Source organism: Papilio machaon, chromosome 9 (genome assembly GCF_912999745.1).
Source record: "Papilio machaon chromosome 9, ilPapMach1.1, whole genome shotgun sequence".
Classification (NCBI taxonomy): Eukaryota; Metazoa; Arthropoda; class Insecta; order Lepidoptera; family Papilionidae; genus Papilio; species Papilio machaon.
The window spans coordinates 4,366,465-4,581,196 of NC_059994.1; the positions used below are offsets into that span (position 1 = coordinate 4,366,465).

The 214,732-nt window shown below is 34.1% G+C and overlaps 13 protein-coding genes and 2 non-coding genes across 27 annotated transcripts; 5 read left to right on the plus strand and 10 right to left on the minus strand.

Moving 5' to 3' along the window:
* Positions 1-12,395: 12,395 nt before the first annotated feature.
* LOC106717949 (proton-coupled folate transporter) lies at positions 12,396-19,748 on the minus strand. The gene is made up of 9 exons (XM_014511925.2): positions 19,329-19,748; positions 18,741-18,975; positions 18,307-18,600; positions 16,655-16,807; positions 15,566-15,758; positions 14,278-14,379; positions 13,877-14,014; positions 13,453-13,536; positions 12,396-12,761 (listed from the first exon to the last, which is right to left on the minus strand). Exons 1-9 carry the CDS (start codon positions 19,370-19,372, stop codon positions 12,433-12,435), a joined length of 1,572 nt encoding a protein of 523 aa, XP_014367411.2. The 5' UTR covers positions 19,373-19,748; the 3' UTR covers positions 12,396-12,432.
* A 2,499-nt stretch (positions 19,749-22,247) lies between these two features.
* Positions 22,248-92,985, plus strand: LOC106718534. 8 transcript variants are annotated; one of them, XM_045679396.1, is made up of 21 exons: positions 31,786-31,875; positions 32,362-32,618; positions 74,041-74,212; positions 75,379-75,625; positions 76,696-76,791; positions 80,522-80,771; positions 81,253-81,439; positions 81,522-81,678; positions 81,761-82,898; positions 82,992-83,806; positions 84,303-84,429; positions 84,507-84,755; positions 84,833-84,938; positions 85,025-85,277; positions 85,606-86,025; positions 86,589-86,742; positions 87,747-87,861; positions 88,096-88,203; positions 88,645-88,752; positions 89,190-89,348; positions 89,577-92,985. In XM_045679396.1, exons 2-21 carry the CDS (start codon positions 32,582-32,584, stop codon positions 89,746-89,748), a joined length of 5,070 nt encoding a protein of 1,689 aa, XP_045535352.1. In that variant the 5' UTR covers positions 31,786-31,875; positions 32,362-32,581; the 3' UTR covers positions 89,749-92,985. The 8 variants fall into 8 exon arrangements, with proteins under 8 accessions (XP_014368174.2, XP_014368167.2, XP_045535352.1 ...); XM_014512688.2 differs by lacking the exons at positions 31,786-31,875; positions 32,362-32,618 and adding exons at positions 22,248-22,380; positions 27,328-27,390 and having other exon boundaries at positions 81,761-83,806; XM_014512681.2 differs by lacking the exons at positions 31,786-31,875; positions 32,362-32,618 and adding exons at positions 25,426-25,549; positions 27,328-27,390 and having other exon boundaries at positions 81,761-83,806.
* Positions 92,986-93,685: 700 nt separating this feature from the next.
* Positions 93,686-116,188, minus strand: LOC106718613 (microtubule-associated protein tau). 4 transcript variants are annotated; one of them, XM_014512770.2, is made up of 10 exons: positions 116,058-116,181; positions 106,896-107,037; positions 99,126-100,539; positions 98,947-98,990; positions 98,707-98,866; positions 98,422-98,627; positions 97,689-97,874; positions 97,338-97,367; positions 96,279-96,449; positions 95,074-95,921 (listed from the first exon to the last, which is right to left on the minus strand). In XM_014512770.2, the coding sequence occupies exons 2-10, from the start codon at positions 106,926-106,928 to the stop codon at positions 95,859-95,861; spliced, it is 2,307 nt and encodes a 768-aa protein (XP_014368256.2). In that variant the 5' UTR covers positions 106,929-107,037; positions 116,058-116,181; the 3' UTR covers positions 95,074-95,858. The 4 variants fall into 4 exon arrangements, with proteins under 4 accessions (XP_014368249.2, XP_014368256.2, XP_014368264.2 ...); XM_014512763.2 differs by lacking the exons at positions 95,074-95,921; positions 96,279-96,449 and adding an exon at positions 93,686-94,167 and having other exon boundaries at positions 116,058-116,188; XM_014512778.2 differs by lacking the exon at positions 97,338-97,367 and having other exon boundaries at positions 116,058-116,180.
* On the plus strand, positions 112,256-114,284 carry LOC123721273. Its single transcript, XM_045679520.1, has 2 exons — positions 112,256-112,400; positions 113,840-114,284. Exons 1-2 carry the CDS (start codon positions 112,337-112,339, stop codon positions 114,052-114,054), a joined length of 279 nt encoding a protein of 92 aa, XP_045535476.1. The 5' UTR covers positions 112,256-112,336; the 3' UTR covers positions 114,055-114,284.
* Positions 116,189-129,066: 12,878 nt separating the features above from the next.
* Positions 129,067-129,138, minus strand: Trnae-uuc. Its single transcript has one exon. It is a non-coding gene; the product is annotated as a tRNA-Glu (tRNA).
* A 2,503-nt stretch (positions 129,139-131,641) lies between these two features.
* On the minus strand, positions 131,642-136,398 carry LOC106718890 (myosin light chain alkali). 2 transcript variants are annotated; one of them, XM_014513102.2, is made up of 7 exons: positions 136,289-136,398; positions 135,939-135,966; positions 134,479-134,636; positions 134,095-134,245; positions 133,390-133,476; positions 132,643-132,705; positions 131,957-131,982 (listed from the first exon to the last, which is right to left on the minus strand). In XM_014513102.2, the coding sequence occupies exons 1-6, from the start codon at positions 136,289-136,291 to the stop codon at positions 132,680-132,682; spliced, it is 453 nt and encodes a 150-aa protein (XP_014368588.1). In that variant the 5' UTR covers positions 136,292-136,398; the 3' UTR covers positions 131,957-131,982; positions 132,643-132,679. The 2 variants fall into 2 exon arrangements, with proteins under 2 accessions (XP_014368581.1, XP_014368588.1); XM_014513095.2 differs by lacking the exon at positions 132,643-132,705 and having other exon boundaries at positions 131,642-131,982.
* Positions 136,399-137,037: 639 nt separating this feature from the next.
* LOC106718883 lies at positions 137,038-139,989 on the minus strand. The gene is made up of 9 exons (XM_014513087.2): positions 139,974-139,989; positions 139,614-139,727; positions 139,341-139,499; positions 139,179-139,246; positions 138,703-139,092; positions 138,555-138,630; positions 138,357-138,484; positions 137,610-137,762; positions 137,038-137,311 (listed from the first exon to the last, which is right to left on the minus strand). Exons 1-9 carry the CDS (start codon positions 139,984-139,986, stop codon positions 137,096-137,098), a joined length of 1,317 nt encoding a protein of 438 aa, XP_014368573.2. The 5' UTR covers positions 139,987-139,989; the 3' UTR covers positions 137,038-137,095.
* A 2,068-nt stretch (positions 139,990-142,057) lies between these two features.
* LOC106717552 (protein unc-80 homolog) lies at positions 142,058-177,388 on the plus strand. Its single transcript, XM_045679472.1, has 67 exons — positions 142,058-142,081; positions 142,142-142,285; positions 142,777-142,803; positions 143,358-143,378; positions 143,458-143,603; positions 143,887-144,052; positions 144,153-144,369; positions 144,581-144,768; positions 144,985-145,145; positions 145,233-145,335; positions 145,466-145,569; positions 145,644-146,025; positions 146,104-146,243; positions 146,621-146,650; positions 147,874-148,018; positions 148,294-148,491; positions 148,612-148,800; positions 149,206-149,339; positions 150,597-150,835; positions 151,004-151,197; positions 151,312-151,466; positions 151,782-151,911; positions 152,272-152,473; positions 152,601-152,763; positions 153,026-153,120; positions 153,193-153,383; positions 154,001-154,118; positions 154,304-154,365; positions 154,432-154,567; positions 154,742-154,916; positions 155,118-155,153; positions 156,070-156,226; positions 161,376-161,547; positions 161,705-161,797; positions 161,892-162,037; positions 162,114-162,233; positions 162,369-162,481; positions 162,985-163,144; positions 163,337-163,566; positions 163,786-164,011; positions 164,221-164,407; positions 164,783-164,952; positions 165,021-165,269; positions 167,547-167,676; positions 167,771-167,911; positions 167,988-168,181; positions 168,384-168,529; positions 168,933-169,127; positions 169,453-169,648; positions 169,859-170,077; positions 170,157-170,302; positions 170,482-170,650; positions 170,768-170,929; positions 171,248-171,451; positions 171,894-172,010; positions 172,121-172,255; positions 172,413-172,536; positions 172,859-173,071; positions 173,531-173,715; positions 173,995-174,160; positions 174,251-174,421; positions 174,501-174,617; positions 174,793-174,903; positions 175,048-175,220; positions 175,348-175,508; positions 176,628-176,764; positions 177,146-177,388. Exons 1-67 carry the CDS (start codon positions 142,058-142,060, stop codon positions 177,253-177,255), a joined length of 10,260 nt encoding a protein of 3,419 aa, XP_045535428.1. The 3' UTR covers positions 177,256-177,388.
* On the minus strand, positions 153,672-153,744 carry Trnar-acg. The gene has a single exon. It is a non-coding gene; the product is annotated as a tRNA-Arg (tRNA).
* A 1,061-nt stretch (positions 177,389-178,449) lies between the features above and the next one.
* Positions 178,450-180,488, minus strand: LOC106717954 (nucleoporin NDC1). The gene has a single exon (XM_014511938.2). It carries the CDS (start codon positions 180,219-180,221, stop codon positions 178,515-178,517), a length of 1,707 nt encoding a protein of 568 aa, XP_014367424.2. The 5' UTR covers positions 180,222-180,488; the 3' UTR covers positions 178,450-178,514.
* A 501-nt stretch (positions 180,489-180,989) lies between these two features.
* Positions 180,990-182,365, plus strand: LOC106718756 (S-phase kinase-associated protein 2-like). Of its 2 annotated transcripts, none has more exons than XM_014512926.2 (2): positions 180,990-181,241; positions 181,316-182,365. In XM_014512926.2, exon 2 carries the CDS (start codon positions 181,324-181,326, stop codon positions 182,350-182,352), a length of 1,029 nt encoding a protein of 342 aa, XP_014368412.2. In that variant the 5' UTR covers positions 180,990-181,241; positions 181,316-181,323; the 3' UTR covers positions 182,353-182,365. The 2 variants fall into 2 exon arrangements, with proteins under 2 accessions (XP_014368412.2, XP_014368416.2); XM_014512930.2 differs by having other exon boundaries at positions 181,323-182,365.
* A 1,959-nt stretch (positions 182,366-184,324) lies between these two features.
* Positions 184,325-193,340, minus strand: LOC106718739 (sialidase). The gene is made up of 11 exons (XM_014512906.2): positions 193,047-193,340; positions 192,156-192,248; positions 189,965-190,077; positions 189,337-189,424; positions 187,945-188,024; positions 187,527-187,679; positions 187,074-187,178; positions 186,715-186,901; positions 186,529-186,587; positions 186,213-186,452; positions 184,325-186,107 (listed from the first exon to the last, which is right to left on the minus strand). Exons 1-11 carry the CDS (start codon positions 193,145-193,147, stop codon positions 184,834-184,836), a joined length of 2,493 nt encoding a protein of 830 aa, XP_014368392.2. The 5' UTR covers positions 193,148-193,340; the 3' UTR covers positions 184,325-184,833.
* A 371-nt stretch (positions 193,341-193,711) lies between these two features.
* On the plus strand, positions 193,712-194,878 carry LOC106718770 (protein YIPF5). The gene is made up of 2 exons (XM_014512941.2): positions 193,712-193,987; positions 194,062-194,878. The coding sequence occupies exons 1-2, from the start codon at positions 193,876-193,878 to the stop codon at positions 194,745-194,747; spliced, it is 798 nt and encodes a 265-aa protein (XP_014368427.1). The 5' UTR covers positions 193,712-193,875; the 3' UTR covers positions 194,748-194,878.
* A 965-nt stretch (positions 194,879-195,843) lies between these two features.
* LOC106718182 (transmembrane emp24 domain-containing protein 3) lies at positions 195,844-197,515 on the minus strand. Its single transcript, XM_014512199.2, has 4 exons — positions 197,229-197,515; positions 196,914-197,031; positions 196,590-196,717; positions 195,844-196,440 (listed from the first exon to the last, which is right to left on the minus strand). The coding sequence occupies exons 1-4, from the start codon at positions 197,382-197,384 to the stop codon at positions 196,210-196,212; spliced, it is 633 nt and encodes a 210-aa protein (XP_014367685.1). The 5' UTR covers positions 197,385-197,515; the 3' UTR covers positions 195,844-196,209.
* Positions 197,516-198,008: 493 nt separating this feature from the next.
* LOC106718919 (glutamate dehydrogenase, mitochondrial) lies at positions 198,009-213,086 on the minus strand. The gene is given in 10 exon segments (XM_014513125.2): positions 198,009-198,331; positions 198,643-198,797; positions 198,939-199,143; positions 200,893-201,054; positions 204,599-204,756; positions 204,887-204,980; positions 208,574-208,713; positions 209,737-209,937; positions 212,476-212,826; positions 212,829-213,086. Coding segments are annotated over 10 exon segments (1,602 nt in total). The 5' UTR covers positions 212,848-213,086; the 3' UTR covers positions 198,009-198,214.
* Between the last annotated feature and the right edge of the window lie 1,646 nt (positions 213,087-214,732).

The window sequence follows — 214,732 nt, forward strand, 5'->3', positions numbered from 1 at the left end:
CTGAAACAAAACTAGTGATAGGGAATCCCGTTTTATTATTTTAGTAAATCATGCTAAATATCATATCTATGAACTCATAGATATGATATTTAGCAGATAAACTTATCTTAACAAACACTTCTCATAGCTTTTTACGTCACAAAACGCATCTCCTCAATATTTTTTTTTTTCTAGATTCAGTGGTCAAAGACTTAGATAATGGAACTATTTCGTTTGTAATATTTGTTAATTTGTATTAAAAATAAAATAATTGCCAAATTATAGTATACTTATATTCATATTCTTCTACTATTTTGACATTTGTAAAATTTAAGGTTTGTTTGATTAGCGTGCGTACGTGATTCAAAAAAGTGTCATGCCCTACAATCAGACCGTGTCTTTGTTTTAGATATTTTTTACGAAATACATGTAACGCCTCTATGTTTTTTCGATATTACTACGGGACGTTTGTTCCACAGTTAATTATTTCTGATGTGTCATATACATTTGAAGTGCCAGTATGACTCTTTTTAACACAATTATGAATTCAAACTTAAATCACATTTAGTAAATTTTAATATTAAGTTTCATTGAAACACAATCAAAAATTGAAAATAAATTTAACTAACTACAAGTTATTCAGCAATTCGTATAAACTGAGATGGTGATGCCTCTATCTCACCAGGCACCCATACACCAAGTCTGTAACGGTGTCGAAATATGACTCCTAGAATTATAAACAGAATACAAAACTTAATCATTTATTTAAATATGAAATTTTAGCTATAAAATTAAAAATATCAGCTGGTTAACGATTAAAAATAGTTATAATAGTTATGATCAATACATTCCCATTTTGGGAATGAAAGTAAGTAGGTAGGTACTCCAGAAAAATCTCTGTTTTCGTTAAAATTAAAATTTCCACCAAATAGAACTTGCTTTGAATATATAAATAACATTGCCATCTATAGTCGATATGAAAGTATTGCAATTTATCGCAATCCTCGCAACGTAGTGTAAGCAGTATGAATCTTTTCGAGCCACAGATGGCGCTAGTTCAATATAAAATTCACCCTTTTGCAAATTAAATTTATACTTTTACAAATCTAATTCGTTTTTTTACAGATAAAATAGAGACTTTTGAAGATCACTTGACCTATTATATAATCATGATTATTTTAATAATATTATCAAAACAATAAATAATAAAAATATTAACAAACAAGTTGAAGTTATAAATGAAACAAGTTTTTTTTTTTTATAAGAGAAGGGGGCAAACGAGCAGCGGGAACACCAAGGTGTTCATCGACGCCCTTAAACATCTGCAATACCAGAGGAATCGCAAATGCGTTGCTGGCCTTTGAGATGGTGATACGCTCGCTTCTTGAAGGACCTTAAGTCGTACTGGTTTGGAAATACCGCCGAGGACAGACCATTCCACCATTCCACACAACAACGCGGCCGTGCGCGGCAAGAAATTTCGCGAGAACTGCACTGTTGTGGAATGCCAGCCGTCCAGATGGTATGGATGGTACCTGGCGGTCTGTCGGGTCGTCCGATGACGAAACTCGGCGGCAGGAATCGTTATAGATTATAGATAGTTAGTTATAGATTTATTGAGTTAAATATGTTATCAATATATTTAAATCATTAGATAAATCCTTTTTACATCAAAGTTAAAGCCGTACTTTCGTTGTGATATTGATTAAACGTGTTTGGATATTCTTCTAGATGATGTTTCATACGGCCTGCGATAAGCTATAGTTGTTATTGCTCATCGAAGCTTGCGGTCTAGAAATGTGAATGTAGTTACTTATAGCATACTAACTAACATACTACTAGGATAAAAAGTAATACTCAGGGGCCTCCTTAATTGCCTCATTTCTGTCTATAGTTCAATTCTATGGTATGAGTGGTTTTAGGTATTGAATTTTGGTAATAATAAAAATCTCTTGTACTTTGTATTCGGAATATTACAGCGTTCACGCTTTTTACATTAGGGACCAAACAAATTATCTGATAAACGGATTAATTACGGTATCAAAGTATCCTTTTTGATAATACTATGTCGTTATAATATTTTAGAGAATAAAAAAAAAACAGAATGTAAATTTGCTTACTTTATTCGTTAAAAAGATATTTACAAAAAAATACTTAAAAAGAATGCAATAACCAAGACTTTTACAATACAATAAATAAGTTAGGAGATTCAATTTGAAATGGCGAGAAGTATCGTTAATGTAAAATTATAAAAAGCATGGATCATAGCGATTTGTGGATTTCATATTGTTGGTCCTTTGAACTGTATTACGTATGGTCGCAGCAGACATGAAGCATGGGTTCTGCGTTGGTGCCATGGGTGTCACCATCAATTGGTGTGTCGGATAGGCCGGTATTGTACAGGGCGAATACCGAACGTACGGCGGTGGACCAAAGCAGGGACTAGGTCCGACTGCATACTGCCTGGATCTAGATGTGTGGGCTTGATTCATGGAACTTTGCATCCTGGAAGAAATTAACATCAATCAATATTCATATTCAACATTTTTAAAAGAATTTCAAAGTATCTTCTAGTTTGGACAAGACATGATGGATCCTAGCTTAGATAAATGATCTTTGCTAACTTACAAGCTGTTATAGTCATCAGAAGTTGCATTTAACGTTATGATTGACCACTGGAATTAAAATTAGTTGACCTATTTAAATGTTTTTTATGACTAAAATGATTTAACAACCTGTAGTCTTATTGATATTATTTTAGAAAAATGTAAAACCGAAAATGGATTCTCTACTTACTTTTCTAGTCAATAAATCGCTTGATAACTCTAAAACACTGAACAATTCAATTTGTCATCTAGAGGAACCTCTTGTGAGCTCTAGTGATTGTAACTTGTACTACAACACACACAACGGTAAAGGCAGTATTTATACAAATCCATTATCAGCTGATTTCATCTGATCAACTTTGAAGCGTGTTCAGTGTTTATTTTAAGAACATTATCAATTCAGAATAATCTAGACTTAGCGATAAATAATCATATTAAAGCTAAAAATAAAACACATGACAATTTTATTGCGACGTTCTTTATTGTTATTTATCGTGCGGATTACAGTGATCTCATTAATATGCCAATATTAATTTATTTATGTGTGTTTGGCTATGCAAATCATATATATTTTAAATACTCGAAACATAATTGTTAAAATCATGTACATTCCATGAAAAAGGTTTTAAGGTAAAGGCACTGAAACGTCTCTATCTGATTTTAATTAGCCGACTTCAAAAAGAAGGAGGTTATCATTAAACAAATGAATTGGCATATGTTTATTAAACCTCTTTGTTGGGGCAGGATGGGAGAAATAAAGTAGAAATAGAAAAATGCTAGTCAACGAAATTAGACCATCATGTTTCATCAGACGAAACGAGCAAAAAAAAGTAATTGCTTCTTTGTTTTTTGTGACGTTATGCTAGGTAATGAGTGCAAATCTAACTTAGTTAATGTGAAGTCCTCTTCCACATAATTTTCACGTAGAGTCCGAGGGGGTACTTTCGTATATATTTTTATTTATATATTGTAAGTTTGTAAGGCAAACGAGCAAGCGTCCACCTGAAAAGCGCCGAAATGGCGAGCGACCGCTGCCCATAGACATCCGCAATTGTCTCCAAGGAGACTCACAGAAAGAGAATATTGCCCCTTCTTAAGCGTCCTCTTCCATCCTTTCTTTATAAGAAAAGAGTGGGAAGGGAAAGAAGACTAAAATAAGGCCTCCGGCACCACACTCATCAGACGGAATGCGGAATGACTTCCTTCACGCTTGTTTTCTGTGTGATCGTGGTATTGCACTGGGCGAGCCGGCCCATTCGTGCGACAGAAGTGGTTGCTAGCGGCTGCCACTTTTAATCTGAACATTAATATGGCATTCTTTGCTATTTCGTAATTTCCGATTTCATTTTAAAATGATATCGGAAACGGCATAACAACCTTTGAGGATTACAGATTAATCAGTGAGTAATAAATTATCGTTCAATTACAGTTAAGGATCTCGATAAGTACTATTCCTTGTATTATTTATAAAAAACAATATTGGTTTGTTAGATTAACTGTGAGTCATGTGTAGTTATAGGCTAGTAGTTTATTGTTGCCAAAATAAATTAACTCGCATTCGTCTTGCGGAATCTGTTTTTGAAATGCTATAACCAATACAAACAAACCTGATATTATATTTTTCAAAAGTCATTACTTTTATATTTCCGAAAAAAACAAAACTTATTCAATATCTATTTCATATTTATTTGCATTCTCGGTCATATTTGCGTGTTTAGTTACATATCTAGTACAGATGGAAAAACAGATTATTAATTAAACGACAATTTTCATTTTAAAACCTGGGATCATAACTATGAAATGCTTGTGGATTCTGTGCTCTGTGACTGTGTCTGCGTTCATTAGTTGCCGTGTAGTTAGGAAAGAAACAGTTCCAATCCGATCCGCCTAATGGTGGAGAAAAAAGTTTTGCTAGATTCTTATTACTACTTGATCCCTCCGATTTTCTACGGACTTCTGCAATTCTTGTTTGAGGTACTTGTAAATGTTTCACTGGATCACGTTGCATTCTGAAAAAAATATTTTGATTTGTTATATTAATTATAATGTTAGAAACAACACGCTTTAAGCGAATCACGCACTCAACTGCTATCTACGAAAATGATATGTGATATGAGTGTTCACTTTAAGTCATCAGCGTATTTGTTTTGATGAGGATTTTCCTGTCATGCGGATATTTGTCTGGGTTTGGATGTTGTCCGCGGGTCTTGCATCACTACATAAATAGCACGTGCTTGCAACCCTTCAACCCTTGCAATCCATTAGCAAAACCAGCAAAAATCCGTATAAAAATCGGAAAATACCGCAACTACAAGGTCTCGTGTCGGATTCCGATTTTAACTATTGGGTATTCTAATGGATTAGCAAAGTTTTTTGTTAATTTATTCAACTAATTCTATGAGCAATGGATGTATTCTATAATTGGATATGAATCTCATTAATGTTAAAAATGAATTTTCTTACTTACATTGTCTCAGCGAAGTTGTTAAATTATCTCGAAACTATTACTATTATATAAGTCTCTAAGAAACGAAAATTAAAAACAATTTTAAAAATAACTTTTTATGATAACTGATGTACGTATATATAAAATTTAAACCACAATACGTGCAAAGTGATAAGATTGCGAATTTATACAGAATGGCTCGTATGTTTTGATACAATTTTATCATTAAGTAACTTCAGTTTCAAGCGCGTTGAAGGAATGAATGGGTATACTACTGGGTAATATACTTATTCACAAGACAAATTTAATAGTGCAAAAGTAAATTAATAGAGGTCGTTAAAGCGAAATTTACTCGACAACACAAAGTCAACTTATCATTTCATAACTTTAATAGACTCAATAAATACGGGCCAATTGTAATAATCTCAATCTCATCTCTCTCTCCTAAGCCTTCAGAGGATTTAACTATGGATTATTATTTAGGTAACGTCGAAAACGCCAGTCACTTGTGCCAACTATAATTAACTGGTTGTTCGTGATTTTTTACAAAACTTGAAAGTTTAAAAACCATGAATAAGTAAGTAAAAGTTTAATAAACATTTCTTTTTTTATTTTGCAATAGATAATATATTAATTAACCTAACATACGTTGAGATTACAGTGATTTTATATACAAATATATACAAACTTATATTTATAAAAAACAAGGACAGAAAAGATTTCGAGTTGCTGAATTATTTGATCGTCTTATTGAATTGTGAATAGCAGCAGCAGATATGAAACAAGAGTTTTGTCCTTGTGTCATTTGTGTAGGTGGTCTAACACAAGGGCCCGGAGATGGTAAGGTCCTCTGTGTAGTCTGACTGGAGACCTGGCTTGAGGTAAATAGTCGAAAGCCAGGCCCGAAGCAAGGATCAGGTCTCCCTGAATGCTGTCTACTGGAACAAGGACGGGAATTTGTAAACTGCATCCTGCAATTAAATTAATTATTAACATTTTATTTTAATACAATTCTTAACTAACTTTATTACATTTAAATTATATATTTGTAATTTTGTACTTGAACATAATTATAAAAGAGGAAAGGTAGTTATAAGTGTACTCACTCGGATTTTATTAAATCAATAAACGTTTTTATTAATAGAATAATCGAAAACTCTACAACCACATGGATCTTGTGAGCTTTAAGATTGTACGAGTATCTGATGTGACACAAATAAAATACAGACCAGTATTTATACAGACACATTATCAATCTTGCAATCATTTAAAGCTAATCTGTTGCGAATAAAATATAATTAATAGTAATAATAAAGTTAAAAATAAAACAAATGATCATTTCTTTGTTATTTATTTGTTATCAGCTATACTACAAAGCTACAAAACGGTGACAATAATAGTTAGTCACATATTTAATTTTTCCATCACATCAATTAACAATGGTCAAGCTGACAATCACATATTTTCATGAATGGACCGGCTCGACCGGTGTAATACCACGACCACACAGAATACCGGGGTGAAGTAGAAGCAATTTGTGTTTCGTCTGATGAGGACTAATGTTAGCCTTGATTCGACAAAACGCATGACAGGTTCAGGCTACCTTATGAAGTACTTATAAATTGATAATTGGTTTATAGATTTGATCATCATCATCATCCTATCATCATCGTTCATATTGTATTTCATAATGTATTACTTACTCTTAACTTTTGAATGTTACGAAATTTTGCAATTTTTGGATAAGATAATCTACTTTTGACGATAATATTAGAGGAAACGTTTAAATGCTCATACTACAATACTAGATATTAGCTGTGAGTAATCATTATTTTTCTTAGTATCTTTTTTATCTGAGTATTTCTTGTAAAAAAAGTTACTTCTCGTGAATCATAAAGTTTATCTCATCAATTTACCAAAAGATTTTTTTAACAGTGGTAGATCCCGCAACAACAATATTTGTTGGGTGTACGAATTGGTCGGGTCGACCGGTCCACGACCACACAGAAGATAGGCGTGAAGTGGAAGTAATTCCGCGTTTCGTCTGATGAGTGTGGTACCGGAGGCCTAATTTTAGTCCTCTTTCCTTTCCCAACCTTTTCTTATTAGGAAAGTATGGGAAGGGGAAGTGGATTTGGCGGAAGAGGGGACGCATAGGAAGGAGAAATATCCTCTTTCTGTACGTTGATTAAAGTTAGGCAACGCATCTGCATTTGCGGATGTCTATGGGCAACGGTCGCCTCGCTATTGCGGCGAATCCAGGTGGCCGTTTGCTCGTTTGCCACCTTATGATATAAAAAAAAAGATTAATTTTATTTAGAAACTAGGACTTACAACTTTTTCTCTAACATGAGTGTAGACTACTAAGGACCTTTGCTAACACTTTTAATTTGTTCAATTTGTCATCACTACCCTGCCCTTTTCCCTACAGAGTGTCGGCACAGTATGTAACTACCTTTATATATGAATATCTCTATCACCAGTCATATCTGAATTCACTGATTTCTTACTAATATATCACACAATCCATCCATACTTTCTTTGGTTCTCCTCTCTTTTTACAGCCAGTATGATCTTTTATGAAGTAGGTACATTATTTAGTAGAGTGATGATACTAATAGGTATGTCTAGTTAATGACTTATTGTGTCCTTTTGCGTGTTTTCGTTGGTTCATTTACAGTTAATGTTGTATTATAGTATGCAATTACGTAGTTCACATCGATTCAGCCGTTCTTGAGTTATAAATAGTGTAACTAACACGACTTTCTTTTATATATATAGATGTGAATGATTAGATGGATATATGGATGTTTGTTTGAAAGTATCTCCAGAACGGCTGAACGGATCTTGATTAAATTTGGCATAGATGTAGAACATAATCTGGAAGAACAAATAGGCTACTTATAAAGTTTTCTTTTTAATTCCGCGCGGACGGAGTCACGGGCGACAACTAGTATATTATAAACAATAAGATGCATGTAAAATGAAAACAATTATTTGTATTGCAGTATCATATTTAACTTTATTTCAATTATACAATATCTTATATATTACACAGCTAGAGTCTAACTTAATGAGATTCTTCTTTATAATATAAGTGGTATTCTAAAAGCATGGTCCAAATCTATTAGGTCCCTGAGACCTCGTCGTGGGTCTTCGTAGACTGGCTGCTGATGCTAAGCAGCTGTTATTCGTTGGTAAGTTTAAGCTCATGGGCGCAGGACCGAAGCAGGGGGAGAACCGTTGTACTTGCGGAGCACAAGGGTTAGCCGCCACTGGATATGTGTTGGGCCCAAACACAAATGCACAGGGTATGCCGTTTGACGTGGGGTTGCGTTGCATCCTAGAAAGATAAATTACAATAAATACAATAAATTAATATATTTTGGTACTTATTTGCTATAGAAATTTTAAAAATTTATACTTTCTAAATAATATGAAATTTATATAAATAGTAACTACTTAGATGAAATGATAAAAGAGTTTAGTTAAGTCCAGCTTTTAACAGAAATTGATACAATTTTGTAATAAAAAAATCTAATATGTTTAATTTTAAAATGATATTTGACTGTTATTTTGCACTTACTTTTTGTAATAATAAAAAATCCGTATGCAAAGAAGCGTATTAGCTGAAACGTATCAACGAAAGTTTGTCACAGAACTATTTTGTTTAGTTGCTTGATCGGTATTTATACCTCACTTTATCTTATTTTTTATATTTGTGTTTTTAATATGATGTGTCTTATCGTTTACGTTTACGCTATTTCTAAAAATAAACTGTTCTAAAAAAATAAAATATTGCGCATTAACATAATCCTTAAAGATAAACATATTTATTAATAGATTTTAATCGATTCATTCGTCCAGAGCCTGTAGTGCCTTGCTAAGTGCTGATCTTTTGCGACCTATTTAATGTTTTTAGGAACACGCGTACATTTCTCTGAAATGTTTGTATTTGGATAATAACTAAGTAATTTATTTAGCTAAATTGTCATATCTTATATAATAACAGTATTTTCCCTTCCCACCGTTTTCTTATAAGGAAAAGATGTGAAGGGTAAGTGGCGTTGATGGAGGAGAATAACGCATAGGAAACGAAAATATTCTCTTTCTGTGCGTCCCTTCCTTCTGTTTTTGTACGAAAAAAGTTCGGTTAGAGGTATATGGTAAAGTAGTGTGTACAACTCACTACTACCTAATTGAAGGGGTGAAGTTTGCCTCGATACAAAGAACAAGACATTTTCACTGTAAGTGGAACACCGAGAAGTGTCCTGAGTATACAAAGCAATATAGTGAAATGCTATGTTTTTATACAAGTTTCTCGACAGTTGAAACCCACAGTTAGAATAAATAATCAATTGATGAAATTTTTTTAAAATGAGTAATAGATTCATTTTGTGATTGCTACGGATTCCAGTGTTGGTAACACGTGCCCATTATTTTGCTAATTCCTATTATTGTTTTGCAATTTTTCTTTGTTATCTTCATATATCGCTAGAAAAACTCTTCTTGTGTTTAAACACAAATTTGTGTTAACACAAATTTTTAAAATGGTGGACACTGGTGGGATAGAGTTATAATCCGCTTATTTAGCCTATATAACTTCAATTCTCGACCTCACCGGCAGATGGCATCAGCGCCCACTGGGTATTAAGTACCTTACACTTTGTGAAACAATGTGTGAAGGATCCTTTCTTTTGATCACGCTGATGGATCATGAAAGCGTGTGTGATAGATATCAGTATCAAGATATTGATTATTTATTATCTACCACATAGTGATATATTTGTATACATATTTATTACAATAAGGTGATAGTCACTCGCTGCTTGGACTCGGGTTTTTAACTTCACTCCACCTTTGTTTGAATAGAATAAAGATTGCAGAAAATGAAAGATACATAAGATAAGGCATAATATGAAGAATAGGAAAATACTTCACCGTATGTAATTAAGTATATTATTGATAACTGACATTTAACATAACAAAAAATTCATCGCTTCATGATTATAAAAAATATTTATAAACAAATATTTATTTAAACATTCAGCTCTCAAGTATATATTACAAAAAGGTCGAGACGGACGAGACAATTCGAGATTCCTAATTACAATTATAATTAAGTTTTATAATAGTTTTAGAAACATGGTCCGTATCTTGGTGGTAAATTGGGATCTTGATTCGGTTTGCGGAGTGTCGGTGCGGGAGCGAAGCAAGGGTTGGATGTGAAGGGTTGCCTCGCAGGTGCCGCAGAGGGTCCGAAGCAAGGTGATAGGGTGTGTTGTATGGGTCCGAAACAGGGGTTAGGTCTTGAAGGGAAAACACCGGGTTGCACTGGGGCACCTGGCATACGTGGATCCATGTTGGGGCGCTGCATTCTGTGAATAAGAAAGTTATTATTTTACCACTTACTGTAAACCATTTGTTTGAGTAATAATATTCATAATCCAATAGCATTAATTCTGACTGGGCTGAGTGATGTAGACTCTATGTTAACAATACAAAATTAACATAAAATTGTGTACTTGCTCGTGGAATGTGATTTCCAAAGTGTAACATTCGTTTGTAGCCGACTTTGTCTATTAAAATACATAAGACATTATTTTGATACGAGTGTTTATTAAATGTAGTATAGTGTGTGTATATATATATAAATAAATAAATAAATAAATATAAACACTCGCCCTTAAGATGGACCCCCGACGGGTCCGAAACTAGTCGGTGTCGTCACATGACCATCATACGTGAGTTAAGCCGTTCTTAATAAATTTACATTATTTTGAATTTAAAATGAAAATGATATTGTCAATACTTACATAATTTTATTGATTGTTGGTATTATCGCTTGAAAATAATTAAACACATTAATTAAATTGAAAATATTGAGCAATGGTTTTGTGCTTCGTGTATTTATACTTTCATCTTATCTGATCTAAACACAATCTGATTGAGTGTTTCCGTTAAGTTGATGCTAAATTGAAATAAAAAAGATTTGCAATAGTGATAAAATTTAAAAATGCCTAAAAATAAATCAAAGTTTAAGATTTTATCTCATCACGTCATTCTAATATCAAATTTTTCATGTAGCTCGATGAAAATCACAACTATAAAATGCTAAGAAAAACTTAAAAATTTATTTTTTTACCTTAAGGACAAATTAACTAAATCTAACTTTTAGTGTAGTTTTAGCAATACAAAAGGAGAATCATTGTTCAATCCTCAACCATCATTGTTTTTGGTGACTTGTATACTGGCAATCTTACTAATGTTATAAATGAGAATGGGTGGATAGATGGATGGATGTTTGTTAGAACCATCCATCCCTCATTAGTATTTTCAGAACCTTCAATCGGGTGAAATTTAGCATAGATGTAGAATATAGTCTGAACGAAAATATCGGCTATTAATTCCGCACGTACGGAGTCACAGGCGACAGCGAGTCGATTATATAAAACAGTACATTTAACCAATTTTTACACGATGATGTTCACTAGCAATTAAGGAAAAAAACTACTGTATAGTATAAGTCCTTTTAGAAAAAAAAACATAAATGTTACACTTTCATCGTCATTTGAGAGAGAATTTGAAAAAATATTTTCCCTACAGAAGAAATAATAAATATACAGATAATTTTAAAATCAAAACGCTTTTAATTGAATAGCAATCGAGTATTTTAATTGGCAAGCGATAATTGATAATTGCAATAATCCTTATTTGTGTCGATATTGATCTTAATACTGATATTGGAAGTATTAATTATACCTAAAATAATAGACATTTTATTATATTCAACCATGAATTAAAACAAAAGTAACTGTTTTCAGGACTTTATAATCATACGTCAGAAACATAATCATGGTTATCACGAAGATGACGAGATCAACGATTCTCGCTGAAATTTGACACAGATGTAGAATATAGTGCAAGAATACATAGGGTACTTATTAAGACTTTATTTAATTCTGCGCGGACGGAGTCGCGGAGAAGGCCTAGTAAACAATATATTTGAAAACAAGTAAAATGTCTTATGTAATGTTTTATATTCGAAATCATACTTTCTAGCAATCACGCATCCATCCATCTATACATCTATATAATGTTTTTCGAGTAAAAGGAATTATGATACAGAATCAGAAAATATCGTTACATATCTTATCACGATATTTTCTGATGGTGAGTGCACCCCATAATCGTATCCTGGCAAATTAAATTATTATATGCTATTTATTTTTATTTCATTTTTGCTATTTTATTTTTCCAGTTATACATTTCAGTGTATTATCTTCATTAGAATGCGTAATAAGTCGATAATATAATTTGTTATTCAACTACCGCATGTAAAATCTAGGCTATAAATAAAAAGTCATCTTAAAAAAAATCATATAATCCGATACAAACTATCTACACCTTATTAATAACAGTCTCATCTCCACCTAGTTGCGTTCCGTTTGGTTCTTCCTTAGTAGGAGATTCATCCTTTTCTTTAACTGACTTATCTGTTGTTGGTATAGAAGCATTCTTTTCAATTTGATCGATATCTTTGGTAGTTTTAATGCCCAATCTTCTTGTCATCGCATACGAAAGTATTTGGAAGACGGCGAGTATGATGCCGGGAGCCAGCCACGCGTCTGGTCTTGTTGACACCGTTTTTGTGTAGAGCAATGAATACAGAGGTGACGAAAATGTTTGTGTTGCAGATTCTAATGCACCCAATACACTGTATATTTTACCTGAAAATATTTATTTGCAATATTACTGCCGCACTCAGATTCGTATGGTTTATAAATTCCTATATTTAGTATTAGAAATCTAAGGGGCTGTTTTAATAACAATTAAACGACTCTCAGTGCGGTACTTAGTCACTGAAATCGTTGCAGCATTAGCTGCATGTAAAGCCGTTGAACATCACATTAATCTTAAAGTAAGCAAGTTTGACTCATTCATTATGTCACCTTCGCCGAATTTTATTGTAGTCTAGTTGATTTTCGGTTGTGTAAGGTCGTACACTAGAAACAGTTACTTTAACATTAAAAGGTTTATTAGTGTATCAAATTTGAACGCGGTAGATCAATACTTAAATAATCGCCTTTTAAAGTTCGTGTGATTGTTCAAGGTAAGAATGTGATATTTTTTCTATTTAGTCATTATGCATTACATTATTAACAAGTCTTTATTTTCGCACTCAAGAGACACTTAAATACATAACAATGACTTTATTAATTAATAATTTTGTTTATCAGTCATACATGTAACTTTTCAGGTCATTTTTGTCTAAATTTTCTGAAACTTAGTTACTTACAGCAAAATAATATGTGAATAGTATAATGTCTGTTATATAATAAATACCACAACAACCTATATCTTCCATGTTAAAATTTACAACAACGATAAAGTAAATAACATAACCAACAATAACAATACCTTGTTCAGTGGGTAGTATCTGTCTGTTGAGTATCGGCCGCTGTACGACTTGAGAGCCCTGGGCTATGATACCGATCAGGGGAACTATAACAATCGAGAACAAATGATTACTACTAGAAGGTTAATCTAAAATTTTTTTCTTGAATAAACTTATTGTAAAATAGTTTAAAGTGCTTAGTTTTTGCTGCTTCAGATGCAACTTTAAACAAGGTGAACATGAGGGACTGAGCCAAAGGAGACGCTGGTGTAAGATTATTTTATATTTTAAAGGTGGTAAACAAGCAAGCAGTCGCCCATTCAGCGAAATGGCGAAGTCTACATTTGATCGACAGAGGAGGATTCGCACAGATTGGACATATCACCATCAAAAATACCTCCTCCATTAAAAACTGTATATTCCAATAAAATAACCGTGGATACTCACGTAAAAATACGACTAGTGTGGTAGAAGCGGCTACAAGTCCCGAGGTAGCTAGCACGTAAGACATGCAGCTAAATACGCCAACCACTTCGTCTGATAGCCGCAGTCGTCGCTTCAGTACTGTTAGAATTAACAGTGTCCCTGAAATATAAAAACGATAGGTTTAGTAAGTTCATAATAGCATATTGATTTGACTTTCAGTTGTAGTCATGTAACCACTTTTTGCAGAACTATACGCTAGATTTGACGCGAGGGCTGGAAAATCCCCTCGCTAATTATGATAACGATAAATTCTAGGTACATTTCCTCCTATCCCAACAGCAAGGTCCTAAAAGCTGATAATATTTTTAAATTAAAGGACTAAATGTAATTTTAATACTTTAAAATATTGTAGGCTAACTAACCAACAAAGCTGACAATGTTCTTGTAGGCGAGGAAAGATCCGAACATGACGTCATCCCAATGGAACTTATACCTGTAGAACATGTAGGCCAGCATCACCTCCGCTGTGAAATAAAACACGAACCATTAGGACTTCAGCATTCAAAGTACGAAGTATAAAGCAAAAACTATATTATTGTTGTAACGTTACTGTGGTTTACTTCCGTTACACTCGTATTGAAATATAGTTGTCTTTGGTTTTTTTTTCAAGGAGAACAAGAGGTACTACAATACATATTATTGTACTATTTCAACAGTGAAACCCCAACGTTAAGTATACTAAAATAAACCTTGCAGTTATAGAGGACAATTAAAAGGTTTATTTATAAATTTTCAGTACATTTCTTGCTTCTTAAGCACTTTATCTATAAAATATTCCTTGAAGAGAAAATTTTTTGCTTTGAACTGCCGTGCGAGCAGCTAGTTTGACCTAAATCCAGTCTAATGGAAAGCGGAAAGCGGTGCGCGATCTGAAAGACCCGGATTATTTATTTTTGATTAATTTTGCTTTGCTTTTACAGTAACTACAGTAAAATATTTTTAATGCACTATAAAAGGTAAAGGTGAATTATGTAAGAGATGTATTAGCACAAACATTGTAATTTATGTAAAGTGTATTTCACTAAAAGTTTTTTCGTTTTTAATAAATTAATTAATTTATCATGCTTAATGCGTAGTCTACTACGGTAAATAAAGCAGAGATAGAAGAATACATTTGATGGCACATTGTATGCACGAAAGCAAGATAAAGTAGTAGGTATCGCACATTTAAAGTGACTTATGAACTATACCGAATAACTGGAGTTTGTTTGCCAAAGTGTAGTGTCCGTTCATCGAGCGAATTACTAAAGAACATCTCTTTGTCACCAACACTTTGACAGTGAACAAGGTTCATATCTTATAACCATATCGCAATTTCGCAATAGCGAAACAAATGAATGAAAAATCTTATTTATTAACCAGTGAACACCATTCGTTTAATAATTTATTCTGCGTTAATCTACAAGATATTTATAAAGGTTTCCATCGGAATTTCACCTTAAATTAACAAATGAAGGAAGGAAGGGAAGGAAGTGAAAGAATGAGCGTGTGAGTGAGTGATTCCCCCAATACCTGTCCGTTAACAGAGAACCTAGCTATATCAGAAAGTGTTATTGGAGGTGGCTGGCGCATCGGAAGTTATTAGTCGGGTCTGGCAAAGTTCAATCGGCTGAGGTATGAATGAGATTGAATAGATGAGTGACAGTTTACCAGAGAGCAGCATGCGATCACCGAGGGCTACAATCAGCATGAGCAGTATGATGGCCCTCTTGTAGCCGTCGCGCCGTCGCACGAGGCATTGGAACGCATTGAGGGGCAGTCGCCAGTTGAACACCGACACTTTGTTGTCGTTATTGACATTCACATCTTTTATAAATACTATCACGTACACCAATGATGACAACTGAAAATGTAAAAAGAATCCATTATACTAGCTCTGTAATGCAATAAAACAGTGGTTAAATAGTAAAATGAAATTATAATTTAATTTAACACTATTTATATTTAATGTGAAATTACTAGTACCTAATATTTCGGATGTGTATATTAAAATAGAACAAATTCTTAATTTATTTTTCACCTAGGAATGATTTCTAAAGAATAAGGTATACCAAATTCAGACATGAAATAATTAAAATGCAGATTTCAATTTTGACTGATATTCAAAGTACTATTGTTACTTCTATATAACCTTGGCAACATGTAAGGAAGTACATATACTAGTTATTTTCAAATAAATTTATTGAGGAAATCTGCAATTCTAATATGCAAGCCATACTGCAAAAACAATACCAGTGTCTGAGCCAGCCTTCATATAAATGTAGGTTAAACATAGGTTTAATCGTAAACATACGTAACTGTTTCGGTAGTCGGAATAATTTGAAAAATAAAATTTGACGAATGTAACACTAAACGTAACTTCAGAAAATACCTATAAGTGTCGTTTTAAAATCTTTCGACATAAGATTTTAAAACTTTTAATTCTTATTTGTTACTTGAAGTTGTATGCACGAGTATAACTTAGCCATCGGTCTTTAAATCTCTCTATCTTTTCTTTAGAGATCAACCGATTTAGAGACAAGTATTAGTCTCGATCGGCTTTATCCGGATATATTTCAAATAACAAGCTCTCATCATCATATAAATAAATGTAGATAACATCTTAACCCAAGATATTAATACATAATATGAAATGTATAAATTTTATATATCTTATTTAATAAAGTCTTCGCTTTACAGGAAATAAAACGCTTGTTTGATTTGTTTTTTCTACATTTGTAAACGTAATACTTAGTTTACCTGCAGTAACAATACAAGTGGGAAGACGCCGTAAAAGCCTAGCTGTCGGTAGAGCAAAGGGCCACAGACCGCGCCCAGCACGTGCGCGATCTGTATAGCGGCGCGGTGGCTGCCCATTGTCCGCGTTACGTCGCGCCCGCTCGCATGACATATCTGAAACAGTACCAGCCATCTCATTACAACTAACATCATTATTCTTCATTGTAATTCGAATCACGTTTAGAACTAAAAAGAGGTCATCGGAGTCAAATTGAAGGGGATTCCTGAACTTGATTTGAAAAAGAGTGAACTGTACCTCCTAATTCCCTTTTGCTTCAATATGACCTTTTGGTAAAGTACGTACAAGATTTAAGATTTACAAGATAATTTTAACTAATCTAATCTAAATTAACAAAATGTAACACTGTCGAGTAGATAAAATAAATAAAACATTTAAAAAATAAATAAATAACATCACTGCCGTGCTACTGTGCATACTTGCAAATAATAAACAAGCATTTAAAACCATAATTACTCTACTAATTGTCAGAGTCTAAACTAATAGGTACATCTCTTGCATTTTTATTTTATTTAGGTAACAACGAAACGTTCTACTGAACGATACCGAGTACACTTCAATTCATATCGACAAAGAGTTGTCATTTCAGTAAAATATAGGACACTTTCAATGTTTTTTTAAATACGTGTTTGATGTATATAAAGTGTTTATTTTTAACCAAACAGATAGAGTAGTGTAGTATAAAAAAGTATAGCAGTATAGTTTTAATCAAATATTACATTACAAGTGATACATAGCATTTTATATCATAGCAGAATCAAGAGGCGAATGCGATACGGACTTCATTTTTTATCAAGTTGCTAGTAACGTAAGAGATTAGGTGTGTAAATGAAACATTTCCTTACATCGTGGTTTTCTTTTACTTGTACTAATATAATAATCGACTAGGGGTGCGGGGTTTTTGTAATCGAGCGAAATGTTTTAAACAACTGATAACCACTTGTATTGAAGTTTAAATAAAAAAATACGTACTTGTCCTATGGCAATTTTATTTTTAGTTTTGCCCAGTTCTATATTTTGCTAAGAGATGATAAACCCATAAATAAGAAAGTAATAAGATAAAATGTGGACTTCTATAAATATAAAGGAAGAACGGAGAAATTAAAGATGGCTTGTGTGACAGGGGATGGATATGCGTAAGAAGGGAGTAATTTTAAATATTACGGCTGATAGAAATGTATGGTAGAGTACTAAGTGTAATACTGTCACGACTTTCCGTAAGGACTAAGGCAAGTTGATGGTGATAATGATGGTTTTATTAAATATCCATCGTATTATCTAAGTAGCGCAAAGTGTTAATTGTTTTATAGGCCGAATATAGACCGGCAAAGCTATCTGACTGATTAACTGCAACTGTCACGTCATTTTTTATTTTATATTCGGAAATAACTAGTGCAGTGCTTCACTGGCTCCGAAATACTTGTTTGACTATATTGTAGTTTTGTCTCATCAAAGAAAAGTATCACTGCAGAGGAGTTCTAAGTTTTAAGTTCGATTTCGTTGAAGAACGATTCTCAATATTTTACATGAAGCAGGAATATTAATTTTAAATGTCATAGTATTCGTTTGAATTTTAATATATGTCAATACTTACATCACCAACATGACTAAATGAAGCAGCCAAAAGTAATCCAAAGTTGCCACCCAATGACATCGGAATTTGCACGACGTACAACACTTGCACCGTTGAGGCACCAGGAAAGGTTAGCATTAGAAGAACTCCTATCGTCATTACACACATTCCCACTAGAGGCATGATGAGTAACGGCTTCCGTCTGCCACTACAATCACTCCAAGGTCCCACGAACAATAGAACAATAGTCGCAAGAAGACAACCCACGAAACTTCTACTAATATTAACACCAGAAACCACCATTTGACTGGCTGCCTGGAAGCAATGCAATCAGATAAATATTTGAAAATGTGAGTGTGAAAAAAAAAACTTTAACGGACGACCAAGTGTTCTGTAGTAATCATTATTAATGACATTAAGTCAATGTCATTTTGAGTACTTGAATTATTACTTACCTCAGCAGTTCTAAATTCTTCACCTACACCTCTAGCGCATACATCTAACGAGTATCCTAAGTCGACAGTGCAAGCTGTCCTTAAATAGAAGTTCTGCAAAGAAGTCTGTCCCAGGTTTATAGCCATCATCGCACCGGCTAGTGCTGGCTCTAGTATTATGCTCCATTTTTGTGGCGAATCAGCATTGGCTGCTTGTGTATTGTTACCAATATCTTTATTCGAGTCTGTGTTAGGTCTGAAATGAAATAACAATAATTTATTAAACTAAAATTCTCAACATGAATGAGGAATATATGAGATTTTTACAGTGCAATGAATACAATTTAGTAACCAAATTCTGTATTTCAGTAAATATAAAAGTTACATTATCAACTAAAGTCTAAGGTTGCCTTTCACAACTAAAGTTATAAACGTCAATTATAAGTTATTCAATATATTAGGGGTTAACTTATCTGCAATGTGTCAGTCACAAAAAAGTTCGTTATTAAAGAATACATTTTTTAACGACGAATAGTATAGGATTCGATCCTCTAACCAAGTCATAATATTATAAACAATACAAAGTTAATAAAAGTAATAGGAACAAACCTTAATTTCTCTAATTCGTGAATATCGACCGTACCTTCAGCCATAGTGGAATTCTTATTAGTAAAAGTTAAAAGACTTTATTGCATTATTATTATTTACAAGCACACACTATACGAACAGACACAATTTTCACAGCACATTTGATATCGAGCACAGGCGTGCAGTGAGCAACGAGTTGCTCCTACTAATGTGGATGTAGAGATAAGATAGTGTCGTGTTTGCTCTTCAAATATTGAAAACAATATCATTTTCCAAAGGAATATTTAATCCTAACACATGTAGATATCATTGTGAACAATGTAGTGAGGATGAAGCTTGCAATAAAATAAGAATCACGACCAATTTGACACGATCAATTTGATTTGATTACATCAATTGGCAATCTAATACATATGTAGTATGTACAGACAAGTCGTTGTACCGATCGTTACTAGTCAGCAAAAACTGTATAGTTGTGTTCAATCTCTTTGTTTCTTTTTTTAAAATTACATGCGGAAACCATTTTAAAAGTAACATGAAAAATTGTATTAAGAGGGAAGAAAAAAAGACTCTAATTTACAAAACGATTGTTTGCTTTACAGTAAAGTATTAGATTTAATAACTAAATAGATAGATTTCTTGATTATTTATGATTATAATTTATGGCACTACCTATATCGATAAAAAGGCATAAGTCATGTTTATATTTACTTTTATTATATTTACTTGTCCTTTAAACTGGTAAGTTCCCTTTATATTAGATTATATATCGGAACGATTATATATGTTATCTTTTACTAGTAACGACTGCAAGTGAGGACGTGATACAACTCACACTCGCCACAGCGCCTCCTACCGAGCCAGTCGACAAATATTTATTATTTAATATATGATAATTATATAATTAATTTGCCCATCAAAAATATTTACTTTCTTCGTAATAAGATTAAAGCTGTAAATAACCGTTCATGACTATCTGTGTCTCGTGTGAATATTGTCTTCTAACCCTGTTGACTTTACAAGGCATGTTTAAAAGACTTTATCGTCTTAATATAAGATGTTAGTACACTTATTGTAGTGGAAACCAAGGTTAATAATTTGAAGTTTTAGACGTTATATTGCATCATAAGTAAATTGAAACTTCTGTTTACATTATAGATTCAAAGAGATGTTTATACGGATTTTATTCAATTCTTGATAGTGATATATATATATTTCTTGATTTTTTACTATAATTAGTATTTTTACATAATATCTATAAAATGGTCTATTATCTGCTAAAATTCGCATATTTTAAATGCGTGATTAACATCGAATAAAGTTTTCTATAATTAATATGACAGGACCACACTGCCCGGTGCTTTTTATTTTTGGTTTCTAAAGCATTTTGTAAGATTCGAGTTATAAACATATCTGCTAAGTAAGTAATCTAGTAATATTATTAAATCCATTCTGTTTTTATTTTCTTTAAAAACATCTACTACTATTCAAATTACTACAAAAGTTCGCCATTTGATTTTAACGTCAAAATCTATTCGAATTCAAAATTCACAATCATTCGTGACAACTTTCGCTTCTTGTAGAGGACATTGCACTTGAAATATAGTAAAAAAAATAATTAAAAAAAACTTGAGAGGTGTCAAGGGACACCCGGATGAAACGAAGTTTCAATTAATTAGTGAAGGAACCAATGTTTTTTCTATGCATAAAAAACTTAAGTCTTCACAAGAAGTACATTTTATTTCTATGAATTTTCGTTATATATTATCACGTCGTTGCCATGGTGATATAGCAAAAAGTGTCGTGACAACTTTTCGTAAGAATTTTTTCCGTCTAGCCCCCTTTCACAACGCGCGATAAGGAACTACGTTCCAATACTTTTAAAAGTTCTATAGTTGAATGATGCTATTATCAGCGTAAAAATGAGATCAAAATAACTATAGCTGGAGCCTTACTGATGCTGGTTTGATATATACATGACTATGTAAATGACATACATTGATATATATACAATATATATATCTACACTAATTTCTGTATTATGTTCTATATGGTTTAAAAATACTATAACTGAGCACTAAGTTCAAATTCAGCAACACGGGACTCTATATTCCTCTTTAACACTCGTAACATGGTTGGAATAAATACAATGAGACTGAACATTAATCATACAACACTGTTACAATTTCCGTGAATAATTGTTCTGTTCAGTTGTCAATATAACAAAGTGGTAATAGGTAAGGAACTAGTGAGATATATGGAGCATTCAATCGCAGTCAACGAACGACATTGTAGTTTTGTCAGCGTGTCTCAACGTGCTATATACTCACTTGCACCTTTGTATCGTTTTCACGGCCGGCGCCGCGACTGAGCTCTAAAATAAAACAGTTGAGGATCTTGTTTGGTGTTCGGTACGCGCGAATCGGTACGCTTCCATTACGTGATCGAGTAATAATTACGAATTGATCTTAATTCCGTGTGTCTTAGTAATCTTTAGCCCAAAACTAACTCGTTTTGTTTTTTTAATTACCTAGTGTTGTTGTTGTGAATGTTCCATTTCTAAATTTGAATGTATTTCGATTTGTAATTGACGTGTGTTTCGAAAATTCATTTTTTTTAATTTTCGTTCTAAATATCAATTTTAATTAATACTGAATATTTACTTTTTTTTTAATTTGTAGATTTTATTGTAAGTTTGATAGGAATTTATACCAAAGTTTGAATGTTGTATAAAATGGATACAACATGCATGTAGGTTAAACTCAATTAACAATTGCTCATTCGTATTAATTATTGCTATCAGTTTGTACAAAACGTGTTTTCGGTTGCCAGTTTTTAGACGCGGTTAGGTTTTCGTAAACTAATCTCTATGTATGTGCAGCTACGGAAGATTTTCGCGGAAAATTAACTGAATTAATTTCAAAGTCTTTCAGCACGTTCTTAATTCAGTCGACTGGAAATATTTGCAGCTGTCTGTGTTCAAAGTTTATCAACAGAAAATATTGAAAGTGAAATTTTTGTGTTGTTGTTAGTGTTATTAAGTTATAGTGTTTTGGAATATCGATACAATTAAGTAAGTTTTTATAACTGAATCAAAGTACCTAATATTATTTTTATTTTTCATTTAAGTGTATTATATTTTTGAAAAATATTACGAACATAATCAACCATAATTATAATCAACTTCGTCCCTACGAACTATTTTCCCTCAAAAATGGTTGCTTTATAACTTTAAATCTACACATGTTAATAAAATTGGAGTTTTGTTAATAAATTACATATAATATCGAAAAAAAAAAGTATTTCGTACTCGTTATGTATAAACCATAGCGAAAAACTATTTCTTAAAGTTTTTATCTCTCTGTAGTCCGTTCGCTTAGCCGCGTTTGTTCCGGGTAATCTCCGGAACGGCTGGACCGATTTTGACGCAAAGGTAGCTAATGCACGCAGGCATATTATAGCCTACTTTTTTTTAATCTGAGCTGACGAATTCGCGAATGACCGCTAGTATTTCATAAAATTATTCAAATATATGCGATGAAGTATTCATCTGTGTTGTGCTGAATATGCTTTTTATAATCTAGACCTAAATCAAAATTCACATACGTATTACCAACTTTTTTGGCTCGTATTACGTCAAAGTATAGTTGGCTTGTGCGTCGTGCATGCGCTCCGTCAGGCATTACCATTGAATGCCTGCTCCTTATGGGGCAAGTCGCCGACCTTGTAGAATGTACTAGTGTGCCACGCTCCAATTGATATGTTGTTATTTGTCACTGTTTTTATACAATAACGAAAAAAAGATAAAAATATCCAAGAATACAATTGAAACTAACATAAGTAAGGTTTTCATTTTCTTTTGCTTTATCTCTTTCGAAAATGTTTTATTGCGTTCAGATGTTTTTCTTTTGAATTTAGTAGAGGTAAATTCAATATTTCTACAAAAGTATCCTCATCAATTGAATCGGTCATTTCAAAAACCACTTAAGTCAACATTTTTTCCAACATGCTTTTTTACAGAAAATGGTTTTTCAAAGGTAGTTTATCAGTATTTTCCCATAAGTGGTCACTCCTTCTTACCAAATGACCGTGATTTTGGAGTCATAAAAAAAAAGTTCGGAAGCATGATCGTATCTACGTCCCAAGAGAATACATTGATTTGGTTTCGAACTCCAGCTCAACATTCACAGTTATAGAGCTAAAAACTGAAGATGTTTTAGAATATAAGAAATGGTGGCCAAATTTGTACAAAAAAAATGTTTGTCAACTGAATCTAATGGAAAAAAAGTCCCAAAGGACCAGAAAAAGTCTTTTGCACCTTCGACATACATGAGTTTTTCATATGATTCAGATCGAAAAGGAACTATCATAGCCGAGGAATATATTGATGGATTGATTGAACATTCATTCTCATTATTGAAGAAAATAACAACTTCTGTTTCACTTCCATCAACGAAAGCCTATAATTTGAAAGTGCCCATCAATAAAAATAAAATAGACTATTTAAAACTAGTTCAAGATAGCATTCCAGAAGAGCATATGCCATTTTATAACAACATTTTTAGCTGGCCAACTGCAAATGTTGAAGATAATCCAGATGAGAATGATGGAGAATATGACTATGTACCATAAAGATATTAAAACATGACAAATTAATACATGTGAAATATTAATAAGATTATTTTTAAGTGTAATTCTTAATTACAAGCAATAAAAAATATGATTACTACAATTTTTTTGGTTAAATTATATACCACTAAACCTATTTCTCGCTAAAACAACATAAGTCAAGAACTGTTTATCAGGTTTTTTTCATTATTTCTATTAATAAAGCGAAAAGATTATACGCTATTTTAATTTTTTACCCCTCGAATACTAAATTAACCATAAAGAAGCTCTTCAAAACTCATTTGTTTGTGTATGAAACAGTTTTTATTGATTTCTGAAAAATTATAATTTTGTGACTTATGAGGTTTTTGAAATGACCGATTCAATTGCACCAATTACAAATTATGAACCTTCATCGTAAGCTCCTTATTATTAAAGCCAAGATATAATTAGACTCTATTCAGAGGTTGAATAAAAATTCCAGGAGACGCTTTCTATAGATTTTAAGCTTGTGACATAAACATAACGATATTGTATAAAGTATCACTTTTTCGCTTTGTATAACACAAATTCTAGTTATACGAGTTTCAGCTATTGTTAAGTAATACTCATAGACAGTTCCAGTTGCGTACTATAACTTACTACTTAACTATGATCATATGTTATTAATATTCCTTTACGTTCAATAGCTTTCATTCATAAGCTCATACAGCTCGTCAGTATAAAATAGCAGCTTATATTTCCGCTAAAATAAAGATCTTTTCATGAGAGCGTGAGCCAGTTCTTCCGACCTAACAGACCGTCACTGATATGACGTCACTCTATCGATCCCTACTCCTTCCCCACCCCCTGCACTGTCAATGTGCTTAGAGTAGGACATGGGCACTGACCTGCGCGCGCAACATAGCTAAAAAATTATTATACGCATTTGTCCTTAGGAAATTGTTATTAATTAAAATAATTAGAAAATGATATTACGTCGTAAGGCCTTAATAAAGAATAAATTGATGTTTGAAATTAATTTATTTTTCTATGTGGCAACACAGAAAGTTACTATGGGAAAGTATGTTAAAAGTTCAGCGATGTTCTATGGTGGAAAATTGAAGCGCATGCGTGAAAAACATGGCGTCACGGTAAGGCTACGGCCGTATTGCGGGGATGAACAGAGTCGGATTGTTGATTTGAATAGTACAGAATTAATTTTGGATAATTTTCTATTAAGGTTAAACTTTCATATCTTTATTTCTATTTCTGTTATTTGATGTGAAAATTTTACAATTAGCTAACATGTTGTAATTTATAATTTTCAAATTAAGAACATTCATAGTGCGGCCCTGATCGGTATTTGCATTCGGCTATAGTCGGTGACGGTCGTGCACTTCCGCGGCACGTCTTCAACCCTCGCTGTGATGCCTTCACGGCGAACCAAAAAATCTTTAAAATTAACAATCAAATAAACCGAAAGAAAACCAAAAATTATTCTAAGTGTAAACTATGACTGTTTCATTCACTAATTTATATATAATAAGTGTAATGTTATACAGTTCTGTTCGTTTTATTTAGTGCCTGTGATTATAATTTGTAGTTCTGTGTAGTAATTTTGGTGTTTTTCGAGTAAGCAGCTTCAAATTCAGGTAATATAGTGTTACATTAGATTTATTAGAACGTAATATAAATAAGCAAAATAATTTCATAGAAAATAACTTCTTTTAAGTTATTTAATTACTTAAGCAACATGAATTAGTAATTTTAAAGCTTATTTCTATAGTGGTACGAGTTATTCGTGTTTTTGCGACACCACTACATTCCGTCAGCATTATTGATTACTTAAGATCGCAATTCCATTGAGTGGCACAACATTTTCACAATTTCAGTTCATTGGTTTTTAGTTATTTTTGTAGAGTTTCACTAGAGAGCCTTTTGAAATTCATAAGTTTTTTGCAAAGCTATGGAACTGTTACTTGAATTATGTACCTATTTGTTAAAAATTAAGAGTAATTTATTTTTGTTGCCTTAAAATTACAATATCTATCTTTAAAAATTTCAAATTGTTCCTTAAATATTGATGTTTTTAAAATAAAACATAGTTAAGAATAAAATTCAAGACGGACTAAGTTTTTTCTCCTTTATTTTTCCCATGTAACAATTGCAATAATATTGATAGTCATTCGTTCGTTTAAATTGTTACTGTTGTAAATTCTTACTGTCCTAGAAATTTAAATGTTCCTGTGTTCTTACAAAATTCAGAATCTTTACAATATACGAAATGTTTACTAAATTATAAAGTTGCGTGACTTTATTCTATCAGGCACAGTTCGAAATTCAATTCTTTTTCGCGATCGTCGTTAACGAAAGTTTGATTAATAAAACCATACTTTCAGTTAAGTTACGTAACAGCACTTTAGTTTCAATTCTGTAACAAGACCATAACGCCAACATTAGAATCGTTCACGATCTAAGTAATTACCTTTTTGTTCCAAATAGACGCGTGTTTTTTTTTCCAACTACATGTTCCAATATTTATATTTTATTTTATTTTCCAACTTAATCTAGTGAAAATGATTGTCAACTTTTGGAATCCACATACCAGGTTTAAGTTCAGTCAATATTGTGGTAAAATCGAGAATATTCAATCTGCGCAACAGGAAGTTTTTACAAATTATCGATAAGGAAAGTGATGTTACTTGAAAATGTAGGTAAAAGTTCAAGAGCAAAATATTAATGTCCTCGTATTTAGGTAGGTACACGTTTTAACCAACTTTCGTATTTTTAAAATCTTAATAAACTGAAATGATTTAAAACATAGTCTCAAATGAAATAATGTAAACCATCATAAATTACCTATGCATATCGAAAATTACTTACCTTAATAACGGAGATATAACATTTAAAATAGTACTAATGCCATTTGTAAAATTTTTGCGTAAGTACTAACATTTGGTAAAAGTAAAAAAAAATACTTTTTTACATCTTGTAACTACAAATCGAAAATGAAAGTTAAAATTATGTTATATTCGAAACACATATAAGATCACCAGTTTTTTATCTTTATTACAAAAGAACACAAAGTTAAGTTATACAAAAGCTTCTAAAACTTAACTCTTTTTTATCTATAAAGCACTTCAAATTAAATCATAACAACATCGAATTTAACTTGTCTTAGTTAAAAATATTTTTTGTTTACAGAAATACATAAACAAATAAGATTGAATCTGTGAAACTCTTATAATAAATCTTAATAACATCATAAATGGAAAAGTTTAAATGTATCTCGATGAAATTTGGCATCGATGTAGCACATAGTCTGGAAGAATCCATAGTCTACTAATTCAGTTTTTTTAATTCCGCGCGGACAATGTCGCGGTAAAAAGCTAGTTTCCAATAAATTATCATATTATTTTTTTTGATACAGATATCACGCCATGAAAGACATCGACGACGACTATGACTGAAAAGGAAGTCAGTAGGATGTTGGGTAAGTGTGAAAGTTTAATAATATATTTTTGAGTTCATCATACAGATATAAGCATAATTAAGTAACAATTAAGTTAGTAGTAAGTCATAGGATTTTAGATTTATAATTCTGCTAGGTTACTCTTAAGTTATTTTAATTAAACTGTGCCATCGTGTAATGTTTATAATGTAGTATATAATGAAAGAAATATAAATATTAACTATACGCATCATACTCTAAATAATAATTAGGTACCTAATCTCATACAAAACCCCTTGCAGCTTAGAAACTCTTAAGAACTAATTGTCTTTCGTGTTTTGTGTTAATCAAGTTAATTCAAGTTTAAGTAAGGCGTTGCGGATGTCACGATAAACGATTACAAGTTCCTACGAACGCAGTCAGACAAGGTTTCATTGCCTTAAGAGATATTAGAAGCTTGTGACAAGTAATTAAAACCTTGACGCTCACGTACATGGCCATTACAGATAATTACAAACGTTTCATTAAATTACATCCGACTTTTCCGGACGTGTCGCGTTTTAATTCGACATTTTTGAAAGACTATTGTGGATTTAAACATAGATCATTTTTAATTAAAATTATTTTTTTCATAAGTGTCATCAAGGGATGCAGGGACCTGGGATGACGTCCCCCAAGAGATTAGAAAAATGTGTTTCTAAAATAGTTATATGAACTAGTTAGAGATGTTAATGTGATAACAATCCTTATATGCCCAAGTAAATAACTCAAAACGACTTGTCAGTTTTTTTGGGTTAAATTGGATTGAATAATTAACAACTTTTGCCTAATATCTTAGAATTTTAATTAGAGTCCTGTTGCAAAAGATCGTAGCCTCCACTGTTATCGATATCATTAGATATAAAATACTTGTCTTGTATCTTATCAAAGACTTATATTGAACAACGGAAAAAATATATAAGTGTTTATTTTTATAAAAGGAGGACGAGTAAGCGGTTTACATGAACTTAAGTTGCCATCGCCATGATGGTATTGATATCTCATCTTTTAGATAGATGGCGCTGACATTGTGACTTCTTTCGTATACAAAAAATAAGACCTTACATATAAAAGACTTCAGTGACGCTAGTAGTTTTACATAAGTGCTCATTGCACTTAAGTAGTGGCAACATAGTACAAAAACGAGAAAAGATGTGAAAATACTTAAGTCAAAAATGGAGATACGGATTGTGAAATTAATGAGACTGTGTAAAACATCATGTCCAGGCAAATAAAGGCTAATGATGATGATGATATTTATGTCGTAGTATGTTAAATTGACAGGATTATTAGTTGCTGTGTGTAATGCAGTAGGCGGCGACCTCAGTGCAATAGAAGGCTCTTACGTGGGTTCAAATATTGCGAATGCAACTATTATGTACGTACATACATATGAATTGCACATTAATATCTAGAACGCATAGTTATTAGTATATTTTTCTATATAACACATTTTTTTATAATGTAGGCCTTGTTTATAACCGCTTAGTGTAAATCTAAATGGCGTAATACGTTTGGAGTGGAGTTCGAATCGGAACTTGCTTCTTCCTATTTTCTTAAAATTTAGAATAATAAAAGATTTCATAACCCTTGATCTTGTTGAAGTATAATTGAAAAATAACACATGTATGTATTACTGTTTTGAATTAAGTTACATTCGTGAGTTACTTTCTAACTTAACAGTTTTAAATTCATAAAGCATAAAAAGATGCACGTAACATGACTCTTCATTCCTTATAGTAAGTTACCGCTATGCATCGGGTGTTCGCTTCCTGAGCGATGCACGTCCAATCATTCCCCAATAGCCCTTTAATAGAATCACAACTCCGTTACAGTGAAGTCAACACACTCAATAATTATTTCCAAGTAAGCACCTTGAATTAAAATCTCTGTGTCCATATCGCTCAAGGTTCAATTTCACTCGTGATTTCTTATCAACTTGCCTTTGACATTGACATTATAAAAAATGCTTTACCGCGTGTGGCATATATTTTTAGCCTTATTAAGAAAATAATTCCAAGGCCCCCTGAGCGCAGTGCTATTCAAGATTCACCTACGCAGTTATTATATCGTTTCTAGAGTGCAAGACGGTGTCATTTTATTGCCGATAACCTAAAGATAAACAGCGACACATCTGTAAACATAACAAGGTAACTATCAGCTATCAGAGTCTAGCTTAATAGTATTGAAAAGTGTTGTGTCCAGTTTAAAAGGTTATGTTGACCTCGGAGTGTTGTTATAAAATTTATCGGAATACAGTGGATCGTGATATTATTCAGGGAATAAAAAAGCAAGTGTTTCAAGTGAAAATTAGAAGAAGAAGGAAAAAAGCTTGATAGTTATTGATAAATCGGACTGTTGATAAGAATTGGCAAAATTTCAGGCAAAAATGATTGGATTAGTGTTGTGTGTGTTATCAAAAATTTATGATCTAACAAGAAATAATGATAATACCAGTGACAATCCCGTGCCAAAAATTAGGAAGAACCAAAATCAGAAACATTTCAAAAGAAAGTGCAAAGGTATTTATTATTAATATATTTGTATTATTTACTAGCGATTTTACATAAATATTACTACTAAAGTTTTAATTTAATCACTTTAAAAAACAAAAGAAAGAGTCTTTTAACGGATATATTTTGATTGTAATATTTTATAACGCGCCATCTAGTTTAATAACTTGGCAACTTGGTTTAACATCAACACAAACGAGAAATAATCGATACGTCATCGATACTTAATTATTTATTAAGCATGACACTAGATGGCAGTAAGCGAACAATCAGATTAATGAAACTGAATAAATTCAAGGAAATCATACTTTAGTGAAACTACAGAATAGCTAATTAACACAATAAATTTACATATACGGTAAGAAGTATGGCTGATGATCCGTTAAGTTCCATCCATGTAAACTTTCGCATTTATAATATTAGTAAGATGAACGAGTGATATCAGTTCAGTAAGACCATCCAGAGAAGATAACTCTTACGATTATATTGCACTTACATCACTTGTCCACTAGACTAGTTTTATGGTTCTTATTAGAACAATTTCTAGTTAGACATTTTCATAAATTCTATGAATTATAAGGATGTGTCTAATATTTACGTAATTGTTATACGTTGATACGTTTATCAACGTATCGGAATCGTGACGCCAGTGATTTTACGTTATCTATTCGTATAGTTTCTGTTTAGTGAAAACGTCAACCTATGCAACCGAAACACAGATTAGAAAAGTAAAGTAATATTTTTTCGCTTTAATCCTTGTAATTGTGTTTTGTTTAAACAATGAATCCCGAATTAGAATATGACTATCCGAGGGAAGACTAAGGGTGATTAAAATGTTTGAATGTGGTTAATATTCTAGATTCTTCTTCTTACGGTGAAGGAAAACATCGTGATGCAACCTGCACATATCTGAGAAGAAATTCAATGATATGTGTGAAGTCAACCAACCCGCACTTGGCCAGCGTGGTTGACTATGGCCTAGTCACCCCTAAAAAATTGGGGTAGGCTCCGAGCCCCTCGGTGGGGACGTATAGTGAGCTGATGATGATGAATATTCTAGAATCTTTTTTATTAATTACAATATAAAACAGACTTAAAATGTTGTACCTTGTAATATCACCTTCGTCTTACCTTGATGATATCTAGTAAAAGATATATCTTTGCATTATATTTACTACTTCCGCTTTTTAATGTCATTGTTCACAATTACGTTAAAAATGTATTCCAATCTGAGGTGTTACTAAGTTTTAGATACCTCTTGTCAAGTCCAAAGATTAATTAGATTAGTTTTTATTACCATTTTCAATTATTTTAGCAACAATGACGAGAAGGTGATAATTAAAGCAATTCATGTTGTTCACACGGTTTCATTTAAGTTAGAGGTCATTGACCGGCATGATAGCTGAAGTTGGCAAATGTACCGCTACATGCTTATTTCACTAAATCATGAGTTTCCACTGCCGAAACATATGTACAAAAACCTCTTGTCATCTTTCTCATTTATTCTTAAGAAAACAGAGATAACGATATCCTTTGGCATAGGTCTTATGAGATAAAACTCAGACTTACACAAATTGTTGTCCTAAGTAAATAAATGTCAATTGTATGGCAGTTTAGCTTTTTTAATAAATTAAATAATTAATGCAATTCATTAATTGTATAATTTCGCAAAAACAGGTGACAAAATCTGTAATCTACCCCTCCAATTTGAAATATGAATGTTTAAGATTAAATTAAACTCTGTTTATGCTTTTATCTCTCTTTTAATAATCTTTTTTAAAATGAAATTAAAGTAAAATACGAATTATAAAACACTAAAGTTTATCCACCCTCCAAAAATGCATTTTTTATTTAACGTGGCGGGTGACGTTAAGCGCAGTGAAGTTTGCGGCGCATGCGTACGTCAGTAACGAGCGCTGCGCCTGCGCGTTTGACGTTTATACGGCGGTGGTGTGTTCCTGATCCGATTAACAACGTCAGTTTTATCTTATTACTTATCAAAATAATATGTGTACATAAATGTGTTGTATCGCTTGATTTGCCAAACTAAATGTTTTAAAATTAATAAAGCGTGTTTGTGATTTTTATCTTTTGTGTTTAATGGAATCTTAGTCATCCATGACCAAGGAAAGTGCTTTATAATAATTTTCTTCAGTATAATGTGTTGGTTAAAAAATAAAATTATTAAACATAAAGGATCAAAATTCTAATGCGCTCTAGCCGTAGTATACGTTAGATTGTCCTGTTCTATTTACGTCACGTTCCCGGTGTTCCCCTCCATGTGCGCCTAATTTCATTGCTTTGGATTGTGCGTCCCTCTCTAGCGCGCCGTGTTCGTTCACGCGGACCGGCACCCCGATATTCGGATCGGGAATTCGGGATAGCGCGCTCGCAGCTGTCAAATCAAGCGATACGTAGCCCGACAAATTTTAATTTTAATCCCGTCATTTTCTCTTTGCAGTGTCTTTACTTGTGTTTGTCACGTGCAAAAACAATGTGAAAAGTGGTTGTTAAAAATTCTTAGTACCTTGTATCCTTTCTGAATTTATTTATTTATTCCCGACTCAAAATGTGAAGTGTTCCCCAAGGTGTTGAAGTGTTAAGTGATGAATATATCTGATATGAACAGATAGTGCTTGAATTAAATCGAACGATCAAAAAGGATACATTGCGAAACGAAAATGCGGATCAAGACATTTACAGATTTTCGCCCAAATGGTAATTATGAATTCCTATAAGAATAAAAATGATTAAAATTCTTTAAAATGCCCATTATAATCAAATATGGCATAATTTGTATGGGTTATGACGGTAAAATACAAAACCTATTGTTAATTTAAATTGAACAAGGGTAGACTTGTACTTACTGCGATGACGACTTGGATTCAGCCGGATGCATTTAAAATTGCATTGAATTAAACTTTTTTTAGTGTGGATTATTGTCTGATTCGTCTTTAACTGTTATTTAATATACGCAATGCAGCAAGTTATGAAACGATAATATTATCAATACACGGTTAAGGCTTTAGTTGCAATGGACACAATCTTGCCAAGCAAATGAAACTACATAATATGACAAACTGCAGAACTGTACCCTAATAAACATATTATTTTAAACAATAATTAGTAATGCAAGCATTATCAGAAAACGTGCTCTATAAAATATTTCAGTTCAGTAATATGTCGTTATATTGCGCCGATTTCCTTGACACTGTGACGCAAATTATTGGCCTTCTTTTTAAACAACAAAGAATTATTTTTTACAACTGGGCGGTATTACTTGATATTTGATAAGTGCACCATCCAAATATGAGTAACTTCAATATTACGATTTTCTATGTTTCACTTATTTCTTGTGAATAATCCACCTTTATTCATTGTACCGTTAAATTTCTTTTGAATTTAACTGTGTTATGTAGCTATGTATAAGTTAAAATGTTTTAAATTGCGATGACGGGACAACCGTCGTTGTTTCATTGGTGTAATTGAGGCGGCCGAGGCCGGGCGCTGTTTCATCACGATCATGAATGCAATAAAACACAAATTATAGCCAACATATGGAACCGTTGATTCTAACTTTTTTTTTTCAATGTTTATGTTGATAGTGTACAAAATAAAAACCTTTTTGACGCCATATCTCCTTAGTCAAGAGCTCCGAAGATATTTGAGGCTTGGATGTCTTCAAAATATATATAAGTCTGAAAGTAATTAGTATCCACTCTAATATCGGGTAATGAGAGTAAGTTGAATTAAACCAATGATGTAAATTCCATTACTTTTTCAACAGTATGTTCTCGTTAACTTTACCAACAATTTTACATTAAATGTTTTGGTAAACTTTTTCGTTAATTAAAAGTCTGAGAATAGAAATCATTATTTCGTCGCACAATCGTATTGATCAACAATGATTACTTAATGAACGGTTGCTTGAAGGGCACTTGCTTAACTTATCCGATTGTAACTGCCTATTGTTGTTTACCTTCGAACTTTTTCTTAAGATATTTTGAGCGATTCGCAAAATGTTATTATGCGTGTAAATTTTATCTCACAAATTGATAAAACGATACAAAACGATTCAATATGAAAGTATTATCAAATTTGAAAACCGGCACATTTTCGGTCGTCGACATGAGAAATAAAATTTTTATCAATGTAAGATAACTCAATTAGGTCTTTTTTGAAGAAGAAGAGCGAAAAGTGTAGTGTAAAGTGTGAGTAAGAACCACCTTTAGGTTTTATGGTATTCGGTTTGTTTATTCTACGAAAGAAATATTCATGAAGTAAAAATATTAACTACAACTTGCTTTTGAGTAATTAATTACGAACAAAAGACTTTCTGTTTTGTTACTCATTCTGTCTCATATTAATTAATATTTAAAAATGTATTCAATCATTCACAAAAGTCTCGGCGGCTTTAGTCATTTAAATGCTAATGTTAAATACTTTTGTAGATCATTATGAAAGTCTTTGAATTATTCAAATCTCCACTATTATTTATAGTTTATATAAAGACAAGCTGTTGTCCCCGACTCCGTCCGCGATAATTAAAAAAAAACCTTAATAAGTACCCTATATGTTCTTCCAGACTATGTTCTACATCTGTACGAAAATTTATCAAGATTCTTTAAGCCATTCCGGAGATACCTTCAAACAAACCATACATACAATACATACATACATCTAAACATTAGCATTTCTAATATTAGTAAGTTATTGTTTTTATATCATTAGCTAGTAACTTGAAGAATTTTAACACTTTCAGTGCCACCGACACGCCGTTCGATTTTAGTTTAGTTCAAAAATTGTAGTGTCATGGAAATTATTGACTAGTGAAATAACAACTTAATACGTCAAGCTTTTTTTTTATTTATTGCATTTTCTAGTCTTGGCTTTATCCCTGTGATTTTATATCAATTTTATGAGGACGTAAACGAGTTCACGACAATGACTCACGTTGACTCAAATTGAGTTGCTAGACATATGCTTATGTAAATATATAACATAAGAAAATAATTCTCATAACAATTTGTGGTAGATAGTACTTATCTAGCAATAAATATATCAAGTATGTAATGTGTCGTCTATTTTGGATTATTTTTGAATTAGTCATTTCAAAGATATGTCCCTTTTCAATATGATTCTGTGTACTTATTAACAATGTAGTACAAACTTTGGAAATACTCAACAAGTTTTTCGACTTTCGGAAATATAAATTGTACACTTTTTTCTTTTTGTGCTTAATATATTTTGACATGCTTGCAAAAAATGTACTTGTTTTAATATGTTTTTATTACATAGCCTGTATGTATTTATTTAGCTATGTAAATATATTAATGTATAGATATATACTTATATATAGCAATATATCTTTCGATGTAATTTGAATCTTAATACCAAACCAAATTCATTTTCATAATTTTGTAATGTTTACTAATTAATTTCAAATGTATAGTGACAGGATGACGGTTGACAAGCTGTATATTAAATATAGATGGTGATACGTTTTTAAACAAGGTATTGTCACAGAGGAAGGAAGTGTATGTTGAAGTCTCAGAAGCATTGATATCGCAGACGGTTTATGATTTACTCAACGGCCGTACCCATTGTTCGTACTTAACGAACGTAGTTTGTTGAAAACTTATTGCAGTCTATTGTTATTCTTACACAATAGCTTCGAAGCAAGGTGGCTCGGACATCGCCTCATTTGTAACCGATTATTCCTTATTCCATTATAATCTGTTCAGTCGTTTGTAAGTGGTTTTAAATGTTGCTTTTAAGCGCATGGTAACTATGTGCGCTATATTGTAAGCATTTTCATAATCGGAATCATTTGTACGTTTTAGATTTTTCAAAATGTATATAACATTGAAGATAAAGTTGCAAAATTGTAAATATTTTACAATACAAAATATATCATTCCAGAGATTAAACTATCCAGTTATTGAAGAAAATTTTTATTCACTTAACACGTTCAGTCTTCCAAGTCCACTTTGACATGAAAAAATCGTCGTGAAATAGCAAGCGTGTATTTTGAATAAATTCTATTCATTAGATTCTCTTTCAACGTCTTGTTGGCGAAAGTTAAGATTTTATTCTTGAATTTATATGTATAGTACTACGTAAGTACGTTCTTCGTGCAAAGCTACCCTTGACAGTTCCCCTTGTCGCAGTGGCAGGGGCGGGCTCGAACAATCGATTTCACCCTCCCTTCGGCACCGTACCGTCTTTTGCTTTGCAGACATAAATATTGACTCAAACACTACCGTAGAAAGAAGTAAATTTTTGGCAAATATTTTCCACTATGTAGGATGCCAGATTCGAATTGATTAGTTTTTAATTTGATGTCAAAGATAGAAAAAGTATTGTATCGAAATATTGCTTACAAGCAGCATTATTATAAGTTGGCAAAGATCAATCAATATTAAAACAGTCTAGACTTGAGGGTGTTATTCCTATATCTTAGCTGATTATTATACATAATATTGTTTAATAGAGATTCTGTTTCGTGTGATTACCCCTAAATTCAGTGTTAGAGAGAAATCAGTTATAAGCTTCCGTGTTAAGTTAGAGGAATCATTAATATAGTTCGCACAGCTTGGAGTGCTAATTGTGCTTTGTGAATTTATTTCAAATCTTCCACTCACACTTTTGACTCCTCATTGTTTGTTTTTTTATAACAATCTTCTAATTAATTGTGTTGTGTACTCATAATATTTGCCATTGTGTTTGAAAATGCTTCTGTATTATATGCCTTTATAAATTCAAAAGGAAAAAAGAAATCAAAATAGAATCCACATATATTGATAAGGTTTAAGAGATGAAAGGATGTTCAGAGTTATGAATATATATATAGCCGGAAGAAAAATCAATTTATTTCTTGACGCTGTATTACCGATTTTATAATACACTAGCTTTTACCCGCGACTCCGTCCGTGCGGAATAAAAAATAGAAAACGGGGTAAAAATTATCCTATGTCCGTTTCCTGGTTCTAAGCTACCTGCCCACCAATTTTCAGTCAAATCGATTCAGCTGTTCTTGAGTTATAAATAGTGTAACTAACACGACTTTTTTTATATATATATAGATTTTCTAATACTTACAAATTGTGAACAAGGTAATGTAAAATTCTCTGGTTTCCTTTTAGTATCACAACTTTCTGTTCGCAAATAAGCATAGCTACAATTGTCGGTAAAGCAAAGGTTGACTAATGTTTGCTGAATTTAGTAGTAGGGAAAGTGGTTCCTTATATCCGCGTTCGACTGAGCTACACTTTAATATTGTGTAATGTTGTATTTACAATGAGCTCCGGTCCATCATTCATACGATTTAATATTACATAATTTCCTGGGCACCTTTACACAAATGTTTTATCTTTTATCGGTCACCATATAAAGAAAGAGTCGAGAGAAATCGTAATAAATAATTGTATATTGTGGTCATTCAAATCGTGAACTTAAATGGTAAACTGAGAGGCTTGTTCTTATGCTTATGTTTTTTTTTAAATCAGATTTCATATGGCTGCATTTGTAACATAAACTAATAAAATAACATAGTGAATGTTGAATTTGGTGAACATTACGATAAATCAAGTCGCTAATTTTGCAAAGAAAATAGCTTGGGGCAACGCTTTTGTGACTTAGCCAGTTTTATACACGTCCATTCTAATTAGAAAACATGCTATAATGATACCTTTTTTGATCTACATTGGGGTCATAAAACTCTATCGCACGACATAATTCCAAGAACAGACTTCGTATACGGCGCTTCGTTTGAGGTTTACAATCCGCTTGTGACGCCGAATAATAAATTTGTACGGAAATAGTGTGGCCGTTTTTAGTTGTGCCCACTGGTCATCAGTTAGCTAGTCTAGACATCTCGGTGATGCGTCTCAACTAAATCACGCTTGTCTGGAGAACGACAGTGACGAGTATATTTTCTAAACTTACCTCGTTTAAGATGTCAGAAGTTAAAGTTTTAGTTAGAAGTTTAATAGTTTTAAATAGTTTAACCTTGAAAGATCTCACAAAGTTTTAACATAAATAGACTTTTCATTATTAACTCAATCATAATTAGTATTAACATTATATTTAGTATTATCAGTTATATTATTAATTTAATAACACTAAAAAAAGACTACAAAAAATGTTACCGACGGACCGTATCGTTCTTCATCCGATTTAACCATGAAGCTTGCATAAATTTAATAAATACTCTTCAGATATGCGAGTCCTTAGTATAATTAAATTAACGTTTTTTAACTTCGACTTAACGTAAACTTATTTATTGTTATTTGCAGAACCCGTTTTACGGTTCTGACTGAAGTGCGCTCAAAATTTTAAGGCTAGGGGCAAAGAACTCAATTTATCGTCAGATACTGTTGTAGGTAATGGTCAAACAGTACGTGTAAATATTCCGTGGAATTTGTAGCTTTGCTTAAATTGTTTACATAAGTGAGACATTTAATTCTGTTACACGACGCAAAACGGTTATTTTTATATGTTTAATTTTTTTTTAACAATAACAACAGTGTACAAAGTCATTGTAATTCGGTTGATGTGGCAAGTTTTCCTATTTTTCTATTCCTAACCTAACCTATTGAATTGAAAGCGTCCAATAACTTTTTACCTATATGGGTATGAAATAAACGTACTTGTACAATTTTTTCCGTTAAACTTTTTTCAACTATGATAGCCGATGCAAGTAAATCCAAATGTCAAGTCGTCATCAAAAGAGGATTTGTTATTAACGATCGGACTAAGCTATACAAGAATTGTATCCATTTCCAAAAATGGTATAACACGAATTATGTTCGTCTTCGCAAGGTGTATTGAGCGCCAGGTGAAGTATAAGGTAACGCATCTGCTTCGCTCGTGTCTCCCTTACCCAATAAAGGCAGATAGGATAACCAACATTTTAACCGGACAATCTGTTATATCTGAAATCCAAATAATTTGGATTTAATATTAAAGAAGTTGTATGATCGAAAATTTATTTTAATTATAGATGCGATAACCAAGGAATAGTTATTAATTGTTGTATTTCTTATTCTATTGATATATAATTTTAGAACTTTAATTGTAAAAGTTATGATCAAGTGTCCGTAAACATAATATTGATGGTGACAAAACCACCATTTGTTTCTTAATAAAAAAAACACTTCCCGGAAATCATACTCATCTTATAAGTAAAACAAAACACTACAAAAGGAATGTTGACCTTATTGCTTCCAAACGTTCACAAAGTTCCATATTTAAATGTGTTTATAGTTCAAATTCAAGGTTATTTAACGGTATAGAATAATAAGCTTTCAAACAGTTCAGTAATGCAACGCTCACTGCTCTGCGTCTAATTACTTGGTCACTCTAAAAATGTCAAAAGATGTGACAGCTAACACTTGACTCAGAAATATTCAGAATTTTATTCAAAGCTTTGTATTTTACAATATTATAACAGGAAAGTAAAGTAGTTGTATATAGGTGGTGTCTTATCGTGATGTTAAAACAAGTTTTAGTAAGAAAGTCATTTATGCACTCGCTCGACTCGCTTCGGCATTTACTGTACGCGGAAAATCCTCAGGCACTTCCTAAGTGCGAGGCGACTGACTCTTTCTATCAGATAGTTAAAATATTTACGGAACCTACTGGGTTGGTTTCTAAGGACCAAAACTTTGTATAAAACATATCGTCATCCCTCTCATTATTTTTGACAAAACAGAGATAAAGATATGTTTTAAACGGAGACTGGTGTTACAAAAACATGATTATTTTTTTGCATTTGGAATAAAAAAATAATATAAGTGTTTCAAATTTTTCATCTAACTTTAACATGTGTCATAACAAAATTCGCAAAGAAAAAACATCTCTTGCTACATTTTCAGGGTATGTGAACTTAACCAAATGGAAAAATCATTCCGTTAGTTTAATTATTCAAGAGGACTTCGCTCGAAGTGTGCGTGAGAAAAATATATTGGGGTATTCCGGACCCCTCTAGCGGTGTTGGCATATAACAACTACTTACTCAGATGTTATCGCTTTATTAGATTGCTTGAAAATTCATTATGCTGAGTCATATTGCTTACACGTTTGTAATTGTTTGGTTCTAACGCTTTCGAGGTTTGAAAGGATTATAATTTTTTTTTATTTCTTCATATAGTTATACTTGGGTTCCAAATTATCGTATAATGTGTTGTTAGAATTTTTTTTTAAATTTTTCCGTAATGAGAAATGTCAAACATCGGTATATACTTTATTGGTCAACTATGACACTGTCATGATGACATTAACATATTTTCCGACTGCCATAAGATCCTTATGAAACTATATACTTAGCATTTGCCTTAAGCGGAAGATAAAGCACATAGAACAATAGTTGTTATTTCGCGAAGTAACATATAGCTCGGAGAGTATTGTTTTAAGACCAATTTTCCTGGAATCCGACAAAGTTGGGGTTGAAATAGTGGCGGCCGCGGACCCTCGCTTACAAATCCCACTGTCTGCGCCGTTTATTACACTATCACTTTATATTCAACCTTATGGCTAAGCAATAAAGGTTATTTTGATATCTAACAAGCTATAAAATGTTACGAGCACCGCCCTTAGGTCTTGTTTTAACTCGCGGTTTCTTTCGCTTGAATATTTTTTGCTACGTTATATGAGGTTTCTATTTTATGCAAAACATTATTATAATTTATCTTTTGTATAATGAGTTTGTTATTCGAACCAGAAATTTGTTTTAAAATTATTTACGTTGCATTGCACTGGAGGTGCCGAAATGCAAATTAGATTTCTCGTTTTGATACATTTGCACTGAGAAATCAGAAACAGAAAATCGAATTGATTTTCTATTTTCTGAATGTAGAAAGAATATGTTCATTATTATTAACAATCCTTCCATTTCAGACGCACCATAATCTGATGTTTACAATATCAGCCCCAATCATCAAACCCTGCAAATGTTTATTTTTAAGTTATTAGATTTTAATTAATATTTCATTAAAACGTTATAAAATGTATACGTCTTTTGATATATTAAGCATATATATGATTACATGGTACTAAGGCCTTAAAGAGCGTTCTGAAATGAAAAAGCAAGACATTATCCAGTCACGGTACTCGACGGGGGCTTGTAATAGCGGCGCGAATTAAATTCGCTTACCCTCACGTCTTGTCGTTTAAATTCCTTACTGTTGACGTCACCTGGTTAATTCTGGACTTAGATTTTTATGATGCACGATAATTAAATTAATATGTGTCATACGAAGGGGACTCGGTCACGGTTTTGCAATATGTTTACTTTATAAAATTGATGATAATGTTATACTAATATTTGTTAATGTGATATATTCACCACATGTTTGGTTTACCATTGTTGTATTTTTAAAGCATGTATAATCAACGGATCGACCTTTGAAGTATAGTATGAACCGAATAGTAAATATTTATGTAAATTTGGATAGATAGCTGTCAATTTCTATTATAAAAATTCATTTTTCTTACAAATTGTGGAATATCATCAATCTAATTTACTGTTGTTTTTTGCGACCAAAAACTCTGTATAAAACATATCTTCATCCCTGTCATTATCTTTGACAAAACAGAGATAACAATATATGATTTAAACAGAGATTTAGTCTCAGAAACCCACAGTTATTGAGCTATTGCGATCAGTTATCCCAGAGGACAAAATTTGTTGACTTATGTAATGTCGCGACACGTTGCAATGTATGCAGTGTAATTTATGTTTTATACTCCAACTTTTATTAAGGTAATATTGAAAAGTGCAATCGACATTGGACAGCAACCGTTGACCGTGCATAGTTTCTTCAAACGATATTAGATTCATTTTCTACTGAATGAATAGCCGCGCGACTCCAGTCTAGCATGACTGCTATTTGTATGAGCAATTTTGCCTTCGTCATAGGAAATCGCATTCACTGGCTAGTCGCGATCTCAAAAATATCGGCATTAAGAGCTGGACGCAAAAAGCACAAAGTAGACCAGTTTGAAGAAATTTACTTGACCAGGCTCAGGCCCACCCGCGGCTGTAGCGCCTCAGATGGCTAGTCGCCTAGTGCAAAAGGGGTTTTAGGTCACGTTGGCAGAGCGCGTTGGCGTCGTTCCAACTTTTCCCTGCAGTTTTACTGGCTTCGTCGATTCGAACCGCGGACATTTCGCACTTGCACCGATCCACTTCGCCCCGCAATCCCCCTCCGCCACAGACATGCCAATAACCTATCGAGCGTATTGCTCATTCGCTTTCCAACCAACCTTTAACTTGTTTGACTGTTTATTGTCATTGATATATTGATGCCGTCAATTTGATACATTATTCTTTAGATGTTAACAACCAATTTGGCCCTTTTTCACAAACGCAACTGCTCTGCTCTCTCTGCAAAGCCTTACAGACTAATATGTTTTGATAACTTAATAATCACGAGATTTTCGTTTAAACTTAACATCTTTAAGCTTTTCAATTAATCTTATATTGTAACATTACGGGTTCTTTGGACTTGCAAATTAACGTTGCACGAAAATTTCTAAATATATTCTCTCAATAACAAATGTTTAAATTAAATATAACCTAACGTACTAACTTGTATGATTAAGGCACATGTTTTAATTTGCATTAGTATTTATCATGCGTTTGGCATTGAAATGAGAATTACTGAACAATGGCCTTTTCATTGATTACGTCTGTGTTGGATGTTAGAGCCCAGATAGATCATTGTCATTGAATACGCCACTCTTACGCAATACACGAGCAATTTGTTTTTGACCCAGTGTTTACAGCTTGATAAAACTATAAAATTATAATTTCTAAAACCTTACTGGTCAAATATTGAGTGATTAACAACAATAATTCTTTATCTACTTCCTAAATTACGTATTAAAATACTACGAGAAAGGATATATGAGTATTTTTTAAATTGGTCTGGATTATTGTCTTTTGAGATTAATTTCTTACGTAATCTCTACGTATACGTTCTATGTTTGTGCTCTCGAAGATTAGTCATAATTATCTCAACAGACACTGAACTTCAACACTTCTTACTTTTGGTGAGGAAGTAATTATAATTGATTGAAAATAATAGCAGCCATTAAGCCAGTTTTTTATCGAGTTTTAGAAATGATATGAGCTCCATGAAATACTTTTATAATCCATTCTAACGGAATTAAAAATCAGTCCCATCGTAATACATATTGACAAAGCTTTTGTTACGTGTTACTTCCGTTTCTCTTATTGTTTACAATGAGACGGCACAATTCTTTTGACATCCAACAGTTATATCACACATTCGCTTCACTTATATAAATAAATTTATATGTAACATGGCAATTAGTGTTACTTATTGCCTATTTGACACAGTGTAAATTATACCAGTATAACAATAGTGTGGAGCAATGTTCATCGGTTTGAAACGGTTCAACAGTCCCGTATATTTACATTACATTATATGGAATGCTGCGATTATATTTATAAAACGCTGAATCATACGACAGGGATTATATAATGATATATTATTGTTTTGATAAAATGCGTATGGTTTAACGCTATCATAAATGTTTGAGTTTTAGTTTTTAGTTTTGTTATTGAATAATAGTGAAAAGTCACAGGACTACCTCGAAGACAGTCTCAGTACCTACAAGTCTTTGTACAACAAGAATAAAACTAAATAAATCACTTGACACTGAGCCCATTCGCAAAAGAACAGACAGCTAATGAATTGAATTGAAGTGAAAAAAGTGTACAAAATAGTAGTACTAATATTATTCTATACTAAACCAAATTTCTACGAGATATATTCAGACAGAAGTTGTCATCTCAAATTGGTCACACAGATAATTGCTTTTATAACAAAGTAATGAAGATTTTACCCGAATAATTCAGGCCAATTGACGTTTATTTCAAATCAATCAACTATGTTTACGGCAGTTGTTAAAGTGTTTAGAGAGGCCTAGTACACTTTTGACACCATTACCTACTTGTGAGGTTCAATGGCGAAGAAATCAGTGGTAATGTGAAGAAAATATTAACTTCAACTTTCATTGTTGGGCGCGGCGGCGAGACCGTTTGAACTGTTATTGAATGGAATGAGCCACTCCCTTAATGTTTTGTTTCAAGTTTAAATTGACTAAGCTACTTACTTATTATTGAATTTTATACTCACAACTAGAAATTACCGTTAATACGATAGCGAGAATTGGTACCCTTTTAAAATTTTATACGGTTCTTTTTTGTTAATGTTGACAAACGATTCGTTAAAATAAGTAAGTAAAATAAGTATAATTTATATCAAAAAATCCTTGTTTTAATTACAAACGCATTTATTTCTATTGCTATCATTGTTATTTCTATTTTGATTAAAAGTACGAGTAGTTTTATAAGAGAGCACATGAAATTAAACTTCTTCCCTACTAAGTCTCTACTTTATATTTAAATAATTTCAGAAACAGTTTTGTTCAGTTGGAAGTAAAATCCGTAACAAGCAATGTTTGTCTGCGAGCTTTGGGCTGTTTGCCAACGCAAAAGAGCGAATTCACTGTATTTGTATATGAGAAACATTTTAGCGAAAATAAAAGTAGTCTTCCATTTTACATTTACAATTTTAAATTTGATACTTCTTTCCTCATGCGATAATTTTATAATATGTTTCACTGATCAATTGTAATAACGACTTTAATTAATTTAATTATACTATAAAGGATATTATTTATAGAAAACCGCAAAATAATAAAAAAATTTAGAACTATAATGATTGTACTTTAATATAAGTGTAGCCGATTCGATATTCTTTGGATATTCCATCCGAACTATATCTAATTACCTAACGAATCCATCTTAATATATGATAAAATTAATATTAAATGCACTTGTACACTTTACGTCCTTGTCTTTTATTATCATTTACTAAGATTGATGTTTCAGTGCATGATTTTTTCTTCGGTTTTTTATATCTCGAAACAAAAAGTAATGAAGATGAGTTTTCATTTATTTCCATTATTTTTAAAACTATTCATAATTATAGCTTAGATATATCTGAGAAAATTAAACTATAAAAGCTAATTTTATTGGATTGACTAATTTTATACGAAATAAAGACAATGTCGTAGTCTCACATTGGGTTATAACATCACGAGGAAACCACGACCCAGTTTAGTACGTTAAGCAAACAGTTTTCTGTAAACTAGATCAAGGTTTGGATGATAAAATCCTATGCATCATTAAACTTTTAGAAGGAATATTTTATTTTTAATCTTTATTCGTTCATATACTTAAATGTTGCACTCTAAAAATAGCTCTTATTATATGTTCATACAAAGTTTTATTAATTACGTATGAATAAAAGAACTGATTTTTTTCAATTTTTATTGTATTAAAAATCTGACTATTAGTTTTACAATACGCTATAGATTCCTCGAAATACATTTTATCTCGACTGGCAATACAACGGTTTAAATAATGGCAACATTAGCGAACGTAATGGTGTAAGATCGAGTCATTGAAATTGATCTATTGAATTCTCAGCGCGTGTAAAGGCGATATCACGAAGCGCCACTCTGCGTCTAGACTTAATAACTTTACTCATTAACTATGAAATGTTCAAAGTCATCTACGTTTAACTACGAATAATGATATTTGGATGGCGTTATTTTAAAGCTCTGAAATTTAACATGTTATTTAGAATATTATTAGGTAAAAATAACGCAGCCTAATTAGTAGTAAGATTTCTTTGTCTTTTTTCGGTTCGCAACTCATCACGCTAATGAGCCAGTAGCAATCCTGACAGAGCCGTACATATGAATTTTTCTGAATGTAGGTACATCAAACAGTTTATTTTAGGAAGCTTCTGACTTCTCATGCTAATATTATAAATGACTCTGATTAATGTGTACGGTTTCTAATTTATTCTTTTAAATTGGTTACGATTAATTAGAGTATAATGCGTTCCTAAGTTAAGCTACATTATTAAAAGCCAGTAATCCCAGCATACATATAGCCGCTTTTATTCAAAAAAAACTTGAGAGGTGTCAAGGGACACCCGGATGGAACGAAGTTCCTTTCAATTAATTAGTGAAGTAACCAATGTTCATTCTATGAATAAAAAACTTAAGTCTTCACAAGAAGTACATTTTATTTCTATGAATTTTCGTTATATATTATCACGTCGTTGCCATGGTGAAGTAGCGCTCATTCGTCGTTAACATACTTACTATAGCAAAAAGTGTCGTGACAACTTTTCGTAAGAATTTTTTCCGTCTAGCCCCCTTTCACAACGCGCGATAAGGAACTTTGTTCCAAAACCTTTATTATTAAAATGTTCAGAGATTCAAAGATACTAATTGTTAATAATATCTTTACTCTCAAATAATTATTCATAGCTAAAGTTTTTGTTTCTAATGCCTAGTAATCTGAGAATTTTCACTCATCTTGTATTAAGTCATGCTCCAATGGTTACAGACTTATGTAATACGAAACTTGTTTGTCTTCGGATCTATGCATGCATTGTATGTAATATAACATAACAGCGCACTGTTCTTTTGATCTAGTTGCATATCAGATATGTCATTATGAAATATGGCACGACATATTTTGCACTGGTGTGATACCCTTATGTCACTAATACTTGTTGTAAATTGCACACCGATCATTCACAAATTGACTAGTTATAATTCAACATTTTGTAAGGGTGACACTACAATTTATCGACACTTTATTTTTGGACAGAAATGAGAGCAAAATCAGACAGTATTCATATTTATTTTGACCTAATAGAATGTGGTGGAATAAAGATACAAACGCGGATGTTGCTTCGTACATCTCTTAAGACTATCACATATTTCACACGCTGTAAGAACACTTGAGTTATTATTTATAGCCTCAACTAGCTTCGCTATTACGAGCGGTCTAAAAATAAACGAAAAGAATTTAATAGTAGTGGTTGGTGATGATGTTGCACAGACGGCGAGCCTACACTCTGACAGACCTTATTACGTTCGAGACGCCCGCAGCAGGCGAGATAGAACTCGCGTGAAATGTGATATTAAAGTTTTTCCTACGCCTCCGCCTATATACTATGTTTATTGTACTTTATTTTTAATAGTTGAAACATTTAACTATTTGTTTTCATTGATTGGAATGTTTAAATTAAAATTTCCACCGTCACTAATAAATCGTAATAAATAACTTTATGTGAATGAGTTCTTATGATTCTGCTTTAGGCCTTGTAACTAAGGTGATTATTTTTTATACATTGTAGGTATCGGTGTTTATGTGCACTAAACGAATGTATTTTTTATTTTTTACAATGAAATTTATTATTCGTATATTTAATATAAATCATGAATAATAACAACGTAAAAGTGTTTACTGTAGCCAGAAATAAACGGCGTTATGTAAACAGGCAAACAATGAAATAAGGGTTTATTTTCCTCGTGGCAGCTAATTACAAACTCGATCATTTGTATTTGTCAGACTTACGCGAAATTTAAATATATTTTACGATAGTCTATTTCTAATGATTTTAGGCATATGCTAATATTTAATATCAAATACTTAGAACTAGTACGTCTGTCTACCATTCATCACAGAATGAGCATATATCCGAATAACAATATGTATATGCCATATGCCGTAAACGATATGGCGACTTTCTCATGTTTGCCAAATAATTTGACAAACATAAAAAATATGACAAAAAAATGGTTCTTTTACAGTTGCTTGTCACTCACTTTCTATGGACTCGTAGTAGTTTCATCTTTTTTAATATTGTGTTAAATATTTAATTACTACTAAAATTGTTATATATTTGTTATCAGCCTTTATTCGTACCAGTCGCGATTTAAGAGTAAAAAAATACTAATTTCCTTGTATGAATAATCTGATAAGAATATTTGAAGTTGTTTTAACGTTAATCTGAATGTGTTTGTCGCATTATTCGTAAACCTTTATTTGATAAGGAGTATCATTTTTCAATGAATGTTTTTGTTGACAATCATTCAAAATAATCTCTCGTACAAAATGCATTTTTTCGGAAGACATTTTAATCATTTTTAAGGACTACATGATAAATAAAAAAAACACTGAAATAAACATCGTTAAATTATACAACACATACTTTTGAAGTACAAATAAAGAACACGGAATCTATTAGAACCTACAAATGTAACGAGAATAAATTGTGGTAAATAAATAATACATCTTTGTAGCAGTATTTATTACTTTATTTTTATCTAGACTATTGTATATTGTTTATCCATAAATCGATTCTCCATTAGCACTTTGTACATTAATGACTAATGTTAGAACATTGTAATATTTTTAAAACGATGTTAGATAGAATGTACGTAACGGTGTAGGTATTTAGTGCCAAATGTATCTGGCAAGATGGTATAGTGGCGCCCCCGCTTGCGCTAATGTGAAACTATCATTATATTTAAACACTGATTACGTGACGAATGGTTATGATATGCGTGTAAACATGTGTTAATAGCCTTGCTATGGTAAACGGAAACCAATAACCAGATATATTTCTTGATTGACGAGAACAGATTCATTCATTCCTTTTACATTTAAGTTTTTCACATCATTCTTATGTGTAAACTATTTTGAGTTTTTAATTACTTTCTGATAAAAAGGAACTATAAAATTAATTTATTATTGGGTAATGATTATGACGATAAAACAACACTATGACTTAATGTAGAGGAAGATTCACATTCACTTTACACAAAATAATAATTTTAATCAATTCATATGTCGCATGCTTTAGTGAAATTATGATTAATTATCGTTGTATGTTGAACAAAATTTTCTATTTTCTAATAAATATAATTTGCGTCTCAATAAAACTTGATCTAGGACTTGGAAAGTTTGTTTGATGGATGATAGATCACGAACGGGTTTCACCGCCTCGAAACGTCACATGAAATTTATTGAATTGAGAATAAAGTTTCAGAATTAATTTCCTGTTATGTCCATTTCGACGAGGCTAGTCCGTTGACGTCTGCTACTTTATTAAACTTGAGACGACATAATATATTATTCCAGTAAGCTTTGGACATTTTACTATTAATTTGTCAACTGTCAATATCGGTATTCATGTTTGCAAAAGTGGTACAGAAACATTGAATTATACGGCGAGTTCTATATATAAAAAGGTTTTGGATTAAAACTAAGGAAACGTAATTTACAAAAAGCACTCAAATACTTTCCACTGTATCAATTAAGTACCTAAAGATAGGAAGCCTGTAACTTTGACTGTTATCCGTACGCGTCGCCAGGTTTAAAACCCTTTTTATATGCATTAAATGTAGTGTTCGAATCCTTAGAAAGTCTAAGCTTCCTTAAGGTGTTAAATAATTGTAGTTGGAAGGTATCGTTCGGTGTTTAAATATCCAATTTATGTACTTCTAAACTTGTGTAATTAATAGTTTTAAACTGAGTAAATGATTGAAAAATGAATCTTTCAAAAATGCATCAAAAAATGCTTTGTTTGGAAACCTTAGCTAAAATGAGTGGTAAATTTGTGACGTTTATATCTATTAAATGATAATGACACATCTAATTTTATTTGTTACAATACATAATTTAATAAGTTAAAGTCCATATCTAGCATTTTGTTTATTCTTTATAAATAATGGATGCATTTAGAGAAATGTTATACCTTGCCCATATGTTATTCATGCTTCCTACTTGTCGCGCAATTTTTATGTATTCAGTGGAGCGGATGTTCGTTCATTTCTTTTCTATTTAATCAGTTCAAAAAGGTGTAATATTACTGGCCGGAAGGGAATAGTGTTCGACAGTATTGCAATCCGTTCTGTTCCATCTTTACTTTTTCATTTAACGTTCCCGGAAGCGTTAAAATTTTATTATCTTCTGACGTTACAGACGAAAGCATTCACATGTACTCTCCAAAGTACGAATGTGGCTTTAAATGAACCAAGTTTATTTTTACCGCATACTTAAACCATTAAGGGTCAAGAGTCGACATTCTACCAAGTTGTTTTGACTTTAGGTACTTCACATTTTGCAAGTAGCATTTTAATAATACGAAACTTGAAATTAAATCAAGGTAATTTCCAGTTTCCTATGGATGCATGGTGATTTACAAAACTTACGATTATTTGTCTTTGAATGTACAATATTTTTATACTCGCTTTTAATTTAAAACAATGGTTACATTATCTTCGATTACCAGTTAGGTTAAAAGATGTATGTAAGGTATTTTATTATCAAACAGAAAATCTAAATAATGAAATTATTCATATAATAGATTAAATGTTAAACAGTCGAACCATTTACGAAGTACCGGATGGTTATACTCGCTATAAATGGCCGCCTGAATCACTGGATATGAGATCAGTCTGCGCACTTTAGTATGAACCAAAATTGTATTCAAATTAAATGAGCAAATGTCAATATAATCACTATTCTGAAACCACCAATATGCTAAAGCGGAGTTGAATTACAAATTAACATATCTTGCAATGTTATTTCCAAATGTATTCCTTTACTTGTGAATGGTTGCTTGTTTGGTGTACTGTCGGTCTTCATTGTCTACAAAACATGTTGTCATCCCTCTTACCTCCCAAGTAGGGTTGGCGACAGGCAGGCGGCCGGTCGTAAAAACTTAAGCCAAAACTTTAAGGTTTATAAAACCTTGTGTGCCGACCCCACGTGAGTGGGAAATAGTCAGGGAGATGATGATCCCTCTTACCTATCCTTCTTGAAAAATTGATATAAGAATATGTTTATATAACAGTGTCTCAGTAGTGGAGTCTAACGGGTGTCACTAACTGATCTCTATGGAATATGATATATTTTATATGAGCTCGGTTTGTTAAAATTATGCTTGTTAGTTTGTTCTTAAAGTGTTCCATTATGATGGCTTTTTTCAAATTAAGTACTATCCTATAACAACTACCGCTCGTTAGAAAAGGCAGCTTTCATCTAAGCTCAGAAACTGAAAAACAAAATGAACAGGCCAACGTGCCAACAAATCTATGTCATCATTTGGTATTAAAACTAAACAGTCTTTAAAATTAATCTTTTAAGCCTATGTGTAACATTTATTGCAAAAATAATTTACAAATCTGCTGTTCATCTAGACTACTATAAAACTAGCAAAAAGGTTATTAAATTTTAACGTTAAGAATAAGAAACGTGATAGTAAATAATAAAAATATTTCTGTATCAACTTGCCCAGTCTTCGCAGTATTCAAGTTTCACTAACAGTACTTCAAGATTTTACCTGTACCTACTTCGCTTCAAAATGGTAAGTGTTCTCACAAAGATACGAGAAGTTGAAATAAAAATGCGACCGACGTATTTCTTAGTAGAACTTAAGTTGACTACTTTAGTTGAGTAGAGTTTGAAGCTTCTTAAGACCGGGATAAAGTTAATAAGTAAACTAACATAAGCAGTCCCTTATTGATAAAGCAATGACTGAGTGGATAATGAAATATGGTTTTTTTTTCCTCTTTGCACGACTGACTGACTTCTTGAGTATTCAATTTTTATGTTAGTTGCATCGCGATATATATTCCAAAATGAATTGATCACCTCGTACTCTTCCACGTTATTGTAGATGAATACGTTGCACAAATTGTCGGTATTTTTTTTAATTACTATTATAATTTTTAATCTTGCATGCCAGTAAAATTGACCTTTATTATAAGACATTGATAATTTTATGTGTGTCGTTTGCTCAGAGTTTGGCTTCGTGCCTTGTTTTCGTACTAGACTGACTGAAGGTAATGAGTGCCAAGGTTCAAACCTAGGTTATAAATACACAGTGAACATTATACGTTACACACTGACAGATAGTTACAGTTCAATAATATTAAAAAAAGATATATAAACTATAAAATAAGCACTAAAATCCTTAAAGGAGACAAGTAGCAGTTGGTGCAAAAGTGAATAACAGAGATAGTAAAAATTTAAGACATTTAAGTTATGTTATAAACAAGTATTATTATAATCTTTTCAAGGTCAATAAGATGCCGTCTGAATAATATTTTTAAATCGCTCTCTTAAAATCGCTTTTTAAATTGTTCTCAGTTTTGTGAGAAAATAAAGACAAATTCCCATAGTAATAGTCATATTTCCTATGAATTAAAATAAAGATATTTATAGTTGAACAACTAATATTATCGTATAAAAAAACAACAAATCTGTATTTTATTAGCAATGAAACTATGGAAGTAAACTAGTCGTATAAGTAGGCGTTTCTTGGAATGTAATTGTAATTGAAGAGAGAGCCAACGTGTATCGAAACAAGTGATAACTTACACAGTACTTATATGGTTGTGTCCGAGCAAGTTGAGACGACTAGCTTAGAGATGTTTGAAAAAAACTGTCAATTCAACTTTCTAAAGATATTAATTTTAATAGTTGTCGTTATTCAATCGAAATACAGAGAATTGATTAACTGTCCGCATTTATGATTCTCAGATACTTTTTTTCTTGGAATTTATGCTATAACTTCAAACGATTTAGTATTTCTTGTACTATCTATAAAGGTTGTTATTTTCAACTGATATCAAGAGAGAAAATATCTTTACGTCATTTTTCCGATGTCTACTTATTTATCATCAGTGATTATAATTTTTTACTAGAACTACATACAACTTTGAAAATAACATTTATTTGCCACGTTTATGTCTGTGTAGTATTTTCCCTTTGCGCTACAGCTCACTGTCTATGAAAAGCCGTGACAGATTGTTATATAAATTAATAGGTTTTTTATCTGAGATTAGCTTAACTTCGCGCTCAACGGGAGTGTCGAATTTTTAAGTGTGCCGCAAAAGAAACCAGTTTCACTATTTGCAAAAACAAATCTAAAGGCTCACGCAAGCGACTGGCGTGACTAGCTGTACCTTGATCAACCTCAATGCTCGGGAAAGCGGTGGTCACATATGTTTATAAAATAAGCATGTCATCGGCAAATAGTGAAAGTCGCCCGTTTGTTATTTGTCGACGAAAATCGTGAAAAATGTTCAAATTGCATATGGTACAAATTCATTCATAAAGTGGCATGTCTTATTTTAACATGTTGTTCAAGAAAATCCTAGGCAAATTAGAAAGGGGCGGCGTTCACGATTTGTCAACGACCAGTATAAGCGATAAACACGTGGGAGATGATACCTTTAATAGTTATGTGAATATTTTTACTTCTTAAATTCAAGTTTCCTTTCTTGATACATCCTGATCATTTTATAGTGTGCCATTCTGTATGTCTTACCTTTTTAATCAATTGAGGACTTACACACACACTTAAATTCATTTATAAATGATGAATAATATGTAGGTGGGATATGTAAATAGATTGATCAATCACATCAATTTTAGCAAATGTTTATGTTGACTAGAATTCGCTTTCCGATAGAAGAAATTTTAAGAATTTAGGTGAAAGTTATATAATGTTTACTCGCAAATCGTATGTTTCTCTCCGCTCATTTTAATGGCGCCTCGGTTGAATAGCCTGCTGTTCGTGTGCCAATTTCTTGGGACTAGTTTATAGAATTCTAATTTCGGATCTTCCATATAAAAATGTAAAAAACGAATTATAATTTACTAGTTGATTTTACTACAATATATTAAAATTATAATAAATTTATAATAAGATTTAGGTTTTCTAAGTAAAAAAGAGTAAGATTCAACAGTATGGCACAATTTTATGATAATATTACTTCCAAAATGCTATTTTGTAATGACTTGATACTACAGCCGTTGTAACGTTGAATTTTAAATAGTTAAATTTAATTTTCGAATTAGTCGAAAGAAATTGCCTTACTTACCAAAGGTTTTAGACCAAAATCTCCGTTTAAAACATAATGTTATTTCTGTTATGTCATCTTCTATCTTATATCTATATGTATAAAAGAAAGTTGTGTTAGTTACACCATTTATAACTCAAGAACGGCTGAATCGATTTGACTGAAAATTGGTAGGCAGGTAGCTTAGAACCAGGAATAGGACATAGGATAATTTTTACCCCGTTTTCTTTTTTCTTTTTTTTTATTCTGCGCGGACGGAGTCGCGGGAAAAAGCTAGTATATATATATAAAAGAAAGTCGTGTTAGTTACACTACTTATAACTCAAGAACGGCTGAATCGATTTGATTTAAAATTGGTGGGCAGGTAGTTTAGAACCTGGAAACGGACATAGGATAGTTTTTACCCCGTTTTCTATTTTTTATTCCGCGCGGACGGAGTCGCGGGTAAAAGCTAGTAGATAATAAAAGGGATGACGGTATGTTTTAAACGGAGATTTTATTATTAGAAACCCACTGTTAGTGATAATGTTGTGTATCACAATCACATATAAAATTAAGTCGCTTAAGTTGAAGAGTTGCTACTTATATTCCCTTATCGGACAACGTAACAATCTAAAGATAATCATATGTTGAAGACGCGTGCTCCTTCGAACATGTCATATCACGGAATCTGCCACTCCGGCGTACATTATCTTTTGTTTTCTGTTCGACTTTCGCTGAATACAATGAGCCCCGACGTCCGCGTTGGAAAGTGTTCGCCCACCGCTTACATTAGGCAAATTTCACACGCGGGCACCACAGTGAGCCAGATCAGTTACACATACTGTGAAAATAGTTCTATTCGGTCTCAATGTGTACATTCAAACAATAGCAGTACTGTACTGTTCTACAGTTGTGCCTTCGTGTGAAAATTGCACGAGGCTGTGACATCGGCGAAAGCTACTTTTTTGTTTATTTTGTGTCAGCGAACTCCTTAGTCGAATTATTAGTACGTGAGTATCGCGATCGCCGGAGCCTATGGTTTATTTTTAGCGCATTTCTAATATAAATATTTACAATAATCCTTTACATGGTAAAACATAACGCAATATTGAAGTTATAAATTTAATTTATTCGTATTTCGGTTGGTAAAATATTGCTTAAAATACTATTTAGTAAAAGATTTACTTTTCCAGCAGCGGCTATAGTTTACGTAATATCGCTTTAACCTAGAGTTATATTTAGAGCGTTTGTTATGTCTTATTTTTGGAGATTTAAAAATTATCACCTTATAAATCATGTATGAACTTTAAATGTTAAAATTTAATTATTAAGGAGTGCAGTTAATTAACAAATCAGATAGAGTTATATAAATAATGATATTAAGAACTGCGAGGTCGTATTGTGATAAAATTAAGCAATCTATTGCAATAAACGAACAGTGTGGGATGAATTAGTTTTTGATAGTTAACGTGGGACGATTTAATATGGAGTTCGTAAACACGGACAGTGTTAAATTATAATTCCGTTTCTTATTGTAACCTTATTGTAATCGATAAATTATAATAAGGGGAAAAAATAGCGTAATTTAACTTGTTCCAAACAGGAATATAAGCAATATAATATGTAGATATGCTTATGCATACGTATTTGTGTATATTCGTTTATTGTAGAACAAGGTTATCGAACGAAGTCTTCGGGGAAATTTCTGAAATTGACTCATTAGTATTATTGGTTTTGGTTTTGGTTAGTATTATTGGTTAGCTCATTAGTATTATTGGTTGGTATTGGTTTAAATGTTAAATAATTATTTATTATTTAACATTTAAATAAAGACGTAGAATAAACATCATTGATTTAAATATATATAACCACCGACAATATCATATAATTGTGCATCATTCCATTCCAAATGTATTGTTTTCGTTCCTCGTTGTCAAAGGGTTCAACGTTCGGATCATTACTTGGCTCAATACGGGCCATTCATTGCCCACCCGCATCCTGGGTGTGTCCTTTAATTACGGAAGGGATATTAGGGATTGTTTGGATGGATGTCAGAAGGACTCTAATTGATACTTTAACGACGCTCTGGATGTTTAATGTCTTTATCTGTCTGTAACACTTCGATTAATTTTGAACCATTTTTCTTATATGTAGAATGAAATTTTTGTGTACTTTTTTGCTGTCTGTATTTATATTGAAAATTTTTAATTGTGTGAAGAAAGAATTAACAATATGAAATTGTTTTTTTTATTATAGTTGCTAGATGTGATTCCCGAAATTTAAACTATCGAGAATAGAAATAGTGTTAACATTGTGTATAAGTCCAAGCAGTCTAATCTTAAATCCAGAAGATGAGTTTTCGTAACGGTGAGATAGTATCAATTGATTAGACAGATGTCATCACAGTCATCTTAAAGTCAAGTCATTATTACATCAGAAGCAAGTCAAATAATTCAGTTACACCAAATAATGTAATATTTTTAGTAATGTAATTACACTCAAAAGTTATATCAAACCAGTAAATCGTACTTGCATCTTTCATGGTTCACGCTCTGCTGACAAACTTGATGTTCTTCTTCGCGCTTGTCTAATCTAAACTCAACTTAAAGGTCTTGATTATAGGGTTTAAATTTGAATGTTGTACTTCTGTGATGTATTAAGGATGAAGGTGAACTAGTAGATAACAAAGGAGAGCGTCCTTCAGCATCCTCGGAGGACATGCTGGCTGGTTTCATTTGAGTACTACTGTCATACGTTGCGGTCACAGTTTCAGACTGTAATTTTAAATAATCTGTGTTAATTAGATACTGTAACATTTGACCTACATTTTCGTTCAAAAGTTGTTTCGATAGTGAAATTTTGGTATGTATGAATTTTTTACCATTTTTTACTGAATTTTCAATTTCTGTAGCGCGGATAACATATCTAATTTAGTGACACGTGCATTTTAAAATATGCTATTCATCTATACATCTTTTTTCCACTTCTACTTTAGGAAACTAAGTAAATCATTGATTCACATTGACCATAAAATCACATTTACAACATCAGATATACGAAAACTCACTTCATGTTACAAAATTAATTTTAAATGTTTTTGAATAATAACATTTGAATTTTTTTTTCTATTTCCGTATATTAAATTACATTTGTAATCTGACGAGGGATAAACTTGTATCTTTGATGAAAAATGTTTCATAACTTTACAAAGATAACATCGCTTGTAATTTTATTTAATAATCCCTCTGATAAAACCCAGAGAAGTTACGCAAGGCCGAGAAAGTACAATAAAAATGTTCATCGGTTGACATTACGTAAAATATAAGGCAGTTTTAACGTTAGCTCGTCATAAATAAAGGGAAAGTGAGAAGATAGATCGAATTGAAAGAATAAAAGGAGCCGACTTTTAATTGCTTATGCATGCAAATTTCACCGGATGTGACGTAACAAATGTAAGCATAGAAATGTAATCAATTAAACAACGCAGTTTAAACCGGAAACACGTAACCTTGTCGACCGGCGATCAACTAGTGAATTTATTTTTAGATCATCGTTGACAAATGAATGTGACAAAAGAAATATGTTACAAGAAATGTGATTATCACACGAGGAATACAAATAATTAATTAAAACAATAAATTATTAAAGCATCTTTTTATTTAAATTAGGAACAAAAGACTAACCAAATACTACCTTACACTTTATTAGACTGTTTGATTTCTAACTTAGTATAATTGCTTCTAAGCAGGCGTTATCTAGTTACATGTTCATGTTAGATTTTTTTAATGTATAACTTCTTTAACTTGGGCACGTGTAAGAGCCTATCCACACAAGAACAGCTGCCGAACGATTGAATCGATTCAGTCTTTAGTGCCACGTACGCAACGCTGATATTCGTCTGAATGAATTCTTACACGCAATCTGTACAGTCGATTTGGAAATTTATTCCAAACTCGATCCCCCAGTTATTGAGCTGTAACAAACACTTTCATATTTTACTTTCATGTTTTTTGTATAAATTCAATGAAAAACTATTTGCTTCAAACAAATAACAATTTAACCTTTATCTTGCAGACGAATAACACTGAAGTACTAATAAACCTGCGTGAATTTATAATAAACAGTTGTATAAACAGTTAGCAAGGTATTTTACATTTCACACATGATGTTTGTGTTAATGCATAAACACTACGATAGTAAAGACAACTGTACTTTTCATTTGAATTCTAAATTATTGTTGCTGTAACAGCTAATTTTTGGATGGATGGACCTTGTTTTAGTCGGGCAGTAATGTAATTTTAAATTTTAAATGATTTACTATGAGGGACAACGATGAAATCGAACATATAGCAAGAGCACAATTTAAAATTCTTATAACAAGTAACATCAAATGCGGTCAACAAAAATAATTAAATGTCCACTATTAATATAAGTAAGTAGCACGAAGATAGTCACTTACGATATCGTAATTAAGACTTGGACTCATGTCTGTCACATAGAGTTGAAATTTGCTTTTCATTCTAATTTTGTAGACAATTTAAAGGAGATTTAAGAAATAAAAGGACTATTTATTCCATGATCTCATTAACACGTTTCTCAAATAAAAACTAGATTTAAAATCGAGCATGTCACCGTCACACAACTCTTCGTAACTATGTCAGAGTCGTGACGAATGATCCAAAATTGAAATCGGCCGACATACTATGCTTCCGATATCCGTGTTTTGTCTTCCCGACCAGTATGGCCTCTTGTCACTTTCATTTAAATATATCTACTAACTCGCCGTCGAAAAGTGCTCATCCTTAGTGTAGATTTAATGTGATAATTGTACACTAAAGGACTAATTACCAATTTGATGTTAGTAAAATTCATAAGAGTAACAAATGAATTCGTTAAATTTTTGTTTTTATCTGTGGAAATATTAAGGCGGTGAACTAAATTAAAACGTTGCATGAGATATTAAAGATTACTTTGTGGAAGTCGATCTTTTGTTTATGGACGCTCGTCTGCATGACCTATTTAAATAAAAGCATAGTTTTGATGTTCCAGCTATAGTTCTGGAACATTATACATATATAACATTATAAAAATATATGAAATATATATTTGAAATGTTTATTTTTAATTATAATCACAGTAAAACTGTTAGTAAATTATTCAACATTTTCGTACGGTATATTATTTCGTACGGTATATTATTTCGTACGGTTACGTAGTGCATGTTTACAAAATTTGTAAAAATTCGCAAATTTGTAACTCAGATACGACTATAAAAAAGATAATGATAATATATCCTGACTAAATTTTTTACCATAGAATATAAATAATAGTCGTAAGAGAGACTATTTTGAAAACTATCTGAAAAAAATATGTTTGTCCATTCATTCATTTGCGTTAATATATATGTATTATTGTTCTTTTTTATTTACTCTTAGTAGATGTCGACTGTATCCTATAATCAAGTATGCAAAGTTCCAAGAACCCGTAGGCGTGTTGATCTCGAGGTTAAACGATCGGAGATAGGCGATAAAAAATTGCGTGGAACAAGCTTAGTATTAAGTTTAAACATGTATAGTATTTTTTGTGAATTGTGTATTTGGATTAGGCATTTAAATTAAAAGTTAAATTAGTATTAATATTTTTACTGCCAAATAACAATTCTTTGCAAATGCTAAGTGTAATTAGGTGTTAAAGATTATTTTGATACACTTTTCTCTGTGATGACGTTTTTAGTAGACCGTATCTATCGTACTCCTCACGGAATCAGCATATTTTGTATTTCGCTCAGTTCTACAATCGTTACTATCGTAGCCTACATTTGTGATAATTTTCGTCGGCAGCACACCGTGAAGCCTCCTTGATTGTGGTCGCTTTCCTTAAATTGGATTACCGCAGCCAAATTAAACCTTGCGTCAGCAATGTCAAAATGAACAGACGTAATCTGAATCCACAACTTTTCAACCCAGAAAATTTGCATTTAAATATTTTAGTTACATCTTCTTAACTACAGCAAATTATTCGCGATGATTGTACAATGTAAAACGCTCTGTCATTTTAAAGGTGTAGATAGTACGCTTTCAAAAAGTCTAAATCTTCTCATTTAAATTTAAAAAAATACAGATGCCTCTTCCACAAGCATGTGAGTAAAGGCTTTTAGTATTTCTTATTATACGATATAATATCTCGGTTATCTGTCAGATATAACCTCAAATGTAGTAACGGAAGTAAGTTAAAAGTAACACGTCAAGGTTTACTGACAACTGTTCAATTAATTGATCATAATCATATCATGATTTATTGTAACTTTACGCATGTTTTGTAAAGATAACTTACGTTTTGTCATTTATGTCTTGTCATTTAGTACAGATTCGTGTTATAATTTATTTTTATTTAAAAGGTTACACACCTTTAACATCAGCATAGATTTTGTAAGTGTCTTTGGTAATGCGATAGGTAAATGAGACAAATGAAATGTTCACCTCATAGGTATCTTTGTAGTATTAATATAATAGATATAATACAATTGAAGTCGTACATATGCAAAGTCTATCTATCTCTTCGGAAATACTTTTTTTACTGGTATAAACGCAATGTAGTATGTGATCTTATATTCACAAACATCAAGCGGCCGCCTCAAGGTTGGGACGCTACGGAATTCCAGCCATTTCTTATTTTAGCTCTGTCGGTATTTACTGATTTTTGAAGCAACTCATTTCATGGTGAAAATATCCTCCACAAATGGCATCGTCTGTTCATTCATTCCGAATTTGTTAATCAAAAATTTGTTGATCATGGTAACCATCACTATTCTTTTCATACTAAAGTAATTTCTATTACTGTATTATGTCCCTCACGGTGTCCAATAACTATTATTGGATAAAATAAACAGCTCTTTGTAAAGTTAGAAAAGGGTCACTTTTAGGATGTATACTAAAATGCTCTTACTGAGATCGTTGTCTGACAGTTGAACGTCTTCTACGAAAGTCCTATTTTCATGACGAGATTTCTTAAGCCAAGCAAGAGATAACCATCAATGCTTCTAAAATATTAATAATCTCGCTAAGTTGTGACTAAAAACAACAATCACTGTATTTATATAATGGTAAAACGGTTCCGTATGTTTATCAACGATTTTGTCATAACACGTACAGTATATTCCCCTGAGTCATAACTTAGGCTGGAGAACAAGTAATATTTACAATAACAATATTGATTACGAAACGGTTGACTCGAATCACAAGTGTCGCTGGAATGTCCTCCACTATGTGTCATTCTATTTCAGTACCCAAAATGTAAATAATGTTCGTAGTTTATTGCGGCATCGAGCAATGCAGAAAATATATCACGAGTAGATTAAAATAAAAGCCCACTGAAATGCTGTACTAGCGCAAAAAGACGACTAACACTGGCCGTATCTACCCTATCTGTCATACCCCAGAAAATTAGTTCATATGTCTTATCAACAGTTAAATCGGGATATCAGTAATATACCAATTTTTAACAAAGATATTAATTTAAAGTCACTAAACATAAATATGAATAACATTACATATCGATGCTAACAAACATTTAAGTATTAGTCATTCGCCAAATTCGAGAAACTAAATAATTTATAAGGTCTATAAATTAACATTGATCACTAGGCTCATTGAATACGACGTATACTATAAAGTTAGTATTCCAGTCGTGTGCTAACGACGCCATTGCCGGCGCTAGCGACGCCGTCGTAAAGATAAGGCGCCTCCAGATAGCTTCTTCCCTGGTATATTGACATATCTGGTATCGGTTCTGCCATCGCTGTTGAGTAATGTGCAACTGATGTTGAATAGATAATAGAGAATCAACTGCTCGGAAATAGAATTCTATTTTTAGATCTAAACTTTATTGCTAAGTCCTTACTTTCTGTGTAAGAGGCTACATATTGTCGATTTTTTTTTTACATTCTGGTATCCCTTGTAGCAAACTTCAAGCAAATATAACATGTAATGTATTAAATTCTGTTTAACTACTTAGAGAGTTATAACCATTGGATTACATTTCACAAGATTCCTTTATATGTGTTTTATTATGTTTAATTTAACTTACGATAATTCCTGCTTGTTCTGCCGTAGATAAAATTATATTAATTTACATGATCGTTTGCTCACTTGAAGTAAATTCAAAATGTCTGCCAGTAATGAGTTTACACAAAAACATTGAATACAAGTACATAACCTACAAATTGAAGTTGCTTATTGAACTCAATACAACTTCAATATTGTATAAGTCGCAAGTCACGGGCCGCTAATCGAAGAATTGTAATTTAAGACGTCAATAAAATGTTTTAATCAGTTTTTTATGTATAATTCTACTACCATTGTGTGGATGAATCGATTTCATACCTTTTTAGTATTGATTTAGTTTTCGTACAGTTTAATGAGCCTCGAAAACATTGAAATCTTTTTTCTGTCACGCTGCATAATTTAGTTTTACGTAAAATCTTTTGCTGAGTAAGTAACTCAGTTATCGGTTCCTGCATATTAGAGGACAATTTTCTCCCTAAAAACTATAATCATAAGATAATTAATCTATGAGTATAGTTTGCGAATTTGCATAGAACTGGTTTAGCACGATGCCCTTTAGCGTATCATCCATATAGAACGCGTCTCGTCTACGGAATCTATTGTCCGGGGCGAGCAGACCGGCTCGGATGCCGACCGGTCTATTTATACGACCCAATCATCTACCACATCGGGAGATTTACCTTCTTGCCTTTCCCTGTTGTCTGGACAACACTTTATGTAACACGAGTAATAAAATTATAAGCCCACCTTATCATATTACATTGTATAAGCGATAACGATGGGAAATTCTCTCCCTATTGGAGTTCTCTCTAATTTGGAGTATACATGATAACATTTATCTTAAATCTTACTGGAAATTAGTGCAGTAAGCATAAACTAAATAGAGAGGGAGGAGTAGTACGGTTATCAAATTGTTTTTTTTAAACTTGCAAAGAGATTTTATGGTTTTACTATAATTTTGATGTTTTCTGGCACTTTTACCGCCCATATTAATCCAATGTATCCAAAAAATTGCATACCGCTAAAACGTTTAAAATACGAGACAGCATCTACAACCCGTTGTTAACGAATGTTCGCTACATTATGAAGTTAACCTTGATTCAAGGAAATAATATTTCAGCATGAAATTGACATACTTTTTCTTAAATGGCAATAGTCATTGAGATCTCATGTGATGTGGATATAAAAAAAGAATATTTGAGTGAGATTGTTTCTGTTACATTGTAGGAAGTTGCGTTTAATTTCATAGCTAGTTATGCGTGTGCGTTGTCCTAATTTAGTTTAGCTGGCGTGACTATTAGACAGTGGTCGTACGGTAAACGTTGTTCATGTCAAGTTGTGTGGTCATTGACTTAGTTATACCGTTTAGCATCACGCGCCGCTGCTGCCGGTGTCTTCCGAGTATTTCACATCGTAACTAGAAGTTAATGCACCACCGAAAATATTTTCTGTACAATTCTATCATCATATCAGAATTATTCAGTGATCTAATTGTATTAGAATTAAGATGACGAGTTTTGATTAGAAAATGTTAGACATTTGATAATTGACAAAGGAATAATATTGTTGTTACTGCAATCTTCATAATGCGTTTAGGCGGATTAAACAAACGAATAGTCTTCAATGTAGTTATTATCAATAATATTTTTTTAGCTTTTCGATTTACATATGTATATTTATCCGGCATTCTTATGGCGAAGGAAAACATCGTGATATCTAATAAGCTGCACATATCTACGAAGAAATTCAAAGATTTGTGTGAAGCCAACCTACCTGCGCTGGGAAAGCGTGGTTGACTATGGCCTAGTCACCCCTGACTTAGGGTAGGCTCCGAGCCATTCAGTGGGGACGTACAGGCTGATGATGATGATGTTGATGATAATGATGATGACATTTAGACATTATTTCCTATGTAATTTCCAAACCAAATCTTCATTAATATACCTATTTCCTTCCGCGATAATTTAACTTCTAACATATGAGGTATAAAAATGTCAAACAACTACTAAAACTCTGACACGAAACCTTATATTTCTCTCCATTTCTTAAGTCAGATGTAGAATTAACAGTTAATGATTCGATTCAGATAAATGTCGCCATAATTAATCGATTCAACGTCAACAAGGCAACCCTTACTCAGAGAACTTCAAATAAATTACCGGTTGGATGTGGCAACACTAAATATAAAATGGTAGGAGCGAGGCGGCGCGCTTGTGGCGCCAACTCGCGGTTCAAGGACGTCAACCAATACAGAGTTGCTATATTATTCAACTAGGAGCTCGATCCTCAAAGCCGATTACGTACACGCATTTCTTCTGCCTGGTAATTCAACCTGATTAAGTAAAAAGTCAGCTAGGTTTAGATTGAAAAGCCTAAAACCAGCTGGCGTGTTATAACCTTGGAATTAAATGTTAAGGTTACTTAGTTTACGAAAATGTTATTGTTAATATAGAAACGGCTGTACTTACCCTCCAACAAAGGGTGCACATTGCTGTCTCGTTACAAGTAGATATATTATTTATAATTATTCTTAACGACTTTATTTAGTCTTATCAAAACTGAAAAAAGCTGAAATTTATTTGCATTATTATCTTAATAATAGTTGATACAATATTTTTTAAATTCAAAATTACTATAATATCCTATACAGATACAATAAGATCCCAAGATATATAGATGTGTACTAGCTTAACAATTTGGAAAGCAATTAAACTGTGCTTAAAATCTTTTTATTTTTAATGAATTAGTTAATTTTCTCTGGTTCTCTCTAATGCAAAATAGCTATTGCGTATTGTGAATTGTATTATGACTCGCTTTAAAACGTTTTGACCAATACAATAAGGGCTTGTGGAATGATTTAGCTGGAATTATTCAAGTATGATTATTAATGAGTGCGCCCTGCAAGACAATACAATGTGAATTGTCATTGCATACAATTAAAGGTTTATTTTACGCTAGTGTTGCCATTTTCTGAGCTTTTGGCGGATATATTCCTAATGATTGTATCAAACTTTATTCTGTATTTATATTATTTCGTAATGAAAGTTATTTTTGTTAAACACTGACTCAGTATCTCATAATAAGGATCATAAATTGTGTTTTAGACTGTAAGTTAAACTTAAATATCATTAATTGTCGTAAATTATTCTCAAAACGTTTACTTTGTTATTTCCTGTAAGTTAAAAAATATGGTATCCTAAAATTGTATTCAAATGGAACCAATGTATTGAATTTGTTTAAAACATAGTGTTGTTTGATCAATATATTGTAATACTATTGTCCTGACTGTGATTTATAAAATATGTTATCCTAGTACGCACAATGTCATGAATCCGAAGGGAACCTTTGTATTCTAACGAAGCAAAGTACAGTCGAAGCGATTTACATGCAGCTGTAAGTGTAGCACTGATTTCATTTCTCTATTCACTTGTAACACCAAGTTAATTGCTTCGTTAGTTACGGAACTTTTCGCTGTATTATATTACAATTTCTTAAGTTGTTTTTGAACATGATGTGCAAATTAGATTAATGAATGCAATACGCTTTTTTACGTCTTTGTTGTAAGCGATTTTAGAATGTCATATTTTAATCCAAGCCCTTACACACTTATTTTTGAAGGCCTTAAAAATTTGCAATCGTATAAGAATTTTTAAAAGTCCCCTCGTAATGTTACATTCTTCATAGGTGGTCGCATAATGTGAGTCACTTGCTGGTATATCACAATAAATATTTTTACGAGAAAAATTATGACTTTTTTTTGGTAAATTTCAGAAACTTAAGACTACTCAGACTTTTAATCTGATATTAAATAAATAAGCACAATACCCTCCCACAATGCACTGTGTCACTGCGCTTACGCTTTGGTAAGGGACGTTTAAAAGCTTTTTATAACCGTAATAACTTAGGGTCGGCTCCCTAATCCGTTTTTTGTGTTGCATTCACTATATTTTTGTAACCGTATACTACGCGTTTCAAATTCATCGTACATAATTTATATGTACATAATATATCTGTTTACATCAATCTTATACGATTATTATTCCATGCAACGTTACTTATTGCCAATCAAAATGCTTATTGATTTATTAAAATTATAATTTTCTAAATGCAAATATTGATTATTCATGTAGTATGTTAATTTAAAACACTTTCACAATATAGCGTACCTCAGACTCTCCAAACAAGTCATCTAATCCTTTGTTCCATTAATCCACTTGGAATCGAGAGTAACACCTTTAATTTTGTGATGGGCTATAAATTCTTGCTTTCAAACCTAACCTAACATTGTTGCAGATGGGTATTATTACTTATACTTTGGTATATTAAAACGAGTATAATAAAGTAAAGAAGTATATACTAATCTCAATTTATTACATCCTTAATGAGTATAATATATTTAAATGATCAACATAAACTGTACTACCATCTACCATAATTCTTAAATGACCGATAAAGGAAGTATCAAACTGTTGGTTTATTTTAAAGTAAGGCTATTTGTATGTCCGTATTGTCGCGTAATCCCGAGAGGCCCTATCAGTGGACTGGCGACGTAATGTTGAGTTAGTCATTGCTTTGTGTACCGCGTTAGTGACGCCCACACGCAACTCACAGCCAATTCTATTGACTAACAATACATCACGAATACGTACCAATTGCCCTTTGGATCGTTAATACAGCACGCGACTGACTGCATGAATAGTGCAGTTAGTAAAAATGAGGCAATTCAAGAATGTATATATATATATATATATATAAAATTCTCGTGTCACAGTTTTCGTTCCCGTACTCCTCCGAAACGGCTTGACCGATTCTCATGAAATTTTGTGAGCATATTCAGTAGGTCTGAGAATCGGCCAATATCTATTTTTCATAACCCCTCCCCCCATTTTTTAAGTGCGCGTGGACGGAGTCGCGGGCGACAGCTAGTGTAGATATAAAATTAAATAAAAACTTCATGGCGCTTATTTAATCTTTTTCCACTGAAAGTGACGAAATTAAACATAGATCAAAAAAATCTTTCTTCTATGACTATTCTGATATTACAACGTTCACAAGTTCAGAAAAAGCTGTTGACAGTTTGACCAGAGTCTGACGATAGATATATTGCATGTTACATTAGTAGAAATAGTCTCCTCCGAATTAATGACTAACTTAAGTCATAATTAGGCAATTTTTCTACTAACGGGCATGTTGTGGGCAATTAAGACGTAAGTTTTTAATATTTATAAAGTAGAAGTAAAATATGATAATGTTTATATTTTAACTAATTAGGTTGACGTTAAACTCAATAATGTTGTACAAAACAACCAACTACTAAATGTTTGTATCAATTTATTGCTCCAACACTCCTATACCATTTAACCAAACAATTTATGTTTTGTTTCCCTGCATAAACTATTCTAATAGTTTATAATGTTATGTCAACGTATTAGAATAATATTTATTATCTAGAACTACTCGATACTTAGTATAAACTATGTTATTTTAGCTTTTAATAAAAATATACAGAGTGTTTTAAGTGAATAAAATAGTCGAGTACAAGCTTGCTAATTATTATTTACGTAAAAAAAGCAAACTGGATCTAGTTTAATAGCTGCTAACAGTGGTGCAACTATTTTTGTACTCACAAAAAGTAGACCGGTCAGTAGTATAGCATTGTGAGCAAACTATAGATTCGCTTCAACCGTATTTTGTGTTCTATATTTACAGCATTCAAAGAAATCTAGCTTTTTAATTTGAAGTATTATTTGTGGCCAGTCTAGTTATTAATCATCTTTCTTTGGTATTTATACGATAGGTGCCCATTAATTACAGCTCGTGGTGCTTTTATGGTCTTGTAAGAACTCTTATTGGATAGTAAGAAGGGTTATAAAATTAGAGAATTGGTCATGCTCTCGGTCGCTATTTATGTTGCGAGTTTTCTTCCATTTTGCACCGGAGCCGTGTTGTGGTGAAATTATCCGGCGCCATTGCTATTTTCTTTAACTGTCCTCTCGCGTTTAACGATTCCTTTTTCTTATGAGTCAGTCGCGATGTTTAAAATATCATCGTCGTATGGTGCTCGTTGTATGTATTTTATTGCTCGTGTGTTATTTTTTGACGGCATAGTAGAACCGTTTTAACGGTTGTCGAGTCATTCCTTATTGGTCGTAAAGGACCAATACGCAAGGCTTGTTTTGTTTATATGTTTTTCAATACTTCTCACGCATTAGTAACCATTTCAAAATTTCTAATAATAAAAGGTTAAAAAAAACTAGTAATCCTAAATATTAAAAAACTGTAAGCTCCCAAGATATTCATATTAGGATACATATGATTTAACTCAACCTATCAGCTTTAGTTTCGTAACTGATTTTTTAAGACATAAAAAAGATTTAGAAAATACCCAAACATCTTTCGCCTTTCGGTAAGGACTTTATTATAATCCTTACTGACACTTTATTAAAATTCCAATGCGGTAACCTTATAAGGCATGAGGTTGTTGACATAATCCGGATTACGTTTGGATATGTACTAGTGTATGGATGTATGTGACGCAGTATCTATTTTACTATGTAGAAACATTCACATCGCCAGTTTGAATAATGTTAATTTGAGGAAATCTAACTGAATATACCTTCGTAAAGTCCAGAATTGACTTACATTGCTTCCTATTTCTTTTTCTTTTGTGAAATAAATAGTATTAATATAACTAATTCTTTCGTAACATAAGTCACTTTTCCTTCTTTTTAACTTTTTTTTATAAATTTCGATACTTTGACTTTGATACTTGAGCATATATCTTTTTCTGTGAATGAAGGTCTCTGGGACTGAGACAATAATGTTATAATATGATGAAGGAAATTTTTACATGCGTTTAAACTTGAAACACATAGTGAAGGTCGATTTCGCTTGTGAAATGGGATTGTGTAATCAAATATATTATAGGGCACATATTGAATACCAACATAATCGGTTGTCCGTGAAATTGAACCAGTTTTTGCGAACATACACGCTGTAGATCTTGTGCGATGATTACTTTTTAATTATTTTTTTTTTACTTATTGATAATATTCGTCCAACGGTATTAAAAGTTGTTGCGGTTACTTTTTCAACGTTATCACATTTAAACGAATTGCATTGTAGTGACCGTAATTTTTATTAAATTTTTCATATTAATTAATTGCTAATTAAGCCTTTCTATCAAGCATATTTGGGCTAAAACAATAAGAGCGACATGGAGAATGCGCGGGAAAATATGTTAAATAGGTTATGTGCAAACAGTGATCCATAGAGTACCTACTAATCTGTTTGATGTTTTCTAGTATATTTACATGTATATATTTTTATTTTTGAAAATATTATAATTAATATTAATATAATTTATTCTATTTGAATTTAGAAAGATAGTCTTATAAAATAGTGTGTATTAAAACAATCGGGCGGTATTGTTGCGGTGTTTTCGACCTTCATACCATCGCTCGCGGCCAATTAACTGCCGCTCTCACGACTCCATTGTGTGTTGTTGCAAAAAACCTCATCGCGAAACTCCACTTGTCATATGAAATACCGACACAATTAACACATCCACGGTACGAAATGGAATGACGATATTATTATACTAACTGTACTTTTTTTTATTTTATTAGTTATACTATAGACATCTATCAAAGCAGATGATGTCTACATGGAAGTATTCTTCTAGTCACAATTTAAATTTAACCTGTCCCTAAAACTGTTGTTATTTCTTTCATTCTGTTAAAAAAGACAGAGATAACGATGTTTTCGTAGAGGCGTTTTGTCAGTGAATACTCACAGTAATGTTAAACTGCGTAGAAAAGTAAGTAAAAAGTGTGACTTGTTTATTGTGACCACAAAAGAGAAAGTCTGTGACAGATTCAAATGATTTTAAGTAGATTTTTTTGTTGCTTCAAAGATACGTAATAGCGTAATAAGTAAGGATAAAACAATCGTAATATTTGAAACACAATCTATTAATAACAGATAATCTTCCTTTAAAACATTTTGTTATCTATGCTTTGTCAATGATAGTAACAGGGCTGACGATAAATTTTATACAGTGGTTTTGGTCTTAGAAACCAACGGATAGTCACGTAGAGGTAGAAGTAAAGAGAAAAGCGTGAAAAAATCGTGCAAGATGTAAATATATGTAAGCAGGAGACAAGTAGTCACTTCATGTTGTTATCTCCCTGTTCACTAAGAAAAAAAGAGACGCCCATATGTTTCTACAGGTCTTTGATAGTGGAAACTCACGGTAATTTTTTTTATGTTTCTGTTAGTTATGTGTTAGTACACATTCTTTCATTTCGAGAGTGTTCTTTTTGTCTACTTTCTTACTATACCATACATAAAGAAGCACTCAGGTTATTTCAGTTCAGCTATTCTTACAAATTTATCTGTAAAGAATCAGGGGAGAAATTGGTCTTGACATAAAAGTTCAAGAACTAACGTTGATGGCTCATGTCAAGATATTTTAAACCTTATGTCGTTAGCGTAAGACTGGAAACTTGTAAAAAAAGATATATTTTCTTTTTAAACAAATGTTCCATTGTGAGATAACCTTTTAAGGAAAAATATTTATTGTATAAATTAATTATTTCACGTCCATTCTCCGAAGTATTTTTTACAAAACAAATTTAACTGAAAAAGCTCCGATTAAATGGAGCAACAAAAATATCTGCCACGATTAATCTGCTGTCATTTATTTGTAAACACGGTTAAATTCTACATTAAATTTTTTTTGAACGTTGTAGCGAAAAATGAGGTCATTTACCGAGTTTAGCAAGATGATTTTCAAAACATCTGGCTGCAAACCACTCGTTAGTTTTTTAATTATTGTCGTAATAACATGTTGTGATTAAATAATATTGCAATTTATTCGTGAAATTTGGAATACTTGAATATATTATTTAGTGTAACAAGTATGAAGAAACCAAAATATTATTAGCTCTTTAGTCAATTTTGCTTTAAAAAAAACGATGTTTATCATATTAATAATTCTTACCGTTGGTTTCTGAGATCATAATCTCTGTATAAACATTTCGCCACCCGTGTCATCTTTGACCAAATAGAGATAACAGTATGTTTTGCTCTCAGAAACCCAAGGTTATTTTTTATCCAATATCCTGTTCGTCGTATGCCAATTTGACAAGTCCCTAACAAACCTTCACCTAGTTCTTAAAGTTGATTAGTTCAACTACAAACTTTCTTTAATCAGCTTACATTTCGGTACTTTTGTCTACTCCATACATTCCTAATTTTTTTTCAAATTCTAAGTTTCACTGATTTGCTTAATGCTATATTCTTCTTCAACTTGTGAATCATCAACTTTATTTACCAATATCGAACACCTCCGCCGGGTCGCCGTTTCCGTGGTGGCGAGGCGTCCTGGACCACTTCGAGAACCAATGGTCTTCTTTGTGTTTCACCGTTTATTGTCTTTGACTTTTATCGTCTAGTTAAATAAGACTAACAGGAGGGTATTAACAGCCGGTAGAGATGGCAGCGAACATTCCAAGTCTGCGTGCATAAATTGAAGGAATGAACTAATGCACCGCGTCCGCCCACTGTGTGCCCGCGGCGTAGACAATATCGAACTGGATTCTAGGTACCTACAGATGGCTAGTCAATGCATTTATAAAGTTAAAGATTATTGCGAGTTATTTTAATTAACCATGCACTGTTCTAAAAGACGATTGAGTATCGGGGTAATTTGTAACACATTGAAATGTATGGAAAAAATAGGCGTAGAACACGATGCGTCACAATTCAATGAGAAATACAGTTCATATTTTGATACCTTTATGATGAACCTACTTATAGGATAATGTTGTTATCCTATTGTTCTGCCATATGCTACCTAAGTAACGTACTTACCGGTAGAGGAATAAAAAGAAGACATAATTTATCGATAAATTGTCGGGGAAATATATACGTCGGTTCCAGTCTCGCTCACGGCCCTTATAGATGAGTCAGTTCTAAGTCGTGTATGCGTCACACTAGGCGGCCTCACAGAGCAGAACTGTGGCTCACCTTGCCGTATGTGATGATTATTGACCCCTAAATAATGCTTTGTTATATCAATATAGGACGTTCCTATACATTAGTGTAAAAATCTTGCATGTACATCATACAAACATCCATTAGAAAGAAAGATGTGTTCTGAATTGTGTCGACGCTTGAAGTTTTACGTTACCGTGAACTTCCACTACTGAAACAGCTGTACAAAATCTTATTGTTATCTCTATTTTTTCAAAGCAAATAACAGGGATGACATGTTCATTTAACGAATTCAATGAATCAGCTTAATTACTTGTAAATCGATTCAGAAATGCTTCTATGACTGTACGATGTCCTAATGTGACATACAAAATTATTCAACCTTTTTTGTCAGTTTCAAGACGGCCTTTCGACTGTCTCCGTTTTCCTTGTAATAGCTCTTTGGTTCAAGTCAACATTCCCTACATGGCAAGTGGTCCGCTCGCCCACGCCCTTGCGACGATGCAGACTTTTGTTTTTTAAAGCTCCACTGGATGAAATTTATAGTTTCTTAGAACCTCCTTTTCTAGGTATAGTTTCATATTTAGCTTTGTTTAGAAGCACATCATCATCAATATCAGCCTTTCTGTCCACTGATGGACATAGGCCTTAATAATATAGCTATAACAATTTCAAAACATCTCAAAGTATAGACCTGAATAACATTTTTCCATTGTACTAACAATTTCCGTTTAGATTGCGGAATTATTTCCTCCATAAGGATGATTATAGAAAATCACATTTTTTATCTTTGTTTATGCAATTGATATTTATAGGGTGTAATGAAATATTAATTAAGCGACTGTATTACTTTTAATTTTTTGTATTGAATTGTAATGATTTTTCTAACTAGAACATTTCAATAACAATATATATATCCATCTTTTCACTTCGGCAACCATCTGGAAATAGTGAGTGTAATTTGAATAAAATTATAAATTAAAAAAATTATGCTACATAATGATATTTCCAATCCTAAGCCGATAGCCTCTTCCCCCGCAGCCTGTCATCATTAACCTTTGAATTGAGGCTTATATCGTAACGCAGAGGCAAGGTTATGTTTTTTGTCGATCGTCAATATCCGTCCCCGATGAGCCTTTGTTATAGCGAACCTATTTCACGACGTTGTTTTTGTCAACTTACATTTTGATAATGTCTGGAAAATTTGCACTGTAATAAACTTTAAATTAAGCGAAGGCCATTACAATGTTTTATATATTTGTCGGAAATCTTCAAGGTTTTTTATGAATTGCGCTGAACATGATAGCAATTTTTACGGTGAGAAATGCAATATATTTCCACAAATGTTTCGGAATGCACTTTTCACATGAAATGTGAAGTTAAGCTTTTTTTTACATTTAGGTCTTGTTTGAAACAGCGTATAGGATTACACGTTTTAAAATTCTAGGTGTAAAGTGGACGTAGCTTCTGATGCGTGTCCGGTTTTTGTCTGTTCAAGGTCTTCGCAACAAGCGCATTTTAATTTTGTTTTTATTTTCAGTACAAAGTGTAATAATTTCCTATATTATACGTACTTAGTGTAATCATTTACCTCATTATGTGGCTCATAAGCCGTCTTTGTAATACAAAATACCTTGTTTTTGAGTATGAAATGAGTAGGCACCTCTTGTTTCCGACAAAATGTTAAAACATTATACGCTGGAAATAGGCTGACGCATTAACCCGATTGTGCCTTTACTCTTTTATTCTAACTGTTCTTTTGTAAAACTTAAATCCGTTATGTTAAAATAATGCATCTACCTCTTACTGTTGAAAGAAACAATGATAATTTTTCGCATTAGACAACCACAATTTTGCACAACGATACGCACCGCCGACTCTGTGCCGCATCAAATGTATTAGATGATAAAATGATATAAAAGTCTGCAATAGTCATATTTCATGGCCATCACGCTTTGGTGATTATTATTATATAACAAAATAACACCTATTTCATTTATTCATAGAATAACTTGACAGGATAAGCTAAGTACTGAGTTAACTTGTTTTGCAAAAATTTTAAGGACTATAAAGTATAGGTATAGCGCCTTTTAAAATTATGGAAAATGAATGCTGTGCTGTCTGACTAAAATTCCCATGGCTATTATAGGACTCCAGCGTTTATCTATATTAACTATAGTTTAATCCAATATAGTAATTAAGTGTATGGTCCTACTTAAGACCTAAGAATAAAGTGTACTTTCTGTCTTTAAAAGTAAACAATAGTTTACGTTTTTATAATAATTATGTTAATGTATTTTGTGTTAAAATTGCAGGGCCACCGCCACGGCTGGGCTTGAAGGCGGCGAGCCCCGGCGCGGGGGGCGCGGGGTGTGCGGATGAGGACTGCAACAGTAACACCAGCCTCGCCGGCAGCCAGCACTCAGCGCACGACGACCTCGACGCGCACTGCGACAACTCCGGATATCTGTGGTTCCTCGACTACAAGTAACTATCCCTTAGTTTCATTTCACCCACATTCCATCCAAACTTTATGATGGTTCGAAATATCACACAACAATTTGCGCTCAACACAATTTTCGGCTGCATGTACGCAAAGGGAAGCGGGGAAAGGCACATTAGCACAGGCATGCGATAGCAGATCACGAGCCGCAATAAAGTTTTAATATTACAATACAGTGACATCCAAACATTTAAATAGATGGCTTATCTTGTCGAAGTCTTTCCCCAGGATGTGATCACTCAATCCTTTTCTTGACAAATTGTAAAATAAAAAACAAAGTACTAAGTACTAAAATGGCTTTCTACGGTGCCACTTAAACTTTATCTTTTCTACTTCGCGATACTAAGGAAACCTTCACAATTTATTCCACTGTTATATCTCTCCAAAGCTCTCTAGAAATGGAAGCCATTGCAAATGCCTTTGTTCTGATAAACATAATTTGTGTTTATTGTTATTTGATACCCAACTTCGGAACATTTAGCTCAGTATAAGGAATTTTATTTATAAACAATAATCGTGTTATTTATTATATTCGTATACTTTGTTATTGCATAATACAATGGTTTATATAAATAAGATCACAGGACTACATTTTGTCGGACCTCGCGCAAAACATTCGCATTTTAATTTTGTTTTGACAAATGAAAATACAAATAGGTACTTACTTAATTTACAATAAGATAGCGGATAATTGCAATTACTGCCTATTCATTTAAATGTAGCGTAGCTGCTAAACAACGAAATAAGCAACGTCGCGTGTATGTTGTATCGCGTTAACCTAGATTTAGGCAAGAAGCCCCGTCCACTATTAAAACTGGCTTTAGATAATATCCCGCCAGGAAACACACTATTGTTACTGCAAACTATTCTAACTGTACCTAATCTGTTATTAGCATAGGAACTAATATTGTTGAAATCACTATTCTATTGATGTTTCAATGTGCCAAAATAGATGTAACACAAATTGATAAAAAAAAAACATGGACACTATACGAACAAAGATTGGCGGGTCAATCATAATTAATTCCAATTCTTTTTCATTCATATGCAATACACTGCAAGAAACCTAATCTAAATCGGTCTTAACTTAAAATCAAAAACTTAATTTGCAGATTTCTATGTTAACTAATGTGATGTTTTATTTTTCCAGTCCTATATTCCGGGACAGCACGTGCCACCACACATCCGTGCTGTCTTCGTTGTCGGCGTCGTACAAAGGAATAAGTGAACTTAGCTCCCGGTTCGAGTTCACGTCCCGCTACAACGATCTCGCGCGGGACCTGGACGCCAACCTCGCGGAGGCGGACATGGAGAGCTTCAGAACAGAAGATATACATGCCCTCCTCATGACCGCCAACTTGCCGCATGACGTCATCGCAGATGATAGAACTAACGATGTAAGTAGCCTGTTGTGAGATTGTCACCAGTGAAAAATTCCAATTGTGACCTTCTCATAAACGTCTTTTGAAGAGATCGCTGTCCGTCGATTTGTTTATCTTCCTAATTTCCAGATTTGTTTGGATTGCTAATTGTAAGTGCACATGTAACAAGCCTATAATTTTTTATCAAATATATAATTTATTGTTCCTTAACAATCATACTAATATTACAAATACGATATATTCTAGAAGAACACATAGGCTACTTGTTAAGTTTTTTAGTTCCGCGCGGACAGAGTCGCGAGCGTCAGCTAGTAGTTACATAAATATAGAAGGTACTAAAGTAAAATAAAATAACAAAAGATGATTATAACAAAAAACTAATCGTCATTGAGATTTCACCTTGTCATTTGTTTGTGTCTTTTTTAACAAAAACCTGTAATGACTTATAATTACTCTACGTTTCTTTAGATAAATAAAATAAATTACGAATGTAATCGGTATTTCATGTCTCTTTAACCTTACGCAAGTAAACAATTTATGGATGTAGAATATTTCGCAAGTATGACTAAAGAAACTCTGATCTCGCAGTAAACATAAAAGTTTAATGCCAATATTTTAAGTTTTAACAAGAACATCGCGAAGGATATGGAAGTAGCCATCCTTTTGCTTTCACATTTTTTTACGTTAAGAATATGCTATGTGGCCATATGTACAGAAGACCGGTTCTTCAAATGTACGATAATGGAAATTGAGATATGAACTATTTGTAAGCTATTGATAAATTACAAAGTTTTTTTAAGAAAATTTAATTCACTTGTGCTAATTTTTTGGACACTTAAATTTATGTATATATTGTTAGGAGAATGAATTGATGAATTGAACATGAATTGTTTTTTTTTAACTACTCAAAATAATAATTATCAAAGACCATATAACTGCGCCTAACTGGTTCCTTTTTTAACACTGGATATGGTGATTATTTATTTATTTAAATATATCTTTATATATATTGTTTCATTCCATACTATATGTTTATTTTTCAGTTCATACTAATTTGGTGGTTAAGTTATAGTGGTGTATTGCAGAGTAACCCACGGGGCGAGATGTTTGCGAGTATCTCGTCTTCCCTCATGGAAAGATTTCGCTTCGACAGTTCTCTCAGTGACCACAGTAGTTTGCAGGTTCGCAACGCTTTGCTTAATGTTGCATCTAATTCAATTATAAAGTTATACTATTTGTCACTAACAGTCTCAATGTTATTTCCTAATTGTCACTGTCACGCTGTCTTAATACACTACTTATCTGCAAACAAGTGCATGATATTTAACACTGTTTAATTTTATTTTAGGTCCTTGTTATTTCAGTGCAACAATTTAGTCTCGTATAAAAACTTAATGTAAGCGTTATAGTTCTTTTAAAATAATAAAACGTTTTATGGCAATACAGCACAGAGAAACAATGTTAAACAACAAATAGATAACGGGAAATGCGCATTTGATGATGTTTATAATATGGAATGGAAACGTAATGGGTTAAGAAGTATTTTCCCCATGTTTTAATTATTTTAATTAAACCTTCCATTGTCTCTGTTTTCTTTCCTTTGGCTTAGTCAACACTGTTTTTTACGACACTGCCATCTAGTATACAAGATCTTTACTATTGCATTGTTTTACTGGCCACTAGATGTCAGCACTGATTAAATTTATGTGACGTAAACCGAATTCTAAATGTTATTTATGATTTGGATAGATAATATAAAAAATAAATAAATTATGGTTAATTACTTCTTTTTCTTGATTTATTTAGAGCAGGTGTTAATAACTTTTCGCGTATTTAGAGTTAATAAGATGAACTCTTACTTACCCTCAATAAGTATATTAAAATGAAAATTGCGCGTGTTCTGTGTTACGTACATATGTTAAACATTTCGAAAACATATGAAAACTATATATTCGGACTGGGGTCGTATTAGAGAGAATTCCAAAACATTAAATAGTCTTACAAAATGAAAATTACTGGTAAGTCGTGGGAGAAATACGGACTGGTATTACAGGTATTTTAATAACAATTTGTTTTAAAAGAAACTTTATTTCATTGTTCAAACATAAACACTACCTCACATTATTTTTTTTTTATTATGTAACATTTTTATTAACATTGTATAACATCTCGAGAGCAATTTTACCGAATTGCTCTTTCGATTGTATAAATGAGTGGAAAGTCCAAGATACTTGGCTAGCATTCATAACAAGACTCCTCCTATACGTAACCCCACAGCGCGTAGATCCCACGGGATGTGCTCAGTAGTAAAGTTAAAATAAGATCGTTACAAATGTGTGCGTGACTGTACATATATAGTCCGCGCCGAATTGCGTCAATCATTCCAACTACACTTTATTCCCCCGTTCATACAGTCATTCCCTCCATTATACTTATGTGTGTGTCCTATAAATATACATTAGCTTTCAATGTGTGCGTACGCATGTTGCCGCCATGTGTGCGTCGCCAATGAAGTTTATTCATCACGCCAGTCATTCTCAAACTTCTCCCTCGAAATATAGTTCAAACATCACTGTGCACCAAATTGTGTAAACTAATTACTTTCACAAACATCTTCTGTTTACATACGATGTGTAAACAATCATTATATTGATAATTAGACCAGCACTTATTGCCCTCCGGATATCTAATTATCTAATTATAGACATCACGTCTGCTCATAGATAGTAGTTCCACTCGGGATGTTATACGAAACGGTATAGTGTTGTAGTCTCTAACATTTGGCGACAGTTTGAGCACCTTATGCGGCGGCTAATATTAAATTTAGTATACCCGCTGCCCCAGTAGCGCCCTGGGCTTTCGGGATTGTTGTACTCTGCGCTTCCTTGCAATGAAATCGATCACATGTGATTTTTTAAAGTTATATTTGTGCTCTATACAAGAACTCATAAACAACTGTGTGTGCGTTAGATAGTGCATTTGGAATTATGTGAATTATTATCATTATTTAGGACAGTGCAAAGTGTGAACATTGCGTAAAGTGAATAGGGCTAAAATCTATTCGTAACATAGTAGTTAGTTGATTTGGTGAACACGTTTCCTAAGAGACTTTGGACTGGACAAATAAAAAATGGGTGTGACTGAATATGACTGGGAAACCTACAATGGATATTATTCCGTAAGTTTTATAATCTCATATTTTGTACGTATACAAAAAAATATTCCATTATTTCACAAATTACCTGCATTCTTTGAACAAGCGAATTCATATTTACTAAGTACCGACAGTAAAATAATCTGTGTTTTGTGAAAACCCATAAAGATCACTGTATATTGTTAATAAAGTAATTTTATAATTCATTATTTTAGTACATTTATTTAATGTACAGCTTTCTCATCAATCAACAAACAGCACAAATAATTTCCAATATAAATGAATCTTATAAGAATTTTAAAAATACCCTCATTTAACAACATAACCCAAACTAGCCCCCTTTATTTTGAACGCTTGTGTATACGAGTGCGTTGTTCTGAAGTGCATGAGTCGTTGTTTGATTTGTGACCTCATTGTAGCAGGAAAGGGAATTAAATTGATGATAACGCCCGTCCCGGACCGACATCTACTTGTACAATTTGTACTCATTGCCACTCACAATATCTTACATTTGTATAAGTATTTGAAACTCTTAGTTAGTTATACCTATTTCAACTCGATGTAGGAGGAAATGTTTCGTTGCCAAAATTATACATGCAAACATCTTTGTGAATCTGTCGTCATCTCTTAAAAATTTTTTTTACTGTGCGATGATTCCAGTTAATATTAATAAGTTGAATTTGTTTATTTTTAGCGATTATCAATATGGTTAAAAAAGACCATTGTTCAGAATTATGCTTCGTTTCATTCCTGAAGTCAAGCGATCAAATCCAGCGCTGGATTACAACTGGCAAAATGTAAACCAACTATGAAAGTCAATCAGTGCATTCTAGTGTGCATTATTCCCAAACAGTGCATTCGTATATTGTAACCTTATAAATAGTTTTTATCAGGAAACTTCGGAGTTATGCCATTTGCAACTCTATGCTCTTAGTTTTAAAGCGACAAGTTGTTTGCAATGTGGTTAGGATAATAACATTACTGTCTTATGTACCCTGAATCGATGCCATTACATCGGTTGGTATCTTTTGAAATGTTTAATTTTTAACAATGCCCGTAAGAGCTACGAACATAGATAAATGTTATTATAAAGAACACAAAATAACATAATTAGTAGTGTCTACTGATATAATATGGCGCCGTAAAGTACATAATTTAAACGTAAACTCATTAATTAATTGATGTATTTTGTGAATATGGAACACATTTAGACACATAATTTGAAAAGTCAAATGAATTGTATTTCTGTTGTTTATATGTTAATATGATGGAGTTATGTCTTCAATGTTTTAGGTGTCTTGTCAATGCACTAGACGCAGGGCTTTTAATTTAGTTTCCGTCTTCTACCGGACGGTCCGAATATACCTATTATGTAAGCCCACTGTTTATGTTCCGTCTAAAGCAACGTTTACGTTTCGAAACTTTCCGGGAATGAACTCAAATACATCGTGTATATATAGATAAACACCGTCCACATCTATATCAATGTACTTTTGTAATCAATTTAACACAAATGTTAGTCCAACTACAGAACCGAAAAGATAAAATGGTAAATGTGAATTTCAACTGTCCTCACAACTGAATAAAGACATAAAAAAACTTATCTTTGTTTTAAGAAGAATGAGAGTGATGACCATATTGTTGTTATACAGGTATTCTAACAGTGAAAACTCACTGTAACAACGCAAGAAGCTTATTGCTTTCACAAAGTTGTATTTTACCGGACAAACTCTTTAACCTTCGCGCTTATCAAATAGGGTGAAGAGTCCGTCGGTTCTATCAACACGATGTCGATCTGCAAGTCGGAGCTGCTGTTCTCACCGGTGAAGGAGGGACACGGGGTGCACTTCAGCGTGGACAGCCTGGACTGCGAGCTGCCGGCGGAGCAGGACCTCATCCTCACATGTCAAGCCAACAAGGACAACTACACCATCGCATTCGAGGGCAGCATCACCATTTACTCCGAGGACAGTGAGTGCGCCGAACCCGCCGTCAATCAAACACATGGTAAGTTATAATTGCTAATTCGAAGTTTTAGTAATAAAATTGTTACAAGGTATAGTGAGCGTCTGTGTCACAAAGAGTAATATTAACATAGTTTTTAAAAATGTTGATAGGTTATATGGAACTTATATGACTTCTAGAACGTACATGTAGAAATATTGGTAACCTAACGATTTTTTTTAATATTTACACGAATGATTTTATTAATATTTTAATCAAATGTAAAATGAGGCTATCAAATTTGATAACCTCAAAGGTAAAATATCGGTAATAAAGTAAACAAATCATTATAATGAAAAGTGTTAAATAATGCTGTATTTATAACACGTCAAGTAATAAATGATCATTTAAAAATTCCTTACGCGCATTGAAAAGTGTTTATATTCCTCATTAACATGACGTAATGTTTGAAAACCACATGACGAATCAAAATTCCTCATTATTCATGATAAGCTTCCAGCTAATTCGGTTCATATCTTTGCAGACAAATTGGGTAAGGAAGAAACTAACATAGCAATAGATAGTGATGAAAGAACGCGCAGGAATTTAGAATTATTAGAGAGATGTAAGAAATTGACAAATAAGCTTACAACTTCAATGGCTAGAAGTGATTTAGGATTAACTACGTGGAGTAAACTTAAGAAACAAACCAGTCAGTCACCTTTAAGGAGGTAAGTTACACAGAAGTAGTGGATAATGTTATAACATTATTCCTTCTTTTCGATTATAATTCTTTTTCTTTTTTTGCTATAGGCACCCCTCAGGTAATAATAATGGAGACTCTAATGATACGACTAATGTAACAAGCGAAATGAACAATTCAGTAATAAAAAGCCAAAGTTTGCCAAATCTTTATAGAAGAAAATTAATGAGTAGCTCGATCGCCTCAGTCGCTCTGAGCAATTCTACGGTGCGTATTGCATTACTAATGAGATACATGATTCTGTGTTTGTCTTGCAATTTGTAACTATTTAACACATTTTCGTTTTTAGGTCGATTCCTTCACGGTCAATCAGAGACTAACAGGCACATCTACGTGCATGAAGGTATACGATGTATCACAAAATCGATCCTCCTCACACGGTAGCCAACACTCGGAACCTATGAGCACATCTTCTACTGAAAATCAAACTTCCTCAGATAAAAGCCAACCTAAACAATCTTTCAACTTAGTTAAACTTTTTATGAAACAGAAAAGCATCAGTAACGATGGAATAGTCACCATGGACCAGCTCGATAGATCCGAATGTTGGCCCTCGAGCTCTGGTGGTGAAAGTGCGGACTCGATGGGGGAACAAAAACTAGAAGATTTGAGGATTCGGTCGGCATCAGAGAGGCCACAAATCGATCTACCCAATGATGAAGGGGAAACATCGCTTGTGTATGAGGAAATCAAGCCTATTAATACTTACATTAAAACAACCAAAGTGATTGAGGAGGAAGAAGCTGCTCATGGAGCTAAATTGAGTGATAGCGAATCTAACCTCTATGCCGTAGTAAATAAGCCTCACTTCAAACGGGCAAGCCTTAATGTAAATAGTCCATCTAAAGCAAGGCTTACAAGAAAATCTTGCTCTTCTCAATCCTCTGCCACGAGTGTTAGTATTTCAAGTTGCTCGGAATCAGATGGTACTCAAATCACGAGAATGGACAAGGTTGTTGAAAAAGAGCCCTATGACAATAAATCGACATCAACTCATAGTGACACGATAGACAAGAGTATACAAACTTCCCATATACAAGCTTCTAACGTGTCACAGGATAGAGAATTGTTTAAAGTTGTGGAGCCTTCATTCCTAGAAAAATTAAAAGAAGGAGATTGTGAAAAACCTGTTTTCGTCTTGTATCCTAATTATACTTTACCCGATATCAGCTTTTTGAACGGTAGGCCTAACATTTACTTAAATCCATTAAAAGTAAACGTTTCTCCAAAGTCAACCGATGGTAAGAAAACCAGAATACAAGTTAAGGGTAAAAGACCATTTTCGTGTAATGATATGGAAGTGCTAAAGAAAAAAGGTCTTGGTCATATCAAGGATTGGGATTCACTCAACTTTCTATTACCTGTAGAGTGTAAACAACTGCTCTCTGAAATGCCAGAACTGGCGCAACACATAAAAGAGAAAGAAGGTATGTCGAAATGTAGTGATAGATACTGTAATGCCTCTCACTTCTCTAAAGTTAAGAACAGGCCTTTAAGTTGTGATTGTAACAATTTGACAGGAAACACAACTGCAGTGTCTTCAAGCTCGAGCACAGCCACTCAACCATCTTCAGGTTACAGAGGATCGTCCACGATGTTGACTGATTCTTCAGCACAAAATAGTCCAGCACCGGCGGGCAATTTCAATCCATTGTTCGTATATCGATACGATTCCGCCACGAGTTCGGAAGCGAGCTGCGCCAATGCCGATGGCCAGAGAACAAACCATTCAGTCCCTAAGAGGTCGTTGAGTTTAGCTGACCAAACTAGACTGGCGAAACAAACTGAACTAGCGCCCCCGAGACCGCCGCTACCCAAAAGCATTTTACGCAAATCGATGGATAAAACTAGAAAATCCAGCGCACAAACAAAACGTTACAGCATGTTCGAGTTGGACGAGTTCATGCAAGACCCAATTGTTTGTGCTACTGCTATAACAGAACAAAAAACAAAGAGGAGGTCTCTTCAGGAGCCTTATTACTTGCAAAATCAAGCTCCAGATTATAGAAAGAATAATGATCTAGCAGCCAAGCGACTCTCGCAGCAGTTTTTGGATGCAGCAGATAAAGATGCCGATTACAATGAGTATTATCAAGACGAAGGGGTCGGGACAGAAAGCAGCTTGGAGTCGGGGAAATCTAATGAATTAAAATACTACCGACCTCACACGCCGCCGATGCCCAAGCCGAGGACAAAAAAAATTGAATATATCGATTTTCCACCCCCTGGCGCATTGATAAGTAGTGCAGATTTACAACAGTTAGAAGAATTCCTCAAACAAAGCGGTTTCAACTGTCAAAACATGGACGAATGGGACCAGAATCAAGTGCAAAAGGTAAGAAGTCAGGTCACAAAATTCCTGCAAATGAAGCGGTCTCAAGAAGAGAATCAGCGATCCACAGATTCCAGTGGAAGTAGCTGCAATAGCAAGAAATCAGTCAGCTTTGCACAAAAGTCTGATGCCATAGTTGAGGGTCAACCGTTGCAATTGAAGGCCATGGATGACTATAAAGTAGGAAGCCCTTCTACCCCACCAAATTCACCTAACATTTGTGCTGCTATAAAACAAAGACTCTACCAGGTAATATTTTAAAAGTAAAATCTCTTGCCCGCATCGTATTGTGCGTTATGTTCTGTAAGTATCTTTGGTTCTTTTTTATTTTCGTTATTATCACTTCCGTGTAAAGCTAGACTGTTTTTTGTTTTGTTTTTTTTCTGTTGTAGGCTTCGTTTTATTTATTTTGTTACATTATGCTTTCCTTATTTGCGATATGTTTATATTTAATTCATATTTTAAACATTTTGTCAAAGTTGAAAATTCGGTATTTTAGGCGAAGAATTTGGCCGAGATACCTATTTGTGAGGAAGGAGAAGTGAGCCCTGATGAATTTAACAAACCAATATCGCATCAGGAAGGAAGACCAAAGTATGATGTTATAGATATATCACAAAAGAGAGGTACGGGTTGATTTATCTTTGGTCATATTTTCTTAATATTTTATTGGAGTATTTTTTTAATGATTAACTTTCTTTAGCTCTCGTTTCCAATGTAACGGATGCCGTCGAAATGTTGATCCAACATTTCTCTCCTGCGACTGATCAAGTGGAGTTGGCTTTCCTTGGCGACTCCAAACACTCCCCGGCCTGCGCTAAAATAGCTCTGAACGCATTGTGCCCTGCTCTCTATGCAATATTCAGAGACGGACTGAAAGAGAGTATCGAAACATCTTTCGGAGCTGTTGATAATTCCGTTTGGCAAATGCTAGAAGCAACAGCAAGGCAAGGTAGGTGGAATTTGTTATAATGATGTAGAAAACAATTATTTTAAATTTTGGATTCAATATTTACGTTTTTATTTTAGGTCCAATTACAAAGTCTCTTAATGAATTAATTTTAAGAATAAACAGCGAAGACGCCGTAACAGAGGGCCTTGTCAAATTTAATGCTTTCATACTGGGACTTCTCAAGTAAGCTATATGTTCATATAAAAATTATTTCTTTTATAAATAATTCTATTTTAAGAGTAATTAATTAATAACAAACTATTTTTCAGTGCGCAAACAGTCGACGCATGGGTGTCATATGTCAAAACGAGAGAATCCATCTTGGCCAAACATTACGGACCAGATTCTCTCATGTTAGCTGGCTGCATCGGAGAGCCGCGGTGCAAGGCGCTGTTGGACACATTACTGGCTAGTCTGGAACCCTTGAAACTGCTGCCTTTCTCGCTAGACCTCATGTTCGAAATGAGGGAACTTCACAGAAGTTTCAAGAGGATCGAAAGCGACATGCGCGCCGCCAGCCGAGTAAGTTACATTTAACTCATTAATTAACACAGATAATTTTAAATAACATGTCCAATTTAAATCCCCACGGGTAAGTTGAGTTAGTCATTCGCATTGAAAACACATTTCGCCGCCTAAACTCAACCAGACATCGCTTTATTTGCATTTTATTTATTGCATGTGCTTAGGATTCACAGAGGTGCGTAAACCGAGACATTCCAGCATTCACTGTCGTGCACAGCTTTCATAAAATGCAAATAAAGGGACGAGAACGTTTCGAGGCCGGGAGATTTCGACTAATCGACAGCATGATGCATGAACTAAAAGCGTACTTTGGTGTATTTAACAGCCGAGCGCAATTAACACCCCACCACTAACACTGAATCAGAGGAATCTGCTCAAGCTGGTGCGGTCGATGCAATCGAGCGGGCTATCGAGCGACGACTGTCTCACCAGCGTCATAATGCGGCACAAAGAGCCCAAAAACAAGGAGCCGTCCACACCTGACTTACTTGACGACTCGGCCAACGTCAAGACCACTATAGAGAGACACCGGCCTCGGTCGTGCGTAAACCCGAGCCCGGTCGGCCACGATGTCTGTCCCAACAACAGCCGCATTGAGCTGGAGGCCAACCGGCGCTGGTCCGGCGTGCAGCTCGGCTCCAAGCTGATGCAGGCCTTCGACCGCCTCGTCTTTGATGATAGTGACGATTACACAGATAGCTTAGAGAATAATAAGCCCGCCGCCAAAGCTGGCATCGACCTAAAGGTAAATCGTAAGGCATGTGTGGGGAACACATTGTGTGCTTCGTTCCGTAGCATTTCTTTGTTGTGTGTTATAGGTATATTTTTATTTGCTACATGTTAAAACTTTTATTTTGCGTGTTTCATTTTTTGCAGAGTATTTAAGGTAATTTAGATGGCTAGGTGGTTCGCCATTGCACTGCTTTGTTTGTATATATTTAGTCTTTAAGATGTTGTTAACCGATTTCACTTTGTCGAAGTTCATTTGACGTAGGTAGGTATTGGTGATTCAACATGTTTGTTACTGAATATTGGTTAATGTAACCCACGCACTACGCCTGCTAGTTGTGACACATTAGCCGTGATGTATTTTGAAATGATTTGTTAGAGTATTAGGTCAATAATATTGTAATAGCAAAGTACCTATAAAGTGTAGTTGGTACGTTTTAATACAACAGAACAACAATTAAAATTATATAGACTCCGAAGTATTTTACATGTATAGACTAAAATTATATAGAACCGAAGACAAAATTGAACACATAGATAAGGAAAGCTTCGCTATTTATCTATTGATTTCTTCGTTAGCTGGAGTGCAGCGGTGAGGAATGGCGGCCGGGATCCGCGGGCAGCTGCGCGAGCGGCAACACCGGCGCAGGCAGCAACACCGGCGGCAAGTTCCGTAGGCTGCAGCTCAAGTGGGAGATGCTCAGCAACGCAGAGAGCCCCGGCACGCCTTCAGGTACGTTGGAAAAAGACTGGCAGAGTAAAAGAGAGGATTATTTCATTATTTGAAATAGAAACATAACATAACATTGATAAACCCAATAATACTTGTAATATCCATTTTGCTATTGCTATTGCTTGAAAATGACAGCTTTTGTGTCGTTCCAACTTATACGCACCTGTTGAAATTACTGATAGCTAATATCAGCTATACCTATTATTAGTTCGAATCTTCACAACCCAACCACAATACCAACCGAACCGCAGCGGTCAGCGCCAAAATAGAGAAAACAAAATAATACGGTTTATAGCCTTTCCATGTATAGACGTCAGTGGATAAACCACTAACACTCATAGACAAAATTGATCTCAAAACGGACATAAGATCATGTAGAATCAAAACACAAGTCACAATGAATAAATTACATTTAAAAAAAGCGCTTCAATGTATGTGGTCAGTTGGCAGTGTTGCCAATGTCTTTTTGTGTCAACTGGCGATGAAGTCATACCGGAACACTCTAGTTACTCAAAGTTCAATGTCTTCGTCTATTATTTCTTGGCACACTGACTAGTGAAACGATTCCTATCGGAAGAGTACCGACCATCAAGGATAGACAATAGACGGCAGTCGCCATATTGGTCAAATGCAAATCAACTGTTTCCTGCCTCTAAGATTCTTAGGATATTTCATATTATATTTTTAATGTTATTCTTCGCCTGTTTAAAAATAACTTTTATATAAAATAAACTTTGGAAGTTCTATAGCGTTTAAAAACAGTCCGTTGACATAATTAAGACTAATTCTAGAAATATATTTACATATTTTGATCTAATTTAAGTACTCTTTACATTGATTGACCTCTATAAATTTGATTTTCGCTATCGTGGCGTGTATTCAAACTAATAATGTAGATAGTATTAACTGTCACGTAACATCAACAAGCGCGTTTATATCGGAAGATTCCAAGCTATCGCCTATTTATTTATTAAGATCAGTGATTCTAATTTGTGATTCTCCAGGAGAGACGTCACCAGCGGCGGCGCGGGGCTCTAAGATCCCGCGGCCTGTGTCTTCGCCGGTAAGACCTGCTGCACCGCTCACCGTACTGCCCTCGCCCGCCAAGAACGCGCAACGGTAAGTAACATTACAATTAACAATAGAACCGTGTACGATACGGACACTATGCCGCTATACAGTTGCGAAGTCGAACAAAAAAGAACAGCCAAAAGTAACGGAATTTTCAGTAACTATTCAAAGGATTCGGTCGACTGAGAGAGACTTGATCGAGCAGTTAGAAGTGGGGAAGGTAGAAAAATGGTTCTATTTCATTCGACGTTTTTATGACAAAAATCACTAAATTGATTACAGAGGTATCCCAGTGCCTGTTCGTAAGAGTACGTCCCCCACAACCGCAAACCAACGCACCATTCCCAGAGGAACACCAAATGCGAAGAAACCTCCGCAGCCGGCGAATCGGTAAGAACTTTAGACAACAGATTGAAGGAATAAAGAATAACAGCTGAGAACGAATGAATGATTGACATGGAGTAAACAATGGATGTACTGCACAAGGTGGTGGACTTCACTTTTTTTAAGCTTTTTAAATTTGTTTCAACTTCTTTTTTCTTTATAGTTATCTATTATCTTAGTAGTTTGATTAATTTTAAAATTACTTTTATTTTCAATTTTACCATACACAGTATTTTTTTAAAGCGATGGATTTTAGGGATTAGTCATGAAATATAAATGTTAAAATGTTGGTCGAAAACTGAGTTATTCTTATCACGACCGTTTCAATGTCAGTTTTATAAAACTTTTGATTCTTTTAAGCACTGTTTAATATGTTTCTCATAAATATTGGTGTTATACTAAAATCCATCGCGTTTTCACCGCTTTTATATCTGCACATATCTCCAGAGCGCCACAGGAGAAGCCGGTGAGAAGATCCCTCGGGAACAAACCGGCGACAAACAAACATACCAACGACGCTGTTGCTAAAAACACGTCCAATGCTAAGAAATCTCCGTATGTATATTTAGATGGGATAAAACTAAATCAACTAACTTGTGCCGTTTATTTTCTTGCTAATATGTTTTTAACAGCATGTTTAATTCACGTACATCGTTGTAATCGAGTTGATATCGGAAAGGCTAAAAGAATTTCACCTCTCCGCTTAGATTAGAGCTAAATGGATGTTGGCTTAATATCTCCATCATCTTCCTAGCCTTATCTCACTCACTTTCACTAAATATCTAAAACATTAAATCTAACAATCTGCTCATGCGTTCCAATGCTCTTTTATAGATCGTGTTTTTATGATGTCCAGTTATAGGTTGCTTAAAGATAATAATATTTTTTTACCTTAGATTGAGAAGAACTAAAACTTCTGTAATGAAGACTATGATATCGGCTTTCCTAGCAGCGTATTATTTAAACATTTTAATCGTGTTTCCATTGTGCAGGACGTCACGAGTGGACAGCGCGGGGTGGAGCGCGGGCGCGGCGCCGCGGCCCTCGTCGCTGCCGTACGGGCGCGCCCCGCCCCCCGCCGCGCCGCGACGTGCAGCCTCCTCCTCCGCCGCGCGCGCGCACTCCGCGCACTCCGCGCCCGCCAAGCACAAGTACGTCCTCACACATTGTACAAACATCGGACTTAGCCCAATACTTGTCCTTAACTTTAAGCCTAAAACGTACTCTTGTCAAAAATATCATCTTTCTTTTAATGACGAAACTTTGAAGATTGTTCGTGTGGAGAATCTTACATACAAATGAGATTGGTGTCACGACATTAGTGAAGTACCTTTGATCTTAAAATATAGAAGGCTCAAGTAATGTAACTTGTTTTGCAGGTACGTGAGAACGCTGTGGCATCGGCTGCCGTCGGACTCCGGCCACCTGGCGTTCAAGGAGGGCGAGCGGCTGCGGCTGGTGCTGGAGGTGGACGACCAGTACCTGCTGTGCTGCCGCGGCGAACACAAGGGCCTCGTGCCGCGCGACGCCGTCCTGCCCGATGATTTCTGATACATGCAACCCTAGTGCCAGTGGCGCCCTCAATGGCGCGCCCTGCACCTCTCCCCCAACACGCCCACGCAGTAGGCTGCACTCCAGTAAGTGGGAACTCACTGAGAAAACATTAGGAAGTGCGCGGTGACGTGTGACTTGATTGTGAAGAATGATGTGCAATATGAGGGAACTTCATTTAGGGTTGTCAACTGATGTGATATGAAAAACTGCTGGTCAATGGTGTTGTAAATAATCTTATTTAGTTTTTCCGCACTCATACTATGTTGTTTCTTTTTTCATTTCAATGTTACCCAATTTATTGTTATATATTCACATTTACTGCTTTCATCTTTTGACTTCTGTGTTTCGTGGCGAATCGAACAAGGTCGGGAAATTGACATTTTTGTATGTATTTTAATTTTTAATTGGAACTTATCAGTATTTTACGTGTAACGATATTTGAACTTGATTCATAGAAGTCTTAGATAACAGAACGAGATCACATAAATATAATCTCACATCTATTTCTTTAGTAAAATCTAGTCTTACGTTTTAAGGCATGACTCTTTGTCTTGGGACTGTATATAAATTGTTATAATGGAAACACAGATTGTGGGAATGTTTACTGAGAATGATGTCATGAAAATCGTTAACGGTAAATATTTTATACAATTGGACGTGATACGTATAGATAAATTATTTAATTTAAGGACAAAAATCTCTTTTACTTATATTATATAAATACAAATATATCATCGCCGCTGAGGGAAAGACGTCTTAATTGTTTTTTTAGATAAATTCAATGGGAATTGAAGCGTAGGTAGATTATACCGAAGTTTGTTATATAGAGTTTTAGTACTTGTCGATGTTTAACCAGTGTCTAAATGTGTATAATATCATACCAAAATTACCAACACTAGAACATTTATGTAGTATTCTCCGATGGTCATGATCTTGGTCACTAAATAAGTCGTTTAGTGGTATATTTTAACCATAGACTGGTGTATATCGAAAAGGGGATATTGTTAAAAGAGTTTTAAAGACTTTGAAGACCGTATCGTTCCTCGCAGCCTTTAAAACCGTTGCCGCAAGCTTTTAACGTATCTTGTGTAACTAACGGCATGCCTCCTGTCCCCTTCACCCCTCCTCATTTGGTTTGTGGTAACTGTTCTTTGGTTATGTCCCCAAACGACCGTCAGATGTGGGAAGCTTAACGCCTATACAAGTCTAACTGCATGGCCTTCACCCTCAGTCTTTCCTCTAGCTCTCCGATACGACGGAACATTGTAAGGCGTCTAGGTGCTGGTGCATGACTCTCTGTACTCACTAACTGCATGCGCCCATCCAAATCACACATCCTTAGCCCAGCACAAAACAAAAACATCCATATTGTAACTATTTGTTTATTCGTTCCTCTAATTGTTTTATAGAGCACCTTCTATAGCTCACCGCTAAGTACACGAAATATTGTGATATCTTACCATATCACTGCTTCAGGCAGTTCGGGAAAATAATATTTTTGGTATGTATTTGTATTGCTCAAAACAAAGGACGACACTATACGATATTATTCAAAACGAAAAAATACTCGTAACATAATCTCTATTATACTCGTGTACTCGTATCGATGATAATTATTATTAAAGTAATTTTGTAAATACATATTCTATGAGATTTTATAAATTGTTATTCGAAAAACTTAAGGTCAAAATTATAAAGTAACCTTTTTTGAAATGCACGAAACAGTTCCTCTCGTAGTCCCGTCGTGCTGTCGAGTCACAATATTGGCGACAACGTAGAATAACTCTTAGAGAAGAGAAGTTAATAGCTTAGACAAGGCGGCTTTCTCGAGGCGGTGTCGTGCCGTCTGCGGCAATGAAAACGATCGTCGAGTCCGTAGGCGGGATTCTAGCGCGAGTCGACGCCACAGGACTGTTTAAGATCATTAATACATTATCATCGAGTCTGTAAATTTCATTATATCGTGTCTAGTGATTAATTCGCGCTTTGTGACTGAATGATGTGATGTGGCCTTTTTGTATGTTATACGGTTACGAATAATGTTAGGTGTGTGTGTGCGCTTGTTGCATCAGTCCGAGTATTCATTGTATCGTATTCATGCATCGGGAATGCTTCCACAGATAATGTTATAGTAGGTATTTAATAAAAATATAAAAATATCCCAGATAATCGATTAGGTGTTAGTCAAATAAACATGCTTTAATATAACCTGGAAGTGGGGATACAACACGAACCGCTTCGGTCGCTTGAAACTTAATCGCTTGGGAGATTAGGGTCTATTCACACGACTGTTAAAGCTTACGCTAAAACTGTGTCTATATGAAAATACACCGAGGGACTAGTTATAAGAGAAACATAATACGCAAAATGCTCTTGGCCATGAATAAAAATACACTTGCGAAACAGATGCATTTTAAAATTAAATAATTTTAAACTGATAATTTCTCATTTAAAAAATAAACACAAAAAATATAATTTTGTCAAACAAGATAAAAAAACGTTTACTTTCTTCTGAAACTATATTTTTCACTTAACTTTGTTACCTTCTTTGGTGTAGGGCGAATAAATCAAGTATTACCAGTGCATTTTTCGTAGTTTCTTGAGATTCTTGAAGTGTACACTCGCCTCTATAGTCCCAGGCGCAATAAACTTCACCTCACAAGGCTTTGATTTTCATATGCGACATAACGTTGGACTTAGCGTTCGTGTGGATGAGCTCTTAACGCATGTACTACTTAGGGATGTTTGTTAGTAGTAAGTTTTTAAAGATTTGTATTAATTTTTTTTTTTATAAAAGTGACTTATTCCTGCGCGCTCGTTTTAAGAATTTACCGTAATCGTGAATGGTGAGTTAGTTGTCCTTTATTGGTACAAAAGATTTAAGTTATTGTATGCTGTATGTAAAGAAACTTATTTATAATTTATGATCGGGAACAAAATGTTGGATTTTGAGTTGCATATTTTATTTTCTTAGAAAAAAAAGCAAAAAAAAAATTAAGGCCTTCGTTTTCCTGCGAACGTCACAACGAACGACTGAAAAAGTAATTCCGAATATTCATTAAGTTTATATCGAAAGTAAATTTATGTTACGAAGACATTGTCATTTCATCATCATTATGTATTGTTTAAATTTATTGTGTTAAGTGCCATAATTTAATGAATTAACAATTGATAAATATTATTGTAATGCATAACCATGTACACCAATTAAACGATATACATTTAAATGTTGTTTCAATGTCTTCAACTCAAAAACTAAAAAAAAGTCTAAGATACTATGGTTTACTAACGTAAATGTCAATTTTAAGAATAAAAGGACACATACTGTTGTCTCCATTTTTTCAATGATAAGAAAAAAGATGAAATTATTTGTACAGGAGTTAAAGAATGTGGGTAACAAGTAAATCCAAAATCAGTGCTATCTATAGTTTATTAAATTAACATCTACATAATAAACTACCATATTTCTTTTACAATTAATTATTTTATAAAATGGTTAACAATTTTTAAAACTTTGAATGTTTCAACACAACATTTGATTTATGGGTATTATATAAAAGTTAAAAAAAAATATCAAGATACAGGAATAAAGTACTATTTAGAGTAAAGGATAGTCAATATAACAAAAAACTACTAAATACATATGTTTAATCTAAAAAGTGTGTTTTTTTCTCTTTTCTAGTCTTTTTGTGTATTAATTTGTAAATACATATCTCACTACTTTTCTACAAGTGAGTTAAGAAATTTAAATCACAAGTTTAGCAAAGTGCATTTAGTCATTTTCAAACACTTAAGTGAACCATATTATAATTTTATCTTTTTTATAATTTAACTGTATGAACAATTAATCCCGTATTTTTTTAAATCCAAATATTATAAATTATTTTTATATGCATAAATGTAAACAAAGTATAACAAATGTAACTAATGCTCGAATTTATTAAACTTTTTATCATAAAAAGAGTGCAATCCTAACATCACGACGGCTCGCAATCTTGTTCGAGATGCTGCGCACAGTACAATTTCAGGTATCTGCGAAAAGTAAAGGGATGCGGGAGCATAGCACTACATGCGAAGACCTACTCTCGCAGCTTAACACGAGCCGCCTTAAAGTTTGAATTATCTGGTATGTAGACAATGTAAACCAATTTTAAATTAATAAACAGAGAAAGCAGGGCGTGGTGTAAGTGAGGTCCGTCTGGAGCAAGAAGAGCGCGGGGGATCACGCGCGGTCGCGGGGCGGGCTGACGCGCGTCTCTCACGCTCGTAGCAGTAGCGTAGCGCGCGTTCACCAGGCGCGGGCTTGCGCGGGGAGAGCGCACGCGGCGTGCGGGGGGTGCGCGGTGCACGGACAGACCGACTGCGGGACAATGGCCTCTCCTCCGACCATTCACTCAGCGACATGTAGCCGTCCTCCTATACACAATGTTATTGGTTAATCTCCGAAATAAATAAAATACAAATAATAGCGACCCTACTAAAATTATTAGATACAAACAAATTTGATTTAATCTACTAGAATCATGGATCTCCTTTCATCCACACTATTAGAGGTTTTAAATGCGGTCCATATAAAGAGCGGCTATCCAATAGCTACTCAGCAAATTCTAAGTATGTTAGAATAAAAAAACACATATTACTGCTGAAATTTTTCGAATGCTGTCAAATAAAAATGTCATAAAATAAAATAAAAATGTAATTTGTAATGATAAAACTTACCAATCGGCAATGTATTTCCATCGACTACGCAGGTGCGTGCAATGTGTGGCTACAGCATAACTACTCGAATACTTTTTAATTCAAGAGCTTGTGAAACATTTTAGTGTAAATGAAACAATAATTATTACGTTACATTGTATTAAATATTAAAGTATACCATTACAGCAGGTCTTACGTACACATTACATTGATCTCCATTTAAGTTACGATAGCAAAGCGTCCTTTAAGAATGTCATATAAAACAAAAAAAAATCAATTTAATTGTTGTACATAAATTAATAATGCTGTTAATAGAAACAAAATAAAGTATCATAACAAATTTACTTAATATTAATTATTTTTTATCTTTAATTGCAACGAAAGCATCGCTACTTCACAATAATGTTGAAAATTGCAAATAATATTGTGAACGAGAAGCATTAACGTTTTAATTATTCCTAAATGTAATTCCGTCTTAAAATTATTTAAATATAAAACATTTATTAATCTAAAAATCTGGTCAGTCCAATCTGAGCCGACGTCGCTCCCGACACAGCGAAATTAAACGTGAAAAAGCTAATTTTTTGATAATAAAAGTTTATAAATATTAGTATAAAAATGCTGTATGATGTACGACTTTGAATATATGCAGGGTCGAGAACACTGGCCTATACAAACCTCACTCCATTTTAATACTAAACGTTGTTCGTGCTCTCTACATAATACATTCAAGTAAACAACAGAGATTTATAACGAAGCTTCAATGACTACCGCATTTAATATACGCCTGGTAAACATTTAACACTGACAAATTTAACAATACGCAGTGAGGACTGACAGTATGACAGTGTGATCACTATGTGCATAATATATACGTGGAATTGCCGCACAACCATTATAAGATGTCAAAGAAATTTGTGCTAACTACATTTGATTCGCAACATATCAGGATTTTCTTCATAATGATTACGCGGCAATAATTAAAACCCGCTACACACAGTTGCAGTGCAGTTAAAACTCAAGGGGTGGGTGTAGCGCGCTTTAAATCCTTATAAGTTATGATTCAACTATATCTACTCTGAAATAAAGGGTAGTTTTTAATTTTAATACATGAATATTTTATGTTATATATTCTAATCGCATTGGCACAACTGATACTATGTAATTCAAAAAAGATAAAGGCAAAGTTGATCTGCTAAAAGTTTTGCTAAGACACAAAACATTGAAATGAACTACACATTTATAAAAGGAAACTACTTTACTGACTTAAATTCTTAAATATTATTCTTGTCCTTTAAATTCTGAATATATTAATCAAAGACAATGTGCCAAGAATAATATTATGATAAAAAGTAATGGACACATTAATTTTAGTATATAGCGTTCGTGTCGATAATGGATGGGTCGGCTTAACACGGCTGTTGGTTCAAATTCTCATCAGATTTCGGAGGTGCAGACGGTGGAACTGGACTCTACGACAGAACAAATATTACATCAATGTGGATCCTTAGGTAAATTCAAATATAGAACAAATTTAAAAACCAACACAAAAACACAAAAGTTAAAGAACCAGCAAAAGAAAACAAAACAAAACCAATTCAGAAATGGAACGCCTGATGATTTGTTAGTCAATATCAAATGCAATCGAAGTCACCTGAAATATTCGTCGTTTTATAAACTAATAAAACGTATATAAATACTCTGGCTGAAACAAAAAATGAGTGAAGTTATAATGCGCAATGGATTCGAAATGAAACCTTCACCGAAACAAGGAGACGAAGCGAAAACAAAATGGGTAGAGTAAAAGGGCCACTTATAGCTGGCCTCACCTCCTGCCGCGACTGGCCGTGACTGGGGGGCAGCGGCGACTGGCCGACCACCTGCTTGATGTAGTCTTTGTCGTCAAATATCTTAACATCACCTCCGCCTGGCTTATGCTTTACGTTGTCGAGCGAGCCAACTTTACTTTCCACTTTGAAATCCAATTTTTGATTCTCAATCTGTCCGAAAAAGTGACTGTGCAGTATTATGTGCAATACAATTACATATACATAGCATAAGTGCGAAATACATAATATAATATATTTATATACTAATTATATTGTACTAGGATTACTAACACTTCCTTGGTATTATGACATTTACAAAATACTAAGTAAATTTTTACCACAGATTTTTAGGTGCACAAGAGTCAATTATTTGATTAAAACAATCACCTCAAGAAAAGACTTAATAATCCAATTTAATGAAATACATTATTTAGAAGTATTCAAGCATTGTAGCGCTGAGTCGAATTTGAAGCAATTTTTAGACGCAATAATATGTCCAAGTGCTATTTGTAATAAGTATACTTTTGTATAACAAGCAATGTTTATGTGGCACGGAATATTTATTCCATTGAAGTGCATGTGCGAATCCATCGATTGAATCGTTCATTATTCACTAGTAGGTGGTAGAATGGTCTTATGTTTAACGAGTGAAGTTATAAAACAAAAACAGAATAAACGCAAACGAAACCAAGTTTGCCATTTCTAAATTATATTTCCTATTCATTCCAACATTCCCTAGAAAACAATCGTCGTCATTTCATTCCTAAAGCGATGTAACAGACACAGCGTGAATAATTGCGACACATCTGTCCTAATGACGTCAAAATCTTCTGCCATCCAATAACTCTGTAAGTGATCAAGACAACAGACCTTACCGCGTAGAGTATGCAAAGCAAAGGACTTATGTGACGCTCTCCACCTTGATAAACCCCACTTTACAAACTAAAACACATCGCTCTCTATTACACATAATTAGATTCTTGACAATGTGCATTAATCGGAGGAATACGTTTTGAGCATAAAGTCACAAAAAGCGGACATTAATTAATAATTACTCACTGATTTTTCTCCGTTCTTTGCATCTGTTGACTATAGAACAAAATTTATGTTTGAATTTTTATTTTATATTATATGATGCTACATTATCTAAATACATGTGCCAATTGTTTCTATGAAATCTAAAATGTATGTAGTTTCAAATAACGTACTAATTTTACCGCCAGTGACCAATAACAATAAACTTGAATACTGAAATGCAACTATCGTGCACTTTACCGTTAGTTATAACAGTAACAATTATGATTTATACTTACAGTAAAATAGGTTAATAACCTTCTAGTAAAAACTATGTAATAGTGGACGTAGTTTCTAGTATTCTTGTAAAGATTCAGTGTTTGCTTCTGAGCTTACCTTAACTGTTCCGCCGCCGGGTTTATGAGTTATATTAGCTGTGGATCCAACTTTCGGCTTCGCTTTATCTTTAAAATCCAACTTAACCGTTTCAATCTTCTTGTCACCACCCCCTGGTTTGTAAGCAGTGTTCTGTAGCGATCCTATTTTGGATTTCGCGTTCCATTCCAATTTCGTCGTAATTATCTAGAAAATTTAATAATAAATTAGTATACTAGTTGCAAAAATATTTTCATAGTAGTCACAAAAAAGAGAAAATATCCATCATGAATGTTCGCCGAATGCCAACAAGTCTACTATGAAATATTTGGGTCTTGACGTTTGTAGTTTTTGATGCAAATATTTCGACATTCTACCTTTTTCAATCACGGACATGTAACTACAAAATGCACGCTTAGCATTTTTTGTTTTTCATTCTTTTGTTGTTACTAGCTTTTGTCCACGACTTCGTCCGCGCGGAATTAAAAAAACAACTTAATTGATGTCTTAGTCTATGTGGTCTTTCAGATTATGTTCTACATCTATGCCAAATTTCAGCAAGATCCATGCAACAGTTCTGGAGATACCTCTAAACAAACATCCATTCATCCAATAATTCCGCATTTATAATATTAGTAAGATTCGAATTCGATTGTACATTTTACCAACCATTGTAGCTCTACAATGGTTTACAATCATTTTTATGTTAGGCACCATAATACGCAGCATATATATTGATCGGTCTATTTGTTACCTTCTTAGTACCACCGCTAGGCGTATAGGCCTCATTTTTCGCAGCAATTTTTGGCGTAGCATTGAATTCCAGTTTTCTGTTTTCTATTTTAACTTTTCCACCGCCCGGTTTATATGTAGCGTTATCCAATGACCCAATCTTGGATTTGACAGCCTTTATATTAGGAGACGGCGCGTTTCCCACTTGAATCTTGTTCATTGGTACTTCTGAAAATTAGAATATTTTTTTTTAGTCTAGTCTTAATTGATGTGAAGCGCGTTCTTTAGTAAAATTCTCAATTCTTACTCTTCTTTTCCGACGGCGGAGGATTTTCGGGTGTTTTAGCTGTTGCGCTCTTGCTGGAAGATCGCGATAGACTTGTTTTCAAGCTGTTACTCGACTTTTCCTTATTAATGACCTTACTCGGCAACTTCTTATTTGGCGACCCAGGCGATCCGTTCATATCCTATGACAATACAATAATCATAAAACATCAAATTATGAATGCAAATAATTAAATAACATCTTAATTCACATAAGTCTTACATTTCCTTGAGTCGACTCGTCGACACCACTGTCATTATCACCATCTGTGGATATTATATTAAGACATTAATTAATATAAAATTAGTTAAACGGTACATAAGTAACTTTATTAAGAAATAGTTTAATTCATCTCAACTAAATAAAGTAATCTCTCTTATTTTTTTTAAATTTCTGATTACCTTTAGGACGTGATTTAGGCGCTGAAACTACTTTTCTGGGAGTAGATCTTTTGGAATCTGTGGGAGTAATTAACTCAGTTGGCTTTTTGTTGATTGGCATAGTTTTCATTTCTTGAATAGGTGATTTTGAAGGAGTTTTCACTGGTGTTACAGAAGGTTTCACTTCTCTTGATGCATCAACTTTGGGTTCAGGTTTCAAATCTTTGGGAGTCTTAGGTCTTTGAGGTTCTGGTGTAGCACTCTGTGACTTGTTCGTTATGACTGAACTTTGCGAAGCGTTTTTAGGTTCCGGTGAGTCATCACTCCTAGTCAGTGACGGTGAACGATCCGACATATCTACTTTATTCTGATTTGAAGCAACTTCGTTCTTCAATGTCTGTACATTGTTTTGCAGTACGACGTCATCGTCATCGTCCATTTTCATTTTGGGTGCTATGTTGGTCAAAGATCCCATTATTGATTCGGTCATTCTAGAGCCGGTTATACGTGATTCTGGACGATCAACGTTGTCCTTACTCCCATCATTCGAAGTCACCGACCTTACACTATCTTTAGACCCTCGTATGTTGTCTCTACTGTCTTTGGATTCTTGAATTAATCCAAGACCTGGGCTACGACTTGTAAACTCTTCCATCTTACTCCCTACAGCACTTATAGATTTTCGCCGGTCTTCATCCATCTTTAGCGGGCTTGGCGTGCCGGGAGCGGCGGCGATGCTGTAACTCCTGCCTTTAGCCACCGCCGGTGCTTCCGAGTTAATCTCGGACTTATTAGCATTTTGGTTGTCATTGTTCGAATTTAGGGCTTCCAGGTTTGCTGTTTTACTTTGGTTTGTATTGGATAAATCAAGGCCTTTTAAAGAGCCTTGTGACGGTTGTCTAGGTAGTTGTCCCGTTACTTGAGACGGTGCTGGAGTGCCGTTCTTTAAAGTTCCGTTAAATTGGGGCGGTGCCTGAGCTTTGGAACCGTCAGGCGTAGTGGCGCCCCCAAACTGCGGTGGCTGCCTTGGACCGAACTGGAGGTTGCTCGGTGCAGGAGCTCTTTGAACCGGTGAAGGCTGAGCAGTCGTAGGAGACTGCTGAGGTCTTGGACCTTGAATCGACTGAGGTCCTGAAGGACGTGCAGGAGGTGCCTGCGCTCTAATTTGCGGAGATCCTGGCGCAGCGGACGGAGTCGGTCCTCGAGTTATTGGACTTCCCGAACGAGGCGTAAACTGAGGTGAACTCGTTACCGGTCCACCCGGTTGGAACAGCGGTCGCTGCTGGAACTGTTGAGGTGCTCCAGGTCTAACCGGCGGTATAAGCGCTGAACGGGAATCAACTCTGGTAAGTGGCGGGCGGACGGGCGCTTGTGTCGCGAATGCTGAATCCTGACCGTTAGGGCCACTACTTGGAGGTCGAATGTCCCCAGGAGCCTTTATAAATAAATTATAACTTTAATATTTCTTGTCTAAAAAAATTTATAATTTACAAAATATATTTGAACCATGTTTCTAGATGTTTGTTTCTTATTCAACTGCATTTGACCTGTGCAAATTAAGTTAAAAGAGCAATGGCCTCTCAGATGTATGTTGTCACGAACGCGGTCACTAGGTCACTATTTGAGAATATTTAAAGTAAATTTAAGGGATGCGGTAAAATAATGAATTCCATTGTTGGAATTTATAATTTTTTTCACCAAAAGTTTAATTTTCTACTTAAAATTTTATGGTTGCTCTTACCTAACGTAGAAAGCCACAATCAATTTTTTTTCTCTGTCCGAAAACTTAATAAGTTTACGGTAATGTGAAGTTAATAAACGGCTCAAAAATAATAAGTTTAATAATAACTTCTTATTCTAATACCTTTAACTGCAACATGATGTGCGGCAGTTAAGTAAAAGCCTTTTCATTTCTTTGTATATACTAGATTATAAGGACTCAATAGTATCTCTATTACGTAGATTTCCTAATAAAGGTATTAACGAACAGTGTTGTGTTAATAAAACTTGATGACAACCACAAACGGTATGAAGTGACACAACTTTGCGATATTGAGTTAAGGTTTGTCACGCCCTTATGCTGACTTTTAGGGTTGGCGTGTATTTTTAAACGTTTTAGGTGGAATCATACTGTTAGATCGTAAACTTTGCATTAATTAATGTGATTGCAGAAGATTTATGAAGCTATTCATGAAAAAGAAATGATCAAACGTCATAAAGTATTTGAAATGGCAACATTCTACCTCCGTGAAGTTGGCCCCCTCACTTTGATTTTTTTAACTTTTTTTTACGCAAATCGTTTGAGAATCGTTTGAGAGGGTTTGAGAGAAAAGAAATATCGTTTGAGAGTTCCTACTTTCTCCGTAAAAACAATTTCAAATTCTAGTGTTAAGTTGGCCCCCTGACTTTACTTTTTTTTATTTTTTTCAATGCGAATCGTTAGAGAGTCGTTTGAGAGACATTAAGAGAAAAGAAATATCGTTTGAGAGTTTTTACTTTTTCTGTAATAAATATTTTAATTCTGGGCATCGAAAGTTACAAATCGATTTTCTTTTTTTTCCGAATTAAATATGGCAATCATGCACTTGGACGTTTCAAATTTAATATGTAGGTAGAGAATGGTGAGAGAGTGATTGAGAGAAAAGAGAAATCGTTTGAGAGTTAATACTTTTTCTGAAGTATATATTTCAATGTCGGAATCGAAAGTAACAAATCGATTTTCCTTTTTTCCGAATTAAATATAGCAATCATGCACTAAGACGTTTCAAATTTATTGTGTAGGTAGAGAATGATTAGAGAGTGATTGAGAGAAAAGAGAAATCGTTTGAGAGTTAATACTTTTCCTGAAATAAATATTTCAATTTCTGAATCGAAAGTAACAAATCGATTTTCCTTTTTTCCGAATTAAATATAGCAATCATGCACTTAGACGATTCAAATTTATGGTGTAGGTAGAGAATGGTAATAGAGTGATTGAGAGAAAACAGAAATCGTTTGAGAGTTAATACTTTTTTTGAAATAAATATTTCAATATCGGAATCGAAAGTTACAAATCGATTTTCCTTTTATTTCGAATTAAATATGGCAATCATGCACTAAGACGTTTCAAATTTATTGTGTAGGTAGAGAATGATTGAGAGAAAAGAGAAATCGTTTGAGAGTTAATACTTTTCCTGAAATAAATATTTCAATTTCTGAATCGAAAGTAACAAATCGATTTTCCTTTTTTCCGAATTAAATATGGCAATCATGCATTTACACGATTCAAATTTATGGTGTAGGTAGAGAATGGTAATAGAGTGTTTGAGAGAAAAGAGAAATCGTTTGAGAGTTAATACTTTTTCTGAAGTATATATTTCAATGTCGGAATCGAAAGTAACAAATCGATTTTCCTTTTTTCCGAATTAAATATGGCAATCATGCATTTACACGATTCAAATTTATGGTGTAGGTAGAGAATGATTAGAGAGTGATTGAGAGAAAACAGAAATCGTTTGAGAGTTAATACTTTTTCTGAAATATATATTACAATGTCGGAATCGAAAGTAACAAATCGATTTTCCTTTTTTCCGAATTAAATATAGCAATCATGCACTAAGACGTTTCAAATTTATTGTGTAGGTAGAGAATGATTAGAGAGTGATTGAGAGAAAAGAGAAATCGTTTGAGAGTTAATACTTTTCCTGAAATAAATATTTCAATTTCTGAATCGAAAGTAACAAATCGATTTTCCTTTTTTCCGAATTAAATATGGCAATCATGCATTTACACGATTCAAATTTATGGTGTAGGTAGAGAATGGTAATAGAGTGTTTGAGAGAAAAGAGAAATCGTTTGAGAGTTAATACTTTTTCTGAAGTATATATTTCAATGTCGGAATCGAAAGTAACAAATCGATTTTCCTTTTTTCCGAATTAAATATGGCAATCATGCATTTACACGATTCAAATTTATGGTGTAGGTAGAGAATGATTAGAGAGTGTTTGAGAGATAAGAGAAATCGTTTGAGAGTTAATACTTTTTCTGAAGTATATATTTCAATGTCGGAATCGAAAGTAACAAATCGATTTTCCTTTTTTCCGAATTAAATATGGCAATCATGCATTTACACGATTCAAATTTATGGTGTAGGTAGAGAATGATTAGAGAGTGATTGAGAGAAAACAGAAATCGTTTGAGAGTTAATACTTTTTTTGAAATAAATGTTTCAATGTCGGAATCGAAAGTAACAAATCGATTTTCAAAAACTTACAAATCTCAAAAATTGAAATATTTATTTCAGAAAAAGTATTAACTCTCAAACGATTTCTCTTTTGTTTAAATCAATCTATAACCATTCTCTACCTACACAGTAAATTTGAATCGTTTATCCTCATGATTCCCATATTTAATTCGAAAAAAAGGAAAATCGATTTGTAACTTTCGATTCCGACAGTGAAATATTTATTTCAGGAAAAGTATCAACTCTCAAACGATTTCTCTTTTCACTTAATCACTCTCTTACCATTCTCTACCTACACAGTAAATTTGAAACGTCTAAGTACATGATTGCCATATTTATTTCGGAGTAAAGGAAAACCGATCTGTAACTTTCGATTCCGACATTGAAATATTTATTTCAAAAAAAGTATTAACTCTCAAACGATTTCTGTTTTCTCTCAATCACTCTATTACCATTCTCTACCTACACCATAAATTTGAATCGTCTAAGTGCATGATTGCCATATTTAATTCGGAAAAAAGGAAAATCGATTTATTACTTTCGATTCAGAAATTGAAATATTTATTTCAGGAAAAGTATTAACTCTCAAACGATTTCTCTTTTCTCTCAATCACTCTCTAAGCATTCTCTACCTACACAATAAATTTGAAACGTCTTAGTGCATGATTGCCATATTTAATTCGAAATAAAAGGAAAATCGACTTGTAACTTTCGATTCCGATAATGAAATATTTATTTCAAAAAAAGTATTAAGTCTCAAACGATTTCTCTTTTCACTTAATCACTCTCTTACCATTCTCTACCTACACAGTAAATTTGAAACGTCTAAGTGCATGATTGCTATATTTAATTCGGAAAAAAGGAAAATCGATTTGTTACTTTCGATTCCGACATTGTAATATATATTTCAGAAAAAGTATTAACTCTCAAACGATTTCTGTTTTCTCTCAATCACTCTCTAATCATTCTCTACCTACACCATAAATTTGAATCGTGTAAATGCATGATTGCCATATTTAATTCGGAAAAAAGGAAAATCGATTTGTTACTTTCGATTCCGACATTGAAATATATACTTCAGAAAAAGTATTAACTCTCAAACGATTTCTCTTTTCTCTCAAACACTCTATTACCATTCTCTACCTACACCATAAATTTGAATCGTGTAAATGCATGATTGCCATATTTAATTCGGAAAAAAGGAAAATCGATTTGTTACTTTCGATTCAGAAATTGAAATATTTATTTCAGGAAAAGTATTAACTCTCAAACGATTTCTCTTTTCTCTCAATCACTCTCTAATCATTCTCTACCTACACAATAAATTTGAAACGTCTTAGTGCATGATTGCCATATTTAATTCGAAATAAAAGGAAAATCGATTTGTAACTTTCGATTCCGATATTGAAATATTTATTTCAAAAAAAGTATTAACTCTCAAACGATTTCTGTTTTCTCTCAATCACTCTATTACCATTCTCTACCTACACCATAAATTTGAATCGTCTAAGTGCATGATTGCTATATTTAATTCGGAAAAAAGGAAAATCGATTTGTTACTTTCGATTCCGACATTGAAATATATATTTCAGAAAAAGTATTAACTCTCAAACGATGTCCCTTTTCTCTCAATCACTCTCTTACCATTCTCTACCTACATAATAAATTTGAAACGTCCAAGTGCATGATTGCCATGTTTATTTCGGAGCAAAGGAAAATCGATCTGTAACTTTCGATTCCGAAATTGAAATATTTATTTAAGAAAAAGTATTAACTCTCAAACGATTTCTCTTTTCTCTCAATCACTCTCTTACCATTCTCTACCTACACAATAAATTTGAAACGTCCAAGTGCATGATTGCCATATTTAATTCGGAAAAAAAAGAAAATCGATTTGTAACTTTCGATGCCCAGAATTAAAATATTTATTACAGAAAAAGTAAAAACTCTCAAACGATATTTCTTTTCTCTTAATGTCTCTCAAACGACTCTCTAACGATTCGCATTGAAAAAAATAAAAAAAAGTAAAGTCAGGGGGCCAACTTAACACTAGAATTTGAAATTGTTTTTACGGAGAAAGTAGGAACTCTCAAACGATATTTCTTTTCTCTCAAACCCTCTCAAACGATTCTCAAACGATTTGCGTAAAAAAAAAGTTAAAAAAATCAAAGTGAGGGGGCCAACTTCACGGAGGTCAACATTCTGTGTTAGGACGTGGTTAAATCGAAGGTTAGCTGATTCTAGATAATAAATCACTGCTTAGAAACAAAAGGAAAATAGTTTGCATTGAAAATATCGATCGTCACTATACACTTTCAATACGTGCACGATCAGTTATCTTTGGAATACATGGAAGGCCGGCAATCGATACTTTGATGGCTGTGGCACCGCACCGTCTGCGATACAAAGATCCTCGCGTGATCACGTTTGCATATACATAGAAAACGATGTACTGACGAATTTGCATTTAATATATTGTATTATCAATACGAACGTTTGTACCACAGCATTGCAGCCATGCAGTCTTAAAGTACATTAAAATTTTACGAGGCGAATGATCCGTCGATAAAACGAAAACAAAAGAAAAACGTCTACAATAAAGCACGAGTTGAAGAAACTTGTTCGGGATCGGTTACGTGATGTTTGGCAAAAGTTTTCTTGAGTAATTTCAGCGGCGCTATTACAACCGCTTATCGCGATGAGCCTTTATTTCAATTAATTCGTATTAGGGTTGTGCGAACCTTGCGAAATTATTAAACTACTGTAAAATCTACTACGTCTTTTGTAGAGTAATAACATTTTTTAATAAAAACAAGTCAAACACCGTAACTTTACTTGCTAAGTTAAAAATAGCTTTTATTGCAGAGTTACACAGTAGGTGTTTGAAACATTATTATTTATTATTTACACACTCCAAAAGTTTAACCTTTGTTAGGGTTCTAATGGCAAATTGTAACATAAACATGCTGTGCGGTCACCATAGAATATTTACATCTAACTTAAAAAAAAAAAAAAAAAAAAAACTTAAGGTCAAAGTAAGTCACGAATAGTGATAACACGCACTTTACACCGTAAAATGAAGAACTTAAAGTAAATACAAAGTGAACCTCGCCCTAAATTTATAATTAGTTTTTTTTCTGATTTATTAATTAACTAGGTAAGTATCAAAATTATGATATTTAATGCCAAAGTATCAAAGTGGATAATGTTTAATGAATAGTATTAGATTGCCCAAATGTTAGAAACATTTTAACTACTAAACTAAAGCTAATAAGTTCTAGCTTTAATTGGTACTGGCTACAATAAGAATGTGAAAATACAGAAGAATATGAAGAATGTACGTTCTTTGGCGCTTCTTTTATTTGCATTTTTTTTCTCTTTTATCGTTTTACTAAATGTGCCGTAATTATTTATTCCCAATCTATAATTAATCATGAAATGGCATTTATGTTAAACAATTATTTCTAGCATTTCAACATGTCTGAGTCTCCCTTGAAATATTTATCCACTAAGTATATTGAGTGCAAGTGCTCTACATCATCTGTGCGCTCGTGTGCCTCGAGTCTTACCCGGCTCACGTTGTTACTTGACATTTGCTCCATATTTTTTCGACTATCGAAAAAGCAATATGTAATCTTCAATCAGTAATACGCCTATAACATAATCTTCGTGAAGGCGCCAAACCGTCGCCTGTTGGCGATATCTCCGCTACTATAAGAATAATAAATATTTTATTAGCTCGCAAGGCCTGTTATTAAACTTTGCCACAAAATTGTGCTCACGTGCGTTTCGAATGCGTATACTAACGTAAGAAAGACAATTGCCGTGTACGAAGTGTCGTATTCGCAAACTACTTTGCTTCAAATAATACGTGTTTAGTTGTGAGAGCAATACGATTTTAAACAATTTACACTTTAGATCCTAAAACATAGCAATGAAAGACTTGTTACAAATTATGAAATATGTTGATGAAATTAAATATTTTACACAATAAATGATTGTACAACAAGCAGTGATACTAATTGATGATATTAAATATAATATTGACTTTAACAAGGAAATTTTTGAATGATAGTGATTTTAATTTATAATAGTAAAAAATAGAACTGATAACAAAAACCAAAGATTGAAATATCCATGAAGCAAGTTGACGTTACAACAATTTATATGTACTTATATCGGGGATTTTTATTAGGTTTGCTATGGTTTGTCGGAAAATTACAATATAAAACTATCAAAAAGAACTTCCATATGTTCAAAACATGGAAAAATTCTTGAGATCAGATAGAATCGATTAAAACTCTTACAAAGCCATCTAATAAGATAGAATCTACATTAGTACCTTCGAGTTTTATTTTGCTACAAGGACAAGATTATTCGTACATTGTATTGTATTGTAAGTATTACTTAACTTTTCCAACTTCAATTTAACATATCTTCAATTAAACAATTTATATTATATCTACTTAAATTTGTTCGTCATATATGTAAAATAATGTAATCTACCAGTTCTTAGTTATCTTTGCACTTTTGTTTTCATTTTTAACTGTTATCAACTAAGAGATATATTGAAATGGTATTAGGAAAAACCCAAGATACTACGTAACTATTTTAGGAGGGTAATACCATTACTAACTTTATTTTTTCTTTTGAACTTTTTAAGATTTTGATTGCTTTTTAAGACAATACTTTATTGAATAGGAAATCAACATTTCTATTAACAAATATATATAATAAGTGGAAAATGTCGCTTATTTTTTCACATTCATAAAAAATATTCATCGTGTCTCTTGTTTGTAAAGGTTTAATAATATTTTTACTAAAGTAAATTACTGCACCGACAGTGCTTGATTACAAGGTAAAATATGTTAGTTCGCCGAGATCACTCCCGAAAGAGTCGATGATCTTCGGATCATTGAAATCCATTCTTCCAAGAGCTGGCTGCAGTGAGTCAATCATGATCACGCGCAAAATACGCGGTAGCTTGGAGATGCGGAAAATCAAACCCGTTAGCTAATAACTAACGTAAATTATGTACGTCATTTTAGAACGCATTTAATAGTTATGCGCAGTAAAATTGTAACTAAAAGTGTATAATTAAAATGCGCTATCAAGATGTAATTTTTCTTTTTTTTTATCTTAAAACATAAAAACGAATGACGTAAAGGATTTCGTTTAAAAATACTGGATTAAAAAGTGTTATTACGGAGGAGTCACTGATCTTGTAAGCGTTACGTCTTATTGCCATCTTAATAAAAAATATAGCTGAAACCAAACAGTAATAAAACCATTGCAATGACGTGAACTGAAATATTGTTTGCGTTAAACAACTTATAGTAGAATAGGTGTACCTTTTAAATCTATATGTACGCGTATATTAGTATATAAACGCGGTTATTAAAAAACAGATAGATTTAGGTCAAGAAAATGATAATTTGTCATTGATAAGTGTTATCTTTTTATCAGAAGTATTTCATACGTTGTTTTATGTACACTCAATTTAAAAAATTCAAAATATTACACGTATATTTCTACTTATATTAAAATAATTGTCACACAAAACATATATATGTTAAAAGCGAATTTTAAACACTACAACCAGTACTAAATCAGTTCGTCTTATTTTAAAAGTAAAATCTTTTATAAATGCAAAACGCAAAAAATAGTTATTCAAAGTATAAACGTTTCTTAGATACGTTACATTATTGATAATATTTAAATACATTGGTAATTTTCCATTTCATTCTTTATCAATTACAACAAATAAAAGACAGAACAAACGGTAAGTTACAATGCAAGTTACGTCATTCGTCAATTGGATGATAAATTATTACATGAATTAGAAATTGCACGTAATATAACAAAGAAGTACCGTAGTTACCATAGTTTACAGAGTAAATGTAAACAAATGAAATATATGTATGCAATAACCACTATTAACATTATTTGCGTTGTAAATCTGGATTCGATTTAGAGTCTTTTGGAGGCGATCCAACCGATTAATAATGACTAATATAGCAATAATATAAATGTTAATAGTATTAAATCAATGACGAAAAAGTATATTAACCTCCTTTGATATTGGAAAGTGACAAAAAGAAATAAACAAAAATGATTGATATTTATTTGAATTCGGAATACTTTTTGTGAAACGACTGTTAGCCTTTTCGTAAAAGACACGATGGCAAGCGAACAGAGTCCTCACGCAACGGGGCTTGTCCCGGGATCGTAACTTGTATACGTCGTGTTTTACGTCGAGTTTAACGAAAATGAAGGATAATATGTTTTTCCTTTTTCGTAAAACTATATATTTTAGATATTAAGTTTAAATATCAGTCTCTTTGTTTCAATTTTTAAATAAAATGAATAAGGAATGTAAAATTGTATCAATTTTAGACCGTTATTAAAATATTCCTGTTCCATATTGACAAAAGAAGTTTTAAATAAAAACCTTATCGAAATGCATACAATAACAGTTTGGAGATTTTATAATAGGTTTTAATTTCCACATAGGTGGAAACTGGTGGGAAAATGACTCTATAAAGTTGTAATCTTAAGTAAAATGTTACACAGCCTTATATGCAATCGTTCTTCTTCCTTATCTGTCTAATCCTTTAAGACAAGATTCCGTGACTACATAAAAAAAATATTGCAATTTTATACGACTGCTATTCATAACAGTGGTAGAGCTCGAACTTACATATTTTGCACTAATGGGCTAATTTTTGTCCTCTTCCCATTTGAACCTTTTTCTTATAATTAAAGGATGGGGACAGGAAGTAGATTTGGTGGGGGCAGGAGACGCATAGGTAGGGGAAATATCTTCTTCCTGTGCGTTTCCACGGCTGCATTTTAAAGGTAGGCAACGCATTTACAAATGCGGATGTGTATGGGCAGTGGTCGCTTCCCTATTTTGACGAATTATGGTGACTGCTTGCTCATTTGCCACCTTATACTATAAAAATGTGTCTAGAGCCTAATTTTTATATTTAGGCACAATGAAATCTGAACTATACGATATAGACTGTAGAAGAGTTCCTGGGTGATGTTCAAAACAATATGACAAGTCGTATTAATTTAGATAGTAAACAAATACATTCTATAATTTCATAAACAGGGACTCAGACAAGCAGCAGCTGTCGTTTTAAATTTGAATACGAAAACAGAAACTGCGTCAGTACAGGGAGACAACCGTCATCCAATAAAAACAAGACAATTCTTTTATTTAAAATTGTTCAATGATGATTCACTGAATTTCTAATTGTTTCAACACTTACCGTTAGATGTTCATGATCTAAACTTGTTATTTGTGAAGGGGTGATAGTTTGACCCTTCTGAGAGTAAATTTTAGCATGATATATTATTTAGCCAAAATAAGGATGACGATTTTTACTTTATAACACCAGAATTGAAACATGATTTTTGTTTTTACGCGCAATAGAACAAACTTAGTAGTTACTATTTTAATGGGTATAGTTATTCAAGAGGCAACCAATTTGCCTGAAATGTGTCCGTTTCAATTATTATCAATTGCATCTTCAATTGACTGGCTTGCCACTGTATGGGCTAGATCACCTTCTAACTAGAGGGTTTCTAAGACCAAAACCCCCGTTTAAAACTTAGCTCTTTTGTCAAAGATAATGACAAGGATGACGATATGTTTATATATTGATTTTGGTCCTAGAAATCAACAATTAGTGCTTTACGCGATTAATATTTATAATTTAACGTAATAGTTGGTAATATGAAATTATTACCAATTCAGACCTAAAGTTTTTATCAATAAAATCGCTGTCAAAACGGCTATTCCTATCATTACGTATTACTATATCGGCACAACAATCGATCAGTCATTAATTAAATAAATTCAAAACATTGTGTTGCTAACTAGAAAAAACTAATATCTAATGTTACATAGAACAGAGATAAAACGAAAGCTAACGTCGATAAAACTTATAAAAGTACAACAAAATACTAATTACTAATTTATGCACAGACATTGGTAGGTCAATCTAAAGGACAAAACGAATTGTTTGAAAATGAACTTAATACAATGGTTGAAATAAAAAATGACGTCATACTAGTGTGGTAACAAAACACTTTGACACACCTGCCCCACAATACCCTAAAATAGTTGACTCAAGGTAGGCTTTTAGCGCCTGTTTACACTTTCCCACCTTTATCTTGGTCTCAAAGCCGTCGTTTGACCTTGAGTTCGTTTATGGTGACAAAGAGGAAATAAAAGCTAAAAAGATTGCTCACATTAGTTAAGTGCTTTGTCGTAATCGTAATGGTTCAAGTTGGATAAGGTGATAAAGTTTCGGAATCATCGTTTGATTATCGTCTGACATCATTTAATGTCTCCTACAATTAGGATGAAACATTTCCAACAATGACTAACATCATTTGACGACCCTTCGGAGACCACGTCCGCCACAATAATTATCATGATTATATGACGTCAATGTGACACTCACGTGATATTAAACTGTTTCTTGTTAGTACAATGAACATAATTGATTTAACAATAAACTGAGACAAAGATCATAAAAACACCTCTATGTAACAATTACAATTTATTTTAAATTTCTATTTAACTTCAAAGTCAAACATTCCTTTCAGACGGTTAAAGTGTAATTAAGAATTACATTTTAAACACGAACATGCTGTCATTAAAAATGAAACACATTTTTTTGGTTTTTGCTGACAGTATTTTTTCGGAAAACAAAAAAATGCTGGCAGCATAATTTTTAATAGTCCGTTTTATCGTTAAGAAAGTCGGTTAGGATTTTACGAAGACGTAAGTAGCCTATGGACCGTGTAGCGTTACGCACTGGCGTCAACGCTCAACACCGCGTCAGCGCTGCCCTGGCGTGACGTCGACAACGCTCTTGCCAAATGTGATTCAGCGGGTATAAAGCGTATCTGTAGAGTGGAAGGCACACAATACGCGATCGTTCGTGAAACACGTTGCTCGTGCGCACAACTAAGTAACAAGTTTAGTTGTCAAATGTTTGTAAACGGTGTTCAAGCTATCAGTTCACGTTTGGAAAACCTTAAATTGGATTATCAAAGTAAGTGTTGTAATTTATAATAAATCCAGATACTAGCACGTTTATGAATTTAATATTTAATTGTTTTTGGTTATTAAATCTATTAAAATATTATCAATATAGATAACTTAAATCCCAATTACTTATTCAACACAAACTAGTAGAGGAAGTAATAATAAAATAATTACATTCTAAAATAGTTTAAATAAATTTCAGTGGCAGTGAAATTTTCATCATTTTAAATTAGATGCGATAAAAAGCGATGGAATTTTTCTTTTAGGTTTCACATCTCTATTCGTCCTATTTCCCTATATTTATATTATACGAATAATAGTTTGCTGCGAAATTGTAATAAATATAATATCATTTGATATTTATTAATCTGCTTCATGTCAAAATCAGTTTTGCATGTTTCAGTCAAATATCTAATGTTGTTTGCCTCTTTGTCCATAAAATAGCAATAGACCTAAAGTATACTTGTATATAGTATTTCATGACAAAATGTTTTGACACTCCAAAACCGTGGATTTCCACGACGAAAAACTAACACCAAAATATGATACCTATTCAACCCAACCCACTGAAACCTTCAAAAAATCTAAAATATCAATTTGTTTTTATATAACTGCATCGGCCTTTGAAAACCATAAAAATGGTGGTGAATTACAGTTAGGATAGGTCATAAAGTATTTTTGATATTCAATGAGGCATTATTTAGTGAAATCATCAGTTTCCATCATTTGTGTGATTCTGTATTTTTAAAATTTGCTGAGTAACCTACTGAAGTACTTTAATAATACACGTTAGTAGAAAACATGAGTAAGCTATATAAAAAAGTAGGTGTATGAAGAATTACTAGCATAAATCAAAGTAATTCATACGTCCTTGTCAACACTGTGCACATATTCCGAGAGTGGGGCATCAATCAGTATTCACTAGAGCATCTCTCGATGGCTTCTACGTTTATCATCGTATAAAATGTTGCTATTTGCACTGTATTTTTTTTACTTTATACAATAAAATCTATTATCTAGACAATCTGAGTTAAAAAATATATAGATTTCGGATCTCGGTCGGTCTATCGAATGTTGCAAAAGCAGTGTAACTTATTTATCATAATAACTTTTTTGTTTGGTTAATTTGTGCTAAAAACAATATGTATGCTTGTAGCACATTTTTGAATACGAAGGAGTCAGTGATGTCATCCACAATCAGTTCATTGATGATTATAAACTATTTAGGAATTAGGAATAGGAATTCCTATTAATGATAACTGATTAGTTATCCTTACTAGGAAATTAACCACGGATCGATTAGACCGAAATAGACAAATCTAACGAATAAACAAATTTAAATAAAAGTCAGTGAAACTTGTATAATTTGTATGGACATATGAGAATAACTTATATTTGATATAAACAACCGAATCATGGATTTCAAATGTGTATTTATTTATTCAGGAACAATGCAGCCGATGTCAGAAAGACCGCCTGTATGCCCCAAGACGCAGCTACCTCATTTCCAACTGACGCCATCTGACGCCGGTCAGAAGAAAGATGGAAGTCCACAGGCGACAGACAACCCCTGGCTATTGAAGCCTCAGCATGAAATACCAGCTACCCCACCGCCACAAACGAAGCAGACGGGCAACTTCTTTCAACAAAGAATAGGATAAATCATGATCCCGCCTATTAGAAAGATGTTGAAATAACTTTCTTATGGCAATGTGCCATCTTGTCGGAACAATGACTTTCGTATAAAAATACGTTGAAAGTCAAATGTGAAACGGCAAGATTAGTCAAATACTAGGAAGTCGGTTAACTGTACAGGTTCAAGCAGTTGATAATTATGATTTATTTTTATATTAATAAATAAGGATTTCAATAAGTGTTGTAGATATAGTATTATTTTATTCCGTAGGTAACAATCTCTATATGTGTAAATAATTATTAATATTAACATTGTGCTGTAATATTTCAAAGTTGGAAGTAATAATAATCATGTTCCAAAACTATTCAATTGTAAATTATTGCAAACAAAAAAGGAATAAAATATAGTGATACCGGAATAAACAGTATTGTAATGATCGAGTTTTTTTATTCATAACCTATATTAATATATATTAAACTAGACAAAAAACGTCAGCCGGTTATACAGATTTAACAGATTAAGTTAAGTTAAAAATGATTGTAAACAATGGTAAAATTCCGTTAATGTTGACACTGACTATCAAATATGTATGTTTTTTTATTTCACATACGACTTATAAGAAAAGCCGCTAAATGTCTTCAATAAAAATTTATGTCTGATTACGTCAATAGAAAAAAGTCTGACGCAGGTTAGGAAGCATTAAATAAACGAGTTTGTATTTATACTTATGTGGAGCACTACTAATGTTTGTTTGTAATAAAAACAAAATATACGAGTTTATTTACTAATATCTAAATTCAGATTTTTTGTAAAAAAAAAAATAGACGGAGTAATTACTATAATCAAATTTATGTTTATTTAGGCGGTTGTCACACAAATTGTCGGTTGGAAGACAAGCATGGAAATTTGATTTAAAATTAATAAATCTGTTTTATAAATGTGGAAAAAGAGCATGCATTATTTTTTAGCATAAACATTTCTTTTAAAGTGAAACTTATAAAGGTGATTTACATTTAATTTTTTTTTTATTTAAATGATGTCTGACTCTACTTGGTGGAATCGAAAACAGTAGATAGTTAAATAAATATGAAATACAATACAAACATAAAAAATGAGCATGTGAACAGTTTCAACGAAATACAAATCTTTAAAAGGATTGTGATTGGGTTTAAATTCAATTCAATCATAAAAATGTATACAAAAATTTATGATAACAGTTGTATATGTTTTTGAACGGGGGCGGAACTGTCCTGAGCTTCAATTGGCGCAATGAGCGGCCCAGTTTGACTCACATCCAAATATAACATAGCTGTAATTAGGTACAATGACTTTTCTCGAATGAAGCTCAATGTTTATGGCCGGTGACAAAATTCATTTTTCTCTGAATTATTCTAATAAATTAACCGTACGTTTATTGCAGCAAGTCAATGTCTACGAATTTACAAAATTATTTAGTTATAATAAAATGACATTAAAATTTCACAAAAGTATCTAATGTTTGCAAACTTATCATATCTAAAGTATTAATAAAAATTAGATTCTCAATAGATAAAAAGATTTAAGAATTTAAAACGAAATATATGTCACAATCGTATCGTATTTTAAATTTACGTCAGCCATAAAGTATTGTCTACACCAACTAATCCATTAATATCCGCCTAGATTACGGCCAACGTGGTCAAATAGGTCCTCGGCATCACAGATTAGTGTAACATTAATCGATAAATAAACTAGGTGAATCATATTACGACAAATAAGTACACACAAGATTCACAAATCAATCTGAAGCAATGTGAAAAATGGAGTCGGTCAATATAAAAACAGGTAAGTTGCATTATAAAAGTGCCTGAAAATGATATCTACACTGATTATTGTAATGATAAGCACTTCATACGATCGATTTTAGAAATGTAATTGTTTTATAATTGATATATTTGCCGGCTACGTAATGACTATCGAACGTAACTACTAGAATATTCCGAGTGGAACTAAAGCGTTACAGTGCTTGTTGTTCTAATGTCCACTTACCTGGAGAGCTGCGTGAGACACTTGATCGATTTAAATATAGCTTTTGATATGCAATATGATTTATTCGGAATAAGGTCTGGTCACCCGCTGTCTCTAGCGCCGGCGGAACCGATGTGCCCTGAAGTCGCTGCCTCTATCGGCGCCTCAACTATGTGAAGAGTACCTAATCGACCAGACACGGCATCCTCTAACATACCTTAATTAACAGCAAAGCTTGTGTCAAGCATAATTTTTTTCTCAATACAAAATTAAAATAGTGAAGTGTTTATAATATTTGTAATGGAAGGTGAAAGTATTTTACATTTTTTTAAATAAAATGATATACACACAACGGTAGTTTTATTTACATAACATCTACATTTCGGTTTTTGCCTATAGCTAGGTAATAACTCAGCAATAAATATTACATTCAAAAGAAATACATAAAATTCTTGAAATGTTTGTCTGTATGTTCATAGTACTTGACGAGGGTGGATCCTGCGCCCTGAAATTGATGCGCGCGCAACCCCGCCGGGCAGTTCCTACAGAGAGGTACTCGTATATTAGCCGCTTTGTACCCACCTACTACGAACTATGAATGTACTCATATCTTTACAGAGCACGCTATAATACTCCGTTAAAAGGCTCATGCTTAAGATATGGTTTGTAAAACTTTGACTTTTATAAAACTAAAAAAGACTAGATCAAAGAATAGTAACAAACATGGGTATCATAATATTTACATTGAGATGAATTAAACCATTAATTTAAATTACTTATTATACTATAGTAATTAAAAATGTGATTCAAACCTCTTGCGTCAATCATTGTACCTGTAAACAAAAGACAAAACATGAGTAAAAAGTTTAAACATAAGAAGTTACACGAGAAAGTATCATAAATGGTATAAGTAACATTTATTTTTTGAAAATATTATAATAAGATACAATTAGTTAAATTACTTGACCTTGAACGTCACACAATTTATGACGTAAACAAAATATACGTTTTCTCCACTTTTTTGTTTCTTTGATTCCGTTACACTTTATGGGTATTTCCAACAACCACAAACGAATGTTGCCACCAGGTGAGGATTTTAAAAACATAAGAGATTAATATGATATGATTTTTGTGAATCTAGATTTACTCCTGAACAAAAATATCGGTTATGATATACGTATTAATTGATTTTTATTAATAAAGAAAGACCGCATTTAAGACTAAAGCGATAATTCTTTGTCTTATTATCATTATTGTAAATCATATAATTATTATAATGTCATTATTTAAAGTATAGATAATTTTAATTTACAGGAAATGCCTTTGATCTAATTACGAAGATGGCACTCTTTTTAATCTTATTACTAATATAAATGTGGATGGATGTTTGTTAGAAGGTATCTATGGAACGGCTCAACGGAGCTTGATGAAATTTGGCAAATGTAGAACATAGTCTGGAAGAACACATAGGCTGTTTACGTTTTCTTTTTAATTTCTCGAAAACGGAATCACGGGTGACATCTATGATAATGCGAAATAACAGACTAGTCGAAAATTATGATGACCGTTGTGTTTGAACAAATTTAAAACTGTATTTAGTAAGATCTTAACTAAGATAATTAGAATGTAAAGGTTTTTTCAACTTTACCCAAAGGTAAACGCAAATTAAAATATGTACCAACATATTAGTTGACTCAGAGTTTTTCCACCACTAGTTGCTTAGTCAAATAGAAACCATGACGTCTTCTAAGAAAATATAAAATAATTATGTCTCCAGCAGTAGCTGTATGCTGAACAGAGAACTGTGCGCTGGATTAAGATTTCTTGGTTCCTAAAGAACGGAAAGAAAGCGTTCCCAACTTTTTTTGTTATACGTAAATATTGTACGTAATTACCAAAATTAAACTATTCTCTATAACTCTATGCTATTGGAATATTTTCGTCAATTTACTAAAATGGTAATTTTGCTTGACTTCTGCAATCTCGGTAATATCATTGCGTGGGATAGTATGATAAATTTGACAGACCGCGCAACCAATATTCCACAACGTCCTTGAAGGTAACAAAGATGTAGGGTATCTATAATTATAACACGTGAGGGATAAGTGAAACAAAGAGGCCCAAAACACTCTTGGGAACATATGAACGATATCTATTATATTTAAGTAAAAGTAATACAGATTGTACCATTTTATTTTGTTTATTGTCAACAATTGCCGACACTTTTCTTTGAAACTTTAAGTAAGTTTGTTACAATCTTCTTAAAATTTAAATATTATTAATACTAGAGAACTGTCTTGTGAAACGAATTGATGATTAACTGTACGCCACATACCATTGACAAAACTCTAAATGAATTATCCACAGAATATAACAAGGATGGACTCTATGTATAGTTTATAACCAGGAAATGTTTTGCGAGTGCGTGTTTGGGTACTTGCGTGACCCGCACTGGAGTCTGCGCCCACCGCGGCATCCGACTCTTATGTCAGGAAATGTGTAGCAAAGGAAACTTTTGTTTGCAATTTTTTTTTAGCTCAATTTAGCATTACGTAACATGTAATAAAAATTAACATTAGTAACCTTTTTCATCCAACTATTATTTGAATAAATGAAGCATAATTTAAAAAAAGGAAAAGCTCATCTACCGCGGATTCTAATTACTGTCTACCATTTATTTTTTGAGTGAGCTATAATGCATACTTTTCATTAAATCCTTTCAAAGCATTGAAGTACTCTGAAATATTTTATCCTGTCGTGTTAGTTTAAATTCGTGTGAACACGTGTAACAACTAGATTTTTTGGCAAGCAAAATTAAAGATTACATTAAAAGATAAAATTAACTAAACAGATATAATCTGAACAGATATGAACTAAATAAAAAACAGCGCCCTCTATACGAAACATTCAGTAAGTCCACAGAAGTTTCATACCTTTCCGCTTTCCTCGGCTTTTCATTAATGTATTAAGTTACGTAAAGATGGCGACACTGGAAATATCAGCGCCATCTACAACTTACAATATTTCGAGCCGCCGCACGTTTTAAAAATAATCACAGAAAAAAGACTCAACCAAGAGTTTAAAACACATTGAATTTAACATTAAACCTTACAAATAAAAAGTTTCCAATATGTTGTTCACTCTGATAGAATTTGTTAAACAAAATTATTTATTTTTTAATTTAAGCTTTAGAGAATATAAAAAAATTATTATATTAAATTATTATAAAGAAGAAAATATTAATAAACCAGACTTCGTATTGAACTGTGCAGCTTTTGCAACCCCAGTTTTTAACCCCTTCACCACTTCAACTTCCGCTGTTCAATAGCTGAGGGTTGAAAAGGGATTTGTTTCACCCTAAATATTCGCACACAAGTTTACCCCAAGCAATATCCTGTGATATTTAAAAATTATCTCATATGCGTATAAAATCAACGAATTTTAAAAATTTAAATTTTTAACATAACTGTTAAATTGCTCATTATGTACAAATAAATTCATTTCATATTTATTTTGTCGTTAATTGCAATAATTAGGAGCATTCCCTTAGCGCTGTCATTTTGTTTTGTGACTTTGGATCTATTTTGAAGTAATTTCGTGTCCATTATATTACAGACATTTTTCACTATCTGTGATATCGTAGTAAAAAGGGTTTTTAAAATATGTTACTAGGCTCGACAAAATTTAAAAAAAAATGCACTCACTTGACCTAAATAAAGCCCACACTACAAGAAGCTATGAACATGTTTTGTCTTAGACAACAATCACGCAGTCGACACACATATAAACGGCAACATTTTTCTACTTTATTACCTTAAAATATTTCTAAATCACATGATAACGCAATCATCGGATGATTCGCCTTGAAAGGTATCAGTGTCTCTACATGACCCAATATTGCCTACTTTTAAGACTTACTTGAACATGAAGAGGCAGAACAAAGCCGAACGTTGAATGCTGCTTGCTTCATTTGGAAAAGAGTTAATAACCAAGAATAAAGTTGTGTAATGTATCCTAGAGTCTAGAATCTGGATAAAAGTGACATAAAACCATAAATCAATGCGATTTACCGTTTGTTTTTGGGACCAAAATCTTTGTATAAAACATAATGTCATCCCTGTCGTTATGTTTGACAAAACAGAGACAATATGTTTTAAACGGGGATTTTTTGCCTCAGAAAACCACGGTTAAACATTATGTTAATTGAACACCCAGACCTCTAATTGAAATATAATGATTGTTCAATTGATTATATTGATTGAAAATTCCTACTCCTATTAATTTATAAAGTTTTAATCGATGAACAATTTTATACCGGAATTAATTAAAAACTAACTTACTTACTGAGAATGTAAACAAGTTTTTATAATACAGCAATCTATTACTTCGTGAGTAGTCATTACTACAGCGTAATGAAGACTGTCTAAGCTTGTGATAACATGTTTCTGCAATACATATTATGACAACTTACTACTATTAGACTACTAACGAATAAATAGGAAATTAAAGAAAATAAAGCGGATTCCAAATAGAACAGATTTTATGATGAAATGTGAAACCCACAAAACATGGAGACGTCTCTACATTACAATGAATTTAATTGACGATAGTTTTAAAGTTAAGGATTTTTATTATTGATTAGTTCAAGATCACGATAGCAGTGTTTGGGTGCATATATTAGCGACCAGTCAAACATTTCACTATAAATTTTATATCAAACAACAAATTAGGATTAAAATTCCTAATCGTTTTGATCATTAATATCATGTAGATATCTAAGCATGAAAAACCTTTTTAATGTAATAATCTTTTAATCTTATCTATTTTAAACCACCTGGTATTATAAATATTTCTCATCTGCTCCCAAAGACATTCAAAAAAGGTAGTTTATACATTATGTTGGATTGTTTTTGTTTGTCAGTTTGAGTTTAGAAAATCTTATAGTTTCTCTTTTTTTTCTACCGTGATTGTACCCATTTTATGTTAATTTTGAGAGTCGCACACATTTGGTCGATAGATAAGTTAATAATAATGTTAGTCTTTGTTTTGTAATTATCTGTCGCCCGCAACGTCGTCCGCGAAAATAAAACTGAATTAGTAGACTACATGTTCTTCCAGATTATGTTCTTTATCTATGCCCAATTTCATCGAGATGCATTGAGCCATTCTGGAGATACCTTCAAACAAACATCCATCCATCTAAACATTCGCATTTATAATATTAGTAGCATGATTGAAAACAGAGGTCACGAGATGTATCGTAATGTGAAGATCACCTGCGTGTTAACAAGGGTCCCCTCACCTCACTGAAGGGGACCAATTGTTCCTGTTATCTTATCTACAGGAATGTAGTTACTTTATAGCTCTTATAAAAGAAACTGCGACGCATAGCCAAGCATTATATTATAATGCACATGCGTGTGATATTACGAGGTGAAGGATTTGCAGTATATATTATTTTCAGTCAGGAATGTGAAACCTAATTACAACAGTTTTACAAGTATAAACAAACAAAGTAGAGTTTATATATACAATTAAGAAGTTCCTGATTTGAGCGAGGCTAAATTACTATTAAAAAAACTTTAAGATACGTTTTCAAATTGTTCTTCTTGTGGTGTGCCACAAGCATGTATAGATACGAAGCTCTTATTACATGATATTCCATGTTAACATAATTCAATCCTAGGGTGCTTCCACTGTGAAAATAATTATTGACATCTCTCTTTAAAAAACAAGGAGAATATGAAACATATGTAGGTACCTATGTTCCTATCATCATCATCATAAGCAGCCTGACTTCGTTCACTGCTGCACGTAGGCCTCCTTCATCGATATACATACAAATATTTCGGTAGCAGACGTAAAGATTTATAAAACCTAGTCTCATAAAAATACAGATACAGAGCATTTAGTAGGTAAATCAATATGCAGTGCCGTAAACTTGTGTTACAAGTACGCCGGCCTTCAAGTGGCGTCACGTTTGAAAACAAACCAGTGTGTGATGTTACATCATCGGGGCTAACCTAAACACCATTTAGCATGTTAGCCGACATAGGTCAGACACAGAACATTATGTCAATTCAATATTTAAAAATGTAAACCTAAGTAACAAAAAAGGAGAGAAATAATATAAGTACAGTCTAACATTATCGGTACTAGTAAAATTTTGAAAAGTGATCAGCTAGTACTGATTAAATTTTTGATATAATGATAAACTTTTGATATAATGAAAATTTCAATCATTTTTAAAATAATTTTGTATAGAAGTTATGCTATCTCTACCAAAATAATCTTGCGTTATATTATAAATGCGAAATATTAGATGTATGGATGGATATTTATTTCAAGGTATCTCCAGAACGGCTCAACGGATCTCGATGAAATATCATGGCATAAAATCGGCACGGATGTATGGATGAACATAGTATGGAAGAACACGTAGGCTAGGAATTGTTTTTTTTTAATTCCGCCCGGACAAAGTCACGGGCGACAGCTCTATCTTTACATAGGTTAAGAAAAACTTAAAGAAGATATTATGCATATGTTATTCAATATTAAGACAAGAGACATATTTTAACATTATTTTAGAACTAAATTACCAATATTATAACTTAATGATAATAATTCAAAGGCAATCAATGACGTCACTATGAGATATAGATGATATCATATCTTGATTACACAATTAATACATTTCTTGGTCTCAGACCTTTGACGCAGTAAGCAGACATTTGTTGTCTGTCATAAGCGAGTCAACTATTATAATTCTTATAGAATAATGTCACATTTATTTTCTTAATGTATTGTAATTGTATCCTGCTATGGTTATAGTCTACATTTTTGCATAAATAAGGGTCTAGAAAAATGGATGACAAATAAACGCGTCAAATCCTGAAGTTCTTAAATATGAATCTGATCTTGTTAGCTATAATTTTGACTTTACACATAAAAACTACTTAACATTGTTAATTCTAACTTACCGTTAAAACCTATTAATTAAATCATTTCCTAATTAACTAATTACCTAAAATAGAACAAGGAGCTTCCTCTTTTAAAAAAAGTTTTTGTACAGATATTTCGACAATGTAAGCCCACTGTTTATTTATTTGAGTAAAGTTTTAATTGACAGACTGATTGAGGAGGAGCACGCAATGTCGCGACCGATTTGCACTAATCGTCCGCCATTGTAGTAATCTTACCCCGGAATGGTGCGGATTCGGTGCGGAGGCGGTAATTGCGGCTCTATTTGTTTCCAATTCTGGCTTCGAAATCAAATTAAACTAGGAGAAGGAAATTAAGGAGTTTAAAATAGGTTTTCAAATTTACGGAAATGGTTTAATTATCGTCTATGGTAAGGACATTTTCGTAAAACTGTTTTACTTCCTTTATGTGGGCCTATCATGAATATTTGTGACAATCGCCTTCGTATCGTTATCGTCAATTAAGTCAAAATAAGTGTAAGGTTTTTGGTGTACTTTTTGCCCGATGCTGCACAAATAATACAAATTTTGGCGGTGACGACACGATGGCAATTGTCACAAATATTCGTATTAGGCCCACTTATATCTATATTCAAAATTCGAACACCACACACTAAATTGAGTTGATAACAAAAACGAGCTGCAGTAACAAAGTTGATGCGCGTAAAGTAGAAACATTTCCGCGATGTAAAATGCAATATCCTCTTTGACACTATTAAAAAGTCAGCTCGAAACTATGTTAGGTGGGAGGTGAGCGTGCGCCGAACTCGTCCGGCAATTTACCAATCACCGCGACTGCGAGGCCCTCGTGTTAGATGGATAACAGAGATGGATGTTGATTAGCGACACGGACATATGTGATGAAACAATAGAATGTCGATTCACTAATTTCCACATTTTCCGGGGTTTTTGTTTAAACGATGAATTTAGTCGTAACTATTGTATTAAGTTTTTCCTTTAATTCCACTTTTTAAATAAAAAAGTATTTAAGAAACACAGTGACTGGTAAGTGTTAGAAACTCGGAGAGTAGCAAAAAATTCTACCACGTTAAAGAATAATAAATCTTTTTTTATATTGACATGGGAATTCAATAAATACTAGTATGGTGTAATCAAGACAGTATTGTTCAGTTTCCAGTTCATTAATTGAGTTCATTGTGTTTCGGGAGCAGCCTGTGCCGCACCTAGCGGGAGCTCGGGGCCCTAATGAGGTCCTTTAATCTCCAAATCAATCACAAACATAATAAAAATATTTTGTGATGAAACACTTTCGACAACTAACTCCCTAAACGAACCACTACGCTGGTATTATGATATCCTGGTACTTCTCATTTTAAGGCTTTGGAATAATACTCCACAACATCTTGTAATTTGTCACTCCTATGGATACTGACATTCATGGATAAGGTTATCCAAAGACATTAAGTGATAAATATATCTTAAGGTGCTCTAAAACTAAGGTATAAGTCTGTATCCAAACCGGACTTCGTGATAAAAACTAGTACTTTTTATTATTATTTGATAGCAGATTTTTGTAATTCAAAATATAAATAGGCCGCCGCGGATATCGGTATCGGGGAACGAGGAGGTTCAATAAAATTAATAGTCTCTCATTAACAAAGCGTACCTACTTACAGTAACAAGTTATTTGTTTTAATCGACCCCAATAAATACAACAGTGCCTAGTTGTGCCACGACTGTAAGTCTATAATACATACTTTATAAACTGTTGCACGTATGATTTAATTTACATTCCTGGCAATTGATGCCTACGACATATTTACTAACTGACGCTTAATAAAATAAGTAGCGTTAATATGTTTAAATGAAATATTTAGGTCATGTAAAAGACAATAAATCTTAATATATTTTATTACATGTTAACATTATTATGTAGCGACACAATTATGTATTATGTACAGTCAACGAACTCTTTATCAGAATCACCTTTTATAGCTAAACAACACCTTGACTAATTTTATCAGACGAGCCGTCGTTTATTATACACCCGAATATTTTGTGGATAACGACATTGATGGTTAATTTTTACACGAACATACCTATGCTTTTTACTATCCGCCAACATAACCTTAATTTTAAAAAATCTGATACAACTCGTAGCACATAGAGTAGGTATTGTCGACCAGAATGTAATAATAATATTAAGATTCTTATACCATTCACCATATCTAGATTTACAGCGTTTTAACAAGGACGAAATATGTGAATTTCCTGGAAACCTTGAAAGTAGCAAGCTGGCAATACAATATGCTGTAGTTGTCAGCGAGATGAGACAAAGGCGCGAGGCCGCGGGGGCGAAGACTTCACGTATTATCAAAGTTAACGAGAGTAAGTGACTTTAATTGTATTTAGGGAATTAACACGATGCAGTGGACGGTTCATCGGGCCTTTATACCTACAGTGTATTTAAAACAGATTACTTCTGATTGTTGCAATACATGTTGGAACAGTTTTTGTATGTATGGTAATATGTTGTATGCTTTGAGAAACGTTTTAGATTACTCCTCCTCTAACATAAAATCACTCCCGAAACACCCGTATAAAAACATAATGTATTTCTATCTCAGTTTTTTCAAACAGAATGACAGGGACAAGAATATATTTTTATAGGAATGTTTCGGCAGTGAAAATCCACGATGAGCTAACTTGTATAATTGCATTTTTTACCTTTCTCGATAAACTTGCTTGATGCTAATGCGTAATGATGTTTCTATATTGATACAAACATCATTACGCTTTTTATCGTATCCGTATAGAGGTAATTAATAAAGTGCATTGTTTGCGAGGCAAAATTCTATTATGTTGCAAAAAAGATGAACAATAGACGCATGTGGCTGTGAAGCGATTATTACCACCATCATTCATGTTGCAGTAAATATTCATCTAAGATTTCCGAGTACGTTAAAAAATAAAAACATAAATGCTAAAGTGTAATAAAGATGTTTTCTAAACATTGTTATATATAGTTTATAATTTCCACAAAAAAAAAAAAAACTTAATCATTTATACCAGGCCCATAGTCAAACGTTAGTTAAATTTATTAATGGAAGTCTTTCAAATGAAAGAATTAATGGATAAAATAAATTAAAAATAAACGCTCATCATTCGACAGTCATTAATAAATAATTAAAATCGAATCAAAAAACACGTAAATAAAAACTAACACAATAGATAGGATAGATGAAAGAAGTAAAAACTGTCTTGCATATTCCGAATGCAAATATTATTCCGTTTGAACATAAACACAGTCACGATATTCCATCGATCATGATAACGTTCATGGATATAGTCAATGACATAATTATATAAAAACGTTGATAAATGACTGACCTGACGAGAATGTGTACAAATTTTACAACAAAAACTAACGTTAACAACCATAATTAATGAAATCCGTCCCCTCACCATTCCCATGCACTATGCTAACATCAAAGAAATAAATTCGGTTCCCAGTGAGGAACAAACCATAAGAGGTAAACATAAACGTTTTTATAACAAATTTTCGACCTAATTGCATTGTAAACGTTAAATTATTTCACCAAAATGGGTAGGTAATAAACGTCCTCGACTGTACGTAGTAGTCACAAAGGCATATAGTTGCTAGCTCGCTTACGTCAAGTGAGGAAGCTTCGTATCTTGAGCACGTACAACGGAATTTTACTTCTTTATTAGGCAGGCCTTTTCGCACGCTCCCCTACAAGAACTCAGGTTATATGAAGCTATAGTTATGTCCTAGTTAGTGTAGCATACAAGATGCTGTGTTCACACTATACTCGCATTTGACCCAGAAGGGTTATTACGCTTAGTCGATATCGTGCGATAGAGTCCGTACTATTTTTAATTTTAAATATTTCTTTAATTCCAGGCTGGAATTAAAATTAAACCTTCTCCTACTCCTAAATTTTTATTCACATTTTAACTGGTTTAAAAAGTTACAATTATTGTACAGACCCCTCGGCTATTACGAGGGAATATTATTACCAAAATTATTTCGCAAAATAGGGGTCAAAAACTGGTTAGACTCGTCATATAAACAATAAAAATACGTTTGAATTGCAACATAGTTTTTTTATATATGATGTCATGTTGCTAATTAAATCAAGTAAGAAGCTCCGACTTCGAACGAGGTCACAAAGAGATTTTTTAATTTATTTTCAGTTCCATTTACTTGACTACTTGACATTTATTCTAAAGAGAATACCAAATAAGTATGTTCTTTCCTCATCAAAAACCTGTCGTAAACACGAATTATTAATAAAATAAAAGTCACTTTCAATCCAAGGATGTACTGATAGAGATTTCGATACAACGCCATAAAATCGGAGAGTAGACATAGTACTACTACTTTACAATAATTGCGCAAGCTTATTCATTATTAACCACAGAATCTGCACAGTGTCGTATTCACGGAAAATTATAGGTCTAACGACATTGGACATACGAAACAGAACTGTAATTTTCTGTCCCTGGTAACGGTTCGAGGAGAAAATTACACGAAAAAGACCATAAATTTAGCTAATTACCATTCAACAATTACCAGGCAAGCAGTCGGTATAACCTGTGTCAGGCACGGAGGGGCATTCTAGAAAGTGTCGTCAGCCTCATCGACCCTCTAATCACCGCGAATTGTCGCGACTGTTACCCTTTGTTACCACGCTAATTATGTATTTGCAACTCCTCATGCCGCACTGGAAACGGTTAACAATAATTACTGCTAATTCACGTAAGACTCGCTATGAGATTAAATATCCATATTATGAAATCAAAAGCAATCGAATTAGTTATCAAGGAATACATCCAATAACATATGCAAACCTTAAACATAAGCAAATAGGATGTGTATAACCATCAACCAAACTAAAAATCGTAAGTTAGTTTTACTGTTGAAAAAACAAAAAAAAATGCATACGAATTGTACGATGAGAACTTTACATAATCTAATTAATTCCGCGGTAGCTCTTGAACATAAGACATCCTTGCACGCTTATCACGATTCTCTACACGTATTATTGTAAACATTACTAGGTTATATACTACCTTTCAATGCGAATCTTTTCAAGTGTCAATAACAAATTTTAGTTTACTTTTCAAAAAAAGGAGTGTACATAAGTATTCTAATATATTATTTGTATAGATTATGTCATGTAACTAAATAAAACCACAGCGCAAGTCATCCCGTATTGCGATGACAAAGAAAAACTAGCCAAATATCGACGTCAAATATTTAATTATATTTCTTTCCACCTTCTAACATTTCTTCGGATACATCGAGCTTTAGAACTACATCAGCAATAGTATTAGTCTACTACCGGCATCTTATCTATTTTTTATATTATGTTCCAGCAGCTCACATATGGAGATCTTGTTAAACATTACACCTGTATTTTTGATAACATTTTGTACAATAATCCAATATTGTAAAGCTGAAAACGGAGGTGTGAGTGTATTTTGAGAGGACCCGCCTACTTACGATCTATTTGCAGTGCGGCCTACGGTCAACGTAACCTCATAATCTACTAAACGCTGAATCACATTTTGAGCACTTGAAATAACGACACTATTTCTGACAACTTTCTCTATATACAAATTCTTAAAAGGTACAAAGACTAAAGTTATCGATCTAAAAGTAGACACATTTTCATTATCTAAAATAAAGGAAAATAAAAGAAAAATCTATTTTTACACATTTTTTACCTTGACGTAACATTGATAAAGGGAACACAAGTAGAATGCATCCTGCGATAAACACAATGCTGTTGATAAGAACTTCAAGGACGCATATTAAAATGGATTATTGAAAATAATAAAAATAATGTATAGTTCAATTGTTTATTTACAAGAATATCGATGACTTAATATTTTAACATAGCAATTAGTGCGGTAGACGATTGCAAGTCCAGTCGGGTCAAATACTCAAATAAAATTGCAAACGCAAAAGAGGAGAATGTTAACGTGGACAATTAATACTTATATAGTGAAGCGCGTTGAAAAAATTATAACAGTAAGATCCAAAATTAGTCCAAAAACATTTCCCGTACCGGGAATCGAACCCGAGCCTCCTGGGTGAAAGCCAGGTATCCTAGCCACTAGACCATACGGGATATATCGGAATGTTAGAAATTCAGTTTCAAATATAAGGTTTAGTATTTTAGACCTACGTTTTTCTTTAAAATTCGTAGCGTTCACTAAAAATGGAGGTAAACGATATTATTTAAAAAATCTGCTTACTAGTGTAATCTAGACTAAAGCTATCAATAATAATTGCGACTTAAATATTTTTTATATTTCTTTCTAATCCTAATGCTATGTTCCTATTTTCTAATCTACCCTAATATAAATCACACGGACACAACTGTTACAGCCAAAGATGACGTCACTGGAAACTTTTTGGTTGATGTTTTATAAGCAAATGGACCACAGGGGAGGTGACTTTTCTAGGTATGTGATATAAGTAGATAGACACCTACTAGGAATATCCGTGGGAACTTGTCATGTAGTAAATGTTCAAATATTTATTAACGTCGTATTCCTTTTTTAAATGTAACGATTTTATTTCGAGAACATTCTGTTACAGACTGTATCTATTGTGTGAATTAAGGAACCACATAAGCTATTTTACATTTTACAAAATATTTCTTACCTGTATTGTGCTTCTCTGTAACATTGTTAACGGTGGCAGTTGTGTTTTTCACTTCTTCCATTTTATCTGAACACACACACTACCTGCAAGATTTACCATAATGTTTAATCATTTACATTAATAAAATTAACATTACAATGTTAATTAAGAAATTTTCTAAAGATAAGTGTACTCTAAAGTCAAGAAACGTAATTAAAAGTAATATATACCCCCCAATTTTAAATATCGAATTATTTTATTATTTCTAAATATTCACTTACTTGTAAATAGTTGTACACTGATAAACACCTAACCTTATCACTAATTACACTACGTAAACACAGCCAAAGCAACAGACGCTAAAAATAATCGCTACGATAATATAAAGAACACAACTTTATAGTCGCGCGCCCGCACGAGACAACGACGTTTGACAACTTCGCGCTACGCGCGGAGACTTGGTCTGTGTTGCCATAATTTAGTTTAATCTCCCTTGGCGTTTGAATATTACTCGTTTTGGTTAAAAAAATTATAGAATTTAATCATTTTGGTTTTTTGACTCCATTTTAAGAACTTCATTGTAGTGTTATAAGTATACTTTTATTTCAAGACGAAATATTCTACTGCCTAATCACTTATCGTTTTTTCAAAAGGAATGACAATGAATAAACGAAATTAAAGGCATGACCATATCTTACTGTTCATGTATTTTAGTAGTGGAAACCCACTCTTATAGAGTATAGTTATATATGTAATTCTTCATTTCCATTAAAGTTTTTATTTTTAATTTGAATATCGGTAAATAAAAATATAAATTTTCCTTAAATTCTGGCTAATTTTTAACTCTGCGTTTCCTTTCACAGCCTCACACATGCGAATGTTTCCGAGGCGGCTCCGAGCATGTCCGAACTTTTGTTATTGATGTCAGAAAAGTGTTTCCGCGCCATTTTCTTTTTCGCCGTGTGACAGACAATTTGGCAAATGCTTTCCTAACCACTTGTTTCTCTTTTAGATAGACATGGCTAGATGTAACGATAATGGAACTTTTTTACAGTTTAAGTTATGTATTTCAGACGTTAGAAACTCTAGATTTAACCAACATAAAATGTTAATTAGTACTTACCTATTAATGCGAATTACATTTTCTAGAGAATTCTTTAGCTATCGCTATTCATAGTTTTCAGCAAGTAGGTAACTTACTTATTTTCTCATACTATATCCTAAGAAAAATTTAGTTTCTAATTCGAATTTAAGTAATTTAACCTTGTTATTAGACATAGAGTAAGTTCGTGATACTTATCACTGCCTTACACTATTTACTTACTAAGATTCTTTATATTTTTCGGTATTTCAGTTTGATGGTTAGATTGAGTTAAATAGAGAAGACTCACGAAAAGTTCCGGTATAAAATAACTCTACATTTTATCAATAACGTTTGAAGTTTTATGCTTATAGTATTTTTTACAACTTATTAGCTTGGACATTATTTATTAATATTATAATATCTTTAAGCATTACAGCTATATATATATATTGGTACGAGTACTTTGTTGTTGCTTTGTTCTGTTTTTTTTTTTATTTCCATCCTTGTTATTTCTATTCATCTCATGTTAAAAACACTCATCGGTATTTGTTAACTATCGGTATCAGTGGATTAATATTAACTGTCAATTTTTTAAGTTTAAATTATTGTCAAGTTGCTGTCGACCGCGACTCAGTCCGCACGAAATAAAAAAAACGTAATAAGTAGCCTATGTGTTCTTCCAGACTATGTTCTACATCTGTGTCAAATTTCATCAAGATCCGTTGAGCCGTTCCGGAGATACCTTCAAAAAAACATCCATCCATCCATCTAAACATTAGCATTTATAATATTTAGTATGATTCATATAAATTTTAACAGTCCCTGATTTCATGTAGTCTTACACTTTTAAAAGCTGTCTTCATTCGATCGTCTCGTAAGTGAACCAATTAAACATAGATAATACACGGCTGAAATTTTAACAGTTTATTATAAAATAATTTACGGTATTTTTGTGTTTTCTCGTTATAAATGTAGATACTTAAATAAAATAATAATAAAAGTTTATTAAAAAGACACGTACAACACGCGTTTACAGTAGTTTCTTTAATCTTACTTTATTATGTACAGTCAGGTCAATTGTACAAATAGATATTAAGATGTGATGTTCGTATAAAAAGGGTCCGTATCTAAGATGTGCGTACGGGGCGGTGCGGCGGTGACGCGGCGCTTAGCTCTCTGCAGCGGGGGCGGGCGCCGCGCCTGGGGCTGTCACTGGTTTGTTGCACAATCTTTGAAGAAAACCTGTCAAAGATTAAATAATACTTTATACCTAATTTCATTCCAGTTCCGTACAGCTATAGACCGACAAATTTATTTGACCCGGTGGAAATAAGTGGAACTTAATTCCAATAGCTCATTAGCATAGTGTTACAAGATATTTGCCAGACAGTAGCTATCTTGTTTTCTGTATCTTTGTCGGTGTAAAAACAATGTAAAATTGTTTCTTACAGAACTAACCGAAATAGCATCGCCTTCTTCACCGAGCCAGATAAATTAGTCGCACTGATAGGTACCAAGTTTCGAAAGCTTTTGTCAATTTTTAGTTAATTTTTAAAAATGGTAATTTTCTTTAGCGATACTAATGTATAGTATTTTTTTCGGTTTTTATATAAAGTACGGAAAGCTGAATCTACAGTATTTTAAGAATCTACAGAAATTTAACGTAGCGTTAAAACAGTTTAAAACTTAAGAAGTTAAATTTTTTCATGTTATATTTTTAGTTTTAAAGACATATTTTTACAGTCTGAAAATTAGAAAATGAAATATGAATTAAGAAAGATTAAAAAGATAAGCTGATGTTATAAAAGCACAAGAGATAACGAAAGTTTAAAGATAGAGCTTGAGATGATAAAGCTTTTTTAAGATGTGCGCAATTCACGCGGCCTCAATTTATCCACTTACGATCTTATAACTAAAGATATGACGATATTTTGATCTTCTACGCCATGACCTTCTTCAGGAATGCTGTAAACGGACAAACATTAAGACACGGGGACAAACACAAACAAATATACTACATTTACATGCCAACAATATATTTATATAGCCTCAATTATTTCAGAAAATGAGGTTTCACTCAACAATATACACTAATAATGACAAATACATAAGGTATATAAAAGGAAAGGTTTTAAAGTACATGCTTATATGTATAAACCAGTCATTGATACAAACATTGAAACAACATCAAAGAAAAATCTATTTAGTTTTAATGTACACTAACTACCAGCTGGAACTTGCGCCTTCATCACTTCGGATAGCTTGTTATAATTACAATAAAGTTAGAAACCGCATTAATAAAAAGTATAGTAAGACGGTTTTGTATTGTAATAACTAAAATGATATTCGATTGAAACCACAGAATAGGTGAAAGGAAAACATATACAACTGCTTTATAAATTTGTCCCAAAAGGACGCAATATATCCGAACATTGAGCCGAATCGTTGTTTGGGATTAAGAAACTTTTGCCAAAATTATGCGTTGACTAACTACAAAGTTACACTAGCAAAGGAAACTTTAAGACGAACAGATAAAGGTACATATGTAGAATAGTGCATATTTACATTTATCACGTTTTTTTACATCTAAAATAATTTATCCATTTACAGGTACAAATTCGGTGAAAAAGCTTTAAGAATGATACTTACATGCGTATGGGATCATGCCGTCGTCGTCTTCGGGGTCCATGCAATCCTTTGTGACTTCCGCTACTTCATTGTCCTCTAACTTCTCACCTACAAATATAGAAGTACATTTGTTATCCATCCATGAATATCCATTAGTGAATCCTTGAGGTGGATAGATTTTTTGAATCGAATCGGTCACGTACCGTTTAGAGTGTTACATGTAGATGAATTCACAAGCCCTATGAATACTAAAAAGTACTTGAGATTCCGATCAGAATAGTCATTTAAATCTAAATTATCTTTTACTAAACAACAAACGAATTACGTAAGATTTGGAAACTCTGACGAACAATGCATAAATTTAAATTTTTAATATTCAAGTAGTTGTTGCAAGGTAGTTTTAAACTCTTGTTATAACCGTATTTTAAATGTAAGTGATTGAAGACCAAATTTGCAAAAGCTTAAGTTCAGTGGCCAACCAAATCAATTTTGTTTACGAAAGTACTTAAACGATAGAAAACGATGTAATAGAACAATCAATGATAAGAATCGATGTTTCTGTTATTGATTGCAAAATGTACCTATGCATGTTGAGGTACCTGATGAGTCGAAACAACTGTACAAAAGTGTTGTCATATCATTATGCTCCTTTTGAAAAAAATAGAGATAGCAGTTGGTATTTGTACAGGTGTTTCGTTAGTGGAAACGGTGGAGATTGCTTGTTACCTAACGCAAGGAGGGTGTGTGTGAGCTCAGCGCCGAGCATGAGACCGTTCTCAGCCTTGTCGTACAGCTTCAGACATTCCAGGAAGTCCTCGTAGCAACCCTGGTCTTTGTCTTTCTTGCACTGGCTGTAGATGGGAAGGAACTCTTCCAGCTGAAATAAAACAACGAAAATATGCACTCGCACTTATTAAGGCATTAAAAAATATCAAGAGGGTGAAGCCTTTTTGCAGATACCGAGCAAATTCATCAACACCAAATTTACTTCATAATCTCCTATGCTTAACAACTATTTCTGCTGATAAATGATTGTTCATTTCTAATTGTTGTTTGTCCAATTTAAATATTGTCTTTCTAATCACTTTACAAAACCAGTTAAAAAATTACCGTGAGCTGTTTCTCGCCCTTCTTTTTAGTGCCGCCGAGTTTCTCGATGGTGGCAAGAGTAGGGTTGGAGTTGAGCGCCCTCAGGATGTCGCCGACATTGTATGCGTCGATCTTGCCGTTACCCTCGAAGTCGTAGATGGAGAAGGCGAAGGATGCCCCTATTAATATAACAATCAAACTTATATCACTGGCAATATCAAAATTAAAATGGTCGTAAGTGATTTGGATTTGATAATAATTTCAATTATTTGAAATTTGATTGTGCGCTATCTGCGAAAGGTATATTAAAGTTGCTCATTAATTAAATAAAACAACTGGCAAAAACAAGACAGCAGTGGAAAGGTTCCAGAAAATTCGCTATAGTTAAATCAGGTACGTAGCGAGGTGTCGTGGGCGAGCCCAGAATAATATCCTTTCCACGTTTCAATATGTTCACTGTGAACTCGTGAGTCACATTCTAATTATATACCGATTGTGACGATGTCCCAGTTTCGTCGCAGATGCTAAAACGAAGCACAAGTCTAATCTATTCTGAATGTTGATTAGAAATAATGAAATTGATTTTAAATTATTCCGAAAGAAAAAACTAACAATTAACACAGCTTCTCAGAAAATCAGACGAGACGTTGATTGAATCTGTATCGAAATTTATAAAGGAGATATGAAAAAAAAATTCAACCTCGAATGATTCCATAAAGCGTTGGTAAACATTGTGATAGGGTAAGATCACAAGAGATCAGGTAATAAGACGAAATCTAAAATGTAAATCGTTATTCTAGATTAAGTAATTGTTGCATACTGCAAAATAAAAAGATTTTAGATGATGATTAACATTGTACATCCATTGACTGATAATTAGAAATATATAGTATCTGTTGCAAGGCCGTAGTATGTGAGATAAATTTGAAAATTGACCTTGATATTGACCGGTTAATCACTATTCAGATAAAGAAGTTTCAAAATAAATTAAAACAAATGACAATAACCATTATTATCTGCAAGCGATCATTGACCAAAAACCGTAAGCACGGTCGTGCTGAAATTCGAGCGGAGTTTCTCTGTTTGGGCGGGCGGGCGTCGTATCACGTGACGCAATGGTTTATATTTGGAACGCGCGCGCATAGCTCGACGTAACTGGCGCCGACCGGTAGGTATCTCTTAGCAACGAAACCTTTTATGACAATTTTGAGCTAAACATAGAGGAACTTGTATTACTTTTGTATTTCGTAATCGTATAATATAGTTTAAATTTTATGTTAAAGTTTATACGCAAAACATTTTTGGAGTATTGAAGTCCTGAAAATTTAAACTTAAGTTAAAGATGCTAATCTTGAAAATAATAGTTTCTTTTCTGAAAATAGAATTATATTACAATTCTTTAAACAGAGGTCCTGTAATCTGTTTCTAAAGTTATAATATATATTTCGTTATAATATAACATAGTAAAATAAAATACTCACTTTCGATGTCGTTCTTGCTGAGGTCGCTCTGAAAAATGATTAAAATAATTTGTTATTTTCATTTCAACTGTAACTTTATTAGGGAGTGTGTATTAAAGTTTTGTGTTGCGTCACGTCACTTTCCGTGTTGTGTGTGTTAATGATCCGTGTAATAAGATGCAATATTAATTATTCACTGTAGTTTGAGCACATCACTGACGCTGGTACTAGAGATCATACGCTTGCAAGCTTCCGGTCTGCGGAATTTCTATCACGTGTTATTAACGCATATTGAGACACTTGTGTTTAAGTAACTGGCTGTTTGCACTGAACTCCTTTTCACAGTCCCACTGGCGTCGAAGTTGACTCACCATTTTGTGTGGTGTTAGTTGGTTCCCTCCCGGTCTTCACTGGCAGACGTTCAGACAAGAAGTGGGGCTCGAGAACTTTTCGCTTGACTGTTTTAACTGGCTCAGATGGCGCTCCCGTCTGGATATTTGAGATTTAGCCCAGGAATCCGCGACCGTTCTATTTTCGGTGGAGTTACTTGTTCTCCGTTGCGTCTTCAAAATCAGAAGGCGGGCACGCGTGCGAAGGAGACAACAACAATTCTAACGTGTTAGCCGTACGAACCAAGTGAAGCGAATCTAAACGTTAAATCTACATTTACGATAACTATTTCGATCTATTCCGTATTTAATATTGAATATAAGGTGGCAACAGGTATTAGTTCTAAGGAGCTGCTTTGCAATCTAAGTCAGAAAATGTAAGGAACCTAAAATATTTCGGTATTTTAGTGTCTTCACATTTTAGAAGATTTTAATATTTAATCCTGGTGTCTGGTGATTATTACTCAAGATGGAAAAGTATAAAATAAAAAAAAGTACCTATAAAAGAAATAATTTTATAAATAAGTTAACTTTGTATTACAACAAACATTAAGCTCACCGTAATATTGAAATTATGATTTTAGACACAAATGTGTTTTTAAAAAAACATCAAACTTTAGATGAGGCCTGAGAGTAAAATTAAATCTTTTACGAGTATCTAACCAATGTAATGTGTTTATATGGTCCTAATATTAAATGAGGATCAAAAATAATAATTTTAATCGGTAGAATTTGATAATTTTATTAAAGCAAAATAAACACATGAATGTTAATTAAATTTTGAAAGCACTAATAGTTTTCATCCTCAGATTTAATTTGGTTTGTATATTCATTCCATTGCGCGGAATTAACAATGGTTTCATTGATGGTATTGAACTTCCATATGATGGGGCGCGAAGGAGACGGGGAACGCATGAGGCGGTGGTCCAAGAGGCTCGCTGCACGAAGTCTGGCGGAAGGAGACAGGGGACAGTGACCACGCACCGCGCCCGGCATACGTGGTACCTGGGATTATAATAGGACACACAAAAAGAGGATTATAGTCCCTGCAAAGACTAAAAAAAACATTGACGGCTAAATTTGACTAACTGTACCCCCTCTTCTATAACACTCCGAGTAAAAATGCGCATGGAATGTTGCCTCACTCGTCAAAATCGGTTAAGCGGATAAGGTTATCGGCGTTTACAAAGGAATTTACATACACAATATAGTTTCTATAGGGTACTATCAATGTCACCAAACATTTCAATGTTTGGTGACAATTACTCTGAACGACCTGAAGGTCGTTCAGAGTGATTCATACTTTGTGCCTGCCAGGCAGCTTGCGACGCCACCACCAGCCGCGCAGACAGGCCAACAGCCGCGCACCCTGCAGCCGGCAACGCCGCACCAGGCTGCTCTTGCGAGACACCGCGGACGCCGACACCGCTGACGTCGTCGCTAAATCTTTGTAGTCCTAATGATAATCATAATTTATTCCAATAGTTTCTCTTCTCCTAAAGTCTAGGAACGCATCTATATACCTTTGTCGCGATAAAGTATTGAGAAGTTATTGAAATTAGTTTCTGCTTATATGCCCACATGAAACTAGAAGACGACGTATCGCATCGCATTACCAACGTTACAACAACCAATTTAGAACAATATTCAATGATACGTTTATACTAACTGATCATTTTCTGTGTACTATGGAAAACAATTTATAAAAGGTATATGTGACGTACTGAAATATGTAAATACGATTTGCATGGCGCAACATATCCCTTTGCCAATTCAATATTTATTGTACTCTCTTCACTAGCAAGCTGTCAATTATTGGAAAAGGCATCGTCAGGTAACAACGTCTACAAGTGCATAACGAATGTATGCAAATTTTTCTGTATCCATATTATTGTCAAAAGATAACATTTTAGTTTTATATTTCCAGAGTTACCTTCTTGAAATGTGTTTATATCAGAACTTAAAATATCTAACCTCGTCTATTTATCTTAGAACTACATGACCAAAAATTATTTACAAATTCATAACAATAAAATTGAAGTTTGCGTACTACTTTATCAGTCGCAGGCAACTTCAATGAAGACGTCTTTCCTTGGGACAATTCTACATCCTGCAATGTCAAGGATTTCGAATCTTGATGTATAAATACTTCTTCGTCTGAGTATTGCTCATAATCTCCTAAAAATTGAAAATAACTGAGGGGAGTATACGAATTTAATATTTTATAATAAATAAAAACAAAGCTTACTATTTAGAGTGACATAAGCATGTTCGTAATACTCGATCTCGTTAATTTGGGTGTTTTGTTTAAAATCAACATTTATCTGGAAATAAACAATAAAATACAATTCTTTAATATGATACACTGCAAATGCATTAACTTTTTTAGCACTTACCGCCTCTTCTCCGATAGCAAATGTTGAGTCAGAAATCTGGTCCTTGCTATTGGTAGGAGCATCATCAATTAAGAATGCTATATTTTTAGCAACATTATGAGACAGAGCGTCGTCTAAAAATGAATAGCTGGAATGCTCACTACTGTGTGATGTTTCAGTAGTATTTTGTACATTATCATTTATTTTACTTTCTTTATCAATTACAACACTCAAAGCGGAGTCCACACATGATGTGACGATGTTAATTATTTCTTCTATTAATATTTCATTCGATCCATTTGTTCTGTCTACGTCATCAGCAACATATTCGACGTCACTCATATCAAATAGACGGTTAATAAAAGTAGATGTCGATTTATTGAAATCGCTCTGGTCTTGTACATCTTGCTCCTAAATAATTTTAAAAGGAAATTAAAATCATTATCAATAGTTACATAATACGTTAAAACCTACAATCAAAATTTATTAAAACTTACGGTGCAGATTTCCTCATCGCCTTGTCCTATGATGTATGTATCAGTTTTTATATTTCGTCTAATTTCTTCTGTAACATTTTTTTAAGATTAAAATTCGTCGTACTGCCTAATAATTAATTTCTTATACCGACTATTTATTAACATTTCTGCTAGCTTTCCTACCTGTTAACTTTTGTGGGGTCGAGGTAGCTATCGTATTAGATCCGTGTATGATGTTAACGTCATCATTATCCCCTCTTTCGATACTAAAAGTTGAATTATCATTTTCTTTTGTAATTGTGTTATCAACGTTTAATTTTGATACGCTTCGCCATGGCTGCCCTGGAAGTTAGAACTATGGTTAGTTAAATTATCGCGGTAGCTTATGGTTTACCATTATCTAACAGAAGTTAGCCAATATTGCAAATAAATTCTATATTTCTATTGTTATACTACCTAATTCTTTAGCAGCATTAACAATGATACAAGCTTCGTCTAACACTTGACTGACAAGATGAACAGCGAGCGACGTCGCCGCTGTTGAGTTTCTCTCTTCGTCCACAACATTTTCTGCAAGTGAATCCTAAACTTTAAAATTATGAAAGAGTCCCGATTATCACGGAATAATCCAAACCTTCTCTTAGTATTTCTCTATTTACAAAGAAAAGCTCAATTAAATGATCACACTTCGATTACCTAATTTTATTTTCCTGGCTGATTAAGGCTATATTGTTGTAGTTAATTTAAATTAAATTGATATTGAAATTAAATTTATTTACTACCTGGATTTTTGTTATTATTAATTATAATACTTACCTGTATTTGTCATAGTGACATTTAATATGAAACACAAATAAAACAAAAGTAAGACATTGCGGAATTAAATATTTCGTATTACAATAATTTCAGCCAGTATTCAAATTTAACAAAAAGTACATATGTTTTCCAATAAAGTAAAGCAAAGTAAGATTTAAAATGGCAACAATGGCAAAGTAAGGTTTAAAATAAAAAATGAACTGAATATATTTAAAGATATAACAATTATGTCATCCTCAAGATTTCTTAAAACAAGGTTTTCAACAACTTTTGAAGCAGATCGAGTTAATGCCATCGTCACAATGACCACTCAGAAGTATAATATTCTTGGCAAGCAATGCATATAAGTACAGAATCACATACGAATGAAACAAAATTGCAAGTATCAATCGTAAATAGGTTTACGTGAAAAGCATTATTCATAGAAAACATGGTCGCTATTTCTGTATGAGCCAATACCGATGCGTTTCTTTAACCTCGGAGCTATTTTAACATGTTTCTCGATTGTACCATTTACTATGTGGACTGACTGTTATACAAGTATTGTCTTTTTAAATTAATAAGAATATGCACTTAATAAGTTAAATGTTTGCAAAACTTTTGTTTTATATCTAATTAAATAATTCTAGTTAATGCTGAAGTTGATATGTTGTGTATAAATATTAGTATAAATTATTGTAATAATTCGTATAAATAATTTCTAACATATTTAAGATAGACTAGTATGGCTCACTTAGATCTGTAACATTCAGATAGCGACGAATATTAGGCTCATCTCCTAGCACACTTAACACAAATAAAATAAATGCGAAGCAAACCACAAATAATGTATTTTAACCTCTATTACTTGTTTTTTATAAGTTTTATGGAATAATTAATAATACAACAAATTTAGAACTATTTTTGTAGCGGTCGCGTCGTAAGTGCGGTGACAAAGAAAACAATCTATAAAGTAGGTAATATTTAGTGCCGGCGCACCCTTAACGACCCTGTTTATAAAGTAAATTGCCTGCCTTTATGTGACCGCTCATATGTTTGTACGCAACATCGCTCCTTAATTAAACATAATGCATAATACATTTAATTGAATTGTCTAAATCAGATGATACTTAAGTTTGACATTTTTAATACTTTTGTACTACAATTAGCGACTTTTGTTTTTCTTACGTAATTTATGAATCGTTATTTGTATAACTATACGCCACGAATCAAACGTGTTCTTCCGTCCCGTTATTCTGTCTCAAAAACTAACTGCTTTTAAGACGCCACGTGACTAGATTTAATGGAAAATTTTGACAGTATAATAAAACAAATACATATGAACTTCTGTTCGTTAACCATTGTTTAAGCAGTACTTTCAATATATTAAGGAATTATATCATTTTAGCTTTTTTCTTAATATTTACGCATCTCTGTCCGTCGCCACGGCAACCAGAGGCTGCAGCGTAGAAACGGTCTGCGCAGCCAGATCAATGTAATCTCTCTAGGGGTGCCACATTTGATAAACATATGAGCAATATTAGAGATGCGTTAACGCAAATAGACATCTTTTTATGGACCGAATTATTGGTAACAGTATACACAAGCCAAAGTTAATTGTGATATCTACTAACTAGGTCTGACAATAAAATTATTAGTAAATACCTCACTGACAAGTAAGTCCATTGTTAACAATCTTCCAAAAATGTTAACATCGGCTTCATGTACTCCTGTCTACAGTTATGAATGAGACTTTAAACCGGACACAACAAAAGATTGTTTACTAATATCGTATGTTTTGCAATAAAAAAATATAGGGCAACTTAACAGTGGCAACCCTATGAAGATGTCTCGAAACAAGTGCGCAGAGCCTCACTCTTAGGCGAGCCTCCCGCGAGTACGTTTACTTCCCCTAGCTCGCTCTGAAATTTTCCTTCTTCCCGTTCTTTCAGCGCTTAATCCGTAAACAGTTCATGACATGTGATATTTTTAATAAATTGATTTTTCTTCAACAATAACTCTAGTTATGGCCAGTGTTAAATCCGTGTAATAGGTAAGTGAATTTAAAAAAGGAATAAAAAATTGTATCAACTTCCAAAAAAATAATGCAGAACAATTTAAGAAGTCCTGTATATTAAAGAAATATTAGAACATGCAAAAATAGAACAAAATAATTTCCATTTGTACAGATCTGCATCAAAATGAAGGAACTATTAGATGACGACTCCAGCAATGAAGAAGTGGTTCCGATTCCTGTTCAGATATTCCTTTGGAGACAGACAACACCCTTCGTTCGACCGAGACTTGGAAAGGTTCATGATGCGTCATGCATGGTTAGTACAGGTTTCTATATAAGACTTTTCAATGTAATAATTTGAGTGTGCCTTTGTACATAAGCAATTCCTAAAAATCAATGTGAATAATATAATATTATGTATATAAGACACAATGAGGAAAAATTCGATGTACATCTTTATTAAATTAAGTTTATTTTTTGTTTTCAAATTGCTCTGTAACTGATATCAGCGGGATAAAAATGGTTGGGGTAGCCTAACGTTGTAAGGAAAAGTTAAGACTTGGGCAACAAATATATATTTTTTGTAATTTGTTTTATCGTACCAAATATTTTCATGTATTTTATGTTTATGTAATTGCCTAATATTTTTTTTAATGTTGATAATAAATTCTATCTCAAATAAATTGTACTTAGATAATATAAATTAATTAAACTTAACTATCTTAACCCTGTGTATGTGGTATGTAATTATATATGTATGTATATACTCGTATGTATAATGCAATTAATTTTTTTGCTATCACCCAGTTTTGCCAACGAGCACCGGGCCATCACGTAAGTTATTCGCTTCGTAAATTAGAGCTATAGTCAATTTCTTTTGCGAAAATCACATGTATAAATATATAAGGAAATTAAACATTGTAAAATGTTTGAAGAAGTATCAAAATTATTTTCGAAAGTGGCAACATCTCCAAAACTTCAACTGTCACAAGACAAGATGTCAAGACAAAAATTGTTTGCTTACTTAAAAATCAGCTGTAAATAATATTAAAAATAAACTTCTCTTTACTACATAGCTGATTAAATTTTGCAACATATATCACCGATCAATCTCCTTCGAGCCTCCCTCTTCAACGCGACACTGGCGAAAAAATCAGTGCCCAGTTGGCACACCTAAAAGCCACTGCTTGGAAATTGAATTGAATTGAATCAGCTGTAATTGTAAATTATAAATTGAACTTTAATTACAATTGGCTACAATGGAGCAATTTAATTTCATTCACTTGTAAATTACTTTATTATTTAATGTTAACAAGTAATGCTTATATTTTTCTTAAAACTTGTCCATACTAATTTTCTAATTTTTTATTACACTGTCATCCTCTTAGGAACTGAAAGAAGCTTGTAAGGTGAGAAATTATTGTTAAAACATATTTATTCTTACACTATCCTCAAAAGTCAATCAATGTATTTGAAATTTCCTTTCAGTCTTTCGAAAAAGTATTGGTGCAAAACTTACGCTTCGGGTTATCAGTCAGCCTTACTGATGCTATAGAATCAATACCGAGATGGCGTCTGATACAAGCTGCCTTGCCTCATGTGATGCATGCGCTGGCTGCATTACTACACAACAGGTACCAATTTTTTATCATTTCAAATTAAATAAAGTAGTTCACCCTAACCATAGTCATTGCAGTAGGATGAATGAAGGTAGTTAAAATTATGAGGGATAAATTCCAAACTGCAGAATTAAGTGCATAAAATATGGTCAGCATCAGCTATTAATTTTCTTAAAAATCATAGGGAAAAGTATAATGATGTAAGTTTTATATATTTATAAGCTGTGGTGTTAAAGTAATTACATGATTATTGTTATTTAACAATTAAAATAATTTAATCTGAACTTTTTTATTACAGGATAAAAGACAATATGCAATCTTTAGGAAATGTAGAGACGAAGCTTCTCTACACATTGCATTGGATCCTCCTTGATGCCTCTGATGAATGCGCTGATAATGATTATGAAAATGATAAATTTTATTCCAACCCTTTCTATTATTTATTCTCTATACCTGCAATAACTGTAAGTATACATACAGCCACAAGTTAATGTTAAGTTTAATTCCATTTCTAGTTAATAAAGTTCTATAAATTTATATTGTATATTATTGTTTATCTTGCAGCTATTTGTCTTCCTGTTTGCTCCAATATCCCAACACTTGAAGGAATCTGACTTCACAAACAATTACAGATTAGAAAATGGCTTAAAAATGTGGCAGGCTCTGTGGGAATTCAGACATCCTGATGCTGCATGCTTTACCACTTTAGTCAAACCAAAACCTAGGTCTTATGGTGGGAAATTTTCTAAAAGGACTCAACCTGAAGATGTGTTTTTGGGCCGTAAGTTTAATAACTATTTTAAAATTTTGTCAGAGACTTTATATCACATTTAACATAAGATACTATCTTTTTCTAAGACATAAAACTGATTCTGATTTTTTTCACCTTTACTCTCTGAATTTACTTTTTGATATTTCTATTAAAATATGACTTTTAAGGTATTTAAAAAAACTCTGATAAACAAGTTCAGAATATTATGTTTTATATGTAGGTAAATTTTCTAAAGAAGAAGGAGGTAATAGTGGAAGTCCTCCGAGCCAAAATATATCAGTATCACAATCAGATGTACCATCCAAACAAGCAAGTACTGAGGAGGAACCTTGGGTCTCCTCTCCCAAAGATACAATATTCCCAGAAACCATTCCTGAAGAGAGTTCTAGCACTGAAGAGGAACATGTTGTAAGTGTTGCTTAAATATGTGACATGTTTGTAATTTGCTTAGGCAAATTGTAAGCTCGGACATTCTATTTCAATATTTGTAAAAATATGATTTCATAGGCTGTTTTTCTGTGCCCTTTGGTGACTATCAAGAGTCACCATTGAATTGTTTTCATAAACTAAAAGTTATGCAAAACCTTTTTGTTATTTGACATAATAATTTTCTTTATATTTCAGTTCATTTACCGTTTACCATCAGAACAAAACTACAGTGGTCCATATAAAGAAGTGTACACAGTTTACGCGGCCGATCCCAGTTTGTTTCAAGTTCGTAAGCCAGACAACATGAAGCCTACACTGCCGGGAATAAAACCATTGCCACAGATAACTAAAATGAGGTATTTAAAAAAGTATTAACTTTTGTGACTACCCTCATCATAAGTGCAGAAATGGGGTGAATTTAAAATTTAATTAACTTTTTACAGCTCGTCGGATAAAGAGTCGCTATCCGATAGTGGCGGGGGTTGCCCTCCCATGAAGGGAACACCTACATCTGCGGAGAAAGCACCTTCAGTCAAACAAGGAAATGTGTGTCTCTGTATTATACATTATTTATACCAAAAAAAAAGAACAACGTCTTGTCTTGTTTATTATTTAACTTTCCTTAACCAGTACTTCTGTTATATGTTAATATGTATGTATGTATGTTTTCTTTAAGGTATCAGCAGCTACATTTTTAGATGTTGCAACACTGCGATGTCTTTTTACAACGCAATGGCAAGAAGAAGGGGTTTATTGGGCACTTTATTACCTGTACAATAGGCACGTATTTACCCAAAAATAAAAAGCTTATATTTTTCAAAGTACTTTTTTTAAATTACCGTTTTACCTTTAAGGTTGCGTGACATTTGTGATGATATGTCCAAACAAATTCCACCAAGGAAAAGAAGCAACTCTCTGCCCATTCCAAAAATAGAAGTGTCCGTTTACCAAAGTCCGGAAATTAAAGAGCATGATTCTTTAAAAAATTTCATGGAAGTCCCGGAATCCAAAGAAATCTCACCAATTACGGAGATACCATTTGCATCTGTGCCTAAAGTCGATGAAGAAAATGTAATGAATAGAAGAGCTAGCGAGAAAGTTAAACGAAAAATGAAAATGGCCGATTTGAAAGCGTTCGTTGAAACAAAACTGCTTTCCAAATCTGAGAAAGCCCTGGAAAAGATTGGCCAAGAAGAACATAAATTTAGTTTTCATACAGCAGTAAGAATGATATCTGTAGATATTATTTCTTTTTATTGCTTTAATATCAATATTCCGGTATATTCTTTTACAACTTTATCAATTTATTTTTAGGAATATCACAGGAGTTTGGACACTGCAGATGACAGGCCCAATTCAGCTTTGGCCACCAATTTTCAAGCTATAACTCCGCGCCTCACTGGAGACTTGCTTCCCTGCAATCTCATCAAAGGCAAAAGTATGCCTAGTCTTAGGTCAGTTTCTACATTTCTATTTTACAAATTTACTTTAGTAGATCTAGTTTTAAATAGTCCTAAACATGTAATTTTTAATTTTTTAATACATTCAGTTAGGCAAAACCTAAATTGTTCTAAGAAAAATTGTAAGATTTACAATTATGTAGACGTCGGAATATTTATTATAATGAAACTCTTTTCTATCATGTTACTTAATTTTCTCATGACTTTACGTTTTCTATACAAATGATGATCTATTTTTCTATGCACAGCATGATTTTAATTTCGTACACATTTTCTAATGATTTTTCTACTCAAATATATATTTTTTTCTCTTTCTCCCGTGATTTTACTGCTTAATCCTGTACAATAATATTGCGGACGAAAATTGCTAGCTGTCTGATCGATGAGCTAGCGTCTAATGGGTAAGTTTATAAGGAATATTACAACGAAAGTAGATGCTTCGTGATAGTTGCCAGGTCTAGTCTTGTAGGGTGATGATAAACAAATATATGCGTACTGTATATTTGCATAGAAATCTAACTGCTTTGACTAAATTAAATAGTAATATAGAGCTTTACCAACGTCATTTAATACACAGTGTTTTGTCACACAGACGACAAAGTAATTAAAATGTAAATTGCTGTAGTAAAACAGTAGAAAGATAGTCTTGAAGTTCTAGAATTTACGTAGCTGCAGATATTTTGAAGCGCACCTTGTCTCCAGAGACATTGTTAAGATTTAAATAAAAGAAATGACGTTTATTTAATACTAGCTTTTACCCGCGACTCCGTCCGCGCGCAATAAAAAAAAAAAGGAAAACTGGGTAAAAATTATCCTATGTCCGTTTCCTGGTTCTAAGCTATCTGCCCACCAATTTTCAGTCAAATCGATTCAGCCGTTCTTGAGTTATAAATGGTGTAACTAACACGACTTTCTTTTATATATATAGATTAAAATTCAATTTGTTAATAATGCAAATGTAATTTAGTTGGTTCGTGTATAATTTTATACATAAATTAAATAAGATAAACTTCAAGTATGTTCAATTTGGAAATTATAACATCAAATGTGTCTATATTTGAAATTAATAAAGATAAAGAAAACTGTTAAATGTATAAAAATATTGTGCAAATAAGCCCTATGAAATAAAATCCGTACCTCTTAGAGATTCATTCCACAACTTCTGACATTTCTTCGAAGTACTTAAACATAAAAACCCGAATGTGTCTGAGAACTTCGCAAAAATTTTGAACCATCCTGACATTGCTGTGAATTCTTTAGGATTCGTGTTTTTATAAAGGAAAACAATTTGCATGCAATAATAATATTTGTTAAAATAAACATTTACCATTCTTTACGTTAAAATACTACGGATGTGTGTTGTAAGTATTATTTAGCTTTAGCAATATAAAAACACATAAAATAACAATAAATAGATTTTTATTGAATAACCTTTAGGCATTTTAAAATGCATGGATATAGATGATTGTGAGAATTAAGGAACTAATTTATAACGGGCACAATGAAGTTGATTTTACGTCACATATACCATTCCTACACATTACCTTAGGAAGAATAGCATACCTAAAAGTACTATTTATACTTAATTATTTTATTTTCTTAAATTATAAATAAATTCTTGCAGATATATCGGCGAAGCGAGGACCGAACGCGCGCACGGTCAAACTACTGCAACACACAGCAACATTCTCAAGAAGAAAAACCCGATCATTACTGTGACGGAACACACGCCGACGCCATCTCCTGACTATCTTTCTAAAACTAGACAGGTACCTATCTATGCCACGGGGAGGACTCGTCACTAAACTCACAGTAACTGTCAGCTAGGGCTGTTTAACTGTTGATTGTTTAATCGTGGGTTTCTGAGACCAAAATCTCCGTTTAAAACATATTGTTATCTTTGTTTTGTCAAAAATAATGACGGGGACTTCCTTTAGATGTAGATTTCATTACAGACCATTAAACATCTCCTGAATGCGACAATATGGCTTCCGATCTAAGAAACTATTAAATAGTAGGTAAATTACGCTTTTTTATTTCTCAGGGTTCAATGGAATCTCAACTAGACTCTATAAGTATGCAAGGGTCTCAACACATGCCCACTCCGGAGCGCAAGCCGAGTCTCACCCGGTCACAAACTGACTCTAATATTACGTATATAGTAGAGGAGATTCAAGAGGCGGCTGGCTCTAAATATTATATAACTAAAGACGGTGACATCGATTTACAAATAATTCTGAAGGTTAATTTAATATTTAAACTCATACACAATACAGTATCGGATATAACTATCTGTACGTTTGAATTTTACCGGCTCTTCGATGTCGTTATAACGGGTTTTGACTTTGGTAATAATTTCCAGGCAGTTTACTCTGTTTCAACTATGGACAGTTACTATATCACGGTTAGAGTTATGGAGGTAATGTTAAACTTGGTCGATACCCTGATGGAGATCGGAGTTCATAAGAATTGGCAAAGTGATAGTACTAAAGAGGTACAACCAGAGACAATCGATCCATTAGCGGAGTTCGTTAAAGATAAAGACAGCAAGGTAATTTTTTTATTAATTTTTAACTGGCAACAGATGTTTTTGATCAATAAAATAATGTTTTGATTTCTTAATTAATGATATTCTGGTCACTTTATATAACAAATTATAAATCCTAACAAAAATATGTTCATCAATTTTTTTCATTTGCCATTTAAATTGCGTGCATTGGATATTGTTCTAAATTACTGATTTATGAATTATCTCTTAGTTCTTGTTAACTGCATATTAAAAAGTTTTTAATTCTATAACAACAATAATATAACGCATGTAACCCGGAGGGGTTGGCAGAGACCACGGGCTCTCCATTTGGCGCCGTCTTGATACACCTGTCTTGCTTTTACATTCATATATCTATGTATAACGCCAGTTTCGGGTGCTTTTAATACTGTATTTATATAATTAAAGGAACGGGATTCTGGTATACCGTGCGCCCCCAGTCAAGAGTCCACTAATGTTGAAGGAGGGGAAAGTAAAGAAAAGATTAAAGAGGAGGAAAATTTTGATTGCCCCTACTATATGATTATGCATATTATACTTAGGTAAACACTTTGAGTTAAATTTTATTACCTTTTTTTTTTTTTTTTTTTTTTTTATACGAGAAGGGGGCAAACGAGCAACGGACCGAGAATTATTTGATCCGACGCCCATGGACATCCGCAACGCCAGAAGAATCGCAGATGCGTTGCCGGCCTTTAAGGAAGGTATACGCTCTTTTCTTGAAGGTCCCTAAGTCGTAACTGTTTGGAAATACCGCCGAGGACAGAGTATTCCACAACGCGGCTGTGCGAGGTAGAAAGTTTCGTGAAAACCTCGTCGTTGTGGAATGCCACCCATCGAGATGGTAGCGATGAAATTTGGCGCTCTGTCGACTCGTGCGATGACGGAACTCGGCGGCAGGTATGGTTCCAAACAATTCTTCGGAACACTCCCCGTGGTAAAGGCGGTAGAAGATGCAAAGGGAACTGACATCCCTTCGTAAAGCCAGTGAGTCAAGCCAATCGGTAAGACCCCGGTCATTGACGATTCGAGTGGCACGTCGTTGCACGCGGTCAAAAGGAAGAAGCTGGTATTTAGGAGCTCCAGCCCAGAGATGCGAGCAGTATTCCATATGTGGCCGAACCTGCGCTTTGTATAACTGTAAGCGATGGGCTGGCGTGAAATACTGCTTCGCTCTCCCTAGGACACCAAGCTTCTTAGAGGCCAGCTTGGCCTTCCCTTCCAGATGACCACGGAATTGGACGTCACTCGATATGTCAACGCCGAGGATACCAATGCTGGCTGAGGCAACCAGGGGAGTGTTCTCAAAGTTAAGGTTGACGACAAAGGGTTCTTTTTTGGCGGAAAACGCGCAAACTTGTGTCTTTTTGGGGTTGAATTCGACAAGGTTTTGTCGCCCCCAATCAGAGATATTCCCCAGAAGGGTCTCCAGTTCGGACACAAGTTTATTCCGGTACTCGATGACGCTATCCCGAGAAACATTAGCTCGGGCCGTGTACAAAGCGTCGCCCGTACTATCGTCTGCATAACAATGGACGTTACTATGATGTAACAAGTCATTGATATGCAGAAGAAAGCTTATAGTTTTATAGCTTTGGTACTGTTCCCTTTTTATCTAATGAAACTTACTGCTTATTGTACATAAATAGCCCTTGCCAATGATACTTAATCATTTGTTTTTTTTTTTTCAAAATACGTATTAGTAATTATAATAAAATAAAATAGTAGTATTTATTAAATGGTATAAAATAAATGAATATTTTTTATGAAAATAAATGTATATACTTATAAATTTGTAGGTTACTGAGACAATTGGGATGTTCACACGGATGCACGTCAGCGTTACGAGGTCCTCAGGCAGAATGTCTCAGAGTACAAGCTCGCAATTCGTTGCGACATCTCAGATCTGCAAATGTATCAAAGTTTAACTTGCGAATTCGAGAGATGACGAAATTTGCACCGATAAGAGAGGTATTGGATAACCTACATGCGACTATTGGATTCTGTGCGGAGCCGTCTAATATGGTATCACCAATGAGTGAGTTATTTTTCTTTATATTACTTTCTCTTTCTTAGTACTCTTCTTTTTCTACTTCTCTCCTTTACTCTATCAACTCAATATCGGTTAATTATATAAAATATAATTTGAATTTCATTGTATCACAAAAACAATAAAAGTAAAGAGCATGTTTTTTTTATTTCGTAGATCAACAAAAACGTAATTATGCAAAGTCTCCTGATATAAGCCACTTGCAAGCCGGATACGCTACGAACTTTGGCACGGGACAGAATGCTAACACGCACAGAGCCATAGAGAACTTTGTTATAGAGGCAACGTTCAGAGTGCTCGTCACAAGGTTTGCATTGATGCATAAGGAATTGAAGATGCTCGATAATTCCGTAAGTATTTTGATTATGAATTTAATATTCTTGGTAATCTCATAGTTTTTATTCATAAAAAATCGGCAAAGATGTCCTTGAAAATTGGTTTAAATAAATACATTATCATCTTAGGCTCTTTATATGGAAGTGCGCCTTCTTCTAAGTTACGTGAAAGAAGCTCACGGCAGTGAGTTCCGACTGGTCGCTCTCAGCGCGTTACTTGACACCGCCGAGAGACCTGACAGCCAGCAGAGAGACAATAACATGCAGACTACAAGGGTTATAAGGTAGATGGCGCTGTTATCAACAAAAAATATCTAACTTTTGCCCGCGACTCCTACCTTGTGGAATTAAAAAAACTAGTAGTCTATGTGTTCTTCCAGATTATTTTCTACATCTATGCCAAATTTAAGCGAGATCTGTTTAACTGTTATGGTAATACTTAATAGCATACATCTATCCGTCCATATATCAAAACTTTCACATTTATAATATTAGTAAGATGTTAGTATGAAAATGGATATAAAATATACGTACTACTAATATACTAATGGATATAAGTACAGTACAATTCATAAGCGAATATGTTAATTATTTTGTAGGCATATTCCAAGAATGCAAGATGACGAGCGCGGGTCGGACACTGGGGCGGACTCGGGCTGCGCGGCTGATGACCGCAGTCACAAGAAGTTTACCTTCAAAAAACGAAGCACATCTTCTACTGGCGCACATGTAGATATTATTGCATACTAACTGTTGCCCGCGACTCTGTCCCCGCGGAATAAGAAAAAAATAGTAGCCTATATGTTCTTATAGACTGTTCTTAATCCATGTCAAATTTCATCCAGATCCGTTGAGGCGTTCTGGAGATACCTTCAAATAAACATCCATCCATCCATCTAAACATTCGCATTTATAATATTAGGTTACTTACGTTATTGTAGCTTACTTAAGCTTACGAAAGTACTACTAACCCAAATAATATTTAAGTTCTTTTTCTATCCTTCATTAAAGACACATTTACAACTAATATAGTGTTTGGTTAATCACATTACATTACTTCATTCTTCCTCAATATGTCTCATATTCCAGAGTCTACTAGAAACAGAAGCAGGTGAGGAGTCGGCGAGCCAGTCGCCGCTGTCGGTGCGCACGCGGCGCTACCAGCTGACGCCGCGCCAATCAGAGCGCACCATCCCCTCCGCCGCCTCCGCCTCCGCCGCCTCCGCTGACATCACCCCCCACCACATGACACACAAGTCTCTGCACTCCAGGTTTCATATCGGCGGGATAGGTAAGTAATACAAAGTTAGAATTGCTCCTGTTTAAAGGTAAATTATATTTAATCTAGCACGTGGTAATAAGGAGGTTACTAACTAAATTAAATGTGGTTTTATGGTCGTTTTTCTTTTTGTGTACAGTGAAATGGTTCAAGACACGTCCGCAGCCGGCTCCTCTGGCGCGCAATGGCGGCGGCTCGGGCGAGTCGCTGCCGCAGTTCGGCAGCATGGTGTCGCTAGCACGGCCACATCTCACCGCACGACCTGTGCACGTCAAGCGACGTGTCGGATACACTCTCAACAGGTCAATACAGTCGAACCCGGATAAGGGAGAAACCTCTATAAACGATAGTTGTCCCGAGAAACTCGGGTTATAGAGAAACCTCTATACACAAGAAAAATATCGCGAACCCTTGGACTCTCACTTATTCAGGTTCGACTGTTAATTGATCTAACTTAGCTTAATAAAGCTTATCTATTCGGATCCCAAGAGAAGAGTACATCGAGAAAAGACACAAGAAAGAGGAGTAGAAATTGTAGAAATATAAATAACATAATTTCTACAGGGCTCGGAAACGTGTCGAAGACAGACTTAATAGATTTGGCCTTCGTAAGATGGGGAAGAAAAGAGATGGGAGCATTGAAGAATCGTCTGGGGGATGTGAGTATTTTCTCAATGTTTCGGATCTATTCATTCGTTCGTTGGCACGTTCATTCACTTACTCATGTGTAGATATGTCTCGCCGCGGTTCTCTGGAGGGTGGGTCCGGGGGCGGTGAGTCCGAGGTGGTGGTGCTGAAGCGTCGGCGACTGGTGTGCGCGGCGCCGCTGTACGCCGGTCTCGCACGACTCAATTTCCTACTGGATGCAACGCAACCCGGCGCCACGCCTGATGCACTGTTCATCGCTGCTCTACTAGACCTGGTATAGTTCTTTTCAAATATCTTGCCGGGTCATCGGTGCTCTACATATTGCCCTCCCCTTGTATCCCGATACGCCCCGATACCTAAAATTGTATTCTACAAAGCGACTGGCGCGAATTTAAAAGCCGCCATGATATCTGAAAACTATGTCTTCTTAACACACAAAAAAATATAACTTTAATAATAACCACAAATTTTCTTAAAATAAAATATATAAAGCTGTTTAGAAATAATACTTGGAATGGGGAAAAATTGACACGGCTTTAAAAATTTGAACAAAAAGTTCCCGCGACCCTGCCAGGATTCGAACCTGGAATCTTCTGATCCGTAGTCAGACGCGTTATCCATTGCGCCACAGGGCCTTAGGGAAGCTTTGCTAAATTAAGGAACAAATAGAGCTTTAAGTATATTTAAAAAGCTCTTTTTTATTTAAATTTTTAAACACATTTATATGGTTTTAGAAAAATAAAACAATTTGATTGTGCACATTTGTTTAATTCCATTCAATTAGAAATGAACGTAGAATTAACGTAAAATATTGACTCAATCTAGCTTATTTTTTTTTTATTTATTGAATTACAAACATAAAACATGAAATTTCAATTATTAATATTACAGCCATTCACAGTGGTGGTGGCTCGCGCTTCAGTTCTATTGGAGTGCGCGCATTTAGTGCATAATTGTAACAAGGGCCAATGGCCACATTGGCTCAAGTCGAATATGGTTAAAAATTCACGTAAGTAATTTTAATATATTGTTTTTAATAATATTTCCCTAAAAGTACATATATCGTTATTATAGTATTTACAGTACTTCAGTTTACCTTTAGTATGACCTTTGTCTAGGTGATTGGACTGTATGATTATTTTTGGTTTTTGTTCTAGTAATTATAAAAAATTTAAAAAGATATAATATTTTTAGTGTCAGCCAGTCCCCAGCTTAGAAGAAGACTTGCCGGGAAGTTATTTTATCAATGGGCTGAAGTAAGTAAACTCAAATTATATTTATAGCGAAAAAAAAAACATGTTAATAATAAATAAACATAACAGGCGATTGGGAATAGATTAGAAGAGATGTTAAATGAGGACAAAAAGCATCTGGATACTGTAGTCTCCTTGGTGACGGATCCAGATGGACAAAGAGAACTTTTGCAACAAGACGAGGAAGAAGATTTTCTTGATGAAGGTAGGAATTAGTAAAAGTCTCACATTCTCTTTTTTTTATCTCACTTTTTAAATGAGACCGTTGACAAAATTTTTGTGCGAGTGTTTCACAGTGATTTACACAGTCTAAAAATAGCGACGTATTTTTCTTATACTTAATTTTTAAAATTTTTAAAATTTTAATCATCTTTCGCAGCAAGTATACGCCTTCCTGGAAAGACGATCGGAGCAGAATGTCCTCGGGCACTAAGATTAGTAGCTTGCGTACTACTATTCGAAATTACCGCTTTCTTACGCGAAACCTACCAAAACCTACCGAAATCCAGCCGTTCCTCGCTAAAAGAACGCGGCCCCTGGGACAGAGTTTACAGGTAAGTACAATCAAAACAATTATTGCCGAGTAGTCAATTTTCGCTTTCAATATAAAAAAAATGATAATTTTTATTTTTTGCGAAGATGGATGCGAAAACGTCGTTTGTTTTGTAAGAATATGTGAGTTACCGAGCTATATTTATTTAAAGTGATAATATAAGGAGTGCATAATGTATTTGACGAGCGTTTTGTTTTAACAGGGCTCTTAGCAGTCAACAGGCACTAGTGCCGGTCGAGTATGTGTTCTGATGAAGTAATGCATGTTTATTTGCATTCAGCACCGAGCGTGCATGTCTCTAGTGTACAATGTTATAACGTAAAGAACCTCGAAATACTAACATACCATATAAATTCTTAAAAGGAAGAAGGTTCACAGAACAGTACAATTTTAATTTATAAATTTTAGTAAATAACTACAGGTTTCGTATAGAAAATAATACTAGCACAAAATTATTGATAGTAAATCTTCTTATTTAATTAATATTTCCATATGCAACTATCATTAAATATAATAGGTACAATTATGTAAGAATAACTAATAATCGATCGAAGACGTTAATAACTTTTAAGATAGTAAAGCTCGTTCTCTCTATTTCGCTCTCTGTACTCACTGACTCACTCTTACTATCTTGTGTTTTGTAGTTTCACTAACTTATTTTATTTATTTCTTATCACGTACTGTTCTGAGGGGACCTTAATACAAATACAAAATAAGAAAATCCATAATCTCATAAATAAATATAAAGAACGCAAGTGCATGATATATTTAAATTAATGAAGGGTACAAAACTACTAAATTATTTTGTACATACTAATAAAAATTCTAAATAATAATAAGTTTAAAAATATTAAATACATTTATTAATGAACTATTACAACTGATACTATTGCCTTTTCCGAAACTGCTTGTAGCTTGAATGCACTTTTAGGAGATTGACCTATTAACAATAAGGCACTGATATTTCTTAGTAACACCTTAAATAGTAATAAAATAGTAATAGACACATATAGTGACTAAATTGAGCTTCGCTACATTGGCATGTAATGACATACTGATGAAATTTTAAAATTAAAAAAACATATTTAGATTAAATTTTAGAGCAATAGTACAAACTATGTTGCTTTTGTATCTAATTGATGGGTGATGTCCAGGGAAGCTAATCGTCGTTGGAGCATGGCTTTGTCGAGTATGGGACATTCGCAAGCGTCCGCGCAAAGCCTGCAGTCCATCGCCGGCGCTGAAACTGAAAGGAAAATATCATTTGTACTGCACGAACCTGAAAATGTTTCCGGCGGGAGCAATGTTACAGTAATACATTAATTTTATATCAATCTCTTTATACGTTTATAAACATGTCTTGTTAATAATCCGATATTTATTTTTAATATTTCTTGCTAAATCCCGTTACCTATAAATTATTATAATTATTACGTTTTAGCCAGATACATTTCCTACGCCTGAAAGCTTAATTTCATCATCACAACTTTGTATCATAGAGCAAGAGCCCGTGAACCCCAGACCTTCGTTATTTTATAAAAGCTGAAAGTTTGTCAGCGCATGCTCCCAACACAGGTAAGAACGATGGAGTATTATGAAGTTTGGGTTACCGTGGCTTTGGCAGGTAAACGGTACTAAAGGTGTGTAAAATACCGATCTAAATTCATCAAATAATAAAGTGTGATTTTTTTGGTATTACCTTCAGAATATTATTAAAAATCACGTTATTGATTGCCAGACACTTAACATCGTGGCAACCCCTTGCCAGACACCCCTAATGTTCATGAAATTATAATTCTACTTTTGTTATAGTATAAAAGCTGATTTTTATATATAATACTTAGGTAATAATTAGATGATGTTTCCTCATCAGCCAGACATTTTTGATAGTTCCAACCCCTTGCCAGACAATGATGTAGGGTCGCTGTAGGAGCGAGCGCGAGACAGTATATGTATGGTGGGTGCGAGTGAGATGGCGAGATAGGTCTATCGCGATCCCTCACTGCGCAGTTGTTATTTCTACTGCGCATGTATTGTTTAGTACTTAGTACATGTTTACATCAGCTAAAATAATCTTATATGCTATCTTCAAGTATTATTAATTGAATAGTTATTATAAATTTACAACATAAAATATTTCGAATATATACAGACTATAAAGTATATTCAATATATTATTAGTGTATGATACGTACATTATATGTGTAGGAAGAGGATCGGCCATAGTTAAAAAGAATGAAGCTACTTTAATCTTTATAATAGTTTTTAGCAAAATCGCAGGACTAATGACAGTTAATTAACCATTAAAGTAAACTATGTTCCAAAGTAACAATTCAATAAATTAGCCTTAAATAATAACCGGGTATAATTAGTCTAGGGACCAAATTATATCACCGGAATAATAATTAATTTGTTTCCACAAATTAACTATCCGAAGCGTCTAGGTTAAGCAAGCGAAGTACAACTAGTGCACCGAGCCACGCCAGAGCCAAGACTGCCTTTCAAATTTTTTTTTTTTTTTGTGACTGAGTAGTCACTGTTTGCCTTGAGGAGGCATTTACAGTTTCACCGGGCTTGAGGTGGCCGGGCGCAGATGGCGCTTAGCCTAAACCTCGTTTAAGAGTAACTAGGCTCGAGGGCTCCCTCAGGAGCCTCGGCTCGGGCTGTTACTTCGTTATTATTACCGGATTGGGAGGTCACCGAGCTCTTAGGTCGCTTCGGTGGACGCTCCATGGAGTGACTGGGCGCAAGGGCCCCCGAGAGGGGACCTCGGCTTGGACTGTCACTCATTACGCGTTTAGCATTCCGATTCAAGGGTACCCGAGAGGGCCGAACCTCGGCTTGATCGGTTGCTATTATCTGATTGCTATTATTAATACAGCTAACATTACTACCACTTCGGAAAGCGTTAGCGCTGGGAGAAGAAGTGGCGGAAGAAACTCCAGCAACGCTTCTACTATTAATAGGAGAAAACCTGCCTGCTACGAGGCCGTATCGCGAGAATGATTGTCGCAGCCGACATCGACTGCGGCGTGTGATCTGTTTGTGATGTTTGAGCTTAGCCTGGGCGATAGTAATTGCATCGTCTTGAAAGTCAAGAACGTGCCTAGGTCTACGATAATCCCGACGAAACTTACCGAGCGTGCCTTTCAAATAATGTTGCACGTCTTTTATAGCGGCAGAGCTAGTAGTGGGGAGAGTGGGGGCATCGAATGACGCAATCGGTGCACGTGTTGTTTACAGTTTCGCTCAGGTGGCGCGCGGGCGCCGACATAGACTAATTATAGCACCGGAATAATAATTAATTCGTTTCCACAAATTAACTATCCGAAGCGTCTAGGTTAAGCAAGCGAAGTACAACTAGTGCACCGAGCCACGCCAGAGCCAAGACTGCCTTTCAAATAATGTTGCACGTCTTTTATAGCGGCAGAGCTAGTAGTGGGGAGAGTGGGGGCATCGAGTGACGCAATCGGTGCACGTGTTGTTTACAGTTTCGCTCAGGTGGCGCGCGGGCGCCGACATAGACTAATTATAGCACCGGAATAATAATTAATTCGTTTCCACAAATTAACTATCCGAAGCGTCTAGGTTAAGCAAGCGAAGTACAACTAGTGCACCGAGCCACGCCAGAGCCAAGACTGCCTTTCAAATAATGTTGCACGTCTTTTATAGCGGCAGAGCTAGTAGTGGGGAGAGTGGGGGCATCGAATGACGCAATCGGTGCACGTGTTGTTTACAGTTTCGCTCAGGTGGCGCGCGGGCGCCGACATAGACTAATTATAGCACCGGAATAATAATTAATTCGTTTCCACAAATTAACTATCCGAAGCGTCTAGGTTAAGCAAGCGATGTACAACTAGTGCACCGAGCCACGCCAGAGCCAAGACTGCCTTTCAAATAATGTTGCACGTCTTTTATAGCGGCAGAGCTAGTAGTGGGGAGAGTGGGGGCATCGAATGACGCAATCGGTGCACGTGTTGTTTACAGTTTCGCTCAGGTGGCGCGCGGGCGCCGACATAGACTAATTATAGCACCGGAATAATAATTAATTCGTTTCCACAAATTAACTATCCGAAGCGTCTAGGTTAAGCAAGCGATGTACAACTAGTGCACCGAGCCACGCCAGAGCCAAGACTGCCTTTCAAATAATGTTGCACGTCTTTTATAGCGGCAGAGCTAGTAGTGGGGAGAGTGGGGGCATCGAATGACGCAATCGGTGCACGTGTTGTTTACAGTTTCGCTCAGGTGGCGCGCGGGCGCCGACATAGACTAATTATAGCACCGGAATAATAATTAATTCGTTTCCACAAATTAACTATCCGAAGCGTCTAGGTTAAGCAAGCGAAGTACAACTAGTGCACCGAGCCACGCCAGAGCCAAGACTGCCTTTCAAATAATGTTGCACGTCTTTTATAGCGGCAGAGCTAGTAGTGGGGAGAGTGGGGGCATCGAGTGACGCAATCGGTGCACGTGTTGTTTACAGTTTCGCTCAGGTGGCGCGCGGGCGCCGACATAGACTAATTATAGCACCGGAATAATAATTAATTCGTTTCCACAAATTAACTATCCGAAGCGTCTAGGTTAAGCAAGCGAAGTACAACTAGTGCACCGAGCCACGCCAGAGCCAAGACTGCCTTTCAAATAATGTTGCACGTCTTTTATAGCGGCAGAGCTAGTAGTGGGGAGAGTGGGGGCATCGAGTGACGCAATCGGTGCACGTGTTGTTTACAGTTTCGCTCAGGTGACGCGCGGGCGCCGACATAGACTAATTATAGCACCGGAATAATAATTAATTCGTTTCCACAAATTAACTATCCGAAGCGTCTAGGTTAAGCAAGCGAAGTACAACTAGTGCACCGAGCCACGCCAGAGCCAAGACTGCCTTTCAAATAATGTTGCACGTCTTTTATAGCGGCAGAGCTAGTAGTGGGGAGAGTGGGGGCATCGAATGACGCAATCGGTGCACGTGTTGTTTACAGTTTCGCTCAGGTGGCGCGCGGGCGCCGACATAGACTAATTATAGCACCGGAATAATAATTAAGTCGTTTCCACAAATTAACTATCCGAAGCGTCTAGGTTAAGCAAGCGAAGTACAACTAGTGCACCGAGCCACGCCAGAGCCAAGACTGCCTTTCAAATAATGTTGCACGTCTTTTATAGCGGCAGAGCTAGTAGTGGGGAGAGTGGGGGCATCGAATGACGCAATCGGTGCACGTGTTGTTTACAGTTTCGCTCAGGTGGCGCGCGGGCGCCGACATAGACTAATTATAGCACCGGAATAATAATTAATTCGTTTCCACAAATTAACTATCCGAAGCGTCTAGGTTAAGCAAGCGATGTACAACTAGTGCACCGAGCCACGCCAGAGCCAAGACTGCCTTTCAAATAATGTTGCACGTCTTTTATAGCGGCAGAGCTAGTAGTGGGGAGAGTGGGGGCATCGAGTGACGCAATCGGTGCATGTGTTGTTTACAGTTTCGCTCTGGTGGCGCGCGGGCGCCGACATAGACTAATTATAGCACCGGAATAATAATTAATTCGTTTCCACAAATTAACTATCCGAAGCGTCTAGGTTAAGCAAGCGATGTACAACTAGTGCACCGAGCCACGCCAGAGCCAAGACTGCCTTTCAAATAATGTTGCACGTCTTTTATAGCGGCAGAGCTAGTAGTGGGGAGAGTGGGGGCATCGAGTGACGCAATCGGTGCACGTGTTGTTTACAGTTTCGCTCAGGTGGCGCGCGGGCGCCGACATAGACTAATTATAGCACCGGAATAATAATTAATTCGTTTCCACAAATTAACTATCCGAAGCGTCTAGGTTAAGCAAGCGAAGTACAACTAGTGCACCGAGCCACGCCAGAGCCAAGACTGCCTTTCAAATAATGTTGCACGTCTTTTATAGCGGCAGAGCTAGTAGTGGGGAGAGTGGGGGCATCGAATGACGCAATCGGTGCACGTGTTGTTTACAATTTCTAACTATCAAAAATGTCTGGCTGATGAGGAAACATCATCTAATTATTACCTAAGTATTATATATAAAAATCAGCTTTTATACTATAACAAAAGTAGAATTATAATTTCATGAACATTAGGGGTGTCTGGCAAGGGGTTGCCACGATGTTAAGTGTCTGGCAATCAATAACGTGATTTTTAATAATATTCTGAAGGTAATACCAAAAAAATCACACTTTATTATTTGATGAATTTAGATCGGTATTTTACACACCTTTAGTACCGTTTACCTGCCAAAGCCACGGTAACCCAAACTTCATAATACTCCATCGTTCTTACCTGTGTTGGGAGCATGCGCTGACAAACTTTCAGCTTTTATAAAATAACGAAGGTCTGGGGTTCACGGGCTCTTAGACTATCAGTCCAATGATACATAGGCTTATCCTCAATTAAAAAATTTAGGTCTCCAATTAAGAACCGTACTAGCATCGATTTTATTATTATAGCTAGCAGATGCTATACCGAGTTCTGCACTGGAGGACAAGAAGGTCAGGCTGGGGTCCCGCGGCAAGGCCCCCATGCATCGCCGCAACACACAACAAACACACTCCGCGTACGGATCATTCAAACGAAGATCTATTAAACTACGACAGAAAGATACCAGAGAAGTCGATGAATGTATGTTATTATTACTTAATTCCGCTTTTAGGGTGTGCTTACACTGTTCTAACATATGTTTTTATAAACAGGATGAGAGGACAGTGGATACTCACCGTTAATTATCCTTCACTCAATAAATGTGAAGAAATGTTTAGTAAACACTTTATGTTTTCAGTCATAACACGAAGATCTGATTCAATACAAAGCAGACGAAAGGTTTCTTCATTATCCGATAGAAGCGATACTTCCGAAGTTTTCCCGGGGACAGGTTATTATTTTTAACACTAATTCGTGTTTGTACGTAAAAATGTCGTTATCTTTTTAAATTATACTAACGTATTTTAATGTAATTGCTCACTTAGGTACGGTAATAATGGCAAACGAGATGGACAGCGGGGGCGAGGAGAGCCCGGGCGTGTTGTCGGACGACCACGACCCGCCGCCCGACAGCCCCGACAGCAACTCAACCGACCCGCCCGACAACAACAAGGGCTTCCCATGGCTTAAGGTACTACGACATGTGTATAAAAATTGCTTTATTTTGACTCCAATCTGAAAAGATATTTCATATTTTATTTGTCTAGGTGATGGTGAAATTTTTGAATTCGTTCAACTACGTTTGCTGCCATCAAAACTTCTGTCATCCTTACTGCTTCCGACGAAATATGAGAGCCACCGTTCGTCTCATGAAGTCTGTGCAAAAGGTAATTATGTAATCTCTACTGAATTATAATTGATATTTTTTAGGTTACATTTTTTACTCCTCGCGTGTCCAACGTAAGAATAATCCATTCAAATAATGACATATCATTGTGGGTACTACTAAGACTCCTTTTCAGATTTACGGTGAGAAGTTCGGTCCGGAGACGAACACGCAGAGCAATGAGGAAGGGTCGGGGTGTACGCGGCGCGGGCGGCGCACACGCAAGTCCTCCGAGCATGTCACGGATAGGTTCGAATACTACACGTAAACGATTGTGCAATATGTTTGCTCCCGTAGCCACTAGATGTCCCTGTAGCGGTACACCTAGAGTACCACTAGATTGCATGCGGTACGTAAACAAAGTATTTCGTAATGACTTTTAAGTCTTTATTTTAATCTCATTCAAACCATTCAAAGTAGTAATCTTTCTTCTCCTATCTTTGGAATACTTTCATGGTTTTACCTAATATTGTGATTGTTCCAATTATACGCGTGACAATTTTTATACTAAAAAAAATAGATTTATTTTCCCTTAGGAAAAATTTCCATTTAAACCATATTATACAGTAGTAGAGTAAAGAAACAAAGTTAGATTAAAAACTAAAAAATATAGCAAGTACAAGTTATTTCAGATTTTAAACTTTATCTTATTATGTTATCTAGATACCTAGAGTATTTTTATTTAGTAAGTACAATACAAGTTTTTTAGCAGTCCAATAATTTTAAATGAATATAATCACTTGATACATCAGGATCGACCGGTCCGTCATAGAGACGGCAGGTCTGGCGTACCGCGCGGCCGGCGTGGAGCACACGCTGGCGGGCAGCGAGGCCCCGCCCGCCGCCGCGCCCGGCACCCTGCCCTACCCGCCCACAGACCCACCCAACATACTCAAGTATCTGAAGGGACAAGTAAGTTCTTGACTTGATTCACTCGTACATCAATCAATTATTTTTTCAACGGAAATCGATAAAAGTGGTTCCTCTACTTATTTCTATCATTCCTTTTGTAAGTAGATGATAGCGGCAAGAAGCAGGAATAAGAGTACTATTTTTCCCGACGTTCCCGATCTTGCGTTTATGTAATAAAAAGGGGTGAAACAGGTCCGCGAGGCATACCACATGCCGCTAGCGACACTAGTGAAGGGGGCGACGACTATGAGCGAGGAGATGTTCAGCGAGGTGGCGCCGGTGGCGTGGCGGCTGCTGCTGGAGGCGGACAGAGAGCTCAGCTCGTGCGCCGCCGCGCTCTTCATACTGGTGGCGGTGCGCGCGCCGCACGTCGCCACTGACATCATGCACAACGACCTCAAGCACGCCGATCCCGGAGTCAGGTAACAACACTATTTTACCTTCAAAATCGGAAATCAAGCTGCTTCGAATGTAATTCATTTGCAAATTAAAATTTCTGCTCCCATTACATGCGAAATAATGAAGAAAAAAACACCAAACACAATATTCGCTTCAATTTAAAAGTCAAAAGATCTAGTTACAACATTTTACTTTCGGTATTGTGTTATTATTGAGAAGACTACGAACAGTTCATATTACAGGATCAACGCGATTTTACGTTTCCAAGTGATATGGAAGCTTAGATACCAAGTGTGGCCGCGTATGGAGGAGGGCGCCTCCGTCACGTTCAAGGTGCCGCCCCCGGGCATAGAGTTCACGCTGCCGTCTCCGAAGATCGGCATAGAGTCTCTGGCCGTCGTGGACCCGCCCTGGAGCCCCCAGGTCAAGGACAAAGATATGGAAATGACTCTAAATCAAGAACGACATGTAAGTTTTTATATAGTTTTCTTTATGGATTGTCATAAACGTTAGGATTTGTATCATCCACTGATAAATAGATGCGTGTTTTATACATTTTTGAGCAAATTATTTGTTTAAATGACTTGTTAGTGGATTTTTTTTAAATATTTTTTCACACAATATTTTAAACACCTTTGATCTCTGTTCTGTATTTATGGATAGTATTTTGTTCGCAGCGGTCTCTGGTTACAGCAACAAAGACCCGTAAGAAGCAGCAGACGGAGGCGATAAAACGCGCGCTGCAGCAGCGTAACGACAAGAAGAAAGCGGAGCGCGAGAGCTTCCTCATCACCACCATACCCATCACGCGCCAGGCCGCGCGCGAGCCCGCACTAGACCACGTCGCAGACGATCATGTCGAACGTGAGAAATACACAACTTCTACTTCATGACTTCACTAGCTGCCACCCGAATTAAAAAATAAACGTAATAAGTAGCCTATGTGTTATTCCAGAGTATGTTCTACATCTGTGTCAAACGTCAAGATCCCTTTAGACGTTCCGGAGATACCTTCAAACAAACATCCATCCATCTATCCATCTAAACATACGCATTTATAGTGTTTGTAAGATCTGAGTCATCACGCCAGTACGTCTCTAGGAGTTGACTTCAATTACTATCTTATCATTCAGGAATCATAAAAAGATATCTGTAGTAAGAAGTAAAGTGCCTAAAAAAAGATTTTTATAAAAACTTCTGTACTAAAATAGAGTATATAAGTTGTCAATATGGTGCCAGCGCCAGCGGACGAGGAGGTAGTGGAAGGAGTGCGCGGGTCGCACCACGCACAGGTGGCGGCGCCGCTCTTCCCCTCCGCGCTCTGCTCCGCTGTTGCTGAGATCGTGTCTCTCCTCGACGACGCCGCTGTCTCAAGGGACGGATGCTCCGTCTATGAAGTCGCATATCAGGTTAATGGTTAATTTCATACTGCATTAATACTGTTTGTACTTCTTATTTACGAACTATCTATGTATAGTGTATCTGGGGCTGTCTCGTGGAAGATTCAGCTCTGTTCCTGCGCCACGTACTAGAGCGTTTGACGCGCGACCACCAGGACGAGATGTTCAAGCTGCTGCGACACCTCATCCGGTTCATCCCGCGTCTGCCGCAGCAGGCTGCCTTCGCGCTTTACAACTATATTATTGGATATGTAATGTTCTACGTACGCACTCCGCATGAAGGTGGACAGAGGCTTATCGGAGCAGCCCTGTCGATACTATGGATGGTAACTATTACAGTCTTAAATAAATATGTGTGATAACTTGGATCATATATACAAAAAAAGAAATGAGATTGAATGTGGATGGCTATAAAGGTAGAGGAAGACCAAAGAAAGCATGGATGGATTCTGTGAAAGAGGATATGCGTAAATAGGGGGTAAATTCAGATATGACGGCTGATAGAGATGTATGGAGGAGTAGAACATACTGTGTCGACCCTCTGTAAGGATAAGGGCAGGATGATGGTGATGATGAACTTTGATTTAATATTAACGACATCTGTTGAAAATATATATTGTAAGATATTTGATGCAAAAGTATTTTAAAAGAATTAAACTAACAGCGAAATAATGAATTTAACTCTACTTCATAATAATCCTCGCTGTAGTATAAACTCAAACCGAACGTAAATAAACAAAAATGTCAGACGTTCCGCAATGACCGATGGAAAGAGACTGCCTCGAGCAGCAGCGCATACTTCCTTATAAAACCTTTTTTTTTGTGTGGCTACCCTCAACGGTCCTAACACGGCCTCTCCTGACTGGAGGACGTCCTCGTCCTCCTGTACTTCTTTGCAACTTTGCGAACCATAGGCACGACGTTTGCATAGTTCGTTTACAACAACATAGTGAACCATAGGCACGACGTTTGCATAGTTCGTTTACAACAACATAGTGAACCATAGGCACGACGTTTGCATAGTTCGTTTACAACAACATAGTGAACCATAGGCACGACGTTTGCATAGTTCGTTTACAACAACATAGTGAACCATAGGCACGACGTTTGCATAGTTCATCTACACAAATGACTTCAGCACATGACATAGGCACGACGTTCGCATATCATGTGTCATCTACATGTGCATAACATAGGCACGACGTTCGCTTATTACACACATGTCAGATACATAACTACTCGTATAACATAGGCACGACGTTCGCTTATTATACGCAAGTAGTATCACACAATCGTTCGTATAACATAGGCACGACGTTTGCGTGTCATACGAACATAAGATGTCTCACCGTTAAAAAAAAAAGCAGAGCATGTCTCGGGAGTCCACTCCCCTCACCGTGGCACCATGTAGGGCAAGCGTCCCGCAGTCCGTCCTCTACATGATATTAATGGCGACCCGCAGTTTGTCAGTCCTGAAAATACCCTAGAAGCATCTCCTGATACAGAACGTCTCACATTCCGTTCACAATCTCACTTCTGCAGTTGGGTATCCCGCAGTCTACGCAACGCAGAGCATCTCGACAATACATGGACAAAGCAAACTGAACTAATAAAGGGCATCAATGACTATTACGACATAATGACATACGTCTGACTCAGGTAATGGCTTAACACGCTCAGCGCAACCGACTAGCCTTACAAGTTCACTTTAAAATGAAAAAATCATGTTGGTATGTAACGTGTTAAATCTTGCCACGACTCGGCTTTACCTGACCCTCACTAATAAACTGATCGAGGTATTCAAATTCAGTATTTAGTAAAGAACACATCTTTAAATTAATTGAAAAGTCTGATGTTGACTTATTTGGCATCAAAACTTGAAATATAAAAATATTGGTTCGATCTTACCGCAGTACAAATTGAATAGATTGCGTCCACAATCCTTTCTGCTGTGAAATACACAGACAGCGCGTGAGCCTCACTACTCACATATTCCCATGCAGAATACACGGCTTGGTCCACGCTACCCTTGTTTCGCGAACACTGGTACGACTTTGATATCGACTCAACTTGCTACGACTATAACAATTATCACGGTAACGGTCTGACATTTTTCTCTTTGCATTTATTTTCACGAAAATGCAAACACAAATACAGAGTGAGCAAAGTGGATAGAATCACGCGGATCCTATCCCACTTCTGATGTAAGATATTTGATGCAAAAGTATTTTAAAAGAATTAAACTAACAGCGAAATAATGAATTTAACTCTACTTCATAATAATCCTCGCTGTAGTATAAACTCAAACCGAACGTAAATAAACAAAAATGTCAGACGTTCCGCAATGACCGATGGAAAGAGACTGCCTCGAGCAGCAGCGCATACTTCCTTATAAAACCTTTTTTTTTGTGTGGCTACCCTCAACGGTCCTAACAATATATTTATTGCCAGTATAAGTCTCTAGATGGCGTTTGTATTGGATTAGATCGCGGTATAATGTTTTTTGTGAAATATTGTCTATTTCGTTTCTTACTGAAGGTCCAAGGATTCAAGGCATAAGTATGCAGTTATTTCGTTTAAGATGCTAGTTATTTCTATTACAGGTTGTACATAGTGTACATGGTATTATGTTCAAAGATCTTAAGCAGATCCTCCGAAAAGAACAATGCGACGCATCGATACTACTTACAGCTAATGTACCTGCTGCTAAGAAAATCATTGTTCACGGCCCATGTAAGTAACGAACAAGAGTACATTCCTTTTACGCTCTTAGTTAAATTCGTAAGAGATCGCATTATTTATTTACTTATGTAAACTTTTATTCTAGCTGATAACGAAGGTAGCATACCTTCACAGTTCCCAGTTCAAGAAGACACGCAGTTCTGTCAAATTCTTAGGGAATCTCTTGATTTCTTTAGTATACCAGATAAATTGCACGACGAATACTTTTTGGTCGACTTTAAAACTCGTAAGTTTACTACAGTCTTATATAACTCCGTAGAATATAGTTTATATGTTAAAAATCATGTGTTTAATACTTTTAGGTCAGATCCATAATCCACAAAGTTACGTACGCGACCATTATTTCTTCAAACGTTCTCAGTATCCACAACTAGGACTGGTGCACATGGAGCCTGAGGAAGCATTTCATAAATTACAACAACAAGAATTACTGCAGAAGTTCGTTGAGATCGGCAAAGTACTTCTCACTTGGGCTATATTGAAAAACGTAGATATGGTAAGTATTTTTTAAAGTAGAAACGTAACCAAAATTATAAAATCACCATTTTAATTAATCTAAAGCCCTAGAAAATCATAAAAGGATAAAGATATCGGATTTAGAACAGTTCATAAAATCTGTCACGTTAACTGAATTCTTCTAACTTAATATTTCTTTCAAAGGTACAAGTCGTTATAAATGTAACCCTCCCATGTCACAGGTGGTTCAACGTGTTGTATTTCTCCATGACGAACTGATGAAACTACCCTCATTCCCTCGCAAAGCTTTGGAAGCGGATCTCGATTTGTACAGCCGAGGAAAACTGGGCTCTACCTTACTCGGCCTCGATGTCTTGCATAAATTCATGTAAGTTAAAGACTTAAATGTTTTTGAATGTTTGTATATCAATATAGATTTAAAGCCTTTTTAGCCTTGACTAATATCGATAACCACCGCAAAATCGTATTATCTTACTAATATTATAACTTACGAATTAAGAATGTTTAGATGGATAGATGGATGTTTGATACAAGGTATCTCCAGAACTGCTAAACGGATCTCACTGAAATTTTGCATAGATGTAGAACACAGTCTGGAAGAACACATAGGCTACTAAATAAGTTTTTTTTTAATTCCGCGCGAGCAGACTTGCGGGCGACAGCTAGTTCACTTGTATTTTTTTCCTCTAGTTAATTACAAAAATATTACATCGATATAAAAACTTGCATATCTTAACAAAATATCTGTGCTAAATGCTGTTTTATTGCAGGTGGGTCCGTCTAATAGCACGAATGTTCGAGGCGATGGCGGGCAACTTCACCTCATCGCGGGACATCCATCTGTTCCTCAACGTGCTGAACGGCGCGCTGATGCTGCACAGCGAGGACTCCCTCATACTGAGATACGTCATCGCCACCTACGTCAACGCTGCATTCAACTTTAAGAGTATCTTCTCCACCAATGGGTATGTTTAAAAAAGTTTCTATTACTAAAAAAAACTTTATGAAAAACTAGCTATCGAACGCGATTCCGTCTGCGCGGAATTGTAAAAGTTTATTGTGTTCTTCCAGACTGTATTCTACATCTTTGCCAAATTTCATCAAGAGCCGATGAGCGGTTCAAGAGATACCTTTTAACAAGCATCCATCCATCCACTTAAACATTCGCATTTATAATATTAGTAAGATTGAAGTAAATGTATATGCGCTTTAGAGCTATCAATCATTACTGCCAAATGGTAGAAATTTAGAATTTGAAGTGTAAAAAAAATAACTTTTTCATTCTTTCAGATATCTATTAATAATGCCAACTCTCCTGCAAATATATTCTAACTTCCAAACCAATAAACTGGTAACGACCACAATAGAGTATGCGGTGAAACAGTTTTACTTATTGAATAGGAAACCCTTTATTCTACAAATGTTCGGCTCAGTGTCGGCCATCTTGGATACAGATGAAGAAGCTACGTACGGCGACGCTAGTAAAGTAAGAACTTAAGATTTACACATCAAAAGACAGTATCAATATTTTAGTACAAACGGGAATTTAATAATAAAAAAATAAGTAAAAAAACCGTTTTCGGTGTTCGTAAAGTTAAATTATTGGTCCTTCGAGCCAGATATTATTTTTAATAAATTATTCCATAGCGACTTGAAGAAATATGACATAAAAAAGTATAATATAAATCACTTCTAGGTACAATCTAGTTGTCTGTTCAACTTATTACTGAGTCTGGAAACACCGTCACCAGATCCTTTACACATAGCCGAGTTAATTAAAGAAGAGAAGCCACTCAAACCTATCGACTTTTGTTACCGCGACGAGGATGAAATGGTTAACGTATTGGATTGCATCAGTCTTTGTGTTATGGTGGTTTCTTACTCAGCTGAGAGTATGCGTGGATATCAAATGCTTGTGAGTACATCTTCTTAAATCTTTTCTTTAGATCGTATTACAGGCTTCATCTTTATTACAAACTTGTCGATTTTTTTAGATAATATTGGAGGCGATACTTCCATGTTACGTCAAGCAAATTCAACTACCAACGTACAACAGGGAAGGAAAAACTGAGAAAGAAATCATACAACAACTAGCTATAGCAATTAAAACTCTTGTCAACAACTGTGAGGGATTATCGAAGTAAGTACTCTCACTGTAACATTTGCTAAATCCAGATATACTGCACTCAGACATATTCACACTCGAATGGATAAAATTTTACCTGGTTCCGTATAAGTTTAATTTATTAAAGAGTATCATGGTATCCTTCGAGTCGGATCGAGTATTCTAAGAGTTATTTTTAAATCTGTAAAACGTAGGTCGTACAATGGTCCGTACCGCACATCACCGGAGCACAAAGGGTCGTCACAGCGCGGGTGTGCGCGGCCCGCCGCCTTCGTACCACTAGACTTGCTAGACGACGAGTCTCACTCGCGATACGTTAGCGAACACGCGCGACTGCCGCCCGCAGATACTGAGGACTCTGAGGTAAACTGAAACTAGCGTTATGTATACCTTATCATTATTATCCCCTTTACAAGTTCACCAATTAATTGAGGAAAATTTAACAAAATGACTGTATGTAACTTATATATTTTTTGTCAGCTCGTACGAGCAGAGTACCGTCGTCCTCGTGACGTGCTGCTGTCTTTGGTGGGTGAGTTCATCGGACGCGCCAGCTCGCGGCTGCTCGATCTCAACGGCTCCAAAGGCAGCGGCGGCAGCGAGGGCAAGCCTGTCGAACTGCTCGACTCCAAGTCGCACGCTGTTAGTACTCGCACATGCACACATGAAATATATGCCATCATCATATGTACATTATAATAGGTTTTATAGCAATATTATTACGTTTTCCTTTGTATTCAAATTATTCATTCCCTCTCTCTCTCTCTCTCTCTCTCTCTGTATTTTAGAAAATAGAGATAACAATGTATTCTTATACAATTATTATGATAGTTCAAATTCACGGAAAGATTAAACCCTTTCTGAAAATGATTATTTCAAAGTGACTAGTAAATTTTTCGTTTGATTGTTTGTTTTTTTATTTTATTTTTAACATCATAACATAATTGACTTAACCCACAGCGTCTCGCAGAGATCGCGCACTCCCTACTGAAAGTATCCCCGTACGACCCGGAGTCGATGGGTTGCCGCGGCCTGCAGCGCTACATGACGCTGGTGCTGCCCGCCGGAGAGTGGGCAGACATGGACCTGAGACCCTCCCTCATCATGATACTGCGTAGACTTGATAAAGTCTTCCTCAAGATTGCTAAGAAACCAAGCATAAGGGTGAGGGACATTACCCTTTTTAACTTATACATTAAAAAGTATCATAGTCCTTCGAGTCGGATCGAGTGTTCTAAGAGTGTGTTTTTAAATCTGTAAAACGTATTGTAGGTCGTACAATAACCCTAACCCTAGTTTAACAACATGAATCTTTGTAATCTGAATCATTTAAACATTATTATTATTATTATTACGTGTGGATCAAATTATTGGTACTGCTATATCAATATTTATAGTAGAATTTACGTGTGTTTGTGTACAAAAATTTCGGGTAGAGAAATTAATCTAACAAGTTCTATCATATCGTCTATCCTCGTCGTTCGTTATAAAATAGAACAAGACTGTAAGAAATGAAACGCGAGTACGCAGTTATGTCGCAATCCGCGAGAGTTCCGTGTCATTTTGTACGTCTAGTTAATGCACTAATTACGGAATATTTTTTTAGAGAAATACAGATTGGGACTCCGCGGCTGTTCTGTTGAAAGGAGTTTACGAAACGATGGTCAGATGTCCTTATATAATGCACTGGCAACAAGTTAAAACACTACTCAATACCGTACAAGTAAGTACTGTTCATATTTATTTAAACATAAATATACTTTTTCCTTTTGTTTAGAGAAAAACTGACCTCACCGCCAACACTTGTAGGAAGTTAATGTTTGTTGTGTACAGGCGTTGATAGTATCTGAGAGCACGACTGGTGAGAACTTGTCGTCGGCGACTGCTGCTCTGATGTCGCAGCCGCCGCCGCCGCACTTCTGTAGCACGGTGGTGCGACTCATAGCCCTGCAGGTCATCAACACTGGGGTCAGTGATACCACATTCTAACCTATTACCTCTCGTTTTCTTCTCCAGTAAGAAAATTTGAATTTCCTCGAATCCGCGGTCAAAAATTGAAATTAATGACGAAAAATCGCCAATAAGTATAAATTTTCATATATTGCATAAACATGTAACATTTTAGGATAGCTATTCATTGGAGCAGATGTGCGGAGGTACAGCAATATTTCCTTCGGGCGAGAAAACAGAGAACATGCTTATGAATCTTCTAATGCCGCTTTGTTTGCGAGTCGGCAGCGGCCGTAAAGGTATATAACATTTAGTAACTTGTGATAATATTTTATAGTATATCTGTTTCTCAAATAATTAAATATTTAGGTTGAAAATTATATTTAGGGTGAGTAACGATCTCCCGATCTAGAATTTAAAAAAAAGTAGCCTATAATATGCCCGTGTGCATCAGTTACCTTGCTAAGTCCCGTCAAAATCAGCCCAGCCTTTCCGGAGATTACCCGAAACAAACGCGGCCATGCGGACATACAGACAGACAGACGGACAAAAATTTTAATACACATACAGACAAATAATAAAAGAGATTAGAAGTCATGTTTTATGTATCGTGTTTGTCAGATGTACCTCCACTACGTCAGTCTGACGTGTCGTACGTAGTGTCGGCGGTGTTGTGCGCGCTGTGTCCGCCCGCGCCGCCCGGACAGCTCGCCGCTGTCAACGCGAAGCTGAACGCGGCCGACGCGCGCGCCAACTCCCTCACCTTCACCGGCAGTCGCGACATACGGAACACCACCAGGCTTTCCAATCAGCTCTACAGGATCGCCTTCTTAGGTAATACTTTGCAAGCGAACTTTCATCTGAGATTCCACTGCCCACTTACCTGGACTAAAACATACGAATTTAAACGACTTTACGAATATGACGAGTAACGAATCAATGCACCGACAAATTATCTGACTTAATGGGAATATGTTATACTAAATTACGATAGCTTACAAGCGCTTTTGATGCCATTTTCTATGTCGTAGGTTCCTGTAACGTATTTTTGACGGAACCGACAGATAGCAGCGCCTCTCTCACCGGGCAAGATATACTTATTTTAAATAAATCTTATATTGTAGCGCCATTTTCATTTAAATTGGCAGACGTATGATATGAATGAAGGTAGATAGATATAAAACTATTTCAGTTGTCTCCTTAATATTAAAGATCAAGTAAATTGTGTGTCATTAAGTTAAAGAAATTCTTAATACAGGCCTAATTTATTTACATTAATATCGTGTTGTATAGCTCTGAAAGTGATATGCGCGTGCTTCACGAGCGAGCTGTGCTGCGAGTGGGGCCGCATCGCGCGCGCCATGCGAGAGCTGGGCCGCCGCAACGAGGCCGCGCACCATCTCTGGGACTTCCTCGAACACGTCGTCACATATCGCACACCGCTCTATGTGTTGCTACAACCCTTCATCGTTCACAAGGTACCGATAATACTACGTCATACTTATATGGCAACACTCTTATTACTCTTTGATAATCTAGGCTAAAGGACACCGATATCCAATGCCTTAATAAATTAAAAAAAAAATATTTCATAATCTGATACTGGCAACTCTGTAATTTAAATGACGTGAGATGGTCATATGTCTTATGGTTCTTTTCTGACTTTCTGTCTCTGCTCTTCTTATTTAAAGCAGTGATTTTCCTATATTTTTCTATATTTGAATGTGAATGAATGTTTTATTTCTTATTTCATGTAGCTATCTCAGCCACCTATCGGCGACCACGAGCGGCACATGCAGTTTGTGGTTCGCGAGCGTGCGCGCGGACTTAAACTGCCGGCGGGGAGGGCGCGCGGCGCGCTGCTCGCCGAGCTTGCTCGCGAGCTACGAACCATGCGCGACACACACGATCACTATAAATTCGGTATATCTCTATATGTCAAATATGTCCTAAATTATCCAATTAATTCAATGTAAATATGAATGCGACTGTATATACTTGTGGTGACTACAGAACAGATAGCTGAAAGTCTTGGCGCGGCGGGCGGCAAGCGGGCGTCGGAAGCCATCCCGCGCAGCGACAAGCAGCAGCAGCACCGGCCGTCGCTCATCTCCATGCTGGTGGGTCGCGCTGGACCACCGCGCACTCCAGATCACCCTGCCGCCACGCTCTCTGCGCAGAGAGGTAACACACCGGTACTGACCACCACCCCCCACTGTCACTGCACTGTAATTACTGATTAATTAAATGCTTATTTTGACAGAATCAGTATCGAGCAGTTCAACGACGAGCCAGCAGCTGCCGCCGTACGAATATTCTGCTGGCCCCGGCCTCCATAGTGATACCAGCAACAACAACGGCAGCTTGCACTCGCAAATAGGTTAGCTTACGACGGATGCTGTGAGAGAGCACTCCGTAGCGTAAAAATTACCTTGGATCGCCAAAAATTTTGAAACGCCCTCGTCTTCTAGCTTTATTTTATCTTTAAATTATTATTTTTTTCCTTGCAACTTGTTCTATTATTAAAAATAACACTTTTTTGTATATTTTTCTAGGAGTGACCGCATACTTCGCTAACGAGCAAAAGCCCCCCGGCGCGGTATCATACGCGGGCACTCAGACCAAGTTGCGCTTCGTATCGTCGGTCGAGTTCAAGCTTACATCAGGTACTTTATTGAAGGCACTAAATAAAAAAAATGTTTATCTAAAACTACTGAATCACATCTATATACATTTATTCCAGTTGATTTTTTTTTTTATATAAAAAATAAGGTAGTCGAATGTGTGTCTAACTGCCTGTGAGTGTGCAGGTGAGACAACAATGTCGCCCCTGTCGCCGCTGTCGACGGGCGAGGGGGAGGGGGAAGGGGAGGGCGAGGCGTCTTACGATGAGGGCGATGAACGGCCGCGACTGCAGCGCGCTCACGGCCCCTCCAAGAAAACCTTCAAGTTTCGTCGCAGCCGACACGCAAGCAAACCCGATGTAAGACATAGAATTTACTGTACAAAAAATGACTCTACATTATAGCTTAACACGTTTAGTACTGCAAATTGTAGTGAAATGGAACCAGTAACATTTATTCTTATAGCCAGCTTTGTGCATTGTGCAGGCGTACCCGTACCGCGTGGAGTGTGAGGAGTGGGGTGGGGCGGGGATGACGGAGGCGAGCCCGCCCCGCCGCCCACCACTGCTGCTGCCCCCCTCCGCCGCGCTCGCCGACAGCTCATACGACAGCGAGATCTCACAGACATCCTCCACATCAGGATACAGGCATGTTTAAGACCCACTAAAATAGGGCCTGTTTGTTACACGTGTGTGTGACAGATGTCAAAATGACAAACGATGACGTAAAGAGAGAAGAGTTCGTATAAGTTTGAAGTATGTATAATAATATTAAGCTGTAGTTTATCTATCTTTTAACCAACTAACCCCTGTATATTGTTACGTGTTAGGGTTCGAAGGATTTGGAGAAAAAAACTGCTGACTGTTTTGAAGACTTTATTTACTAACACTAGGTCCAACACAAAGCACTAGGTCCAAACACTGAGCACTAACAATGTCCTAGGTCGTAGCCAAGTAGTAGGTTTCCCTTGTATCGCTGGTTGTCGCTTCGAAGTCGCCTCGAAGGTAGCTCAAACTGAACTGACTCGCTCGCCTCCTTGCGGCTATTTATATAGGCCGAGTCGAGTCCGAGACCATTCCAGAAAGTTCCTTTCTGGAACGTTTCCAAAAGGCGCGAACGTCATCGACCGATTTGGACGCTTCCGGAAAGATGACTCATATCTCACGCTCGCGCGCCGCGGTTTTCGAGATACAATTTTATTATTCCACGACAGTACCTCTAACGCCATCTAGTGTTGAGTTAAGGGTTTCACGTGACTTTGTACGTTCGTAACAATATTGTTAGATATTTGATGAAAAAGTATTTTAAAAGAAATAAATTAACAGCGAAATAGTGAATTTAACTCTACTTCTAAATAATCCTCGCAATAGGATAAACTCAAACCGAACGTAAATAAACAAAAATGTCAGACGTTCCGCAATGACGGATGGAAAGAGACTGCCTCGAGCAGCAGCGCACGCTTCCTTATAAATCCTTTTTTTTGTGTGGCTACCCTCAACAATCCTAACATTTGTGTGGCTACCCTCAACAGTCCTAACACCTAACAATATATATTGTGTGCGTCTTATTTGTCTTAGGTACATCAACAGCGATCCTGCCATCAAACATTCTTAGCTACTCACTTAATTCTTACTTACATTCTGTGACCTTGTTCGTTCACGAAGCTTTATAAAGTAGAGTATTACATACACTTGACATTGGCAAAATCTATAAGGTAAAATTAACCCAAGAGATTGATTGATAGAAATATGTGTGGTATTTGCCAGGGAGAGCTACAGCCTGCAGGCGTCAATGTCGGAGTCGCCGGGCGGGTCGGTGCGCGCGGCACTGGCGTCACCCGAGCCGCGCTCGCAGCGCACCGCCTCCGCCTCCGCCTCCGCCACGCCACACGCCAGCCCCGACGGTAATCGACCCTTCGTATGTACCCACCACTTTACATAAGGTACCGCAGTGGACAACTATCTCTCTCTCTCAATCCCCTACTGTTTCTCATTCAACACCTCTAATAATGTAAGTTTTAAAAAAATATTTTCAACAACAATTTCTAATGGCTTTTGTGATTTTTAGTGAATTTATTAATTGTCTTATTTATGTAAAACTTAATTTTTAAAATGTGTTCTTGCGTGCATGAGTATCGGCTTAAAACAGTTTTGTGTTATTAACATAACCAAGAATTTTTCCCTTACCCTACAACATTTAATCTATCCTTTCATTCTTGCGCTTTGTTTTTTGATATAACTTCTTATTGATCTATACACAATATTATTACAAATGTGTTGTGCAGCATCTCTGAGCTGCGACTCCTCTTCTGCTGAGCGCACCGCACTGCTGGGCGCGGCCAGCCAGCGCAGCCTGCTTACTAGCGACCTCCGCGACGAGGATACTCTCTTGTAACTACACATTCCCAACAATTATAGTCCATCCTCAATAATAACTTTGCATAGATTTTAAAATAAGAACTCCAAAACTATATCATTAGGTCTATAACATTACAAAACAGTCTAATACCACACCACCTACACCTACCTACCACCTACAATGTATTCGTGTTTTACATGAACTGTATCCAAATGTCTATTAATTGTGAGAATTGATATTTGCAAACTTATAATTACGATTGTTGTGAATGTATTGCAGAATTATAATGGTTGGACTTTATCTTGATATTGAATGTTAGCTGTGTTTTAAAGGTATATAGATTAGAAATTGAAAATAATATACTGTTAAATTAGTACAATATTGTATAATTTCTTATTGAAACAAATGTAAGTTAACAACCCAAGAAATTCAACCAAAATCTACAATGGTCACAGTCTCAGCCCCTTTCAAACAATAACAATATTTCTTTGTACAATTTTTAGAACAATCTTGTATACACTAGAGTTATCAAAATATGTATCTCCAACGTAGAATAACATCACACAGAGTAAAATTTACCAAACTCTAAATTGATCCTACAAAATTACCAAAATGGTACAAAGTCTAAAAAGTTATTACTCTCTTTTGATAGATGATTCGATTTTCTTTCCCTTTTGAGACTAACTTGCCAAATCCTACCATATAAATTTGAATGACTTATCTAAAATTATTAGGTAATGAAAAACAAATAATATAATATATACAATATTTATTAAACACTTATTACAAATGTTATGTACCATAGCAACATATTTATTTACATTGAGACATTACACAGTGACATATGACGTAGTTTCAAGAAGAATCTTATGGAGTAATTTAAAGTTGGCAAAATAAGTCTGTTGTATCTGTCCTGTATATGTTGATTTATTTTTAACAATTACTATCTTCGTTTATATGTATTATCATAGTTTTAAACAGACTGGAATGGAACAACATTTACAAAAAAATGTTGATAAATATGTATCCATATTGTGATGTGTATGTTTTAGTCTTAAACTAAACCGAGTAAATTATGGTTCTACATTTGTTCATACTTATTGAGAGCAAATAATGTGATAGGTTAATGCATTTTCTCATCCAATAAATTTTCACAAATAAAAAACAAAAAATATTGATATTGGCACAACACATCATTAGGATACAATCTAAGGAGTATGACAATACAAGAAGTACTTAATTTGTGAATGAAATAAGAACAAAAACTTGTAAAAAAATAAAAAAGGTATCAATTATCAGGGTTCCTTACAAAGCAAAAATGGTTGCAGAGCCAGCTGAATATCATGTTCCAGTGGGATCTCATGAATATGCTTTGAAAATGTAATTACAATTTTATACAAACTTCTTTTCACAGCAGACAAAAGGGCTGTTCTCAGTCTTAAAGCAAATTCATCATTCACAAAATGTTTTTTAGGCACAAGACCTGGTTTTGTTAACTTATCTAGATTTTGCTTCAAATTCACTAATGATGTTATCACCTCTGGGATATCAGTTTGAACTATGCCATATTTATCTTCCTTTAATGAAGCTGCTACTATAGTCGCCAATCCTTCACATGTCCAAATAACAGGTTGGGATTGTATCAACAAAAATTTGAGCCTTGTATCAGTGAGTTCACCGAAGAAATAACTAATACCTGGCTTCTGGCACAGTTTTTGAATAAAATTATTGAATTCTGTCTTCACTACATTAGCAAATGCATTGTCCATTGCATGTTGTTTATGATCTTTCAGCTCAAATAACTTTGGTGAATATGCCATGTTCCTCAATGGAGAAGAATACATTGATGAACTCATTGGTGGGATATCTGAAACATTACTTTTTTTCATTTGGATATTATATGAACTGTCTACTTCACCATTACTTCCATCTCCATTTATATTTTCTATTTCTTTATTAAATTCATTTATTATTCTCAAGCATTTATCAAGCAAATTATTCCAGTTTCTTGGATGTCCTCCCGGCTGAGATAGTGTGAATATTTCACTTCTTCTTCTGGCATCAGTCATGGCTAATCTTTTCAAATCAAGCGCTGCTAAGTATCTGTTGAACTTTGATGTCTGAGCCAGGGCATTGCATAATGTTAATTTGGTTTCAGACTCAATAGGGAATTTCATTGGCTCAGTTAGCACGATATTGAATACAGTCCTCATTGTATAAACTGATATAAAGAATAAACTTGTATAAAACCACAACCCAATATAAATACCAGACATAAACAAATTAAGAAAGTTATCTAATGGAGGATCTTCCATATATAAACTGTAAACATCACTGACAATATTCCTGGACTTATTGCCCCACAGGTAATAGAAAAAACAAAAATATACTACTGGCATAATTGACTTTCTAAATCCACTGGAAATTATATGGCTTATAACTAACTTAATTTGCTGAAGTTTGTCTTGGTAAATGTGTGGGAACGTCAACACAGTTGTGCCAAGAATGTGAACACTGAGAAAGTAATACAATCCCATCCACATCCCACCAAACTGTAAAAGTAAGCTTTGTTCCGAAAGGCACTGTCCATCATATTTTTCACAAGCCTTTTTCAAAGTATTAAATTTGCTCTCCGCTAAAGACGTGTATAAGTTTATGCTGAAATATCCATTAAGGGAGTATAAAATGCCAAAAACTATATTCTGTAGTGTAAACATGTTGAAGAACATTGAGAATCTTGTAAAATATTTAGGTTGTTGCACTGTGTAATAACTCCCGTAGACGTAAGCTTGAAAAAATGACACCAGACTGAGAAGGACTACATTTAAACCCATTTTCCAGCTGAATACATCGTGAAAAGTTGATACAAGCCATGACACCGGGTGTAAAGGATCGACTTGTATAACAAACACTAGACCCGTTGCAAGCACAGTTTGTAGCACAATATTCCATAACACTGCCTTTACAAGTCTCTGTGAAAATATTTCATTTTTGGTCTCCATACCGGTCTTTAAGGTTAATCTTCTATTTTGACATAACTTTTCTTCGGAGTAAAGTAAAGGATCGCCTTCGTAGACATACAGCTTTATTTATATTCAATTCAAATTTATATACAAATTATTACAATCACACAATTCTTTTAGTCTTCGTCTAATAAGCAACAAATAAGATTAAAACTGATTTGGACTGTTATAATGAAAATTCGAAACGAAACGAAATTAAGAACATAGACAAAAAAAAAACGAAGCGGAGCGGACTGTGCTGCCAACAACTCCGTAGTTCAAGTAATGTAGTCAAATTTGAGCCGAGGTAGCCTAAACGCTAAAAATTCGCTATGAATAAGTAAAAGCGTAGTCCTAATAACGTTTTTATTTATAAATATGTCTTAGTATTAAACAGATATAATTTTTAAAAATTAAAAATAAAGCAGCATCATGGTAATCAGGGTTTCATTAGCATGATTGTGCTTCATTCGCAGACTGCAGTATATCAAAGCATCCTCATGACTCGCCGACAACATTATCCGAAAATGCTGTAATGGTCTAACAGCATGTAAACGACTAACTAATCATATAATTAGTTTAGTTGAAAATTGTTGCAATATTTCTTACACTCATGTGCAAGGCAAGCAAAGGAGAAAATATTTTTTACTTTGATAAACTAAGTGTTGACTGTTGGACTCTAGGACCGAGTATTCTTTATCTGAGGTTGGACTCTTTTATATTGTCTTTGGTAGGTCTCCACAATTTTGACATTGACACTGACAATTTCATTTAATTAAGATTAAAATTATATTATTCAAAAACCCAAATATAGATTTGTATTTACAATGATTTGCAATTCTAATTCTATGCCGAGAAGCGACGTAGTCACTGCCCTCTATAGATATAAATACGCATATTTATATTTATAGAGTGCAGTGGACGTAGTAGAATACATAATGCCTAAGCTGTACTAATTTTTACTGTACAATTTACCGTCTGCTCCGCAATTTAACAAACAGGCGTTTTAAGAAAATAAAGGTAACGTTATTAATTTTCTTCTTTTTTTCTCAATTTATTTCAAAGAAGTGTAAGTTTAAAATTCAATTTTAAAGTCAACAGAATGACAGTTTCGGATAGTGGATCGGAAGGGTTTGGAGTGTTGCCGGATGAGTTAATTCTTGCAGTCTTCCAGTTTCTACCTCTTGAAACGTTACTCACCTGTGAGAATGTTTGTAAACACTGGAGGAAATTAGCCCAAGATACTGCACTATGGAGGAGATTTGTTATTGTTTACTCCGGGAAGCCAGGACAAAGTGAAGTAAGTGAAAAAAATTTGGAAATTATTAATAGTCATGGGCAGTTAATACACCAACTGAAGCTACAGTACTTATATAGTTATCAAGAAATTAAATCAATTTTGGAACAATGTAGTAATCTTACATCTATAGAGCTAGTAATGTGCCGATTGGGTAAAGAATTTGAAAGCTACATAAATAGATGGCCTAATTTAAAGAAAATTAATTTGAAAAACTCTCTTTTTCTGACAAATGATGTAGTAATTAATTATGCTCATTTTCAACAACTTAATTTCTTGGCTTTATCAGATTTTGGACTTTCTCCAGTAAACTGTAATACATTATTACATTGTCCATATTTAAACCATATCCTCATTGAAAAGATTAAAAACTTAAGTTCAGATTTTATAAAAGAATTGATAATATGTAAGCAGAAAATATTAACTACATTTCATATTTATGGTGGTGTATCTATAGATGACCATAGCTTGCAATTATTATCACAATGTTCTATGTTAAGAGATTTGGCAATAATAAGATGTGAAAATCTCACAGACAAGGGGTTAATATCTTTAGTAAATTTACAAAAGATTCAACACTTACAGATTTGGAACAACACAAACTTTTCTGAATTTGTTTTGCTCCATACATTGAGCAGTCCTAATTTAAAAACATTGGAGAGTTTAAGTCTATCTCGAATTGGAAACATTTCACCTATAATTGTTGATGTTATATCTGAATATTATAAGAATCTCAAGTTTTTAGCTCTGTACCAGTGCCCTAGAATTATAAACACTGATTATGAGAAACAGTTAAAATCAAAATTCCGCAATATTGATGTAGTATTGTATTGAAAATATAAAAATGTATTATCATGTTTTAAATAATTATATTTTTGTATATATTTTATATCATTCTAAGCTGTTATGTTTTATTTCTTAATTATATTTATAGATGATACCAAAGTATTTAAATATAAGTATATGATGCCCAAAAGACCATCATTTTATTTCATGTAAAGCAATTATTGTTTTAACCTACTTGTGCATGTGTTGTTTTTTCTTTATTAAAATCTTTAGCAGAACTTGTTACTGGCAACATATATGTAAAGAAAAGAATTAAAATGGCGTATGTACTTTATTCCTTTAGTAAAACTGTTTTGGATTATAAAAAAAATGGAATGGTTGTAGTTTTGGGATGTTTACAGATTTTATATTAAGTATTCTATGGGACACATTCATTACACCTTATATAACACAGTATAGGCGGTGAAGGTATTTATTTACAGTAGTTGTGGTGTTCTATTATATCACTTACATTTTAATGTAAAGTTTTACAACTACGTTAATATACAGCACCATACAAGAACTAGGTTTACTATTCATTTACCAAATTTAGTCATTCATACTTTTATGTTACACAATATTCCGATTCAATTGCTTTTACTTAATAATAAATACAAAAACATCCATCCTTTAATGATGTAAAAAATCATATTACAACAATCATAATAAACCAAAATATTGTTTACTAAGTACACATTGTGTTATATAAAAGGTCATAAATAAAACTAATGTTTAATATTGCGCTAACAACCTTCGAGGTTTCGTAATTTATAAACTGAATTCAGGTACTACTTTGTAAGTCGCGTTTTCTATATATAAATGAAAAAAATGCATGAAAAAGATATAACAACGTTAAAAATAAGGATATAGTAATGTCTGCATGTTTAGGGAAAAAAATAATTAAAAAAAAATTTAGTTACCACACACATAACAAATATTGCGACCTATATTTGTGTAGTGTTATATTGTAATGGATTTTTAGGCTTTTAATGTGAGTGTAGCAGTTATTTGTATAAGATATTCATCTGAAATGATCTTAATTAAAATAAAAAATCTATTTAAAAAAACATAATATGATACACTGAGAATTAATTATATTGAAAAGAATATCTAGATCTCTGTGGACATTTACTTATTGAAGTGTTTTTACTATTACTGTTTACTAGTTAAAAAAATTACATATAAAGTGTGGTGGCAATTAGTATGTTAAAAAAAATTAAAAGGAAATTTAAAAAAATCAAAGCAAATACTGATAGTAAACATTTCAAAGCCAGTTAAATAATAAAACATGGCAAAATAGCAACCTTTTCAAAATCCGACCAAAAACGCTTAAGCAATTACATAACAAATAACATAATAAAAAGCAACAATAAAGTAGCCTTAAGATTATGATAGTCTTGTTGATTGTGTGTTAATCAATAAAAGCTCAAATATGCTCAGATAAACCTCATCTCCCTCATTAGGGAACACTATGCAGTCTTAGTTTAAAAAACTAGTTTCAAGTATTAAAGGATGTTAATAAATACTCATTGAAATTACAAATATTAATACTTGTAGAAATTCAAAAATTAAATTTAAAAGCAATGAAAAGTTTTCCCTATATCATCGAAAAAAAAAAACTGATATTTTGGTCACAAATTAGGCGAATATAGTTTGATGTCAACCTTTTTTGTGTTGAATTAAAAAATTGCCAGATTTATATGTATATTTGATAATGCCTTGTAATTATTATATGAACACAAATAATTCTTAGAATTATTTGTCAGTGTCCCTGCGGTATATTCCAGTATATCATTAAAAATATGTTCCACTATTTGTATATCGTACATCTACATTACAAGAATATATACACATTAAAGTTCATACAACCAGTGATATAAGTTTGAGTGATAAATAAAGTACACGTCATAAATGGAGATTACAAATAACAAAATAAGTTAATTACAAACGCGAAAATAAAAATCCACATTATAATGCTCACACTAAATAATAAACTTATAAAAATAAGGTCTGTATTTAATATTTATATCACAGATACCCGAGAAAGAAACATATCCCTCTCCGTGGTATTATTTAACGAAATTTTAGTTGATAAAATAAATAAATTAAGCACGCAATCTTAGTGCCGGGCGTGGGTTTTACTAAATGTAAAATAAGCTCTCAAGTCGGGGCAGTCAAAGGTATGTCACTACAAAAAAAAACATACGTGATTAATACTTACACGTAATATTCCGATTCAATTCTGCAGAAAACTTCAGTTTTGCTAATAAATTATTTAACTTTTCAATTAAATTCTTTTTATGGATCAAAAGTTTTCTCGTTTTTGAAAATTTGATGTATAAAAAGTTTATGACTTGAGGATGGTCTTCTCACAGCAACAATTTATAAAACCTCCGACCACCGACTATTCAGATATCTTACAAAATAATATCATAAATTAAATTGACTACTTTTTCATAAATTATAACATTGAAATAAATGAACCAGGACTTAAACTTGGAAGTAGTCGCTGACGATGCCGTCGGCACCGCTGTTAATACTGCTTTTGGGGTCCCTGCTCGCGGGCACGTTGATCTTCTCATATCCAGCAGCGGAGTCCGATCTCTCCACTGAATTCATAGCAGCCTCATTGTTCACTTTCTCATATGGCGGTTCCTTTTGCGATAATTCAAAATACTTGACACTTTCATAGTTTGGATCCTTTTTGGACCTCACCGAGTCATATTTCGAGTCTTTCGAACGCACCGACTCATATTTTGGGTCTTTACACCGCAAAGATTCGTAGTTCGGATCCTGTGCGTTGACACTTTCGTAGTTTGGATCTTTCGGTCGTACAGATTCGTAGTTGGGGTCGGACTCACTGCCGGTCGTGTAAAATGGATCGTTCGACATAGACTCGTAGTTGGGCTCCTGCGCTCCTTCGTCGTTGTTGTTTGCCGGCCAGTTGTTGTACTTGCCGGTTCGCTTGTTGACAGTGGAGTAGGTGGGCTGCACCTTGTAGTCGGGTGCGATGGTGGCGTAGGGCGGGGTGGGCGGCTGGTTCCTCAGCACCTCATAGTTAGGGTCAGAATCGGAGGCGCTGTTGTCGGGCTTCGTGATATGCTCGTATCCGGGATCGCTGCTTATAATGCTATTGGGTCCGCTGTCATTCAAATGATTTAGCTTCAGCAGATTGTTGTTTGTGAAGGTCGAAAGTGTTTTGTTGACATCTTTCACAGTCTCGTAGCCAGGGTCCTGGCTCTGCGAGTTTGTGCGTTCCTTGTGTGCTATAGTTTCATAGCCGTGGTTTGTGGATTTCTTGCGATCTATAGTCTCGTATCCCGGGTCGTCGCCGCGGAACTTGAGAGCGGCGGCCTCGGGTTCGCTGGAGAATTCGTTCTGTTTCTTTGTTGCGTCGTCGGGTTTCGCCTTCCCTTTTTTCATGACCTTGGCGTACATGTCGTCGAGGTTACGTGAGGGGCTCTCAGTGACGCGGTGGTCGGAGTTGATGCTGAGGTTGGCGTCTGCGGAGGAGTAGTCGCTGGGTGCGGGGCCGTCGATGGAGTTGTAAAGATTGTCGGTGGTTTCGGTCGGCGGCTGGTGGTCGATGTCGAAGTCGAGCTCCCTAGCGACGAGGGGCCTCACGATATCGCCGGAGCTGAACCTGTGCTTCTCCACAGGGTAGTTGCAGCCGTAGAAGTCCGAGGAGCTGACACAGCTGTTGTTGCGCTGGTGTTTCTCGTTGAGGCTTCGTCGAAGTTTGTCGTGATTGAAGTGAAGGTCACCTGAAATGTTTTAAATTTGAAAACATAATTATTAATGCCAATCGATAATATATAATAATAAATTATTTTAGTATGATCTTGAATTATATATTCGGATTTTCTGACCTGTACTGGATATGCGGTGGTGTCGTTGCGACTGCGTCAGCGGGGCGTGTGTGTTGTGCGTGCCGTGTGCTGCGTGTGAGCCGTGTGCTACGTGTGTGCCGTGTGCTGCGTGGGTGCCGTGTGCTGCGTGGGTGCCGTGCGTGGCGAGCGGAGGCGGCGGCAGCGGAGAGTTGGCAACTCGCTTCTCCGGCTTGGGCGAGCCGAGAGCGCCGGTCGAGTTCGAACACGACGACGATGATGCTGCACATACACAAAACATTTTTATTCCAATATTTTCTGATTTCTGTTAAATTCGATTCTGTTGAAAGTAAATTACCTTGTCTAGAATGCGTCGCTTGTGATGTTGAGGAACCAATTTCTGGGGGAGCACTCCTTCTGTAAACAAAAAATATTACACTATAACGAACAACGTAGATTTCGGTACGGGTTTCGAAAGATAAAGCGATTTAAACTTTTCTTTCTTCATTTACCATAAGTTATATAGTAAAAATAAAAATAATACCTGGTGGCTAGTTCAGATAGCGGTGCAGTAGCGGGGGCGGGGGCGGGGGCGGAGGCTGGGGCTGAGGCGGGAGGTGTGCGGGGCGGGGCGAGGTCGCGGCGGCGCGGCTCGGGCGCTATCTGCGCGTACGTGTCCGAGCCCTCGCCCTCACCCACGCTCGCCTCCTCTATCGCCGCGTACATCTCGTCTGGAAACACGACAGATACAACTCACGTAATACAGGGTCTTAAACTGACCATAGACATCACACGTGAAGCATCGCTTTTGGACTCTCTTTTGAATAGTCTACCTGTCAAGCAACATGTATTAAAAACCTATGGAGCGGTGTTATTTATTTAAGATATAAACATTGAACAAACCGGAGTCATCAGACACGGTGGCGTAGTGCGGCTGCGCGGAGGGCTTCACACTCTGCGCCCGGATGTTACTGAGCGGCTCCCGCACCGATATGCTCGTGTACCCTTCTACAAATGCACGATAAACAATACTATATGTGAACTGTTCAACTATTGTGTTTATTATATACGTAGTGTTACAGGAATAAGGCGGACAACTAATATTTTCTGCCAATCCAACCAAAGCAAAAACTATGTAAACTCCAAAACACTTAACTCACATATGTATTACTAATATTATAAATGCGAAAGTTTAGATGGATGGATGTATGTTAGAAGGTATCTCCAGAACGTCTCACGGATGTTGATGAAATCTGGCACAGATGAAGAACATAGTCTGGAAAATAATTAAGTTTAATTAAGCTTAATGTCTTGAAATATAATTCGCAACCTTTGCTGTGGTCACAGGACACTTACTCGTGGAGTCGGTGGAGTCCCCGCTGAAGTGCAGGGTGTTGTCAGCGAGGGGCAGGGGGCGAGGGCGAGGGGAGGGCGGCGTGATGTACGGCAGCTCCTGACTTGAAGGCAGCTGACCACTGATAGCCACCGACGCCGATATCACCACAGATTCTAAACATTTATATAAATAATTAAGATAATTTAGTTACAAAAACACTTTTTTGTAGAAGGTTACAAACAAGGTAGAGATGGCTTGGCATCAATAAAATATTGAAGTGATGCTGCTCATAGACATCTGCGGCTGAGTTGCAGATATTGCTTTAACTTCAAAGTGTATTTGTAATATTTTGCATCCAAGAAGCTGAAGTTTTATCGAATTTAAATAGAGACAGAGTACGGTTCGTGACTTTCACTTATTATACATTTGTATACAAACCTGGTCCAGGCTGCGTCGCTTCGCGCTCTTCAATCTGTATATCTCTTTGGGATTCTTGATCTGGGGTAATATCCATCGTGCTGGGAAAAGAATAACATTATTTATTCCTGAAAACTAATAAAAATAGCTAAATTTATAGCAAGCTTCATCTGAATAAAATTAAAAAATATATATTATAATATTATAATAACATAATAAAATAAAAAATATAGTTGTAAGAAATCAAAATATCTTACATATTCCAAATGCTACTAACAAATCATTAGTTACTGAAAAATTTTCTAAATGTGCATAAAAATTTATAAAAGTATAACTAAGAAAATCAACAAAAGACAACGTGCTATTTAATGTAGACCTGAAATTGGAATCAAGGACGTTCAAACAAAGTAGATTTGATTAGCGTTATTACAACTACATGTGTACACTACACATTTCTAGTAGATTTAACTTTTGTATCGTGATTTTTCATGTTTGAAATACCAAATCATTACTTAAAAATAATAAAAAAAAATTATAATTTACTTTACAGGCTTGCAAATAAAATCAGAAACACTATTTTGAAATGCCACAATTTTGTATTCATTTCGATGTTGTTACATTTATTTATCTCCCCGTAACAATTTATACATTCTTAAGATATGTATGGCGTTGGAACGCACATTGTTTATGCTAAAGTACTCATGCCGGAGACAACAAATATGTCATCTTGTTTATTATAAGCAATAAACTGTTTGATGTCTCCTTGAGACAGAGCACTTAATTTTATTTACGATTACGACACGAGATATTATTTACGATAATGATTGTGCTAGGAATAAAATTTATTTCTCCATAATAAGGAAAAGTCCCTGAAGACATAGTGTTTTGTATTGTCTTAACCATTCAAAGATTGAAAAGTAGATACCAAAAGAAAATATTTTTACAAATGCATTATCGAAAAGGTAACGTCAAAAGAAAAATAATTGAAAATATAACAATAAGTTTGTTCCTATAAATCTTCTATTCGAGGCAATATAAAGCATAGCCTTCTCAAACCTCATTTATTAAATTACTACTGAGCTAGATGTGAGAGAATTATAGTTAAGGGTCTGACTTACAATGTGACGGTCGGCGGTGTAATTCCCAGTAAGCTTGTAAGAAAGAGATGTTTCGAGTCACATTATTTAAATATTTTACAATATTATTGTTATAAAAAACATCTACCGATTACTTTTTACCCGACTGATAGGAGTCTTACTTTTATTCCATAAAAGATATATGTATTTTTCTTCCTGTAGCATAAACAGTATGTTTTTGAATATTAATCGATTTGTGTTCGTGTCAAGAATGACAATTGGGTTAGTTTAATTTACTGGTTTTAAATTTAACAACTATTTGTTTTTTGATACTCACATATTGTGATTCTCATTCTGCAGTTTGGCGTATGCATGTTCGTAGGGATGGTCTCTACTAGTGGATGCTGTCGGGTCGGGTTTATTTCCTGTAAATCGCAAGTTACGTATTATCACTTCTTTTTTATAATTAAAAACTATTATCAATTCCTGGTAGCGGTTCTTTTCAAGTGGAATATGATTTGATTATATCGAGAGGTATGATTAGATTTGAAGATTATCATTACTAATCCGGTAGCATTGATTTATCGCAGGCAAAAACAATTTGAAGGACATTTTGCAAATTGCATTCTACTTTACACGAGTTTTTTTCAAAAGTTGTCTGGAGTGAAGTAGGAATAAATGTTATTGAATTTGACCACTGATATTTCCATTCGTTCATACGGGTGAATAAATAGGTATTAGATGGTTGGTTCCTACACACAGTTTTAAAAACGTGTCATCTCGTGCTAGTAACAAGCTTTAACAACTTAACAAAAATTAAATTACTCCAAGAAACTCTACTGTTTTTAAGGCCAACAATGCAACTACAGTTCACTTAACATTGGGCTCCTTTGCCACCTTAGAGTACCAAATGAAAATTCCTTATCAAAATATTCCCAACGCATTTATAGTATTTGAAGCTGTACCTTCATCTAAATTAACAGTAGCGTATATTTCGGAGGCCGTGTCTCCGCTGTCGTGCCTCCCCACAGGGTGTGGGATCTCCGGCAAACTGCGCTGAGAGTTCTGTGTCGATGCTCTGTGTAACAACAAACATTATTATTATGTGAATTATACTATTTAAGGCACTACTATTTAACGACATAAATAATAGCACATTTTTTTCGACCAAAAATGTAATTACACAATTTTATAAGTAAATATAAGTCTAAGTAAAGAACATGTACCTAACAGTTATACATATATTCGAGATGCTGATTTTAAATTTCATTTCGAAAATTGCAAAACAAATCAAAGAGCGAAAAGTAATAATTACTAAATATATATATATATTTGGAAATATGGCAACACTTAAAGATTTCTAAAATAATATGTAGTAAGGTATAAACTTTACAAAAAACTATCACAGATGTGATAGTGATGATGGCTTGAAACATTAAGACCTATTGGTTTCTAATTACACATATAAAGACTAACTTTAACTAATAGTTAACAGCTACAAATAATAACTCTTTATTATTTTAATGTCTTCTTGTCTCTACATGCAAAGCAATTGTTATTTTATCTTAATCCTAGACATTCAAGAACTGTGTTAAACAAAACTACATAAACAATTAGTATGGTCCATGTTAGTAAAAGCCACAATTGCTTTGTAAATGAGAAAAAAATGTAATATTTAAACAAAAATAATTGAATATGTAAAGTACCATAATGGAACATATGACATTACGGACATTTTTCCCAAAAAGTCATACAATAAATTACTTAATCTTACTAATATTATAAATGCGAAAGTTTGGATGGATGTATGTTTGTTAGAAGATATCTCCTGAACAGCTCAACAAATTACCATGAAATTTGGTATGGATCTACATCATGTCCTACGACATAGACTGGAAAAACACATAGACTATTCCGCGCAGACGGATTCACGGGCGTTAGGTAGTCTAAATAAAAAGTTAAATGAATCCGCACACATTTTTAACTTCTAGCTACTGCTAGTTACTAAATATAGTTGATTAATCATATGATGCGAAAGATATTCTCTTTGAATATTGATAAATAAATGTTGACAAAAATTTCTTTGCCCAAAATCTTCGTTTTGGTCTTAATGATTAGCCAGAGAAATTACACCAATTAATTTTTTAAAAAAATTTTCTATATTTCTGAATCTAAATTCGTAATCATAAAAAAACTCTTTCAGAATGTCACATAAAAGATTAAAATGCTAAATAAATCATCATTAACCTCTGTGGGAATTGTAGTAGGTATAAAACACAATGACTGTTAATCAAAATAGATTGTTTTTATAGAAACATTGCGGGAACTCTCTAGATGTTTACTAGATAATAGGAATGAATACTATGAAACATTAGCACTTATGTTATTTTTCCTTATAGATGTAAATAACAGACTGTGGTCCATACTCTTATGGATAGAATGGTTGTGGTTTCAGATGTAGAAGGTTGTTTTCATTGACACTCAGAGAAAAATGGCTTAAGAGTTGATTTTATTTTATACAAGTACTAACATTGAGCTTATCATTTAAATATTATCACATTAGATATCATAACAATTAAATTAATCATCATAATGCACAATAGCTGAACGTATTATCAATTTTTACACACAAAGATATGTTATACATATAGAATATCTTTTTTAAACCAGATCTGATCACATTGTAGAATGTGAAATGTACTAAGACATTCCAAAATGTAAATCTCTCCTCCTCAAGGTCACTCTATTTCTTTATTTGTCTACTACCTATATATGCATTTATTGTAATAAATGCTGTAAATATTAAATTAACGTTGTTTGGGTCTAGTACATTTTATTAGTTGACTGGAATAAAGTATTAAATAAAAGTTATATATAAGTATGCTCATAACCAATACAACACACTACACAATTGAATCAACCCTTACCAAAATATACGGGGGGATATTAAAATGTTATGTTCAGGTCTTCAAGAATGTTCATAAACATAGACATATGGGAAACAATAAATACCGCTACAAGCCCATATGGGTTAAATTTATAAATATAAAAGAAAGTAACATATATTTTTAAAATAAGCTTCATTCTCATCACAGTTAAAGTTTGTTAAGTCTATGTTAACTAGACACTATGTAGAGCATGCTAACTAAAACAAACCGCTTGACGGAAGCTGGAGTGGTTGGCGTTGGAGACGGTACTTCCTCATCTATGTGGATTTTGACTACACCCGCCGTGCCAACCAACTCACTTCTGTTAAATATAACATTACATTAACAAAAGTAAGTTTTTATTGTTATTTTAACAATAAATTTAACGAAATATGAAGTCTACAATTGTCTTTTGATTATTGTTCTTGATGTATAAATATTATGAAAATGTTATGATTAATTTTTCTAAAGTTGCTAGTCATAATATCAGCAAGAAAAGGTCCTATATGTTACATTTTAATAAAGCATTCATGTAAAAATACAAATAACATGAATAGACAAGATTCTGAGAATAATAATATGTAAACAGCACTATATAGTAACTATTTTCTAGTGATTGTTGTATTTTTAAGTTTTTTCTTAAAATGTTCATATGATAATGTTCTTATAGAAAGCTGGCTATACCTGAACTTCCAAACATTTTTATTCAGAAATAAATAATATACAATAAAGTGGATAATCTAAATGTGAAAAATAGAGAGAAATATTTTAAACTATATTGAATGCAGCAACTTAATAATCCTCTATAAAAAATCAAATAATACAAAATGTTGGTTTACATACAATATTTATTGTATGATTCATTGTTAGTAGACTTGAATGAAGAATATTAATGAGATTTTTCCATATTATAAATTGAAATTATAATTTTAAATGAAATGTAACAACAAAACATTAATCAATGAACTATTTCTATACATATAGATATTTAGGTGCAAAAGCTGCCAATATTATTGCAAATAAATGGAACATTTTAATGTTTTTTAAAGAAAAGAAGCATCAAATTATTATTCTATGTAATTTTGCTTTGGCATTATAATATTATTTTAAAATAACTTACTTTTGATTGGAATTCTTGCATCCACAAACGCATGCTGAAAAAGCGGTGATGAGAGTGATTATCACTCCCACGCTTAGTACAATCTCAACTATAGTATACATAACAAGTGTTTTAATTAATGTAAATCCGGCATAAAGGCGGAACACATTCCATTACAAATGAAATATTAAGTCACGCCTTTAAAAAGGAACGATACGAGAACACAACTTTCTTCCATTTGAGCTAAAGTACAAGAATGTAGGGCACTGGTATACACCACTGCTATATCGAAAGAAAACTGAAATGAAACCTCCTCCTTACATTTCTGTTATTAAGATGGCGAGTTGGTAATCACTCGTTTTAATCCATTTTAGAATCTAGTTAGAACAGAAATTACTATTGGTAAATCAAGCAGTTATCCTTGTGCACCTGCTCATTGAATTCTAGTTTTACAAAAGTCAAAATCTAAATAAATAACACAATTTTCAACAGATAACATCAATACGTAGTTGTAGTAGTAAATGTCAAAAATGCAACCAATAACCAATAAGATGAAAGTGACACAGAGCATAAATCGTTACCATTAAGTTACTAACGATAAAAATATAGCTGTTTAATAACAGTACAATAACTGTTAAACCCCTTTAAACATCTGCGGCAATTGTGACGATTATTTTGACTACGAAAGATATTCTGTCATTTTCGATCTCCGTGTAATCGGTAATAACAATTTAGCACTGTTTGATTGTAAATTAAATAGTAATACACAATATATCAGAAAATTGATTTATAGCCAGTGAAAAATATTAAGAAAGTTTAACATTTAACAGATCGTACATAAATTTTAATAATGGCTGGCTATGCTAATCAAAATGAATATGCTTGGTTACCTCCTGATAATAGCCAAAATTATGCTTTTGATAGTACCGCAAATAATTTTGTTGATTCCTCTCAAACCTTAGGTGAGTATATGTTCTTTACGGAAAAATTTTATTACATCTTAAAATGTAATTGATAATCAAATTGTTAATTGCAGATTTTCAAACATTTCAACCAGAGAGGAGTTTCGCTTACGATCAAGCTCAAGTTCCATTGGTACCTCCTAATAATAATCAAGGTTATCATCCGAGCATTTTTACCCCTGCAGCTATTCCCAGAGAAGCAAATGCAGCAATTTCAGAATTTGATGAACCACCTCTATTAGATGAACTGGAAATATATCCTGATAGGATATTAGAAAAAACATTAGCAGTACTTAACCCATTCCATGGCCAATCTAAAGCAGACGATGCAAACTTTTTACTAAGAGATACTGACATTGCAGGCCCTATTGCATTTTGTTTAGCTTTGGCTGTTTGTCTCTTTCTTTCTGGCAATAAAGCACATTTTGGTTATGTTTATGGGCTATCTGTAATGTCGGTTATTCTAATGTATTGTTTATTGTCACTTATGAGTCGTACTGAAGGAGTTTTTACTGTTTTAAGTGTTGCAAGTGTTCTAGGATATTGCATGTTACCAATGGTAGTACTGGCTACTTTGGGAATATTTATATCTCTTGAGGGAACTATTGGTTTAAGTCTATCTGCTGTTGCTGTAATTTGGTCTGCCCTTTCAGCAAGTAGATTATTTGTTACAATGTCAGGTGACACAGAGCAAAGGCCTCTCATAGCATATCCTTGTGCGCTGGTCAATGGAGTGTTTGCTCTGCTAGTACTATTTTAAACTATACTATAGTTAATGTCTGCTTTCCTTAAATTTTTATAAAATATAGTCTTAGTCAAGTTATTTACACTTAACATATGTTTAACAAATGACAATTGTAGTAAAATAAGATTTTACTATATTTAATTGTTTGAATTGTAACTAATATATTACTTGTAAAAATAACAATATTTTTATTGTATATGTTAAATAATACTATTACAAACAAAATATTTCATCATAATAATTTAATTCATATTTGTGAAACCCTGCACTAAATTACTATTGCTTCAACAGCTTTTCAAGATTGATAGTTACATAAATAAGAACTGAAAAAATGTCCTGATAAATTTAAATGTATTTGAAAATAAAAGAAAAACAAATCTTTTGACCATGTCTCAAAATTCTCCAACATTTCTAGAAAAGACACAAAAAGATTAAAAGGAGTGATGGAAGATACCATATTTTTTTAATGAAGTAAATGGTACAATGCTGGCATTTTTTATATAAGGAATAAATTGAATTAAAAGTTAACAACTGTTACCACTAAGGTAAACAACTTTAAGTAAATGATACTAGTATAACAAGTTTTAGCAGTGTTTTCATTTATTAAACATTCACTTTTAGTTACAGAACATTAAAACATATTCCTTGGGTTTCCGTTCAGACAAAATTCTTACTTTATATACTTAGGATTTAAAATAATGCACATTCAATTTTATTTATTATCTTAATGATGTGGTGAATAATATCAAAACCTTTAAGAACCAAAAAATGCTTCTATAAAAAGTTCTTAATTTGAAGAAAATTAATTTAGTTTATTTGGTATATTCACATTAAAATGTTTTACAATAATATAAGTAATGGTACTTTAGAATGCATTACATATTTTGTACTACAACATAATCATATAAAATAAATAATGTATCAATCCAAAATCCAAATCCTTAGATTACGTTTTCACAATCTTTTTTTATTGCATTAAATTTTCAAATCTGTTATACATTTATAATACAGATAAAAAAACACATTGATATTAGATTATTACTTCAAAGTACAAACAAACAAGATTCAGAAGATTTGTTAAGAAAAGGTTCAGTAGCAGTAAACTATTTTCGTGTCAATTTTCAAACCTAAGGGATCGTACATTAATCATCCGAGGCTCAAAAAGGGAGGGGTCCCGAAAAAAACACGAAACATCACGCAGGATGGTGCCTAAAGTTGTGTATTTATTTTTTGATTGTGGATGTAAATGTAATTAATAAATTAAAAATATCTTGAAAAGTTCAATATAAATTTGTACTAAAAAAACACATGTGATTTTAGGTATTAGGGGGGAGGGGCAGTTAAAACCTTACCACAAATCACAAGAGGGTGTTAAAAAAAGTTGCTAAAAACATTATGTGATTAATGTATGACCCCTAAATAAAACAAATTGTTTAACCCATCAAATATATTAATAAATTAAATTAAATTTTTACTATTACATTCTACTGTATAATGTTGGTCGGTCACTGAAGAAGTTCTTCAGAACCATGACCTGTACAAAAGTCACACACACAATTGCCAGTGTTTCTCCCATGGACCACCAGAACACTCTCTCGTTGAGATCTTCCGCTCGCTTGCGACTTTGAGCCTCTCTTAATCTGTGATGGGTTTGATGATCAATTATCCTGTTAAGTGCAGAATGAATTTCTTCTGCAGAAGTTTCCAGCTGTGAAGTTAATTAGTTGCTAATTAATAATCTAGCAAAATAACATTAGTTGTATAATTTCAATTGACAACACAAATAAGAAACTAAGACAATATTGATTTTAATAATACCATTAAAACTAAGGATATTGTTAACTAAAATAAAGTTACCTGTGTAAGTACTGTAGCATGGTCTCCAACTCCTGGTAGTGGTTGTTCAGGTCCAACATTCAGTTCCATATACACAAGCTTATGTGAGAAAGTACTGAATTCATTGCTGAAGCAAACTTTGTATACACCTAAAAAATGTATAAGTTATGAATGAATATTACATCTATAGTTAACAAATACCATCTACTTTTTTATTTTTAATTAATTTAATAATAGTGTCATGTTCATAAGCAACGGGATTCTTAACACAATAACCCTTTTTAAGCTCCCAATATCCAGTTAGAAATATCTTAGAAATATTATATTAGTTATAAAATATATTACCTGTATATTGTGCTGTAAATTGGTGAGAATCATATTGCATTTTCTGTTGCTGATATATTATTTGCTTATTAGGACCTTCTACTTTGACGTCGACATCATACTGTCCACCAGTAATAACCTGGATTAAAATATTTGTTTTAGTAAGATTGTATATGTGTATTATATACAAAGCCGCTCTTGTATGATTATGATCTTATTTTGTTCGAATTCTAGTTTCAAATACTCAACGTTACTCATCGAAAGTTCCCGTCAGAAATTGTCGGTCTTTAAGATAATCCTAATATAAGTGAAGATTCAGTTTAGTTAGTCTCTTACCTGATATTCTAATGAAGCCGAAGTATTCTTTTCAATTTCTTGATAAAAACACTCTACTGCACTATCGGGGAGTTCGAAAGTTAACTCTACGCTTTTGGAACATATTCCACTAATTAATGTGACTAGTAAAGTAACAACGATGGGAGAGATAAACATTTTTATTATATTCTTTACCGGGTTTAATTATCCAAAAATACTATCTAAGAGCGTAATGAAAATAACTTATGATGCACATTACTTGACAAGATAGTGACAGCGACAGCATACACGTAAGTAGCTGCGTTCGGTAACGTATAATATAGATTAAACAAAAAAATATAACGAATAACGTATTCACCAGTTACCCGTAAACAGTACTTGACTATAAACCGAATTATGAAGGAAAAAACAAAACTTAATGTCTATGGTTCAAGTCAAGTAAAAAAAAGGTTTTGCGGTATTCTGTACTTCTGTTCTGTGTTTATGTGCAATGTGCACGATATTTGTCAAACTATTGTTTCTGCATTTACCATTACTTAGCTTAAACAATAAAAATTCGCGGAAATCATGTTCTGTAAAATTACCGCAAATTTCAAATCCACGTTTCTCTATCTATATATTTTCGAAATTAGGTTTCACTTTTGATAGTCATATAACCCTGGAGGTTTAAAGCAATTCTAAGACCATATAAAATGTAAAATGACTCGTTATCTGAGTAACGAAGCTCTGCAATAAACATGTAAATTTAGGAGTCAAGGATATTAAGGTTGTGTGGAGACATCTCAATTAAAAAAACACACAAACAGTAAAACAAGATTTATTTGAATTCAAGACAATACAAATCGAAATTACAACTTTCGCTTACAATTAAAATAATATTAAAACGCCATGATTTCAATAAAGAAAAAAATACTGTGATTAAAATGTCTTAAAGAGTTACGCTGTGTGCTCGGGGTTACTAATGAAGAGTCTACAAAATGCAGCCAATATTAAGAATTTGTAACAGTTTAGAAGGCGAGGCCGGCGTCTGCGTACGTAGTAAATATCTTCTCTATGGAGTTGGCGTACGCGGCGGTTCTCAGATCTAGACCGAGGTTGAACTTCATCGCGGTCTTCATAATAGCCTGGTCACAAAAAGATAAATAATTAATATCACCATTATCATAATAGAGTTTAATTTTTTTTTACACTTCCCAGGCAGTTACATCATAACAAGTATGATACAGGTTATTGTACAGTCAAGTAAATTTCGATAACAGACAGCAGTACAAAAGGATCAGTAACACAAGAATCATTTTTTAAACCCATTTTCGGTTTGTCATTGATATTTGGAACAACATTCTTACTTAATACCAACAAAATCAATACCCTCATACCCTGATTACAAATTAATCAATTCGCAAAGTTGGAAACATATTTCAAAGCTACTGTTTACCCTAGCAGATCTCTCCATGGTGTAATCTAGACCGGAGTGCACGATGTCTTTCTCGGAAGCGCCGGAGATACGTTTCTGGAAGGCCTCTGACGGCGTCACCGGAATGCGACCGCCAACGCGACCGAAGCGGCGTTCTAGGGATTCTTGTACGGATTCTGTTTCAAACAACATACAAATCAATTAATGTAAGAATAAAATCTTCTTATCTAATACCAAACTGTTCATGGTTCATTTGCAGAAAACGGTTTGTTTATTTACACAATTTCTTGTGTATAAACATTCATAGTTCGACTTACCCAAGAGATGGTGGTTGGAGTCACGCTCATACTTGAAAGTGAGTCTCCCGTATGAGACATGGTTGAGGTTCTTGAGCCATTCAAAGAAGGAGACTGTGACACCACCAGCATTGATGTACAGGTCAGGGATGACCAGGATGTTGCGGTCGATCAGGATCTTGTCGGCTGCTGGGGTTGTTGGCCCATTGGCAGCTTCCGCGATGATCTGAATAACCGTAAATTTTAAATGGAGATCTACTGTATAATGTGACAGTGATAAGCAATAATTTTCATACTGAACGCAGTTCTAGAGATGGCAATATACTATACTAATGTATGTAAGCTGTGTAATTTGTGTTGTTGGTTAGGGCAGGTAATAAAAAATACAATTAAGGGCCTCATAAACATTACAACAGATTGACTTATTGGTAACAAGTTATGGTATGGTAGGAATCAGTACAATAAATGACCTATTAAATGTTTTTTAGACATCCCTTATCAACTTGAAATCATATCGAGTACCTAGATATTTACATCGTGTATCCGAATTAAAACTTTTTTTTTCATTTTCAACAATAAGTTATTTTTATAACGATTTATTAGTTACACTCCAGGTCTAATTTTTGTTTTTTAGACTTGACCAACTATTTTTAGCCACCAAAACTAATTCGTTAGTTAGTTACAACGCATTACAGCGAATATTTCATCTTAAACAATAAATATCTCGATAGAATCACTAATACGAGAACAAATGGTAACAGTGATGAAAATAAAATGTATGACATTGTTGAGGAGTAAGATAAAATTGTACATATCAATGATGTATTGAGGTTGACTTCTTAAAATATTTTATCGCGGGCATAAGGTACTGGTATCTTATCATTTGGTAACATACTGATAAGGTTTAATTAGCAACAGGGGCACGGCGAATTATATTAATATTTAATTAAGTAAACATAACTTTATACTTGTTATCGTTTAATCTAATCGAGTTTAAAATCGGTAATGGTGATTTTGCAAGTTCAAATAAGACTTTTTTATGATGTTAATATTCAAGATATGCGCTAAGATGTTTATGGAAACAAAAAGTCAAGGATATTTTGTGAGTTTTAAACAAGAAGGTGCGCGTAAATGACCTTGATGTTTGTTTGAAGGTATCTCTGGAACGATCTCAACGGATCTTGATGAAATTTGACACAGATGTAGTCTGGAAAAACACATAGGCTACTTATGTTTTTTTTTTATTTTGCGCCGACGTAGTCGCGGGCGACAGCTAGTGAAACCTAAATATTATTTTAAAATATCTGTTTTATAAACTGTTATATTTTTCGATTTGATATCTATGACGTTATTTGTGACGCGAAATCATACACATATGTATTTAAAAAGCGTTATATATTCATTCATAATTATTTTTATTTTGAAGATATTTTTTTTATTCTATTCTGTAACTTGTAAGATATTGTAACATGTTTCATAACATGGTATTTTATAATTTTATAGTAGTGGCTGTTGAACACAATTTTTTTTTATTATCAAGTTTGCAGATGGTTTACTTTACTCTATTGAAATAATCTTATCTATTTTATAAAGTCTTGATTATTATTTCATACAATCTTATCTTTGTAGCAATCATGTAAATCGGTCCAGTTTCAGATTATTAAATATAATTTTTGCCTAGATTTGTTATACTAGGATCGGCAAAGAAAGATCGGAACATTCTTTCCCTCTTTTCCCCTCTCATACCTATCTGTCCAATGTTGGATTAGATAACAAAGACAAGAATTGACTAATGGCTTAGCTAGCGTTACAGATGATCTGGATTTTAGTTTTATGTCTATGCAATTGTGACTTTCTGTACCCTAAACGACTACAGCTGTTTCGAAGTGTTAGGTGTAATTCATATAGCTTTTTACCCTGGAGTGACAAAGGGACACTTTTTTACTTCAACACGTTACTAGTTTATATTGTTTACCTTGGCCTGTATCTTGTGTGCGTTCTCCTTGTGTATGACCTGTTCGACTGCAGCGGGCACGAGAATGTCACATTTCTCGTACAGCATGTTCTCGCCCTCGTACGCCTGCGCGCCGGGGAAGCCCACGATAGTGCCCTTCTCAATACGGTAGTCCTCCAGCGCCTGCAGCAAACACATAGTAAACTTAAAAACCTTAAGTACACTCCATGAAGTACTGACTACAAACGAATGTTAAATTTTTAGATTTCTAGAACGATCTAAGACAATATGAAAGTTACGAAAAAGTCCATTTAACGAAATCGAAACGAACGAAGATGAAAAATTTATATTAGGTCCTTACATATGAAATTGGCGTTTTTCGTACTGGCCACTTTAATCACGAATTTCTCCTCTTTGGTAAGGAATTCCAAATTCAAATTTGTACAGCTATAGACTCATGTATTTGTGGTTCGATGACCGTCATTCATTTGTTTTTTTTCTTCTGTTTTTTTCTGTTTGCGTCACTCATTTTACAAAATGGAAAACTTAAAATATCGCATTATTTACGAGTACGAGTTCCGCCGTGGCACTAGTGCTGCGGAAACGACTCGAAGGGTGAATGATGTGTATGGCGGTCGTGTTGCAAAAGAAAACACAGTTCGTTTTTGGTTCCAACGTTTTCGTTCTGGAAATTTCGATCTGCAGAACAAGCCCCGTGGACGGCCTGAGACTCAAGTTGATAATGAAGAGTTGAAGGCTATTGTGGAAGCGGATCCATCGCAAACCACGTCCGAGTTAGCTGCAGGCTGCGATGTTAGTGATAAAACTGTTTTAATTCACTTGAAGCAAATTGGGAAGATTAAAAAGCTTGAAAGGTGGGTACCTCACGAATTGACTGAAGCAAACCGGCAAACGCGCGTCGACTGTTGCGTTACATTACTAAACCGGCACAATAATGAAGGTATTTTAAACCGAATCATTACCTGTGATGAAAAATGGGTTCTTTACGATAATCGGAAGCGCTCAGCGCAATGGTTGGATCCTGGCCAGCCAGCCAAATCCTGCCCCAAGCGAAAATTAACCCCAAAAAAGTTACTTGTAAGCGTTTGGTGGACTAGTGCCGGAATTGTTCATTACAGTTTTCTCAAATCTGGCCAGACTATTACGGCTGATGTCTATTGTCAGCAATTGCAAACCATGATGGAAAAGCTAGCGGCTAAACAACCTAGGCTGGTCAATCGCTCCACGCCACTGCTGCTTCACGACAACGCTAGACCACATACTGCGCAACAGACGGCTACTAAATTAGAAGAGCTTCAATTGGAAAGTCTAAGACATCCTCCGTACTCCCCGGACCTTGCTCCAACAGATTACCATTTTTTTCGAAATTTGGATAACTTCTTGCAAGGGAAAAAATTCAACTCCGATGGGGCAGTACAAATCGCCTTCAAAGATTTTATTGATTCCCGTCCGACTGGTTTTTTAGTAAATGGATCAATGAACTACCTATGAGATGGCAAAAGTGCGTAGAAAATAATGGTTCATACTTTGATTAATTAAATATATTATATTAAAAAATATTCGACTTTTTGTTCCTCCCATACAAAACGCCAATTTCATATGTAAGGACCTAATATTATGGTTGGTTAATATTATCACAAAATGTTGCTTATAAAAGCTGCGAGCACCGAGAGACGGTCTTTATAAACCTAATTTCGTTGAGAAATAATAAAAAAAACTTCATCTTAGCAAAAATTTAGTAAAGTGTGTGTACAATTTTTTTTTTCTTTTTAACGTAAAAGGATTGAACTAAATAAACTAGGTGGACAAGGTCGTAAGTGCTGTGCAATCGTGATACTAGGTACGGTGAGTCGTCCTATATGGCAACATTAATAGATGGGCTATGTGTCAAAATATATGCAATATATAGCTTACGCTAATAAACATTACATTACACTATAAAACTATATAGAATTCAATCTAAGTAAAGACTTGCAGATTAATTCCCTGAACAAAGTAGTTGAATGGTCACATTAGTGTTGACTTCTCACATAGTCGCCTTTAGTGACCGTTGAATCATTTTAAGTGCAGTAGTAAACTTCTTGAATATTGGATACTAGAACCTAAATTTAGATTGACATTTCTTCTAAATACAGTAGCAGAATGGTTATGATACAAAAACATTGTTAAAGAGCTCTTATTTTTTTATGAATAATAACTCATTTTTATTTACAAGCAAAGTAATAAACTGTCATGTGTAATAAATACCATACTAAAAATGTACTAAAATGCCAACAAGCCACGAACCATAAAAAAAAGTACAGTATATTTGTTAGTTAAGTTTTCTCCGAGACGATTAATTTCAAAAAGATTTTTTTTACGTCCACAGTCGAATTATGTACATGTATAAAAATATTGTTATCCCGTTCATTCTGTTTAAAAATTAAGAGACAACAATAGGAGACGAATTTTACGGTAACATAAACAATTTGTCCACAATGTTACATTGGGCTATATCATTAACTTACGAACCTAACACAAACAGAATGTGTTGCCGTGATTTATAATATTAGAGTTGTTATGTTGGAGACATTACAATCATGCTGACGTCTTAATACGGTAAATTATTAACTAAATAAATCAGTCTACATTAAATGGAATTCTTTAAATTCTATTTTAAAGTTATACACGAACATGAATTATATATTTTCCAAATGCTATGTGGGTTTATAGATGTTTAAGATTCGGACGTGTGCAAATTTAACCGTAAAAGATTCGTCGTGTCTGATTTCTTTTCTAAAGAGAAAGTGGGGGAAGATATAATGTTTTCATAAAAATATTTTATTCGTGTAAATCCACAGTAACACAGTTTGATATTCAAAGAGCTGAGTAAAATGTAAAAAAGTCAGAATATAAAAGCATATGTTAGATTATTTGGTCGCAAGACTTATTAATTCGAATGGTCAGACAACATTGTACTCTCTTCTTGTTATTTATAGTAGTTAGCTGTGTAATGGACATTTTGATTTATATATACAGCGATTGTACAGCAATTTCTATTTCGTTATGTAAAACTTTCTGTATAATTTTTCTTTTTATCTATTGAATGTGTAAAAGTGAAAACTAGAAAAGAGAATTTGCTAAAGATAAAAATGCAATCTCTTTAATTTAATTCAATCTATTATTCATACAATTTATATAATATCGAGTATTGTTACAAAAGGTATGCTGTAATTGTATATTTATGAAGCATAAGATTGCTCCGGCCAGTCATTGACTGTCGTTTTTAGGTTACACTTTGGACAAAAATAGGCAACCTACTGATTCTATTCCAGGCGCTCTCAAACCGTAGAACAAGAACCCAGCAGAAACGATAACGACAATAGTCTAAGCCAGCGCATTTTGTTTTTATAGAACTGGGAACTGGTATATAATACGTACATGTAGCTAAAAATACGAAGTCTCGCATTACACCTGATTCGTATGTAAAACAAAAAAAAAAGAGAATCTTTAACTGGATTGTGAATTAAGAATGATTTCTCCAAATAAGTAACTCAACATTTAAATTGAATATACTGACTTAGTGAACTTATATTTAAAAAAAAACTTAATGCCGTGGCTCGTGTACATTTGTTCAAGTGGGTGCCCAACTGCGGGTGGAATGACGCGTATATCAAAACAGCCTCTCGTGTGATATTCCGGGCCGCTATAAAGTTTGTTAGTATACCTTGGGGTCGATTCCCTCCGGGTTGTGAATGGCGCCGTCGTGCTCGATGACGCCGATGCAGGTGGCGCCGGCCCGCACGAGGTAGCGGCATGTGTGCAGCCCCACGTTACCGAAACCCTGCACTATGAATGTCTTGCCTCCCCAACCGGGAGTTGTGCCTAATGATACAGGAAAGATACTTTCAAATATCCGAAGAAAAGAGTGATATGTTTTGAGATCACATAAGAGATGTAACCCTTTTCGTCAATATAACACATATTGATAAATCTGAAGTGCTTTTTCACTTACCGATCATGCTCATGTAGTTGGCCTCGTTGATGAAGTTCTCCAAGCCGTGGAACACACCCCTGCCGGTGGCCGACACTCGGCCGTGGATGCCACCCTGGACGTGAAAATCGTTAGCGTCATTAACTCATTTGTGACATCTATCTCGTGGTTCCCTAACGAATATTTTAAGATTTCAAGATACTAAATAAAAGCACTTAACTTAATGAAATAAAAATACTGTTTATACAACATTGATCATTAACAAAGTAATACTAGGAAACAAGTATAATAAAAGTCGTAGATCATTAAAGTCTGTACTGGCACTCAAATCTTTAATGCTTTAAATAAAAGGTTTGGCAGAAAACACCAATTTCTTTTAATTAAGTGCACTTGTTAACAATAATGAACGTTTGTTTTTAAATGACATTTTGTGAAATATTTAACTTCGAGACTAATAAACATTCGGCGACGATTTGTCAAGGCTAAATTATAATAGACCAAATAGACTAATAATAATATATCATCGCTCGACTGTATGTTTGTCGTTTTAAGGTATATTTGTATATATGTATAAATCCTCAATACAGGTATCAAACAGATACTCCACGTTAGGGATTATGGTGGAAACCGTGAGATACTGGTGAAAATATGTACCGCAGATTGACCAAAACAAACTGAACTATAATTACACTTGATTTTACAGTAAACGCATCTAAATACATTTGTATAGAATTTCGCTTTCATGCTTGTAAGAAAAAACACTTCTTTAGATTGTAGGATTTGTGAAACCATTACTTACAACTATTTTATACCTATTGGTAACTATTTAAAACAGGAATATGATAATTTAAATTTTAATGTTAAGCTATTGAATCATGAGTTGTTGTATCACGCTGAATTCAAATTGGTTTGCATGGCATGGAATATTCCGAGACTCAAGCTTCGTTAATTAAACGTACAAAAAAAAAAATCATACATTGTACTATGTTCACGTTTATGATACGACCATAAGTGAAATTTAATTTGCTATTTCAAGTAAATCATAGATTTATCTAGCCTTTAGAGGAAGACCTTTGATATAAAGCTTATGGAATATAAATTTGCAAGGCTACTATTGAAATTAAATTATGTCAAGTTCAAACAACAGTAAATATCTTGTTACTGTGCTCACAACCAATCCAATTATAAAAGGTGCAAGGGTAAGTTAGAAAATATTATATTTTTAACTTGTAAAAACAAGAGTTAAAGTTAAATACGTATACCATTTACGAGCGCGAACTTTTTCTCTGTTCGTTACGTTCCAAGGTTAAGTTAACGTCTATAGAAGTTTTCCAGAAGCCGAAATACGATACTTCATCTCAAGGTGGAATAAAAATATTAAATAACACAGGAGAAAATGGACGATACTCGATAGCGGTATTTGTATTACCTTGTTATTATTATCATATCAGTCGCATAACAACACTAAGAAATGATAGTTAACGGTTTCGTTCTATAAAACATTTTTTTTAGAGTAGATCGCCTTGTTAATTATACTCAGCAAGGAAAACATTTAATGTATCAAAATGTTATGATTTTATTTGTTGTTGGCGTGTAATATTACAATTAAAACAAACAAACAAACAAAAAACAAGACAGTATGGATAAACATTACAACAAGTAATTAAAAGGCACATTATATCAATTATAGATATGCATATTACTTCATAAAATTGTTTGCATGTTCATGTTTAGGTATTCATGTTTAGGTTATGTTTCGTGGAATGAGATGACAGAGGGGTATTAGAAATGAGACCCGGACTATACCGCGAGAGCGCACTTCTCAGAATGTCCATTCTTCAAAAATGTATAAGCACTGATAACTATCGTTAATTAAAAAATGCTAAGCAGTACTCTCAGAGCTGTGACTCATCTAAATCATTTGGCAAAACAAGTGACAAGACTCAAGCAAAAAAAAAAACTAAAAAAAGTACGAGCAGACAAAAATATATTTGTGCACAATGACGATATTTCTAAAATAGTTACGTGGAGTAACTGGGGGATCAATGACTCCAAATGCCCGCAGCATATTCATTGATTTTACAGTTATATATTTGCTTTAAAATAATCAATTATCCTATCTCTGTGCTTTTGTACGGTTTGAGTTGATGGAAAAATATTTTAATACAAGGTATCGACATTATTAACTAAGAAATAATAGTGAAGTTCTAAGCAGTTTTGAATTTCACTATGACCTTCAAAGGACTTGTTTTAGGAGGCCTATTGTAATTAGATGATAATAATGGATTCGTTTAGAACATGTACGTTTTTATTAAATATTTATGTGTTTTTTAGGAAATAATTTAAAATGCTAAGCAAATAAAGACTATAAAAAACGTAACGAGCGGTAATTGAGATAGCGTGAAAGAGGTGATAATTATGATAAGCCAAAAACATTCATATATATCAAATTATTATTACACCTAATATTAGCAGATACTACGTCAAATGATTTTTTTTCCCATTTTTTAACCTAGTTAGTACCTAGATTAGATGTAATGTAAGTTAATAATAATAATATCTAGTTTCTAGAGTGAGTTTAATTTAACACAATATGTGTACTAATGTGTACACATATTGTGTTAAACTCAATATTGGTACAGAAGTTTTGAAGGTCAACGTTGCTTGTGGAAGAAATCATCATTACATATATTATGAAGTTATTCCTAAATAGTGAATAAAATTCCTGCCAATGTATACGGACATAGGAACAAATTGATGAAACCTGTTAATGTATTTACACATTATGACGAGAGAGGTCTGTTTTGCTTAAACCTTGCTGTTTCGTATTACATCTAACTAACTTACTGAAGTTCTTTTCGTATTTTCTAATCTCACGCCAAATATGTATTTAAATTAATTCGTTCTTCCGGTAGATTGAAAACTAATCTATTGATAAGATGCGAAAAAACCGTGACTTTCCACACTCGAGCTTTGAAAATTTTAATCAATATAGGGATTACACAGACATCTCATCATAACATCCCTAGTCCTCAATGTTTTCCTTATCTTCTATCTACTATCGGACATTTAGACGCAGAGCTGGTTTTATTGCTTAGTTACTTTACTTCTCACATACGACAATTTACCACAAATTATGACATAGGTACCTTCTAAAGAAAAGAAAAGAAAAGAGAGGAAAGAAAGAAATGGAAAATAGGGTATTGCAGAACTCACACTGCTACTCTACTAGTTAGCTTCATTGTCATATTGTACTGTTGTTTCATCATCACGACTTATCTGATTATAATGTTTTTTTTTTGCGGTATCAAATTTATAATATAGCAAACTGTTTCTTAAAAGCAAAACAACTGATATGAACAAGATTTACCTAACGAATGGGTGATGAAAAAGCATTCACGCGTCGCGCATGAGGTCAGATTTTAAACAATTAAAAGTAATATTAATGATCTTTCCAGTATGTTCATCGAGACAGAAATTTCGGTCAAATTCATGTTCTTCAATCGTGTTAATAAATACGAGAATGAAAAACACACATCACTGACTATTTTAAAAACATTGAATTGTACTTTCCCATAGAATTATTTTCGAGTAATCTTCCCTGCGTTAACTGAGCTGGTTACATTTTCATTGTTATTATAAACCCCTGAGACACTAAACAGTTTTTTTTCTTACAACCAAAAGATAATAGAACTTTCTAGAACTTACCTGATTAATGGGTTTGCCGGTGACGCAGGCATGGGCATTGATATCCTGGTACCCGATGGTCTTGGCGTAGGTGTCCGCGATCCAGGACATCTCACGCTCTCCTGTGCCCATGTCGGGAGCTGGCACGTCTACACCAGGCCCTAGGATTTAAAAAAAGACTTTACAGTGGTATAACCAGCAACAATTACAAAAATCTATTGTAAGAATGGGCCGGCTCGACTAGTGTGACTAGTAATACTACGACCACACAGAAGGCAATGGTAGCTGAATTATTTACATGTGTAATTCATCTTATTGTTTAAAATTATTCATTTTATTATTATTGTAATTCGTCCAATAAAGACTCATTCTATGTTGCTAATGATCTTTAAAATTATAAAAACATATGGTAAATTCGTCGTAATGTACAAAAGTAGCTCTCATCTCGTTAGATCTAAATTGTAGTAATTAAAACAATAATTGTGAAACAGGATATGATGCGTTTAACTAATTTAAGGATTATATAGGTACTACTGTTACATTTAAAATTATATACGGAAAGTTATATAAGTACTTCAATAGAAATTTCTGGGGAAATATTGTGTGATCAATCAAGATTGAAAGATCATTTTTGATAGTAGATAAAAAAATGACATATGCAAAATGCGTCTAAAATAAAACTATGACATAATCATTCTTCAATGAAACTATTTTAATACACAAAGCAATTAGTTGTTTATAATAATCATATTGAATACGACCTAAACAATGCTTTGTGTCCAAACGTAAACAAACTCTGACATAATAAGGTTGTAATACGTAATTCTACATTAATAATATAATAACATGCATTCATTTATTTTGTTTACATTTCGAAGATACGATTAGAATGTTTATTTAACCTCTAACCAATCGGTTTTTCTGTTTTATTAACTCACAAACTAGTTGTTTAAAGTAATAGTCGACTTCTCAAAATACATAGTGAACTGTTTAATAGAAAAAACAGTTGCAGTTCTTCCAGGTATAGAGTGCCTCGACAAAGACAATGACGTCCTTTAAAAATGTTGATCAAGTTTTGAATTACTACAACAAATTTATAGCATTGAGTTATTATAGTCTTTTCACCTTACTTTTTCTCTTTTTACTATATATTAATAAGACTATGAAATTTGTCGGATTCTTACCGATAAAGCCCTTTTTGGCGAGCTCGAGGGCAAAACGACGAGTGATCTTTTCCAATTCATGTTCGGAATACTCCTTGGGATTGATCTTGATGCCGGCCTTGGCGCCGCCGAAGGGCACGTCGACGCACGCGCACTTGAACGTCATCAGAGCGGACAAAGCCTTGACTTCATCTCTGGTCACGTCAGTTGAGAATCGTATACCTGTTTAGCAAGACAAACAAACATTTATTATGCATTATATTAGATTGTTTATGCTAGTCGGTTAAACAATATTTGCCTATCGTGTGTTTACATTTAATTTACATATGTTAGTGTTTATAATGTTGATGTACTGCTCCAATATACAATGCGTACACAATTATTTTCTAGGACTTGCTATTATCAGTCTAGTGAAGGGTTACAATGTAACAATATTACAAGCCTATGTATATATATAAATTTCAAGGCTTTGGTGGTCTATATCTAGAAAACCATCTCATAAGCGATGCAACTGATACAGGTAAGGTCATTGACAGCAGTTATATAATGTGCAAGGTACTATAAGTAAGAAATTACTATGACGAATATGACGCAATAGTCATGTGTTCTAGCCTTCTTACGTCACGTGTCGTAAAATCAATTTAAAGCTCCGAGGCATAAGGGATAATATTTCTTCCTTTGTCTATTTGAATATATATGGAATGTTAGTACGAATATTAATGACAGTATAGCGAAAAACAAAACGGTTAAGGCACGTATGTAGATCTAATCTAATATGTTTATCAATCAGGTGATATCGTCTGTAGTCAAGTAAGCAGAAATGACGTCAGCGTAAGGTGGGTGTGCGAAAACGTGACTTCTTAAGTTTTCAAATATTATTTGTACGTGATTATTAAATTAAAGTTACATTTTTGTTGACCGTCCTAACTTATATAATTGTATGTGGGATAGATTCGTTGTAAAAATTGCGCATTACATATGACGTCGCAGCCACGCCCCCTGTTGCTATAGGCATGTTGTGAGTGTAATAATTTTATCAAGTTTCAGTTGTTATCAAACGAAAATAATTTAGATACTTATTAAGTATATTTTGAGCGTAGTTTTAAAGATTATTGTTACCGAGTGTTACTACCTAAATATGTATGTAGTATGTACTAAAAACTTTAATTTTACTGTTTTTTCCTCTTATAAGCAACGAAATTAATTATTTCGTAAAAACAAGTAACAGCAACAGGTAAATATAAATACATATGTATATTTTTTTCAGGGTATATTTAAAGGTAGGCAACGCATCTGCATTTGCAGATATCAATGGGCAATGTTCACCTCGCTATTTCGGCGAATCCAGGTGGCCGTTTGCCACCTTTTGGTATTAAAAATTATGCATAACATATACCCTTAAACAATCTCGTGACTACGAATGCCGTCAGAATTATCGAGAACTTACTTGACGACAAGAGAATTAAATTTAATTTTAAAAATACAATTGCGTACTTTTTTAAATAGAAAGAAATGTTGTCCAAGAGTTTGTTCATTTCATGAAATGAGAAGCGACGAGATATTTTTACGTAATTGTGTGTTTTATTAGATTTATTTTTATTAATAATAAAATGTATATTACGCTAGTTAGCTAGCGTAATAAAACTTGATGAACTTAATAACTTGTATGTATTTAAGTTTTTAGTAGGCGAATAGTGCTGCATTAATGAATTAGGTAAGTTGCAATGAAATCATTTCAATGTCATTATCATCAGACCGTCTTAGCCCAAACAGCTGCAGAACAATGCATATATGAGTTTGTTTTGTCGTAAGCGAAATATGTTTAGGCATTGCCGTGAATTCTTAGGTTAAGATTTGAAAATGCAATTTCGCTTTCTTTATATCAAAATACTTATAATTTACGTATATTACATAACAAGAATCCCTATATAATTACGAACGTAACTTAAATATTTGGTCAATTTGTTCGAGCAGATTAAAAGGAACTATCGTCTGAAAAGTCTACCCACAGAATCTATTAATCTTAATTCTATTATGTAGTAGTAATTTTGGTTCCCATCGGAGTCTGGGTCTTTACGATTAACGGCAGATATTCAGCACGCCAGTAGCAGAGAAAAAAAATTCAGTCGAATTGATAACCTCCTTCTTTTTGAAGTCGGCTAAAAAGACAGTATTACGATTTAACAACAGAAACAACGTAAAAATAATAACTTAACAAATTGTAATATCTCATTTTTATTCTGATTATTTTAATAACTCTCTTAACATTGTACTTACTTTTTTATAACATAGTTAAAATTAAGTGTTTTTTCTTATTGTTATTCATAAGATGAAATAGCTTTGTAGGTGTGTAATATAATAATAATAAAATACCACTTGGTAAAAGCAACAAACATAACAATTAATTTTCAAAGACGTAAAGCGGATTCATTCAAAATTTGTAGGTTTACATCTTAATTTCATGGTACTAATTATGCAGTGTTAACTATCTTTATGTAATATTTTAATTGTACTTCCGAAATTTACATTATTCTTCAAGTAATTATTTAACTTTGGCAATAATTAAGCCAAAGGTTTGTACATTACACTGGCAAAAAATCTAATACAAAGTTGTGTGCGCATAGATTTGGTTAGAAATCTACGTAACGCTACCTACGGTCGTTAACATCACGTGTCTCTTGAGCTATAAATAAAAAATCCTGTAATAATGACGTACACGAGGCGATGAGACGTTATAAAATTCAATCAATAATGACTTACCTCCTTTTGTAGGGGTCCTGTGCGAGGAATGTTGCGCCCGGTACCCAAGAATCATTTCGTAATCACCGGAGTCACGTTTAAGTGGAAATTGAATTTCCAAGATATGATCACATGGCTGCATAAGTTTCAAAATACCGGCTACTTTTTTCTTTTTTTCTTCTGTTGAGACTCTGGATTTTACGTCTTCCACCAATTTGTCTTCAATTACTTGACATGCTCTATGAAAGAAGTATTCAACCATATCGAAGAACCTTGGGTTTGCACTCGTCGGAACATCCTTGAGCCTGTCTGGGATTTCGTGGCTAGCGTAGGTTCTGCAGCAAACGTTAACAGCTGCGGGAGCAATTCTGAACATCGTATTGACTCCTTCATTTTGAACAGAATTTTTTAGGGGCGGAACCACAGTTTTTGCAATGTTCTTTAAATGCAACATTGTCGATAATACTTGAGTACTCTAGTCGGGTTTGGAATCGGGTCGCCCTACACTAAAGTTAAAATACACGAATTTAAAAATTGTTAATTTGCAGAGACGACCCGGCCCGACAAACTATAAGCGCCACGAGCCCCCGACTATACATTTATGGTTACATTGCGGCGTTTTTGTTAGCCTCGTTGCCTCATTCACGAGCGTGAAGTTGACGCAGTACAGATAATGAAAAATATCATAACGACAAACAATCGATATTTTTTTAACGTTTAATCGTTTGTTTTGTCTGTTCTTAATCATATCTAATATGTTTTATTATCTTTTCTTTTATTTTTTAATTAAGCGTCGTTACAATTTATTGTAATTAACTTTGCAGCTTGTGTTTGTTGCGACTTGACATTTAACTCTACTCAGCGGTAATTCCTTCATTTGTCTGTGGTCTGTTCCCAGTTCGAAATTCAAATATTTAAGTGCAAGTGGAACAGAATATCTGAGCCGAGAGAAAAAACCAAAAAAAATATTGAATGACGTATGCGAAAGCGGATATTTGGATATAATCGAGCCTGGCAGGTAAATATAAGGTCCTTGCACCCAATCGTGTAGTCCTACCACAAATTTAACGAGCCATATAGAGCCGCGCTATTAGGGTAGCCGGTCAGAACGCTAATAAAAATAAGTTGCTTGTTGCTATGAATACTGAAGCATGTCAGCTTGACAGTTATTATTACATTCAATAAAGTCTACATTTTCAATTTCAGCCCGCTCGTCAATGTCGAGGTGGAATGTTTTCCCTTACTACTTTGTGACTACTATTTCCATAAGTTCCATGCAAATTGATATTTGAAAAGTAGACTTTTCTGCATGCAATTAACTACTTTGCCTCAAACTAACGGGCTATGACCAAAGGTGGGCATAAACTCGCTAATCGTTAATTAACGAAGTTAACACTTTGCTTAACGGATTAACTTTTAAGTTAACTTCCGTTAATCGTTACATTAGAAACTTAGAAACGTGCTGTCATTTTGTAGGGATGTTAACATTGAGTTAAAAAATCGATTTTTCGATTATCGATTTTTACAGTTGCTGATAAAAATCGATTAGTCGATTAATCGATTATTAAAGAAAAAATAATCGATTTTAATCGATTCTTGAAAAAATCTTCAAAATTACAGGGAAAACATAAAAAAACAATAGATATTTCCTAAACACTTATTGCCATAAAACATTTTATAGAATAAAATGAAATTAAGTAGATGTATTAAACCAAAACAACAAACTTATGGTTTTAAAAACGAAAATATATCATTTAAACACAAAAAAAATCTATAGTCACAAATATTATAAACTAGCTCTGAACGTGACTTCGTCCGCGTGAAACACTGTTTTCGGGTAGCATTTCAATTATTTACGCTAATTATTTTACTTACAATTATAAAAATTACATCAAAACATATTGAACTTACAGAACATTCTCATAAACCTTATATATTTCTATACAAACTTTCATCTCCTATTCCCTATTGTTATTTTGCTCCCTAGAGGGTAACACTTTTACAAATTTTAAATGTCATATTTATTTATATCAAATTAACAGACTAAAAATAAGTTTCACGCTTCTAACTATAAAATTCATGATACTTCCATATAGTTTCTCATCCCATCTTTCAACCACTTGCAAACCCTTTTTTTTTATTGTGTCAATTCTATTCTATTTCTATTTAAAAAGTAGCCTATGTCCTTTCTTCAGGCACTAGATCTAGACTATCTTTGTACCAAATTTAATTTAAATCGGTTCAGTAGTTTTAACGTGAAAGCGAGACAGAGTTGTTT

Bases quoted from the DNA above. Each gene is read 5' to 3' on its own strand.
- LOC106718182 (XM_014512199.2), bottom strand. From the start codon at position 197,384: ATGTTTATCTCTCCCATCGTTGTTACTTTACTAGTCACATTAATTAGT. The intron at 197,032-197,228 runs GTAAGAGACTAA...ATTTTAATCCAG, and splicing joins CGGCTTCATTAGAATATCAG to GTTATTACTGGTGGACAGTA. The intron at 196,441-196,589 runs GTAACTTTATTT...TTAACTTCACAG, and splicing joins ATGCTACAGTACTTACACAG to CTGGAAACTTCTGCAGAAGA.
- LOC106718613 (XM_014512763.2), bottom strand. From the start codon at position 106,928: ATGGAGCAAATGTCAAGTAACAACGTGAGCCGG. The intron at 100,540-106,895 runs GTAAGACTCGAG...TTATTTATAAAG, and splicing joins CAAGTAACAACGTGAGCCGG to GCTCCTGGGGACATTCGACC. The intron at 94,168-97,337 runs GTGAGTAATTAT...CATTGTGTATAG, and splicing joins CAAAGAACGGAGAAAAATCA to GAGGACGGCTACATGTCGCT.
- LOC106718534 (XM_014512664.2), top strand. From the start codon at position 32,582: ATGCGGATCAAGACATTTACAGATTTTCGCCCAAATG. The intron at 76,792-80,521 runs GTTCGCAACGCT...CTTATCAAATAG, and splicing joins GTGACCACAGTAGTTTGCAG to GGTGAAGAGTCCGTCGGTTC. The intron at 84,430-84,506 runs GTACGGGTTGAT...AACTTTCTTTAG, and splicing joins AGATATATCACAAAAGAGAG to CTCTCGTTTCCAATGTAACG.
- LOC106718739 (XM_014512906.2), bottom strand. From the start codon at position 193,147: ATGTATACTATAGTTGAGATTGTACTAAGCGTGGGAGTGATAATCACT. The intron at 187,680-187,944 runs GTTTGTATACAA...ATAAATGTTTAG, and splicing joins AGCGACGCAGCCTGGACCAG to AATCTGTGGTGATATCGGCG. The intron at 186,108-186,212 runs GTCAGAAAATCC...AAAACATTTCAG, and splicing joins CCACCGCATATCCAGTACAG to GTGACCTTCACTTCAATCAC.
- LOC106718770 (XM_014512941.2), top strand. From the start codon at position 193,876: ATGGCTGGCTATGCTAATCAAAATGAATATGCTTGGTTACCTCCTGAT. The intron at 193,988-194,061 runs GTGAGTATATGT...TGTTAATTGCAG, and splicing joins TGATTCCTCTCAAACCTTAG to ATTTTCAAACATTTCAACCA.
- LOC123721273 (XM_045679520.1), top strand. From the start codon at position 112,337: ATGTTTGTAAACGGTGTTCAAGCTATCAGTTCACGTTTGGAAAACCTT. The intron at 112,401-113,839 runs GTAAGTGTTGTA...TTATTTATTCAG, and splicing joins CCTTAAATTGGATTATCAAA to GAACAATGCAGCCGATGTCA.
- LOC106718756 (XM_014512926.2), top strand. From the start codon at position 181,324: ATGACAGTTTCGGATAGTGGATCGGAAGGGTTTGGAGTGTTGCCGGAT.
- LOC106717954 (XM_014511938.2), bottom strand. From the start codon at position 180,221: ATGGAGACCAAAAATGAAATATTTTCACAGAGACTTGTAAAGGCAGTG.
- LOC106718883 (XM_014513087.2), bottom strand. The intron at 139,500-139,613 runs GTAGTATAACAA...TCTAACTTCCAG, and splicing joins TAATGCTGCTAAAGAATTAG to GGCAGCCATGGCGAAGCGTA. The intron at 137,312-137,609 runs GTATGAATCACT...TTATAATCCCAG, and splicing joins AGCTGCCTGGCAGGCACAAA to GTACCACGTATGCCGGGCGC.
- LOC106718890 (XM_014513095.2), bottom strand. The intron at 134,637-135,938 runs GTGAGTATTTTA...TTATATTAATAG, and splicing joins CAGCAAGAACGACATCGAAA to GGGCATCCTTCGCCTTCTCC. The intron at 134,246-134,478 runs GTAATTTTTTAA...GTTTTATTTCAG, and splicing joins AGGGCGAGAAACAGCTCACG to CTGGAAGAGTTCCTTCCCAT.
- LOC106717949 (XM_014511925.2), bottom strand. From the start codon at position 19,372: ATGGCTGAAGGTACGGTCGATATTCACGAATTAGAGAAATTAAG. The intron at 14,015-14,277 runs GTTAGTTAGCCT...TTTATATTTCAG, and splicing joins GAACATTGTCAGCTTTGTTG to GGACACTGTTAATTCTAACA. The intron at 12,762-13,452 runs GTATTGTTATTG...AAATATTTTCAG, and splicing joins GATACTACCCACTGAACAAG to GTAAAATATACAGTGTATTG.
- LOC106717552 (XM_045679472.1), top strand. From the start codon at position 142,058: ATGCAGAACAATTTAAGAAGTCCT. The intron at 143,604-143,886 runs GTACCAATTTTT...TTTTTATTACAG, and splicing joins GCTGCATTACTACACAACAG to GATAAAAGACAATATGCAAT. The intron at 164,953-165,020 runs GTTAATGGTTAA...ATCTATGTATAG, and splicing joins TCTATGAAGTCGCATATCAG to TGTATCTGGGGCTGTCTCGT.